The sequence below is a fragment of the Dasypus novemcinctus genome, chromosome 6 (genome assembly GCF_030445035.2).
Source record: "Dasypus novemcinctus isolate mDasNov1 chromosome 6, mDasNov1.1.hap2, whole genome shotgun sequence".
Classification (NCBI taxonomy): Eukaryota; Metazoa; Chordata; class Mammalia; order Cingulata; family Dasypodidae; genus Dasypus; species Dasypus novemcinctus.
The window spans coordinates 108,534,717-108,823,074 of record NC_080678.1 but is presented as its reverse complement, the minus strand read 5'-3'; the positions used below and the strand labels follow the sequence as shown (position 1 = coordinate 108,823,074).

The window sequence follows — 288,358 nt, the reverse complement described above, 5'->3', positions numbered from 1 at the left end:
TGCCAAAGCTCGGGGGTCTTTTCAGAGGACACCTTTACCCCCAGTACTTCCCACCTTCTGAAGGGCTCCTGAGGTGTTGGCTGAGCGCTGACCCCCACTTCCTGCACGTGAGGGACAGACCTCGCCCTCCCCTCCCAGGCAGCACAGCCCTGTGGAGGCTGGGGCAACAGGGGGGGACTGTAGGGGTGCAGGTGCTGGGCAGGGGGCAGAGAGGAGCTCAGCGTGACCCCAGGTCTCAGCTTGCCATGAGGAAGAGCAGCTGTGGGAAGAGGAGCATGAGGGGGCAGGGCGTTCCGAGAGGACAGAGGCAGAGGCTCCCCAACATGTGGAGACAACTCTGGGGATGCTGGGGACTGTTAGGCGCCCCCTCCTAACTGCCCTCCCCCTGCCTGGGTCCTGACAGCAGCACTGTTGGAGTCAAATGACCAGTGGGTGGCCAGGAGGGACCCTGATGCATAGGGGTACCAGGCAGCTGTCTGGGAGCCCCTCAGTCCTCTGTGCAGGGACTGTGGGGGGGGGGGGGGAGGGTGGTGCGGGCAGCACCCAGAGGGCAGGAGCCTGCAGGAGCCTGCAGGAGGAAACGCTGCTGGTTCCCAAGGCTTTCCAGCTTCTGGAGCCCTGGGCCTGGCTGCTGCCACGGCCTGGCCCTCAGGCCCCAGGCCCCGCCTCTACATCTCAGCCCCCACCCAGCCCCGCCCCCAGGCCCCAGCCCCTCAGCCCTGTCCTCTGCTCTGGGGTCACTGCCTCTGCACAGCCTGAGGCAGGTCAGGCTTGTGCTGCTGGGAGCAGCCTTTGGCAGGGCTGCTTTGATGTTTCCATGGAAACACCCCTGGGACAGAGGCACTGAGGGACACCGCAGGCTGGGGGCATCTGGAAGTGGCCTGTGGAGAGCTGTGCAGGTTTCATGAGTCCCTGGAAGCTTCCATGTTAGGCAATAGAAGCCCCCAGATTCAAGATGCACCTTCCAAGCTCCTGAAGCCCCCCTCCCACGATGGGGGCTCCCCCTCCCCAGGCTGGTGTCAAAGTCCAGAGGGGCTGGCCCTTCTGCCATCCTCGGGGCTGCCTGGCTCACCTGGTCATGGCCTGCTCGGGCCTCAGACCCTGGGGCCTCTGGGAGGGCAGGTCCAGTCCTGGTCACCACACAGCCCTGGGATCAGTGACCTCGGGCTTCAGCCCTGGATCCTCAGGCTGGTTCCCTCTGACCTCTGACCTTGACCTCTGACCTCTGTCCCTGTTGACCCTGCCCGTGTTTAGAGACACAGCGTCCTTTGGGGTGAGCATCAGCCTTGGCCCACGCTGGGAGGGGATGCTGACCCCAGGCCTCTCATTCCCCTGGCAGCGTCTCGGCTGGGTCACCAGCTTGTCCCATGGATCAGAAGACAGAGGACAGCAGTGGCCGAGCTGCCACTGCCTCCCCTGGCCCAGACTGCCCAGCACGGCACAGGCAGAAACACCTCTGCACATTTGAGAAAAGCAGTTTCCTCCGGGCCCCCTCCATCTCCATTCTGGGCTAGGCCTGGGGGTGCTGGTGGAGGCAAGGGGCCTGGGGGCAGTGTGGGGACCACATCAGGGCCACACATGCTCCCTGGAGGCTGCGTGTGTGCATGCAGGAGGGTCCTGTGGGGGAGGCAGGGTGTCTGAGAGAGGGTCCTGCCTCCGAGAGGCTCGAGCATCACCCAGGATTAGGGACTCATGTCGGGGGGCCAGCGGGGGCTGATGTCACAGCCCGAGATTAACCCAAGGCCAGGGAGAGGGTCCCCCAGACTTGGAGGTGACAGAAGAACCCCCGCCCTGAGCCACCCAGTGGCCCCCAGGTCGGGGCTCCCTCCAGGCTCCAGTGCCCCTGGTGGCCAGTGCTGACCTGGCAGGGGCTGGTCAAGGACAGGCCCAAGCTAGGGGAATCTGGAGGCAGATGCCACCCCCACACCATCATCCCCCGTGTCCTCCTTGGGGAGCCCAGGATCCCACTGCACACAGCATGTCTGCACTGGCTGCCTGGATCCTCCAGGGAAAAGCTGTGGGATCTTAGGAAAGTGACCTTCAGTTTTCAGGCCCATGTTTGCTGATCTGTCAAATAGGGAAAGGAATCCTAGCTCCCATTAGGGGTGGGGATCCCCTGAGCACTGGGCACTCGTTGAAGTGGGGCAGGAGCTCCTATGGGGGCACGTGCACTTTGAGGCCCTCCAGGATTGCACCATGTCCCCTGTGGGGTTTAAGATGCTCGTGCGAGGACATGTTCAGAAAACCACGTTCTTAAGCCTAAGCCATTCCCATGGCTGTGAACCCACTGGAGACAGGATCTTCTGATGAGGCTACTTCAGCTAAGGTGTGACCCACCTCAGTCAGAGGGGTCTTAATCCTCTTACTGGACTCCTTGATGAGAGAAGGAAATTCAGACAGAGAGAAAGCCGCAGAAGCAAGAAGCTGAAAGCAGCAGACCTCTGAGAGCAGGGAGAGCCCAGCGTGTGGCGGAGGAGCCCAGCACCGCCGGCAGCCAGCCTTCAGAAAGAGCATCGCCTTGCTGATGCCCCGATTTGGACATTTTCTCAGCCTCAAGCTGTAAGCTAACAAACTTCCATTGTCTAGACCAACCAATTTCATGGTATCTGCTTTGAGCAGCCTAGGAAACCAGATCAGATGTGGGTACCAGGAAAAAGGGGTGCCTCTATTGCAAATACAAAAGAGTGGAAAGGGCTTTGGAATTGGTTGGGTAGAGGTTGTATGAATTGTGAGGTGCTTGAAAGATAAGGCTTAAATTTATTTGAAGAACCTGTTGGTAGAAGTATTGTTGCAAAGGTATTTCTGATGAGTCCTTAGATAGAAAGAATGCATGTGTATTGAAAATTGGAAGAAAGGCAGTCCTTGTTTTAAAATGGTAGAGAACTTGGCAATATTGAGTCCTGATGACAGATGGGAGAACATAAGAGCTATGAACTTGAGGATATTTCCAAGCTAAGTGTGGGTGGAAAGTGCAGCCTGCTTCTCCCTGAACCTTATAATAAAATGCGAGAGGAAAGGGATAACTGGAAACTGAACTTCTGGGTACAGGGAAAATAAAACAGAAATTGATGACTGGGAAAATTCTGAGCTTTGAGAAAGCAAGCCCCAGAAAATAGCACTCCCTGTGAGGGTTTAGCTGAGCATGGAACCGGGCAGTGGTTTCCTCCCAAGTCAGGACTGCAAATGCGGCTCTTCAGGTCAGAGCTGGGAACGCCCTGCTGCCTGATGGCTGGGACCCCTGTGCAGCACGTGAAAACCAACAAGCTTCTGTGAGATCCCTATGAAAGGAACCCCTGCCAGCCTGGACTGGAAGGGACAGAAAAGGACAGATGGAAGGAAAACCCCTTCAAGGGCAGGACATGGGAGGCTGAGGTCTGGACCACAGGCATCTCCTGGGGCCCAGAGAAGGGGCCACCTGTGCGTGTGGGAAAGGTGAGCGTGCCCACAGCTGGAGGCTGCGCCTTCCCCCCCATCGCTCAACCAGCGCTGCTCCCCCCGGTTGCTCAACCAGTGCTGCTCCTCGCTCCTGAGTGGGCGGAGCCCCCACCCAGGATTGCGGAGGGTCTGGCCCCCAGCCCAGGGCTCGAGGGTGGGGGACAGTGAATGGGCACTGCAGGAGCCTGGCCAGGCCAGCACCTGAAGAGGAGGAGGGGTCTGCGAGCCTAAGTCCCCTCCCTGGCTCCAGAAGGCGGGGTTTCTCGGGGTGCAGGGCACCCTGGGCTGCGAGGCCAGTGGGGCCCGTAGCTCTGACCCCATCACTGCCCCTCCCTGGGCTGGTCTCGCCCCTGCCTGTGGAGGGATCAGCAGGGAAGGCCCTGTGGGTGGGGTGGGTGTGGGGTGGGGGACCCTCAGGACTCACCTTGCCACCAGGTGCATGAGTTCCAGCCCCCTGTACCCCTCCCTGCAGGGATGTTGGGCTGACAGGTGCAGTGCAGGGCCCAGGAAAAGCCCCTTCATCCACGTTTCCACACAGGGCAGCCCCCGTCCCCCACCGCCCCTTCCCTTGCAGGTGATTTGGGATGACGGCCACATCACATCCTGCCACCACCTCTCCACGGGGTTGGGTTCCAACTTCGCCTCCCCTCAGCGTTGTTCCCAGAGCATGTCCTGACACACTATCGCCCCCAGGCCAGCCTGCATCCCCAGGTCTCCTCTAGCTCAGGTGAGCCACCTGGAAGAGGTCAGCTAGCACAGTTGTGCTGACCTGGTCCAGCAGGCCCCGTGGGTGTCACTGCTGTGGCCCCTCTGCGTGGACACCAGGGTGACACCAGGAGGCCGGCCCCGAGGTCCTCCTGCTTGTGAGGGGTCTGTGCCAGAGCCTGGGGACTCTACACGCATCCCTCCTGCCTACCTGGGCTCGCGGCTGGACTGAACCTCAGGGCCTGTGGTCAGGTGGGGCCATGTCTGAGTTCACATCAGGGCACGTGGCCAGGCAGGCCCCTGCCAGCCTCTCCAGCTCTTCTGCCTCCTGGGTGACGTTCCATTTGGCAGAAATGCCACTGTCATTGGCCTCGATTAACCACATGGCGGCTCAGCACCTGCCGTGGCCAGGAACCCCTCTGCCCTGTCGGGGTGAGGGAGTCCTCCCATGTGGCATTTCATGAGTGGGGCTATTTGTTCCCATGCCCATTCCAGCTCATTCTGACTCTGCAGGGTCTGCTTCATTTCTGCCTCTTGGAAAATGTGTTTATTGCTCTGATTTAAAATAAAGAGGAAGAATTCCCCAGGAGAGTCCTCCTTTCACTCCTCTCAGATGTGGGCAGCTCAGAGGGGTGCTTGTTTTCTCCAGCCCCGAGGACTCAGGCAGGGGGTGTCACAGAGGGCTGCACCCCTTCCCCACTCACTAGGGTTGAGGGGCCCCCAATCAAGCCCCCAGCCAAGGGTCAGCTGGGAGGAGGGAGGGTGGGAGAGGGCCAGGGAGGGACTGTCCATGAAATCCCATTTTTCTGAAGCCTCGTATTCAGTTCTCAGCAGAAGCCGAGGTCTGAAGTCCCGGGTGTGGCCGTCAGGGGGTCCAGTGACCTCACAGATGACCTCTGACCTAAGCCCTACACTGCCGCTGCGTCCTTGTGTGGAGGGATGGGGAAGGCATGAGGGACCACGCCAAGCTCGCGTTGGTTAAACTAAGAGTGCCCTCAGCCTCCACTGTAGGAAGATGTGGTGGCTTCAGCGGTACTGCCTGGAGCATTTAGGAGGGACAGACCCATTCCTCCAGAGTCCAGAGCTCCAGGCATGGGCAGGAGCCTGCTCGGTTCACACAGGGTCAGGGGAGTGCAGCAGCCAGCTGAGGCACACCAAGCCTTCGGGCACAGCCAGCTGAGGCACACCGACCCTCAGGGATAGCCAGCTCTGAGGCACACCAAGCCTCGGGGACAGCCAGCTGAGGCACACCCAGCCTTGGGGCACAGCCACCTGAGGCACAGCAAGCCTCAGGGACAGCCAGCTGAGGCACACCGAGCCTGGGGAAAGCCGGCTATGAGTTACACCGGGCCTTGGGGACAGTCAGCTGAGGCACACCGAGCCTCGGGGCACCAATTATGGACGATCCAATGTGTCTGCCAGTGAAGGAAAAGAGAGCATCTCTATGCTTCCAGGTGATTGCAACCCCCTTGCTATACTTTTTTCAGTGCATGTAGTTTGGGGGCTGATCTCAGGAAGCACCTCAAGAAGGGGGGTGGAGACTGTGAGGAGGAGACAGAGAGTATAAGGCAGTGGGTCTTAGCAGATGACTGCTGTGGGTCCCTGAGCTCAGTCCTGGGGCTCTTAGGAGAGTGTAGACCACTTGACCGAGTTATCCCTGCAGAGGTGGATAGGGCTGGGGCAGTGGCCCACCAGCTACTGTGTCCCATGTGCCTCCCTGCAAGGGGCACTGGCTCCCTGACATTTCCAGCATGCCCAGTGTGTGGACAGGACAGGCTCAAGTGACTTGAAAAACCCCCAGGGGAGACCTGCAGGTGCTGGCAGCTGGAAGTCTTGTTTTAGGGTTTGGGTACACAGTGGGGTCCTGAGGGGACATGGGGAGGTAAACCTATAGCATCTGCCACATCTTTACTGAGTGCCTACTGTGCAACGAGGCATCAACATGGTATAGCTCCCAATCCAGAAGACTAGAACCTAGTAAATTAGAGGCAGCGGGACACCAGTGAAGCAGGAAGGGGACAGTTTAGTTACAGCAGGTTCAAGCAGGCTTCCGGAGGAAATAGCATCTGAATCTGAATGTTGAGAAGATCCAAAATCCAGACATCTTGGGGAGCAGCATTTTAGGTGCAGGACGACCAGCGAGGAAGGCCTGAGAGAACGGAGGCAATTGTGAAGATGAAAGGAGCTGATACCTTAGAGGACTCACGGCTTTCCATACTTTTGATTCTAGTTCTGCCCTAGTCCCCCAGAGCCATAAATCCAAAGTCAGTCCTTGAGAGGCACCTGGGAGGGTCTGGACTCCCCCATCCCCCACTCCTCAGAAGCTCCTTCACCTTAGACAAGGCCTTCAGCTCTGAGCCTTACTTTTCTCCTCTGCAAAATGGCAGGAAAAACAGTGTCTACCTTGTAGGATTGGGAAGCAGGTTGGGAGGCTCCCTTTCTCCCAGGCAGAGGAGAAGGCGTCCCAGTGCATGTTAATCTTGTACCCTGCAAGGTTGGTGAATTTGTTTTTGGCTCTATTACTTTTTTTGTGAATTCTTTGGGATTGTCTATACAAAGGATCCTGTCATCTTGAACAGAGTTTTACTTCTTCCTTTTCAATTTGAATGACTTTTATTTCTTATTCTTGTCTAATTGCTCTGGCTAGAACTTCCAGTACAATGTTGAAGAACAGTAATGAATGCAGAAACCATTATCTTATTCCTGATCTCAGAGGGAAAGCTTTCTGTCTTTCATCATTGAGTAAGATATTAGCTATGGCATTTTCATAAATGCTCTTTAGTATGTCAAGGAAATTCTCCTCTCTTCCTATTTTTCTAAGTGCTTTCATCATGAATGAGGGTTGAATTTTTTCACATATCTTTTCTGTGTTAATTGAGATGACAGTGTATTTTTTTCTTCATTCTAGTAATGTGGTGAATTTCTTTGATTTCCTTCTGCTGAACCAGTCTTGTATTCCTGGGATAAATGTCATTTTGTAATGGTGAGTAATCATTTTAATATGCCATTGGAGTCAATTTGCTAGCATTTTGTTGAGGGTTTTTGCACCTACATCTATAAGGGAAATTGGTCTGTAATTTTCTTCTATTGTGATAGCTTTCTCTAGTTTTGGTATCAGAATAATGGTAGTCATGGAATGAGTTAGGAAGAGATCTCTTCAAATTTGGAAGAGATTGAGAACAGTTGGTGTTAATTCTTCTTGGAACATATGGTAGAATTCACCAATAAAGGCATCTGGTCCTAGACTTTTCTTTTGCGGGAGATTTTTGTATTGATTCAATCTCTTTACTTGTTATAAATCGGTTAAGATCTATTTTAGTCCATTTTTGCATACTGTGTTTTTCTAGGAATTTGACCATTTCATCTAGGCTTCCCAATTTATTGGTGTATCATTGTTCATAGTAGTCTGTTGAAATCTTTAATTTCTGCAAGATCAGTAGGAATGTACCCCCTTTCATTTCTGATTTTTCTATTGTGTGTGTGTGTGTGTCCTTTCTCTTTTTGACAGTATAGTTAAATGTTTGTAAATTTTATCCTTTAGAACCAAATTTTGGTTGTGTTGATTCTCTCAAATATTTTTGTTCTATATTTCATTCATGTCTGCTTTAATACTTATTTTATTATTTCTGCTAACTTCAGGTTTAGTTTGCTTTTCTTTTTCTTGATCCTCAAGATGTGAAGTTCGGTCACATATTTGAAAGCTTTCTTTTTTTCTAATGTACACATTTACAGCTGTAGTTTTCACCCCACACACTGCTTTCAGTGCACCCCATAAATTTTGTTATGTTGCATTTTCATTTTTATGCATTTCCAAGAATTTTATTATTTCTCTTGTAATTTCTTTTGTGACCAAATGGCTTAAGGGTGTGTTGTTTAATTTCCACATATTTGTGGATTTTCCAGCATCCCTTCTATTACCAATTTCTAGCTTCATTCCATTCTAATCAGAAAAGAACCTTTTCATGAATTCAATCTTGTCAAAGTTAAGACTTGTTTTGTGATCTCACATACATTCTACCCTGACGACTGATCCAAACCAAATGGAGAAAACTGTGTATTCTGCTGTTCTTTTTTTTTTATTTAATATTTATTTATTTTTTAATTACATTAAAAAAATATATGAGGTCCCATTCAACCCCACCGCCCCCGCCCCCCACTCCCCCCACAGCAACACTCTCTCCCATCATCGTGATACATCCATTGCACCTGGTAAGTTCATCTCTGAGCATCACTGCACCCCACAGTCAATGGTCCACATCATAGCCCAGACTCTCTCACGTTCCATCCAGTGGGCCCTGGGGGGATCTACAGTGTCCCGTAATTGTCCGTGAAGCACTATCCAGGACAACTCCACGTCCCGAAAACGCCTCCACATCTCATCTCTTCCTCCCGTTCCCCACACCCAGCAGCCCCCATGGCTACCGTTCCCACACCCATTCCACATTTTCTCTGTGGACATTGGATTGGTTGTGTCCATTGCACACCTATGTCAAGTGAGGGCTTAGATTCCACATGGGTACTGGATGCACTCTTCCCGCTTCTAGTTGTAGACACTCTAGGCTCCATGTTGTGGTGGTTGACCTTCTTCAACTCCATGTTAGCTGAGTGGAGTAAGTCCAATAAGTCAAAGTGTAGGAGCTGAAGTCTGTTGAGGCTCTGGGCCTGGGTGTCATATTATCAGTCCAGAGATTCAAATCCCCTACATATATCTTAAACCCAGCACCAAATACAATTCCAATAAAGTAGCATACAAGTCTTGTGAAAAGAGATCCCCTCTGAGTCCATTTCCATCACGCAGAAACACCAGCTCCAAAGAAGGGCCATCTGTCATGGCAGTGAACCCCTTCTGCCATGACCATAGAACCCATGGGTCTCTTTATCCCTCAAAAGAACCAATACATGGGGTTGTATCTACCTTATCTGTCTCTTAGACCCTGTTCAGTTGTACATAGGGGTATTCCTTCTGACAACCTCCAGACTCTTTTTTAGAGACTCACAGCCTTATAATCTCATTTCTCCTTTCCATTTCCCCCTTACATTAGGTCAGACAGCATTTTGAAGTCATGCTATTATATGTAGGCAGGGATATTCTGCTGTTCCGCATTGAATCTTTAATTCAAGGTCATTTTCTAGTTGCTTCTTCAGCTGGTATGTGGTAGTGATCCCTCGGTGCCAGGGAGGCTCATCCCCGGGTGTCGTGTCCCATGCTGGGGGGAATGCATCACATCTACACGCTGAGTTTGGCTGTGAGAGTGGCCACATTTGAGTAACATGAAGGCTGTCAGGAGGAAACCCCCAGGCACAATGCTACTCTAGGCCTTGTTCTTATTGCAGGTGCATAGGCTCAAAAGTGTAGCCATTAGTATCAAGAGCCCACTGTTGGGCCCTCCTTCCTTCCTGGTTCTTGCCGTTGCACCTGGAGGATTGCCGCTGCTCTCCCAGGGCCCACAACAGTGACCCCCCTGCCAGGAGCCCAGTACCCCCCCAGCCGTTGTTTTTAATTGTTTCCACTATGAGTATATATAGACATTACCATATACCCTGGGCATATGCCCTGTATAACTCCCTGTCAACCATATATATCCTGTCAATAACATCCCATATCAGTATTCCTCCGCTGCCATTGTTGAACCACTCTGTGATCCAAAACTTCCCGTAAAGTGAATCCCAACATAATGTCAGCTTCAGAAGAGTCTTAGATCACCAAAATTCATATATACAATATACAGTATTTCCCCAGATCCACCATAAAACCTTTTCCCTTGCACAGCAATAATCTTTTAACTTATTCATATCATATTTCCTGAAACTGATGTACAGATTCTGAAACTATAGTTTTCAAACAAGGTAACATTTGTGCTTACTATGTGGTCCATACTTTAGATTGTACAGTTTTCTAAATTTTTTAGTTATCCTATGTTTTGTCTTATGGTTTTCATTATTAGTCTGTAGTCCCCTATATGTTTTTGGTGTAATATTAGCTGTTTTATATTCATCCTCGTGTACTCTCACATAACTCCTCTTTTGCCCCCTTATTTACCTTTGTTCCATCCATTGCACGTCCATTTTCCCCTCCCCTTAGGGCCCACAACGCCTGCCAATCTAATGCCCTGGGAGCCGTTCTTTCTCATGAGAGATACAGTTCTCTCTATTCGACGGCATTAGTCTTCCCCAGGATATGGATCCACCCCACCCAATGGTAGAACCCACCTTGGCAAAATTAGCCTTCAGCTATTCCCTCCGGAGTCCGTCCCGCATCAGACCATACCCCCTGAGCGTCCTAACCAGGTAACCCTCCTACTTATACTTTGATACGTTTTACTCAACATTTAGTTCTCAACGAACTTCTGGCACTCTCCCAGGTTTGTATGTTGCCCCTCCCTCCCACCTATTTCTTGGACCATATTACCCCTCTTCCCATCCCCAGCCCCCCTCAAACCCAGAAAACCCCACTCGAACGTAACCCCTTGCCCCCATTTTGTCCCTTCTTTGTGCTCATACTTACCCCCAGCTCATCACAGATTTCACCCCTACAGACATAAACTCACATCCTTCCTCCACTCCCCGATTTCCAGTAAGCCACTTTTCTAGACTCTAGCTCTCTGAGGCAGTTAACTTATTTCATATCATTGAGGTCATATAGTATTTGTCCTTCAATGCCTGGGTTGCTTCACTCAACATAAGATTCTCAAGGTTCATCCATGTTTTCCCGTGCGATTGTAGTGTATTGGTTCTTACAGCTGAGTAGTATTCCATTGTGTGTATATACCACATTTTATTGATCCACTCATCTGTTGATGGACTTTTGGATTGATTCCAACTTTTGGCGATGGTGAACAATGCTGCTATGAACATTGGTGTACATATATCGGTTTGTGTCCTTGTTTTCAGATCTGATGGGTATATACCCAGCAGTGGTATTGCTGGGTCATATGGCAAATCTATGGATAATTTTTTGAGAAACTGCCAAACTGTACTCCAGAATGGTTGGATCCTTCTGCATTCCCACCAGCAATGGATGAGTGTTCCCCTTTCTTCACATCCTCTCCAGCATTTGTATTCTACTGTTTTTTTCATGGCTGCCAATCTTATGGGAGTAAGATGGTATCTCATTGTAGTTTTGATTTGCATTTCCCTGATAGCTAGGGATTTGGAGCATTTTTTCATGTGCTTTTTAGCCATTTGTATTTCTTCTTTGGAGAAGTGTCTGTTTAAATCTTTTTCCCATTTTTTAAATGGGTTGTTTATCTTTTTGTTTTCGAGATCTATGAGTTCTTTATATATGCAAGTTATAAGTCTCTTATCAGATATATGGTTGCCAAATATTTTCTCCCATTGTGTGGGTTCCCTTTTTACTTTCTTGACAAACTCCTTTGAGGTGCAGAAGGCTTTAATTTTGAGGTAGTCCCATTTATCTATTTGTTCTTTTGCTGCTCGTGCTTTTGGTGTGATATTCATGAAGCCATTTCCTATTACAAGGTCCTGTAGATGTTTCCCTACACTGCTTTCTAAGGTCTTTATGGTCTTGGCTCTTATATTTAGGTCTTTGATCCATCTTGAGTTGATCTTTGTATAAGGTGTGAGATGGTAATCCTCTTTCATTCTTCTACATATAGCTATCCAGTTCTCCAGGCACCATTTGTTGAATAGGCCATTCTCTCCCAGTTGAGAGGGTTTGGTGGCTTTATCGAATATTATATGGCTATATACATGAGGTTCTATATCTGAACTTTCAATTCGATTCCATTGGTCTGTGTGTCTCTCCTTATGCCAGTACCATGCTGTTTTCACTACTGTAGCTTTGTAGTATGTTTTGAAGTCAGGAAGTGTGATTCCTCCTATTTCGTTTTTCTTTTTCAATATGTCTTTGGCTATTCGGGGCCTCTTTCTATTCCAAATAAATTTCATAGTTAGTTTTTCTAGTTCCTTAAAGAAGGCTGTGTTGATTTTTATTGGGATTGCATTGAATGTGTAGATCAGTTTTGGTAGGATAGACATCTTAATAATATTCAGTCTTCCTATCCATGGACATGGAATATTCTTCCATTTATTTAGGTCTTCTTTGATTTCCTTGAACAATCTTGTATAGTTCTCGATGTATAAGTTTTTTACCTCTTTAGTTAAATTTATTCCTAAGTATTTGATTTTTTTATTTACTATTGTGAATGGTATTTGTTTCTTGATTTCCTCCTGATCTTGTTCATTATTGGTGTATAGAAATGCTACTGATTTTTGCGCATTGATCTTATAACCTGCGACTTTGCTAAACTCATTTATGAGTTCTAGGAGTTTTGTTGTAGATCTCTCATGGTTTTCTATATATAGGATCATGTCATCTGCAAATAATGAAATTTTGACTTCTTCCCTTCCAATTTGAATGCCTTTTATATCTGGTTCTTGTCTCAGTGCTTGAGCAAGTACTTTCAAGACAATGTTAAATAGGAGCGGAGACAATGGGCATCCTTGTCTTGTTCCTGAGTTTAGAGGGAAGGATTTCAGGATTTCGCCATTATAAACAATGTTGGCTTTCGGTTTTTCATATATACTCTTTATCATGTTCAAAAAGTTTCCTTGTATTCCGATCTTTTGGAGTGTTTTTATCAGGAAGGGGTGCTGTATTTTGTCAAATGCCTTTTCTGCATCTATAGATATAATCATGTGGTTTTTTTCTCTCAATCTGTTTATATGGTGTATTACATTGATTGATTTTCTTATGTTGAAACATCCTTGCATACCTGGAATAAATCCCACTTGGTCATGGTGTATAATTTGTTTAATGTGTTGTTGAATATGATTAGCAAGTATTTTGTTAAGTATTTTTGCGTCTAGGTTCATTAGAGAAATTGGTCTGTAATTTTCCTTTCTTATGGTGTCTTTGTTTGGCTTTGGTACTAGGGTAATGTTGGCATCATAGAAGGAATTAGGCAGTGTTCCTTCTGTTTCGATTTTTTGGAATAGTTTCAACAGGATTGGTGTTAGTTCTTTCCGGAATGTTTTGTAGAATTCACCTGTGAAGCCGTCTGGCCCTGGGCTCTTCTTAGTTGGGAGATTTTTAATGACTGATTCTATCTCTTTGCTTGTGATTGGTTTGTTAAGATCATCAATTTCTTCTTTCGTCAGTATGGGCTGCTTATGTGTTTCTAGGAATTTGTCCATTTCCTCTAAATTGTCATTTTTGTTGGAATATAGTTTTTCAAAGTATCCTCTTATGATAGTCTTTATTTCTGTGGGGTCAGTGGTGATATCACCTTTCTCATTTCTTATTTTGTGTATTTGCATCTTTTCTCTTTTTTTCTTTGTTAGTCTCGCTAAAGGTTTGTCAATTTTTTTGATCTTCTCAAAAAACCAGCTCTTGGTCTTGTTTATTTTTTCAAGTGCTTTCTTATTTTCTATTTCATTTAGTTCTGCTCTTATCTTTGTTATTTCCTTCCTTCTTCTTCCTGTTGGGTTACTTTGTTGTTGTTTTTCTAATTCCGTCAAAAGTGCAGTTAGTTCTCCAATTTTTGCTCTTTCTTCTTTTTTTGATATATGAATTTATGGCTATAAATTTCCCTCTCAGTACCGCTTTTGCTGCATCCCATAAATTTTGGTATGTTGTGTTATCATTATCATTTGTTTCAAGGTAGTCATTGATTTCTTTTGAGATTTCCTCTTTTACCCACTGTTTTTCTAAGAGTGTGCTGTTTAATTTCCAAATTGTCGTGTGGAGTCTGGGTCTCTGTCCCTTGCAAATTTCCAGCTTTACTCCACTGTGGTCAGAGATATTGTTTTGTATGATTTCGATCTTTCTGAATTCATTAAGCCTTTCTTTGTGGCCTAGCATATGGTCAATCTTGGAGAATGTTCCATGTGCACTTGAGAAAAATGTATATCCTGCTGTGTTTGGGTGTAATGATCTATATATGTCTATTAGATCCAGCTCTTCTAATATACTGTTCAAATGTTTTGTTTCTTTAGTGATTCTCTTTAGAGATGTTCTGTCCAGAGTTGATAGTGGTGTATTAAAATCCCCCACTATAATTGTAGATGCATCTATTCTTTCACTTAATTTTTCCAGCATTTGCCTCACCTATTTAGAGGCGCCCTTGTTAGGAGCATAAATATTTATGATTGTTCGATCTTCTTGACAGATTGTCCCTTTCACTAAAATATAGTATCCTTCTTTGTCTCTCACAATTGTTTCGCATTTAAAGTCTATTTTGTCTGATATTAATATAGCTACTCCTGCCTTTTTTTGGTTGTTGTTTGCTTGTATGATTGTTTTCCAGCCATTCACTTTCAACCTCCATGAGTCTCTGGGTCTAAGATGTGTCTCTTGTAGGCAGCATATAGATGGGTCATATTTCCTTATCCAGTGTCCCAGTCTGAATCTTTTGATAGGTGAGTTTAGTCCGTTGACATTCAGTGTTATTACGTTTAGAGAGTTATTTATGGTAGCCATATTTTGGTTGGATTTGTGTTTGTTACATTTTGTTTGTTTTATTTTATTTTCCCCTTCTATTTTTGTCTTTCTTGTTGCTTTTACACTCTCCTCCATCTCTGACTGTCCTGTTTTTTCCTTTCTTCCTGCAGAACTCCCTTAAGAATTTCTTGAAGGGGAGGTTTCTTGTTGATATACTCTTTCAGTTTCTGTTTATCTGTGAATATTTTGAACTCTCCATCATTTTTGAATGGTAGTTTAGCTGGATAGAGTATTCTTGGTTGGAAATTTTTTTCCTTTAGTACCTTGACTATATCATACCACTGCCTTCTTGCCTCCATCATTTCAGATGAGAAATCAGCACTTAATCTTATGGAGTTTCCCTTGTATGTGATGGTTTTCTTTTCTCTTGCTGCTTTTAGAATTTTTTCTTTGTCTTGAGCATTGGCTAATTTGACAAGTATATGTCTTGGGGTGGGCCTGTTGGGGTTTATGACCAGTGGAGTGTGCTGTGCTTCTTGGATATGTACATCTGTCTCTTTCAGTAGATTTGGGAAGTTTTCATTCATTATTTCCTGCAACAGTCCTTCTGACCCCTTTCCCTTCTCTTCTCCTTCTGGAATGCCCATAATACGTATGTTTGAGCGTTTTGCGTTATCATTCAGGTCCCTAAGTCCTATCTGGATTTTTTCTACCTTTTTATTGACCACTTCTACTATCTGTTTGATTTCCAATGCACTGTCTTCCACATCACTAATTCTCTGCTCTGCCTCTTCTAGTCTGCTGATATTTGCTGCAAGTGTATTTTTGATTTCTTGAATTGTTGTGTTCATTTCCATCATATCTGTTATTTTTTTGCACATGTCTGCAATTTCCCCTTCAAGTGTTGTCTTCATGCTGTTAACCTCTTTCATTACTTCATCAAATTTGTCGGTGATAAATGATCTGAGATCTTTCATTGCTTGTGCGAAGTCCTGCCCCCTTCCTGATTGGATTCAGCCATGTTTTCCGGATTACTGGTTTGGTTTGTAGATTTTTGTTTGTTGTCTTGTCAACATTTTTTCTTGACGGGTTTAATCAGTTCCTTAGCTTCTTTGTCTAGTCTTGGAGATTAATTAGCTGTTGTTTTTGCGTAAGTGTTATATCTTCTCTTTGTCACTTTGTTCTTCTTATTCCAATTTCTTATTGCTAGTTAAGCTCACTTTAAAGGAAAGTATTAGTGCTGGGGAAAGGCAATTGTGTAAGGGAGGAAAAAGTGTGAAGTAGTATTGGTGATATATGTTAAGAAAGCAACAATATGAGTTCTGGGAGGATGGAGGTTAGATCATGTAAATTGTGTAGAGTTATAGTAGTAGGAAAGTACCTATAATGAGGTAGACGACTGAATATGGGAGGAACGTGGTACGTACTAAGAGGCTATTGTTTCCATGAGAGAGGGAAAGAGAAAAGAAAGGTAATAGTTTCAGGGACGAATACCAGATGGAAAACTAAACAAAGGTATTAGAAATTAAGAGTTAGATACTTTGCGGATCAAAGAAAGGGAGATGGAATATAGGAGAAATAGCAGATGGTGGAGGATATCAAGTTGTAGGGGAAAGGGGATAGTGTAGATAGGCTAAATCTATTCACAGAAAAATGAGGCAGTGGAGGGTGAGGAAACACAGCAAATGTGAGGTATTTCCTGTAGGACCTATTGTATTGTTAAGATAAAATAATATAAGAAGAATCTTGGGGACAGGAAAGAGAGGATTAAAAAAAAACAACAACAACAACAAAAAGAAAATAAAATAAAAAATAAAAAAAATAAAAAAAAAACAAAAAAAAAACAAAAGCAAAGAACAGAAACCCCGCCGCCAGGCTCGGCTGGGCTCCGCTGGGCTCGGCTGGGCTCCGGTCCCCTGCCCTCCGCGGCTCGGCTGGGCTTGCCTGGGCTTGGCTAGGCTCAGCTGGGCTCGGGTCCCCTGCCCGTCGCGGCTCGGCGGGGCCCGGCTGGGCTCGGCCGGGCCCGGCTGGGCTTGGCTTCCCTGCCCGCCACCCTCCGCGGTGCAGCGCAACTCGGCTCTCCCACTCGCCGCCCTTCGCGGCGCGGCTGGGCTCGACTGAGCTCGGCTGGGCTTGGCCCCCTCCCCCTCCGTGGCTCAGCTGGGCTCGGCCCGGCTCGGCTTCCCTGCCCGCCGCCCGCCGCGGCGCGGCTAGGCTCGGCTGGGCTCGGAGAAGTCAGCCATTGTTGGCCTTGTTTGTTCTTAGGTGGAAACATGTGATTCTCTTTGAATTTTGCTAGATTTTTTCTTCACCTTTGTTGTCAGGAAGTTGTCTCTGAGATGCCATGATTGTAGGTTGAGGGTTGTGGTTTTTCTCTTTTGATTCTTCCTTTGGAGTTTTCTGAGAATGATACAGTGGAACACTGTTTATCCATGCCAAGGAATATTTCTGAGCGATAAATAAAGGTAACACCATGGTGGACTCAGAAACCAGTAGATGGAGCAGAAGAAGCTGGATGTGCATTTGCATGCACGTACACACGTGCATGTACAGTACAGGGTCCATGGCTCCACTGATGTGACGTCTTAAGAAAAGGCAACAGATGAGGACAGTGTCTGCCCCTGGGTGTGCTGGCTGGGGTGTCCGGGGTGATGGAAATGCTGAGAATGCATTTGTGGGCCCTTCCATGGGGCATGTGATTGGCAAAGTTCATGAAGTAACCACATGAAAGTACAGAGGAAGATACGCTGTCCTATTTGCAGCCAGATAAATACAAATCAGTGCAGCAATGAGAGGTTAAAATTCACCAGCCATAATGTCTCAGATTTAGAAAGGTGGTCTTGGTGCTGCTTGCTGTTGCTTGGTGTTGTAGCTCACCCTGGAAGTCACTGTTTTGGAGAAATGGAAGCATATTTAATACAAGATGCACATGTCTTTGACCTCATTCTTACTCTTTTGGGGCTCCAGCTAAGCTTAATGTGGCATTATTTTTAGTGAGAGGCAAAGAGGAACCAGACTTTATGTTTAGAGCCATCATAGGTTTACAGAAAAATGAAGCACAGAGGGTTCCCATATGTCCCTGATCCCCTTCCCATCCTGCACAGGCCCCACTGTTAATATTTTGCATTATTGCATTGCATGTGTGACAGGCATGAAGCAACACTGATACATTGTATCAGCTGAAGTCCATAGTTTACCTTGGAGTTCACTCTTTGTGTTGTGCCATTCTAGGGATTTTGACACACCCATAATGTCATGAAGCTATTGTTACAGTCTCATACAGAATAGTTTTCCTGCCCTAAAAATGTCCTGGGTGCCACCTGTGCAGCCCTCCCCCTTCTCCTCAAGTCCCTGGCCCCCATTGACCTTACTTTTGCTGTAGTTTTGCCTTTTCCAGAGTGTCATAGTGCTGACTCACACAGCATGTGGCCTCTGCAGCCTGGCTGCTTCCACTTGCCACATGCACTGAAGGTTCCTCCATGTCTCTTCATGGCCCCATAGCTCATTCCATTTTATCTCAGAACAACTTGCCATCATGTGGCTGGACCACAGTTCATTTATTCATTCACTTCTTTAAGAACTTCTTGGTTGCTTCCAGTTTTTGGTGACTTACAGGAAAGCTGCTATAAACATCCATGTGCAGGTTTTTGTGTCGAATAAGTTTTCAGCTCCTTTGGGTAAAATACCTAGGAGCATGATTGCTGGATTGAATGGGGAACCTGTGAATAGCTTTGAAAGAAATGGCCAAACTTTCTTACAAAGTGGCTGCACTGTTTTGTATTCCCACCAGCAATGAGTGAGAGTTCCAGTTTTTCCCATGTCCTTGTCAGCATTTGGTGACAGTGTGCTGGATTTGGGCCATTTTAATAGGTGTCCATTTAATAGGCATGTTTCCATATGCCTATTGGTCATCTATACACCTCTTTTTTTCTTTTTTTCTCTTTATTTTTTTAAAATGTTACATTAAAAAAATATGAGGTGCCCATATACCCTGCACCCCCCTCACCCCACTCCTCCCATATCAACAACCTCTTTCATCATCATGGGACATTCATTACAGTTGTTGAATACATTTTGGAGCATTGCTGCACTACAAGGATAATGGTTTACACTTTTCCCCAGTCCACCCAGTGGGCCATGGCAGGATATACAATGTCCAGCAACTGTCCCTGCATTTTAAAATTGGGTTATTTTCTTATTGTTGAGTTTTAAGGGTTCTTTGTATATTTAGGGTAGAAGTCCTTTATCAATACAGTATATGGTTTGAAGATACTTTCTTCTAGCCTGTTGACTTGTCTTTCATCCTCTTAGCAATATCTTTCATGGAGCAGAAGTTTTGATTTTAATAAAATCCAGCTTTCATGGATTGTGCTTTTGATGTTGCATCTAAAAAATCATCACCAAATCCACTGAAATTTTTTCTTATTTATCTCTTAGAAGTTTTATAGTTTTGGACTTTACATTTAAGTCTATGCTCCATTTTGAGTTACTTTTTGTGAGAGGTGTTATTGTGGGTGTAGATTGTATGTTTTGCATGTGTATGTCAAGTTCTTCTGGCACCATTTCTTAGAAAGGCTATACTTCCTCCACTGAAATGCCTTTGCTCCTTGTCAAATATCAGTCAACTGTATTTTTGTGGTTTGTTTCTGTATTTTTTCCCATTGATCTGTTTGTCTATTCTCTCATCAATACCACACTGTCTTTATCACTGAACTTAGAGTTAAACTTGAGCTTTGGTGGTGGCAGTCCTCTGACATTGCCCCTCAGTGCTGTGTTGGCTCCTCTGCATCCTTTGACTTTTCCATATAAACCTTAGAACCAGTTTGTCAGTATCCACAGACCTCTAGCTGGGGTTTTGAATGGAACTGCGTTGCATCTACAGATCAATATGAGAAGGACTGGCATCTTAATAGTGTTGTATTCCTATCCACAAACTTGAAATGTCTCTTGTTTATTTAGACTTTTTCTTTCTTCCACCAGTTTTACAGTTTTCCTTATAAGATCTTGTACCTATTTTGATATATTTCTACCTAAAAAATTCATATTTTAGGGTGGCTAATGTAAATGGTGTTGTGTTTTTAATTTCAAATTCCAACGCTTCATTGCTGGTATATAAGAAAACAACTAATATTTATACCTCAGGCTTGTATCTTGTGACAGGGTTCCAGAAGGATTTTATTTTTGGTTTGGGATTTTCTACATGGACATCATGTTATCTGTGAACAGGCCCAGCACTCGAGTTGCCTTTCTCTGTTCCAGTTGCACTGGCTAGGACTTGTAGCACAATGTGGGGCAGGAAGGGGGATCCACGCATCACAGAGTCTGTCTCTGTTGCTGCCAAGACGGAGCATCCCTGGGCTCCGGGCACCCTCATCTCCTCGGATGTGGGGCTGTTCCACTGTTGAGCCCTCCTTTCTCAGAGGTGTGTGTTTCCTTATTGTTAAGTTCTACGGGCTCCTTATATAGTCTGGATACAAGTCCTTCATCACGTATGTGACTAGCAAGTATTTTCTCCTGCTCTACAATTTCTCTTCCCATTTCATACAAATGTATTTTTACAGAGCAACGTGTGTTCTTCAAAAAAAAGGTTGATGAAATTCAATATATCAACATTTTTTATAGGTCAAGTTATGTCTAAGAATGCTTTGCTGAATCCAAGGCTGAGAAGATTTTCTCCTAAAATTTAACACCTTCTATAGCAGTTTGATATAATTGATGAGTTCCAAAAATAGATACTGGATTATATTTGTAATCTGATCTGTACCTGGGTATGATTGAGTTATGATTAGGGCATTGAGTCCCCACTCCTTGGTGTATGGGGACTCACAGATAACAGGCATGGCAAAGGACAGAGTTGAGGGTTTTTGATGTTGGAGTTTTGATGCTGGAGTTTGATGTGGAAGCCTTAAGCTGGAGCCCCAGGAAGTAAGCACACAGAGGAAAGAGAAGCAAGCCCCAGGAAGAGAGGAACCCTAAACCCAGAGAGAGGCAAGACCCTGGAAGATCGGAACCCAGGAAGCCTGAGCCCTCACAGATGTCAGCAGCCATCTTACTCCAATTACTTTGGTGATGGAAGCAACTTATGCTTTATGGCCTGGTATCTGTAAACTCCTACCCCAAATAAATACCCTTTATAAAAACCAACCCATTTCTGGTATTTTGCATCAGCACCACTTTGGCTGACTAATACATCTTCCAAAGTGTTTTCTTCTAAAAGTTTGAGTTTTGTATTTGACCTTGAGGTCCCTGATCCATTTCAAGTAAATTTTTGTTTGAGTGGAGCAGTGTCCTCACTTATCTTGCTGGCAATACCGTGGACATGGGAGGTTTTCTCCCATGGCTTGATCGGCCTTGTTTCCTCTGACTTTGACTACCTGTGCATTTTGGGGGACACGTTAATGTGGGAGCTTCCCCTCACGTGGGGGTCCTGGGCTGCTGTCTGCATTGGAACTGGGGCTGCAGTGGAGCCTCGTGTGGCATCGGGGCTGCAGGGCTCCCTGCAGGGTCAGGGCTGCTGGGTGGCTGGTCATGGACACCCCATGCTGTGCTCCTGGGTGGGCTGCAGTGCAGAAGGAGTGTCCTCCAGACCCACCTCAGGCTGTCTGTCCTTCCATCCATCTCAGCAGATGCAGCTCCCTAGAACAACAGCTTCTTAATCTTCTTATGAAAGTAAAGGAATACATTCACAGCTAATTTTGTTGAGAAGAGAAACAATTTATCTAACCTTTAACAATATTTTATTAGATGTAAGCAAATATAAGAGGTTATATTTAAACTAGCATGTATATTTTTATAATCTTTTTTTTTTGCAAAAATTATCTCATTGTATCTACTTGTACATCTTTCAAAGGTTTTGCTTCACATGACTCTCACAGCAACTTGAGGCATCAGGCTCAGAAACCAAGGCACAGAAAAGACCAGTGAAGAATTCAAAATCCATAGCAGGTAAAGCTATGGGGCCATGGCCAGTGACTGCACAGCTCTGTAGGGAGAGGCTCCAGCAGGCCCAGATGGCATCCAAACTTCATAACTAGGATCTAGTTTCAAGATGATACACTACATTTTACAACATTAATTTTTAAATTGTCTTATTTATGCCATGACTATTCCTGTCAGGTGGAGTGAACTTAGGCTTCAAAGAAAGGATTAAGTTTCAAAAACCACCCAGAGAAATATAACGGCTCATCACTGCATGCTGCTGAAAATTTCACAAGAAACTTGTTTTTAAAAAGAAAACACTTTCTATTAATCATAAATAAATCCATGGAATTTGTTGACTATATGCTATAAAAATTATAGTTCTCTCTGGTGGCTTATTATATAAATTTCATCCATAAGAATTTCCAAAATGTTCTGTTAGCAATTTTGTCAAATTTATTTTTAGGCATTAGAGGGAAGAAATCCCACATGTGACTTAATCACTTAGTGAAGGCTCAGAACAACGACGACGGCTGTTGCCAGGCTGATGCTGAGTCCTCTGTCCCAGCATGACACCGGGTTTGTTTCTTTTTTTTTTTAAGATTTCTTTTATTTATTTATTTCTCTCTCCCCCTCCCCCCACCCCCGTTGTCTGTTCTCTGTCCATTTGTTGTGTCATCTTTGTCTGCTTCTGTTGTTGTCAGTGGCACAGGAATCTGTGTTTCTTTTTGCTGTGTCATCTTGTTGTGTCAGCTCTCCGTGTGTGTGGCACCACTCCTGGCCAGGCTGCACTTTCTTTCGTGCTGGGCAGCTCTCCTTATGGGGTGCACTCCTTGTGCATGGGGCTACCGTATGCAGGGACACCCTAATCAGGCAGCACCTGATCTCTGGCCTGTGGGGTGGTTGCGATTTAACAGTGATTCGGGAGGCTGTTCCCCAGGCCGTTCTCGACTTAGCAGTGGAAAGCCTGGGAAAGAGGCCTCTGCTGAAATGGCTTCCCATGTGCCTTCGTCCAAAAGCTCTGCTGAAGAAACTGGAGGGTGGGTTTAAATGCATGTCTGCTGTTTGCCCTTTCACCCTCAGGAGGGGTGATGAAGCTTGAGCTGGGTGGTGTGAAAACCCTGCCCAGCTTCAGCCCTAGCATGTCCAGCTGTCACTGAGCATGCAGGAGCCCCTTTCCCACCCAAGCACAACCCACCGAGCCCATGGACAGAATGCCGGGGTGGCGCCTCACCCAGCTGGGCACGTGCCATGGTGGATAAGAGCCCCGTGTTCCAGGCTCATCCACACACCAGACACACACCCACACCACATGTGCATCCTGTGCATATGCACCACACACACGTGCACACTCCACACATCCATGCCACTCATGTGCACATGCACAGTACAGCCACACAGCAGTGACACTCACCTGGTGCTCACCACACACTCACACACTTACATGCACATACACGTCCCAGAACCTCCAACATGCTCTAAGGCTGGGGGCTCACTCACTGAAAAGGGAAAATGCGGGGCTTCTGGTAACATCTAATTAGAGATTTGTTCTTTTAAGAGCAGCAGTAAGGGAAACTGCATACTGTGCAACTTGGCTTTAAAATTCTCTAAATCATGAAATATATTTTTGCATGCTTTGTGTATAAGGAATACTGCCAAGCTATAGGTTATGTAAAAAGGAGCACACACAGTTTGCACCATTTAAGTATATTAGTAGAGTGCAGGTGAGGTGACTTAAATGTGAATTACTGTGCTCTCTGCTCTCCTGAAGTAGAGCCCTGCTTTGTTTACTATAGAAAAGTCTGAGCAGTTTTCCTAAGTGAAAATTTAATCATTCAAATGTAGTTTCCAACAACAAGCCCTGCCCCGCCTCAAGGCAGTGACTCCCTCCTCTTCTGTGCACCTCTTCAGAGCCTCGACTGCTGTGAGCAGTAAAACAGCTCCTCAATATGTACTTGCTAAATGAATAAAGGTTTGCTTCAAACAGAAGCAAGAAAAGTAAGCCATATCTCCACTGTGAAATTTAAGTCTGGTATTTCAAAATAGTACAACATTTATTATTGCTCTGGAAAGTCAGAGTAAGGAATGCTTATAACTTGTGCAGATGCAGCCCAAAGGAGCACAAACCCAGAGAGTCGGCATGTGCAGCCCAAAGGAGCATATGCCCAGAGAGCCAGCAGGTGCAGCCCACAGACCCAGCAGGTGCAGCCCAAAGGAGCATATGCCCAGAGAGCCGGCAGGTGCAGCCCAAAGGAGCATATGCCCAGAGAGCCAGCAGGTGCACCCCAAAGACCCAGCAGGTGCAGCCCAAAGGAGCATAGGCCCAAAGAGCCGGCAGGTGCAGCCCAAAGAGCCTGCAGGCCTTCACATGGCATTTGAATGCCAGGGCACTGGCAGGCTTTACCTGTCTCTGGGTGGGTTTAGCATCTCGACTGGAACCATCAAAGCGTTCTGAAGAATGAGCTTGATGCGGATGAAAGTTATCCTATCTGTTGGGAGACACTAATGCACCAAGTTAATTCTTTATTTGCAGTGAACCTCTCCACCTCAACCTACCCTCCACTGAGCCGTCTCCTAAATCAGCCATAGTGCCAACTGTGTGTTAATAAGTTGCTCAGCTGTGAATGCAGCATTTAAGGTTTGGTGTTAAAAGTGTGTGCCCCACCGACAGGACCTTGGAATCTAATGCTCCGTGGCATTTCTTTTCTTTTCTTTTTCTCTTTCATTTTTTAATATTACATTAAAAAAATATGAGTCCCCATATATCCCCCGCCCCTTGCCCCACTCCTCCCCCCATAACAATCTCCTCCATCATCATGAGACATTCATTGCATTTGGTGAATACATCTCTGACCATGGCATTTCTTGACAAGCCCTTGTCTTCTCGGCTGGCTGAGGGACTCAGCGCACTGTGCGCCCCTCGGGGCTTCAAGAGAGCAAATGCACAAGGACCTCATTATGCAAATTCTGCATTGACCAGATTGAGCAACAAATTAACACAAAGTCGATTTTTTTTTAGTTTTTTTGTTTATTATTTTTTGTCTTTATTTTTTAATATTACATTCAAAAAACATGAGGTCCCCACATACCCCCCACCCCCCTCACCCCACTCCTCCCCCGATAACAACAAGCTCCTCCATCATCATGAGACCTTCATTGCACTTGGTGAATACATCTCTGAGCACCGCTGCACCTTATGGTCAATGGTCCACATCATAGCCCACACTCTCCCACAGTCCACCCAGTGGGCCATGGGAGGACATACGATTTTACTACCAGGCAGTCGCATTCCTTGTGCCTCCTCCATTGCTCACTGCCTGAAGTCATGGGAGGAATGCAAGGTGCGTTTCCACATTCTAACAGTCACGCTAAGAACCTGTGATGACTCCAGGTTCCAGGGTAGGGGGGGTGTGGAGAGCGGGGTCCTGGGCAGGCATCATTCAAAAAGGAGTCACGAACAGATGTGCCATAGCCAAGGACAAGGCAAAGAGCACAGCTTGGCAGGAAAAGAAGACTGAGCACTCAGGGAGAAGAGTGGAGGGATGGTGGGGGCGGGGCAGAGGAGGGGGCAGTGGGGTGGGGGCAGAAGAGGGGGCAGTGGGCAGGCAGCAGGGATGGGGCAGCAAGGCAGGGTCAGAGGAGGGGACAGTGGAGGGGGCAGCAGAGGGGGCAGTGGGGGTGGGGTCTGTGGAGGAGGGGGCAGTGGAGGGGGCAATGGGGCAGGGTCAGCAGGGTGGTCAGTGGGTGGGCAGCAGGTGGGCATTGGGGCAGGGGCAGCAAGGTGAGGGCAGTGGAGGGGCAGTAAGGGTGGGGGAAGTGGGGCAGGGGCAGCAGGTGGGCAGAAGGCAGGCAGCGGGTAGGCAGCAAGCGGGCAGCGGGTGGCAGTGCTCCCTGGGGCTGCTCTGAACTCTGAGCCCTGCGTCCTCGCAGCGACCAGGAACAGACTCAAGGAAACCTGGGGGAGCCTCACACCTACACCCCGTGGGGCGCTGGGCCCGGCAGCCAGGGGCTCCTAGAGGCTCAGGGCGTGCGTCCTTGTGGGGCCCAAATGGGGCGCTAGCCAGGAGCCTCCTGCGTGGAAGCTGCGCTCCGTGTAGCTTCATCTGCCGCAGCTGCTCGGCTGGGGCCGACGGGCTCAGCGCCCTCCCTGCGTGGCGCCTTCTGGACGCTCGGCTCCAGCACAGGTCGGCCGTGCCTGCTGTTGCATTACTGAGTGGACCCGGGTGCATCTCGGCTCTCTGTGGCACCTACTGCCTTCTGGGGGTCGTCCCCAGCCCAGCCCCCAGCATGGTGCTCGTGGGCATTCTGGAAGCTTCTGCCTTCCTGCTACAGTTTCAGATGCCGTCGTGGGAGCCTTGCTGGTGGCCGGGGAGATGCTCAGGACCACAGCCTTTCACACTCAAGCACACAGGCTTCAGTCGCCGCACACACCTACACCCCCACGTGACCCATCCATTCACCAGCGTGCCCCCTCTCAGGACACACCCTCACACGGCCACCTACGTGTGCACGCCGGCACGTTGCTCGCACACCACCCAGACACTCCGCTGGTGCACATGCACTCGCGCCCGCAATCACATACTGGGGGCTGGTCTCAGGGCCCTGAGGCCCTGAGTCCTGACTGTCCAGCCCGGCTGGATGGACGCCGTGTCCTGCCCTCGTGCCCAGAGCTCCCCGTTTCCAATAAAAGCAGGTCCGGGGCAGGGCACATCCCGACGAGCCTTCAGCCTGAGCTGTAAGATGGAAAACTTGGAACTCCTTGTCAGTGTCTATGTGGATTTATCGTATCTTGTGACCACGGACAAGTTAATGCCTTCAGGAGTGACTTACCCCATGAAAGAGCCCTGGCAGGGCGGGATGGAGCAATCTGTGTTCTTAGGAGGCAGAAGTCCCAGAAGAAGGCTCCTCTCAGGGCACCCAGAACCCAAGGCAGAGGGGCTCCAGGGCAGTCTGGAAATGCTGCACTTAAACTGTTGCTTGGTTTGCATAAATACAGATTTTCCTGTGACTTTCTGGACAAATTTTAGTATGTTCTAAATTAAGCACAAAATATAACATTTAAGGAATGATATCTTGATCCTAAGTCACTAGTATTAAGAATTAAAGTAACAAAAATTCGGAGCCTGTGGGCTGGGTGCCAAAGGGACCTGCCGTCGGTCCCACCACGTGTTTTTCCCAGATGGGGATTCGATCTTCATGAGGATGGGAGTCGGTGGATCATTTCCCTGCAGCCTCGTAAGGACAGCCAGGGGCACCTGTGCCCCCACCCCAGAGTGGGGCCCATGCAGACAGGGACTCCTAACACCGGGACCCTGGACCCACTGCCTCCTTAGGGAACAGATTTGATCCTAAACCTGAAATCACAGCCCACAAAAATCATGCAAGCCCAAAGTGGTATGCCAAGGTGAAATGAGAGATGAAATGAAACACAAATAATTATTAGAAATGTTATGCATGCCAGTGCGCAATGGTTCAGGCACAGCTCACCTGGAAGATGGCACTCACCTGGAAGATGGCGTTAACCTGGAAGACAGCATTCACCTGGAAGACGGGGCTCACCTGGAAGACAAAGATGGCCCTCACATGGAAGATGGCCCTCACCTGAAAGACGGCCCTCACCTGGAAGATGGCCCTCACCTGGAAGACGATGCTCACCTGGAAGACGATGCTCACCTGGAAGATGGGGCTCACCTGGAAGACAGCGCTCACCTGGAAGACAGTGCTCACCTGAAAGACGAAAATGGCCCTCACCTGGAAGATGGCCCTCACCTGGAAGACCACGCTTACCTGGAAGATGGTGCTCACCTGGAAGACGGCCCTAACCTGGAAAACGTAGATGGTGCTCACCTGGAAGATGGCCCTCACCTGGAAGACCACACTCACCTGGAAGACGATGCTCACCTGCAAGATGACGCTCTCCTGGAAGACGGCCCTAACCTGGAAAATGAAGACAATGCTCACCTGGAAAAAGACGGTGCTCACCTGGAAGATGGTGCTCATACTGGAAATGTCTGAAGTGCACTTGGGGTCCAGCACCCCGGTAAGGAGCACGACTTTGCGCAGCGCTGGTTTGGGTGGTGGTGCTCCTGCTGACCCTGTGAGTGGACGCTCCCTCTGCACCCCCCTGTAACAAGCTCAGGGTCCTGGTCCCTTCTGGTCAGGGTCCGAGGACCTGGTGAAAACAGACCTAAGCCTCGCACCTGAGGGCAAGTGCTCAGTGAGGATTCCTACTTCACGAAACACATGAGCAACCCCACCCTTGCACCACATGGACCCATGCACGTGTGCACACCCGCACTTGCATCCACACACATGTAGTCATGTACACACACGCATATGCAAACACACATGTGTGGACATGCCCCCACTCAGATCCACAGGCACACATCACTCATGCACACGTGTATGTGCACACACCACATTTGTGCACACATCACTGTGTGTTCATGAACTGAGCAGAGCTGGCCTCATTCTTACAGGGATCTTGCTCTGACAGTCAGTTGATAAGTATTTGAAACTTGTTTTGACATTTGAAGTGCTCGTTTCCAGTGACAGATGCTCTGACAGACGTCAGCCATCACCACTGCTGGTTTGAGCAGGTGGGCTTTCCCTTGAGGAGACGTGACATGCTCAAGTCACAGAGGCCCTGGGCTCCACACTGCCCAGACCTCCTGCCTGTCCAGTAAGCACCCGCCCACCTGCCCGTGGATGTGAGCACTTCCCGAGTCCACTGCCCAGTCTTGCTGGGCACCAGCTGGGCCTTCATGGCTTCTGCAGCAACCTGGTCCTGCCCAGCTCCTCCCTGGCTGTCGCCTCCAAAGGCAGGTTCAGGGGTGCTGCCCCTTCTGCCCACCAGCTGGAGCCTGGCTGGTGGGGATGGGGCCTCCCTGGCCTGTGTCCCCACATCCTCCCTTCCAGGCCATCCTAGACCGGATGAGGGAGGGGAGCTGGCACCCAGGCCCTCAGCTCCTCCTCCTTCAGGACCTACCACAGCCCCCTGGCCTACCCCAGGGAGCCCCAGGGACTCAGCCCACATCTCACTGACCAAGGCCCTCTCCACCAGAGAGGACGTGCAGGGGCAGGAGCTCCAGCCCCGGGGCTCCCTGCCCCCTGTTGGACAGGAGCGCCAGGCACCTGGGGGCGTGGCCCTGGAAAACCCCTCTGATCCAGTGTGAAGTGCAGGTGCAGCCGCTCCAGGGCTGGGCTGCTGGCATTCCCTGCAGTGAGCCAAGGGCCGCCCTTCTCCCCTGACCGTCCCTCCAGCCGTCAGGTCAGGTCACAGGTCAGGTTGGGGAAGACGAGCTGTTGCTCCTTGGACTGGGGCTGCCAGATGCATTCTCAAGTTCCATTGATGTTTAAGGATCAAAGTCGTTGTTGGAAAGAGCAAAATGAAAGGAACCAAAACAAAAGGAAGAAGCCATCATCTTTTGAGTAAAAAGACTGGAGGAGCACGTTTTACAGCCTCAAATCTGCTGAAGGTTTCTCCCCAGTCATGCCCTTTGAATCCATGTGTTGGGACCCTGCCCCATGGCTCTAGCCCCTCCCTCTGCCCGAGGGTGGGCATTGCTGGTATTTGGCAGAATCAGCTGCGAGCCTCCCTCAGAAAGTAACCTAATCTCATTCAGGACTTGGAAATAACTTAGCCCTAGAGTGCCTTGGTATTGGTCATTCCACATCAATTACACAATGTTGCTGTGTTTGCAAGTCTGTAAATGTGATGATGTGCTTCAAGGCATTGCACATTGCAGAAGGAAATCAACATTTTGAGGAATGTGATGAAATTTTAACAGGATTTTGGGATGGGAAGTGACGTGGGATATTGTCTGAACTTGATTTTCAAAGTGCTGTTTACATGAAGAAAAAATTTTAACTTACCTGGGCACAACAGGTGACGCTGGGACCTGCCCACTTCAGGGTCTTGCTCCTTCTGGTGAGACAAATGGGAGGTCAAGTGTGGGGCTCCAGACAGGCTGTTCCCACAAAGAGTTACTTTTCCTCTTCTAAGAGGAAAAGAAGGCACTGAAACCCAGCTTCCTTGCTTTATGGTGAAGGAAGAGGGGTGATTATCACCACCTTCATTCTTATTGCCATTTGTAGACAAGACAGCAACAGACTTCTTACATTCACATGTTTGAAAACCTGGGCACTTAACCTGATTAAAATGATGTCAACTGTGGAAATTGCTACCACCTACAAAATAAAAGAAAGTGTTTTCCAGAAATATGTTTAATGTCCTCTGGGAACATGAGCATATAATGTCTCCTGAGGACAAGAGGAAATTCACACGTGAATACAATAAAAGAATTTATCCTTTCAAGTCTGTGTGTTTTTTTCACACAGCTCACACCTGCACCCACATGCCCACAGGTCTGGTGGGAGTGGCTCGAGGGTCTGAATTCTGACAAGCAATGTAGAAAACCAAGGTGTGGACTTCATTAGTCAGTTTACACTGAGGTTAGAAAAATGTCAACATTCCTAAAACACAATCACTATCTACAAATTCCTGATATAACAGTAAATTGTTGCTGAAAGGATAATGAACTCTGAAGAGGAATCTCTGACTTATTAGAAGCCCCTTTATTACTGAGAAATATGGAGGGAGCACCCAAGAAGAAGAAGGTAATATGAATCGGGAGAAAGGGATGTAGTATCTATTGGAAGATGAAAAATAAAATGTGCTAAGCCCTTTCCAGAACAGGAGATGTCATTGTCAGCTTATTTATGGGCAATGGGATTCATATGACCCCTAGGAAGTTTGGTCTTTCAAGAATGTGCAGAATTTAGAGCCATCTGCAATAGCCTTGTCTTGATACTTGTTAATTCACTCATTAAACATCCATGACATAGCCAATGAACCTCTGGACAGACAAGACCTGCTGTATTAGTTTGTCAAAGGACTGCTGATGCAAAGTACCAGAAATCTGTTGGCTTTTATAAAGGAGATTTATTTGGGGTAAAAGCTTACTGTTCCAAGGCCATAAAAAGTCCAAACCAAGGCACCATCAGAGATACTTTCTCCCCAAAGTCAATTACTGGTGGTCCTGGTGTATTGCCATGTGTTAAGCAAGATGGCCACCATCTCTGCAAGGTTTCATCCTTCCCCTCCAGGTTTTCTCTCTCCAGCTCAGCTGCTCAGCTTTCTTCCCAATTTCAGCTGCAAGCTGGCACTGGGCTTTTTTAGGGCCTCCTGTATCAGCCTCAGCCATTCTGCTCTCTCCCCAAGTTCAGCTGTGAGCTAGTAGGGAAAAAGCTCATCTCTCCACAGGGCCTCAGCTGTTTGAGTGTCTCCTTTCTGTCACATGACAGGATCAACAATGACAGAGGGATCAATGACTACATTGAAACAAATGATAATGATAACACAACATACCAAAATTTATGGGATGCAGCAAAAGCAATACAGAGAGGGAAATTTATAGCCATAAATTCATACATCAAAAAAGAGGAAAGAGCAAAAATTGAAGAACTAACTGCACATTTGGAGGAATTAGAAAAAAACAACAAAGTAATCCCATAGGAAGAAGAAGGAAGGAAATTACAAATAAAAGAGCAGAGCTAAATGAAATAGAAAATAAGAAAGCACTTGAAAAGATAAACAAGACCAAGAGCTGGTTTTTTGAGAAGATCAATAAAATTGACAAACCTTTAGTGAGAGTAACACAGAAAAAAGAGAGAAGATGCAAATACACAAAATGAGAAATGAAAAAGGAAATATCGCCACTGACCCCACAGAAATAAAGACTATCATAAGAGGATACTTTGAAAAACTATATTCCAACAAAAATGACAATTCAGAGGAAATGGACATATTCCTAGAAACACATACGCAGCCTATATTGATGAAAGAAGAAATTGAAGATCTCAACAAACCAATCACAATTAAAGAGATAGAATCAGTCATTATACACCTCCCAACTAAGAAGAGCCCAGGGCCAGATGGCTTCACAGGTGAATTCTACAAAACATTCTGGAAAGAACTAACACCAATCCTGTTGAAACTCTTCCAAAAAATCAAAATAGAAGGAACATTGCCTAACTCATTCTATGATGCCAACATTACCCTATTACCAAAGCCGAACAAGACACCACAAGAAAGGAAAATTACAGACCAATTTCTCTAATGAACCTAGACGCAAAAATACTTAACAAAATACTTGCTAATCGTATTCAAAAACACATTAAATGAATTATACATCACGACCAAGTGGGATTCATTCCAGGTATGCAAGGATGTTTCAACATAAGAAAATCAATCAATGTAATACACCATATAAACAGATTGAAGGGAAAAAGTCACATGATTATACCTCTAGATGCAGAAAAAGCATTTGACAAAATACAGCACACTTTTTTGATAAAAACACTCCAAAAGATTTGAATACAAAGACATTTTTTGAACATGATAAACAGTATATATGAAAAACCAACAGCCAATTTCATTTACAATGGTGAAATCCTAAAATCCTTCCCTCTAAGATCAGGAAGAAGACAGGATGCCCACTCTCTCCCCTTCTATTTAACATTGTCTTAGAAGTACTTGCTCGAGCACTGAGGCAAGAACCAGATATAAAAGGCATTCAAATTCGAAAGGAAGAAGTCAAAATTTCATTATTTGCAGATGACATGATCCTATACCTAGAAAACCCTGAGAGATCTACAACAAAGCTTCTAGAACTCATAAATGAGTTTAGTGAAGTTGCAGGTTATAAGCTCAATGTGTAAAAATCAGTAGCATTTCTGTGCACCAATAATGAGCAAGATCAGGAGGAAATCAAGAAACAAATACCATTCACAATAGTAAATAAAAAAATCAAATACTTAGGAATAAATTTAACTAAAGAGGTAAAAAACTTATACATCGAGAACTATACAAGATTGTTCAAGGAAATCAAAGAAGACCTAAATAAATGGAAGAATATTCCCTGTTCATGGATAGGAAGACTGAATATTATTAAGATGTCTATCCTACCAAAACTGATCTACACATTCAATGCAATCCCAATAAAAATCAACACAGCCTTCTTTAAGGAACTAGAAAAACTAACTATGAAATTTATTTGGAAAGAAAAGAGACCCCGAAAAGCCAAAGACATATTGAAAAAGAAAAATGAAATTGGAGGAATCACACTACCTGACTTCAAAACGTACTACAAAGCTACAGTAGAGAAAACAGCATGGTATTGGCATAAGGAGAGACACACAGACCAATGGAATCGAATTGAAAGTTCTGATATAAAACCTCATATATATAGTCATATAATATTTGATAAAGCCACCAAACCCTCTCAACTGGGAGAGAACGGCCTATTCAATAAATGGTGCCAGGAGAACTGAATATCCATATGTAGAAGAATGAAAGAGGATTACCATCTCACACATTATACAAAGATCAACTCAAGATAGATCAAAGACCTAAATATAAGAACCAAGACCATAAAGACCTTGTAAAGCAGTGTAGGAAAACATCTACAAGACCTTGTAATAGGAAATGGCTTCATGAACATCACACCAAAAGCATGAGCAGCAAAAGAACAAATAGATAAATGGGACTTCCTCAAAATTAAAGCCTTCTGCACATCAAAGGAGTTTGTCAAGAAAGTAAAAAGGGAACCCACACAATGGGAGAAAATATTTGGCAACCATATATCGGACAAGAGACTCATAACTTGCATATATAAAGAACTCCTATATCTTGAAAATAAAAAGATAAACAACCCATTTAAAAGAGTGGGAAAAATATTTAAACAGACACTTCTCCAAAGAAGAAATACAAATGGCTAAAAAGCACATGAAAAAAATGCTCCAAATCTTTAGCTATCAGGGAAATGCAAATCAAAACTACAATGAGATACCATCTTACTCCTGTAAGATTGGCAGCTATGAAAAAACAGAAGAATACAAATGCTGGAGAGGATGTGAAGAAATGGGAACACTCATCCACTGCTGGTGAAATGCAGAAGGATCCAACCACTCTGGAGGACAGTTTTGCGGTTTCTCAAAAAACTAACCATAGATTTGCCATATGACCCAGCAATTCCATTGCTGGGTATATACCCAGCAGAACTGAAGGCAGAGATGCAAACCGATATATGCACACCAATGTTCATAGCAGCATTGTTCACTATCACCAAAAGTTTGAATTGACCCAAATGCCCATCAACAGATGAGTGGATCAATAAAATGTGGTATATACATACAATGGAATACTACTCGGCTTTAAGAACAAATACACTACAAACACACTTGATAACATGGATGAATCTTGAGAACCTTATGTTGAGTGAAGCAACCCAGGCATTGAAGGACAAATACTACATGACCTCAATGATATGAAATAAGCAAGCTGTCTCAGAGAGCTAGAGACTGGAAGATAGGCTTACAGGAAATTGGGGGGTAGAGGAAGGATGCAAGCTGACATCTACATTGGTGAAATCTGTGATAAGCTGGAGTTAAGTATGTGTACAAGGAAGGGATAAAATGGGGGCATAGGGTTACCTTTGGGTGGGGCTTTGGAGGTTTGAGGGGGGCTAGTGATGGGCGGATGGGTAATATTGCCCAAGTAAATGGGGGGAGGTTGAGGCAACACATGAACATAGGAAATTGTCGGGTGTTGGTTGAGAGTATAATGCTGAGAAACCTTTTCAGAATATAATTAGGAAAGTTACCTGTTTAAGATACTCAAAGGGGATAATCAGATGCAGGACAGACTCCTAGGGAATATCTGAACGCTCATTTTGCCAGAGTGGATTATACATTGGGAAGAGACCATATAATGAGAGTGAAGGTAGACCCACAACCTGGGGAGGACTAATGCCATCAAATAGAGGGAACTGTATCTCTCAAGAGAAATGGTGGCTCCCAGGGCATTCGGGCAGTTGAGCAAGTCAAGCCCTCAACACTGTTGCAAGTATCTCTGAACATGGCTCCTCAAGAAATGAAGATTGACTGTCCCTGTGGGTCCCAATGGGAAGGGGGAAATAGATATTGAATAGATGGAACCAAAGTAAATGTGAGGGCAAAAAAAGGTGTTTCACAAGAATACACAAGGATGGATATAAAACATGTAATATTACACCAAAAACATATAGAGGATGACAGACTAATAATGTAAAACATAGGATAACCAAAAAATTTAGAAAACTATATAGCCTAAACTATAAACCACAATGTAAACACAAATGTTAACTTGTTTGAAAGCTATTGTCTCAATATCTGTACATCAGTTTCAGTAAATATGATATGAATAAGTTAAAAGATTATCGCTGTGGAAGGGAAAAGGTTGTATAATGGATATGTGGGAGTACTGTGTGGGCAGTTTCGGGCCTCCGGGAGGGCCGGCGAGGCTGGTCGGGCGGGCTCTCCGGATGGGGCCGCCACGCGGGCGAAGGAGGAGGAGCGGGCACGAAGCCTCAAGGCCCCTTCTCGCTGCTCAGGTTAGGTGGGGACGCGGGACACAATGAAGAACGCCACGGAGATGAGGACTATGCGCAGGTCTGTTTATTGAGGAAGTGCTTGCAAATATTAAGTCTGGGGGAGCAGAGGCGGGGCTGGCCAGGGGTGAGTGTGGATTGGTGGGAATGGACCTTATGTCCTAATATGGCTGGGAGATGTCGCTATCCAGGCCAGTGGGTGGAGATGGGGCAGAGGGGGGGCCGGCAAGGGGCGGGCCGGGGGCTGGCAGGCTGTGACTGCCAGGCGTGCCTGCGCCCTGCCAGGAGGGGTGTGGCAAGCGGTGATTATGTCTGCACTTGCATGTTGTGGGAGGGGGGGAAGAGGCGCGGGGGTTCCTCTATGGCGGAGGCTTCTCGTGGAGGCCCCTGGAGGGGGGGGTTGAGAGAGAGGCGCAGGCAGTGGCCGGATCATGGTGGGGGAGCGAGGGGAGGGCGGGAAAGCGCCCGGTTTCCCCTCTCGGCAGAGGGCCTTAGGCCCGTGCCTGCTGCCCGGGCTGGCTCACGCCAGCGACTGGCGTGTGCCGAGCCCTGCCACTGCCGTGAGCCACACCTCGGCCTGACGTCTCTCCTCATCTCCCCCTTCTTTTTTAATAAGGGCCAGCGCGGCCGTGGCAAGGAGGGCCTAGCGGTCACGATGTGTCCTGAGAGCGCGTCGCACACAGAGGAAGCCGCCAAGGGCTATTATGAGGAGAAGTAGAAGGATGATGATGAGGATGTGAACGAGGGGAGGGGTGCTGGGGGGCGGCAGCGGCCTTTGCGCCGCAGCCTCTTTCGCGCAGTGGAGAAGGTGCAGGATCTGTGAGTGGAGGGGATCCTCAGGGTTGGAGATGTTGAGCTGCTGCATGCGATGGTTGAGTAGCCGAAGACGGCGGCGCTGGCGACGGGTTAACAGGGCTGGATCGCCGGTGCTCGGGACAGGCGGTGGGGGATGAGGGGCCATCTCGGTGATGATGTCGCAGGGGGTGTGGTGTGGATGGTTGCTGGTCTCCTTAGTGATAAGAAACTTGAGAAAATGATGAGTGCGCTCTACCATGCCTTGGCCCTGGGGGTTGTATGGGATGCCAAAGTGGTGAGTGATGTTGTACAGCTTGAGGAACTCTGCGAAGGAAGCACTTCGGTAGGCAGGCCCATTATTTGTTTTGATGTCCCAGGGGATGCCCATGAAGAGGATGGACTCTCGAAGGGCTTGGACGGCATGCTTGGCGGTTTCTCCCGTGAGCGCGGTAGCATAACAGAGATGAGAGAATGTATCGATTGCTACATGAAGGTATCTCCAACGACCAAATTGAGGAACATGAGTCACGTCCAATTGCCACCTAGAGTTGGGCCGAAGCCCACAAGGATTAACTCCTTGGGGCTGAAGTGGTCCAAGAGGCAGCAGCGGGGCACAGGTCCGGCATAACCGGACAAGGTGCTTGCAAGTATGAATTGGCAGGTCCGGAAAGAGCTTGTGGATGCTTCTGGCTGAAAAATGAAACCTGGCATGCAGCAACTTGGCCTGATTGATAAGATCGCCGACTGCAGCAGCGGCACCCGCAGGGTCTGTTGGTAGTAGGTGGATGGCTTGATCAGCCAGATGGTTGCCATGAGCCAAAGGCCCTGGGAGGCCGGAGTGACTGTGGATGTGGGTGATGAACCAAGGCTGCCGGCGCTCTTCAAGCTGCTCCTGGAGCTGCAGAAGAGCGGCATTGATGTCCTTATTGGGAGGGAAGTTGGGTGGAAAAAACGCCAAAAAGGCGATGACTTGACAGACTTGAAGACAATAGAGGCTGTCGGTGAAGATGTTCAAGGGGCAATCAGGATTCAGCTGGAGGGCCATAAGGACAGCTCACAGTTCTGCTACTTGGACAGAGGACTGATGGAGGCGCACATGAGTGTGCGGCTGGTGCTCATTAGGCACGTAGACAGCTGCGGCGAACTTAGTTTTTGAAGCGTCTGTGAAGACGATGGCCGCACCCGGGAGGGGTTTGCGGAATGGAAAGGGGAAATGGTTAGGCGCTGCGATATCTAGCAGGGGGAGGCCTTGCAGCAGCCGGTGCTGTGGAAAGTGGTTGTCGAAGCTCCCGCAAAAGAGTTCCATGAGCGCCTGCATGTCGGTGGAACTATGCAGCAAAGTAGTGGTCTGTTCAGCAGTTAGTGGCCACACGATGGTGTCAGGTGGGTACCCATAATGATGTGAGGCATGGGTGACCAGGGCTGTGGTGAGCTGAATGAATAGGGTAGCTTGAGGGCCAATTTTTCTGAGCTTGCTCTTGGCCATGTGGACCGAGAGGAGTGGCCCGTCCTGCCAAAGAAGGCCAGTAGGCATGTCCCGGGTGGGCAAGATTAGTCCCAATAGCGGTTTTTCGGGGTCATACCGTTGGAGCTGACAGTGCTCGAGGGTGGAGTTGATCTGATGAAGGGCTTCCTTGGCCTCAGGAGTGAGGGTGATTCTTCTGCAAAGTCCTGGCGAGGGCGGCGCATTAGTGCGCAAGAGCTGAAACAATGGCTGAAGCTGCTGTGTGGTAAGGGAAAGCGCCAAGCACACCCAGTTGATTTGCCCGCAAAGCTGTTGCAGTTCATGGAGTGTGAGCGAATCGGGCACTTTAAGTTTTGGCGTTTGAGGTGTAACAGTGGAAGTGATGGAGAACCCCAGGAACTGGTATGGTGGATGGACTGTTAGCTTCTGTGCATTGACTTTGAGACCCAAATCCTGAAGATGGCCTAAGAGTCGCTCCAGTACTGTGCGCAAACCTGGCTCGGAGGAATGGGCGATAAGCAAATTGTCCATGTAGTGAATGATGTTGGCATACCTCACGAGCGGCTGGATGGCTTCCCGCACGTACATTTGACAAATGGCGGGACTATTCTGCATGCCTTGGGGCAAAACGCGCCATTGGTATCGCTGTGCTGGTTCCCGATGATTGGTTTGGGGAACCGTGAAGGCGAATTTCAGCCGATCTGCTGGGTGGAGTGGAATGGAAAAAAAAAAGTCTTTGATGTCTATTACTGCAACAATAATAGATTGTTTGTTGATTTCCCTCAAGTCTTGGAGTAGACGAGGCTTGCCGTTCTTCTTCTGAATGAAGAATATTGGAGAGTTGTAAGGGCTGGTGGAGGGCTCGACGTGGCCCGCACGAAGCTGCTCGCTCACGAGTCCCTTGAGAATGTCCAGTTTAGGGATTGGAAAAGGCCATTGTTCCACCCAAATGGGTTCCTCTGTACCCCAATGCAGAGGAACGGGCGCTGGAGGTTGAATGCGAACAATGGCCGAAGCTATTGGGGGGGCAGCTGTGGTGGCGACGCAGTGAGAACGGCCCCAGACTGGTGCAGGATATCACGGCCCCAGAGAACTTGCGAGATTTCTTTTAGAACGAGGGGGTGGAAGGTTCCTTGACGGCCCTCAGCATCTCTCCAGACGACAATCTTGGGCAACTTGCTGGGAGGGCGCTTGGCCAGTGGCCCCAACAACCAAGGGCCCATCGGTGAGGGGGAGGTGGCCAGCCTGATCGAATGGGATGCAGGAAATTTCTACTCCTGTATCAAGCAACCCTGTGAGCCAGCGGCCAGACACTTGGATGGAGAGAAGAGGTTTGGTGGAGGGCGCGATGGGAACAGACCAGAGTACTCTCATGGGTGGGGAGGCTGAGTCGCCATGGCCTCTTTGTTGTGGGGCTGAGGCCTGCCCCCATGGCCGTTTAAAGGCTTGTGGCTGGTGTTAGGGATGCGGCAGTCACGGGCCCAATGGTACCCTTTTCCACATCGCGGGCATGGGGTGGAGGGAGCCCGTGGCAGACGGCTTGTCTCGGGCAAGTTTGGCGGTGGCCGCAGTTTGTTGGGACATTCTCGAGCGTAATGACCGAGTTCGCCACAGCAGAAGCATTCATTGGAGGCTGAGACAGCAGCGAGGATGGCCTGGGCCATGGCAGAGGCCTGGACATTGACACCAGAGCAGGCCAGGACCCAATCATGGAGGGGCTTGTCTCTCAACGGTCTGATGATTGCTTTGCAAGTTGGGTTTGCACCCTCTTGGATGATGTCCTTGATGAAGGAAGTTTGAGCTTGTGCGCCGACAACTTTGCGCTCAGCGGCGGCCTGAACGTGTGCCATGAAGTCGGCGAATGGTTCCTCAGGTTTTTGAAAGAGGCTAGTGAGTGGCTCAGGAGCGGAGGCACCGCAGTTGCGGAAGGCTCGGAGGGCACATTCCCTCAACTGGAGAAAGAAGCCTTGAGGAAGGCCCAAAAAGCGTTGAGGTGCGCTGAAGCACCCCAGCCCGAGGAATGCATTGGGAGGGTATGGGGTCCCATCGCGGGCATTCTGGGCGATTTGTCTTTCGTTCTCAGTGGCAAAGTGCGCGCGCCAGTCGATGAATTGCCCTGACAGGAGAGCACCCCTCGCGAGGGAGATCCAATCGTATGGAAGGCAGCGGGCAACGGACATGCGCTCTAGCAGGTCCTGGGCGTGGGGACTAGCGAGCCCATCCTCTTGGATGGCGTTACGGAGGGCTTGAACATCCTTAGGGGAGAAGGGAACCCACACTTGGGGGTTTGCCGGAGAACAGTTGGGGTTTAGCAGGTACATATCAGCGAGCGGAGCGGTGGGAGGCTTTAAGAGAAATTCGTCAGTGCACGGGGAAGGGTACCCTTGGTGAAGGAAGGGTTGCGGTGGTGCATAAGATGGCGGCCGCTCATGTTCAAAATCCAGGTCATCATCAGAAGATGGCGGATGCAACATTTCCGTTTCCGGGTTGGGCAGGTAGTGGCAAGATGGCGCCGAGGCAGGAAGGGGAGGGTATAGAGGCGGAGGTTCCTTCCGTGAAGAAGCAGGAAGGGGTGGGGAGTGGGACATCTTCCTCTTTTGAGAGGAAGAAGGAGGAAGTGCGCCATCTTGGGTGGACTTCCCCTTCTTCCACGAAGAAGAAGGAGGAAATTCGCCATCTTGGTCAGAGTCAGAATTCAGCGGTGCAGAGGGGGTTAAGTTCAAGGGCGGCATTTAGCTGGACTGAGAGGAATTTGGTGTCAGAATCACTGTTGGGAGCATCCTCCTGACAAGCGTTCCCCTTATCGGAGCCACCCAGAGTATCGCACGGGAAAGTCTCAGCCTCAGGGGTGGGCACGCCTTGCAAGCAGGCACGAATGGCCACGAGGGCAGGGAGGAGGCCGGGCGGAAACGATCGGCCTTCACGCTCCATAGCAGAGGTGACTCGGTCAATCAGCCTGGCATAAGTTTGAAGACTCCAGAGCAGGCAGGTGGTGAGCCAGGGATTGAATGGGAGAAGCAAGTCCCAATAGCGCTGAAGCTGGTGGACAGAAACCTTGATGTGGTTGGTTTCCAAGAGGGCAGCCAGGGCCCAAACCTGCGGGACCTGACGGGAGGAAAGTGAAGCACCCATTCTGGTTTGAATGGAGGATGCCAAAGAGTCCCTACCTTGAGCGGAACGAGGGGCCTGGCGTCGAGGACGGCCCCACGTTGGGCGCCAAACTGCGGGCGGTTTCGGGCCTCCAGGAGGGCCGGCGAGGCTGGTCGGGCGGGCTCTCCGGATGGGGCCGCCGCGTGGGCGAAGGAGGAGGAGCGGGCACGAAGCCTCAAGGCCCCTTCTCACCGCTCAGGTTTGGTGGGGACACGCGATGCGATGAAGAACGCCACGGAGATGAGGACTATGCGCAGGTCTGTTTATTGAGAAAGTGCTTGCAAATATAAGTCTGGGGGAGCAGAGGCGGGGCTGGCCTGGGGCAAGTGTGGATTGGTGGGAATGGACTTTATGCCCTAATATGGCTGGGAGATGTCGCTATCCAGGCCAGTGGGCGGAGATGGGGCAGGGGGGGGGCCGGCAAGGGGCAGGCCGGGGGCTGGCAGGCTGTGACTGCCAGGCACACCTGTGCCCTGCCGGGAGGGGTGTGGCAAACGGTGATTATGTCTGCACTTGCGTGTTGTGGGAGGGGGGGAAGAGGCGCGGGGGTTCCTCTATTGTGGCGGCCTCTCGTGGAGGCCCCTGGAGGGGGGGGTTGAGAGAGAGGTGCAGGCAGCAGCCGGATCGTGGTGGGGGAGTGAGGGGAGGGCGGGAAAGCACCCGGTTTCCCCTCTCGGCAGAGGGCCTTAGGCCCGTGCCTGCTGCCCGGGCTGGCTCACGCCAGCGACTGGCGTGTGCCGAGCCCTGCCACTGCCGTGAGCCACACCTCGGCCTGACGTCTCTCCTCAGTACTGTATATTGTATATATGAATTACTGTGATCTAAGGCTCTTGGGAAGAGAAGCTCAATAATTAGAAAAAAAAGAAAAGAAAATGATAGGATGTAGAATTTTTCCAAATCAATATGTATTCTATATGTAACCTTTAAACTAATCACTATGTTCCATTTTACTCTCAAGGGAACCTGACATTTTATTGGGCTTCACTTTTCAGGAAGTTTTGGATCACAGAGTGGTTCAACAATGGCAGCGGAGGAATACTGGTGTGGGATATTATTGACAGGGGACATATGTTTGACAGGGAGTTATACAGGGCATGTGTCCAGGGTGCATGGAAATGTTTGGATATACTCATAGTGGAAACAATGAAAAACAACAGCTGCATGTTACTGGGTTCCCAGCCTGGGAGGGGGGCTCTACCGTGGTCCCTAGGGGAGCAGCAGCAGCAGTCCCCCAGGTGCAACGGCAAGGATCAGGAAGGAATGAGGGTCCAACAGTGAGCCCCTGATACTAATGACTATGCTTGTGATCCTGTTCACCTGAAATAAGAACAAGGCCTAGAGCAGCACTGTGCCTAAGAGTTCCCTCCTGACTGCCTCTGTGTTACTCAAATGTGGCCAGTCTCAAAGCCAAACTCAGCATGTAAATGCAATGCCTTCCCCCCAGTGTGGGACATGACACCCAGGGATTAGCCTCCCTGTAACCGAGGGATCACTACCAAGTACCAGCTTATGATGTAACTAGAAAATGACCTCGAATTAAAGGTTCAACGTGGACCAACAGAACATCCCTCTCTACATATAATAACAGGAGTTAAAAATGCTGTTTGACCTAAAGTAAGGGGGAAATGGAAAGGACAAATGAGTTTATATGGCTATGAGTCTCTAAAAAAGAGTCTGGAGGTTGTCAGAAGGATTGCCCTTATGCACACCAGAGCAGAGTCTCAGAGACAGATAAAGTAGATACAACCCCAGCTATTGGTTCTTTTGAAGGCTAAAGAGACCCACAGGTTCTATGGTCATGGCAGATGGAGTTCACTGCCATGTCAGTTGACCCTTCTTTGGAGCTGGTATTTCTGCGTGATGGAGCTGGACTCAGATGTGATCTCTTTTCACAAGCCTTTCATGCTACTTTACTGGAATTGTAGTTGGTGCTGGGGTTTAAGGTATATCTAGGGGATTTGAATCTCCGGACTGACAATGTGATAGCCAGGCCCTGAGCCTCAACAGACTTCAGCTCCTACACTCTGATTTATTGGACTTACCCCACTCAGCTAACAAGGAGTTGAAGAATGTTAACCACCACACCATGGAGCCTAGAGTGCCTACAACTGAAAGCAGGAGGATTGCATCCAGTATCCATGTGGAATCTAAGTCCCCTCTTGACATAGATGTGGAATGGACACAACCAAGCCAAGGTCCACAGGAAGGAGGAATACAGTAAGGATTAGAGTGGACTTAATGATATTCTATTCATGAACTATTGTGGTTAATAATCAAGAAAATGTGGCATTGGTGTGGAAAAAGTGGCCATGGTGGCTGCTGGGTGCAGGGAATGGGAGGAAGAGATGAGATGTGGAGGCATTTTCGGGACTTGGAGTTGTCCTGAGTGGTGCTGCACGGACAATTGCCAGACATTGTATGTCCTCCCATGGCCCACTGGATGGAACGTGGGAGAGTGTGGGCTATGAGGTGGACCACAGGCCATGGGGTGCAGCGATGCTCAGAGATGTACTCACCAGATGCAATGGATGTGTCATGATGATGGAGGAGAGTGTTACTGTGGGGGGAGTGGTAGGGTGGGGGTGGTGGGGGTGAATGGGGACATCATATTTTTTGAATGTAATACTTTTTAAAAAATGAGTAAATAAAATAAAATTAAAAAAAAAAACAATGACAGAGGGGGAGAGAGGATGTGGCTCAAGCAGTTGGGTGCCTGCCTCCCATGTGGGAGGTCCCATGTTTGGTTCCCAGTGCCTCCTAAAGAAGACAAAAACAAACAACAAGCAGACAATGAGCAAAAACAAGTAGACAATGAGAGGAAAAAAAAAAAAAAAAACAAGCCGGACAATGAGCAAAATAAAAAGCAAAAATAAATGAGCAGGGAGCAGGTATGGTTCAATCCCATCTCCCACATGGGAGGACCTGGGTTTGGTTCCTGGTACCTCCTAAAGAAAATATAATGATGGGGGAGCAGCTTGGCTCAAGCAGTTAGGTTCCTGCCTCCCTCATGGGAGGTATGAGGTTTGGTTCCTGGTGACTCCTAAAGAAAACAAACAATGAGCAGACAGTGAGCAGACAACGAGCAAAAACAATTAGCAGACTATCAGCAAAAACCAACAAGTAGGGACTGGTGGTGGCTCAAGCATTTGAGTACCTGCTTTCCACATGTGTGGGCCTAGATTTAGACCCTGATGCCTTTTAAAAACAGAAAAGAAAATAAGCAAAACAAAGGAAAAAAAAAAAAAAACCAACTCAGGGGAGCTGATGTGGCTCAGTGGTTGAGCACCAGCTTCCCACCTACGAGGTCCCTGGTTCAATTCCCAACCATGGTACATCAAAAAATAAAAATAAAAATAGACAGAGCTCTCTCTTCCTGTGTGTTTGTCTTCATGTCTGTGCGTTGACATGGTGGAATGGGCAGGAAGCCCACAGGACAAAATCATGTCCATCAATCTATCACCTATCTATTCATTCATCTTCTGATCATCTCTATCCATATCTACCATCTATCCATCTTCCTGTCATCTATCCATCTGTCTGCCCATCATCAATCTGTCCATCTAACCATCCATCTTTCTATCACCTATCTAAGTATCTATATATCTATCTATGATCATCATCTATCCATCCATCTGTCCATCTGTCTATCCATCGATCCACCATTATCTATTCATCTATCCATTATCCATCCATCATCTATATTTCCATCATCGTTCCATCATCTATCCATCATCTATCTGTCCATCTATTTATCTATCCATCCATCCATTATCTATTCATCTATCCACCTATCTTTCCATCATCTATCCATCATCTATCTGTCCATCATCTATTTATCCATCCATCCATCCATTATCTATTCATCTCTTTACTATCTATCTTTCTGTCATTTATCCACCATCTATCTGTCCATCATTTATTTATCCATCCATCCATCCATCCATCCATCCATCCATCCATCATCTATCTATCCAACTATCCACCATTTTTGTATCTCACCATCTTTCTCTCATCTATCCATCATCTCTCTATCATCTATCTGTCTAAATGAATGACTGCATTACATTTGCATGTATATGCACTTATACATGCATACATGCATGGACTACAGGTCGATGTGCTGGCATCATTTGGGTGCATCTTGCAAAGGAGGAATATGAAGGTGGTGCAGGTAAATACTTATGGAAACACTTATCTTCTCCTCCGATACCCAAGCCTTGTCTTCCCATTGCCTGGGATGGCCGTACACAGGATGGGACATTCTCTACCCAAAGTGACCTACACTGTCCCCCTCTGAAGAGCCTCAGGGGCAGGGGCCTAGGCATTGGGGGCTGGCAGTCTACAGAGTTCGAAAGCCTCAGTAACCTGGGAGGTGCTGAGCTTGTCCCCTTCTCAAGGCACAAGACGTGGCATGGCTGAGACGCTTGTCCACTCTGCACTTGAGCCCCTCTTGATTGGGGAGTGTCCTGGTCACTGTCAAGGCTGCGCAGAGGCTGGGGGAGGGCTTGGAGGAGTGGCTCGGAGCAGCTCCAGGTGGAAGGCTGCAGCAAGGTGGGATGGCAGTTGGACTTTGCAGAGGGTCGATAAGGGCTGGGAGGGCTGCAGGTGCCATTTGCAGTGGAAGTTTAGCTGAGGGGGACTTGCTTTCCACGCTCTGCTCCGGCGACTGCTCTCACCGTAGGTCCTTCAGCTGACCAGCCTCCCCTCCTCGTCCTCCAGCCTGTCCTGGGACAGAGCATATTCCACCTGCATGGTGAGCATCGTCGCTCTCTCGTCTTCCCCTTCCTTAGCGGCCCCAGCTGACCCTGTGTCCGTCAGAGGCCCCGGCGGACATCAGGCTGCCAGGAGCTGATGCGCCCGTGGCTGTGTAAACCACCTCTGCACCACCGACTCAAGGCCGTTTCCTAAGGCTTTGGGCCCCCAGGTCTCTGTGTGTGGGGGGGGCTTTTATCCCCACTTCGTGGAGGGCCCAGGGCCTCCTGCCCACGGCATGGTGTGGCTGGAGCTCCCTCAAGGACAGCATGTAACGGCGACCCCAAGACTTCCCTGCTGCCCCATGCCTGAGACCTGGGGGCAGCTGCAGTGCAGGCTGAGGCTGCCATCTGGGAACCATCCCTGCCTGCTGGGGATGCCACAGCGGCCCCCTTGGGGGTCCCAGTGTGTCCCTCGATGCCCTTGATGGATGTAGGATGACTGAATACCTGAAAGTAACTTGTTTCTCTTCCTGTTGCTAGGATACAAAGAAAATAATTGTATGTAAATCAGAAGGTAATGAAATGCAACTCTCTCTTTGGGCCAAATTCCACTTTTTGTAGTCAAGAATATCCTGTTGAAGCAATGAAGTATGAAAACCAGCTTCAACCAGTTGGCTGGACATGCGCAGAAGCAGCCCCTTGCTGCCCTCACTTCAACTCGCTTAATTAACATAGTAAAATTCCCACCCAGGGATTGAGTTATCCGCCCCTTTCTTGATCATGCAATGTATGTGCAAGCATCATTTCCTGAACATACTAATCATAGAATTATATAACCAGCTATGTGTGTTCACCCATATGTATAAAAACTAATGCATAATCAAAGCAAATGCTAAGTGGTAACTTGGGTATTTAAACAAGAGTGAAACTGCAGCAGAGGGAGTCGGGTCTGAGTCGCTTTGGACTGGCCTTGGCTCCTTACCTCTGCAGACACAATGTGAGTTGGCCTAACCCTCATGTTGAAGTTGTCTTCATGCCCTCTCTGCTTATCCATAAAGGCCTTGCTTTGAGGCCTAACACCTTCAGGAAAGTGTCTCAGAAACAGCCTCCAGGCCTCACGCTGTTTCCTCTGCAGGCACCCCCCCACCAGTCCCAGAGCCCCCCTGTTCACTGGATCCCCAATGCTGCTTCCTCTTCCCCGGCCCCCAGGGGTGGCCCCCAGGCCTGGCTGCCCCACATCCACCTGCCGGGCCCTGACGAGGGTTCAAGGTGGTTGAGGGTCAGGTCCTCTGCTGCTCGGTCCCCTCAGGCAGGCCCCCGGCCCTGGCTTCTGTGCTGTGGCCACCCCTCTGTCGCCAAGTAAATGCCACCTGTTCACTGCCTTCAAAGACATTTCCCTTCAGCCTCTCCAGCGTTCTCAGGAGCTGAGTCTGTGCTTCAGGACACTTGCTGCATTCTCCTGCAGAAAAGGAAAACGTGCTGCTCTGAAGACCCGGCCACCCCCTGTCACGGCGGGGCCACAGCAGGAACCTCGAGCTGCCAGGTCCCACCGAGTCCCCACACTGCTGGGCTCTGGCCCCCAGCACCTCTCCAGGGCCTCCTGCTCAGACTTGGCCCCAACACCAGGGTCTCCCAAGCACCCCGTGGGGTTGCGGCACCCAGTGATGGCGAGAGGCACTCCCAAAGCCACCTGCACCTCTGGACCAGCACAGGCCACTGGAGATGGGGCATCAGGAGGACACCAGGTGGTGGTGAATGTCCCGTTTGTGCCGAAGCTCCCACTGTGAGGTGACCCGTCTCCCAGATGTGTATTAAATACTCATGTCCCATTTCAGAGACGAGGTAAACTCAGCCTCAATTTTTATTTATGATGAACCTCATCTTACTTCTTTATAAATGTGTTTTAAATCTGAAGTTTTAGAATATTTAATGTCTGCCTACCTTATCATCTGACCTATAGCATAATCATTTATCAGAGCAATACTATAGCAAGCATGTAGATCAGATGCTGGATTAAAAGCCAGAAGCAATACATATATATATATATGTTTTTAAATTCACTTTTATGGTTTTTAAAAAATTACTTTGGAAATGATTCTTGGAACATGAGCTCAGACTCCTTGATTACAGGATAACTAAATTCTATGCATCTGTCGTTATAGTTTGAGGATTGTTTTCAGATCCCTGGTAAATTAAAAAAGCTTTATTTGCATGTACATGAGGTCTTAAATCCCAGGCTTCTAGAAAAATGCAATCCATGTTTCCACTCAGGAAACACTCAAATTGAAAGCTCTCTAACCAGCCAGGAAGACATACAGCCCTCATACCACCAAGAAGGGATGTTAAAATCTGAGGTGAAAATGATCGCTGCATTATTTTGAATACAAAGTTTCATGGGGAAAAATAGTTAAATGGTGAAAAAAATGGGAGCAGAAGTCCCTAAAAGATTTTCCAAGCCTTCCCCTTATATTCCGAGGCCACAACCTCTGTCCGCACCACAAGGAAAGGATGACTGAAGGTGACCGGTCCTTCTAAGGTAGAACCGTCCTGGTGGATTGAATCAGGTTCCTCACAAAAGTCAGGCTCTTAGTCTTAATCCTCAGTGCTGTGGATTTGAACCCACTTGTAAATTTGACTTTTTAAAGACATTATTATTAGTTGAAGTGAGGTTGTATCAGTAAGCATTCAGCCAGAGAATAAGCCCAGTAGCAGGAATACATATTAATTGAGTGTTTATTACAAAGAATTAGCTTATGCAACTTTGGAGGCTGGGTGGTCAGGAAGGAAGATAACTAGCAGGCTGGATCCCACAGGCACAGGTGAACGCTAGATGTCTGTGTAGTCAGAAAAACACAAGGAGAGAAACCATAGACCCAGCAGCTGTTTGGAGTCCCTCAATTTAAAAGGCCTGGGTTCCCAACTGATTAAGTCAGGTCCAACCAGTTCCACCCAGGTCCTGTAAATGTCTGTTAAATTTTTTCAGTAGGTAGTGTTGTGAACATCTTTTATTTCCTTATTAATTTTCTTTCTTTTTAGTCATCCATTATGTAAAGTGGGTCACTGATGTCTCCAACTATTATTTTTTAATCGTCTATTTCTCCTTCAGTTCTACCAGTTTCTGTTTCATGTCTTTCAGGGCATTGTTGCTAGGGGCATCTATGTTTGTATTTGTTTTAGGTTATTAATGGAAGGGCATTTTTGTCATTAAAAGTTTCCTTCTTTGTGTCTAGTAAGAATTGTCTTAAGGTCTATATTTGATTCTAGTATCGTCACTTTAGCTCCTCTTTGGGTGCTATTTGCATGGCATTTTTCTTCATTCTTCAGGCCTACTTGTGTATTTAATTCTAAACTGTGTATCTTGTGGGCAGCACATAGTTGAGTACTGTTTTATGTTTCTCCTTTCTGCCAATCTCTAGTTTTGATTGAAGAGTTTAATCTACTTAAATGTAAAGTACTAATTAGTACTAAAGTACTAATAAGGTTGGGCTTATGTCTACCATTCTACCTGCTCTCTTTATTTCTTACATCTTTTTGTTTTATGTCCACACCTCCAATGCGGCTTCATTTTGTGTTAAATATTTTCTAGTGTACCATTTTAACTTACTTGCCATTTCTTTTGCTATGATTTAGTTGTTTTCTTAGTGGTTGTCGTGTGGATTACAATGATGATATTAATTAATAATGGTCTAACGTTGATTAATAACAACTTGATTCCAATATTATATACCATTTCTTTTCCTACACAGTTCCATTCCTGCTTTCCTCCTTTCAGCTATCATTATGCCATTGCATCTTCATACAGTGTATGCCCATCAACACAGATTTATCACTACTACTTTATGTAAATATCTTTTAAATCTGATAGAAGCAGAAGAGTAAAGAAAATGTTTATACTGTCTTTTCTATGTATTGTTGTTGTTACCTTTACTGCACTGTTTACTTCTTTATGTGGTTTTGTGTTTCTGTCTAGCATCCCTTCAATTCTCCCCAAAGTACACCTGCTAGTGTTTCTTGTAGAGCAGTAACAGATTCTTAGTTTCTATTTTTTCCTTCATTTTGAAGAATAATTTTACTTAATACAGTGTTCTTTGTTAATGTTCCTTTTCTTGCAGCACTGATATCCTACTGCCTTTTGGCATCCATGGTTTCTGGTGAGAAGTCAGCCATTAAGTTTACTGAGGATCCCTTAAACATTATGTTACTTCTCTCTTTCTGCTTTCAAGATTCCTTCATTATTTCATGGTGATGTGCACATGTGGATTCTGTCCTGCTTTGAGTGTTTTGAGCTTCTTGCATATATACATTAATATTTCTATCAGATTTGGGAAGACGTTCACCATATTTTCTTCAAATACTCTTCCTTTCTCTTTTCTCCTTCTGGGATTCCGGGGAGGTGTGTACTGGTTGGCTCTGGGCTCACCGGTACCGAGGCCCTGGTGATTTTTATCCATTCATTTTTATTTCTGTTCCTCAGACTGCAGAGGCTGAATTGACCTGTCTTCAAGTTATCTGGTTCTTTCTTCTGCCTCTCAAATCAGTTGCTCAACCTCTCTAGTACATTTTTTCATTTCAGTTATTGAACTTTTTAATTTCATATTTTTTCAGGTTTTTTACAATTTCTCTTTATTGATCTTTTTTATCTGGTGAGACTTCATTCTCAAAGATAGCTTTAGTTCATAAGATGGGGTTTCCTCTAGTTCTTCAACACACTTGAACGCTGGTTTGAGTCTGTTCTAGTAAGTCCAACATCTGGCTTCCCGTCAGATGATTCTGTCAACTGCTTTATCCCCCTGGGTACTGACCATACTTTCTTCTATATATGTTTTCTTGTTTTTGTTGTTTAAAATTCATCATTTAAAATAATATAATGTGGCTTCTATTGAAATTAGATCCACCCCTGCCACAGGGTTTGTTGTGTTTTTTTTTTTTTGTTATCATGACAGTTATTGTTTCCTTTATAATGACTTGCCTGAACTGATTATGTAAAGTGTATATTCTTTGTTGTTTGTTCAGTCAAATCTGTGTTTAGCTGCCTTAGTGGCTGGCCAATTTTGGTCAGCGAGTTCCTCAGATGTGAAGCTGTCCTGCCCAGGAGCCTTCCACGTTTCGCTGACAGTAGCTGACTAGTCTGCACTCCCTGCTGTGTGGGGCCACATGTAGAGGAGCATGCGGGGCCTTGCCAGGTCTTTCCTGAGGCACAGCCCAGGGCAGGCGCTTGGCACCAGGAGGCCTCTAGACTCCCAGGAATGTGCTGGAGCTGTGGACTGTGGACATGACATTTCACAGCTTTTCCCTTTAATTTTGTTGGTTAACTTGTTTGTTCCAACCACAATTGCCACCTCAGGAATCTGCAATGTTGAACAATTGTTATTAATTGTTTTTGACAAACATGCCCGAGGGAAAAGTCTGTTTGCTTTGTGAGCTCTGAGTCACATCCAATAAGGACAAACCTTGAGAATGGGCTTTTTCAGGCTATGCAAATAACGCACTTCTCTGGCAATGGGACTCTGAGTAAGCGCTGGCCCCTCCAGTAGCTGCTAGAATGCTACCTTCCCCCATGATTGCAGATTGCTGTTTTGTTTTTTTATGGACATGGATTATACCATTTAATGCAGACCCAAGGCCGTACTTTTTTTGGGGGAGAGTGGGGGGTAGGTTTTCCATCCATTACAGATTCTCTTCATGTTAAGATCATAAAACACAATACAAAGTGATGAGCTCAGTTTAAAATGACAAGCAGGGAACCAGGAGAACAGCAGATCTGGCTCCAGGGCTCACTGTGAGAAGCCTAATTGGGTACAAGCAACTCCGACAGATGGAAAACAGGAAATGCCTCCACAGCCACTCAAGGTCATGCCTCAACAGTCTCTCAAGGTCTGCTTGATAGTTTAGGCTACTAAAATAACCCAGTGAAAACTTAAAATGACTATGGAAGAGTTCAGTATCCCATACTCACACACAGTGCTGGAAGCTTGGTAATATCAGACGTCTCTGTAAGCTAAAGGAAACACTGTTTAAGAAGAACTAGAGGTGGAAATCTGCTTTCAAAGAACAGATACTGTTAAAGGAAATGTTAATATTTAACTTACAAGAGCTAAATTAAAAACTAAACGGTATACGTGGTATAATGAATAGCCTTGATTAAAGGTGCCCTAATTTAAAGCTCAGTATGAGCAGATTCAGAAGAGCAATCCTACAACTACTGTGGCCAGAAGGCAAACACCCCAACCTGCATGTGGAAGAACTCACTGCGCCATGGCCCTGCCTTCCCCTTGGGCCCAACTCTCCAAAGATTCTAGAACATTTCTAGGAGGAAAGACAAGGGCTTTTATTTATCAGGCAATCCTGAGAGACAAAGGGAGGATTCGTTTAGGTCTTTGGGACTATTCCTTTATTGACCATGTTTTAGATATTTAAAATGACAACTTCCCCACACAGTTATGAGATTAATTCAAAGCTCTGAGGGGAACTCTTAAAAAGATAGGCTATTCTGTGTAACGTGACTGTAAATCAGTTAGAATACCTTCATAACATCTTGCTCCCAGACTGCTGTTTTAAAGGCTGCTGCAGAGGTGAGGATAGGAGATGCAAAAGAGCAAATTTAAACACCAGAAAGCTCACTTTTAAACCCAGATTCAGTCATTTTTCTTGAATTAGCACTCCCTGGATTGTTGCCAGCCTTTGGTTAATTTCCAGAGTTCTGAAAAAATCAATTTTGATGATTTTTTTTCACTGTGTTTGCATTACTTTTGCAGAGAACGTTTTCTGAGGTCCTTACTCTGCCATTCCCAAACCCATCCTCTGATTTTCTTAACAAATTAGTTCAGAAAAATCACATTATCTAGGGCAAAAAATGTGCATCCCCAGTGTCAGGGGCTGTGCTAATTTTCTTCCAGTGCCATCACTGGAATTGCAGGGGAGTTAAATAGTTACATTTGCAGTAATTCCCCTCCTTTTCCGGGAGCCACCCACCTTGGCCCCACATGCTCCCACTCAGCATGCAGGAGAGATGGGCACAAAGTGGCATCCTCCTGTCCTGCTCAGCTTTCCAAGGCTCGGCCAGGGATGAGGTGGGTCTGCTTTAGATTTACCAACTGAGGGCATCCACAAGGGCCTGCCCCCATCATCAGGTTCCTCTCTGCTATTTGGGGGGCAAGCAAGACAGAGCTTCTGGAAGTTTCTGAGTATATCTGTTCCAATTATACCTCAGGTACCAGGCAAATAACCATAAAGCATAATTAGGCACAAGCAGACATCGACTTCCCAAGGGCAACTCACCTATCACACAAACAACCTGCTTTCGAAGGCAATAACTGGACAGAGTGTACATTACATTTAAATTCAAATTTTTATAAGCTGCCTTCATGGGCTCATTTATGATTTTTAATTAACCTGTGTAGCCAGTACCTAATTAAGGAAAGCTCAGAGAACTCTTGATTACACAAAGCCCTAAAATAACCAAATTTTACTTTATTGGTGCTAAATTATTTTTAAAGAGCCAGATTATATTTACTTATGCCAAAGTGAATGCATTGTATCTATTTACCTTCTTTGATAGTTTTGACACTTAAAATAATTTTATATATGTTACATGTGCCAACACACACTGCATTTTTTTTTTGTTTGTTTTTTAAGTTACCAGGGCCAGGTATTGAACCTGGGACCTTGTAAGTGGGAAGCTGGTGCTCAACCACTGAGCCACATCAGCTTCCCTGAGTTGGTTTTCTCAGTTGATTGCATGTTATCTTTGTTTTTAGGATGCATCAGGAACCAAACCCAGGACCTCCAATGTGGGGGGCAGGCACTCAACCACTTGAGCCACATCAGCTTCCCAAAACCACATTTTTGGCAGACATGTTTGAGTCACGAGACTAGCCCGTGTGGCTTCTATAAATAGCCCAGGAGGGTGGAGCACAATGTGTGGTGGCAGAAGGGCAGCATGGGCTGAGCAAAGTGGCTTAATAACCAGCGTGGGTGGTGATGGGGATGTGCATTGCTGAAGGTATGTCTGGAGGTGTGGGTGTCACTCAGTGGTTGAGTGCCCACTTTGCATGTACAAGGTCCTGGGTTCAATTCCTGGTACCGCCTTTAAAAAAAGGTATGTCTGACTTTGGACATGAGGAGGCTGGTCTAGAGGAGAGAAAGATGTGTTCCAAGGGGTGGCTGGGGTCCGGCTGTGCCTTCAGAGAAGGGGTGCACCTGACGACGCCAGGTGCAGGCCCCTGTGCTGTAACGGTGGTTTCAGACTGGTCCCTGGCTTCCCTCTGCAGGAGGAGGACCCGTGAGCCTGGGGAGGCCGACATGGAAGGACCTGAGCAGAGAGAGAGAGTGCAGTGACAGTGTTAAAACGCGCACGCGGGACCTCCGTGGCATTAGTGTGGTAAATGTAAGAAGGGAAAGAGAAGCGGCGCCAGGCGCACCACAGGCTGTCTCTTCCTGCAGGGCTGCTTCTTTCCATTATTGCCTTATTTGTGTCGCCAGCGCTCTTAGGTGCACCCACTGGGTGGGCACGCCTTCACACATGCGTGTGGGTGGCATGCCTTCACACGCCTTCACGGGTGAGTGCAGGTGGGCACATCTTCAAACGTGTGTACAGTGGACATGCCTTCACGGGGGTGTGCAGGGCTCTCCACGTGCCTCTGGGGCTGGGAGAAGCTCAGGTGCCAAGAACTGAGGGCGAGGGCAGGGGCTGCGCGGGAGCCTCTCTCTGGCAACTGGGGAACCAACGGCCACAGCAGCCCCATCGACCCCTGAAGATGGGGGGGGGGGGGGGACAAGGACTCCCCTCGGCTCCACAAGGCAGTTTTGAAGCAGACCAGGAATTGAACAGTCTTTGCATGGAGGAAAAATGACATTAATTGTTTTTATTTTTTTTTAAGATTTATTTAGCCCCCTCCCGCCCCCCGCCCCCCGCCCCAGCTGTCTGCTCTCTGTGTCCATTCGCTGTGTGCTCTTCTGTGACGGCTTCTCTCCTTATCGGTGGCACCGGAAATCCGTGTTTCTTTTTGTTGGGTCATCTTGTGTCAGCTCTCCATGTGTGCAGCGCTACTCCTGGGCAGGCTGCACTTTCTTTCACGCTGGGTGGCTCTCCTTATGGGGCACACTCCTTGTGCGTGGGGCTCCCCTACAAGTGGGACACTCCTTGCATGCATCAGCACTGCACATGGGCCAGCTCCACACGGGTCAAGGAGGCCCAGGGTTTGAACCATGGACCTCCCAAGTTGTAGGCGGATGCCCTAACCTTTGAGCCAAGTCCGTTTTCCCATTAATTGTTTTTAAATAAACACTTCGCATGAACTAAACATATAGGTTGTCATGAATGTTTTTAAAGATATAATTTTCTGAAATAATACTTTTTATAAAATTGAGTTATTGAAGTATATCATTCATACATAAACATACATAAACAATAAGTGTATAATAATAGTTGTGAACTTACAAAACAAACATATATAACATCTGGGACTCTCATAACTCACCCTGCCACCAGTAACTTGCATTGTTGTTAAACCTTTTTAACTAATGATTAAAGAGCATTGTCAAAATATTACTACTAATCAATGTGTTTTTCCCCCAGCCAACCCTATTTTTATCTTTATGTCATTTATATATGAACATACATAATCAATTAAGTGTATAGTAAAAGTTGTGAACTTACAAAGCAAACATGCATAACATCATACAGGGGTCCCATACATCAACCCTCCACCAACACCTTGTATTGTCCTGAGACATTTGTTACAAATTATGAAAGAATATTGTCAAATCTTACTACTAATCATAGTCCTTATCTTACATTTGGTTTGTTTTCCCCCCAACTCACCCTATTATTATTTTTTAAATATATATTTTTTATGACAAAACAATCATGCACATGTGCAGAATTCCCAAACAACACTCCTCCATCCACACACCACACTGTGGTGGAACATTTGCTACAGGAAAGATAATATCTTCCGATTGTTACCATGTCCATGTCCACAGTGTACATGTGGTACACATTTTCCATACTGCCTCATTATCAAGACAGTACATCTTTTGAATAGATGCATTATCAATACAGTACATCTTTTGAATAGATAATGTAAGAACATTATATTATTACTACTAACCACAGTCCATAGATCACTCCAGCTGTATTTTTCCCATGCTTCTCCACATTCCCAACACCCTGCAGTAGTGATATACATTTGCTCTAGCTCAAAAAGGACACCCTTGCGTCTGTACCATCAACCACATTTCTCATCCACCTGTTGGTTTACTGTGCTATCCAGTTCTTAGCTAATTCTCTAGCATTCTGTCAACTGGCGTTTACATACCTAGATTACCATTTTCAGTCACATCCTCATTTATAAACTACCTGTTACTTACTGTGTTACCATATAGTCTATACATTTCCACACTTTTACAGTAAAGCTAATTAAAACTTCTATATACATTAAATAATCAGTAGCCCACTCAGTCCTCCTCTTATGGCCTTTAAGAATCCACCACCTACCACCAAGTCTTGAAGAAATTTTCAGGTTTTTGATCCGTTTTGAGTTAATTTTTGGATAAGATACGAGATAGGGGTCCTCTTTCCTTCTTTTGGCTATGGGTATCCAATTCTTTCAGCACCATTTGTTAAATGGATTGCTCTGCCTAAGTTGTGTGGGTTTGATAGGTTGGTCAAAAATCACTCGACCATACATGTGAGGGTCTGTTTCTGAACCATTAATTTGGTTCCATTGGTCTATGTGTCTGTCTTTATGCCAGTACCATGCTGTTTTTAGCACTATATCTAGGTAATATGATTTAAAGTCTGGAGATGAGGGTTCACTTTTCCTTTTTGTGATGTTTCTGGCTATTCAGAACTACTTACCCTTCCAAATAAAATTGATGATCTCATTTTCAACTTTTTTCTTTAATGATGGTGGAATTTCTATCAGGATTGCATTAAATCTAATTATCAATTTGAGTAGAATTGACATCTTAATGATATTTAGTCTTCCAATCCATAATAACTTCCAGTTATTTAGGCCTTTTTAAAATTTCTTTTAACATTGAGTTGCAGTTCTCTGAATATAAGTGCTTCACATTGTTGGCTAAGTTTATTCATATTTAAGCTTTATCTGTCATATTTTATTTTCACCACTCTTTTGACACTTTTAGCTACTTTCATTGATTTAATCTTCATTTCTAGACTCTCTTCCAGGCCTCTCTCTCCTGTCTTTTCTTTTCAGGTTCTAGCATACTCTTTAGCATTTCCTGAAAATCTCATCACTTGCTTAGAATTTCTCTTAGTTTCTGTTTATCTGTGAATTTTCTAGTCTTGCTTTCATTTTTGAAAGACAGCCTTGCTGGATATAAGATTCTTGGCCAGAAGTTTTTCTCTTATAGTATCTTAAATATATCAGACCACTGTCTTCTTGCCTCCATGGTTTCTGGTGAGAAATCAGCACTTAATCTTATTGGGTATCCCTTATATGTTATGCATTGCTTTTCTCTTGCTGTTCTCAGAATTCTCTCTCTTTGTCATTTGATATTCTGATGAGTATGTGTCTTGGAGTTGGTCTCCATATTTTTTTTAGGTGGGAGTATGTTGTGCTTCTTGGACATGGATATTCAAGTCCTTCAATAGGGTTGGGAAATTTTCTAACATTATTTCTTCAAAAATTCCTTCTGCCCCTTTTCCCTTCTCTTCTTCTTCTGGGACACCCATGACATGCATATTTACATACATTTTGCTGTCATTTAGTCCCCTGAGACCTTGCTCAGTTTTTTCCATTCTTTTCTTCTTCTATTCTTTTTTATGTCCATTTCTTCAAGTTCAGAGGCCATTTCTTCAAGTTCACCGATCCTTTCTTTTGCCTCCTCAAATCTTCTATTATATGTTTCCAATGTTTTTAAAATTTCATTTATGGCACCTTTCATTCCCATAAGATCTGCTGTTTTTCTATGTCTACTTTCAAATTCTTCTTTGTGCCCATCCAGTGTCTTCTTAATATCCTTAATCTCTTTAGCCATCTCATTGAATGTATTAAGATTTGTTTGAACAGCTATGATTAGTTGTCTCAATTCCTTTATGTCATCTGGAAGCTTATCTTTTTCCTTTAAATGGGCCACAGCTTGCTGTTTCTTGGTGTGGATTGTAATTTTTTTGTTGGTGTCTTGGCATCTGGCTTACTAGAGTATTTATTCTGGGTGTAGTTTTTCTCTTTAGTTTAGGGCTTCCTATTGTTCCTCCCTTGCTGGTTGTGCAGTAGGAGCCAAGCATGTAGTTGGTGCTGTAAGCTGTGGAGGCTCAAGCTGCTCTCATTGACCAAGGAAAATGAAGCTTCTTCCAACTTTCTCCTTTGCCAGGGCTAGAGACAGAGTCACAGCTGTGTGAATTATCCAAGTCATGTAGGCCTAGACTGTAGCTTCCCAGAGAGACTGATGAAGCTTCACATCCTTTTCTCCCCTGCCTGGGGCAGAGATGTTGCTGCAGGTGTGGGCAGCAATCTATGCAGTGCAGGTACAAGATGACTGCAGTTGCCCAGATAGACTTCTTAATTTGTCTGTGCCAGCCAAAGGCTCTGCAGTTACCTGGATAGGCTAGTGCAGGGCCCACCAGACTCCTCCCTTCCAAAGGTGGGGTGGAAGACTAGTCAAAAGCTATAGGCTGATCTGGGTGAAAGAAATCGGTTCCTACCATCACTGTGATTTTTGGTCAGCCTGGCTTCCCCTCAGGCTGGGGATGGGGTCAAAATGTCAACCACTGGCCTCTTTCTGACTTGGTCTGATTCATACTCCAGCTGTTTCCAGGGTTATTTCTCAGGCAGCTGAGTCTACCAATCAGTAGTAGAAATCAGCAGTCAACCTTCTCCTTCTCCCCTGTTTCTGGGAAATGGAGCTTCCAATTTCAGCAACAGAATATAATTCCTGGGGTGGCTCATGCTACCAAAGAACAATAATCACCGGCTTCCATGGCTTGGCCAGTAATTTCCCAGAGATGCTGGCGCAGGTCCCCGCAGTTCATTCTGCTGGGAGTGGCACTGCGGCCTAGGCTGGTGCTGCAGTCTGATCTAGATAAAGAAGCCAGTCCCCATCTGCACTGGGATTCTCAGTCTAACCTGCTTCCCCTCGTGCCGAGCACTGAGTTAAAATGGTGGCTTCTGGCCTTCTTCTGGCTTGGACCAGTTCAAACTTCAGCTGTTCTCAGGATTGTGCTTTATTTTTATTTATTTGTTTATTTTATTTATTTCTCTCCCCTTCCCCCACAATCCTGTTTGCTCTCTGTGTCCATTTGCTGCGTGTTCTTCTTTGTCTGCTTCTGTTGTTATCAGCGGCATGGGAATCTGTGTTTCTTTTGGTTATGTCATCTTATGTGTCAGCTCTGTTTGTGCAGCACCCCTCCTGGACAGGCTGAACTTTCTTTCGCACTGGGTGGCTCTCCTTATGGGGTGCACTCCTTGGCATGGGGCTCCCCTATGCAGGGACACCCCTGCATGGCATGGCATTCCTTGTGCGCATCAGCATGCATGTGGGCCAGCTCCACACGGGTCAAGGAGTCCTGGGGTTTGAACCACAGACCTCCCATGTGGTAGGCGGATACCCTATCCACTGGGGTAAGTCTGCATCCCTCAGGAGTATAGTTTAGCCTGCTAAGTTTACTCATCAGTAGCAGAAGTTGGTGCCCAACCATCTCTTCTGCCCCTGTTTTGGGGAAGTGGAGCTTCCAATTCCAGCCATGGAACAGCTCTTGAGGCAGCTTGTGCCTCCAGGGGAGGATGGGCACCAGCCTCTGGGGCATGGAGCACTCTACTCTTGAGTCTTCTCTGTAGATGGGCAGTCTCCTCCTTCTACTCCTTCAAGGACACTGCAAGATACTCCTCTGGTCTCCTGGAGCCCCCAAATAGGTGCTTCAGCAGCTCCAGAGAGCTCTGGGTGTTTCCTACTTGCCCTGTAGTAGGAGCTGACTCTAGGAGCTCCTTACTCTGTCATAATCTTGCTGGTTCTTCTGAAATACTTTTAAAAGCCTTTCTTCTACACATCATTCCATGGCAGATTACATGATAGTTCAGTCTTTGCCACCCATTTTCAGGTGATTCAGTGGCACCTTAAGCCTGGAAAAGCCCGTGTGGTCTGGCCTCGTCCATGGAGCCCTGGGCCGATATCAAGGCCTGCACAGGTCTTCACATGTTGTCTGCACACCAAGGGGCCCCCAGGAAGGAGGGTCGTCGCCCACTCCTGGTGATGGTGGAAAGGGAGGGGTGGGCGAGGGGAGGGAGGGCTGAGTGCGCAGCTCTGGGTTGGTGCCAGGGGCACTGCAGCAAGGTAGATGCGTGTTTTACCTAAAGTGCTGACTTTCCACACATGCCTTTGCAGCCTGAGGGCCAGTCACTGAGAACACGGAGACTCTCTGGGTCCTTGTGCTCTCCTGTTCCTCTTGCACATGCGCGAGCTCACACCCACCCATGCCCCAACATGCCGCGAACAGCCTCAGTGCTGTCTCCACACTCCCCACATCCCTAAGGAAAGCAGAAAGCCAGGGTGCTGGGCAGGACTGGGCACGCGCTTTTGTCCATGGGCTGGAGAACACGGCTTTAAGCAGCAAAACAATGAAACATACTTTATTTAGGGAGAGTCCATTTCGTTCTTCCTTTCTCTCGAATATATTTGGTGACTAAGCTGTGTAATCAAAGCTGACATGTTTACATCTTAGAATAACATAAAAATATTGAAGTTAGTTAGATGATAGAGAGATGGTAGATGATGGAGCGATTGGAGAGCTGGGTGGTAACACATACTTGTTTATGAAAGCCAGCGGTCCTTGGCTGAGGCTTGGCGGGAAGGACGTGGGAAGATGCGTCATCATGGGTCAGCTCAGACCACAGGCCCGGCCCAGGTTCCTCTCCTCCACAGTTATGTACTGAGGGCCAGCTGTGCACAGCTGGTGCATTGGGTGCCTGGCAGGGCCAGGAGGGGTGGCTGGAGCCCGTGCTGCTTTCCCACCCACTAGTGCTGGCTGCTTGGGGAAGTATGTGTACTGGTCTCTCATTCCTAAGATTGTATTGGATTATAAAATGTCTAGATAAAAAATACAGGAGGGACTTCCGGCAAGATGGTGGCTGAGTGAGCTTGCCTTGCCGTCTCTCCTGGGAAGAGGCAGCTGGGCACCGCTGGAGGTTCTCCGGGACCAGGCTTTTTCAGGATTTTTTCAGGGAAGGAAGTGTCTGGACATCGATTTGGTGGGAAGGTAACAGAAAGGACTGGTCTATAAGATATAATTTGGGACTTTTCAGGAGGGGGAGGCAAGATGGCGGCTGAGTGAACTTCCTGGTTACTAGCTCCTGGGGGGAATCGGCTGGGAGGCGTCGGAGACTCTTTGGGACCGGCTGTTTCTGGATTTTTCCTGGTCTGGAGGTGTCTGGACATCGATTTGGAAGGAAGGTAACAGAGAGGATCCATCTGTGAAATATACACGGAGATCCCAGCTACGTGTGGAGGACACCCTCCTTGGGTAGGCAGAGCTGAGGCAGCTAGCACCGCGGCGGCTGGCGGGTGGGAGAGCCAAGCCGCGCTGTGCCGCGGAGGGCGGCGGGCGAAGGAGCCGAGCCCAGCCTAGCCTAGCCGCGCCGCGGCGGGCGGCGGGCGGGAGAGCCGAGCCGCGCTGTGCCGCGCCGGGTGGCGGGCGAAGGAGCCGAGCCCAGCCAAGCCCAGCCGCGCCGCGCCGGGCGGCGAGTGGGAAAGCCGAGCCGCGCTGCGCCCCGCTGGGTGGCGGGCGGGAAAGCCGAGCCCAGCCGAGCCCAGCCGAGCCGCGGTGGGCGGCGGGCGGGGGACCTGAGCCCAGCTGAGCCCAGCCGAGCCTGGCGGCGGGGTTTCTGTTCTTTGTTTTTTTTGTGTGTGTGTGTGTGTGTTGTTGTTGTTGTTCTTGTTGTTCTTTTTTTTTTTCAATCCTCTCTTTCTTGTTCCCAATATTCTTCCTATACTATTTTACCTTAACAATACAATAGGTCCTACAGGAAATACCTCACATTTGCTGGGTTTCCTCACCCTCCACTGCCTCATTTCTCTGTGAATAGATTGAGCCTATCTACACTATCCCCTTTCCCCTACAACTTGATATCCTCCACCATCTGCTATCTCTCCTATATTCCATCTCCCTTTCTTTGATCCACAAAGTGTCTAACTCTTAATTTCTAATACCTTTGTTTAGTTTTCCATCTGGTATTCGTCCCTGAAACTATTACCTTTCTTTTCTCTTTCCCTCTCTCACGAAAACAATAGCCTCTTAGTACGTACCACATTACTCCCATATTCAGTCATGTACCTCATTATAGGTACTTTCCTACTACTATAACTCTACACAATTTACATGATCCAACCTCCATCTTCCCAGAACTCATATTGTTGCTTTGTAAACATATATCACCAATACTACTTCAAACTTTTTCCTTCCTTACACAATTGACTTTCCCCAGCACTAATACTTTCCTTTAAAGTGAGCTTAACTAGCAATAAGAAATTGGAATAAGAAGAACAAAGTGACAAAGAGAAGATATAACACTTATGCAAAAACAACAGCTAATTAATCTCCAAGACTAGACAAAGAAGCTAAGGAACTGATTAAACCCGTCAAGAAAAAAGGTTGACAAGACAGCAACAAAAATCTACAAACCAAACCAGTAATCAGGAAAACATGGCTGAATCCAATCAGCAAACTGAAAATCAGGAAGGGGGGCAGGACTTCGCACAAGCAATGAAAGATCTCAGAACATTTATCACCGACAAATTTGATGAAGTAATGAAAGAGGTTAACAGCGTGAAGACAACACTTGGAGGGGAAATTGCAGACATGCGCAAAAAAATAACAGATATGATGGAAATGAACACCACAATTCAAGAAATCAAAAATACACTTGCAGCAAATATCAGCAGACTAGAAGAGGCAGAGCAGAGAATTAGTGATGTGGAAGACAGTGCATTGGAAATCAAACAGATAGTAGAAGTGGTCAATTATAAGGTAGAAAAAATCCAGATAGGACTTAGGGACCTGAATGATAACGCAAAACGCTCAAACATTATAGGCATTCCAGAAGGAGAAGAGAAGGGAAAGGGGTCAGAAGGAGTGTTGCAGGAAATAATGAATGAAAACTTCCCAAATCTACTGAAAGAGACAGATGTACATATCCAAGAAGCACAGCACACTCCACTGGTCATAAACCCCAACAGGCCCACCCCAAGACATATATTTGTCAAATTATCCAATGCTCAAGACAAAGAAAAAATTCTAAAAGCAGCAAGAGAAAAGAAAACCATCACATACAAGGGAAACTCCATAAGATTAAGTGCTGATTTCTCATCTGAAACGATGGAGGCAAGAAGGCAGTGGTATGATATAGTCAAGGTACTAAAGGAAAAAAATCTCCAACCAAGAATACTCTATCCAGCTAAACTAGCATTCAAAAATGATGGAGAGTTCAAAATATTCACAGATAAACAGAAACTGAAAGAGTATATCAACAAGAAACCTCCTCTTCAAGAAATTCTTAAGGGAATTCTGCAGGAAGAAAGGAAAAAACAGGACAGTCAGAGATGGAGGAGAGTGTAAAAGCAACAAGAAAGACAAAAATAGAAGGGGAAAATAAAATAATACAAACAAAATATAACAAACACAAATCCAACCAAAATATGGCTACCATAAATAACTCTCTAAACGTAATAACACTGAATGTCAATGGATTAAACTCACCTATCAAAAGATTCAGACTGGGACACTGGATAAGGAAATACGACCCATCTATATGCTGCCTACAAGAGACACATCTTAGACCCAGAGACTCATGGAGGTTGAAAGTGAATGGCTGGAAAACAATCATACAAGCAAACAACAACCAAAAAAAGGCAGGAGTAGCTATATTAATATCAGACAAAATAGACTTTAAATGCGAAACAATTGTGAGAGACAAAGAAGGATACTATATTTTAGTGAAAGGGACAATTTGTCAAGAAGATTGAACAATCATAAATATTTATGCTCCTAACAAGGGCGCCTCTAAATATGTGAGGCAAACGCTGGAAAAACTAAGTGAAAGAATAGATGGATCTACAATTATAGTGGGGGATTTTAATACACCACTATCAACTCTGGACAGAACATCTCTAAAGAGAATCACTAAAAAAACAAAACATTTGAACAGTATATTAGAAGAGCTGGATCTAATAGACATATATAGATCATTACACCCAAACACAGCAGGATATACATTTTTCTCAAGTGCACATGGAACATTCTCCAAGATTGACCATATGCTAGGCCACAAAGAAAGGCTTAATGAATTCAGAAAGATCGAAATCATACAAAACAATATCTCTGACCACAGTGGAGTCAAGCTGGAAATTTGCAAGGGACAGAGACCCAGACTTCACACGACAATTTGGAAATGAAACAGCACACTCTTAGAAAAACAGTGGGTCAAAGAGGAAATCTCAAAAGAAATCAATGACTACCTTGAAACAAATGATAATGATAACACAACATACCAAAATTTATGGGACGCAGCAAAAGCGGTACTGAGAGGGAAATTTATAGCCATAAATTCATATATCAAAAAAGAAGAAAGAGCAGAAATTGAAGAATTAACTGCACATTTGAAGGAATTAGAAAAACAACAACAAAGTAACCCAACAGGAAGAAGAAGGAAGGAAATAACAAAGATAAGAGCAGAACTAAATGAAATAGAAAATAAGAAAGCACATGAAAAAATAAACAAGACCAAGAGCTGGTTTTTTGAGAAGATCAACAAAATTGACAAACCTTTAGCGAGACTAACAAAGAAAAAAAGAGAAAAGATGCAAATACACAAAATAAGAAATGAGAAAGGTGATATCACCACTGACCCCACAGAAATAAAGACTATCATAAGAGGATACTTTGAAAAACTATATTCCAACAAAAATGACAATTTAGAGGAAATGGACAAATTCCTAGAAATACATAAGCAGCCCATACTCACGAAAGAAGAAATTGATGACAATCACAAGCAAAGAGATAGAATCAGTCATTAAAAATCTCCCAACTAAGAAGAGCCCAGGGCCAGACGGCTTCACAGGTGAATTCTACAAAACATTCCGGAAAGAACTAACACCAATCCTGTTGAAACTATTCCAAAAAATCGAAACAGAAGGAACACTGCCTAATTCCTTCTATGATGCCAACATTACCCTAGTACCAAAGCCAAACAAAGACACCACAAGAAAGGAAAATTACAGACCAATTTCTCTAATGAACCTAGACGCAAAAATACTTAACAAAATACTTGCTAATTGTATTCAACAACACATTAAACGAATAATACACCATGACCAAGTGGGATTTATCCCAGGTATGCAAGGATGGTTCAACATAAGAAAATCAATCAATGTAATACACCATATAAACAGATTGAGAGAAAAAAACTACATGATTATATCTATAGATGCAGAAAAGGCATTTGACAAAATACAGCACCCCTTCCTGATAAAAACACTCCAAAAGATCGGAATACAAGGAAACTTTTTGAACATGATAAAGAGTATATATGAAAAACCTAAAACCAACATTGTTTACAATGGCGAAATCCTGAAATCCTTCCCTCTAAAATCAGGAACAAGACAAGGATGCCCATTGTCTCCGCTCCTATTTAACATTGTCTTGGAAGTACTGGCTCGAGCACTGAGACAAGAACCAGATATAAAAGGCATTCAAATTGGAAGGGAAGAAGTCAAAATTTCATTATTTGCAGATGACATGATCCTATATATAGAAAACCCTGAGAGATCTTCAACAAAGCTCCTAGAACTCATAAATGAGTTTAGCAAAGTCGCAGGTTATAAGATCAATGCGCAAAAATCAGTAGCATTTCTATACACCAATAATGAGCAAGATCAGGAGGAAATCAAGAAACAAATACCATTCACAATAGTAAATAAAAAAATCAAATACTTAGGAATAAATTTAACTAAAGAGGTAAAAATCTTATACATCGAGAACTATACAAGATTGTTCAAGGAAATCAAAGAAGACCTAAATAAATGGAAGAATATTCCCTGTTCATGGATAGGAAGACTGAATATTATTAAGATGTCTATCCTACCAAAACTGATCTACACATTCAATGCAATCCCAATAAAAATCAACACAGCCTTCTTTAAGGAACTAGAAAAACTAACTATGAAATTTATTTGGAATAAAAAGAGGCCCCGAATAGCCAAAGACATATTGAAAAAGAAAAACGAAATAGGAGGAATCACACTTCCTGACTTCAAAACATACTACAAAGCTACAGTAGTGAAAACAGCATGGTACTGGCATAAGGAGAGACACACAGACCAATGGAATCGAATTGAAAGTTCAGATATAGAACCTCATGTATATAGCCATATAATATTCGATAAAGCCACCAAACCCTCTCAACTGGGAGAGAATGGCCTATTCAACAAATGGTGCCTGGAGAACTGGATAGCCATATGTAGAAGAATGAAAGAGGATTATCATCTCACACCTTATACAAAGATCAACTCAAGATGGATCAAAGACCTAAATATAAGAGCCAAGACCATAAAGACCTTAGAAAGCAGTGTAGGGAAACATCTACAGGACCTTGTAATAGGAAATGGCTTCATGAATATCACACCAAAAGCACGAGCAGCAAAAGAACAAATAGATAAATGGGACTACCTCAAAATTAAAGCCTTCTGCACCTCAAAGGAGTTTGTCAAGAAAGTAAAAAGGGAACCCACACAATGGGAGAAAATATTTGGCAACCATATATCTGATAAGAGACTTATAACTTGCATATATAAAGAACTCATATATCTCGAAAACAAAAAGATAAACAACCCATTTAAAAAATGGGAAAAAGATTTAAACAGACACTTCTCCAAAGAAGAAATACAAATGGCTAAAAAGCACATGAAAAAATGCTGCAAATCCCTAGCTATCAGGGAAATGCAAATCAAAACTACAATGAGATACCATCTTACTCCCATAAGATTGGCAGCCATGAAAAAAACAGTAGAATACAAATGCTGGAGAGGATGTGAAGAAAGGGGAACACTCATCCATTGCTGGTGGGAATGCAGAAGGATCCAACCATTCTGGAGGACAGTTTGGCAGTTTCTCAAAAAACTATCTATAGATTTGCCATATGACCCAGCAATACCACTGCTGGGTATATACCCATCGGATCTGAAAACAAGGACACAAACCGATATATGTACACCAATGTTCATAGCAGCATTGTTCACCATAGCCAAAAGTTGGAATCAATCCAAAAGTCCATCAACAGATGAGTGGATCAATAAAATGTGGTATATACAAACAATGGAATACTACTCAGCTGTAAGAACCAATACACTACAATCGCACGTGATAACATGGATGAACCTTGAGAATCTTATGTTAAGTGAAGCAACCCAGGCATTGAAGGACAAATACTATATGACCTCAATGATATGAAATAAGTTTACTGCCTCAGAGAGCTAGAGTCTGGAAAAGTGGCTTACTGGAAATCGGGGGGTGGAGGAAGGATGTGAGTTAATGTCTGTAGGGGTGGAATCTGTGATGAGCTGGGGGTAAGTATGAGCACAAAGAAGGGATAAAATGGGGACAAGGGGTTACCTTTGGGTGGGGTTTTCTGGGTTTGAGGGGGCTGGGGATGGGAAGAGGGGTAATATGGTCCAAGAAATAGGTGGGAGGGAGGGGCAACATACAAACATGGGAGAGTGCCAGAAGTTCATTGAGAACTAAATGTTGAGTAAAACGTATCAAAGTATAAGTAGGAGGGTCACCTGGTTAGGACGCTCAGGGGGTATGGTCTGATGTGGGATGGACTCCGGAGGGAATAGCTGAAGGCTCATTTTGCCAAGGTGGGTTCTACCATTGGGTGGGGTGGACCCATATCCTGGGGAAGACTAATGCCATCGAATAGAGAGAACTGTATCTCTCGTGAGAAAGGATGGCTCCCAGGGCATTAGATTGGCAGGCGTTGTGGGCCCTAAGGGGAGGGGAAAATGGACGTGCAATGGATAGAAAAAAGGTAAATAAGGGGGCAAAAGAGGAGTTATGTGAGAGTACACGAGGATGAATATAAAACAGCTAATATTACACCAAAAACATATAGGGGACAACAGACTAATAATGAAAACCATAAGACAAAACATAGGATAACTAAAAAATTTAGAAAACTGTACAACCTAAAGTATGGACCACATAGTAAGCACAAATGTTACCTTGTTTGAAAACTATAGTTTCGGAATCTGTACATCAGTTTCAGGAAATATGATATGAATAAGTTAAAAGATTATTGCTGTGGAAGGGAAAAGGTTTTATGGTGGATCTGGGGAAATACTGTATATTGTATATATGAATTTTGGTGATCTAAGACTCTTCTGAAGCTGACATTATGTTGGGATTCACTTTACGGGAAGTTTTGGATCACAGAGTGGTTCAACAATGGCAGCGGAGGAATACTGATATGGGATGTTATTGACAGGATATATATGGTTGACAGGGAGTTATACAGGGCATATGCCCAGGGTATATGGTAATGTCTATATATACTCATAGTGGAAACAATTAAAAACAACAGCTGGAGGGGTACTGGGCCCCTGGCTGGGGGGTCACTGTTGTCGGCCCTGGGAGAGCAGCGGCAATCCTCCAGGTGCAACGGCAAGAACCAGGAAGGAAGGAGGGCCCAACAGTGGGCTCTTGATACTAATGGCTACACTTTTGAGCCTATGCACCTGCAATAAGAACAAGGCCTAAAGTAGCATTGTGCCTGGGGGTTTCCTCCTGACAGCCTTCATGTTACTCAAATGTGGCCACTCTCACAGCCAAACTCAGCATCTAGATGTGATGCATTCCCCCCAGCGTGGGACACGACACCCGGGGATGAGCCTCCCTGGCACCGAGGGATCCACATACCAGCTGAAGAAGCAACTAGAAAATGACCTTGAATTAAAGATTCAATGCGGAACAGCAGAATATACCTGTCTACATATAATAACATGACTTCGGGAAGTGGTTTGACCTAATGTAAGGGGGAAATGGAAAGGAGAAATGAGATTATAAGGCTGTGAGTCTCTAAAAAAGAGTCTGGAGGTTGTCAGAAGGAATACCCCTATGTACAACTGAACAGAGTCTAAGAGACAGATAAGGTAGATACAACCTCAGGTATTGGTTCTTTTGAGGGATAAAGAGACCCACGGGTTCTATGGTCATGGCAGAAGGGGTTCACTGCCATGACAGATGGCCCTTCTTTGGAGCTGGTGTTTCTGCGTGATGGAAATCGACTCAGAGGGGATCTCTTTTCACAAGACTTGCATGCTACTTTATTGGAATTGTAGTTGGTGCTGAGTTTAAGATATATGTAGGGGATTTGAATCTCTAGACTGATAATATGACACCCAGGCCCAGAGCCTCAACAGACTTCAGCTCCTACACTTTGACTTATTGGACTTACTCCACTCAGCTAACATGGAGTTGAAGAAGGTCAACCACCACAACATGGAGCCTAGAGTGTCTACAACTAGAAGCGGGAAGAGTGCATCCAGTACCCATGTGGAATCTAAGCCCTCACTTGACATAGGTGTGCAATGGACACAACCAATCCAATGTCCACAGAGAAAATGTGGAATGGGTGTGGGAACGGTAGCCATGGGGGCTGCTGGGTGTGGGGAACGGGAGGAAGAGATGAGATGTGGAGGCATTTTCGGGACATGGAGTTGTCCTGGATAGTGCTTCATGGACAATTATGGGACACTGTAGAGCCCCCCAGGGCCCACTGGATGGAACGTGAGAGAGTCTGGGCTATGATGTGGACCATTGACTATGGGGTGCAGTGATGCTCAGAGATGAACTTACCAGGTGCAATGGATGTATCACGATGATGGGATAGAGTGTTGCTGTGGGGGGAGTGGGGGGCGGGGGCGGTGGGGTTGAATGGGACCTCATATATTTTTTTAATGTAATTAAAAAAAATAATAATTAAAAAAAAGGAGCATAAAAAAAATAAAATAAAATGCATAGAATTAAAAATAAAATAAAATAAAATAAAATGTCTAAGCGCCCTCCGGGCCACGACGTCTTCCCTTCATGGCTGTGAGAAGGGCCAGCCCCTGGGGTCCTCCCCTCAAGAGATGCAGAGGCAAGTCCCAGCCAGGGGATGGGCAAGATGGCCTCTGAGATGGCCTGGAGGACCACGCCTCTGACCACAACCGCTCAAGGGGCAGCTGCGCCTGAGAACCCAGAGCACACCGCCCGCGTTAGGAAAAGGAAAGCTCAGGCTTCACACCTACGCCGCATCTGTCAGCCATTGGCATTTGGTCAGGGCAGCCCTTGTGTGTCCCTGGCTTTTCCCTCCCTGATGGGTGCACCTGCGCCTCCCCAGGCAGCACTGGGCACTCACAAGAGGAAGACACCCACGGATGGCTCTGTCCACTGCTGATGGCGTAGGGACATTTCTCAGGCTCAAAGGGCTCCACTCTATAAAATATTTACAATCACAGGCTGCTTTACTTGTGCAATCCATAGGTATTAATAACTTCCCTTTCACTGTTAATTTGGGCCATTATTTACCTTGGTAACTGCAGCACCAGTTACTAGTCTGCAAATAGTAGAAATCCTAGGCTAGTCCATGAGGTATAAAGTAACACACACAACAGGACAGAACGCATAGGTCTACATGTCTTTTTTACTAATATGAAATGCTCATTTCCTAAATTTTAAATGTTACATAAATTCTTTTACTTCATCCCCCAAATTCTGTTTTATTATGAACAAGAAGCTAAAATTGTCAAATCAAGGAAGGACGGTGGGTGTGCGATGACGCCACCACTGCGGCGTCTTGTGGAGGGCGGACAGCAGGCACTGGGCCCTCTTGGCCTACCCCCCTAACAGCTCCAGGAGCCCTTCCAGGGCCAAAGCGAGCCCTGGAACAGCTGCTGTGAAGCCAGCATGACTGCACAACGTGCCGTGAATGAAACCTACCATTGCTCTCTTGGATCCGTCTCTAGCTATTACAAGTCTTTGGTAGAAAATATACAAATGATTCAAAAGACTTGTCCTCCTTAAGTTACTGGATTAGATTTACAGGAAAAAGAAAATCAAGATTGCCCAGGCACTACAAGACTGACAGCATTTTTTTCTTTCTTTTTTTGTGGTACCAGGCAACAGGAATTGAACCTGGGACCTTGTATGTAGGAAGCCACTGAGCCATGTTGGCTTCCCTGAGTTGGTTTTTAAATTTATTTTTCTTGTTTGATTTTGCTTTTTCAGGAGGCACCGGGAACCAAACCTGGGACCTCCCATGTGGGAGGTGGGTGCTCAATGGCTTGAGCCACATCCACTCTGACAGCAATTTTAACAGTGAATAAAGACAGAGGCAATGTGGTTTCCAATCCATAAGAAACACAGAAAAGTGGATGTGAAATTGACCGGAAGTAGCAACGTGGAATTCCTGTATTTCTCTATGGAACTCCCTGCAGCAGCCCATGGTGAGGGGTGCACAGGGGGGCTCGGTCAGGTACCTTGGGACCCAGGGAGGCTCTGGCAGGAGCTGCGGGCTACCTCCAGTGTTTCCCGTCAGCCTCTGCTCTCCCGGTCTGTACCCAAAAACATTGGTTTGGGAGCTCCTTGAGAACCTGACACCGACATCCTGGAATTGGGGCTAGAATAAGGGATTTGGAGACTGCTCTGGTTTTCAGGTGGGAATACAGTTGCAGGTCAAAGTTCAACATTGTGAGCAGTTGACAGACAAGGGAAGCAGCTCAACATTTGGAAAGGAAATGCGATTCAATGCACAGTGAGTTTTCTAACACGTGAGAAAGCAGCTGCACGGAATACAGACTCGGGATAGTGAGGAACCTTGGCAGTTCCACTAGGGAAAATACACAACCAACAACAAACAAAAGAATTGATCGCTAAAAAGAAAACATAATCACCCAAGGTTTTTAGGGAAATAAATGTACTGATATGTATCATTCAGGCACTGCAGATGCAAATAAAACTACACTGGTCGTAAGAAATTTCATGGTTCTAACTGCACTGCAAGTCTAGCTTTAAACATCTCTGTGAGAGTGATGTTGTGAGGGAGCACTGAGCATCAGCAATAGACCCTGATGACGAGATGAAGGAAAAAGGCAAAACACCACATCCTTGTGAGCTGTGCACCAGCAGAACGCTGCTACCTAAGAATTTCTAGTTTCCTAGTTGAAAGCTGGCATTTAGTACTCAATCTATCCAAAATGATTATGTGCATTCAAGCAGGAAGAGTAAATAAATAAAATACCAACCAACTGACAAATGAAAGTCTTCCCAGTTAGGGCTGGCCTCCGCAGCGCAGGAAAGCAGAGGGCTGCTCGTTTTCAGCCACTCGGCTGCGGCTCGTGGCAGAGGTTCTGTCCAAAAAACATGACCAGGAAGTATGGTCAGTTCTAGGGAAACAGGCCCCACAGCACAGCCCGCGTGTGCGAGTGCAGCGAAGGCTCATGCCTGACTCTGACTCAGAGCTTCGTAGCATGTTTCCTTTCAAAACCCAGTCGTGAAGTCGTTCAACTCCATTTACAGCTGCATTGTCATACCAGAAACTAGCAAGGGCCCTGATGATACGCATCGTGGTTCCAGATACACACGGCATGAATGGTGCGGTGGGGCCCCCCAATGGCGCCGTCATCTGCCGTGTACCAAGGGTGCTTTGTGGTGGTGGAGGGCCAGGCATGGCAAGAAGCAGAAAGAAGACCCAAAGCAACCACACCCGTCAGAAGAAGTACTCCTGATTCTCGCCAACTGGGCGCTGCAAGTGGGGCTCGCACTCTGGCACGGCCTCGGCACAGCCTTTGTTCTCTGGCCTATTTGCCTCCTTGCTTTTGTACAAGTTCTTCTGCTGATAGAGGCCAATGGTTATGGCAGCAAAGCAAAGCAAGATGACCACCACCGTGGTGATGGCACCTGGTGGGAAGAGAAGGGAGACATCAGAACACAGGTGGTGGCACGTGCAGGCAGATGCGTGGCCCGCGCCACTGCCCAGAGAGTCTAGATGAAATTGTCTCTACCTACCCCACACTGGGAACAACAAAACATCGGGAATGCCTAGGTCCAGCGATGCTGTGACATTGGTTTACCCCTGAGTCCATTGGCATAGCACGTTCACCTCTCCTGCACGCCTTTCTCCAAAGGCGAATCATGACAGGATTCCATTTAATGCCCCTAGACACACACAACCCCAGACCACATGTGTGCAAGGAGAAGCAGATGTGGCCAAATCGTCATGAGAGGATAAATTGAACCATGCTTCCACTAAGCTTTTGATATATTTTAAGGAATCTAAATGTATGTATTTTCATGAATTTTTAAAAATAATTTGGGTACAGCACAGTAAATTACACTAATATGTGATTAATAACTAGACATGTATGTCTAGCTCCTATTGCTAAACATACTGTAGGAACATATGGAACATGGAATTCTACAGAATCCAGATTATTTGAAATCTCCAATTGTAAATATTTTGATAATTGAAAGCAATACCTGTGGTTCTCAACTTTGTCTGCACATTAGATAAATTTAACCAAAATCTCTGGATGGGAGGACTAGTAACTTTAAAAAGCTATTCAGTGATATCTGTGTATATCCAGGTTTGAAAAATGCTGAGTTATATTATAGCAAAATGTTTACTCAAGCTATTGCACCAGAGAAAATAAAATATCAAAAATAAGTTCCAGAATATTAAGAAATGCACTTGAAAATGTGGTTTCCAAGTTTTATACATTTAAGGATGATTAATGCAGGTGTAGATTTATATTCCAATTCATGAACGTCAGACAGCACAGGGATTTCTCAAGTCACGGAGGAGACGGCGTGTCCTGCAGTGTCAGGTCTTTTCCAACAACGTGGAGGAGGATTGCAAAGCTGTGGTGTCCTGCAGACTCAGAGCTCAGACTGGGCTTGTTAGGACCAGCCTGCTGGGATGGGCGCGCTGCAGCAAACTGAGCGGATAGAGAAGCATTTGGGCCACCGGTGTTCGTACCAGGCAGGGGTTCACCGGCTCCTGTACATCCAGCACAAACATGCTACAGCCTCCTGTGCTTTAGTCGGAGTGAGCACTGAACTTGGCCTTTCCCCTCGGAACAAACAATGGGGTGGTCGTAATCATTTCAGCCTCTCACTGGAGGTGTGTGCTTGAGAGCGCGTGCTCTCCCAGCCCTGACGTTAAGGTCTGTTCTCATTTGCAATAATGCACTATCTGGCTTTGGATGTAAAACACGGTCACCTTGACATTGGCTGGGGCAGGAGAACGGCAGCCACGGGGAGCAGTTTTTCTTCTAGTTTGTGGCTGCTCGTGGCAGGATGGTGGTGGTTGAGAACAACTAATTCACCCATTGACTAATCACGTTGAGATGGTGTGGCTAGGGTGTGGGGCACCCATGCAGTCCAGCGCATGCCACAGTCACGGGGAATGTGCCCTTTGGCAGAGGCTGCAGTGGACTGTGCTGGTCGGCACATCTCGTTCCATCCCCACCACCCGTCCTCCACCTGCCCGTCCACGGGAAGCCCTCTCCTGCCTCCAGCTCACCAGGATTCTAAACCCCATTGCATCTATTCTCTGCCTTACACTACCATGTGCTTGACACAGAGAAAGAACCCTAAGATGTGGACGGCGGCCTGGCCGTGCCCCTCCAGGGCCAGCTGGCTATGGGTGCCGTGTACACCCCCATAGCCACCCAGCGACAGGGAAGCCAAGCGTCCCTGCGGCATTCTGGCGTTCTCTGAGCTGGGTCTTGGCAGAGCAGCCCGTCCTGTTTCAAAACGCATTGTGTGAAGAAGAGAAGGCTGGGGCAGTGGAAGGGGAGTGCAGAGCTGGACGGTACCTCTTCTCTCATTGTTGGACACCTGGCAGGACCTGCTGGGAGAGGACGGCACCAGAACGAGCCGTGACCAAGCTCGGGACCACTGCCCCACCCGGCACGTCCTGCAACAATTGCCACTGAGAGTGTAAAATTCTGCAGAACAAATGCTGGTTCTTCCCACCAGTCAGCTCCATATCCACATGTTTGGATGTGCTGAAGGAGAAAGTATTAGACATTTTTTAAAGAATCTGTCATAAGGAGACTCCTATTTTTGACACAGCAGAGCAGTGAAAACTCCCCTCACACTAAATGGCCTTTGATGGACATTGCACATCTGTTTTCACAGACATTGCACATCAAATTTTGTGGGCATCGCCCATCTGGACTTTGGATGTCTGATTTCACGGGCAGCACACATATGTAGCTGGTCTTTCCAGACTTGAGCTCCTCAGTCAGTTGACTGAGAGCAGTCTCTCTCCTTTGTTGGACTTGTTTGTGGGAAAGCACGCCTATGGGACTGAGGAGGCAGAGGAGGCTGGCGTCTGTCGTCATGCTGTGGGCCCATCTGTGACACTGAACAGTCCCCAGGGTTCACAGCAAGGTGGTGATGGCTGAGTGGGGAGAACGGCCGAGGCTGTCCAGGGCTACAGCCGAGGACAGGGCTTCAGCGGTGCTGGCAGCCACAGGAGGGTTGTGTCGTGTCTCGTGAGCAGAGCAGCTGAATAACGTTTAGGTGACCAGCCAGCGTCCAAGCATGTAATTGTGCTTTCTCAAAAACCCTACTAAGGGAGAAGGAAGGTTGGATTTTTATGTCAGCTTTTTGAAAAATTATGTTTTAAAAATTCTTTCATTTTAAAATTATTGTTTTACCTCTTCAGTTGAAAAATAACCTCGGTGCCATCATTGGTCTATAAGCCTAACATTTTATTTTAAAAAACAAAAGGGCCCTGCGCAATATCTAAACCACTCACATGGTGGATCTGTAAGCAGACAGGGCCGCTGAGCTAATCCCAGGGAGGCAGGAAGCCATTTCCTTAAGTAGATGCTCCAGGCCCCCGGGCTGTGCAATTTAAGGCTTTTCCATTATTAGGCGTTTTTTACAATAATTCCTTAACGAGTGTGTTGATGAAACCATCACTTATACTGACAATCTCCAAATAAGCTGGATTCAGGGAGATTACATCATAAAATAAGCCCCAAATGCTCCGTGTCCAGGGGCTACACTGCCCGCCGTGGGCGCTCTCCGTTGACATCCTCCGTGTCCACGAAGGTGGCACAGCCGCGCTGTCACCTCCGATCACAGCCGAGTCGCCCTTGGTCGCATCAGCCACAGGCTGCCCCTCCTCTCCGGGTCCCGAATCCTCTACAAAGCTAGAAAGAAAAACAGGAGGAACGCGAGGGGTTCCCCAGTGCCTGCCAGGGCAGAGCTACCTCCTAAGATACAGGACGTGCGGCGCTGAGGACCGTTTAGAGGCAAGGGCCGGCGGCTCGACGACGGGTTCCAGGAGCTACGGCCCCTGCGCGGCCCAGGCCACAGCGCCCACCTGCCCGCGCGTGGGTGCGCTCCCGCGACGGCCGTCTCCCGCCTGCGCCGCGCAGCTGGATGCTGCCACCGGGCCCCGCACCCTGGTGCGCCCGGGGCTCCCGGGAGGCAGCGCTGCCTTCAGCCGGGCCGCGCCCTCGCACAGCAGCGCCCACAGGCAGCCCGCGAAGCCGCTCGCGCCGGCCCGCACCGTCTCGGGGTGCACGTGGCCGCCGGGCTCTGAGGGCGACAGAGAGCTCTGGTTAGCAGGGTGGGGCGCGAGCGGGGCAGGGGCGCGGGGCCCGGGCGCACGGACGGGGTGCGGGGCAGGGGCGCGGGGCCCGGGCGCACGGACGGGGCCGCGGAACGGGGCGGCGGGACAGGGCCGTGGGGCAGGAGCGCGGGGTCGGGGCGCCAGTCCGGGGCCGCGGGGCAGGGGCGCGGGGTGCGCGGGGACAGGGTGCGCGGGGTGCTCTGGACGCAGGGACAGTGGGAGCTGGACGCCTGGCTTTCATCACTGGAGCTTCTCTACCCTGAAATCATGTGAGGAATAATCCTGGAATGACAGGATTGTAGCAGTGGCAGGAAGGAAATAGGTCAGAGAAAAACACTGCTTTTCAGTTTTATAATTACGCTGCAAATAATATTTAAATTTAAATAATAAGCACTCAAAAGAAAAAGAAACAGGGATTAGTGCTTTTCATTTCCATTAATGAAGTTTCTGAAAAAGTAAAATGGCCTCACACGCACCCATTGGCCCTTGAAGTCCTGCATCGACCTCAGGGCTTTCCGGGTTTGAACCTTGATTGTTTCCACGTGAAACAAGCTGTCAGATCCGACCTCCTGTTCAATGAGCTTTCTCTCAATCTGCCTCCACTCAGCTCAAAAAGCACTTGAAGGCCCCTGGCTGAGTGTCTATACTTCATGTTCTGGGTTTTCCAGTATCCGCTTAGGCTGAACTCTAGACGACAGGGTGCGTCTTTACCCAACACCGGCCCAGTGGGCCCCTGGCACCTCTGTGCTTTCCCCCGCCCATCTTCCCGTGTCTCTCCTACTCTGTTTCTAATTGCAGAGGAATTGCCCCAGCATGTCCCTCCTAAGGGGGCTGTGGTGACACCATGGCCTGCAGGTAATCCTGGGGGGACGACCCGTGGGTGGTGGGTGCCTCTGTGTCCTCCTCAGTAGGTGACCACATGCCCTCCGCCGCTGCAGGGGACACCTTGGGTGCCAGGGGAAGCTTTGTCTTTGCAACGCTTTGTTTCTGCATGAAGCTCTGTGACCAGCGAGTCTCTTCTCTCTTTCAGTTCATCTACTGGGCTTCAGTTTGGAAAATCATTCTGAATTCTGAGAGGTGGTTTCATTGCTCCACTAAAGCTCATGTTCTTTCATCAAGTTTTACCCGAGGTGTGCCTGGCTCCTCCAACAGCCGGGCTCTCTGGGGTCGCTGCTGGACCTCCTCTCTCCCTCTCTCCCTCCCTCTTTCTCTTTCTCCCTCTCCTTCCCTCCTTCCCCCCTCCTCTTCTCTCTTCTCTGTCTCTTCCTCTCTGTCTCTGTCTCCCTATCCCTCCCTGTCTCTCTCTCTCTCTCCTGTGTCTTCTCTCCTCCTTTCCTCCCTCTTTCTCTCCCGTCTCTTCTTTCTTCTTTCTCTCTGTCTCTCCCCGTCTGTCTCTCCCTTTCTCTTGTTTCTCTCCCTTTCCTGTCTCTCCCTCTCCCTCCCTCCCTCTCTCTCTCTCCCTCTCTCTTCTCTCTCCCTTTCCTCTCTCCCTGTCTCTCCCTCTCCTTCCCTCCCTCCCTCTCTTTCTCTCTGTCTCTCCCTCTCTCTTTTCTCTCTCCCCTCCCCGTCTCTTCTGTCTCTGTCTCTCTCTGTACTGAGTTGTTTTCTTGCAATGTTAGTGTGGCACCAAGATGACCCCTGCTGGTCAGCAGTGTCCAAGACCACAGGGACTTCAGCCCCTCCACACCTGGGGTAGCAAAAGTGGCCCAGACCCCCTGGTCCTGCTCGAGTCCTTGGAGACATGAGGCTGGGCACCTCATGCTTCCAGCATCCAGGGGCATCCACACACCTGGCTTCACCCCAGCTCCCCCTGCAGGTCCAGGCTCCCTCCAGGTCCAGGCAGGTAAGAAAGTTCACAGGAGCTTCTCACCGCCCCTACCCCACCCCAGTGTTTGGCTTGCTTTCGGGGCTGAACTGACAATTGTGCCAGGAAACAGGGAAAACTGTTATCTTCCCTGTGTCTGACTCCTGAAAATAAAATGTGCCACTCTTTCTTTCTTTAGCTTAAAACCCTTTTTCCCCAAAGATGTATAAATGCAGGGGCAGGTAAGTGGGCCAGCTTGCCTCTGCGGTCCACTTTCCTTCTGTGCTTAGGAACTGCTCTCCTGTGAGATCAGGCTCAGTGCTAAGGGCAGGGGGCAAGAGAGTGGCTGTGGTCCCTGGAGAAGTGGTTTTCAGGTAGAGTGTGTGGCTGAGGACACATGTCATCTGCCTTGTGATTTTCATAGAGCTGCCCAGGTCATTTTACATAAAAACAGACTTTAAAACCATTACGAAGGAAAACTTAAGAACACGATCAGATTCCAGGAGCCTCAGGAAGTCGACATTCTCAACGGGCTCAGTTCTGAGGTGGTCTCTCCTATTTGACAACTAGTGAGAATTGCATGTTGCATGCAAGGGGCAGCTTCTACCCTTCTGAAGAGCTTTCAAGTGTGCACTTTGGTTCTGAAGATAGTTCCGGGTCATTCCGGCCCCCTCTAGAGCAGGCACTGACGACTGGGATCATCTGATCTCAAGCGTGCCTCGGCTGTGAGAGCCGGCGGGCAGGCTTTCCCTGACAGGTGGACGCTGGGTCCAGAATCTGCAGCAGATGCCCACCCCATCTGCTGGGGGGGAGGGGGCACCGTGGAGCTGGGGTCACTCGAGAAGCACAGCCGCTCAGCACAGGCCAACGTCTCTGCAAAACCACAGCCCTTTCCCACCGGCCTTGGCCACGAGGTCCCTCAGGCACCACTCTACTCTGCACATAGAGTTTCAGTTTTCTTAGGATTACAAAATGCTTTGGAAATTTTATGAGGTTTATGGCAGGGCAGGTCTTAAACTGTCAACATACAGATAGTGCCATTAGAAAAATCCACACACCCCAGGCATACGGCAAATGAATTTTTATTCAAAATTTCATGAAACACATTGCTTCAAGCTTTAAAATATATTGCTGAAATTGAACTTCAACCTTATTTTTGAGAGTCTGAATAATATACCAATGTATATCTAATTTTTGAATTAAAATATCAGTGTATTCAATTCCATTCTCCTGTACTTTACTCATTTAATTTAGGAGAAATACATGATTAATTTTATACATACATTTTTAGTCATTGTTCTTTATGTAATATAGTCCATTTTCTTAGTTCAAGACACAATATATCAGACCTTGTTCTAGTCTTTTTATCAATAATTTTTACATTGCATTTGAACATAAATTGTATTTTAAAATAATCTCTTGTCAAAGTTTTAAATAATTCTTCTTGCTTGTTACCTGTGCGAAAAAGTTTATCTTCCAGCCTCAGGGTGTCAGATGCGGCATCTTTAGATTGGGGTTTGGCACTGGCAGACCACACCTGCTGGACCATGCCTGCCGGACCACACTCACTGCACCACACCCGCTGGACCACACCCGCTGGACCACACCTGCCAGACCACGCCTGCTGAACCACACCCGCTGGACCACACCTGCTGGACCACACCCACTGGACCACGCCTGCTGAACCATGCCTGCCGGACCACACCCACTGCACCACACCCGCTGGACCACACCTGCGGGACCATGCTGCTGGACCACACCCGCTGTAACGCCTGGTGTGAGTGACCGGACAGAGGGCACTTGATCAGCCCTTTCCCTCCATGAATGATTTTAAATCAGTGATGGAAGACGGCCTCCTTCGCTCCATTCACAGAATTCTTCTCTTCAACCTTCAGCAGCCTTGCCCAGGGCCGAGCACATGGACTGGTCTAAAACTGTCCATTACTTCCTTGTTTGGGCAGCAGAGAATAACCACCAGCTGGGGCCGAGTCTGCCCCACAACGGAGCTGCCCCCGTGGAATCTTGGTCCCTGATGGCCCCTCATTGGAGGGATTTTGTGGTTTTGTCGGTTTAGGATTTTTGAACAATCTCATGGCTCCTATGTGATGCCATAGCTTTAAAAATGGAATAAAATACGTGCTAACAGTAGGGCCATGCTGGCTCTCCATCAGCGCTGGAGGAGCACATCCAGAGCCGGAGCTGTGCATTCTCCAGCTTCCAAACCTTCCCCACCCAGAGCGCCCCCAGACACCACCTCACCCCTGCCCCCGGCCCATCGGCTCTGAAACCAGCTGCATCTGCAGTCCCCCGGCAAGGCAGCTGCTTCCCCCCTCTACTTCAGGGAGGGCCAGGTGGTCTCCATCCCGCCCCCACTGCAGGAAAACCCCGTCGTCTCAGTGTATAAAATTCACCCGGATCTTGCTGCCTCCCTGGCCCTCACCTGGGTACTGTGTCAGCCTCCGACTGCACCCCCTTCTCCCCGTCCCCCACTTCCCAACACTGAGCCAGGCTCAGCTTCCTTGACGGGGACGGTCAGACTGTGACGTTCTGGGGCCCCACGGTCCCCATGAGCAGAAGCTGACCCTTGACAGTCTCCAGTGCCTGCGGGTCCAGGGGGCCTGTGCCCCCTCCATGCCCCCTCCCCCTGTGCCCCTTCCTGCTCTGTGCCCATCTCCTCTGTCCCCCCTCCTCTGTGCCCCCTCCCTCCTCTGTGCCCCCTCCTTCCTCTATGCCCCCTCCCTTCTCTGTGCCCCCTCCCTCCTCCATGTCCCTCTCTTCTGTGCCCACTCTCCCTCCTCTGTGTCCCCTCCCTCCTCTGTATCCCCCCTCCTTCCTCTGTGCCCCTCTTCCTCCTCTGTGCCCTCCCTCCTCTGTGCCTGCTCTCCCCACCTGTGCCCACTCTCCCTCCTCTGTGCCCCCTCCCTCCTCTATGCCCCTCTCCCTCCTCTGTGTCCCCTTTCCCTCCTTCATACCCCCTCCTCTGTCTCCCCCTCCTCTATGCCCCCTCCCTCCTCTGTATCCACTCTCCCTCCTCCATGTCCCTCTCTCTCTTCTGTGTCCCCTCTCCGTCCTCTGTGCCCGCTTTCCCCACCTGTGCCCAGCTGCCCTCCAGCCACACTGGGGTCCAGGCCAAGCGCTGGCCTGAGGAGGGCCCTGCCTGCCTCCCAGGTGTCTTCTCTCCTTTCCCTTCTCAGGGAGGCCACCCCGTCCTGCATCCTGCGTGGTGGCCTGCACACCCTCGTGTTCACCTGCACGTCCACCAGGGGACCCCACTGGGGTGTAAGCTGCGTGGTCACAGGCGCTTCATCTGGGCTGTTTCCCGAGGGGCCCTGCCTGGGTCATTGGCACGTACTGGGCAATTGATCAATACTTGTTCAATTATGAACACGAAACACAACAAATATGCTGCTCTTGTGGCTGCCGTTGCTATTGCCGTTTCTTTGATGGCACCTCCAGCTGTTGTTTCCATAAATAAAACTTGAAAATCTCAGGACAAGCATAAATGCAAACTGATTCTCTGTTGCTAAGTTGTAGGGCCTGGACTTTTAATCATCCTAGAAGCATCTTTCCAAAGAGAATCATTTTAAATGAATGTTGTTGTGGCTTACGTATTTATCCTGAAGGCAAGCAATGACGGTGCTCCCTTCACAAAGCAGATGTGCAGGCCTCTGTGTAACGCTACTTGGCCCACTTTAGATTTTCAGTGAAGCTTGCCCTGTACAAGCAGTGCTTCTCATGTATTTTTTTCTATCCAATAAGCAACATGGTAAATAATTACAATTCATAACTTTTTTTCCTATCAAAGACTAGGAATGCATAATTTTAATGCCCAACACAGTGTTTGAAAATCCATTAACATTAATAGACTTAAAATATAACTACCTTCCTATTCAATGGTTCATATTTGACCAAACACCCATCCATCTACTTGCACAGAATTCTGAGTTTGAGGAACACTATGAAGGACCAAAAAGTAAATGAAAATCTTTTATAATCCAATTGATTATTGTCAGATTAGTGTCAAATACTGGATTATTATTATGAAACAAACTTCAAGAGCATTCTCCCTAAAGTGATCTATAGATACGCATGACGTATATAGTTCACTCATAACTAAAAAGCAAACCCTGTAAGAAGTGGCCCCCTTTCCACATTAGTACCTGGAGACCCAGCAGCGTGAGGCACGTTTGCTCCTTGGGTGGCACGAGTGCCCTTACGCTCAGGCGTCCTGGGCCCTGGGGCTGAGACCTCCAGGCCATGCCTCTGAAGAGGGCATCCCACGTGGACACGGCCCAGACCCAACCACGGCTCAGCAGGACCTGCCACGGCCCAGGGCGCAGTCGACGGCAGCAAGACAGCCAGTGCTCTTTTAAAACTGCCCTTTCCTCCAGGAAGGCTGTGGACCAGCTGCCTTTAATCCACACTCTGTGGCTCAGGTGTGCGTTGAGGGGTGACACAAGCACTGCGGTTCACTGTTCTCGGCTGCTGAAGGAGGGGTGTGGAATTGCTGGAAGGGGGTGTGCGCGTGCAGCCTGTGGGAGGCCTTTTCTCATGAGTTTATGGGATTGGCACTAACGGTGTGATGGACGTAAAATGAGGAAGGGGTTCTGGTGCGTGTGGGGCACCGTGGCGGTCCTGAGGGGGTGAGGGGAGGGGCAGTTGTTCGATTTCTTACTGTTGTTCAAGGCTCTGCACCTACTTGCCTGAAAGCTCGCCCAGCACCAGGGACTTGAGGGCCTTGAACTCTGTGCCCGACAGCAGACTCGCTTGTCTCCTTGGCTCCTGGTCCACCTGCCATGCAAGAAGCAGATGCCAATGCGGGCACCGTTCACCAGCAACGTGGCAGGAAGCAAAGGCAGACAAGGCAGAGAGATTCTGAAGACCTGGCAGTGCCACCACAGGACTGAGGAACCTCGTTTTAAGGAGCTCATATTTCCAGAGCAGGAACATAGTTCATGGGTGCTCCTAGGTTGTCTTAGATAGTTCACCCCACGTCTGCTTCCTTACTCTGACATGTTTTTTTTCATAGCCCCTATTACTTCCTGGATGATATAAATTATCTATAACTGTTACAACCCACCCAAAGATGTAAATAGGTTTTTCAAGTCCAAAGTGTTTAGGTTTATCTAAAAATAATACATGAAATATGAAGCCAAGGACTGTTTTTCCCATATAGAGAGCAAGTATGACAATATTTTCCCTCAAAATCACTGACAGTGATTTCACTTACCCTTCAATACCTCAGCTGTATTTGGTTAGTTATGCAAATTTTAATTTAGATTCCTGTTGCAGAATCCTTTTAAAGATTCTAGCAGTAACACCCCATGGTAAACTAGACAACATTTCCCTAACAAATAGAAACAGATGAAGAAAAGTTTAGTAGTCAAATATTTATAGTATATGGGGCAGATTCCCTTTATGAAACAAGCAAAGAATCTGGATTATATTTGATTTCCTGTCCATGACACAAGAGAAAATAGCACTGAAAGGAGCCTGTTCTATTATGCTTCATGGTAAAAATGTTACTTTAGATCATACATCCTGGGGAACTATATTTTCATATTATTTGGTCAAACATGAAATTACCTCGACAAAGACCAGCGCTTCTTCTCTACTGATCTTCACGTGATGAAGATGCCCATCGCCATGTTTTTGAAATTAAAGTTAAAAATATCAGGATCTTGATGTGTATTTAGCTTATACCTAATCTGCAAACTCCATAAAATAGAGAAATAACAATTTTCAATAAAATGCATTTAAAACTGCTTTTGCATACTACAATTTTATTGTTATTTATTTGTTTCTAGGGATGGCATTTTGCAGTTTACATCTATTCAACACTGTTCACTTGGGTGCACTATCATATCCTGAATCATTATCTTCCCTGAAGCAATTAATTGTTCTTTAGTTTTGCTCCTGCCAATCTCCAAGCCTAATCATGCTATTTTTGGGTCAAGACCAATGTTATTGAAAATAAGCACCTCTTTCCTACAACTCTTAATTTTCTAAAAGAAAATACATAAATTAAGCACATAGTCAATTGTAAATTCCACCCACTCCTGCTGAAAGAACATTGTACTAAGAAATTCTGGAGCTTTGAGCAATACTGAAGCTACTTCCCATTCCTGTAGTCTTGTTTTCCTTGAGTGTACTTCTGAAATTTTGAAAGGTGAGTAATTGAGGAATTCCACACAGCATGCCTATGAAGAGTGGAGCTGCTATGTGGCTGTCAAAGGCCTGTGGCAGGTACTCCCTGTTGGTGAAGCCTTGGACCTGAACTCTGACCAGTGGGAAACGAATGCACCTCTAAAATGGATTCTCCTTGCTCATCCACAAGCTAGGAGGCCAAGTACTGTGCTTGCCAGAGTAACTTCCAATATATCAATGAAATTCTCCTACTGCTTAAGCAGTTTACATCCCGAAATCTACACCTAAGCTTAAATATCCCTATAGAGGTTAGAATTCCTAGGTAGATTTTGATGTGAATGGGCAAGGCCATATCTGGAATTCTGGCCACACGTCGACAGTCCATTCACACTCCAGAGGTCATATTGCTGGAATTTGCATCCCTCACCAGGCAGTGGGAGGCGGGATACAGTAAGAAGCCTTTGGGCTAGGATTTAGGAGTTCTGCACGTTAGCGTGTCCTGACTTGACTTTGGCAAACATTCGCCTCAAGCCCCCAATCATCTGATGGCCTGTACTCAAATCCTATTACCAGATACTAAATAGGTGTCTTGACTTTCTATTTAAAGGTTTAAGGCCTCATTCCACTGCCATGGAGAGAGGAGCTGGCTGTGCAGTTAGCTGCAATTCACTTTTCCTCTTGAGATGGATACAGCATGATTTAGTTCAGCAGGGAAAACAGTTCATTTGGTGTGCAAGGACAGCTATTTTTACCTCACTTTACTGTGTTAGCATCCACCTCAATTCTTCCCCCCTTGCCTGGAAGGGGGAGGAAATGTTTTCCACATGTAACTGATACCTTATACTTCTAATGAAGAACTTCCAGGGATAACAAAAATTCTGTTTACAAGAAATATGCAAATTTATCAAAATATTACAGCAGAAAGGATCTTCATATAATTACTTAAATGAAACATTTTGTCATAATATTTTTATAATCCTGGAAAAATAAAACAGATACAACCAAAATTACACTAAGTGAGCATGCATTTTCTCCTTGTTTGTAGTTTGAGAGGCTTAAACACTAAAAACCTCATATTACTACAATTCTAATGATAAAATTTACTTTTCTGACATAAAATGATACTCACCATTTTTGGCAAGGATGGCTGAGGTATTCCTTGTAGAAGGAGGCCACATAAAGCAGCATGCTCGGGGTCTGCACGGTACGGAAGCTGAACGCGAGCCTCTCCCTGGCTAGGGTCGTGTCCCCATAGGGTGTGGTGGCATGGGAACTGGAGTTGGTATTTAGGGAATAATATTCTTGAAAATTGTAAGTCACAGAGGAGCCAGTTCCAAAATATGCAGAAATCTCTGAAATAATATTTTTATATTAAAAGGATTAAGGGTCTCTATTAAGTATGTCTGTAGACATTTAGATTAAATTTCAGGAAATTTTAATCACTAAGAGCAGAGAATATTATAACCAATATCTATACCTCTCAAAATGAAAAACACAGTTAGTAAATGGAAACACCAGGATAATTCTCAAAATATCTTAAAGCTATAAATGTCTGTTCTTCAGTATAATGTCATAATTTCAAGCTCAATATGTGCTTTATTGGTTGGAGGCAATAACCTAACGACCTGGCTGTCACAGGCTTCGTCTTCTACTTCGGTCCTTCAAATCCCTCCATCGTAGCCTGTGGTGGGAGCATCTGCCGTCCTCCCCAGGAGCAGGAAAGTTCAGAGGTCAGGGGTCTCCCTCCCCACGGCAGAGCAGCACCCAGTACTCTCATTTCTTGTTTATTTTACTGCCCACTAGAAATGGAATGCTGAGTTGACCGCGCCGCATAATCTGGTGGTCGTCTCCCAGCAGGGGCCCAGGAGGCTGACCCTGCTTCCCTAAACTGTTTGGGTGTCCTTGTAGCCCAAACAAGAGGAATTCTCGTGTGTATGCAGACGTGTGTGCACGGGGGGCGGTGAGAGCCGCTGGGCTGCGTAATCCCTGGACCCACATATCCCCGTTGCACAGAAGGTTCACACGCCGCTGCACCCTACAAACCACTCTCAGGACAGAGGGCTGTTTCCTCTTCACCCACAGCACGATTTTGGCTTCTAACATAAGAAAAATAAAACTCCTTAATTTTGATGGATTTCAATTCATTATTTTATGATTTATATTTTTGTGTTCTAATACCTTTGTCTTTCTAAGGTAACAGAGGTTTTTCTCCTATATTTTCTACTAGAATTTCTATCATTTTAGTTTTAGTATGTATGCCTATTATCCATTTCAATGTAATATTTGTACGTGGTATGAGTAAATTGTCAAGTTATAAACATTTTTTCCACTTGGATGTCCAGGTAATCCAGAACCAGTTGCTGAAAAGACTTTCTTTTCCCCCTTGAATGGTCTTAGCACCTTTGCAGAAAGCCATAGATGTAGGAGTCCATCTATGTCTCATTACTCTTTTCCATTGCTAACTTGCTTTTTATATAAAATTTGCTTTGGGAATACAAGGTCCTCATACGTTTCTCTATAAAATTTAGAATTAGCTTGCCAATTTCTACTAAAAATTAAAAAATCACTAAGATTTTAATGGCGTTCATTGAATCTATAGATCAATATTGGAAGAATTGATAGAGTAACAGTAAGAATCTTCCAGTTCATGAATATGATATATTCCTACATTTACTTAGATGTTAATTTTTTCAGATTTAATTTAGATATCTTACATATATTTTTCTCAATTTATCTGTGAATAGTTTGCATTTTCAGATTAGGTTGTAAATAGAATTGTATTTTAATTGTTTTCTATTCATATGTAACTAGCATATAGAAAGTCAATTGATTTTTGTATATTGACCCTACTAAGTTCTTTCATTACTTCTAGTAAGTTTTTATAAATTAAAAGGATTTTCCCTATAGGTGATCACATCTTCTGTGATTAAGAGAGTTTTTTTTTTCTTCATTTGCATGAGGGAAGTAAACTCTCTCTTGTCTTATTCCACTGGATAAGATTGCTAGCAGGGTGAAAAGAAACGGTGGGACAGGGCATTGGTCTTGTTCCCAGTTAAGAGGGAAAGCATCCAAGCCCCCAGTCTCTCACCATCAATACAGTGGTCGATGTGCTTTACTGGGTTGAAGAAGACACCTTACATTCCCAGTTTTCATGCTGAATATTGTCAAATGCATTTTCCCGATAAACTGAGAGGATTATTTTTTTCTCTTTTATTCTGTTAATATAGTGAATTTCATGGAAATATTTTACAAAATTAGATTGATATTATAGTTCCATTTTCATGATCTATTACTTTTTTTCTAATTGTTGAATTTAATTTGCTAACAGTTTGTTAACTATTTGGGGGTCAGTAGTCACGAGATATAGTCCTGGGATTTTTTGTTTGCTTGTTTCTTGTAAGGTCTTTGTTATATTTCAGCATCAGAGCAAAAGCGGATTCATATAATGCATTAGAAAGCAGGCTCCCCTCATCTCTATTCTTAAGTAGCTAGTGTAGGGCTAATTTTTTTTTCTTAGATGTGTTATAGAAATCATCAGTGAAGCCATTCGAACCTGGAGTTTTCATGGTGGAAATGTTTTAATTAGAAATTTAACTTTTTAATTAACAGTTATCGAAATTTGCATTTATTTTTTGTCAGTTTTTGTAAATTGCATTTTTCAAGCGATATGTCCATGTCATATAAATTGTAAACTTTATTGTCATATGCTGTTCATAAAGGCACTTTGTTGTTATTTTGATGTTTGTAGCACCTGCTTTGGAGTCACATCTTTTATTCCTGATATTTGTAATTTGTGTCCTCCATCTTTTTAACTTGAGAGTTTTTAAATTTTTGAATTTTATTGATATCTTCCCTGACCAACTTTAATTACATTGATTTTCTCCTTTGTTTTCTATTTCAATTACTTCTGCTCTTATCTTTTATAATTTATTTTATTTTACTTTCTTTGAGTTTTATTTTGTTATTCTTTTCTTGGTTTCAAAATTAGAAGCTTGTATCATTGATTTTACACCTTTATCCTTTTCTAATAATGGAATTTAAAGTCCTAATTTCCCTGTAAATACTGCAATAGCATTACCACTCCAGTTTTGATATGGTGTGTTTTTCATTATCATTCAATTAAAATTCTTTCTAGTTTTACTTATGAGTTCTTCTTTAACACATGGATTGCTTAGAAGTGAATTATCTAACTACTGATATTGTCCATAAGACTCTGAGCCTCTCAACTCACACATTTTCTCCAGTCTTTTCAAGGCTTCACCCTGGGTCAGTTTTATTTGCTCTGTCTTCATGCACACTGACTCTCAGTTTTTGTTGTTATAGGTATAATTTAAAATTTCCCTAGTTGTATTTTTCAGCCCCAGAATTCTATTTCTCTGAACATTATTTCCTTTGATTGAGCATCTGAACGTGACTCCATATCTTTGCTGAAACCTCAAATGGATCTGCTCAGAGTCAGTTCCTCTTGTACGGTATTTTTATTCCTGAATGAGGACCACATACCCTGATTTTTCGCACGTGTGGTGCTTTCTATTGAGGAATGGACATTGTCGATACCTCATTGCAAATGCAGTTAATTCTGTTGGTTCTCCTCCTTGTCCTCGTGTTTGCTCCAGCGGGCAGTGGAAACACTGGCTTCTGTGCTGGGGCCTGGCTCTCGGGGTCCTCCTGGGCTTGGAGAACTCAGGGTTCAGCAAAGGATTAGGGCAGAAACCACGCTCCACCGGCACGTCCACCCTGAGGTTCCTGGTGCTAAAGGGCCCACACCTGAACACAGAGCTGTCTGGGCTCTCGGCACCGCCCTCTGCACCCCCAGCCCAAGGGCTCAGTGGCCGAGCCTCCGACCACACTGTCACGTCTGCCAATGCCTGGCTCTGCAGATCTCTCAGGCAGCTCAGTTCCAAGAGGACATGGTGATCTGGCTCTTTTCACTGCTTTTCCTCAGTTTCTACTTTGGGTTCCAGTTCTGTTTATTGTCATTTGTGGGGAAGGGGTGGGTTTATATGGCCACATCATTCTGCCATTATCAGAACCTTCCTTGGCACAGTTGGATTTCACCTGTACAGGTGAAAAATGTCTTGGAATGGTGACAGAAAACCATCATTCGCCATCACAGCCTTACCATCAAGTATAGTTTTTATGATCACATTCTTACCACTTCTCAGCAGTTAATTCCCATTAAGTGTTTTGAAAGTCAAGCGCTGATCAATCCATACCTAATTTTGTACTCCAAAGAGCAGCGGACTTTAGTGGCAAAATAGTACAGCCCAAAGACTCCCAAATGCAGGTGCTGAAGTTTGCTTTGTTGATGCTGTTTCTGTGAGCATCTATGAAGCTCATAAGTACAACCTTAGAAGTCTGATCCTACAGTCGCCCCCTCTGCCTTTTCAAAGCATCGCTGTGACTTCTCAGAATGAGAGAGAACGAAAGATATTCTACCATTTAACTCTCACCAAAGATCACTGACAATTCTGCATATAAAGGTTTTTGAAGGTCTCTGTTTTAGTCTGACTCAATGTTTAATGGAAAATTTATTAATTTTATACCATTGAGAACACATTTTGGAAAATTCGTCTTTATTACTAGAGGCTATTACTTTAGATAATAAAGACAACTAATGTAATATCGAAAGAGACAAAGGCCTTAGGGCAGCTTCACAGAGCAAGGGGCCAGGTCCCTCCAGATACCAGAGGGGCGGCTTTGGCTTGCACAGACTCCAGCACTTCCTAATAAGATTAAATCCATCCTAAAGGGGATTTAGGAGCCGAAGTGCTGCATCAAAGAGCCACTGAGTCCCACTCCATGTTTCCAGACAGTCTGGGCCAGCTGTGGCTACAGCATCCCTGCACCAGGCCCCATGCCCTCACCTCCCCTGCCCTCACTTTCCCCTGCACTCAGGCCCCCACACTCCCCTCCCCTGCCCACCCCTCCCTCCCCTCACCTCTCCTGCCCTCACATCCCCCTGCTCCCCTCCCCCCTCCGCTCTACTCCCCTCTCCTCCACTTATCTCCCCTGCCCTCACCCCACCCTCACCTCTCCTCCACTCCCCCACCCACCCCCCTCTCCTCCTTCCTCCCCTCCACTCACTTTCCCCACCCTCACCTCCCCCCACCCTCAACTCCCCCCACCCTCATCTCCTCCTGCTCCCCTCCCCCCTCCCCTCTACTCCCCTCTCCTCCACTTATCTCCCCTGCCCTCACACCCCCACCCTCACCTCCCCTCCACTCCCCTCCCCCTCTTCTCCCTCTCCCCTCCCCCACCCTCCCCCTCCACTCACCTTCCCTACCCTCACCTCCACCCACCCTCTCCTCTCCTACTCCCTTCCCCCACAATCCCCTCACATGCCCCCCCTCTCCTCTCCCCTGCACTCACCATCTGCGCAGAAGGGGCCTACATAGGCCAAGAGGTCACACTCAACAGAGAAACCCGCAGCACCTCTCGCGGCATCGCCCCCCATGGCGGCACAAGTGTCCGTAGGTGCTGCAGTGGCCTGGACAGCCGGGCTCCACCCCCGGGGTGAGCTGGGCGCCCTCCTCGAGGTACAGCGCCCACCCGTTCAGCTGCAGGCAGCGGAGGCAGCCCAGGAAGCCCCGCCGGCCGCTGGCCGAGCCGCCTGCGCAGGGCAAAGGAGGTCAGCGAGCAGAGGGGCTTGTGGAAACGGGCACGAGCCTCGGGGACAGGCACTTTTGGACACATAAACCTGGACATTTTCGGGAAATGTTCAAGAACTCTAACCATTAATTCAGTTGAGTATTTTTACGTTGAGTTTGGTTAATGCTTATTCTAAACAGATTTCTTCTCAACTGAGGAAATTAATTTTTAAGTTAGTCACATTAGAATGATGTAAACAATTTAATAAAATGCCAATAATGTGATAACTGTACTCTGATGTGCTGTGATGGTGCCTTGGTTTGCCCTCCAGTTACCTCCTGGAGATGATTCCAGGTAAGATGCAGGAGCCCAGGCACGGAACTCTGGGGCTGAGGACAGAGGGGATGAGAATGGGGAGGGGGCTGAGCCCACGAGCCCAGGAGACCTGCCCAGGGCCCCACTCAAGTCCTGCACTCAGGACTGACCAGCACATACACGGGAGGAAAATCCAGAGGCCAGGACAGAACCACTGACAAGGATCGGAGGGAACAGTTCTGGACGCACACAGGACGGGGGAAACTGCCTCTCCCTGGAAGCCAGCAAGACTAACCACATAATACATGGGGCATCAGGTATAGAACAAAAAGAGGTTCTGCTACAATCCTAAATTAATTGCTTCTTAGTTCTCACCTGAAAAAGCTTAAAAACAAGCCCCCCCCTTAAACTGTTTGAAAGTAACTTAGTTTCATTCTATAGAATGTTCAAGAATATTTAAAGGAATACAAAAATATTCAGCATTAGACAAGTGAAAATTGATAAGTTCTAGTACCCAATGAAATTAAAAACAAACAAACAAAAAAATTACCAAGCCTACAAAGAAGCAGGAGAATAGACTATCTTGAGGAGTGAATACAATCAACTGAAACTTATCACAGATGGGGATATTAAGGCAGTTATGACTATTTCATTTTTTCAAGAAGCTAGAGAAAAGACTGAACATTTTATGTAGACACATAGACAAAATTGCAAAGTACAAATCAAACTTGGAGAAGAAAAATTAAAATTTTGATAAAGAAAATGCACTAAATAGGATGTGGAGAAGATTAGGTATTACAGAAGAAAAGCTTTGTGAACTTGAATACTTGTTAACTAATCAAAAGGTATCACAGATGAAAAGTATTGAAAAATAACATGAATGGAGTATCCATGAGCTATGGGACAATTTTAACAGCCCAAAATACATTAATGTGAGCTCCTGAAAGGGGAGGACTGGGAACAGAAAAGTTATCTTAGCAGAAAAATTCCCAAATATGATTAAAATTATAGACCTACCATCTATGAAACTCAATATTAAGCCCCGTATTAGTCAGGGTTCTCAGGAAACAGAATCAACAAGGGATATCTGTTGATAGTAAGAGATTTATCAGAGTATATCACGTGACCATGGGGATGCACAAGTCCAGGTTCCGCAGGCAGGCTGCAACCAGGAGCTCTGATGAAAGTCCAAAGAAGATTTGTGATGAGTCCTGGGAGATGCTGGCTGTCCAAAGACGAACTGGGAAATTCTCTCTCAATGCTGGAATCACTTCCCCTTTTAAGGGATTCAGCTGATTGGACTAAGCGTCACTCACTGCTGATGTAATCTCCCTGACTGATGTAATTATAACCAGCTATTTAGGATATACCACTGCAGTAAAGTCAATTGTGACTAAAGTCCATAAATGCCCTTGTATTACAGTTAGCTGAATGTTTGCCTGAACAAACAACTGGCCACAATTACCTGACTGAGTTGACACAATAGCCTAACCATCACAAGCCCTATCTCAAGAAACAAAAAATAGACTGAAGCAAGTCATTTAAAAATTTCTTAAAAGTATCAATAAATAACAAATATTTAAAACATCCAGAGAAAAAAGATACATTACACACACAGGAACAGAGAGAAGGCTGAGAGGAGATTTCTTGTCAGAAACAATGCCAGCCACAAAAGGTGGAGCAGGGGCTGTACCAGGTTGAAAGATAAAAACACTGCCAACAAAGATGGGGTAAGATGGCAGCTAGGTAAGGGGCTCCAGGAGTCACCTCATGCTACACAGCAGTTAGTAATCACACAGAGCTATCTGAAGCACCTGTTGGGGCCTCCAGGAGTCCAGAAGAACATCCTGCAACATTCTTGAAAGAATGGAAGATCCTTAAAAGAATCTGCAGTAAAGAGTCATGAGTAGAACACTCCACACCATCCTCCACTGGTGGCACAAGACGCCTCAGAAATATTCTGTGGTAGAATTGGAAGCTCTATTTCTATAAAATGAGGCAGGAAGAGAGGGCTGGACACTGACTTCAACTACTGATTAGTAAATTCAGTGGCCTAAAGTATAATCCTAGGAACAGCTAAAGTTTGAGCCTATCCAAGTCAGAAAGAGGCTGGTAGCCGCCATTTTGATTCTGCACTTAACCATGAGGGGAAGAAGGGCTGATTGAAAATCACAGTGACAGTAGGGACCAGCTTCTTTCCACTGAGATCAGACTATGGCTCTGGCCTAGGTCCCAGGCCCATGTCCTGCATGGAGGACAAAGGATGGGGTACATCCTGCAGCCTCTCCAGGTAACTGAAGGATCTTTTGGCCAGCACAGACTGAACAGTTGGACAACTGTAGATCCTTTCCCATACCCCAGTAGGATGGGAGAGGAGCTGTGTTTCTTCTTCCTCTCTGGGCAACTGCAGGTACTTTGAGCCTGCACAAACTGGTTTATTGAGCACCTTCAATTCCATCTCCACCCCTTTATCCCCTAGGATAGGAGGGGGCTGATGCTTCCTCAGCCCCTCAGGGCAACTTCAGGTTCTCTTGGCCAGCATGAACTTGACAGTTGGATACCTGTGGCTCTACCCCACCCCAGATAGGACAAGAGAGGGACTGTGTTTCCCCAGCTTCTCTGGATAACCACAAGTGCTTTCAGTCAACACAGACTAAATAGTTAGATACCTGTAGCTCCATCTTCACCCACAAATAGGACATCAGGGAGCTGGGTTTCTTCAGCCTTTCCAGGGAATAGCAGGCACCTTCAGCCTGCATAGACTGAACTGCTGGGCACCTGTGGATCTGCCCCCATCCCCTAATAGGATAGGAGGGGGCTGGTGTTACCTGAGCCTCTCCACAAGAGCAGGTACTTTTGGCCTACAGGGACTGATCTGCTGAGTGCCTGTGGTTCCATCCCCACCCCCTAAAGGGCAGAAGGAACAGTACTCTCTCATCCACTCAGGACAACTACAGGCATATTTGGTTCACATGGAATCAATTGTTGGCCATTCCAGAGGGTCCATCCCCACCCCCAGGAGGGGGAGGAGAAGGTGCTAGATCAGTTTACCAGGGCAACTATTTTAGCCCCACACAGCTTAGTTTGCTGTCCACACCTGCAGCTCCATCTCTATCCCAGGTAGGGGAGGAAGGGAGTATGAAGCTTCATGAGTCTATCTGGGCAACCACAGGCAGTCTTGTCCTACAAAGCTTTGATTAATACACATGGCTGCAGCTCTTTCCCTAACCCAGGAAGAGGAGAAAAGTGAGAGAAACTTCATCTCACTTTTTCTGGGGCAATGTGAGCAGCTCCAGTCTCCATAGCTTACAGCATCAACTACATCCTCAGCTCCTAACACAACCAGCAAGGGAAAAGGCAAGAAAGTCCTAAACTAAAGAAAGAAACTGTACCCAGAATAAATATATCTAGTAAGCCAGATGCCAAGGCACCAACAAAAAATTACAATCCATACCAAGAAACAGGAAGCTACTGCCCAATTAAAGGAACAAGATAAGGCCCCAGGTGACACAAAGGAGTTGAGACAACCCCAATCACAGATGTTCAAACAAATCTCCTTACTAAATTCAGTGAGATGGCTAAAGTGATTAAGGATATTAAGAAGACACTGGGTGAGCATTAAGAAGAATTTAAAAGCAGACATAGAAAAATAGCAGATCTTATGGGAATAAAAGTTGCAAAAAATCAAATTAAAAATACACTGGAGGCATATAACAGCAGATTTGAGGAGGTCGAAGGAAGCATCAGTGAGCTTGAAGACATGGCCTCCAAAACATACAAAAGAACAGATGAAGAAAAGAATGGAAAATCTAAACAGGGTCTCAGGGAACTAAATGACAGCAAGAGACATGGAAACATACATGTCATGGGAGTCCCAGAAGGAGAAGAGAAGGAATAGGGGACAGAAGAAATATTTGAAGAAATAATGGTAGAAAGTTTCCCAACCCTATTGAAGAACATAGATATCCATGTCCAAAAGCACAACATACTCCCATCCAAATAAATCTGAATAGACCAACTCTGAGACACATACTCATCAGAATGTCAAATGACAAAAACAAAGAGAATTCCAAGAGTAGCGAAAGAAAAGCAATGCATAACATATAAGAGATACCAAATAAGATTAAATATTGATTTCTCATCAGAAACCTGGAGGCAGGGAGTCAGTGGTATGATATATTTAAGATAATGCAAGAGCAAAATTACTAACCAAGAATTTTACATTCAGCAAGATTGTCTTTCAAAAATGAGGACAAGATTAGAAAATTCACAAATAAAAGAAACTGAGTCACTATTCAACAAATAGTCAAAAAAAGGAAATATGACCCCTATCTCACACCTTATAAAAAAATTAACTAAAAATGAATCAAAGACCTAAATATAAAAGCTAGAATGAGAAAGCACCTAGAAGAAAATGTAGGAAAACATCTTCAGAACCTGGTGGTAAATGGTGGATTCTTAAACCTTACACTGACAGCACAAGCAATGAAAGGAAACATGGATAAATGGGACCTCCTCAAACTTAAACACTTTTGTGATTCAAAGGACTTCATCAAGAAGATGAAATGGCAACACACTCAATGGGAGAAAATATTTGGAAACCATATATTCAATAAGGGTTTAGTTTCCATTCTATATAAAGAGATCATACAACTCAAAAATAAAAGATCAAGTAATCCAATTAAAAATAGGCAAAAGACTTATATAGACATTTCTTGAAAGGGGAAATACAAATGACTAAAAAGCACATGAAAAAAATTTAAATATCTCTAGCTATTAGGGATATGCAAATCAAAAGGACAATGAGCTAACATCTCACAACACATAGAATGGCCATTATTAAAAAAACAGAAAAGAATAAGTGATAGAGAGGATGTGGAGAAACAGGAATACTCCATTGTTGGGGCTGTAGTGTGGTGCAGCCTCTGGGGAAGACAGTTTGGCTGTCCCTCAGGAAGTTATCTACAGGGCTGCCATATGATCCAGTAATTCCTCTACTAGGAAAATATCCAGAAGAACTGAAAACTGTGATATGAACAGACATCTGTACACTGATGTTCATTGCGGCATTATTCCCAATTGCCAAAAGATGGAAACAAACCAAGTGTCTGTCATCAACCAATGGATGGATAAACAAAATGTGGTATATATATATGATCAAATACCATGCTGCAGTAAGAAGAAATGGAATTGGGACGCATATGATAACATGGATGAATCTTAAGGACATTATGCTAAGTGAAGTAAGCCAGACACAAAAGGGCAAATATTGCATGGTCTTACTAATAATGAAGTAAATATGAAATAAATGCATGGAGTTAAAACCTAGAGAATAGGTTATCAGGTGATAAGAGGAGGGCTGTGAAGGAGTACTGATGCTTAATGTACATACAAGTTTTAATTAACTTTACTGGAAATATGTGGAAAGGATAGAGTTGATGGTAACACATTATAGTGAGAAGCAGTTGGTTTATAAATGGGATTGTGGCTGAAAAGAATAGTCTAGGAATATAAATGTCAACTGAAAGAAAGTTCGAGACTGATCTAGTGGTTGAATAATACAGTAAACCCAGAAGTGGATGAGAATTTTGGCTAATAGTACAAATTCAAGAATGTACTTCTATGAACTAGAACAGATGTATTTCCCAATTGCAGGGTGGTGAGAATTTGGAGAAGTATGGGACAAATACAATTAGTATAACCTACAGACTATAGTTAACAGCAATACTGTAATATTCTTGCATCAATGCCAAAGATATACTATGTTAATAATAGGGGGGTGTGGAAAAATATGCCGAATATATGCTATGGACCATAATTAGTGCTGATAGTCTGATGATATTATATCATAGTGTGTAACAAATGTGCCACAAGGGTGTGGTGTGTTAGTGAAGGGTTGTTGTGTGGGAATTCTATACATGTGCATGATAGTTTTGTAAGTTCATAGCTTCTATAATAAAAACACATTAAAAAGAAAAAATATGCTCATAACAATGATAATTTTTAGTAAGAAAATAGACAATTAGGAAAAATGTAAAGCGGAATCAGTGATCATATGAGGATATTAGGATTAGATGCAATGTGCTTTTACATTTCCTTAATATAAGGATTATGTCATGAAAAAATCCAAAAGTAATTGAAACTAGAAAAGTATAACTGTGCAATAGAAAAGTGTGGCATAATTTAAAATATGCATTAAAAATTATAGATTTTTAAAAAAACCTTAATTGATGTATTTATCATGTTAACCCAATAAAGAAGAAAAAACCAAATATGATGATCTCAACTGAAGCAAAATAAACCAATACATTTTTTTCTCTCAGTAATCCCATGATATAATGAACCTCCCCTAATCTGATAAAAAGTATCTTTGAAGAAAAAGAAAATTCATATGACACAAAATGATATATTGAACAGCTACATTCTAAGTTAGGGGAAAAATTATTATGTCAATGCTCATATTTTTATTCAAAATGGTACTGGAAATCCTAGCCTGTGTAATAAGTTAAATACATAAAATGTATTAAGTTTGAAAAGAGAGAAATAAACAATTTTTGAGTCAATGATGATGTGCTTGTGTATGGAACATCCAAAAAAATCTACAAGTAATTTATTAAGACCAGAGAATTAAGAACAATATAATAAAATCCATTTTCTTTGTGTTACTATCAGTAAACAACTAGGAAATGTACAGCTACCTTTAACAATAACATCAAGCACTAAATACCTACTAATAAATTGAATCAAAGGTACCAAATCTTTACTCTGAAAATTACCCACCATTCCTGAAAACTCTTAAAGAAAAACTAAATGAATAAAGAAGAGATATATAATCTTCATGGAATGTAAGTTCAATATTTTCAGAATGAAAATTCAATATGATTCCAATCAAAATTTCAGAAGGCTTTTGGTAGAAAATGATAAACTGATTCTAAAGTTGTACGGAAACTCAGAGGTATTAGGATGGCCATGAAAATCTTGAAAAAGCATAGAATGGAGAAATACTCTACCAGATTTCAAGACATACCATAAACCTCAGAAACAGCATGGCACTGGCATAAGGGTAGACAAATGGGTCAATGTAGCAAAACAGGATAGACCTACAAACACATTACACCCAACTTTCAAAAAATTGCCAAAGCAGTTTATTGGCAGAAACAACTCTCATTTCAGTTAATGGTGCTGAAAAATTAGAAATTTTTATTGAAAAATAAACCTTAACTCCTACCTCACACCTCATCTAAAAACTATTTTGAGATGGATCATAGAACTTGAAACAAATCCTAAAATATTTAACTTCTAAAAAGCTTTGTTTTCTAAAAGAAAGCATCAGAGAATATCTTCACAGACTGGGATGACAATAGTTTTTTATACCAGACACAAGAAGTACTATTCATTAAAAAAATTAATTTTCTAACCCAAAAGTTCAATCAGTACTAATACATCTTTTCATCAAAACACATTGGTACAAAAGAGAAAGACCAGTCTCAGAGGCTGGTAAACTGCAGTGAGTGTCAGTGAATTTCCCCTCTGCACAGCCCCAGCCCCAGCCCCAGCCCCCACAGCACGGCGGGCAGCAGTGGGGCGGGCCCTGGCTCATGGTGTGGCTTGAAAGCCGGGGCAGGGTGGCTACAGGGACCTCGTCCTCCAAACCCCAGGAGTGTGTGGTCTGCTCGCTGATCTCTGTGCTGGGTCAGCTGCTTTAGATCGCTGGGGGTCAGCTCTGAGGGTGGCCACTTTTCCAGTGCCCTCAGGCAAAGTGGCCAAGGAGTCTGGCCACATTTTCTCCTCCGGAAACTTTCCATTCCTCATTTGGGAGCAAATTAGTTTGGAAATGTCACAAATTGATGGCTCCAGCTCTCTGCAACAAAAACAAAAACAAAAACAAAAACAAAAACAAAAACAAAAACTGGCAGTACCAGAGGAGTGGGAGAACTAGATTTCCAGAGTTACAACATAATACTCAAATAGCCAGTTCACAACAAAATATTACAAAGCACCCAAAGAAATGGGAAAGTGAAACTGCCACTTACCTTTCGGTTCCTGTCTTACTGATTTGTAGAAGTTTCTAGAAACTTTAATTCAAACACATGCCTCTTCATGTTTATTCATAAGAAACTTGATGCCTCCCGAGAAAAGTTACTATTTCTGAGGCCAGCTTTAACCAGTTCTAGTCACAAAGTATGCTAAATATTCATTTTAGGACAAAGCATAATTGCAACTGAGCATGCTCCATTTAACCCTGCCTTTCTCAACCTGGATTGGCCCATGACATCCTTAAGCCTGCCACTCAGCCACCTTTCCCAACCTGGATGGTCCCACAGCACCTCACCCCCTTCTTAGCCACTCCCTTAAGCCCACCTTCCACAGATGGTATAAAACCCCAGACCCCATGTTGCTCACAGAGACTGATCTGAGGCTCGCCTCCAGTCTCCTTGCAGCCAAAGCAATGCTGATGCAAAATACCAGAAATCAGTTGGCTTTTATAAAGGGTATTTATTTGGGATAGAAGCTTATATTTACCAGGCCATAAAGCATAAGTTACTTTCCTCACCAATGTCTTTTGCCATGTATTGTAGCAAGATGGCTGCCATCTGCCATGGTTCAGGCTTCCTGGGATCCTCTCTTCCCAGGGCTTGCTTCTCTTTCCTCACAACCAAGCTCCACTGTATGCTTATTTCCCAGGGTTCCAGCTCAAGACTCCAGCATCAAACCCCAAAATCAAAACTCTAACATCAAATCTCCAACTCTGTCCTTTACCATGCCTTTTATCTGTGAGTCCCCACCCACCAAGGGGCAGGGACTCAACACATTATTGATGTGGCCTAATCAAAGCCCTAATCATAATTTAATCACTCCCAGGTACAGACCAATTTACAAACATAACCCAATATCTATTTTTGGAATTCATGAACCATATCAAACTGCTACATCTATGAAAATAAACTCTGGAATATATGAGCCCTCCTCACAGAAGCAGCTTTGCTAAAAAGCCAGGCCCTTGACCCTGAATATTGCATTTATGAAACATTTCTATAATGATGAAACTAAATTTTATTATAATTAATGCCTAAGGGTCATCCCCTGAAGAAAAACCTCCTTGTTGCTCAATTGTATTCTTTCTCTCTCTAAGCCGATCTCTACAAATAAATTCATACCTTGCCCCCTACATGCGACTTGACTCCCAGGGATGAGCCTCCCTGGCACTATCAAATTTTGGTCAGCAATGCTTTCAGAGAAGGATCTTGATCAAAAGGGAAAATGTTAAAACAAAGTAGAGTTCCTTTGGCTAAAAGATTTGAAGTGGAGTTGGATGGTGATTCTCAAGTTTGATCTTATGTGGGTCTCAACCAGATGTCACAGGCTGCCACAGTGTGCAAATCCTCAAGCACCAAAGCTCTTGAGAAGCCTAAGGACACCCAGACACAAAAACCAGCCACATGGCTATATGGAATCAACAATGGGCCCAAGTTTGTACCCAACCAGGGTACATTTTTCTATGTGTGGATAATGAGAAAATATAGTATAGGCAGGACACGGCAGTTATCTGGATTTTACTAGTTATCTACTATCTTACTACTCCTCTTCTAATCTCCTGGACCCTGATAAAAAAATGCATTGGCTTAATTTTTGCCAGTATATTTCTTACCTTGGGATTCACAACCCCATGGGGGAAAATTGCCTTTCATAAAGTAATTATGTATAACCTCACTCTGGTCATAGAAAATATAACAGTCTCCATGACCACAAGCATTGAATATCTTTGGGAACCCTATGAACCATTTACTTTTTCTTTTTAAGGTATCAGGGCCATGACTGAACCTAGGACCTTGTATGTGGGAAACTGGCACTCAGCTCAACCACAGAGCTACATCAGCTTCCCTGACTTGGCTTCTTCATTTATTTGCTGGGTTTTTTGTGTTTGTTTGTTTTGTTTTGTTTTGTTTTGTTTTTTAGGCAGCACTGGCAACTGAACTCAGGATCTCCCAAGTAGGAAGCAGATGCTCAACTGTTTGAGCCCCACACACCCACAGCCCCATTTACCTTTTAAAGGTTTTGAAGAAGGCATCTTTGACACCCAGGTTAGAATGCTCCAGTGTGTAAATAATGTATGGATAAAAGTGTACTCTACAGTATTTGAAGTTGGATATTTCAATAACCATTTTCAGCATGAACAGGCACTAGGCATAATTGCAGGTGGATTAGGATTAGAAATAGGACTATTAGTTCCTTGGGGCAGTTTGCTCTATGCAATTTAATTGCAATGGTTGAGGAACTTGCCACCTCCACTGCTCCTGCACTTGAGGCCATTCACGTCTCTATCGACTCTTTGTCCAATGTTGTTGTGGACAATCAGATGGCCTTAGACTATCTTTTAGCTGAACAAGGAAGAGTATGCACTGCAGCTAACACCTTATGTTGTACTTGGGCACCTACCTCCAGCCAGATTGAGTTAAATATGCAAGAGCTAAATATACAATCAGGCTATCTGGTCACAGGTGGTTAATAACCCATCCACACAAACCTTCTGGGAATCAAGTTGTCTTGGCTCTCACCCATTTTAACTTCAATAACAGAAACAGCTGTGCCTCTTATGCTCAGACCTTTGGTTCTAAACCCTATGGTCAAATCTGTATCCCAGAGACTGTGGTCTGCTGGACTCTTCTACTCTTGAAGAACAGGGGTACCAGTCTGTGCCTCAAATGCCAAAGTGGGGAAGATGAACAGCCCAAGCCACCTCCTCAGCCCAGGACCTGTGGATGCCTCTCCATTCCTTGAATCCCAACCTAGACCCTGAATCAGCAGGGAGTACCTAGAGCCATCATTGTCCCATACATCAAGATTGAAGACTGTGAAAACAGAGAAGGGGAGATTAAAACTGCTATGGACCAACCCCCTTGAAACTGCCACTCACTAACTCACTTTTCAGATTAGTCTCTCACTGGTTTGTAGAAGTTCTAGAAATTTTCATCCAAATGCCTAGCTCTTCATGTTTATTCATAGGAGGGTTCTCGCCTTGCAAGAAAAGTTACTGTTTCTGAAGCCAGCTCTAACCAGTTCTAGTCACCAAGCTTGCTAGACCTCCATGTTAGGACCAAGCACAATTGCAACTGAGCATGCTTCATCTAACCCTGCCTTTCTCAAGCTGGATTGGCCCATGTCATCCTTAAGCCTGCCACTCACCCACCTTTGCCAAACCAGAGTGGCCTGAGGCACTTCACCCCAACCTTAGCCACTCCCTTAAGCCTGCCTTCCCTATCAGTATAAAACCCCAGCCCCAACGTTGCTCAGGGAGACTGACAAGGCTCTCCTCCAGCCTTCTTGCTGGCCGACCATGCAATGAACTCTTTTCTTGAAATCCTGGTGGCTTCGTATTGGCTTCTGTGCACATCGGGTAAATGGACGCTATCAAAAGTATGGCCCATTTAGAGGAAAAAAAAAGAGCTTTCCAGAAACCATCCCTAAGGAAACTCGTATATTGGAACTATTAATCAGACTTCAAATAAACCATTTTAAATATGTAAAATGGGCTAAAGGCATCCATTTACAAAGAATTAAAGGAAATTAGGAAAACATCTGAACAAAGTAAAGTGATAGAAATTATAAAAAGGAAGCAAACAGGAATTTTTTAAGCTGCAAAGTACAGTAATTGAAATGAAAAACTCATTAGACAGATTCGATGGCAGATTTGAAAAGGCAGAAAAAAGAATCATCGGCAAACTTGAAGACAAGACAATTGAAATTATCCAGTGTGGGGAATGGAAAGAAAAAACAATGAAGAAAAATGATTGGAGCTGGAGGGACCTGTGGGCCAACAAGCAAACTGACACACACATAACTGGAGCCCAGAAGGATGAGAGAGAGAAGGCGGCAGGATAAGCATTTGGAGAATGATGGCCCTGTACTCTCCATGCTGATAAAAGACACGGCCACAGGTCCAGGAAGCTCAGTGAGCTCCATGCAGGACAGACTCTTGAACTGAGGGAAACAAAGGCATCCTGTTTCCATGGTAGCAAGTTACTTTCTGACCACTGGGTCATGTTGTTCCTGGAGATGTACATGCTGGTGGCTAATCTCTCTGGGAAACATAACATTCCAGCAGAACCCAGACTTGAGATCTCAAGTAACCTGGGCAACAAGATTTATGAGTATACTTGTTTCAATAACATAATAGAACATCTTGGGCTTTAGTTACTATCTTATCCACTGTGCACTGTGTTTTCATTAATGAAGTTATGGGAATAGTTAGCTAGGATAGTTGCTGGTTCTCATGGTGGCTTGGGGTATATAAAGAAGCCCCTGATATTAATAAACTTGTCTGATGAGCTTGAGAAATCAATGCTCTCAGAACCCCTGATCCCAATCTCTTCTTTGTCTTTCATTCCCAAAACCCTTCGGGTCCGTCGACTCCGACAACGGACCGTTAGATGCGAAGGCAGAGAAGGCTCTAGAGTCAGTGAGAGAAGCCCCAGGCACCACCCTGTGGTGCACGTCCTCTGCCTCCCCTCACCCCTTTCCTCCCACAACCCTGGACTGAGGGCCTGTGAGCAGGGGGCAGCTTACCCACAAAGAGCTGGCTGTTGAGCTGCAGCAGCCGGTGCCCATCAGTGGGCGCAGGCCGCGCGTGGCCAGGGCACCTGTCCACCTGCAGCGAGGCCTCCTTGGTGTTCTTCTGGGCCTGGAGCTGGTGCCAGCGGCTGTTGCTGAGGGTGGCGGGCGCCTGCACTGTGACCTCACAAGGCCCGTTCCCCACATCAAAGGAAAAGGTCACCTCCATGGGAGCTGAAGCAGGAGAGGTGATGGAGAGAGAGAGAGAGAGAGAAAGAGACCGCTTTCCAACTGTGTGGTTTTTTCATACTCTAACGCGGACATTGCAAGCAAAGACGCGGGAATAAAGCAGATGCCCGTACCTGTCAAGGAGGCCACAGGAGTCAATCTGGAGGTGGCTGAAGTTCCCCAGCGCCCCCTGCTGTACCGAAATCAGATCCACCTCCTGGGCATTGATGGAGATGCTTCAGAGGCAGCCCTGGAATCCAGTGGGTGGCGGCTCCTGGTTCCCCCGGGGACCCCAGGGAGGAGGCCTGCGCATCCAGAGCAGAGGGAGGAATGATCATTACCAGCACACAGGTGTCCACAGGTTAGACCTCCTTTACCTTCATGAGAAGGTCGTGCTGCTTTTCATGGGGGAGGGGCTTAAGCTGAGTTGAAAGAGTATAAATGATACTGGGGTCAGGGATATAAAAAAGGTGAAGGTGCGCTAAGGTTTTCAATTCCTAAAACTGAAGTCAGTCATGATCCTTTTTGTAGCACACTAGAAAAATTTAAGTCTTTTTAGCTTATTAGTGAAAAAAGTAAAATGCGCATGGATTTAAAATCGTAAGTGAAATAACCGATCATATTATGACATACGAATTGCATAAATTATGAAGTTTGGAAATGCTTTGAAGCCAGAAGGTGGCTGGACACCTGGCCTTTGTCCAGATGCACCATTCAGCCTGTGCCTGAGTGTGCAAGGACACACGCGTGTGCAAGCTTGTTCAGATCAGGTCGTCTTCAAGACTGGCCTTGGGAAATCAGAGGCATTCGTATTTGCTTTTGTTACATGCCCCAGAAGCACATGCCCAATCCGATCCCCACCCCAGGAAAGCAGTAGGTGGGCCTCACCCATGAGCTGTCCTCGAGGAGGGGCCTGGGCACAGGCCCCGGGGAGAGAGCCACGTGGCAATGAGGCAGGGGCACCAGAAGGCAGGCAGCACCCGCCAGCAGCCACGAGGGGTGCAGAGGCTCTACCTCGGCTCCACAGCAGTGGAGTGAACCTCTGTCATCCTAAGACATGCAGCCTGTGCAGCCCAAGAACCAAGTCACTTCCTAACAATCACTTGTATTATGAGATCTAGTCAAATGCATAATCAGCAGTTACCTTTCTGCATTTATACCTGAGAACCACTAAGAGTAATGATGAATGGCATAACAAGTCCATGGTCCAAAAAATTCACATTGGAGAATATGCTGTAAAAAGGGAATGGATGTTTGATGATTTCCAAGGCCCACCGCTGCTCACTGACCCAAACCTCCCCCCACCAGGGCTTGTCCCTGAGACACGCCTCCTGGCCCTCCCTGGCCACCTCCTGGGCCCATCGTACCATCATGCCTGGGACCACTGCTTCCATCACACCCCCATCAGTTCTGGCATCACATGAAACAAACTGACTGCACCGCCCCGCACTGTACTAAGTCCTGCAAATGGAGATTCAAGCACACGTGGCAGTGCAGCAAACAGACCAGCACCACTGGCTGGCCGTAGCTAACAGCACACTGGGGCGGATGCAGGTGCCCACTCATTAACACTGGGTTCCTGCAGACCAGCACTGCTGGCTGGCCGTAGCTAACAGCACACTGGGGCGGATGCAGGTGCCCACTCATTAACACTGGTTTTCTGCAGGTTCTGGCAGAGCAGCATGCAGGCATACAAACACATCACCATGCAGGCACACACACACACAGCACACAGGCACTCACACAACAGCATGCAAGCACACACCAGCATGCAAGCACACACACACAGCACAAAGGCACATGCACACAGCATGCAGGCACATGCAAACATCAGCTTGATGGCACACACACATCAGCATGCAGGCATTCACATATAAGCATGCAGGCATGCACACATGGCACACAGACACAAAGGCTTGCAGGCACATGCACATGGGCACACATCAGCATGCAGGCACATGCACACAGCACACAGGTATGTGCACACATCAGCATGCACTGTAAGCACTCATACCCTGCAATGCCAAAACAACCTTCTGTTAATTTTATGTTATGAAACCTTGGCTTTTGTACTTCAATTTCTTCACCGAATAAAATGATGCTTCCTATATCTCAACTCTGAGAACATCATTTTCCCCCCTAATTGTGGATAAAAGTTATTGGATAACTTTTTTAAATTGAGAAAATTGTCCAATTATTTAAGTACTTTTCAGCTTAGACTTGAGGTTTTGTGATCATATTTTAAGTTAGACTCTAAAAAACTCAACTAAGAAATTTTGTTAAATATAGAGTTTAACCATTGAACTTATGCTTTTTTAAAATATACCCCCTGTGGGCCTGTGCTAATAATAGTTCATAAATGTCAAGGAATTGGGAATAAGAATCGTGCATCTTAACTCTTTCTCAATCCATACTGGTTTTCCATCTGGAAGCCTCTTTGATAATAGCAAGTTTAGTTTCCCTTTTTTGTTTTAAGAATTACATAACTGTTTGATGCTTTCTCTTCCCAATAATCTATATAAATATGGCAAATAAAAATAAATATCCATCTTCCAAGCCATTATGTGGCACATGGGAACTGTGAAGTTTCAAATTAAAATTTATGTCAACAAATCTCATCAGATTCTGAAGACCTTCAATTATCATTTTCTTATTTTAAAGGTAATACAAATACTTCAGATGGTCAAATATCTACAGAAGGGTGGGTTTGCCCCTATAGATAACATGAAATTCATTAAGATTGAGAGGCTATTATATTAATAAAAGCTTCTGAGTAATGATTACATACTAAAAATAGTAACAGCTCTACTAATCACCCTTTCTCATAAAATATATTATTTAACACTTCCAGAACAAAATAAATTCAAAGCTTTGACAGAATTGGTGATAGCAGTCACAAAGAATGTGCCTTCACAGAAAAGCATGCCCTGTGGTTAGCAAACTCCAAGTATGATAATCATAAAAAAGCTACACCGAGACACTTCATAGTCAAACAGTTGAAAGAGAAAGAAAGAATGTCTTCAAAGAAACAAGAGAACATGACTACTTAATTCAGGGAAGCTTTGGTAGAATTAATGACTTACTTTATCTGAAACAATGGAGACCAGAAATCAGTGGAAAGTGTCAAAAAAAAAAGTTTCTTTATCTAGGAAAACTGTCCTTTAAAAATGGGATTGTGTGAAGAACCTCCAGGAATCAGTCTCTCCACCCAAACAAACTATTGAGCTGGCAGGAACTGTGTGAAATCAACTATTTTGGAACTCTGGAGTCTAGTGCAGCACTGTAGATTCTAGGGAAAAGCCAGAGGAAGATGCTGGTAAACTGTGACAAATATCAGTATATTTCACCCTCCATGCAGTAGCCACCATCCCATAACCCCCAGCTACATGGCAGTCAGCAGTGGGGACTTCAGCCAGGGCTCCTGGTACAGCTTACAGGTGCATGACTGGGCTATAGGGACCAGGACGCCATAGTCTGGGGATGTGCCATCTAATTGCTGATCATAGCATTTGATTAGCTCCTTCGGATCATTGGTGGGGTCAGCTCTTGGGGTAGCAATTGTTTCAACCCCCCTGGCAAAGCAGTAGAAGATTCTTAAAGAAGCAGTACCTTTTGTTTTTCTCATTTCTCTTTCCATTTCTTGATTAAAGGGAAAAATAGTCTGGAAAAGTCACAAATTGATGGCTCCAGACTTCAATTAAAAATAAAAACAAAACAGAAAAATCAAAACCTAGCCATCTCAGAGGTGTGACAGAACTAGATTTCCAGAGGTAGAGTATAACATAACACTCGTATTTTCCAGCAGTTGCAGAATTAGAAAACCCACAAAGAAACAGGAAAGTATGACTCATTCATAGGGACAAATAAAAGACCTTGCCAGAAACCATCCCTGAGGAAGCTCATCCATTGGAACAATTAATCAATGACTTGAAATTAACTGTCTTAAACATGTTAATGAGCTAAAGAAATAATTAAAGGAGATTAGGAAAATGTTGCCTGAACAATATGGAAAGATAGATTATAAACAAGGGAACAAACAAATTTTGGAGCTGCAAAGTGTATAAATGAAATGAATTAGATGGATTCAACAGCAGATTTGCAGGCAGAGAAAGGATCAGTGACCTTGAAGAAAAGACAATTGAAATTATCCAGTGTGAGGAAGAAAAGGAAAATATAATGAATAAAAATGAATAGAGCCTGAGGTAGCTGTAGGATAGCATAAAGTATACCAATATATGCATCATTGGAGACCCAGAAGGACAAGAGAGATAGGGGCAGAAAAAAGTATTTGAAGAAATAATAGCCAAAAACTTCTCAATTCTGATGAAAGACATACACATTCAGGAACTTAACAAACTCTAAGCAGGATAGACTCTTAGAGATCTTCTCCAAGAATGATTATAGTGAAATTGTCAAAATCAAAAAGACAAAGAGAGGACTTGAAAGCAGCAAGAGAGAAGTGATTTGTCACATACCAGATTCCGTAATAAGATTAAAAGTGGATCTCTCATCAGAAACCATGGAGACCAGAAGACAGTGGGATGGCATATTTAAAGTCCTTAAAGCAAAAATTGTCAACAGGAATAAAACTAGCAAAATTACCCTTCAAAAATTAAAATGAAATTAAGATATTTACAGATAAACAAAAGCTGAATGAGATCATTACCAGAACCACTACAGGAAATACTAAAGCAAGTCCTTCAACTGAAATGGAAGGACACTATGGGTAACTTGAATCCATGAAAGAAATAAAGAATTTTTAGTAAAGGTAACTACATAGGTATGTATAAAATCCTGTATTATTTTACTTTTGGTTTGTAACTGCACCCTTCCCCCTATAATGGAACAGGAAAATATTTAAAAAAACATTTAAAACATATGGGTGTGACAGTTTGATATTATTTATGAATTTCAAAAAGAGATATTATGTTTGTAAACTGGTCTATTCCTCTGGGATACCCTTTGATTGATTTAAATATGAGGCTTACATTTACTTGATTAAATCAAGATTAGGGCATTAATTTAACCATGTCATTAGGGTGTGCAGGGTTGAGTACCCCCTTGGTGAGCTATATAAATGGATGTTTAATCAAGAACACAGAAGGAGAAACACAGAAGAACACAGAGGAAGAGAGACAGCTCCACGGACATGGCAGAATTCCCAGGAAGAGAGGTGAACCATTTGCCTGATAGTTTACAGCTGACATTGCGGAGAGAACAGAACAGTTGAGTCCTGAAAGAAATGAGCCCCAGGAAGAGATATGAGCCTTATGCCAGCTGACAGCTGAGATCAGAAGAAGCTGGAGGCACAAAGTCTTAAGAGGGAAGAGGAAGGCTGAATCTCACAGACATCGTCAGCCATCTTGCTTCAACACATGCCAACAGTTTGGTAAGGAAGTAACCTTGAGTTGGACTCTTTAAGGCCTTGTAACTGTAAGCTTTTACCCCAAACAATAAAAGCCAAAAAATTTCTGGTACTTTGCATCAGCACCCCTTTGGATAAGTAATACAATGGGCATATAATGACGTAATCTGAGACAATAACAAAGTAAAGGGAGAGGGATGGAGATTTATGGGAGTAGAGAGTTTGTGTATTACTGAAACTACTTTGGTGCTAGTCATGCTAGGTTGTGTTTAGTTTAAGACATTAATGGTAATTACCAAGGTAACCACTAAGAAAATATCTGAAAAATAGAGAGAAAATGAAAGAAGGGAATCAAAAGGATACAATACAAAAAGAAAGCAAATACAAAAAGGACAGTAATGCAGAAATTGAAGAATAGAAAACATACATAAAATACAGAAAACCAATAGCTAAATGGTGGACATAAATTCTGTCTTCTTGGTCATCAGTGGATTAAACTCCCCCATTAAAAGGCAGATATTTGCAGTTTGGATAAAAAACATGATCCATCTATGTGCTAGTAGACATTCAGTGTAGGTACAAGGTCATAAAGAGGTAAAAGTGAAAGGGTGAAAAAAGATATTCCATGCAAGCAGCAATCCAAAGAGAGATGGAGTGGCTATATTATTGTCACTCAAAAAGATTACAAGAGACAAAGAAGATATTACATAATGATAAAAGGTTCAATCTAGCAAGAATATGTACCAATTATAGACATATATGCATGTCACAACAAAACCCCAAAATATATGACACAAAAAATGACAGACTTGAAGGAAGAAATAGTTTTGCAAAAATAGTTGTAGAGTTTAATACACGTTTTTCAATAATTGACAGATCAGAAAAATAGAAAAACAATAAGAAAGTGGAGTATATGAATGCACTATTAACCAGTTGGACCTAATGGACATCTATAGAACACTCTACCCAACAGCAGCAAAAGATAATTCTTCTCAAGTGCAAGTGGAGCATATTCCAGGATATACTTCATGTTAGGCCACAAAACAAATCTTAATAAATTTAAAAATATTGAAATAATACAAATATCTTCTAAGACAACAATAGAATAAAGTTAGACTCAATAATAGGAGAAAAAAATGAAAAATGTACAAATTTTTGGAAATTAAAATTTATTGAATAACCAATGGGTCAAAGAAGAAATCACAGGGGAAATTAAGGAATATCTTCAGATAAATGAAAACTAAAACACAACATACCAAAACTTATAGGTTACAGTGAATGCAGTGCTCAAAGAATACCTGTAAATGTCTAACTTAATAAGGAATAAAGATCATAAATTGATAACATGACTTCACCCCTAAAGAAACTACAACAAGAAGAGTAATCTAAGGCCAGAGGTAATAAAAGGAAGGAAATAGTAAAATTTAGAGGAGAGACGAATGAAATAGAGAGTAGAAAACAATAGAGAGAATCAACAAAATCAAAATTTGGTTTCTCTAAAAGATGAATAAGGCAACTAAACTTTAGCCAGACTGATAAAGAAAGAGAGAAGGCAAAATTAACTAAAATCAAGAATGAAAGTGGGGATATTATAGCCAAACTTACCCAAATAAAAAAAGATTATAAGAGGTGTTTATAACAATTATATGCCAATAGATAAGAAAACCTGAATGAAACAGACAAATTCTTTGAAACATGAACATTACAAGAAGAAATAGAAAAGTTCAACAGACCTATACAAAGTAAAGAGATTGAAGGAAAAGTCCAGGACCAGAATTCACTGCAGATTCACTACCAAATATCTTAAAAGACTTAAAAACAATCCTTCCCAAAATCTTTCTAAAAATAGAAGAGGAGGAATTTATTTCTAATTCATTCTGTGATGTTAGCTTTACCTTGATATCAAAGCCAAATAAAGACAGCACAAGAAAAGAAAATTACAGACCAATATCTCTCATACATACAGAGGCAAAAATCCTCAACAAAACACTGGCATACCAAATCCAAGAGTATATCAAAAGAGTTATATACTATGACCAAGTGAGATTTATCCCAGAATGCAAGGGTGGTTCAACATAAGAAAATCCATGTACTATACCACATTAATAGAATGAAGGAACAAAAATCACATGATTATGTCAATTGACACAGAAAAAGCATTTGACAAAATTCAGCATCCTTTCAGGATAAAAGCACACAGAAAACTAGGAATAAAAGGAAACTTTCTCAGCATGAAAAACCTACATCAAATATTATACCCAATGAGGAAGACTGAAAGTTTTTGCCCCCAAATCAGAACCAACACAAGGTGCCTTCTGTTACCACTATTATTCAATATTGTACTGTAAATTCTAGCCAGAGCAATCAGGTAAAAAAATAATAATAAAAGGCATTCAGATCGGAAAGAAATAATTGAAATTATCCCTATTCTCAGATGATATGACCCTCTATTTAGAAAACTCCAAAGAATCCACAAGAAAGCTACTACTAAGTTTTACTAAACAAATTCAGCAAATTGGCAGGATACAGGGTAAACACACAAAAGTCAGTTGGATTTCTATACACCAGTTATGAACAATCTGAAAAGGAAATCAAGAAAACAATACCATTATAATAGCTTCTAAAAGAATAAAACACCATACAATAAATTTAATCAAGAGGTAAGGAACTTGTACCCTAAAAACTATAAAGCAGTGCTGAAAGAACTTAAAGAAAATGGACTCTGGTTAACCAAAAAAAAAAAAAAAAAAAAGAGAGAGAATATTCTTTCATGAACTCTAATAAATATATAATACTAGTAAAGGATGTCACTAATCACATGGTTTTGGGGAAAATACACCAAATATAAGATATTGGCTATAGTTAGTAAGGTTTTGACTTGTTTCATAGTTTGTAACAAGTGTTTCACAACAATGCAAGGTATTGGTGGTGGCGTAATGTATGGGAACTTTGTATGATGTTATGCATGTTTGTTTTGGAAGTTCACAACTTTTAATATACACTTAATGTTGGTCATGTATGAATGATAAACTTCTGCGGCGGCTTGCTCGGTCGGTAGAGGTGGGGTCTGGCTGTGGACGAGGGGTCGGTCCAGCTCTGGACGAGGGGTCGGTCCCGCTTTGGACGAGGGGTCGGTCCCACTTGGGACGAGGGGTCGGTCCGGCAGCAGACGAGGGATCGGTCTACCAAGGGGTTGCACGGTTCGGCTGACGGGGTTGCCCGGCGAAGCCGGCGATGAAGGGGTCGCCCGGTGAAGCTGGCAATGAAGGGGTCACCTGGAGAAGCAGGCGGACAAGGGAGGCCAGGCCCTTGTCGGGGGCTCTCAGGACTGGAGGGCGCACGGCAGAAGAACTACCGCGGAGACAAGGTAAACACGCAAGTCCACTTTATTGAGGGAGAGGCAACAGTTTTATAGGGGCTGGGGAAGGCTGATTGGTCGAAGCCACACCCTGTTCTGATTGGTTGCCGGCAAAAGGTCAGTGGGCGGTACTGGATGGGGGAGGGGTGGTGGTTAGGGATTGGCTGTCGCTGTTGCTGGGGGAAGGGGCAGGGTTTAGTGATTGGTGGCTGCTGTTGCTGGGGTGGAGGGCAGACTTGAGTTTCCCGCCCACGCCTGGCTGTTGCTGCTGTCGGGGGAGGGAAAAGGGCAGACTGGATTTTTCCGCCCACGCCTGGCTGTTGCTGCTGTCGGGGGAGGGGAAAAGGGCAGAAAAGATTTTTCCGCCCTGCGCCTGCACAGGGAGAAAGAAGAAGAAGGGTGCCGCCCCACAGGCATCGTGTGGCGCCATCCAGGAGGAGGGGCGGCCGTGGAAGCATGGCAGCCGAGAAGGGGAGACCCGAGGGCACTCTGCGCCCATGCCGAGCTTCCTTCAGGGGTGGCGGTGAGTCCGACCAGCCACCCTATTATGGGGGCAGCGGAATTAGGCCTACCGTGGCTGCTCCCCTGCCAGGCCAGCAAACCACACTTCAGCCCGAGGGGTGACCGCATTTCCCCCTTCTTTTCAAATAAGGGCCAGGATGGCAGCAGTAGCAAGTAGCCAAGGCCCAAGACGCAGCAAGCAATGAGGGAAGCGGGGCTGAAGAGGGAGGTGAGTATGCCGGGGATATAAATGTTCAATTTGGGGGGCGGTATCTTGCCGTTGCAAGCAAGGGTGGCCAATGTCCAATTCTTGTTGATCTCGGCGGCTATAAGATCCATCTGTTGCTAAAAGTCCAGGATGACAGCACGTTGCAGGTAGTTGATCTCTCCTTGGCAGCGAAGACATTGTAGGAGAGGATTACTTTTTCCTGACAGAGGCTTACTGTCCAATTAAAAGGCTGATGGCTGGGGTTGGTGAGTGCAATGGGGAGTGTGAGGAAAAGAAGGGTGATGGTTTTGGACAAGAGGAGGCTTGGTGAAGTCATTATGGGAGGAAGATAAGGAGTAAAGCATAAAAGAGGATAATAAACAGAAAGGCGGTGGAGAGTAGAATTCGTTGGCCGAGGTTCCAATCTTCTGGGGCAGTAGCGGCTAGACAGATGGTGGAAAATATTATCAAGAAAGCAAAGGTTATGAGGAAGAAATAAAGTATTAAAGGCTATGGGGGAAGTGAGAAGATCTTTTAGAGGATAGGGTTGAGAATGGTATGTTTAAGACAGAAGCTTTGTGGTTTGTAGGAGACTGCTTTATAAACGAAGGAGAATGAGGGCAGTAAATATAGTAACAATAGATAGGAAGATGACAGTGAGGAGGAGTCTTTGTTTAAGGTTCCAATCGTCCGGTGCAACAGTGGCTAGGCCGATAGCGAGGGGTGTTGCTAAATAGACAATGGCTGCAAAGACAAAATCATCTTCTGTTTCCTTAAGAATAACTTTTCTTTAAATACTTAGTAGCATGCAATATTAGAAACCGTTTCCTAAAAGCAAGTTGGCAGGGGAGCTTGGTTGCTATTAATCTTTCCTGTTATAAAATTACCTTTTATTATTATTATCATCAATTCAGTTTTATATATATATATTTAAGGATGACCTTTTGGAATTAGCCATTTAATACCTTAATGTAAACTATTGAAGATAAATTTTATCTTTACAGAACACATTCCCTTACGTAAAGTTATCACAATACCTTTTACACTTGCCACATGCAAATTAAGTTTCAAGAGTTTATGAAAAATTAGCCATCCTACTTTAGGACAAAATACATCTTTTTGCAAAACTTATTACATTTCCGTTACCATTTTTACAAACTTTTAACCTTTTTAATATACATATAAGTTTTACATTCTTTATATTATCCTGTGAAGAAAAATAAGTTATTCATTTTAATCTAGGCAAGAACAACTTTTTATGAAGACGTACAGATAATTTTGTTAATTAAGACTTACAATTTTTTTAAATTGTAGATATCTTATTAACATTTAAACTTATGTATTAATATAATAAACTTAAGTATTAATATAAGCGCTTATTTAATTTTTGGCCATTTGAATAGAGCTCTTTTAAAGATTTTTAGTAATTTATATTTACCATCCGGAGGTATCACAATATACGTTGACATTGAACGAACAGACAGACAAACACGGAACAATTACAACTCATTAACAGAAATATATAATTTATTTACAGTTGACTCATAATTCTTACTTTCTTGGTATAGCTGCTTTTAAATCCTTTTTTATATAGCATATCATAGATTATACCCTTCAAGATTTCTTCTGGACTTCATGTTGCCTGTAATAAGCCAGGAGGGAATCTTTTACCTTCCTGCTCCACAGCAAAAGTGACCCTATCTATAAGGCGAGTATAGGTGTCCGGGTCCCAAAGCTGACACGTGGTAAGCCACGGATTAAAGGGGAGAAGAAGGTCCCAATATACTTGAAGCTGTTTGAAAGAGATCTTACACCGGTGAGTGTCTAGGAGACCGGCGAGGGCCCGAACTTGTGGGGCTTGCTTAGCAGATAGGATGTTACCCATTGCTAATGGCCTTTTGGAGCCGATAAGAAAAGGGGCCCTTACCTTGAGAGCGCGGCGATGGGAGCCGAGGTGCGTGGTGAGATGAGGGGTCAGAGACGGTGGGGCTCCGACGGTGGTCGCGGGCCAAGAGAAGGCCCCAACGAGGGGATGGCGGGATGACGAGCAGTGGAGCAAGGCAAAGGGGAGCAAGCGCAGAGGGGAGGAGGCAGAGGTGAAGGCATGGGTGGAGGTGCTCAGGCACGTGCTCCTGAGAGTTTTATTGGCGCCTCTTAATCATAGCGGGTCGGTATAAACCCCCGACATGGAAGGAGAAAGCCATCCAGCGATTCTCCCAGGCCGCCGTGGATCATATGAGGTCACGAAGGTTCAGGAGCAGCAATGCAGAGTGAAAAGATAGGGGTGAGAAGAGAGGAGAGCGTAGGGCTATGGTAGGGTTACTTCAGACGTGCAAGCGCGCTCTCCCGAGAAATCCAAGGTTCCTCTTAATCATAGCGGGTCGGTATAAGCCCCCGACATGGAAGGAGAAAGCCATCCAGCGATTCTCCCAGACCGCCGTGGATCGTATGAGGTAGCCAAGGCTCAGGTAGCAGCAATGTTGCACGAGAGAAGTCCCAAGGTGAGAAGAGAGGAGGGGGGGGTCCGCCAGGTTATGGAGTGAGGCTGTGGTGGAGTTGCCTTGCCCCACGTTGGGCGCCAGCTGCGGCAGCTTGCTCGGTCAGTAGAGGTGGGGTCTGGCTGCGGACGAGGGGTCGGTCCAGCTCTGGACGAGGGGTTGGTCCCGCTTGGGACGAGGGGTCGGTCCCACTTGGGACGAGGGGTCAGTCCGGCAGCAGATGAGGGATCGGTCTACCAAGGAGTTGCGCGGTTCGGCTGACGGGGTCGCCCGGCGAAGCCGGCGACGAAGGGGTCGCCTGGAGAAGCAGGCGACGAACTGGGGACAAGGGAGGCCAGGCCCTTGTCGGGGGCTCTCAGGACTGGAGGGCGCACGGCAGAAGAACTACCGCGGAGACAAGGTAAACACGCAAGTCCACTTTATTGAGGGAGAGGCAACAGTTTTATAGGGGCTGGGGAAGGCTGATTGGTCGAAGCCACGCCCTGTTCTGATTGGTTGCCGGCGAAAGGTCAGTGGGCGGTACTGGATGGGGGAGGGGTGGTGGTTAGGGATTGGCTGTCACTGTTGCTGGGGGAAGGGGCAGGGTTTAGTGATTGGTGGCTGCTGTTGCTGGGGTGGAGGGCAGACTTGAGTTTCCCGCCCACACCTGGCTGTTGCTGCTGTCGGGGGAGGGAAAAGGGCAGACTGGATTTTTCCGCCCACGCCTGGCTGTTGCTGCTGTCGGGGGAGGGGAAAAGGGCAGACAAGATTTTTCCGCCCTGCGCCTGCACAGGGAGAAAGAAGAAGAAGGGTGCCACCCCACAGGCATCGTGTGGCACCATCCAGGAGGAGGGGCGGCCGTGGAAGCATGGCTGCCGAGAAGGGGAGACCCGAGGGCACTCTGCGCCCATGCCGAGCTTCCTTCAGGGGTGGCGGTGAGTCCGACCAGCCACCCTATTATGGGGGCAGCGGAATTAGGCCTACCGCGGCTGCTCCCCTGCCAGGCCAGCAAACCACACTTTAGCCCGAGGGGTGACCGCAAACTTCAATTAAAAAGTTAAACAATAACAACAACAAAAAAGTAATTACTAGCCAAAGAATACTGAACTCTATTATTTACAGTCCGACAGACTAACTGGCATTATGTAAACCCATTTAAAGTTTCATTTTAATATGCTAGTTATAAGTTACCAGGGAAAAGTAAGTGTCAATATTTAAAGGCTGAAGTTTGAAAGTGACATCTGTAAGATACCAGGGGTGACTGTTGAGTAAGTCAACCTTTGACAACTCCTTTTATGTCTCATTCATCATTATCTTATGCTGTCAGAGGCATTATAGGTCATTAATTAAACATTAGCCACATCCATGATAATTCATAAATGGATCAAACTGTTAAAATATTGAATGTATGTATTGTAAGACTTTAACCAGTAAGTCTGTAGTTATGCACTCAAATTAATGCAGTTATTGAAGAAATAATCTTGTCATAAAAACAAAGACCTAAATCAATGGAAAGACATCCCATGTTCATGAATTGGAAGACAATATTGTTAAGATGTCTATACTGTGTAAAGCAATATGTAAATTCAATGCAATTCCTATAAAAATTCCAGTAGTCTTTTTTTGTAGAAAATGGAAAAGATGATCCTCAAATGCATAAGGGATTACCAGGCAAACTTGAAGAACAAAATTGGAAGACGCATATATCCTGACTCAAAACTTACTATGAAAGTATAGTAATTGAAATAGTGTGTTACTTAAGGATGGACATAGGGACCAATGAAATAGAATGAAGAATCCAGTGGTAAATCCACATATCTATGGCCAACTGGTTTTCAATAAGGTTGTCAAGTCTATTCAATGGGGGAAATAACAGTTTCTTCAATGACTGATGCTGGACACCCACAAATCCCCTTCAAAGAATAATCTTGGTCCCCTTCTTCTCACCATATCCCAAAAAAATTGATTCAAAATTGACAAATAACCTAAATATAAAACATATTATATAAAACTCTTATAAGAAAACATAGGGAAATATACTCAGGACCTTATAGTAGGAAATGGAATTTTAGACTCTACACAAAAAGCACAAGTAGCAAAAGACAAACATAGACAAAATGGACTTAGCCAAAATTAAATACTTGTGTGCATTAAAGTGTATTACCAACAAAGTGAAAAGACAACTTATAGAATGAGAGATAATGTTTAGAAACCATTTATCTGTTAAGTTTTTGGTATGTAGATCATATAAATAACTCCTACAATTCAACGGTGAATAGACACCAACCCAATTTAAAAATGGGAAAGGATTTGAATATCTCTAAAGATGTCCAAATGTCCAAAAAGTATATGAAAAGATGCTCAACATTGTTGGACATTAAAGAAATTCATATTAAAGGTACAATGAGATTCTACTTCACAACCCCTAAGATGGCTATTATCTTAAAAATATGAAAATAATAGGTGTTGTTGGTATTGTAGAGAAATAGGAAGCCTCATATTTTGTTGGTGGCAATGTAAAATAGAACCAGTGTGGAAAACAGTTTAGTGGTTCCTTAGAAAATTAAAAACAGAATTATCATATGAACCGGAAATTGCATTCCTAGACATATAAATCAAAGGATTGAGGCAGGGACTCAACTTATATTAGTACATGTTTGTGCAGAATTGTTCACAACAGCCAAAAGGTAGAAGCAACCCTAGCATCTATCAGCAGGTGAATGGATAAAAAAAATGTGGCATATGATTGGAGTATTTTTCAGTTGTTAAAAGATGTGAAGTGCTGGTACATGCTACATCATGGGTGAAAGTGTAAGTCATCCTGGTGAGTGGAATAAGCCAGATACAGAAGGACAAATATTTCACGTAAAATATTTAGAATAAAGAAATTCATAGAGACATGAAGCTAGTGGTTCCAGGGGTGAAGGGAGGGAGGAATGGGGAGTTACAGCCTAAGCGTGATGGAAAAAGTCTGGAACTAGTGGTGACAGCTACACAGCATTGTCAATGTATTTACTGCCAGAGAACTGTCCACTTAAAATGGTTAAAATGATTTTATGTTGTGTGTATTCTACCATAATTAAACATATTAAGTACAAAAAAAGTGAATGATAAGTAAGACTTCCCCAGAAAAGTGAAAATAGCAATAAAGTATTGCTAGCTAGTTTTTCTTAGAAGAAATAATAAAGGAAGTCCTTCAGGCTGAAAGAAATGATGCCAAATGATAAATGTAATCCCAGGATAAAATAAAGAGAACTGGAAAATACAAGTTTATTGGTAAATATTCAAGACTGTGCCAATTGCTGTTTTTTACCCTTCTCTTAACTGATTTAGATGGCATAAGATTGCATAACATGTATTTCTTAAATGGTATTGTTGGGTTTATCACATATAAACATGCAATATATATAGCAAGAATAGCCAGAGAAGAGAGAACATGGAGCTCTAATGGTGAAAAAAATGTCTGTACTTTACTGGAGTTATTAATAGGAAGTGGAGTGTGATAAATGTAGATTGATATTACAATATTTAGAGCAACCACCAAGAAAATAATTTTATAAAAGCAGCAAGGGAAGTCAATGGAACAAAAGAAGAGAAGAATAAAGAAGGGCTTAGAATACAGAAAAGCAGATTTTAAAAATGGCAGATGCATGATACCGCGGGGATGTAAAACCATTATGCTAAGTGGAAAAAACCAGGCACAAAAGAAGCCCTATGGAATTAGCTCATGTACATGAAACCTTAAAAAGGCCTATTTATAGAGTTAGAAAGCAGGTAGTGGTTGCCTGAGCCGGGAATGGTATAAGGCTTGACTGAAAATGGGTATGATGGTCTTTTGGTGGTTGATGGAATGTTTTAAACTTGCATTGTTGCGATTGGAGCTAAAAATATTTTTTTAAAAAACTAAAAAAAAATTGAATCGTGCACTTAAAATGGGCAAATTTTGTGTAGGTTATGCATCAATAAAGCTGCAGTTAAGAAGTAAACCTCTCCACATTTGCAGGCCTCTTGGGCAGCAGCTACGAGTGACATTTTAAAAGACCTTCACCACCTCCGGGAGAGGCGCAGTGAAGTTGAGCCCTCCGGCGCCAGCTTACTCCAAGCCCCTCACTCATCTCCCAAATAACAGGAATCGCCCCAGAGGGAAGCCCCTGGAGCGCTGCGGGAGCGGCCGCGTCGCTGTCCACCACCACGCGCAGGTGGCCGCCCGCGGCCGCGAGGGACACCGAGTGCCATCGCCCGTCGTTGACCACAGCGCCTGGAGGTCGAACCACAAGCCTGGTCAGCGGAGTAGACAGCGACGCGAATGCGCGGCGAGTCCCGGCGGGCCGCAGCCCCCCTGCCCTGGGAGCGCGGGACCCTTCCCCGCAGGGCCAGCCTGGGCGGTCCCGAGGTCCCAGGGCCCAGGACGCCGCCGGCGTCCGCCCACGTGACCTCATTTTTGAGGGAAGACAAGGGAGGCAGTTCTCCAAAATTCTGGGATTTAATGAAGGATGCTTCATGTGGTTGTCTTGCTCTTTCATGAACCGGTATTAATAATATATGCTCTTTATGTGGACAGCTTCCCTAATATTTAGAACAATATTAATAAAATATTACGTAGACGAATATTAAGTATAAACTTCTTAAAATAAAAAAGAAACTTAATAAAATATAAAATGTAAAAACAATGTTAATAAAACACAAAGCCTATGTACAAAATGTACCTGTCAGGAAACGAGCCCTAATACAAAGGATAATTTTCTGACGAGGGGACTGCGGTCATTTCCATTTCATTTTACATTTGCATTTTGCTGTATTTTCCAAATTTGCTACAAAGGCCAGGGGCTGTCACAGTAAGCAGAGCGCAAACCCTGTTATGATTTTGGAATGTGGTGATGCTCCCTCGCGAAGCACCCGCCACCCCACGAGTGCGCGTGTCCGCGGCTCCCGTGGAGTCACCGAGGCAGGGGCCCCACGCCTGCGCATGCGCCGGGGTCTGCGCGCTGAGCCGGAAGCCACAGCGTCCCCGGTGCGGCGGGCCCGCAGGACACCTGGACCTCCCTCCTCACCATGTGCTTGTGTGCAGCGCAAGGGGCGCCGCCTTGGATGGCCGCAGCTCTCTCCTAAGGGGCCACTACAGGCAACACGAGGAGGAAGGCGCCCGCCTCCCCATCTGCTTCCTGGGAGCTGGGAGAGAGACGGGAGCAGATGTCCTGGTGTCCCCCGACGCTCAGGTCCCATCTGCTGTGGAAGGAGCTGGGGCCCCTCGTGGTACCGGGAACTGAAGCTTCTCCAGACTCCCCTCCCAGCTTGGGGGCGTCGCGGGAGCCCTTGCTCCTGTCCCCAGGGAGCAGCCCCTGGACTCCTCCATCCCGGGCGCCTCTCTGGAAGCTTCGCAGCCCTTGGTCCTTCCCGGGCTTCCTTCTGACCCCAGCCCGCACTCCCCAGGCCTCCCTCCCTGCTGGCTAAAATGCACTTCCTGCCTCCGCAGGGCTGCAGTCCCCCAAATCCTGGCTTTCCCACAAGCCCCCGTGATGCCCCTGTCTGGTCAGACCTGAGTCTAGTTAAGTCCCTGCAGGGGGCAGCGCTTTTAAAGAAAATCCCAAGGTGGAGGTGAAGGTGCCTGTTTAATTGGACATGGTTAAATCACTCATCTCTTCTATTCCATGATATAGTCAGAAATGCAGAAACTGGAATTGCCTTCCCAAGGCTTATTTTTAATAGCTGCCATTTGTCTTGAAAACAAATGTGGAATTTATAATGAGACCAATGGCAAAATGCCTTATTTTATGTTGCCTTGATTTTTAAAGTTTTTTTTCCTTTTTTTATTATTTTTTTAAGATACATAGATTACACAAAATATTACATTAAAAAAATAAGAGGCTCCCATATACCCCACTCCCCAACTCCAGGCCCCACTCCTCCCACATCAACAACCTCTTTCATCTATGTGGCACATTCACTGCATTTGATGAATACGCTTTGGAGCACTGCTGCACAGCATGGATTATAGTTTACATCGAGGTTAGCTCTTCATAATACAGGAGACAACTGTCAGCCAGCTGCTTGTCTTCTAGGTCTCTTTGCCTGTTGTGTTGCAGGAAGCACAAGGGGGAGGAGATGGAGCATGGTCTGGGGGCTCCTCCCCTCCTTTGTGACACTGCAGCCTCCCTCCCCTCCACTTCCTGTGGTGAAGGAAGAGAGAGTGTGTGGACAAGTTCACCTCACATCAACCCTGGGCTCAGGGATGCATCACCTGTTCTATCCATCCATCCATCTTTCTATCATCTATCTATCTACATATCATTTATCATTCATGTCTCATTTACCTATCTTTCAATCTATCTCATCTATCATCTAATCACTCCATCAATATATCTATATCTACCTATCTACCATCCATCTCTAGTTTATCACACACATGTCTATCATCTCATCTATCTATTGCTATCATCTATCATCTATGTGTTATCAATCTATATCTCTGTTATCTATCATCTGTCTTCTAGTTCACAATCTAGTTCAGATTAAGACCCTAAAAATTTCTATAGTAGAGTATCGTGGCAGCTAACCCACCATGTAGCTGACCTCTCTGAGGGGAAAATACCTGTTACAATGTGTTTTAGCAAATGCATATGGTTGGCAAAGGGCCAATGAACCCATCTGTCCTATGTATCTTCTGATAATGGTGACAGATTCCATGTCTGGACTTAAAGGCACTTACATCTCCACGTTATATTTTCAGGTATTCATGTAATTAATACCTTTAAAATAATAACATTGAATGTTAATGGATTAAACTCTCCAGTCAAGAGACATGGATTGGCAGAATGGATAAGGAAATAAGGTCATCCCTATGCTGTCTACAAGAAACTCACCTTAGACTCAGGGATGCAAAGAGGTTGCAAGTGAATGGTTGGAAAACAATTTTACTTGCAAACAATGACCAAAACAGGGCAGGAGTAGCTATACTAATAATGGACAAAATAGAACTTAAATGCAAAACCATTGTAAGAGACAAAAAAGACCACTATATATAATAAAAGGAATATTCTATTAATTAGAAAGAACAATCATAAACATTTATGCACCTAACCAGGCACCTCAAAATACATGAGGCAAACACTGGAAAAACTAAGTGGAGACATAGATGCCTCTACAATTATTGTGGGGACTTTAATATACCATTATCACCATTAGACAGAACATCTCAATGGAGAATCAATAAAGAAACAAAGACTTTTAATAATACATTAAAGGATCTAGACCTATTAGTCACATACAGAACACTATACACCAAAATACTGTGAGATATACTTTCTTCTTGAGTGCACATGGGTCATTCTCCAAGATAGACCACATGCTAGGCCACAGAGCAACTCTAACGAATTCAGAAAGATTGAAATTATACAAAGTAATTTCTCTGACTAGAGTGGAATGAAGCTGGACTCATTAAGGGCAGAGAACCAGATTAGGCAAAAATATTTGGAAGTTAAACACACTCTTAGACAAACAGTGGGTCAAGGAGGAAATCACAAAAGAAACCAGTGACTACCTTGAAACAAACAGAAAGGACAACACAACGTATGAGAACCTATGGGATGCAGCAAAAGCCATGAGAGGGAAATTCATATCCCTTAACTGCCTATATTAAAAAAGAAGAAAGAGCTAAAATCAAAGGCCTAATTGCACACCTGGAGGAATTAGAAAAAGAACAACAAACTAGCCCCAAAACGAGTAGAAAGAAGGAAGTAACAAAGATTAGAACAGAGCTAAATGAAATTGGAAATAAGAAAGCACTAGAAAAAATAAAATCAAAAGCTGGTTCTTTGAGATGATTAATAAAATTGACAAATTCTTAGCTAAACTAATAAAGAAAAAAAGAATGAAGATGTAAGTATATAAAATAAGAAAGAGGAAGGGGATATCACCACTGACCCCACAGAAATAAAGAGTATCATAAGAGGATACTTTGAAAAATTATATGCCAACAAGAAGGATAATTTAGAGGAAATGGGCAAATTCCTAGAACCACACAAGCAGCTACATAGGTGGAAGAAGAAAATGATAACTCAACAGAAGAATCACAAGGAACAGGATAGAATTAGTCATCAAACACCTCCCAGCAAAGAAGAGCCTAGGACCAGACAGTGCGGCGGCTTGCTCAGTCGGTAGAGGTGGGGTCTGGCTGCGGACGAGGGGTCGGTCCAGCTCAGGACGAGGGGTCGGTCCCGCTTGGGATGAGGGATCGGTCCCGCTTGGGACGAGGGGTCGGTCTGGCAGCAGATGAAGGGTCGGTCTCACAGGGGTTGCGCGGTTCGGCTGATGGGGTCGCCCGGCGAAGCCGGCGACGAAGGGGTCGCCTGGAAATCTATAGTAACTAACATAAAACACCCTTCTCTAGTGGAAGAATATAATTCATTATGTAATAATTCATAAATAAATGAGTTATTCTCAATAGAACCACTATATTGAATTCTCATAACCGTGTGTAAAGTAATACCTTAATTAGCATGTGCTGATTATGTGAACCATAGGTCAAAAGTTCTTCTGTAGTTTAATCAATTAATCTTTAAATGTTAAATTTACTTGCCTCACTAAATCTAGAAATAAAAATATTTTCAAAAGAAAATACAAGAACTGGTTGGAAAATGTCTGCTTAAGAAAAGAGTCAGGAATATTTTATCTTATGTAAACACTTTTGGTCTATATTTATATTTACAGTTTAATTAATATTAATATAGTAATATAAAATATAAGATAATCATATTAAATAAGTAGGTGTTATTGCTGCATAGCAAACTCCTCCTGAGTTTAGTGGCTTTAAATGACATGTCCCCTGTTTTCTTGGGGCTGGAATCTGGGCAGTTCAGCCGGGAGGCTCTGGCCCAAGGCCCTTCAAGTAATCGGGGGCTGCAGCCCTGTCTGGAGCTGGAGGGGCAGGGCCCACCTCACCGGCAGCTGCTGGCAGCCTCTGCTCCTCGTGGGCTTGTTGGAAGTGGGCTGGAGGCCGCCTTCGACCCTGGCTTGGGACATGGCGGCCGGGAGTCGACAGAGTGAGAGAAAGATGAGGTGCCCAAGGAGGGCCTTCCCGCTGTTGCAGTCATAGCTCAGCACGGATGTCCTGTTGCTGCTGCCAAGTTCTTTTCGCCAGCAGCGAGACCAAGTCCAGCCCACACCCAGGGCAGAGGGTTCTGGAAGCCTGCACGGCAGGAGGGGCACTCAGGCATTCTGGCTGCTGACCACAGATGTCCCCAAAAGCTCCTTTGGCCGGACATAAATGCACCATAAAGATTTAAACACCTGTCAGTACGTATAATCTCATTCCAAGCACTTTGTCAAACCTCCATGCTGGCACACTGGCTTTACGGTGTGTGTGAAAGTAACATTCTGCCGAAGCAATTTCCTCAAGTTGCTTAAAATTAGGGCTTGTGGATCCTGGGACTCCACCTCTAAATCAAGACGGGGCCTAGATACCCGTTAACAGGGTAGATGGATGCGATTCTCCACTGAATGGCCTGGGGGAGAGTGTAAAATACAATGTAAACTGTAATCCATGTGGTGCAGCACTGCTCCAAAATGTATTCACCAAATGCAATGAATGTGCCACGATGATGAAAGAGGTTGCTGATGTGGGAGGAGCAGGGGGTATGGGGAGTGGGGTATATTGGAACCTCATATATATATATATATATTTTTTAATTTCTTTGTCTTTATTTTTTAATGTTACATTAAAAAAATATGAGGTCCCCATATATCTCCTCACCCCCCTCACCCCACTCCTCCCATAACAACAACCTTCTCCATCATCATGGGACATGCATTGTACTTGGTGTATACATGTCTGAGCACTGCTGCACCTCATGTTCAGTGGTTCACATTATAGTTTACATTCTCCCCCAGTCCACCCAGTGGGCCATGGGAGGACATACAATGTCCAGTAACTGTCCCTGCAGTGCCACCCAGGACAACTCTAATTCCTGAAAATGCCCCCACATCACAGCTCTTCTTCCCACTCCCTACCCCCAGCAGCTACCATGGCCACTTTCTCCACATCAATGCTACATTTACTTCCATTACTAATCCCAATAGTTCCAGAAGAGAATATCAGTAAGTCCACTCTAATCCATACTCTATTCCTCCATCCTATGGACCTTGGGATGGTGATGTCCTCTTCACCTCTGTATTGAGAGGGTGCTTAGATTCCACTTGTTTGATGGATGCAATTCTCCTGCTTGCAGTTGTAGGTGTTTTGGCTCCCTTGTCTGATATTTTTTAATGCAACATTTTTTTGTGATCTATGTATCTTCAAAAAAAAAAGGCAATTAAACAAAAATAATAAAATAAAATAAAATTAGGGTCTCAATTGAAACCTCTTCGGAGGGCGTCAGCGTCATCAAAATAAACTGCATGATGATGGTGTGTTCACGATAAATTAACGTTTTCTGAAGCTAACCTTGGAAGCCTGTTCATTGTGGAGATACTGAGTGTGATTTCTTTCTCTCTCACAAATCTATTCCTGTAAGTCCATCTCACTAATGTTCAGAGGAGTCCCTCTTACATCGCAGGAGGGAACACTAACTTGGGGTGCCCTCTTTCACCTCTCAGGGATGAAGCAGGAACAGAAATAAGCTATAGGGGCATGCGTAGAAATTTCTATTCTTGTCTTTCTTCATCTTTAGCTTTCAAATATGTTTTTTCTGATTCTCTGCTTATGCCATATTTTATCATTTTTGGTGCAGATTATTACATAGAGAAAGTAGATTCAGTGTTGGTTAAATGTTGAAGCTCGAAGGCTAAATGTACACCTCCACCAGTTTCACCAGGAGGTTCCTCTAATAACTGGCAAAGCAGCTCTCTGGTTGGGAACTCTGGATTCCACATGCAGATGTGAACGTCCCCGCACATGGTGCCCGGGTGGACTCTGGTCCAGCTATGAGGGCGTGATGCTGATCACGCCAATGACAGGGCGACTCGAAGCTGGTGGTCCAGCGGTCAGCACTGCTACGTCCTGAGGGAAGGCATTTACGTCAGACCCAGCACTGAGCAGCTCGTTGGCATGACAACAGCATTCAGGTGAGAAGGAGAGATACTGGGCACTGTCACCACCCTCAGAGCACCTGGCCTGGAGACTGCTGGGTCCCAGGTCTGAGGGCAGACCTGGGCTGGCTGGGTACAAAGACCCCCTCAGTGACCTCTTCATGGGTCACAGTCAGGCTTCATGCCTCCTCCTCAGCCAGCCAGGGCTCTGCGTGACAAATTCGCCACTTTCTGAGGATGTACAAAAGCCCAAGGAACCATAATTCCACAGCTCAGTCCAGGCAGCCCCTTTCCCTCCTCCCCTCTTCCACCCACAGCATACAAAGCCCCCTTTTGCCCTGTGGCACTCAGCTCTGATGCCAACTTTCAAATCCAATGAGCAAACAAAAACCACAACAGTTAGCCACTAAGCCAGTCCTTCTCTCTCCTCTCACCTCTTTTCTATACAAAAAGGATCAGTTATTATTTACTATTAATCAGGAATGCAGCTTTGGAATGTCAGTGCTCACCTCTAAAGGCTCATCAAAGGTTTTGTCCAACATAAGTCATTCTGTGCCTGGGGTGAGAGTGGATAATAGGAGGGGAGGGAATTCCTTCCAGATTGTCATGTCCACACTGGAGATCAACCACTATGGCCATTTTGCAAGTGGACAATTGGCATTCTGGAGTCAGCACAGAGTGGGTGCTGCAATTCAAACCCCGCTCCCCTGCTGACAGATCCACGGTCCTCCTTGCAGTGTGTCATGCCACCATGGCACACAAAACTGATGTCAGCCATCATCAGAAGATGGAGAACTGCCACTGCCATTCATGAGAAATCAAACATACAGGAAGACACGGCAAGCAGCAAGGAAGGATGTACCTCCTGGGTGCACAGAATCTCCGAGACTCACGGGTGTCCGGTAAGTGAAGAGTCCACTGGGAAAGGGGAAAGGCAGGTGTGTGTTGGGACATGGTTGTGTGTGTGCACCCATGGGCACACGTGTGTGGGGGCCTGCTAACAAGTGCTTGGGTTTCCTGGAGGCCAGAGCAGATAGCAGGCAATGGGCTTTCTTAAACAACGGGAAGGTACTGGCTCAAGGTTTTGAGGTCAGAAGTCCAAAACCAAGGCATCCCCCGGGGGACCGCTTCTCCCTGAAGACCACGGGGCACTGCCCGTGGCCGTGCACGGGGCAGGCTCCCCTGGCTGCTCCCCCACTGACTCGGCTTCTGGCTGCTCCCTCTGCCTTTCTCTCTCTCTGAGTGACCATCCCTACAAGGTGTCCAGTAATAGGATCGAGACCATCCTGATTCAGCTGGGCCACACCATACATGAAGGACCTCATCCTAAGGTCCTGCTTGCATTGGGCTGCACCCACAGGGATGGATTAAGTTTAAGAACACAGGTTTCTGGGGTAGCCCCATGTCACCAAAATCACTCTCTGCACCCCAAAAAAGACCTGTTCTTTCCACATGAAAAATACATTCATTGCATCAGAATATCCCAAGAGCCTTAAGTCATTTCGGTGACAATGCTACATACAAAGCCTCATCAATATCAGTTACAGGCTTGGTCTGCCCTGGAGCTCCATTCCACTCAGTCTGTGGACGTGTGACACCTTGAGAACAAGTTGTCTGCTTCTCATTTACAATGGAAGGACAGGCAGAGAGTCAACATTTTCAGAGCAAATTCCATAACCCTAAAGTTCTAAGAGTCATCTAGGGGTTAGTGTCTTGTTCTCTTGGCCTGATGGAGCAACTCCTCCCCTTCCAAGTGCTTGCTTCAGCCACGCTCCCCCAAACCCTGGGTTGAAGGGCCCATGCTGCCCCAACATTAGCATGGCCGCCAGGTCCTTCCAAAATGCCGGGAAATGGCACCATGCTCCCTGAACAACAGGGCACAGGCCTACCCCCCCCCCAAGAGCAGGGGTGAGCCAGTCCCCCAAATGCAGGGGTGAGCCTGCCCCACCAAGCGCCTGCTCCTCCAAGCACAGAGGTGAGTCAGCCCCTCCAAGTGCAGGGGTGAGCCTGCCCCCTCCAAGCACTGGGTTGAGCCTGCCCCTCCAAGTGCAGGGGTGAGCCTGCCCCCTCCAAGCACAGGGGTGAACCTGCCCCTCCAAGTGCAGAGGTGAACCTGCCCCTCCAAGTGCAGGTGTGAGCCTGCCCCCTTCAAGCACTGGGGTGAGCCTGCCCCCTTCAAGCACTGGGGTGAACCTGCCCCTCCAAGTGCAGGGGTGAACCTGCCCCCTCCAAGCACAGGGGTGAGCCTGCCCCTCCAAGTGCAGGGGGGAGCCTGCCCTTCCCACACACGTGGGCAGGCCCACTCTCTTGACCCCAGGAGATCTCTTTGGTCCAGCCTTTGGTTTCCTCGTTTTGCCCTAGCTGTATTCTTCCTTCAATTGGCCCCATTTCTGTCCCTTCAGTCCTGGCTGGCAATGGTTCCAGTCGTGCACATTTCACAAAAGCCTTGTCAGGTTTGAGCACAGTGCACAGGTCCAAACCTTTAGACAGAAGGACCCTGCACAGTCCTTCCTGGGTGGTTGCATCTCCCATCCTGACCTGCACCCAAATGGCTGAACCCACACTCAGCTAAACCTCTCCAGGAGCTAGCTTCCTGGGAGCTCAGGGGCCCTGATAGAGCCTCCTCTCACCCTAGCCTCAGAGCACAGTCTAGATAGGCTCAGAATTTTCCAAATCATCAATTTCTGGTTTCTTTGTGCTTAAGAGTTCTTAACCTTTCTTTCCTCATTTTACTAAAAGCTACACAAAGAAACCAGGCTGCCCCTTCCACACTTAGCTTGGAAATCGCCTCACCTAAATATCTAAGGTCATCACATTCAAGTTCTGCCTCCCATCTGACTTCAGAACTCAATTTCACCAAGTTCGCTGCCACTTTAAAACAAGCATTGCCTTCCCTCCAGTTTCCAGTGACACACGCATCATTTCCTTCTAAGGCCTTGTTGGATGTTCCTTTAGTATCCACATTTTTACCAACAGTCTCTTTAAAGCAATCTAGGCTATTTCTATCAAGAACATCACAATTCATCCAGCCTCTATGCACTACCCAATTCCAGTTGTTTCCACATTTTTTTTCGGTATTTGCCATAGCAGCACCTCACTGCTAGTATGAAAAACTGTTTTAGTTTCCTGGCTACCAAGACAAACGCCATGCAATGGGTTGGCTTAAACAATGGGTATTTATTGACTCAGAGTTTTGAAGCCAGGAAAAGTCCAAAATCAAGGCGTCATCAAGGCAATGCTCCTTCAGAAGACTGTGGCACTCTGGGCAGGCTGCCAGCCATCCTTGGCCCTTGGCTTTTCTGTCCCATGGCAATGAGCATGGCGGCCTCTCCTGACCTTTCCCTCCTGTCTCGGTTCCTGACTCCAGCTTCTGGCCATCCCTCTGGCTCTCTGCCTGTCTGTGGCCTTCCCTATCTGGCCTCCAGGAAGAAGACCCACCAGGAACAGCTGGGCCTGAACTGCAGCAGCCACATCAGAGGCTCTGTTTACAAAGTTCCCACTCACAAAGGTGGGTTAAGGTTAAGGAGATGGCTTTCTCCTCCAGGACCATACCTCCAGGACACTGTGCCAAGCAATCCCTGTTCCACAGGTATCCTGGTCCATGGAGTAGCATCACAGCTGCTTTGGAACACAGAGCATTGGTGTAACCATGAGTCTAAAGAGCAGGGGTCTTGTGTCCAGGACAACAGGACTCAGGCACCTGGAATCAGGGACCCTGAGAATCATGACTCAAGGGGTTGGTTTTAACATCCTACTCCCTGGGCCTGAGGCTCTTTCGGGCTGGGTTAACCCCACTCTGGGGTGTGGGGTCCTGTGGGGTCAGGCTAACCCCACTATTTGGGTATGGGGTCCTGTGGGGTCAGGTTAAACCCACTCCCTGGGCCTGAGGCTCTGCGGGGTTGGGTTAACCCCACTCTGGGGTGTGAGGTCCTGTGGAGTCGGGTTACCCCACTCTTGGGTGTGGGGTCCTGTGGTTCTGGCATCTTACCTGCTGTGATGTATGTCTGGGCTTGTCCCTGGGATTTGTGCAGAGCCAGGCTGGGGTTTCCATCATTAAGAGTGAGGAAGAGACCCCCTGAACCATGGCGAGGTTGGCTGGACAGCAAAAGCCCCACCCTGTCCTATGTTTGAAACTGGAAATTGACAGAAACCCCATCCTCCTCTGGGAGTGACTGGCAGCTCTAGGAAGCTCGTGGCACTCAGAAATGTCACAGGCACAGTGCGCAGTTCTGAGCAGGAGAAGGACACTTCTCCCTGAGAACAGAGAAAAGGAGAGGGAGATGGCTATGGAGGACACGTCCATCCCAGTGGCGGTACTTCTGCTGGAGCTTTCACTGAGCTGGTAAAGAGTGTTCTCTGTAAGACCCCATTTGACACCCACCTCAAGACCACCCACCCAGACTCAGAGGCCAGCTGGAAGAGACTTTCCCACTGTTCAGCACTGAATTGTGCCTCCCAGGAGACATGTCACACCCTAGCTCCCAGACCCAGAATGTGGACTCATTTGGAAATAGGGTCTTTGAAGAGGCAATTAGATAAGATGAAGCCAACCTGGGCTAGGGAGGGCCTTAATCAAATCTGACTGGTGTCTTCAGAGAAGAGGAGAATTGGACCCAGACAGACAGACATGGGGAGGACACCTTGTAAAGTGGGGGCAGATGTTGGGATGATTCAGGCATACGCTAAGGAACTCCAAGGGTTGCCAGCAAAAGCCAGATGTAGCAGAGGCAAGGGGCTCTCCTAGACTCTTCAGAGCAGCTCGGCCCTGCAGGCATCTTGCCTTCAGGCTTTTAGCTTGCTGCTCTAGTTGTGGCCCTTGGTTAAGGAACCCAGGAACTAAGACAGCCATAACCAGAACACAGAATTGGTATAACCAAGCCCTGTGAGACACTGCTGCCTGTTCCCAGGCTCACCAAGCCCTAGAGCACACAAATGTGCTCAAAACCAGAGCACTGGGACCTTGCTTTGTGCAGGTGTGAATGGAGCAGCTGGCCAAGGCCCAAGTGTCACGAGGAGGCAGGCAGCCCCTCCAGGAGCACCCACCAGATGCACTGGCCTCGAGCAGCCAGCTGCTGCTGTGGGGACTCAAAATGGGTTACAAAAGCCTCATCTTTCAGGAGATGATCACATTGCCAAAGCTCATGAGATTGGGGGTTTTACCAGAATCCTGTCTTAATTGGTGTATATTAATGACACAAGGGTAGAGAGGTTAAAAACTGGCCATCAGAACACCTTGAACACACCTGCTCAGCAGAGTGAAGCATCAACCACAGGTGCATGTTAGGAACTTCCTCAGCAAGATGCCTTTTCCCAAATGTCTCAAGAAGTACCTTGATAGTTACATGAGGGAGCCAGCAATTGCTGGAAAATGTGCTTACTGAAGTTTCTTCACTTAACAAGATCTGAAAATTCTAAAACTAATTGAGCTGGTTTTCTATTAATCTAATTTTAGAAGTTTACTCTTTGCACTTAGTTCTCTGAAGGATATTAACCAAACCTTCTCAGTTTTGCTCACAGGAACAAGATAACATCTCAAAGCAAAACCAGACAGAGTGGTATCAGGAGCTCCTTATGACCCAGTAAATCTGAAACTTTTCTCAGAGACAAAAATCTTATATCCTTGAGTTGTCAGCTGAGAAAGGAGTCACGGAGACCTTGCCCCTGCACAACATCTAAATGTGAATTAGCCTCTGAAAACTAACACAAAGTTGAGTGTGCTCGAGACAACACAGGACTGAGAAATTGCACATACCCTTCTCACAATACCTCTGGTTTTTTACTTGTTTTTCTTCCTCCTTACCCCTCTCCTTTGCCTAATAAACCCTAACTGCAATTATCAGGTTGAACAGGTTTTGGGAAGATTCCCCCAGTTCCTTGGTTGTGCACTCGCAATAAATCACCTTCCCATTGAAACGTGTTTCTCCTTCGTGGTGGTGCTGGATTGGGTGGGCCCTTCTGTTGGAAATAGCCATTCTTACAGTAACACCAGGGGTACTCGTCCAGAGAGTAAAGTCTTCACTCCAGAAAGAGGAAACTAAGACTTCAACCTAAAACAGCTTTCTTCACTTCATGTTAAATAACATGCATTACATTTGCTAATACCTATCCTTACTTCCTATGGCTCACGGACCCTCGGAGGAGGCTGTTAAATAAGAACGTGAGTTACCCAACAAGAAGTGTTGGTGACATAGCATCAGATAGGAGCACGTCAGCCCTGTGCAGCCAGCACCCCTCCTCTCCCTTGGTCCCCTGGATTCTCTTACCATAACAAGGATCTCCAGTCTGTGCTGCTTGACCAAATCAATGATATATCATCTCCATTAAAATGAATATTTTCTAAACATCCATGAAAGTTTTTTCTTTGATATGTCTCTGATTTTCCAGGTGGTAAAATCCCTCCAAAGCTGATCTTAGAAAGAAAAAATATCAATAACATTCTTTAGTGATTACCTGATGATTTGCTTAAAATATTCATGATTCATAGGTATAGCAGTAATAGTTATAGATATACCAATTTTGCATCATTTTATATCTGCTATGTCTGTTCATTTAAAAGGAAATTATGATATTGCTGGGACAGATGCTGGATATTATATATCTTCCCATAACCCACTGAATGTACTGGTGGAGAGTGTAAACTACAATGAAAACTATAATTCATACGGTGCAGCAGTCCTCCAAAATGTGTTCACGAAATGCAATGAATGTGCCACAATGATGAAAGAGGTTGATGTGGGAGGAGTGGGGTGGGATGTGAGGTATATGGGAACCTCTTATATTTTTTAATGTTACATTTTTTTTGTGATTAATGTATCTTTTTTTAAAAAAAGTAATTAAAATATTTTTTTTAAAAAAGAAAGGAAATTACAAGACATAGTTTAAATGTTTTTGCATGCACCTGCTTCCAGTTCAGGCTAGAGCGTCTCCATCTATAATAGGGAGGCCTGCCATTCACCTGCAAACCGGGACACTTTGGGGAGGAAATGCGGTTTCTGATAGTGATGATTTGATGGCAGGCATGAGTCACAGGTTCACAGACTGGGAAGCAGGAACCCAGAGCAGAAGACGCTGGGCTGTGCCCATTCTCCCTTGGTGCTGGTGCTACTCCATTTGTGTGGCCTCTTTCTTTGTTTCCCCTTAATGCCCTTCCCTTAGGGCCAGGGAATCTGCATCCCGGGGGTGGCCCTTCTCCAGTCAGGCACACATGCAGAGCACCCAGCCCAGGGCCCCTCAGGTGGGAAACTTGGGGTGCAGCTTGTGCTCCAGGTTGATTGGGCTGGGGTGGATTGGGCTGGGGTGCCCTTGCAGGGAGTCCCTGAGTCTCTTGTTAGCGTCTTCCTTGTCCCTGCTTCAAGTCCCCTTTGCCTTGTGGGTCTCCCTGGGGCACAACTCTAGGTTAGAGGCTGACATCTGGGGCACCAGGCCCAGGAGAGCCACTGTTGGATTAAGTCAGCTCTTCCAGGGTGTCCTGTCAGATGTGACAGTGGCCAGTATCTGTTGACAGAGACTATTAATCTTTATGCTGGTGGTGCATTTATTTCAACCTGTGGAAAAATGAATCCGTGGAAATATTATACTGGTATTCTAGTTACTGTACTTTCATCTGTGTGATGGGAGGGGGCGCGTCCCCCCTCGGCGTGGAGATCCAGTTGGCCCAGGTCTACTCGGGGGCTGAAGTGTCGTGCGTGTCTGTCCACCACGAGTCTCACATGCAGGCATGAGCGCTCAAATACCACTGAGTGCCAGTGCTTGCCATCCAGCAGGCTGCCCAGTGTGACGCGGGCTGGAGCAGGCGGGGCATCACCTGGGCAGAGAGGCGAGAGCGCAGTCAGGTGCATTCAAAACCAGTGCTTCCAGGTGCCGCGGAGCCGATCTCCGCACTGCTGATGGCTTCACTGCCACCGGAACACAATTCCACCTGCCCTGCCCCACTCCACCCACGACGACTCTTTGCACTATGGCCACTGGCGGCGCACCCATTTTCCGTGGAGTCGTCTCTGCTGGGAATGCTAATTAGTGCCCCTGCATCCTTGTTCCTGGTGAGTGGGGGCTCTCCACGAAGGCAGCTCTGTCCCCGGGGGCGCGGGCATATGGAGACGTGCTGGATGGTCATAATTGGAGGTGCCACATCATCCAGGGGGCACCACAGTACCCTGTGGGGGCCAGGCACGCCCCGCAGTAAGGAATTAAATGGCCCCATGTGCCAAAAGCACCGAGGTGGAGAGATCCGGCACAGAGTTAAGCAGTCGTATTTGGATGATGCAAGATGCTCCAATGAGAGCCTTCCTGTACGATCCTTACATTGCAAATGATTTTCACATGAAAACAGTTGGGGTGTGTAAGTGCATCTGTAAAGACTGTTAAAAAGACTAGGTAAAAGGTGCTTTTATGTAAATTACATCTAAGAAATCAGAGTACTGCGCTCCTTTCCTGATAATTTTACCTGAATTGATGAGTAAAAAGAGTTGTCCTTTTAGTAACTTGAGGGTGATACAATCTCCATTTCTCCCTTCTCTGTGGAATAGAATCCCATCACTGTGCATTGTTTTAAATTTAAAAGAAACGATGTCTTTTACTGGATTCCTAGTATTTTGAACAAATCTGTAAAGCAGGGAGCTTTTTCCATCAAAATCAACCGCCTCTGATCCTACAAAAAATATAACAAAAGTTATTCTAAATATTAGCATGAGCCTCATGAAAGCTTTTAAATGTGTGGCGTCTTGCATACTGCACACTTACACAGGCTCATAGACACACACAGGTTCGTAAACACATACACAGGCTTATAAACACACAAACACACATACAGAGGCTCACAAATGAACACACAGGCTCATAAACACACACCAGCTCACAAACACACATGCCCACATGCGCAATTCTGGCCCTGTCATCTGCTGATATTGTTTCTTTCAGGAGGTGTCAATTTTCCTCAGTTCCTCATTAGCCTTTCCTCTCCATTTTTTTTGGGCAAAATTCCTGTATAGAAATACTCTAAAGACTCCATTTGAGTCTCTAGGGTCTCCTGAAGACTAGGAGGCTGGGGTCTCCTGAGCAGGTGGTTTCTGTCTGTCATGGTCCGTGTCACCTGCGCAGCTCGCTGCCACACCACTCGCTCTCAGCTGCATCCTTGGATGTTTCTGGGGTTTGCATCCCCTGCTGAAAACTAGACTCTCTCGTGGAAACAGGTCCGTCGCTCCTGGACCGGACCTCCCAAGGCCCACAGGTCCGCCCCCTCGGAAGAACTGTTTAGCCTGCCTGTCATCATCCAGGGACACTCTCAGCCCTCGGGGGCGGTCCAGGCAGACCTCAAGGCCCTCCAGGGAATGGCTCCGTTTTCTCCACTGGCTGAGCAGTAGCAGGGAGGGCAGGTGGCCCGGGTTTACTCAGCAGCTCGGGGCTGCCCTGCCAAAGGCTGGGAGAGACGCCCGAGCACTGAGGTGCCACCTGCACCACAGACCTGAGGCACCACCTGAGGAGCCAGACCTGAGGCGCCACCTGAGGCATCACCTGAGGAGCCACCTGAGGCGCCAGACCCCATCCTTCATCTTCAGCACTTGCCTGACCCTGCCCAGGTCTCCGGCATTTGTTTCTATCTGAGGGCCATCCCCCTTATAAAAGGAACAACTGCCCTATTGTCAGAAGGCCCCTCAGTCTTCATTGTGCACATTTAAATGAGGGGCAAAAAGGAAATTATTCTTGGAAAATTCACCTGTGGACTCACTTAGGGTGACAGGGAACCTCCAGTGTTCTCAGGGCAGGAGACCCAGGAGGTGCAGAGCTGTTTATAGGGACCCCAGGTGATGGTGAGGAAGTGGGAGGGGTGGGTCAGGACCTGGGAGGGAGAGCTGGGGGGGGCATCCAGATGGGCAGTGGCCCCTCAGCAGGGACATGGCTGGGAGGGGGCCTGTGACGCACTCGAGAGCCTGTGCTAGCATGTGGCTCTTGGGGTCTTGGCCACACACTGTCTGCTCAGCCACGGGAGGGTCTACAAAGCGAGATAAGCCATGGATGGGCCCCAGTGAGCACTCAGCCCCAGGCTTGGGGGGGCCCCCTGCTGACAGGGCTTGATGGCCTGTTGTCAGATAGGCTCCAGGGAGGAACTATCGCCTGCCTTCGAGGGACCCTCAGGAGGGCAGAGCACAAGCCCACGCTGGCCTGCCTGCACCTGCCCTCGGGGCCTTGCTCTGTTGCTGGCTTTAGCCCTCAACCTAAATAACTGATGGCACTGCTGAGCTCTGAGTCCTTTGGTGAATTCTTTACCTGAGGTTGGACCCCAACCTTGCAGCCAGGTGTGAGTGGATTCTGCCTGCACCACATTGAAAGGTCGATTCATCGTGAAAGGTCGATTCATTGTGGGCTGTCTGCGGTAAACTTAAAAACCAGTCACAGACCAGCGAATTGAAAAGAATCATGACTATAAATTATCCTTCCTGTTGATAAAGGTGCTGATTACTTCAAGTGGCTATTAGATTATCAAAACAAATAATGTAAAACTTTTGTAAAAATTTGCATTCAGTGAGAAAGCTCATGCATGTTATAGATATAATCATTTCCATGCAGGGTTTCCTGAAAGCTGACAATTATTTCAAGGTTTCCTCCAGGGTGAACTGCTTGAGAACTAGCCTGAAGTCTTCTGCTTGAGCCATTTCCACTGGGCATCAGGGTAGTAGAGGCACATCAATAAGCCCTTCAGACAAGGTCTACACTTGCTCCGCCCTCGACATGCTAACCACCGGTCAGTTGGTGCAAAGTTGGTATCGTCCCAACTTCTGGGGGCTGTTAGCAATAGCACTCCTCCACGTGAGGCTGGTCGTAAAACATCGTTAGACGCTCCAGAAGGTCATGTGCTGCTTCCGTTGTTTTCTGGCTCCAGGGAGCCCCTGGGAGTTCCTACAGATCAGTGTCATTTCAGACTTGGAGGAACTCTTCTCGACGCTCTCCTTATCAAGGTGCTGTTTCTCCCTCACATACTGATTCTGCTAAACTCGGGGGCCCAGCTGGACAGGGCACACAGGGTGACGTGGGTGCTGCCATGAGAGTAATGTGGTTAAAAAGCAGCATGTTCCTGAAGGCACATCCTCACTCCACCTGCTTCTACCTTACCTCAGGTCACTCACTCCATCTGTATCCACACTCACCTCAGAGAACTCACTGTACCTGTGTCCACGCTCACCTCAAGGCACTCACTCCACCTGCTTCTACAGTCACCTGAGGGCACTCACTCCACCTGCATCTCCCTCACCTCAGGGCACTCACTCTACCTTTGACCATGAGCCCCGAGGGTACTCACTCTACCTGCATCCAAGTGCACCCCCGGGGCACTCACTGTAGGCACATCCATACACCTCCATGCACATACCAATCTGACCATCAGGGTTCCAGGACAAGGGCAGGAAGCACAGGTGCTGTGTCTCCAAGGGTGGCTGCAGCTGGTAGTGCAGGATGCTGTCTGCATTAGAGTTTCCAGGAAATCACTGGAAAAGAGGGAGAAAGGTATCAGTGCGCCTGTGGGGTGCCTCTTCAGTCATGAGAGAATTTCACTTCCTATACCTTGACTCTTGACCCTTTCCCTCTTATTTTCTTCTCTTCTGCCCTGTGATGGTTAGACTAATGTGTTAATTGGTCAGGTAATGGCACCCAGTTATTTGTTCAAGCAAGCACTGATACAATGGCATTTCATAGACTTTAATCATCAATGAGTTGATTGCATCATAATGGCTGATCATATCTACAATCAACTGAGGATATCACTGTCAGCAATGAGTGACTAAGGGATATCTCATCCAATCAGCTGAAGTCCTTAAAAGGGAAGTGATTTCTGTAATCAGGGAGAGAATACCCATCTCTACTTCAGACTGACAATATCAGAGCCCTGCTTTGCAGCCTGTCCTGTGGAATTTGAACTTGTGCATCCCTATGTCATGTGAAAGAGTTTGATAAAATCCCATTCTATTTACAATTATCTCCTGTCAGTTTTGTTTCCCTAGACAATCCTGACTAATACAGCTTGGTAACAGGAGTGGTCCTTGAGTATGAGAATCTTAAAAATGGAATTTCTGAATTGGTTCTGGGATTTTTGTAATTGGTTCTCTACTCTGATTAGATTCAAGGACACTAATGACTTTGTTTCCAATAATCCAGAGTCCACTGAGAGTCTATGGTGTGATTTGGCAAGAGATATACAAAATATCACCACTGGATATGACTATTTCTATGCTTACAAGAGACAAGGATCTGGGCGACAGTGTTTTTAACACCTTAACAGTTTTGTGGAGTTTAAAGATACAATAATGTTGGCTGGTTCTTCCTAAATGCAGTGGATACAGTTAAAAAGAAAGGGATGAGATTGAAGGCCTCAAATTTGCAACTTAAGCATTGCATGAATGATGTGAAAGTTTATATGTGTCCTCTGAAGTAAAATCTTGATTTGTGCCGCTGCGGACTTGAGATCTCTGAAAACCAGACCCAGAGCCTCACTGCATGAGTACCAGAGTTACAATGGAACTAAAATCTCAACTTTGCAGAATGCCTGCTATTAAAGTGAGAGCAATGGTTGGAAAGGAGCAGAACCCTGAGGATTGGGAAGGAGACATATGATGATGGTATCGGTGGGGACTTTGAAACCCTAAATTTGGCTTAGACATGCCAAATGTAATGGTCTGCCCATGGAGACCACCCAATATCAAGCTTGTATCGCCCAACCTCCAGCCTGCCCCCGGGAGTCCATACCTTTTCCCTGCTCTGAAGAAACCATCACCCAACCTCTACCCTGCCCTGAGGAGTCTACCATTCAACCTCCACCTGTAGAGATTAATCCTGTCTCACCTGAAGAAAATGCAAAAGAATGCCCTGAGGTCAGTAGCTTGCAAGGTATTTCTAATCCTTCTCCTTACCCACCCCCACCACCCCTCTTCTCTTCCAGACCAATAACTAGACTAAAATCACAATGGGTCATCAAAGGCAAAGTATAAAGTGTGACCCATGAGGAAGTACATTATACTCTAAAAGAACTGCGTGAGTTTTCCAACTTATATAGTCAGAAATCAGAGGAATATGTGTGGGAATGGACACTAGGGAATGGGATAATGGTGGAAGGAATATGAAGTTAGATCAGGCTGAATTTACTGATATGGGCCCACTAAAGAGAGTCCGGATTCAATGCTATAGATCAATGGGTTAGAAAAGGCTTTAGCAGTCTATCTGGGTGCCTGGCTGAACCAAAAGATGGCCTAGCATGCCTGAGGCTGAGATGCCCATTTTATCCTGGTATTCTGCAGATGAGGGGATCCAAAGGCTTAGAGAGATTGGAATGCTAGAATGGATTCACCATTTAAGACTTGCCCATCCACCCCAGAAATGTTCAGAGGACATACCTTTAACCAGGACTGTGAGAAACAAATTTTTGAGACTAACTTCATCTTCCCTGAAGCTCTGTGGTTGTTCCTCTCTGTAGGCCAGGTATTACTGTGTAAGAACTGCTGTCATGAAACTATAATATTTAAACACTATGGGGATGATCAGCTCTCAGGCTGGCAGACAACAAGTAGCAGCACCTAATTGCCAAAGACAAGGTGAGTGTGGGTATCACAATGAAAGGTAGACTCAAAGCAGCAATCTAGAGTCTGAGTCCCATAGAGCTATGGTCATCACTAACAGATCATGGGGTACTTAGAAATGAAATAGATGGGCAGTCTACTAAATTCTTACTTGATCTGTATACTCAGAAGACTTCTAGGTCAAGTGAACAAAAGTCTAACTTAAATTACAGAAACAGAGAGCCATGGTCCCTTAATCAATTCTAAGGCTTGAGACAATTTATAGACCCAAAGGCCCTTGAATGACAAGAAGGCCAGGTCCTCCTGGGGAAGGATCCTTTTATACTGCCAAAAACTTATATTGCTAAATTTCCTCCCAGTTTTCTCCAAAGAGACCTATGACCTTTTATGAGGGAAACTGTACACTGGGGAAAGGAGATGATCAGGCATTTGGGGGATTAACAGACTCTGGCTCAGAAGAGACATTGGTTCCAGGAGACCGAAAACATCACTGTGGTCTACCAGTCAGAGCAGGGGCTTATGGAGATCAGGCGATTGATGGAGTTTTATCTCAGGTCCACTTCACAGTGGGTTCAGTGGGTCCCCGGACCCATTCTGTGGTTATTTCCCCAGTTCCAGAATGCATAAATGGAATAGACATACTCAGGAACTGGAGAATCCCCATATTGGAACTCTGACTTACAGAGAAAGGGCTATTATGGTAGGAAAGGTGAAGGGTAAGTTACTAGCATGACCCTACCTAGCCAAATAGTAAATCAAAAGCAATACTGGATTCCTGGAGGAATTGCAGAGATCACTGCCACCATCAAAGATTTTAAGAATGCAGGGGTGGTAATTCTCACCACGTCCCCACTCAACTCTCCTGTTTGGCCGGTGCAGAAAACAGATGGCTCTTGGGGGATGATAGTAGATTATCATAAACTTAAATAGGTGGTGCCTCCAATTGCATCTGTTTTCCCAGGTGTGGTATCATTGCTTGAACAAATCAACATATCCCCTCATACTTGGTTTGCACCTTGATCTGGCAAATGCTTTTTTTTCTCAATTGCTATCAGTAGGGCCACCAGAAACAGTTTGCTTTCAGCTGGCAAGTACAGCAATGTACATTCACTGTCCCCCCTCAGGGGTATATCAACTATCCAGCCCTATTTTATGTTATAATATTGCCTGTAGGAAGCTTGATCATCTCTCCTACACATAAGACATCACACTGGTCCATTATATTGATGATAATCATGCTAATTGGGTCTAGTGAGCAATAAATAGCAATCACACTAGACTTATTGGTAAGACCTTTGAGTGAGAGAGGATGGGAGAAAACTTAAAAATACAGATGCCTTCTACCTTGGTGAAATTTCTAGGTGTTCAGGGGTACAGGCATGTCGAGATATCCCTTCTAAAGTGGAGGATAAACTGTTGCATGTGGCCCCTCATGTGACCACAAAAGAGGCACAGCACTTAGTGGGTATCTTCAGATTTTGGAGGCAACATATTCCTCTTTTGGGTGTGCTATTCCAGTCCATTTACCAAGTGACCAGAAAAGCTGCACGTTTTGACTGGGGAACAGAGCAAGAAGAGGTTCTGTGACAGGTTCAGGGTGCTGGGCAAACTGCACTGCCACTTGGGCCATATGATCCAGCAGTTCCTACTGTGTTGAAAATGTCAGTGGCAAATAGAGATGCTGTCTAGAGCATTTAGTAGGCCCTTCTAGGAGAATCAGAACACAAACCCTTAGGATTTTGAAGTAAAGCCCAGTCATCCTGTGCAGATTTCTACTCTTCTTTTGAAAAACAGCTTTTGGCCTGTTACTGGACCTTAGTAGAGACTGAATGTTTAACCATGTACTACCAAGTTACCATGAGACTTGAGTTGCCTATCACGAGCTAAGCATTGTCTGACCCAATGAACCACAACATTGGGTATGCACAAGGGCACTTCACAATAAAGTGGAAGTGGTATATAAGGATTAGAGGAGACTTACTGGTATTCAACTATATAATTATTGTGACTCTAGCAATGGAAGAACCTGTATCATTTATGTGGAGACAGTGGCCATGGGAGTTGCCAAGGGCAGGGAGAGGGAAGAAGAGATGTGATATGAGGGCATTTTTCGGCCTTGGAGTTGTCCTGAATGATATTGCAGGGACAGATGCAGGACATTATATACCCTGCCATAACCCACTGAATGGACTGGAAGAAAGTGTAAACTACAATGTAAACTATAAGCCATGTGGTACAGCAGTGCTCCAAAATGTATTCATCAAATGCAATGAATGTTCCACGCTGATGAAAGAATCTCAACAAATCAATCTCAAGTAAAGAGATAGAATCAGTCATTAAAAACCTCTCAAATAAGAAGAGCCCAGGGCCAGATGGCTTCATAGGTGAATTCTACCAAACCTTCCAGAAAGAAATAACACTAATCTTGCTTAAACCTTTTCAAAAAGTTCAAATAGAAGGAACATTGTCTAACTCATTCTATGATGCCAACATTACCTTAATACCAAAGCCAAACAAAGACAACACAAGAAAGGAAAATTACAGACCCATCTCTCTAATGAACCTAGATGCTAAAATCCTCAATAAAATACTTGTTAATCATATTCAACAATGCATCAAACTAATTATACACCATGACCAAGTGGGTTTCATCCGTGGTATGCAAGGATGGTTCAACATAAGAAAATCAATGTAATACACACCATAAACAGATCAAAGGAAAAAAATCAATTGATCATATTTATAGACACAGAAAAAGCTTTTGACAAAATACAACACCCTTTCCTGATAAGAACACTGCAAAAGATAGGAATAGAAGGAAACTTTCTGAACTTGATAAAGGGTAAATATGAAAAACCCACAACTAATATCATTTACAATGGTGAAATCCTAAAATCTTTCCCTCTAAGATCAGGAACAAGGATGCCCACTATCACCCCTCCTATTTAACGTTGTGTTAGAAGTACTTGCTCAAGCACTGAAGAAAGAACCAGATATAAAGAACATCCAAATTGGAAATGAGGAAGTCAAAATTTCACTATTTGCAGATGACATGATCCTGTACATAGAAAGCCCTGAAAAATCTATAATAAAGCTTCTGGAACTTATAAATGAGTTCATTAAGTTGCAGGTTGTAGATCAATGTGCAAAAATCACTAGCATTTTTGTACAGCAATAATGAGCAATCTGAGGAGGAAATCAAGAAAAAAATACTATTTACAATAGTAAATCAAATACCTAGGAATAAATTTAACTAAAGAGGTAAAAGACCTATACACAGAAACCTACACAACACTCTTAAAGGAAATCAAAGAAAACTTAAATAAATGGAAGAATATTCCCTGTTCATGGATAGGAAGACTAAATGTCATTAAGAGGTCTATCCTAACCAAACTGATCTACAGATATAATGCAATCCCAATAAAAATGAACACAACATTTTTTGAGAACTGGAAAAACTATGAAATTTATTTGGAAGGGAAAGAGGCCCTGAATAGCCAAAGACATAGAGAAAAAGAAAAATGAAATTAGAGGAATCACACTACATGACTTTAAAACATACTACAAAGCTATAGTGGTTAAAAAGGCATGGTATTTAAGAGCTTGAACCCATGATTTTGCTGTCTTGGAACTTACACAATGTCCCCTATATGTACACACTCACTTTTAATCATTTACTAGGCTGTGTGCACCCTTGAGCTGTTCTTTACATTAACCCAACCCCCTTTTTGTGCTATCTAGCCCTAATAATCTTTGTATCCCTGCTGAGTGGTGCTGTACTTACCTTACCAGGCATTATCAGGATTTGTGAGTAATAAATGGCATCACTGCTAAAAAAAAAAAAAAAAAAGAGGCATGGTATTGACACAAGGATAGACATACTGACCAATGGAACTGAATTGAGAGTTCTGATATAGACCCCCGCACATACAGTCATCTGATATTCAACAAGGCCACCAAGCACCCTCAACTGGGAGAGAATGGCCTCTTCAACAAATGGTGCTTGGAGAATTGGATATCCATGTGCAAAAGAATGAGAGAGGATTACCATCTCACACCTTATACCAAAATCATCTCAAGATGGATCAAGGGTCTAAATATAAGAGCTAAGACCATAAAAACCTTGGAAGACAATATCGGGAAGCATCTACAGGACACTGTAATAGGAAATGGCTTAATGAACTTCACACCCAAAGCATGAGCAGCGAAAGAAAAAATAGATAAATGGGACCTCCTCAAAATTAAAGCCTTTTGCATCTCATAGGAGTTTATCAAGAAAGTGAAAAGACAGCCTACCCAATGGGAGAAAATATTTGGTAACTATATATCTGATAGAAGTCTTAAATCCAAAATATATAAAGAAATCCTATATCTCAAAAATAAAAAGGCAAACAACCCATTCAAAAAATGGGCAAGAGATTTGAACAGATGCTTCTCCAAAAAAGAAATAAAATGGCTAAAAAGCACATGAGAAGATGCTCAACATCACTAGCTACCTTAGGGAAATGCAAATCAAAACTACAATGAGATACCATCTTACACCCATTAGACTGGTGGCTATTAAAAAAACAGAGGACTACAAGTGTTGGAGAGGATGTGTAGGAATGGTAAACCTCATCTACTGCTGCTGGGAATGTAGAAGGATCCAATAATTCTGGAGGACAGTTTGGTGGTTCCTCAAAACACCAATCACCAATCACCAATCACCCAGCAATTCCACTGCTGGGTATATACCCAGAAGAACTGGAAACCGGGACATGAATTGATATATGCACACCAACGTTCATAGCAGCATTATTCAGTGTTGTCAAAAGTCGTAATCAACCCAAATGCCCATCAAGAGATGAATGAAAAAAATGTGGCATATACATATAATGGAATACTACTCAGCTGTAAGAAGGAATACAGTTCTAACACATGAGATGACAAGGATGAATCTTGAGGACTTTATGTTGAGGGAAGCAAGCCAGGCATTGAAGAACAAATACTACAAGAATTCTCTAATATGAATTAAGCAAACCAAGCTGTCTCAGAGAACTAGAGATTGGAAGATAGGCTTACAGGAATTGGGGGGGGAGAGGAAGGTTGTGAGCTGACACCTACAAGGGTGAAATCTGTGACAAAGTGGAGGTAAGTAGTTGTGCAGTGAAGGGATAAGATGGGGGCATAGGGATACTATTGGGAGGGGTTTTGCAGGCTTGAGGGGGGCTAGGGTTTGGAGAATGGGTCAGATGGCCCATGGAATTGGGGGGATGGTTTGGAGGGAACAGGTGAATGTGGGAAAGTGTCAGGTATGTGGTTGAAACCATAACGTTGAGAAAACTCTTTAGAAAGTAAAATAAGGAAGGGTTACTGGATTAAGGTGTTTGACAGGGGGTATCTGGCACAGGGTGCACCTGGGGCAGGCTTCTAGGGAGTGTGTGAGGGCTCCTCTTGTCATAGTGTGTTATACCAGTGGATGGAGACCCATACAATGAGTGGGAAGGTATTGTATTCCCATCCTGGGGAGGCCTGAAATTCTCATAGGGGAGGGTGTCTCTCGAGAGCATGGGTGGCTCCTATTGGGGGAGGACAGACTAGTGTGTCAAACCCTCAGCAATGTTGCAAGTATCTATAAATATTGTCCTTCAAGCAGTGAAGCTTGGTTGTCAATGTGGTTCTGGGGGGAGGGGGAGAGAGGAGTAGAATATATGTAGGGTGGGGTAATTAGGGGGCAATGAAAGTGTTCCACAGGATCGTGCAACAATGGATTTAGGACATGTTAAATTTCACCAAAAATTTACAAAAGTATATGGTCTAAAGTGTAAACTATAATGTAAACCATAATGGAATCATGGTTGGTAGCTACGTTTCAATGCCCGCACATCAGCTGTAGCAAACATAACATCCACTTGTAAAAAGATCATTGCTGGGGAAGGGAGAAAAGGGCTTGATGTTGGATATATGGGAGTCCCCCATATTGTATATGTGACTTTACTGTGATCTAAAGCTTTTTTTAAAACATAATAAAATTAAAAAAAAAAAGTATTTAGACACTGAGGATGGAATGGAAAAGATTGCCTTGTCACTGTACACACAGGGCAATACTTATTACAGTGATGAAAAGCACAATGTTAAAAAAAGTTTTATGATATTTTTCATTTTTTAATATCCCAATTTATTTTTTACTTCATTTTAGATTTTTCTAAATTATGTATTCTATTTCTAATCTTTAAATCTATCATTACTATTTCATTTTCCTAGTAATTGAATTTGGCAATATTTAGGCTTCATTTTTGAAGAAGTTTTTGATCACAGAGGGGTTCAACTATGGCAGGGGAGGAGCACTGATGTGGGGTGTCATTGATGGGGGATGTATGGGTGGGGAGTTCTCCAGGGCATGCATATAGGTATATAGATATGTTTGGGTGTTTGTTGGATATTGTCATAGTGGGTAGAGTTATGCATGACAACTGATGAAGTACTGAGTTCGCCTTCTGGGGAGTTCTGTCACATTCCCTAGTGGAGCAGCAACAACCCCCAAGTGCAAGGGAAGAAGGATGGTCCAATGATGGCCCCTTTTTACTGATGAATATGCTTAGGAGCCTGTGTGCTGGAAATTTCAAGTAGGTCTAGAGCTTCAGGGTGCCTAATAGTTACCTCCTGAGAGTCTCCATGTGGCTCAAACTCAGCATGTAAATGCATTACCTTTCCCCTAGCATGGGACATGACCCCAAGGGATGAACCTCCCTGGTGCCAAGGGATTTCTCCCAAGCTCCAGCTGGTCACGCAAATAGAAAAAGACATTGAATAAAAGGGGAAAATGGTAAATACAAATGAGTTTATATGACTAAGAGACTTCAAAGTGAGTCAGGAGGTCATCAGAGGGGTTGCACTCATGTACATCTCAGCAGGATCTCAGAGACAGCCAAAATAGTTACAGCCCCAGGTAGGGGTATTCCTGAGGGTAATAGAGACACCCAGGTTCTCTGGTCATGACAGATGGCTGTGGAGTTCAGTGCCTTGCCAGTGGGCCCTACTTTGGAATTCATGCCCCTGAGTGTGATGAAGTTGGACTCAGATATGTCCTTTATACACATGCCTCTTCTGTAACTTTTACTGAATCTGTGGTTGGTGCTGGGGTTGGTGTATGCTCAGGAAAATTGAATCTCTGGACTGACTATGTGCCAGCTGGGCCCCAAACCTCAGTGGAGTTGCACCACCTATTCTCCAGTTCATTGAACTTGCCCATGTTGGTTAACAGGGATGTGGGGATAGTCAACCAACATACCAGGGAACTGAGAGTCTACAGCTACAAGCAGGAGAATTCCATCCATCAGCCATATGGGCTCTAAGCCCCCTCTAAACTTAGAGGCAAAGTAGGCATCACCATCCCAGGGTCCTCAGGACGGAGGAATAAAATATGGATTAGTGCGTACTTACTGGTTTTCTACTATAGAATTATTGTGATTGTAGCAATGGAAGAAACTGTATCATTGATGTGGAGACAGTGGCCATGGGAGTTGCTGAGGGCAGGGAGAGGGAAAAGGTGTGATATGGGGACATTTTCAGGACTTGGAGTCATCCTGAATGATATTGCAGGGACAAATACAGGACATTATATATCCTACCATAACCCTCTGAATGGCCTGAATAGAGTGTAAACTTCCATGTAATCTATAATCCATGATGTGTAGCAGTGCTTCAAAATGTACTCATCAAATTCAATGAATGTGCCACACTAATGAAAGAATTTGGTGATGTTGAAGGAGGGGGGGGGATAGGGAAGGGGGCATATGGGATCCTCTTGTATTTTTTAATGTAACATTTAGTATGATCTATGTACCTTTCAAAAACACTTAAAAGAGTGAATATTACCCAAGGACTTGATCCCTATTCTGTAGGGAATTAATGGATTTCTGATTGTATGCAAGACAGTTGAATATTGTTAGGTAGAAATAAATATATGTATGTCTGTTATTGTTTTTATTTAGAGATTAACTATGTTTAAGATGGTGTGTATGGTTGCCAAATTGACAAGGGGTAGACTAATAGTTAGGCTAATGTGTCAACTTGGTCAGGTAATTGTGCCCAGTTGTTTGGTCAAGCAAGCACCGAACTTATGGTAATACAAGGACTTTTATGGACTTTAGTCACAGTGAGTTTATTGCATACATGACTAATTACATCTAAAACCCATGAGATTGCCACCAGCAATGAGTGATGCTTTATCCAATCAGTTTAATGCCTTAAAAGGGGAAGTGACTTCAGCATTCAGAGAGAATTTTCTAGCTTGATTGCAGACAGCCAGCATTTCCTGGGAACTCATCAAGGACCTTCATCGGAGCCCCTGGTTTGCAATCTGCTCTTGGAATTTGGACTTGTGCATCTCCATGGGTACATGAGAGAATTTTTATAAAATCTTACACTATTTACTACTGTTGATTCTGTTCCCCTAGAGAACCTGGAATAAGACACCTATATTTTCAACCTTCTTAAATTAATCTTTGTGAACAGATGTCCTTAATTATGATGCAGAGCAAATGCAGCCAATCTGTTTGTCACATTTGTTGAGTGTACACGTCCTGCTTAAGACATCTTTGCCTCACCAAGGAACTAAATACAATCCCATGCTTACTTCCAAAACCTTGATTATCTTACCATTCCTATATAGATCCAAAATGCAAGTGAAATAGGGAATTTATGATAGGGACTATGGAAAGAGTCAAAATTCATTTTTTTTTTACATGGATATCCAATTTTATTTTTTATACGTCCTCTCCCCAGCACAAGGTCCCACTTTGTCACGAATCAGGTGACAATTTCTGTGGGAGTCTTTCAACTGTTTCATTTGTCTATTTTTGCATCAACAACACACTGTTTAAATTTCTGTGCTTTTAAATAAATTCTGCAGCTTTGTTCTCAAAGTTACCTTAACTGCCCTTGATCATTTACATTACTCATTGTATTAGCTGTTTATTGCTCTGTAACAAATTACCCCAGAGTTGAGGCTGCTTAGCCATGTGCCAGGGCTTGACTGGAGGAGAATCCCTCCCAAGCTCACTCCAGGCTGCTGGGGTCTCCAACCCCACAATGTGGGACCCTCCAAAGCTGCTTGAGTGCCCTCATGACAGAGAAGCTGACAAGCAAGTGAGCAAGCAGGAGAGCCTGCAAGATGGAAACCCACAGGCTCTGTGTCCCCTCACCTCAGCAGTGACATCTTGCTACTTTGCCATATTCTATACATTAGAAAGAAGTCCCTGGGCCCAACCCACACTCAAGAGCAGAGATGAGAAAAGGGAATGGCTATAGGAGGCAGGGCTGTCAGGGTCATCTCAGAGGCTACTACACACGTACACCTTTTTAAATAAGCTTATTGATGTCCCAGTAAAGAACCTCCTGGGATTAGAATTGCATTGACTTTGTAGTCAGGGGGAAATTTATATTTTAAAAATATTTGGCCCTTTGTTTCAGTTTTCTTTTATTTCTTTCAGTTAAGATGTGTAATTATCAGAGTAGAAGACTTGTACACATTGCTGGAAGTTGGGGGATGCTATTGTAAAAATTGTCATTTTGTGGTAACAGTGCCTATTTTTTGTTTCTAGTGCCTAGAAGTACTATTGAGTTTTGAATATTGATCTGTATCCTTATCAATTTTAAGAATTTTTTTCCTTTGTACACAATCATGCCATCAATGAAAAAGGACAGTTTGATTTCTTCTTTTCAAATTCTTATGCATTTTTTCTTGCCTTTGGGATGATGAGATAGACATGGTGGTAACAATTCACCATAAAGTATGACATTTGCTGCAGGACTTATGTCTACACCCCTGAAGAGATTATGGAACTTTTATTTTATTCCTAGAGTGTGTGAAAAGCTTTTTAAATAATGAATGCAAGTCTGAATTTTATGAATGCTTTTTCTGTACTGTGGGAATTCTCCCCACTAGAAAGTCCCTAAGGGAAGATGGGCCTAGAGCTATCAAAATGGCGCCTGAGGCAAAGGGTGGGAAAGTAAATGGTGGGAAAATAACAAAAGAGCCCCTGATGCAATAACTCAGCCCGTTTCCAGGAAAAGGCAACTGAAACCAACTGAAACCGAGTTAGCACAGACCCAATAAGGGCACGGCAACCAGCACTAGAGCTCTGACTTGCGTCTCACTTCACTCAATATCATCCAATCAACCTTTTACACGATCCTTCAAAAAAGAGTATAAAATAGCCTCCCCCCTTACAATAAACGGACTTGCTTCCTCCCATTAAACAGTCTCCGGAGTCTCATTCCTGTGTGCTGTGTGGTGCTGTGTGGCTGAATGTGTTCAGTGCTAAATACCTCCGCGGCCTGTCCCCTCTGTCAAGAACCTCCACCCCTTGAGGCTGGAACTCGCCTGGTTGAGCATCTAAGACAGAGAGACTACAACCAGCGCTCATCGCTGCAGGCGGCGTAGCGCAACCGAGCAAGCAAAACTATACTGTACTTATTGAGATGATGGTTTTTCTCCTTCATTCTGATAATGTGGTGATTGCATTGCTTTTGTATGTAAGCCACCCTTGTATTTATGGAATAAACCTCACTTTGTCATGACATATTCATCCTCGTATTAATTTTGCTTATATTTTGTCTAGGATATTTCCGATTATGATGATGAGAGAGATTGGTCTTTATTTTTCCTTTCTGTAAAAGTCCTTGTCAGGTTTTGTTATCAGTGTTATTCTAGCTTCTAAATTGTGTTGGTAGAGATAATTATGATGAGATCAGAAATAATTGAACCAGAAAGTTAATGTGCAAAAGGAGAGAAACATAGATTATATTCTTCTATTTATTTTTCTTCCTTCTACTTTTTTTTTGGTTCCATTTACTGTCCTGGTATTCTTCTAGATTATTGAAGCAGGAACTTGTATAATTGCTTTTCAGCCCTTCTTATCATCAAATGCATGTATTTGAAGTATAAAATTTCCGTCCAAGCACTCATGTAGCTGCATCCAACAAGTTTTGACATGTCATATATCACTTTTATCCATTCAAAATATGATCTCCTTTCCAACATAATTTCTTAATTGATGCATGGACTACTTGGAAAGCTATTACTAATCCCCAAGCAATTGTAAACTATCAATTTCTAGGTGAATTTCAGTGTTTAGAGTAGGTGCACTGAATTATTTAAATCCTGTTCTTTGTTCAGGTTCTATGGTTACTTTTCATAATAGTTCTAATTTACACTCAAAAAGAAAGTAAACTCTGCCATTTGTTGTTTACTATTGCTGTGGCAGCTGCAAAAGTGCTTGGTGTAGTTTAATCAGGTCAAGTATGTTAACTCTGTTACTTGGATATTCTTTATTTTTTTTGTTTTGTTTTGTTTTGATTTTTTTGCCTGCTTTATGATCAGATATTGAGATGGAGTGTTAAAATTTCCCACTGTGATTGTGGATTTGTCTACTTATGTGCTCATTTCATGCTTTGTTCATTTTGAAGTTATGTTATCTAGTGCATACAAACTTAGAATATAATACCTTCCTAGTGTTTTGACACCTTTTTCATTATGAAAAATCTCTTTTAAACAAGCAAAACAAATGAAGGGACCAGCTCAGTGGGGGGCTGATGTGGCTCAGTGCTTGAGCACCAGTTTCTCATATACAAGGTCCCAGCTTCAATCCCCAACCCCCAGTACCTCAAAATACAAACAAACAAACAAAAAAACCACAATGAGGTACCATTTCACACCAACTAGAATGGCTACTGTAGAAAAAAAATAAAATTATGGGTGTTAGAGAGTGTATAGAAAAATAGGAACATTCATTGCTTGTTGGGACTATAAAATGGTATAGCTATTGTGGAGGACAGTTTGGCAGTTCCTCAGAAAATTAAGTACAGAATTACTATATGACCTGGCAATCCACACTACTCATTATATATCCAAAAGAATTGAAAGCAGGCACACAAATAGATATTTGCACACTGATGTTCATAATGACATTATTCACAATTGATAAAGATAGAAGCAATCAAAAGGGTTCATCAACCAATGAATGAATAAACAAAATGTGGTATATATACACAGTGGAATATTATTCAGCTCTAAAAAAGGAATGAAATTCTGATTCATGTGACAACATGGATAAACCCTGAAGACATTGTGTCATGTGAAATAAGCCAGACACAAGAGGATAAATATGGTATGATCTCAGTGACATGAAATAATTAGAATAAGGAAAATCACAGAGTCAGTATTGAGAATATAAGTTACCAGGGGCTGGGTTGGGAATAGGGAATGGGGAGTTAATGCTTAAACTGTACAGAATTTCCATTTAAATTGATTATAAAGTTTTGGTAGTGGATGTTGGCAATGGTACCACAACATTGTGAATGTTAACTAACAGCACTGAATTACATCTGTGAATGTTATTAAAAGAGAAAATTTTAGGTCAGATATACGTTACAAAAAAAAATTTAAACAAACAAATGAATAAATAAGATAATGAAAAAAAAATCTCTTTTATCTCCAGAAAGAATCCGTACTTGAAAGTCAGCTCTGCATGGTATTAGTACAACTACACAAATTTTCTTTTGATTAGTATTGCATGCTAAAGTCCTTTTCATGCCATTACTGTCAAGCTTTTCAGTTCATTATATGCAGTAATTTGTCTCTTATAAGCAGAGTTAAGTTGGTATTTGCTTTTCTGTTCACATTCACAAGCTAAGTCTTTTGAGTGTTTAGTCCATTTACATTTAATATAATTAAAAATGATGTTTAGTTTGTATTTATTATCTCAATTCTCACTGTAATTTCTACTTGAACTCCCCTATTTTTATATTCCTCCCCCCCCCCCTTCTTTCCTTCTTTTCTGGTTAATCTAATTTTATTCCATTTCCCTGTAACAATTACTTAACTATAATTTCTTTACTTAAATTTAAGTGGTTATCCCAGATTACAATGTGCACCCTTGATAAATATGATACAATTCAAAATATTACTTTTATCACTTACTTGGTAAGAGTGTGATTTCACTGACTCCCAGCTATTTCATTATTTTTGTAATGTATTTTACATATAGTGCATGAAATTCCAAAAATCATTACTATTATTGTCCTGTACCCTCAGTATTCAGTTAATATTAATGCATATGTGTACATGTATTTAGCATTTCTATTCATCCTCATTGCTTCATGCAGTTCTGGCATTCCCTCTGTAATCAATTGATTGCTGTAATTTTATAGCAAATTTTGAAATTGGGGAGTGTGAGCCTCCAACTCTGCCCTTTGTCAAAATTGTGTGTCTATTCAAGGCCCCTTGCAATTCCATATGAATTTAAGGTCCAGTTTTTCCATTTCTGCTAAAAAGGCTGCTGGAATGTGATAATGATTGCATTGAATCTGTAGATCACTTTGGGTAGTATCAACATCTTAACAATATTAAGTTTTCGAATCCATGAACATGGGGTGTCTTGCCATGAATTGAGATTTTCTTTAATTTCTTTCAGGAATCTTTTGTAGTTTTCAGAGTACAAGTCTTTCACCCCTTTGGTTAAATTTATTCTAAGACTTTTTTTTTTTTTTGATGCTAATGTAAATGGAATTGTTTTCTTAACTTCCCCTTAGATTGTTCATTGTTAGTGAATGCCATACCATTGTCTTTTGGTTTCCATAGTTGTTAAAAATTCAGTTCAAAAGTGCATCCTATTTAAAGTGATGTGTCTCTCCCAGTACAACTATTTTCTTGTCCCTTTTAAGTTTTATCTTTCTTCTTGGCTTTTTAAAAGCAAATATGTATAGGTGTCATATTCTCTATTCTTCTCCTTGGGGTTTACAGAGCTTCAGACTTCTAGCATCAGTTTTGAAAATTCTCAGCCAATAACTATAACTATGATTAATTGTAACTAAATCAAGTTTAGATATTATAGTTTTTCTGTTCTAGAAGGTTTAGTTGTTAATTTTATAATTTCTTTACCTTTTAAACTATTTCCTTCAACTTTCCCTCTAATGACTTGGACATACTGAATCACAATTTTAAGATTTCTGTCCACTAACTCAAATATCTTGATCTCCTGTAGGTCTTTTCTGGTTGTCTGTTTCATTTTTCTTTAGATTATGTCTTTGGTGTGCCCACTAATCCTTGTGCATGAAAGCTGTAGAGGGCTGAGATGATGTTTCTCTATCCACAGAGAATCCACCCTTCCTTCTGCTAGGCAGATGGAGCAGTGGCCGTTCACTTTGTTCCAGAGATTCTGCTACCTTGGCCTTTGTGCTCCCGGGTCTACCTTCAGTCCACTCCTGGTCCTATAACTTACCCAACATACTTTCAACTAAGGTTGTGATAGTCTTCATGGTCAACTGAAAAATAGAAAAGCAAATACACTTTACTCATCTTTATAGAGTCTGTGGCCATGAAATGTATCCACTCTACCTCTTCTCAGGGCTTTGTACATCCCAGCCAGCAGATTTCAACTAAAATCCTCTTTTGTTTTGCAATGTCCTTGCCCAAGCACATCCAAAAGCAATCTCTGTTTTTCTAGATGACAAAACTCCATACTGCTTTTCCTTTGAGTTTTTAACATCTTGTTCTGACTCAAATAGACTGAGGGAAAGTCAGCAGCATGCTCAGGACTATCCGTGTCTCCATCAAAAGCTCTAAGTGTTCCGCAGCCCATAAGTCCTGATTTACTGTGAGTTTCCTTCTCTGGACTAATAGACCACCTGGTTCGTATTGCCTCAGCAGCTCTTTGAGAGCTTCAAATAATGATTACATTTTTTTTGCATTTTCTGATGGTTACCAGCAGGAGTACTGATATGCTTCATACTTTACCTTCTCAAAGGGACTTTTGGAAAGTTCTAGAAACACTTTAAGATGCTCATTTCTGGTTGTCAATGTTTCCTAAAATCTCCCATATGTTCTAAGAGAACACTCTTCCTTTAAGAAGAATTTTCAGATAATTCACAAGCAAATTCAAATGATGTGCTTGAAACTAAGTTATTCAACAGGCTAAAAAGGTATACCAACAAATTTTTAGGCTGTCAGAAGCCAAATGGCTTACATTTCATATTCTCATTATACTGTTTTTATAAATGCCAATTTTAAGATCACAACAATATGTCCCTAGCAAAACTCACTCATTTAAAAATAATCCTACTGGTGGGATCACCCAGCTGCCCTGAGTTAAAAGATGGGCTTTTCACACCTCATGGCTCATCAGTGCATACCTGCTCTACCATCTGGTCAACCAAAGACATTGTGGTGCTTTCCAGTGGCAGATTTTTTGAGTGTTATGGTTAAAGGTAGGTTCATCGATAGCCAGTTTTTAACAAAAAAGGGTGATTGCTGATTTTAGAACCTGACCCTACTGAAAACACAGCCCTTCTATATGGAATAGCATCAAATTTGCTATGATTTCTACTATTTTTAATAACACACAAATGAGTACTTCGGCTTCTAGAAATACCTCAAGGCACTGGATCCATGATAGGATGTGTTAAGGGTGCCAGAATCTTACCGAAATCAAAGAGAAACAATCACTTGGGACATATGACAGGTTTAGGACACAGGATAGCCTGCCACCCAGCAGCAGCCAGAGCCACTGACCCATGCCCCGGGCAGCTCAGTTGACCCTTTCTCCCTCACCAACACCAGGTCCAATTCAAGCTCTTCCTTTCTGCCTTACTTGGGGTCACTGCTGGAATCAGTGTTGTAACAGATAAATTTGTTCTGAATTAAAATAGCCAACAGGAGCATGTCAGAATGCACTCTCAGGCCTCTCTGCTGGGGCGTGGCATCTGCTGCTGTCCTCAGCTGTGGTCCTTTGTCCTGCTCCTATGGCACAAGAAAGACAGCCCTGCCCAGCCCGGGTCACGGACGGACACACACACACACACACACACACACACAAGCTGTGCACGAGGCCTGCTCTTCAATGGAGCAGACTCCAGGGCTGTTTTGCTCTACAGATTGTTTCTGAAATTAGTTTTCTCTCTGACTTTTTTCTTACTGGTTATAAGGCACCAGCTGGGTGTGCTTCAGATGAAAACCAGATCTGAGGATTTCATGAGTAAACCGCGTGACTGTGGGCCGGCAGCCAGGCCCCATGGACTCTGCTCTTTGCCGTTGATGAGCAGCTCGGTTTAGGGCACTCAGCATCCAGATGCAGGAATGGTTGGGTTTCATGGTATCCAGTCCTGTGTTTAACTACCTGATTGTACCCATTAAGGGACCTGTGTTATGTGTGATTCAGAGCATCTAGTGTAAGGTGGCATTTCCTTTCTGCCGTGGCTTGTGAAGAGGCATAATTAAAATCAGGGCAGGATGAGGCCAGTAGCTAACAGAATGCCTGTTCCCCAATGTCCCGTAGTAACAACCAATTCCTCAAAAGCCTCCCAGCCCAGGAGGTGCTGTCTGACATGCCTTGGTGATCCACCACGTGAGATGTGGCCTGGTGGTGGGAGAAGCAAGAGAAAACTCTGCTGCCACCAGCACTTTGCATCATCCCGTTCTGCCCACAGCTGGCCAAGTCATAACCAACCCCCGGTGTAAATGCAGCAGGTCTCTGTCTTCTGGGACTCTCTTTGGTAGACTAAGTGGCCAAGGGATTTTAGGATCGATACTTCAGGTTAGCATTAAAATGGCCGAGTGAATTTTCAGTAGCACCAATGTCCACAGGCAGTTGGGGTGTTTACATGCAGGGAGGGCTGTTGGAATCTGCTGGCTGGGACCCACAACGCCTGAGAAGAGGTAGTGGACACAATTCATGGGCAGACCTTAAAAGGGGTGGATAAGATGTATTTGCATTTTTCACCAGTTCTTTTAAAAGTAAACATTTTTTGCCTCTGAAAATATTCTTTACCAAACACTCTACCCTCCCCACCCCCCAAAATACAGCCACACCATTATCAAATTGAAAATAGGGGCATCTTTATTTTTACAACATCAAAATGTTTTTTCACATGATCGATAATGGAAGCAGTTCTTGAAGCACCTGTATCACAAGAGGCTGGTACTTAATAAACAGCCTGTGAAAGTTTAAGTGATTTCAAAAGAGTTTTTCATCATTAATTCTAAAACACGTAATCAGGATTGAAGTTGAAATATGTATGGGATATCAGTCACTTAGTAATCTAGTGGTGGCGTTGATAATAATTCACTCTGAAGCAATGGCAGAAGCATCTGGTCTTTCCCATGGTGGAAGCAGGACAAGGCACCTGGCAGGGGAGGGGACACGAGCATGTGTCCAGAAGGAGCTTATGGCCAACAGCACAGAAGAAGACTTTATTTAAAAAAAAAAAAAAAGAACAGGATTCATGGCTGAGGAGAGATTAAGTGGCCAAGAGAACCTATAGTGGCCGGATAAACACTACCTGATTCCCAAAAACTGTGGAGACAGAAGTGCGGATGTTTGCAGGTTTACAGAGCCCCTCGTGAAGATGGGGTCTTATAGAATCCCAGTGAAATTACGAGAGTGTGTTGTCTAAATGCAGCCTTCAAAGGGACCCAGCTTGGCAAGACAATTCTCAAATTGCTCCTCAAGTCCCAGCAAGACTTTAATGGCCAAAATTGCTGACTCCTCGGTTAGTTTCATTTATGATCACCTGGCTCTGCTTTGGAGGCTGGAAGGAGAATCTGCAGAGGGGGGTCCTGCCTGTCGACACAACAAGCTCCTTCCCTCTACCCATCCTGCTCAGAACACCAGGCAGGGTGCAGAAACTGCGCTTATATACCTGCTGTGGGAAATGGGGAGTTAGGGCTTAATGGGTTCAGAGTTTCTAGGGTGTGGAAACGTGTTGGTCATGGATGGTAGGGATGGTAGCACGACATTGTGAGTGTATTTAATACCACTGAACCCTATACCTGAAAGCAGTTATCTTGGGAAATTTGTTTCATGTATGTCACCCTAATAATTTTTTAGAAAAGAAAAGTCAAAAAGCAAACCCAGGGTAAAAACTACTGACTTGTAATGATTATGGACCTATTATTTTTGCTTGGATTTTGAGGGTAAAATATCAATCAAATTGACTGTTAAAAAAAATCTGTTGGATGATGTTGAGGAGCTAACGAGTCAGTAAATGATTATGACATGGCCAAGATGCAAGAAAAAAACAGATGCAGATGGATAAGCCTAATATTTGTGCCCTACAGGCACTGCCAGTTCTGGAATAGTATCAAAATTTAAAGGTGGACATAGTAGTAAAGGACGCACAAAGGAACATGTGCAGAACAAAAGAGAACCGAAGCATCAAAGGGCAAATAATTCTTTACCCTGCTATACCTGAAAGATTTCTCCATTAAAGAAACCACACTTTGCTACATTACAGAGGAGAGCATTCTATAACTGGGAATTGTGTAAACAACCCTAATAGCCAGGCCTACCAAAGGAATCCATGAGTAAAAGGAGTCTCAATTTATACTACATTGTCATAGGAAGAAAAAAAAAAAAGGAAAGTGAAAACGGCCATAAACAACCATGAGGCAGAGGAAAACTGAATCACATTCCAAACTAAATTAAATTTCCTCAAAAAAGCATTTGGGGGTATGAGAAAATTACCTTCAACAGGATTATGAAAATGAAGAACATAAATGGACAGAAGACAGGAGAGAAATGAAGCAAAAGTTCATTGAACTCAGGAAACAAATACGAAAAGTTGACAAAATCACATGAGCAATTGAGACTAAATTAAAGATGCCCAAAGAATAATAGAATGAATAAAAATGTAATTAAAAGCACTGAAGAAGGAATGGAAAACATTCCATAAAAATAAAATAAGGGGAGGGGTTAAAATGAAAGGTAGGCAAATAAATTCCAGTATGCATATTGATGGATTCCTTTAAGAAGAAAAACAAAACAACACAGTAGAATATTTAAAACTCTAATCCAAGAAAAGTTTTTTTTTTCTCCCCAAACTTAAGATCTGAATCCCAGGGCTCACAGTTGTCTGGGAAATCTGACCCAAAATAATCTATTTGAGACATACATATGGAGATCTAAATTAGCATTTTTCAGCACTGTTAAGGTACCATTCCACAGTCTTTGTGCTTCTATGGTTTCTGATAAGAAATCAGCCATAATTCTTATTGCTTTTATTATAACTTTATTTCCTCTGTCTGTTGTTAAGATTTTCTCTTTCTCTTTGGCTTTCAGTAGTTTGACTATGATAGCCTTGATGTGGTTATCTTTTATTTTATCCTGATTAAGGCTGCTGTGCTATAAAAGAAAGCAATTTAATTCTATATAAGGCAACTTTACCACAAAAATTAGGAATTGATAGTTACATTTATCAAGCATTAAGAACACAACCTAATACAAGGAAAGTTTCTTCAATTTGCTTTAATTTCTGTAAATACCAATCACCACCTGTAGTTGCTGTCCTAAACAACTTGCAGGGCCTTATAACTTGACAGGAAGAAGACAAGATTTTACTAGTGACACAAATGGCTGGGTAATCTCTAAGGAGGAAAAGTGGCAGGGTGACCATGGATTTCTTAGTAGGTAGCACACCATCAAACACTAGATGTAGAGTCAAGACTTAGACATTGTCTCCCCCAAACCCTTTACTTTACCAAATGCCCATGGTCACCACCCCTGCCATGTTACCTTCTTTTTCCCAGCCCACAGCTATGGCCTCTTGGGGAGTCTTTTACAATCAGTTGACTGAGGAAGGGAAAATTCAGGCCTGGTTTACAGATGGTTCTGCATGATACACAGGAATCACCTGAAAGTGGTCAGCTGCAGGACTACAACCTTTTTCTGGGACATCCCTGATGGACAGTGGTGAGGGCAAATTCTCACAGTGGGCAGACTTCAAGCAGTGCACATTTGGCTTGGAAGGAGAAATGGCACAATGTGTGTTTGCCAACTGATTCATGGGTTGTTGCCAATGCTTTGGCTGGGTGGTCAAGGACTTAGAAGGAACATGATTGGAAAATTGGTGACAAAAGAGGTCTGGGGAAGGTATGTGGACAGAACTTTCTGAATAGGCAAAAACATGAAAATATTTGGGTCCTATGTGAATGCTCACTGGAGAGTGACTTCAGCAGAGGAAGATTTTAATAATCAAGTAGATAAATTGATCTGCCCTGTGGAAAACAGTCTCTTTCCCCAGCCACTCCTGTCATTGCCCAATGGGCTTGTGAACAAAGTGGCCATGTGGTAGAGATGGAGGTTATGCACTGGCTCAGCAACATGGACTTCCTCTCAACAAAGACCTGGCTACCACCACTGCTGAGTGCCCAATCTGCCAGCAGCAGAGACCCACACTCAGCCCCTGATATGGGACCCTTCCTTGAGGTGATGAGCCTGCTATTTGATGACAGGTTGATTACATTGGGCCACTTCAATTGTGGAAGAGGCAGCAATTTGTTCTAAGTGGAAGAGACACATACTCCAGATGTCCTCCTTGGATGTAATGTTTCTTCTAAAACTACCATCCACAAACTCATAGAATATCTTATCCACCACCATGGTATTCCACACAGTCTTGCTTCTGATCAAGGAACCCATTTCAGAGCAAATGCTATGCAGAAATGGGCACATTCCCATGGAATTCACTGGTCTTACCATGTTCTCCATCACCCTGAAGCAGCTGTCTTGATAGAACAGTGGATGCCTTTTTGAAGACTCAATTAAGGCACCATCTAGGTGGCAATACCTTGCAGGGCTGGGGCGATGTTCTCCAGGAGGCTGTGTATGCTCTAAATCAGCATCCACTCTATGGTGCTGTTTCTCCCATAGCCAGGATTCATGGATTCAGGAATCAAGGGGTGGAATGGGAGGGGCACCACTCACCATTGCCTCTAGTGACACACTAGGAAAACTCTTGCTTCCTGTCTCTGCAACCTTAAACTCTGCTGGTCTACAGGTTTCAGTTCCAAAAGGTGGAGTGCTTCCACCAGGGAACAGAGCAATGATTCCACTTAATTGGAAGCTAAGACTGTCACCTGTCCTTTTTGGGCTCTTGTGCCTCTAAATCAACAGGCAAAGAATGGAATTACTGTTCAGGCTGGGGTAATTGATCCTGACTATCAAGGGGAAATAGGGCTACATCTACACAATGGAGGTAAAGAAGAGTTTGCCTGCAATAGAGGAGATCTCCTATGATGTCTCTCAGCACTACCATTACCTGTGATTAAAGTCAAAGGAAAATTGCAACAGCCCAGTCCAGGCACAACTTCCAATGGCCCAGAAACATGAGAAATGAAGGTTTGGGTCACCCCACCAGGTAGAGAACCAAAACCAACAGAGGTGCTTGATAAGAGTAAAGGGAACATGGAATGGGGAGTGGAAGAAGGAAGTGATAAATATGAATTTCAACCATGGGGCCAGTTACAGAAGCAAGGACTGTAATGGTCATGAATATTTCTTCCTTGGTTTCTTATGAACGTGTTTGTATATGTACATAACATGAAAATATTTGTTTTTTTTCCCTAACATTTTCCCTTATCTTATGATATGAGTTGTATTAGTTTCATGCCATAGTATTTCAGGATGACAAGTTTAAGAGTGAATGTTATCCAAGGCCTTGCACCCTATTCTGGAGGAAATTAGTGCATTTCTGGTTGTACACAGGAAAGGTGAACATTGTTAGGCAGAAATATAAGATATATAGATATATATCTGTTATTATTTTTATTTCGAGGCTAAATATTGTTTAAGGTGATGTGTATGGCTGCCAAGTTGACAAGCTTAACTGTATTGGTTAAGCTAATGTGTCAACTTGTCCTGGTAATTGTGCCCAGTTGTTTGTTCAAGCAAACACTGGGCTAATTGTAATTCAAGGACAATTATGGACTTTAGTCATCAGTGAGTTGATTGTATAAATGGCTTATTATATCTATAACAACTAAGAAGACTGTTGTCAGCAATGAGTGGTGTCTCATCCAATCAGCTGAAAGCCTTAAAAGGGGAAGTGATTTCAGCATTCAGGGAAAGAGAATCCCCATCTTTATTTCAGAGAGTGAGCGTCTCCTAGGAACTCATCATGGACCTTCCTCAGGCCCCTGGTTTGCAGCCTGCCCTGCAGAATTTGGACTTGTGCATCCCCCTGATCAAAGAAGACAATTTTATAAAATCTCATACTATTTGCAGACATTCTCTGTTTGCCTAGAGAACCCTGGTTAATGCATCCCCTTCATTTTTTCCTACCTCCTGCACTCCTGGCCCACCCTTCTCCTCTCCTTACATCCTCTCCTCTGCTCCCCTGCAAGGTCTAACCCAGGATGCACCTCTCCCCCTACCCCATCTCAAGAAGTCAAGCTTCCTTGGCATTTCCCAAGCCAATGAGCAAGGTCAGCCTTACTTTCTGTAGCAGTTTGATATCACTCATGAGTTCCAAAAAGAGATACTGGATTTCTGGACCTATTAGATTGTATTAACTTCAGAGGTTTCACTTTTGCTTGAATAAATTTTTTTTTATTGACTTTGTAATAATGTTACATTAAAAATATATATGTGAGGTCCCATTCAACCCCACCCCCCCCACCCCCCCTCTCCCCCCCCCAACAACACTCGTTCCCATCATCATGACACATCCATTGGATTTGGTAAGTACATCTTTGGGCACCTCTGCACCTCATAGACAATGGTTCACATCATGGCCCATACTCTCCTCCATTCCATCCAGTGGGCCCTGTGAGGATTTACAATGTCCGGTGATTACCTCTGAAGCACCATCCAGGGCACCTCCATGTCCCAAAGACGCCTCCACCTCTCATCTCTTCCTGCCTTTCCCCATACCCATCGTCCACCATGTCCACTTTTCCCAATCCAATGCCACCTCTTCTATGTGGACATTGGATTGGTTGTGTCCATTGCACCTCTATGTCAAGAGGAGGCTCAGATTCCATATGGATGCTGGATGCAATCCTCCCATTTTCAGTTGTAATCACTCTAGGCTCCATGGTGTGGTGGTTGTCCTTCTTCAACTCCATCTTAGCTGAGTGTGGTAAGTCCAATAGATCAGATTGTAGGTGCTGGAGTCTGTTGAGGCTCAGGACCTGGCTATCACATTGTCAGTCCAGAGATTAAAATCCCCTAAATATATCTTAAACCCCAACATTAACTGCACCTCCAGCACATTAGCATGAAAGTCTTATGAAGGGAGATCCCATCTGAGTCCAGATTCATCACACATAAACACCATTTCCAAAGAGGAGCCATCTGCCCTGGTAGTTAACCTCATCGGCCATGACCATAACTCCCATGGGTCTCTTTAGCCCTCAAAGGAACCAATATCTGGGGGTTGCATCTGCTTTATCTGTCTCTCTGACTCTGCTCAGTTGTGCATGAGGGCAATCCTTCTGCCAGCCTCCAGACTCTTTTTTAGAAACTCGTAGCCATATAAACTCATTTCTCCTTTCCATTTCCCCCTTACTTTAGGTCAAACAGCATTTTAAAGTCATGGTATTTTATGTAGACATGGATATTCTGTTGGTCCGCATTGAACCTTCCGTATAAGGTCATTTTCCAGTTGCATCATCAGTTGGTAGTTGATAGTGGTCCCTCGTTGCCAGGGTGGCTCATCCCCGGGTGTCATGTCCCACGCTGGGGAGAAGGCATTGCATTTACATGCTGAGTTTGGCTTCGAGACTGGCCACATTTGAGTAACATGAAGGCTGACAGGAGGAAATTCCCAGGCACAATGTTGCTCTAGGCCTTGTTCTTATTTTAGGTTTATCAGCTCACAAGCATAGTCATTAGCATCAGGGGCTCACTGTTGAACCCTCACTCCCTCCCGGTCCCCGCCACTGTACCTGGGAGACTGTCGCTGCTCCCCTAGGGACCACGACAGAGCACCACTGGCCAGGAACCCAGGACCCCCCCTACTGTGGTTTTTAATTGTTGCCACTATGAGTATATCCAAACATTACCATGCACCCTGGACATATGTTCTATACAGCTCCCTGTCAGCCATATATCACCTGTCATTGGTATCCCATACCAGTATCCCTCCATTGCCATTGTTGAAACACTCTGTGATCCAGAACTCCCCGAAATTTGAAGCCCAATATAATGTCATGGCCCCTTACTAGGGAATGGCATATAGCGATGGGTTTAAAGGATAGATAAAGAACTTGGATAAAGTTAGATAAAGAAATTAGATAAAGAATGTTGACTTGAAAAAATTCCACATCCTATCTTTTCCTTTTTTTTTTTTTTTTCCCCCCTTAATTATTCAGCTTTTCTTCACAGGAGTCCTAGACCACAGCAATGTATATATATAATATACAGCACTCCCACACATCCACCAGAAAACCTTTTTCCTTCCACAGTGATACTCTTACGCCCTATTCATATCATATTTACTTAAAGTGATGTACAGAGTCTGAGACATTAGCTTTCTAACAAGGTGACATCTGTGCTTACATTATGGTGCATACTTTAGGATACACAGTTCTTTACATTTTTAGTTATCCTATGTTTTACATTATGGTTTACATTATCAGTCTGTCATCTCCTATATGTTATGGTGTAATATTACATGTTTTATATCCATCCTTGTGTACTCTCAAGAAACTCCTCTCTTACCCCCCATTTACTTTGGTTCCACACATTTAACGTCCATTTTCCCTTCCACCTTGGTGCCCACAGTGACAGCCAACCTCCGTTTCCTGAGGAGCCACTTCCAGAGATAGATGGAATAGTGTTCAGGGCCTAACTTGCTCAGCTGCCCCAATGCCCTGGGAGCCACCCTTTCTCTCGAGGGATACAGTTCCCTCTATTTGATGGCATTAGTCCTCCCCAGGATGTGGGTCCACCCCCACTCTCACTACTTGGGTTTCTAGCCCATGGTGTCACCCACTCTGGCAGAATGAGCATTTAGACATTCCCCAGGAGCCCGTCCTGCATCAGACCCTCCCCTCCGAGCATTCTAAACAGGTAACCCTCTTTATTATATTTTGATATGATTTTCTCGGCATTTTACTCTCCACCAACACCTGACCCTCTCCTGTGTTCGTATGCTACCCCTCCCTCCCCCCACTTTTGGGCAACGTTACCCATCCGTCCCTCCCCAGCCACCCTCAAACCCGCAAAGCCCCAACCAAAGGCAACCCCTTGCCCCCCTTTTATCTCTTCTTTGTGTTCATACTTACCCCCATCTCGTCTTAAATTCCACCCCTGCAGACATCGGCTCATATCCTTCCTCCACCCTCTGATTTCCTGTAAGCCTATCATTCAGTCTCTTGCTATCTCGGGCAGCTTGTTTATTTCATATCATTGAGGTCATGTAGTATTTGTCCTTCAATGTCTGGGTTGCTTCACTCAACATAAGGTTCTCAAGATTCATCCATGTTATCACATGTGTTTGTAGTGTGTTTGTTCTTACAGCCGAGTAGTATTCCATTGTGTGTATATACCACATTTTATTGATCCACTCATCTGTTGATGGGCATTTGGGTTGATTCCAACTTTTGGCAATAGTGAACAATGCTGCTATGAACATTGGTGTACATATATCGGTTTGTGTCCTTGTTTTCAGTTCTGCTGGGTATATACCCAGCAGTGGTATTGCTGGGTCATATGGCAAATCTATGGCTAGTTTTTTGAGAAACCGCCATACTGTCCTCCAGAATGGTTGGATCCTTCTGCATTCCCACCAGCAGTGGATGAGTGTTCCCCTTCCTTCACATCCTCTCCAGCACTTGTATTCTTCTGTTTTTTTCATAGCTGCCAATCTTATGGGTGTAAGATGGTATCTCATTGTAGTTTTGATTTGCATTTCCCTGATAGCTAGAGATTTGGAACATTTTTTCATGTGCTTTCTTGCCATTTGTATTTCTTCTTCGGAGAAGTGTCTGTTTAAGTCTTTTTCCCATTTTTTAAATGGGTTGTTTATCTTTTTATTTTCAAGATATAGGAGTTCTTTATATATGCAAGTTATAAGTTTCTTATCAGATATATGATTGCCAAATATTTTCTCCCACTGTGTGGGCTCCCTTTTTACTTTCTTGACAAACTCCTTTGAGGTGCAGAAGGCTTTAATTTTGAGGAAGTCCCATTTATCTATTAGTTCTTTTGCTGCTCGTGCTTTTGGTGAGATATTCATAAATCCATTTCCTATTACAAGGTCCTGTAGATGTTTCCCTACACTGCTTTCTAAGGTTTTTATGGTCTTGGCTCTTATATTTAGGTCTTTGATCCATCTTGAGTTGATCTTTGTGTAAGGTGTGAGATGGTAATCCTCTTTCATTCTTCTACATATGGCTATCCAGTTCTCCAGACACCATTTGTTGAATAGGCCACTCTCTCCCAGTTGAGAGGGTTTGGTGGCTTTATCAAATATTATGTGGTTGTATATGTGAGGTTCTATATCAGAGCTTTCAATTCGATTCCATTGGTCTATGTGTCTCTCCTTATGCCAATACCATGCTGTTTTCACCACTGTAGCTTTATAGTATGTTTTGAAGTCAGGTAGTGTGATTCCTCCAATTTCGTTTTTCTTTTTCAGTATGTCTTTGGCTATTCGGGGTCTCTTTCCTTTCCAAATAAATTTCATAGTTAGTTTTTCTAGTTCCTTAAAGAAGGCTGCATTGATTTTTATTGGGATTGCATTGAATGTGTAGATCAGTTTTGGTAGGATAGACATCTTAATAATCTTCAGTCTTCCTATCCATGAACAAGGAATAGTCTTCCATTTATTTAGGTCTTCTTTTATTTCCTTGAACAATCTTGTATAGTTCTCGGTGTATAAGTTCTTTACCTCTTTAGTTAAATTTATTCCTAAGTATTTGATTTTTTTATTTACTATTGTGAATGGTATTTGTTTCTTGATTTCCTCCTGATCTTGCTGATTATTGGTGTACAGAAATGCTACTGATTTTTGCGCATTGATCTTATAACCTGCGACTTTACTAAACTCATTTATGAGATCGTTGTAGATCTCTCAGGGATTTCTATGTATAGGATCATGTCATCTGCAAATAATGAAATTTTGACTTCTTCCTTTCCAATTTGAATGCCTTTTATTTCTGGTTCTTGCCTCAGTGCTCGAGCAAGTACTTCTAAGACAATGTTAAATAGTAGCGGAGATAGTGGGCATCCTTGTCTTGTTCCTGAGTTTAGAGGGAAGGAGTCTAGGATTTCTCCATTGTAAACAATATTGGCTTTAGGTTTTTCATATATACTCTTTATCATGTTCAAAAAATTCCCTTGTATTCCAATCTTTTGGAGTGTTTTTATCAAGAAAGGGTGCTGTATTTTGTCAAATGCTTTTTCTGCATCAATAGATATAATCATGTGATTTTTTTCCTTCAATCTGTTTATATGGTGTATTACGTTGATTGATTTTCTTATGTTGAACCATCCTTGCATACCTGGGATGAATCCCACTTGGTCGTGGTGTATAATACGTTTAATGTGTTGTTGAATACGATTAGCAAGTATTTTGTTAAGTATTTTTGCATCTAGGTTCATTAGAGAAATTGGTCTGTAATTTTCCTTTCTTGTGATGTCTTTGTTTGGCTTTGGTACTAGGGTAATGTTGGCATCATAGAAGGAGTTGGGTAATATTCTCTCTGTTTCGATGTTTTGGAATAGTTTCAGCAGGATTGGTGTCAGTTCTTTCCGGAATGTTTTGTAGAATTCACCTGTGAAGCCATCTGGCCCTGGGCTCTTCTTAGTTGGGAGATTTTTAATAACTGATTCTATCTCTCTGCTTGTGATTGGTTTGTTAAGATCATCAATTTCTTCTTTTGTCAATATGGGCTGCTTATGTGTTTCTAGGAATTTGTCCATTTCCTCTAGATTTTCATTTTTGTTGGAATATAGTTTTTCAAAATATCCTCTTATGATAGTCTTTATTTCTGTGGGGTCAGTGGTGATATCGCCTTTCTCATTTCTTATTTTGTGTATTTGCATCTTCTCTCTTTTTTTCTTTGTTAGTGTTGCTAAAGGTTTGTCAATTTTGTTAATCTTCTCAAAAAACCAGCTCTTGGTCTTGTTTATCTGTTCAAGTGCTTTCTTATTTTCTATTTCATTTAGTTCTGCTCTTATCTTTGTTATTTCCTTCCTTCTTCTTCCTGTTGGGTTACTTTGTTGTTGTTTTCCTAATTCCTTCAAATGTGCAGTTAGTTCTTCAATTTTTGCTCTTTCTTCTTTTTTGATATATGAATTTATGGCTATAAACTTCCCTCTCAGTACTGCTTTTGCTGCATCCCATAAACTTTGGTATGTTGTGTTATCATTATCATTTGTTTCAAGGTAGTCATTGATTTCTTTTGAGATTTCCTCTTTGACCCACTGTTTTTCTAAGAGTGTGCTGTTTAATTTCCAAATCGTGGTGTGAAATCTGGGCTTCTGTCCCTTGCAAATCTCCAGCTTGACTCCACTGTGGTCAGAGATAATGTTTTGTATGATTTCAATCTTTCTGAATTCGTTCAGCCTTTCTTTGTGGCCTAGCATATGATCTATCTTGGAGAATGATCCATGTGTGCTTGAGAAAAATGTATATCCTGCTGTGTTTGGGTGTAGCGATCTATATATGTCTATTAGATCCAGCTCCTCTAATATACTATTCAGATGTTTTGTTTCTTTGGTGATTCTCTTTTGAGATGTTCTGTCCAGAGTTGATAGTGGTGTATTAAAATCCCCCACTATAATTGTAGATATATCTATTCTTTCACTTAGTTTTTCCAGCGTTTGCCTGATGTATTTAGAGGCACCCTTGTTAGGGGCATAGATATTTATGATTGTTCGATCTTCTTGACAGATTTTCCCTTTGACTAAAATGTAGTATCCTTCTTTGTCCCTCACAATTGTTTCACATTTAAAGTCTATTTTGTCTGATATTAATATAGCTACTCCTGCCTTTTTTTGGTTATTGTTAGCTTGTATGATTGTTTTCCAGCCATTCACTTTCAATCTCCATGCATCTCTGGGTCTAAGATGTGTCTCTTGTAGACAGCATATGGATGAATCATATTTCCTTTTCCAATGTCCCAGTCAGAATCTTTTGATAGGTGAGTTTAATCCGTTGACATTCAGTGTTATTACTATCAAGGAATTATTTGTGTTAGCCATATTTTGATTGGATTTGTGTTTGTAATATTTTGTTTGTATATATTTTTTTGTCTTTTTTTTTGTTGTTGTTGGTCTTATACTCTCCTCCAACTTTGCCTTTCCTGTTTTTTCCTTTCTTCCTGCAGAACTCCCTTTAGAATTTCTTGAAGGGGAGGTTTCTTGTTGGTATACTCTTTCAGTTTCTGTTTGTCTGCGAATATTTTGAACTCTCCATCATGTTTGAATGCTAGTTTAATTGGATAGAGTATTCTTGGTTGGAAATTTTTTTCCTTTAGTACCTTGACTATATCATACCACTGTCTTCTTGCCTCCATGGTTTCAGAAGAGAAATCAGCACTTATCTAATTGAGCTTCCCTTGTATGTGATGGTTTTCTTTTCTCTTGCTGCTTTTAGGATTTTCTGTTTGTCTTGAGCATTGGATAATTTGAGAAGTATATGTCTTGGGGTGGGCCTGTTGGGGTTTATGACTTGTGGAGTGCGCTGTGCTTCTTGGATATGTACATCTGTCTCTTTCAGTAGATTTGGGAAGTTTTCAGCCATTATTTCCTGCAACACTCCTTCTGACCCCTTTCCCTTCTCTTCACCTTCTGGAATGCCTATAATACGTATGTTTGAGCGTTTTGCATTGTCATTCAGGTCCCTAAATCCTAATTGGATTTTTTCTATCTTCTTATTGACCCCTTCTACTATCTGTTTGATTTCTGATGTACTGTCTTCCACATCACTAATTCTCTGCTCTGTCTCTTCTAGTCTGCTGATATTTGCTGCAAGTGTATTTTTGATTTCTTGAACTGTGGTGTTCATTCCCATCATATCTGTTATGTTTTTGCATATGTCTGCAATTTCCCCTCCAAGTGATGTCTTCATGTTGTTGTTTTTTTCCATTTTTTTAATTGAGTTTGTAATAATATTACATTAAAAATATATATGTGAGGTCCCAATCAACCCCACCCCCCCCACCCCACCTCTCCCCCCCCAGCAAAACTCATTCCCATCATCATGACACATCCATTGGATTTGGTAAGTACATCTTTGGGCACCTCTGCATCTCATAGTCAATGGTCCACATCATGGCCCATACTCTCCTCCATTCCATCCAGTGGGCCCTGTGAGGATTTACAATGTCCAGTGATTGGCTCTGAAGCGCCATCCAGGGCAGCTCAATGTCCCAAAGACGCCTCCACCTCTCATCTCTTCCTGCCTTTCCCCATACCCATCAGCCACCATGTCCACTTTTCCCAATCCAATGCCACCTCTTCTATGTGGACATTGGATTGGTTGTGTCCATTGCATCTCTATGTCACGAGGAGGCTCAGATTCCACATGGATGCTGGATGCAATCCTCCCACTTTCCGTTGTAATCACTCTAGGCTCCATGGTGTGGTGGTTGTCCTTCTTCAACTCCATCTTAGCTGAGTGTGGTAAGTCCAATAAATCAGATTGTAGGTGCTGGAGTCTGTTGAGGCTCAGGACCTGGCTATCACATTGTCAGTCCAGAGATTCAAATCCCCTAAGTATATCTTAAACCCCAACATTAACTGCACCTCCAGCACATTAGCATGAAAGTCTTATGAAGGAAGATCCCATCTGAGTCCAGATTCATCACACATAAACACCATTTCCAAAGAGGGGCCATCTGACCTGGTAGTTAACCCCATCGGCCATGACCATAACTCCCATGGGTCTCTTTAGCCCTCAAAGGAACCAATATCTGGGGGTTGCATCTGCTTTATCTGTCTCTCTGACTCTGCTCAGTTGTGCATGAGGGCAATCCTTCTGCCAGCCTCCAGACTCTTTTTTAGAAACTCGTAGCCATATAAACTCATTTCTCCTTTCCATTTCCCCCTTACTTTAGGTCAAACAGCATTTTAAAGTCATGGTATTTTATGTAGACAGGGATATTCTGCTGATCCGCATTGAACCTTCCGTTTAAGGTCATTTTCCAGTTGCATCATCAGTTGGTAGTTGATAGTGGTCCCTCGGTGCCAGGGAGGCTCATCCCCGGGTGTCATGTCCCACGCTGGGGGGAAGGCATTGCATTTACATGCTGAGTTTGGCTTCGAGACTGGCCACATTTGAGTAACATGAAGGGTAACAGGAGGAAATTCCCAGGCACAATGTTGCTCTAGGCCTTGTTCTTATTTTAGGCTTATCAGCTCACAAGCATAGTCATTAACATCAGGGGCTCACTGTTGAACCCTCTCTCCCTCCCAGTCCCCGCCGCTGTACCTGGGAGACTGTCGCTGCTCCCCTAGGGACCACGACAGAGCACCACTGGCCAGGAACCCAGTATCCCCCCGCTGTGGTTTTAATTGTTGCCACTATGAGTATATCCAAACATTACCATGCACCCTGGTCATATGTTCTGTACAGCTCCCTGTCAGCCATATATCACCTGTCATTGGTATCCCATACCAGCATCCCTCCATTGCCATTGTTGAAACACTCTGTGATCCAGAACTCCCCGAAATTTGAAGCCCAATATGATATCATGGTCCCTTACTAGGGAATGGCTTATAGCGATGGGTTTAGAGATTAGATAAAGAACTTGGATAAAGTTAGATAAAGAACTTAGATAAAGAATGTTGACTTGAAAAAATTCTACATCCTATCTTTTTTTTTTTTCCCCCTAATTATTCAGCTTCTCTTCATAGGAGTCCTAGGCCACAGCAATGCATATATATAATATACAGCACTCTCATACATCCACCACAAAACCTTTTTCCTTCCACAGCGATACTCTTACACCCTATTCACATCATATTTACTTAACGTGTTGTACAGAGTCTGAGACATTAGCTTTCTAACAAGGTGAGATCTGTGCTTACATTATGGTGCATACTTTAGGATACACAGTTCTTTACATTCTTAGTTATCCTATGTTTTACATTATGGTTTACATTATCAGTCTGTCATCTCCTATATGTTATGGTGTAATATTACATGTTTTATATCCATCCTTGTGTACTCTCAAGGAACTCCTCTCTTACCCCCCATTTACCTTGGTTCCACACATTTAACGTTCATTTTCCCTTCCACCTTGGTGCCCACAGTGACATCCAACCTCCGTTTCCTGAGGAACCACTTCCAGAGATAGATGGAATAGTGTTCAGGGCCTAACTTGCTCAACTGCCCCAATGCCCTGGGAGCCACCCTTTGTCTCGAGGGATACAGTTCCCTCTATTTGATGGCATTAGTCCTCCCCAGGATATGGGTCTACCCCCACTCTCACTACTTGGGTTTCTACCCCATGTTGACACCCACTCTGGCAGAATGAGCATTTAGACATTCCCCAGGAGCCCGTTCTTCATCAGACCCTCCCCTCCGAGCATTCTAAACAGGTAACCCTCTTTATTATATTTTGATATGATTTTCTCGGCATTTTACTCTCCACCAACACCTGACCCTCTGCTGTGTTCGTATGCTACCCCTCCCTCCCCCCACTTTTGGGCAACGTTACCCATCCGTCCCTCCCCAGCCACCCTCAAACCCGCAAAGCCCCAACCAAAGGCAACCCCTTGCCCCCCTTTTATCTCTTCTTTGTGTTCATACTTACCCCCATCTCGTCTTAAATTCCACCCCTGCAGACATCGGCTCACATCCTTCCTCCAACCTCCGATTTCCTGTAAGCCTATCGTTCAGTCTCTTGCTATCTCGGGCAGCTTGTTTATTTCATATCATTGAGGTCATGTAGTATTTGTCCTTCAATGTCTGGGTTGCTTCACTCAACATAAGGTTCTCAAGATTCATCCATGTTATCACATGTGTTTGTAGTGTGTTTGTTCTTACAGCCGAGTAGTATTCCATTGTGTGTATATACCACATTTTATTGATCCACTCATCTGTTGATGGGCATTTGGGTTGATTCCAACTTTTGGCAATAGTGAACAATGCTGCTATGAACATTGGTGTACATATATCGGTTTGTGTCCTTGTTTTCAGTTCTGCTGGGTATATACCCAGCAGTGGTATTGCTGGGTCATATGGCAAATCTATGGCTAGTTTTTTGAGAAACCACCATACTGTCCTCCAGAATGGTTGGATCCTTCTGCATTCCCACCAGCAGTGGATGAGTGTTCCCCTTCCTTCACATCCTCTCCAGCACTTGTATTCTTCTGTTTTTTTCATAGCTGCCAATCTTATGGGTGTAAGATGGTATCTCATTGTAGTTTTGATTTGCATTTCCCTGATAGCTAGAGATTTGGAACATTTTTTCATGTGCTTTCTTGCCATTTGTATTTCTTCTTCGGAGAAGTGTCTGTTTAAGTCTTTTTCCCATTTTTTAAATGGGTTGTTTATCTTTTTATTTTCAAGATATAGGAGTTCTTTATATATGCAAGTTATAAGTTTCTTATCAGATATATGATTGCCAAATATTTTCTCCCACTGTGTGGGCTCCCTTTTTACTTTCTTGACAAACTCCTTTGAGGTGCAGAAGGCTTTAATTTTGAGGAAGTCCCATTTATCTATTAGTTCTTTTGCTGCTCGTGCTTTTGGTGAGATATTCATAAATCCATTTCCTATTACAAGGTCCTGTAGATGTTTCCCTACACTGCTTTCTAAGGTTTTTATGGTCTTGGCTCTTATATTTAGGTCTTTGATCCATCTTGAGTTGATCTTTGTGTAAGGTGTGGGATGGTAATCCTCTTTCATTCTTCTACATATGGCTATCGAGTTCTCCAGATACCATTTGTTGAATAGGCCACTCTCTCCCAGTTGAGAGGGTTTGGTGGCTTTATCGAATATTATGTGGCTGTATATGTGAGGTTCTATATCGGAGCTTTCAATTCGATTCCATTGGTCTATGTGTCTCTCCTTATGCCAATACCATGCTGTTTTCACCACCGTAGCTTTGTAGTATGTTTTGAAGTTAGGTAGTGTGATTCCTCCAATTTCGTTTTTCTTTTTCAGTATGTCTTTGGCTATTCGGGGTCTCTTTCCTTTCCAAATAAATTTCATAGTTAGTTTTTCTAGTTCCTTAAAGAAGGCTGCATTGATTTTTATTGGGATTGCATTGAATGTGTAGATCAGTTTTGGTAGGATAGACATCTTAATAATGTTCAGTCTTCCTATCCATGAACAAGGTATAGTCTTCCATTTATTCAGGTCTTCTTTGATTTCCTTGAACAATCTTGTATAGTTCTCGGTGTATAAGTTCTTTACCTCTTTAGTTAAATTTATTCCTAAGTATTTGATTTTTTTATTTACTATTGTGAATGGTATTTGTTTCTTGATTTCCTCCTGATCTTGCTGATTATTGGTGTACAGAAATGCTACTGATTTTTGCACATTGATCTTATAACCTGCGACTTTACTAAACTCATTTATGAGTTCTAGAATCTTCGTTGTAGATCTCTCAGGGTTTTCTATGTATAGGATCATGTCATCTGCAAATAATGAAATTTTGACTTCTTCCTTTCCAATTTGAATGCCTTTTATTTCTGGTTCTTGCCTCAGTGCTCGAGCAAGTACTTCTAAGACAATGTTAAATAGTAGCGGAGATAGTGGGCATCCTTGTCTTGTTCCTGAGTTTAGAGGGAAGGAGTCTAGGATTTCTCCATTGTAAACAATATTGGCTTTAGGTTTTTCATATATACTCTTTATCATGTTCAAAAAATTCCCTTGTATTCCAATCTTTTGGAGTGTTTTTATCAAGAAAGGGTGCTGTATTTTGTCAAATGCTTTTTCTGCATCAATAGATATAATCATGTGATTTTTTTCCTTCAATCTGTTTATATGGTGTATTACGTTGATTGATTTTCTTATGTTGAACTATCCTTGCATACCTGGGATGAATCCCACTTGGTCGTGGTGTATAATACGTTTAATGTGTTGTTGAATACGATTAGCAAGTATTTTGTTAAGTATTTTTGCGTCTAGGTTCATTAGAGAAATTGGTCTGTAATTTTCCTTTCTTGTGATGTCTTTGTTTGGCTTTGGTACTAGGGTAATGTTGGCATCATAGAAGGAGTTGGGCAATGTTCTTTCTGTTTCGATGTTTTGGAATAGTTTCAGCAGGATTGGTGTCAGTTCTTTCCGGAATGTTTTGTAGAATTCACCTGTGAAGCCATCTGGCCCTGGGCTCTTCTTAGTTGGGAGATTTTTAATAACTGATTCTATCTCTCTGCTTGTGATTGGTTTGTTAAGATCATCAATTTCTTCTTTTGTCAATATGGGCTGCTTATGTGTTTCTAGGAATTTGTCCATTTCCTCTAGATTTTCATTTTTGTTGGAATATAGTTTTTCAAAATATCCTCTTATGATAGTCTTTATTTCTGTGGGGTCAGTGGTGATATCGCCTTTCTCATTTCTTATTTTGTGTATTTGCATCTTCTCTCTTTTTTTCTTTGTTAGTGTTGCTAAAGGTTTGTCAATTTTGTTAATCTTCTCAAAAAACCAGCTCTTGGTCTTGTTTATCTGTTCAAGTGCTTTCTTATTTTCTATTTCATTTAGTTCTGCTCTTATCTTTGTTATTTCCTTCCTTCTTCTTCCTGTTGGGTTACTTTGTTGTTGTTTTTCTAATTCCTTCAAATGTGCAGTTAGTTCTTCAATTTTTGCTCTTTCTTCTTTTTTGATATATGAATTTATGGCTATAAACTTCCCTCTCAGTACTGCTTTTGCTGCATCCCATAAATTTTGGTATGTTGTGTTATCATTATCATTTGTTTCAAGGTAGTCATTGATTTCTTTTGAGATTTCCTCTTTGACCCACTGTTTTTCTAAGAGTGTGCTGTTTAATTTCCAAATCGTGGTGTGAAATCTGGGCTTCTGTCCCTTGCAAATCTCCAGCTTGACTCCACTGTGGTCAGAGATAATGTTTTGTATGATTTCAATCTTTCTGAATTCGTTCAGCCTTTCTTTGTGGCCTAGCATATGATCTATCTTGGAGAATGATCCATGTGTGCTTGAGAAAAATGTATATCCTGATGTGTTTGGGTGTAGCGATCTATATATGTCTATTAGATCCAGCTCCTCTAATATACTATTCAGATGTTTTGTTTCTTTGGTGATTCTCTTTTGAGATGTTCTGTCCAGAGTTGATAGTGGTGTATTAAAATCCCCCACTATAATTGTAGATGTATCTATTCTATCACTTAGTTTTTCCAGTGTTTGCCTGACGTATTTAGAGGCACCCTTGTTAGGGGCATAGATATTTATGATTGTTCGATCTTCTTGACAGATTTTCCCTTTCACTAAAATGTAGTATCCTTCTTTGTCTCTCACAATTGTTTCACATTTAAAGTCTATTTTGTTTGATATTAATATAGCTACTCCTGCCTTTTTTTGGTTATTGTTAGCTTTTATGATTGTTTTCCAGCCATTCACTTTCAATCTCCATGCATCTCTGGGTCTAAGATGTGTCTCTTGTAGACAGCATATGGATGGGTCATATTTCCTTATCCATTGTCCCAGTCAGAATCTTTTGATAGGTGAGTTTAACCCGTTGACATTCAGTGTTATTACTATCAAGGAATTATTTGTGTTAGCCATATTTTGATTGGATTTGTGTTTGTCATATTTTGTTTGTATATTTTTTTTGTCTTTTTTGTGGTTGTTGTTGGTCTTATACTCTCCTCCAACTCTGCCTTTCCTGTTTTTTCCTTTCTTCCTGCAGAACTCCTTTTAGAATTTCTTGAAGGGGAGGTTTCTTGTTGGTATACTCTTTCAGTTTCTGTTTGTCTGCGAATATTTTGAACTCTCCATCATGTTTGAATGCTAGTTTAGCTGGATAGAGTATTCTTGGTTGGAAATTCTTTTCCTTTAGTACCTTGACTATATCATACCACTGCCTTCTTTCCTCCATGGTTTCAGAAGAGAAATCAGCACTTAATCTAATTGAGCTTCCCTTGTATGTGATGGTTTTCTTTTCTCTTGCTGCTTTTAGGATTTTCTGTTTGTCTTGAGCATTGGATAATTTGACAAGTATATGTCTTGGGGTGGGCCTGTTGGGGTTTATGACTTGTGGAGTGCGCTGTGCTTCTTGGATATGCACATCTGTCTCTTTCAGTAGATTTGGGAAGTTTTCAGCCATTATTTCCTGCAACACTCCTTCTGACCCCTTTCCCTTCTCTTCACCTTCTGGAATGCCTATAATACGTATGTTTGAGCGTTTTGCATTGTCATTCAGGTCCCTAAATCCTAATTGGATTTTTTCTATCTTCTTGTTGACCCCTTCTACTATCTGTTTGATTTCTGATGTACTGTCTTCCACATCACTAATTCTCTGCTCTGTCTCTTCTAGTCTGCTGATATTTGCTGCAAGTGTATTTTTGATTTCTTGAACTGTGGTGTTCATTCCCATCATATCTGTTATGTTTTTGCGTATGTCTGCAATTTCCCCTCCAAGTGATGTCTTCATGTTGTTAACCTCTTTCATTACTTCATCAAATTTGTCGGTGATAAATGTTCTGAGATCTTTCATTGCTTGTGCCAAGTTTTGCTCCCCTTCGTGATTATTGGTTTGTTGATTGGATTCAGCCATGTTTTCCTGATTGCTGGTTTGCTTTGTAGATTTTTGTTGCTTTCTGGTCATCTCTTTATTTTGACGGATTTAATCAGTTCCTTAACTTCTTTGTCTGCTCTTGGAGGTTAATTAGCTGTTATTTTTGCATAGGTGTTATATCTTCTCTTTGTCACTTTTTTCTTCTTATTCTAGTTACTTGTTGTTGGTTAAGTTCACTTTAAAGGAAAGTATTAGTGTTGGAGAAAGACAATTGTGTAAGCAAGGGAAAAGTGTAAGGTAGTATTGGTGATATATGTTAACAAAGCAAGAATATGAGATCTGGGAGGATGGAGGTTAGATTCATGTAAATTGTGTAGAGTTATAGCAGTAGGTAGAGTACGTATTATAAGGTAGATGATTGAATATGGTAGGAATATGGTATGAGCTAAAAAGCTATTGATTTCGTGAGAGAGGGAAAGAGAAAAGAAAGGTAATAGTTTCAAGAGTGGATGACAGACAGAAAACAAAACATAGGTATTAGTAATTAAGAATTAGACCCTTTGTGGATCGAAGAAAAGGAGGTGGGAGGTGGAATATAGGAGAGCCAGTAGATGGTGGTGGATATCAAGATGTAGGGGAAAGAGGATAGTGTAGGTAGCCTAAATCAGTTCACACAGAAATGAGGCAGTGAAGGATGAGAAAACCCAGCGAATGTGAGGTGTTTCCTGCTGCACCTATTGTATAATTGAGTTAAAATAAACTAAGTAGAATATGAGGGATAAGAGGGAGAGAGACAACAGAATAAAAAGGGGAAAAAAGAGAAAAAAAAAAGAAAGAAAAAAAAAGAAAAAAGGGGGGGAGGAAGGGACGAGAGGAAGAAAGGAAAAGAGTGTGGCCAGGGGTGGGGAACAGGTAGGGGAAAGAAAAAAATAAAAAAAAACTGATATACACGAACCAGAATTAAAACACCCACTACTCAGCACCTACCACACACACACACAAAAAAAAACCTTAAATAACTGAGTAAAAAAAGACTTTGGGGGATACACTGTGAGAGAAGACTAGGGGATAATGCGGTGTTAGCAATCAGGAAATTGAAAAAAGTAAAGAATAAGTCAAAATGAAAATAAAAACAAAACAGAATGAAACGATAAAGAAAAAACGCCAACGTTGAAGGCTAGGGCATTTAAGGACCTCAGATGGACCTCAGTGCGTGATGGATTCAGGGATGGAAAGTCTGAGATATTGAGGACTCAAGAGGTGTGAGTCTCTGTAGTGTGGGCCACCAGAATTTAGGGAATTCAGACCTGGCAGCCTCCAATCTCATCAACAGGAAGCCTGGGAGCCCCACAGTGTAACACAGCCCTCCGGGATCCCCACAGCTGGGTGCCAACCCTATGGGGGAAGTCTAATCCGCAAACTCTATACTGTGACTGAACCCTGCAATTCACTTTGCTGGGATCATAAGTACATTATCTTTCATTTGAGCTTTTGGACAGCTCCCGTCCTGTGATTCCAAACCACTGCCACTAGAGGGCGCCTCTACACCGCAGCTACTTTACTAGTACAGATCCGAAGCCCGGCCAGTGACGCGGAAAACGGATTCCAATACCAGAATTCTCAAGCTTTGCAGAATATTCCTTATTCTGCTTCCAGACGTGTCCCCGCCCCTTGCCGCAGCCTAGATCAATTTTCCAATTACTTCTCTTTATTGCCTACAGCCTATTTGGGTTGGAGAACGGTTGCCGGGCTTTTGGGGGCGGGGCTTCAGGTGGAAGCCCTATTGTTTATATTCGCACTCAGAAGTTTCTCCCGCTTCACAACAAAACACAGTCTATCTTCCGAAATCAATCCACAGAGGCGATCTGTCACATCAACCTGACAACAGCTCACCCAGAACTCCCGAACCCCTTAGCCCTTCAGATTCGTCTAAAAGCGGTGCCGCCCGGCTGGACCGCGGTTCCCCCCACCCCCAACAGGGAGGAGCCCGTGCGCGGGTCTCACCTGCGGGCAATAGAACCCAAATTATATCTACTAGACCAATCCTCTCCGTTACCTTTCCACCCAATCGATGTCCCGACACTTCTGCCCTGCAAAAATCCCGAAAAAGCCTCGCCTTGGAGAACCTGCCGCCGCGCCCAGCCGTCTCTTCCCGGGACAGACCACAAAGGCAAGTTTACTCAGCAACCATCTTGTCTCCTCCCCCCTTCATGTTGTTAACCTCTTTCATTACTGCATCAAATTTGTCGGTGATAAATGTTCTGAGATCTTTCATTGCTTGTGCCAAGTTTTGCTCCCCTTCGTGATTATTGGTTTGTTGATTGGATTCAGCCATGTTTTCCTGATTATTGGTTTGGTTTGTAGATTTTTGTTGCTTTCTGGTCATCTCTTTATTTTGATGAATTTAATCAGTTCCTTAGCTTCTTTGTCTGCTCTTGGGGGTTAATTAGTTGTTATTTTTGCATAGGTGTTATATCTTCTCTTTGTCACTTTTTTCTTCTTATTCTAGTTACTTGTTGTTGGTTAAGTTCACTTTAGAGGAAAGTATTAGTGTTGGGGAAAGGCAATTGTGTAAGCAAGGGAAAAGTGTAAAGTAGTATTGGTGATGTATGTTAACAAAGCAAGAATATGAGATCTGGGAGGATGGAGGTTAGATTCATGTAGATTGTATAGAGTTATAGCTGTAGGTAGAGTACCTTTTATGAAGTAGATGACTGAATATGGGAGGAATATGGTATGAACTACAAAGCTATTGTTTTCATGAGAGAGGGAAAAAGAAAAGAAAGGTAATAGTTTCAAGAGTGGATAACAGACAGAAAACAGAACAAAGGTATTAGAAATTAAGAGTTAGACACTTTGTGGATCAAAGAACGGGAGGTGGGGGGTGGAATATAGGAGAGACAGTAGATGATAGTGGATATCAAGATGCAGGGGAAGGGGGATAGTGTAGGTAGCCTAAATCAGTTCACACAGAAATGAGGCAGTGGAGGATGGGAAAACCCAGCAAATGTGAGGTGTTCCCTGTAGCACCTATTGTATACTTGAATTAAAATAAAATAAGTGGAAGATGAGGGACAAGAGGGAAAGAGAAAACCGAAAAAAAAAACTAATTATAATAAAGAAATAAAGAAAGACAAGAAGAAAGGAAGAAAGGAAAAGAGGATGGGCAAACAGTGGGGAACGGATAGGGGGAAGAGAGATACAGGTATACACGTGTCACAATTGCAACACTATCTAAAACAACAACTTTCCCCCGCTTTGCCCTAAAACCCCCCGTCTGTCTGCCCAAATGGGTCTGCAAGCACCTCCCTTCCCACAAACCCCCAATAGGCCGCCCAGGGCCCACGAACTCCCCAGTACTGCAGATGCTCCAAAAAAAAAAAAAAAAAGTAAAATAAATTAAAAGGAAAAAACAAAACAAAACAAAGAACAGAAACCCCTCCGCAGGCCCGGCTCCGCCCGCCGCTGCCCGCCGCGGAGGCGTGGACCGGCTCTGCCCGGCTACTTACGCCGCCGCGGCCTGGCCTGGCTCCACCCGGCTCCGCTCGCCACAGCGGCCCAGCCGGCTCCCGCGTCCACCTCCCGCCGCCGCGGCCTGGACCGGCCCCGCCCGGCTCCGTACGCTGCCGCGGCCTGACCCGGCTCCGCCCGGCTCCGCTCGCTACAGCGGCCTGGCCCAGCTCCGGCGTCCACGCCGACGCGGCCCGGCTCGGCCTGACTTGGCCCCGCCCAGCCCCGCTCGCTGCCGGCGCAGCCCGGCCCAGCTCCGGCGTCCGCCGCTGCGGCCCGGCCTGGCTCAGCCCCACCGAGCGGGGCTAGATGCCTCGTCTCCGCCTACCCAAGGAGGGAATCCTCTACAGGTAGCTGGGATCTCCGTGTATATTTCACAGATGGATCCTCTCTGTTACCTTCCCTCCAAATCGATGTCCAGACACCTCCGGACCAGCAAAAATCCCAAAACAATCCGGTCCCAAAGAGTCTCCAACGCCGCCCAGCCGATTCCCCGCAGAAGACCCTAACAGGGATGTTCACTCAGCCGCCATCTTGCCCCTCTCTTGAATAAATTATGATTAAGACTTTGAGAGAAGGCTCTATTACATATGGCAGAGGAGCCGGGTAGAGAAACAAGCCATTTGCCTGATAATTTATAGTTGACCTTGTAGAGAGAGCAGAACAGCTAAGCCAGGAGAGAAATAAGCCCCAGGAGAGAGACAAGCCTTATGTCAGCCTAGAGCTAAGAAAAGAAGCAGCTGGGACCATAGTGCCTTAAGAGGAAAGAGGAAGGCTGAACCCTCTCAGACATCACCCGCCATCTTGCTCCTACACGTGGCCACTGATGAGGTGAGAAACTACCTCTTATGGTACCTTGAGTTGGACTCTTTAGGGTCTGGTAACTGTAAGCTTCTACCCCAAATAAATGAAACCCAATGGAGTTCTGGTACTTTGCATCAGATCCCATTTGGCTGCCTAATACACTTTCTAACTATGAAAAGCCTGGCCCCATCAGAAAACCGTGGAAATGTAAGAGGGCTGTTTTGATAACCTCTCTCCTCCATGAATCTGTCTGTATTTGCCATAATTCTCCTTATCTCAAGGCAGGATTGAATTTTATAGCATCATTGACTGCTGTGAACAGCAGTGCCTTCTGCAAAGCTTGCTCTTATAAAGTGCCCTCCACATAAACTTTACACCTAATCTCCAGGTAATAACATCACCCTAAAGGTCCACAAAGAGGGCAAGTGCAATGATAATGTCAAAGGGATCAATAAAAAGAATGAAAGATTCTAGAACATGACCGCTATAAGGGCCCTTGGGAAATGTGAATTGAACACCCTCGATTTGCCGATGTGAGCACTAAACCCAGGTTGATGATAATGTTTTCTGAGGTCCACTGAGATTCAGGTCTGGCTGGACCCCAGGTGATGTGAACAATGCCTGGCAGCCTGCTGCTGAGACCATGCTATATGTGTCTTTGTGTGAACCTGCTGCTGAGGCCATACTGTGTGTGTGTGTGTGTGCCTGCTACTGAGGCCATGCTGTGTGTGTGTGAGCCTGCTGCTGAGGCCACGCTGTGTGTGTTTTTGTGTGAACCTGCTGCTGAGGCCATACTGTGTGTGTGTGTGAGCCTGCTACTGAGGCCACGCTGTGTGTGTGTGAGCCTGCTGCTGAGGCCACGCTGTGTGTGTGTTTGTGTGAACCTGCTGCTGAGGCCATACTGTGTGTGTGTGTGTGAGCCTGCTACTGAGGCCACGCTGTGTGTGTGTGAGCCTGCTGCTGAGGCCACGCTGTGTGTGTGTGAGCCTGCTACTGAGGCCACGCTGTGTGTGTGTGAGCCTGCTACCGAGGCCATGCTGTGTGTGTGCACATGTGAATGGGGTAATGTACTGACTGCTGCAGATGGGTCAGGGGCCTCCACAGTCTAGGTGGGTAGGTTCCCCAAAAGAGCAAGGAAAGGCTTTGTGACTTGACCTCGGTTTCCATTTTAAACGTGAGCTTTAGGGTGTGTGTGCAAGTGTGTATGGGTGTGCATGCTTAAACATGTGCTTATATGAATTCTGCATAAGTGTGTGAATGTATGCATGTGTGTGAGTGTGTGATTTTGAAGTATGTGCATGAATGTGAGAATGCACGAGTATATGTGGAAGTGTGAGTGAGTTAGTGTAGCCTGTGAACATGTATATGAGTGTTAGTGTATAAGAACACAAATGTGCACATGTGAGTTTGTGCACACACGTGTACACACATACGAGTGTGGCATGAGTACACGTGTATGAGTATGGGTATGGAGTGTGTACACACATGTATGAGTGTGCACACATGTGTGAGTCTGAGTGTGTACACACGTGCATGAGTGTGTGAAGTGAGTGCACACATCAATGAGTGCATGTACACGTGTATGAAGTGGGTTCACACATGTATGAGTGTGTGAGTGTGTGCATACGTGTATGTACATGTGTGCGAGTGCATCAGGGCATTAGTGCTCAAGGTCACATCCCTCTCACTCTGCAGCCCATCCCCACCCCGCCCCTCTCTCTGCAGGGCACTCACCCCTAGCAGGCGGTTTGCCTGGGTCCCCCCAGCGAGTGGCCTGAAGGCTGGAGGCAGCCTGGCCCCTGGGCTGCCCATCCCCACCCCCATCCCCACCGGGCCCCGCTGTGGTGCCTCCTCCTCCCTCAGTGAGGAGGCTGATCCTGAACCCCAAGGAGGCTGACCCCAACCCCAACAAGGAGGCCGACCCCAACCCCAGTTCACAGGCCACTGGGAGGGTGACCCCGAAACCCAACAAGGAGGCTGACCCTAACCCCTGTTTGCAGGCCTCTGGGAGGGCGACCCCAGCTCCAACTCACAGGCCTGTGGGAGGGTGACCCTGAAACCCAAAAGGAGGCCGACCTCAACCCCAGCTTGCAGGTCTCTAGGAGGACCACCCTGAACCCCAACTCACAGGGCTGTAGGAGGCTGACACTGAACCCAACTCCCAGGCCTCTGGGAGGCCCGCCCCGGCCCCAGGTCGCAGGCCTCTGGGAGGCCAACACTGAACCCCAGCCTGCAGGCCTCTGGGAGGCCCGCCCCAGCCCAGCTCGCAGCTGCTCCACTCCTACCCGGCTGGCACCTGCAGGGCTCTGGGCCCAGGCCACCCCCCTCGCCAGGCCACTCTTGCTCCCTGAGGGCTCCTCTCCAGCTCTTCCCACAAGGGGTCTCGCCTGAGCCAAGTCCACAATGCACGCCCCATTTCTTCACACCCTAGTCCTCACTGGGGCTGGTTAGCTCAGCCCCACAAGATCTGTACCGCCAGAATCTTCACACCAGACTGTGCTCAGGGAGTCTTCCATGAAGTGTCAGGGACCACCACACTGGGCACGGAGAGCTCTCTGTGGAGCCCCTGCCATGTCACTGCACCCACTTCCTGGCCGAGGGAAGTGCCCCCTGCCACGTCACTGCTCAATGGCACTGCCAGGCCTCCACACACCCCAGCCAGGAGCCTGTGCATGAGGCAGGGACCCCACAAGCCCTGAATTCAGATTCTTAGAGGGATTCCACATGGTGCAGAAGACTATGTGAGGTGACAACTTTCAACTAGGTCATTTCTGGTGTAAATAATTCATTTTAAACTTAATTTTGAAAATAGTTCAGTGAAGATAATGAAGATTTAAATTCTGTTCAGGTTCAGCCAAAAGCAGGAAAATGAATTTTACAGGAATACTGCTCTGGTGTCTGCTACTCTGCGGTTTTCTCTTTATGTTAGCTATCATTTATTTTCCCAAGGATGCAATACAAGAAGCTCCATTAAAATAGCATTGATTTAACATTAAAATTCCAAACAAAATGCCATTCTGATTGTCACTACAATTGTCCTGTCTTGGGTCAAATCCTCTCCCTGTGCACTGGGGACTGCACTTTCCACTAATTACTGCCACATCTATTGATACTGCATCCATTCCTGCATTCACGGAACAAAGACTCTTTCAGAGCACTCAAAGGCCTTTTCAAAAACTCAAATAATGGTCCAATAATTTCCCCAAAAAATTTAAGTTTGCATTTTAATAAAAGAACCTAAATCAACAAATCTTTCCAATATTCACAGCATCTTTCTTATTTTGGAAATAAGGAGTTTTTTAAGTACCTTGGATGAGAAATCCACTCGTCCCCTTCTGGCCCTTTCCAGCTGGTCAGAAGCCCATATGCTGGCCCAGGAAGCACCAAGCCTTGCCATCCTCACCGTGTCCCCCTGGCGGGGGGAGTGGCTGGGAAGGCTGGGCTGGCTGCCACCCACCCACATGCCTCAGTGGAAAGCCTTCCAGTCAAGCAAGGGTAGTTTATGCACAGAAAGCAAAGACCCCGTAACTCTCCTACTTAACTCGACCTTCAACATCTAAAGATGTTGGAGACAAAAAGTGACTCTTGGGGCCACTTCCCTTTCAAGTGCGTTTAGCTTTGGTCCCATGTGTACAGTCTGGCCGCACTGGCTGTTGAAGAAAGAGACCTGTGTGGTAACGAGGAGATCAGCGAGTGCACGGAGAGGCGCTCCTCCTTGCCTTCACCCAGGAGCAGCCCAGCTGGACTTCACAGCCACCCAGGGGCACGGGGCGCCCACGGGCCAGCAAGCAGGAGGACGGGCAAAGAGCCTTCCCCACAGCCCCAGGGGGACAAGGCTGCACATGCACATGTGTGAAGAGACGAAGGGTTCATCTTCTAGAATGATCCGCCGAGGAGCCGTTAGGCCCTGAGGGCATGACGAATTGTGCAGCCGCAAGCCTCTGCTTCCGCATCTGTAAGTGGGGAGGGGCGCACCTCCCTCCTGAGGTGGCAAAGAAACTGGGGGTCGATGTGGGCCACCGGTACCCAGCCACCTGCTCTGGGGCCACTCTGGGGGCTGCTGCCACCGGTCTCACAGCAGATGGTCATAGACAGGCTGCACTGGGTGTAGCATCCGAGGCATCCAGGAAGAGCTCCAGTACAGTTAGCAGCTGCCAAGACTGAGGCATAGACTCAGAGTTGTTGTCACACTCAGTTTTACTCGGAAGCCAGGAAGCTTTTAAACCTCACAAGAAGGATGGATTAACTCTGTCCTGGGAGGCTGTACTAGTCAGCCAAAGGGGTGCTGAAGCAAAACACTGGAAGTCTGTTAGCTTTTATAAAGGGTATTTATTTGGGGTAGGAACTTACAGTTCCAGGCCATAAAGCATAAGTTACTTCCTCCACCAAAGTCTTTTGCCACGAGTTGGAGCAAGATGGCTGCCAATGTCTGCCAGGGTTCAGGCTTCCTGGGTTCCTCTCTTCTCAGGTCTTGCTTCTCTCTGTGCTCAGGTCCTGTTTCTTCCACAAGGTCATCTGAAGACTATGAGGGTCTCTAGCCTTTGCCTCTCTCCACAAGGTCAGCTGTAGACTATCAGGTGAACAGCTCCATCTCTCTCCCTGGGTTTCTGCCATGTCTAAGGAGCCATGTCTACTCCTCTGTGTTCTCCTGGCTCAGGTTCTTTTCCCAGGGCTGGCTTCTCTTTCCTCTGTGAGCTTACTTCCTGGGGCTCCAGCTTAAGGCTTCAGCATCAAACTCCAACATCAAAACCCCTCAATTCTGTCCTTTGCTGTGTCTTATATGTGAGTCCCCACCCACTAAGGGGCAGGAACTCAACACCCTACTGATGTGACCCAATCAAAGCCCTAATCATAATTGAATCATGCCCAGGTACAGACCAGTTTACAAACATACTCCAATATCTATTTTTGGAGTTCATAACTATATCAAACTGCTACAGAGGCTGATGACACATTCTGGAAATTGTGCTTCTGTTTGGAGGGATGGGGGCACTGAGCAGTACAATGAGCTTCTTGTCTGCCCCCCTTACTGTGGCTTTAATGGAAGCAGCATAGATGGGGAGTACTTCCTGTTGGTTTGTTTATCTGAGAGTAAGTTGTTCATCTCCTTCCCCCATAATTTTTGAGAAAAAAATTTAATCGATATATGAGTGTGTAAAAAGAAAATTTACTACGGCTAAGAGACTTAAAATGGAATTGGAAGATTACTCTTAAGCAGGTCTCAGCCAGATATCACAAACTGCGAAAGTGTGCAAAGCCTCAACACCTGCATTCCCCAACACCCTAAGAACATCCAGGCACCAAAAGCAAACCCTAGATAAAGGACTCAGCCAACCTGGAGCACACCAGGTCTCCACCAACTTCAAACAAGTTTTCCTTTTCTTTAAAAACCCTTGCCTGAAAGACCAAAGCAGGATAAAATTTGGGTTCCCCCCTGAATCGATGCTCCCCAAGTTGCAATTTACACTTTTTCTGCTTTGCACCCTGGTTTATTTCTAGACTGACAGCTGACTAAATAGACCACAAACACCTGTACAGCATTTACCAAAAATCACACACGTGCACACTCAGACCTCCACACTCACATACAGATACAGGCACACTCACGTGCACACATGCGCACATGTCATTGGTAGTCCTTGTTGAATAATTTGAAAAGAAGTTGTACTGCCATGAAACTTGACCTTAAATTCATTGTGCTTCTTCCAAAAATACAGAACTCCAGAATACTGAGAATAGCACTGTTGGGGCAAAATCAGTAATAACAGCTCATATGTAGCCCACGTTTAAGCTTCTGCCTGTCAGGTAGGAGGTTTGACCCCTTGGTTAATTTATTTTTGCAACTATTTAGTAAATTGTGGTCTGATTACCTGAGCTCACAGTAATACCCTTGCTTCAGAAGAATAACTCATGCAGTAACTTTAGCACCCATGTATGATCCTTGCCTGAATGATCACATTGCATTTAGAAAAATGTGGATTTTCTAGTATTTGTCTTCTTTTAGATGGTGTCCCTTATTATGTTCTGCTGTTTAGAAAGCTCCCTCTCCTCCTTTTCTCTCTCTTTCTCTTTTCTTATAAGATGTTGGTGGATGAATGATTCATATAAAATCCACTGCAGTCAGTGTTCTTTTGCTCAAACAGTTCCAAATCTGAATGAGGGAGACCCCACAAGGATCCTAAGGCTGCCAGTGAGGAGCCTGTAGCATAATGGAAAACTTGGCTGGCCTTTGTCCCCAGTTCCTGGGGAAGCAGGAATCAGAGTCTTTGGAACTTCCCATTACAGGAGCAGCTTTCCTTTGTGGTGGGTCTGCACCAGGCAAGAGCTAATGAGATGGTGGGGAGGGGCCTCACCAGAAAGACCATCTGTGATTAGGGGATGGGGGCAACAAGTCACACTGTATCAGCCCTCTTCCCTGACCTCTGGGAAGGGAGGGGTTTGCAGACTGAGTTTAACATGTGATTGGACGTCTGTGATTCCACAGATTCCATCAATCCTGCCTACATAACCTCAAATAAACTCCAGATAGTTGATGCTCCAATGAGCTTCCACGGCTGACTTTTTCAAGGAGACCTCGTGCCTTTTAGAACCCAAATTCTGGATGTTATTTCATCTATTTTGATATTTCATGAGGAATAGAAGACAAAGATGTTATTTTATAAACCTTCTGAAATCTGTTAACAAAATCAATATCCAATGTATTTACATGTTTTAAGTATATTCAAATGCTGGCTTATAATACAAATGCTACTTATTTGAATTTTTAAAAACTGTGTCTTATAAGTTAACTATAATTAATTCCTTAAGCTATCAGATAGAACTATTTTTTTTCCTATGACTTCTATATATTTTTTAATGTTACATTAAAAAAATATGAGGTTCCCATATAATCCCCACCCCTCTCACCCCACTCCTCCCTCATCATTATTTATAGATAATAAATCAAATTGAATGAGTTCTGAGGACGCTGCTGACATGGTACCTTGGACTTATAATGTCTTGTCTCTTACACTAAAATAATGCTTAACTTTATAAATGAAATGCATAAATTCTAGATTACCACATTTTCAAATTTGGCTCTGAATCTTTGGAAATGGATGTGAGTTCTCAAGAACATCACAATTCTGAACCACGGGACAGACAGAATGACCTCTTCTTGCTTTCCCCCCTCAGATCTGAAAAGCAGGTTTTCATAATAAATGTCTTAGAGGGACAACAGGCAACATATTGACCTGAGCCCACTTGACCTTCACATCTTTACAACATCCTCTGCCAAGTACTAGATACGTAGAAGCCTGATGAAGTCATCAGATGTAGAGTCAATTTGCTGCAAAATGGATACCTAACCCAACGGCTTTACAAGCATCACAATCACTTTTTAAACTCAACAATAAACATTGATTTTTCTTTGATAAAATATCAGTTCTGGTGAGTTATATTCTTCAGCTATGCATAAAAGTGATGTAAAGAGGGCTTTATTGTCTACTTATTTCCTGTAAATGGTTTTCGAAACAATATATGTAGGAGTTAATGATCAATTAGTCAAATCTCTATTTCACTTTGTTTACTAATCCTGCTGGTAAAATGTAAAGAATCAAGCTTAATATTAAAATGCAGGCTATCTACATAAGCTTGCTTTGGTAAACAAATATGGGCCAAGTTTATACCTGTGTCACTGAAGTACTGATCCACTTAAATTGTGGTCTCATTTAAGGGAAGCTGGAGAAAGATTGAATTAGATTCATAAACATTCTGCAGTGTCTGAATTGTCACTCACAATTCCTGAGAGGGATTCCCTCACAGCCACCCAGTGGCCCTACCTAGAGCTAAAAAGCAGAAGGTCACTCAGATCAAGGGTGCCCTGGCATGAAGCACTTCACAGTCAGTCCTCCCCCAGCTCACTCAGGAGTGCAGGTTCCTTACCTGAGAGCTAAAAGAGCAGGAATGGCTGTGACAGTTTGAAGTTCTTTTACAAATCCCAAAAAGAGAACTAATTCCTGTGGGTGTGAGGCCCTTTGACAGGACTACGTCAGTGAGGCATGACTCAGGTTGAGTCTCTACCCTCTTGCGGGCTCTGATAAAAATGGAGGCACAGAGAGAAACACACAGAAAAGGGAACTCTGCCACATCCGACCCAGCTGTGTGAAAGAAGATGAGGGATCACTTAAGCAGGAAGCCCTCAAGAGGCTTGGCCCACAGAGCAGCTCAAGGCTGAGAAGATGAGCCATCTGCCTGAGAGCCCACAGCTGAACCCAGGAAGAAGGTGGTGCAGCTGAGGCTGAGAGAGGAGGCCGGCAAGAGACAAGCCCTGTGCCTGGTTGCCCAGAGCTGAGCTCCAGGAGATGGGAGGCAGAGGCCTCTGCAGGGTCAGCAGCAGCTCCACCACATGGCTGGACCTGAGAAGGCATCTCTGCTGATGCCTTGATTTGAACATTTCATGGCCTTGGAAGTGAAGGTTTTGCCTTAAATAAAATTCTCATTATAAAAGCCAACCCATTTCTCGTGCTTTGTATTGGCAGCCTTTGGCAAACCAAGACAACTGCTTTGTCTAGTTCATGGCTCAGCATCTCAGCAAAAGCCACAGGCACTTGAAATCAGGTCACCTGACAAGAGGAACAAGGGGCCGTCAGGTGGGAGGAAACTCAAAGGGTGGGAGGAGTTCGGGGTCCATGGGAGAAACACAGACACAACTTGTGACCAGGAAAGAATGAGGTAGGGTTAAAAGCTGGGACCTTACATGGGAGTTCCACAGTTCAAATCCCGGGCCTCCTTGACCCATGTGGAGCTGGCCCATGCACAGTGCTGATGCACACAAGGAGTGCCGTGCCACACAGGGGTGTCCCCCATGTAGGGAAGCCCCATGTGCAAGGAGTGCACCCCATAAGGAGACCTGCCCAATGCAAAAGAAAGTTCAGCCTACCCAGGAATGGCACCGCACACACAGAGAGCTGAGGCCAGCAAGATGGCACAAGAAAAAGAGACACAGATTCCTGTGCTCTGACAACAACAGAAGCAGACAAAGAAGAACACGCAGCAAATAGACACAGAGAGCAGACAACTGGGGCAGGGGGGAAGGTGAGAGAAATAAATAAATAAATCTTTAAAAAACCAAAACAAACAAACAAACAAAAAGCTGGGACTTTGACTCTTCTGTCCCTTTCCTTTCAGATTTTTTCCCACCTGCCTCCCCAGAACACAGAGTACCTGCAACAGGGAGGCAGGCAAGGCCAGCCTTCAACCCCGCTGTTCAGTGCCTGCATTCCCCCTAAGGGGCCATGTAATTGAGCACAAGCCATTATTAAATCACGTGACCTACACCTGCTAGGAAGACCAGTCTTATTTGATTAAGGTAACTTGGTATTCATAATAACATTTATTTGAAGGTATTAAGTTAACTGAATGCAGAACATTCAAAATAAAATTACTCTAGCACAAGCACTCAAAGGAATATTATGAAGTGATTAAAATGCTGCTATTGTAGAGTACTGAAAAATGAGCATGTGATCTTTATCACTTAAGAGTGAGACATCAGGTGGTGGACTTGGCCCAGTGGTTAGGGCATCTGTCTACCACATGGGAGGTCTGCAGTTCAAACCCCGGGCCTCCTTGACCTGTGTGGAGCTGGCCCATGTGCAGTGCTGATGCGCACAAGGAGTGCCCTGCCACACAGGGGTGTCCTCACATAGGGGAGTCCCACGTGCAAGGAGTGTGCCCCATAAGGAGAGCCACCCAGCATGAAAGAAAGTGCAGCCTGCCTAGCAATGGTGCTGCACACACAGAGAGCTGACACAACAAGATGACGCAACAAGAAGAAACACAGATTCCTGTGCCTCTGACAACAACAGAAGCAGACAAAGAAGATGCCGCAAATAGATACAGAGAACAGACAACCGGGATGGGGGTGGGGGGGAGGGGAGAGAAATAAATAAATAAATCAGTAAGCAAGTAAATAAATAAATAATTTTTTTTAAAAAAAGGAGTGAGGCATCATACGTGAACAGTATAATTAAAAGTGTGTGAAAAGTTAAACATTGGGGAGAGGATTCTGGGAAGATGGTGGAATAAGGAGCTTCAGAACTCAGTCTTTCCAGAAGAACAGCTATTAAAAAGGCACAATCTGTCTGAAACAACTATTTGAAGCTCCAGAGGCCAGTAGAACATTGTATAGCATCCAGGAGACAGGGTGAGGAAAAGTCTGATAAATTATAGTAAACTGTTCTCTTTGCTTGGCAAGTACCTGGTGCCCACCCCCCACTCTCTTTTCAGGCCTCTGTGGGGTCCAGCTGCTGGCTAGTTCACTGGAGACAGAAAAGATCATAAAATCCCAAGACCAGAAGTGGGAACTGATCATTGCTTTGGGGACAGTTAACTGAAGGATTACATTTTCTGGGCAGGCCAGGAAGGCTCAGCTTTTGGTATCTGTGGAAGAATCTCTTGGTGCCCCTCCCTTTCCCATTCCCAGGGCACTTTGGACCTGGCCTACCACTCTTTGTGGGTCCCTGACTCTTCTTTGATTGGGAAATACTGACTTGGGAAATTCCTCTCCTATGTGTCTCTTCTCCCAGAATTTGCCCTCCAGGCAAGAGCAGCATGAGACAACAAAAGTAGTGTAAAAAACTATAACTATAAAGGTACATGGTTTTGGGGAAAAAACTAGTGGCTTCAAACACCCGGAGAGGCAGCTGTGTCTCCTAGGAAACAGAGAGGACAACCAAACTCCTGTAAATAAGGGAACTGTAAAACAACTAACAAGCAAAAGACAAAGACAAGACACAGGCCCAGAAAGACAGGGAAAACTTTACACACTGCATTCACCTTGGGCAAGCCTTCCTGAAAGGAGGGCTGAAGTTCAAGAAAATCTCTGTCTTACAACAAGCTGATTACAAAACCAAGAATCAGACATCTAAGGGAATAAATCCCTGGGTTAACAGTTAAAACTACTTAAATGTACAGTATACAACAAAAGAGTACAACACAAGCACAAAACAGGAAATCATAGCACATACAAAGGAAAAGGATAAAAATGCAGAAAACACCAATGAAGAAAAGACAAACTAAATGAAGTTCTTAAAAATGCTCAAGGAGATTGTATTAGTCAGCCAAAGGGGTACTGATGCAAAATACCAGAAATTGGTTGGTTTTCATAAATGGTATTTATATGGGGTAGGAGCTTACTGATACCAAGCCATGAAGCATAAGTTGCTTCCCTCACCAAAGTCTATTTCCATGTTTTGGAGAAAGATGGCTGCCAAAATCTGCGAGGGTTCAGGTTTCCTGGGTTCCACCTTTCCTCAGGCTTCTCTTCCCTGGGTTCAGGGTTTCTCTCTTCCTGGGGTTTGCTTCTGTTTCTTCTGTGAACTTATTTCCTGGGGCTCCAGCTTTAAGGCTTCAGCATCAAATCCAACATCAAAACTCCAACACCAAAAGCCCTCCAACTCTGTCCTTTGCTATGTCTTTCATATTTGAGTACCCATCCACCAAGGGGTGGGGACTCAATGCCCTCCTGGCATAAGAGGTTTATCTGATTACTTAGTCAAGTAAATCTCTGAATCCAGTATAATCTAATATGTGCAGAGGAAAAGATCATTTTACAAACATAATCCAATATTTCTTTTTGGAATTCATCAATAATATCAAACAGCTACAGAGATGAACAAAGATACAGAGAAAGAAGTAAAGGATATCAGAAAAACAATGAAAGAACAATATAAGAATCTAATTAAAGAAAGAGAAATTTTAAAAGGGAGCAAACAGAACTACTGGAGATGAATACCATAATAACTGAAATGAAAAATTCCCAGGAGGGTTAAAAGAACATAGTGGAGCTAGCAGAAGAAAGAATCAGTGAACCTGAAGGCAAGATACTTGAAATGAGTCAGGCTGAGGAGAAGAAAGAAAAAAGAATTATGGAAAGCTAACATAGCCTAAGACATCTCTGGGACACCATCAAGCATACCCATATACACATTATGGGAGTCCCAGATAAAGAAGAAAAAAAAGGGGCAGAAGGAGTTTTCAAAGAAATAATAAAGAGAATTTCTCAAACTTAGCAAAAGATGTGAATATGCACATTCAGGAAGCTGAGAGAACATCAAACAGGATAAATACAAAGAAAAATACACCTCATCATATATTGACCACACTATTAAATGTGAGAGAGTTCTGAAAGCTGCAAGAGCAAAGCAAGGCACTATGTACGTGGGAGACCCAATTAGATTGAGTACTGATTTCTCATCAAAAGCTGCAGAGGCAGGGAGGAGTGGGATGAGGGGGGTGGGGGGTATATGGGGACCTCAGATTTTTTTAATGTAACATTAAAAAAATAAAGACAAAAAAATAAATCAGTGACACTAAAAAAAAAAAGTCAAATTAAAAAATAAAAAGCTGCAGAGGCAAAGGCAATGGATTGAAATACTTAAAGTGCCAAAAGAAAACATTCTCAGATAAACAAAAGCTGAGGGATTTCATCTCCATTACAAGGAATATTAAAGCGAGTTCTTCAGACCTGAAGCAAAAGGATACTAGACAGTGTTTCAAAGCAGCATAAGTAAATAAAGACCTGCAGTAAAGATAATCATTTGGGTAATTATAAATGCCAGTATTATTATAGTGTATTGTTTGTTATGTAACTCCAATTTTACTTCCTACAGGTGCTAAAATGCAAATGTATAAAATGTAAATATAAATCTATGATTTGTACATACAATGTACAAAGATAGAAGTGGTAACAAGTACAAGAAAAGGGAGGTAGGAAGTAAGATGGTGGCTGACTGAGCTTGCCTTTCAGTCTCTCCTGGGAAGAGGCAGCTGGGTGCCACTGGAGGTTCTCTGAGAACAGGCTTTTTCGGGATTTTTGCAGGGCAGGAAGTGTCTGGACATCGATTTGGAGGGAAGGTAATGGAGAGGATTGGTCTATAAGATATAATTTGGGTTCTATTGCCCGGAGGTGAGACCTGCACATGGGCTGCCCCCTCCTTGGGGGTGGGGGGAGCTGCAGTATCGCCACTGCTGCTGCATTTTTTGGTGGCTCTGCAGTGCTGGGGAATTCGTGAGTCCTGGGTGGGCAGATGGGATGGGACGTTTTTGCAGATAGATTTGGGGAGACAGACCGTGTTTTGTGGTGAAGCAGGGGAATTTTTGATTGCAGACACAAGTAATAGCGCTTCTGCCTGGAGCCCCACCCCCACAAGCCTGGCTGCTGATCTGCAACGGAATTAGATAGTAGACAATAAAGGGATGTAATTGGGAGCTTGTTATAGGGTGCGGCGAGGGAGGGGGACACATCTGGTATCCGATTGGGGAATATTTTGTGAAGCTTGGGAACACCAGTTTTGTCTGAGTTTCCAACTGGAGCCCCACCCACCGGCCGGACATCTGATCTGCGCCATTAAATTGGCTGTGGTGCAGAGGCGCCTTCAGGCAGCCGTTGTGTAGAATCACAGGGTGGGAGCTGTCCAAAAGCTGAACTGACAATATATCCTAATATAATAAACTGAGTAAGTAAAATGTAGGGTTCAGACATAATATAGAATTTGCGAATCTGACTTCCCCCATAGGGCTGGCACCCAGCTGCGGGGATCCCTGAGGGCTGTGTTATACTGTGGGGCTCCTAGGCTTCCTGTTGACCAGATTTGAGGTGGCCAGGTCTGAATCCCCTAAACTCTGGTGGCCCACACCCCAGAGACTCACACCTCTTGAGTCTTCAATATCTCAGACTTTCCACCCCTGAATCCATCACACCCTGAAGTCCATCTGAGGTCCTTGAATGCCCTAGCCTTCAATGTTTGCATTTTTTCCTTATTGTTTCATTTTGTTTTGTTTTATTTTCATTTAATCTTATTTTTTACTTTTTTTAATGTCCTGATTGCTAATATTGCATTATCCCCTAGTCTTTTCTCCCAGCGTATACCCCAAACTCCTTTTTTTTTAAAATTCAGTTATTTAGGGTTTTTTTTGTTGGTGTAGTTCCTTTTGTAATTGTGGTTTGTGTATATCTATTTGTGTCTTTCTCCTACTTGTTCCCGGCCCTTTGCCCACCCCCTTTTTTCTTTCTTCCTTTCTTCTCTTCTTTCTTTTTTTTTTCTCTTTTTCTGTTTTCTCTCTCCCTCTTGTCCCTCATTTTCTACTTATTTTATTTTAACTCAATTATACAATAGGTGCTACAGGGAACACCTCACAGTTGCTGGGTTTTCTCATCCTCCACTCCCTCATTTCTGTGTGAACCAATTTAGACTACCTACACTCTCCCCTTTCCCCTACATCTTGATATCTGCCATCATCTACTGTCTCTCCTATATTCCACCTTCCACATCCCTTTCTTTGAACCACAAAGTGTCTAACTCTTAATTTCTAATACCATTGTTTTGTCTTCTGTCTGTTATCCACTCCTGAAACTATTACCTTTCTTTTCTCTTTCCCTCTCTCATGAAAACAATAGCTTTCTAGCTCATAACATATTCCTCCCATATTCACTCATCTACCTCATAATAGGTACTCTACCTACTGCTATAACTCTACACAATTTACATGAATTTAACCTCCATCCTCCCAGATTTCATATCCTTGCTTTGCTAACATATATCACCAATACTACTTTACACTTTTCCCTTACTTACACAATTGCCATTCCCCGGCACTAATACTTTCTGTTAAAGTGAACTTAACCAGCAGCAAGAAATTAGAATAAGAAGAACAAAGGGACAAAGAGAAGATATAACACTTATGCAAAAACAACAGCTAATTAATCTCCAAGACTTGACAAAGAAGCTAAGGAGCTGATTAAACCTGTCAAGATCAAATGATGATGAGACAGCAACAAAAATCTACAAACCAAACCAGTATTCAGGAAAACATGGCTGAATCCAATCAACAAACTAAAAATCAGGAAGGGGAGCAGAACTTCGCACAAGCAATGAAAGATCTCAGAACATTTATCACTGACAAATTTGATGAAGTAATGAAAGAGGTTAACAACATGAAGACAACACTTGGAGGGGAAATTGCAGACATACGCAAAAACATAACAGATATGATTGGAATGAACTCCACAGTTCAAGAAACCAAAAATACACTTGCAGCAAATATCAGCAGACTCGAAGAGGCAGAGCAGAGAATTAGTGATGTGGAAGACAGTACATCAGAAATCAAACAGATAGTAGAAGGGGTCAATAAAAAGATTAAAAAAATCCAGCTAGGACTTAGGGACCTGAATGACAATGCAAAACGCGCAAACATACGTATTATAGGCATTCCAGAAGGAGAAGAGAAGGGAAAGGGGTCAGAAGGAGTGTTGCAGGAAATAATGGCTGAAAACCTCCAAAATCTACTGAAAGAGACAGATGTACATATCCAAGAAGCACAGTGCACTCCACTAGTCATAAACCCCAATAGGCCCACCCCAAGACAAATACTTGTCAAATTATCCAATGCTCAAGACAAAGAGAAAATCCTAAAATCAGCAAGAGAAAAGAAAACCATCACATACAAGGGAAGCTCCATAAGATTAAGTGCTGATTTCTTATCTGAAACCATGGAGGCAAGAAGGCAGTGGTATGATATAGTCAAGGTACTAAAGGAAAAAAAATTTCCAACCAAGAATACTCTATCCAGCTAAACTAACATTCAAACATGATGGAGAGTTCAAAATATTTGCAGATAAACAAAAACTGAAAGAGTATACCAACAAGAAACCTCCCCTTCAAGAAATTCTAAAGGGAGTTCTGCAGGAAGAAAGGAAAAAACTGGACAGGCAAATTTGGAGAAGAGTATAACAGCAAAAAAAAAAAAAAAGACAAAAACAGAAGGGGAAAAAAATACAAACAAAATATCACAAACACAAATCCAATCAAAATATGGTTAACACAAATAATTCCTTGAAAGTAATAACACTGAATGTCAACGGATTAAACTCACCTATCAAAAGATTCAGACTGGGACATTGGATAAGGAAATATGACCCATCCGTATGCTGTCTGCAAGAGACACATCTTAGACCCAGAGACGCGTGGAGATTGAAAGTGAATGGCTGGAAAACAAACAAAGAAGCAAACAATAACAAAAAAAAGGCAGGAGTAGCTATATTAATATCAGACAAAATAGACTTTAAATGTGAAACAATTGTGAGAGACAAAGAAGGATACTACATTTTAGTCAAAGGGAAAATCTGTCAAGAAGATCAAACAATCATAAATATTTATGCTCCTAACAAGGGTGCCCCTAAATACGTGAGGCAAATGCTGGAAAAACTAAGTGAAACAATAGATACATCTACAATTATAGTGGGGGATTTTAATACACCACTATCAACTCTGGACAGAACATCTCAAAAGAGAATCACTAAAGAAACAAAACATTTGAACAGTATATTAGAGGAGCTGGATCTAATAGACATATATAGATAATTACACCCAAACACAGCAGGACATACATTTTTCTCAAGCGCACATGGATCATTCTCCAAGATAGACAATATGCTAGGCCACAAAGAAAGGCTCAATGAATTCAGAAAATCGAAATCATACAAAACAATATCTCTGACCACAGAGGAGTCAAGCTGGAAATTTGCAAGGGACAGAGGCCCAGATGTCACACTATGATTTGGAAATTAAACAGCACACTCTTAGAAAAACAGTGGGTTAAAGAGGAAATCTCAAAAGAAATCAATGACTACCTTGAAACAAATGATAATGATAACACAACATACCAAAATTTATGGGATGCAGCAAAAGCAGTACTGAGAGGGAAATTTATAGCCATAAATTCATATATCAAAAAAGAAGAAAGACCAAAAATTGAAGAGCTAAATGCACATTTGAAGGAATTAGAAAAACAACAACAAAGTAACCCAACAGGAAGAAGAAGGAAGGAAATAACAAAGATAAGAGCAGAACTAAATGAAATAGAAAATAAGAAAGCATTTGAAAAGATAAACAAGACCAAGAGCTGGTTCTTCAAGAAGATCGACAAAATTGACAAACCTTTAGTGAGACTAACAAAGAAAAAAAGAGAGAAGATGCAGATGCACAAAATAAGAAATGAGAAAGGTGATATCACCACCAGCCCCACAGAAATAAAGATTATCATAAGAGGATACTTTGAAAAACTATATTACAACAAAAATGACAATTTAGAGGAAATGGACAAATTCCTAGAAACACATAAGCAACCCATATTGACGAAAGAAGAAATTGATGATCTTAACAAACCAATCACAAGCAGAGAGATAGAATCAGTCATTAAAAATCTTCCAAATAAGAAGAGCCCAGGGCCAGATGGCTTCACAGGTGAATTCTACAAAACATTCTGGAAAGAACTAACACCAATCCTGCTGAAACTATTCCAAAAAATCGAAACAGAAGGAACATTGCCAAACTCCTTCTATCATGCCAACACTACCCTAGTACCAAATCCAAACAAAGACACCACAAGAAAGGAAAATTACAGACCAATTCCTCTAATGAACCTAGACGCAAAAATACTTAACAAAATACTTGCTAATCGTATTCAACAACACATTAAACAAATTATACCCCACGACCAAGTGGGATTTATTCCAGGTATGCAAGGATGGTTCAACATAAGAAAATCAATCAACGTAATACACCATATAAACAGATTGAAGGAAAAAAAATCACATGATTATATCTATAGATGCTGAAAAAGCATTTGTCAAAATACAGCACCCTTTCTTGATAAAAACACTCCAAAAGAATGGTATACAAGGAAATTTTTAGAACATGATAAAGAGTATATATGAAAAACCTACAGCCAACATTGTTTACAATGGAGAAATCCTAAAATGGTTCCCTCTAAACTCAGGAACAAGACAAGGATGCCCATTGTCTCCGCTCCTATTTAACATTGTCTTAGAAGTACTTGCTCGAGCACTGAGGCAAGAACCAGATATAAAAGGCATTCAAATTGGAAGGGAAGAAGTAAAAATTTCATTATTTGCAGATGACATGATCCTATACATAGAAAACCCTGAGAGATCTACAACAAAGCTTCTAGAACTCATAAATGAGTTTAGTAAAGTCACAGGTTATAAGAGCAATGCGCAAAAATCAGTAGCATTTCTGTACACCAATAATCAGCAAGATCAGGAGGAAATCAAGAAACAAATACCATTCACAATAGTAAATAAAAAAATCAAATACTTAGGAATAAATTTAACTAAAGAGGTAAAAAACTTATACACCGAGAACTATACAAGACTGTTCAAGGAAATCAAAGAAGACCTAAATAAATGGAAGAATATTCCTTGTTCATGGATAGGAAGACTGAATATTATTAAGATGTCTATCCTACCAAAACTGATCTACACATTCAATGCAATCCCAATAAAAATCAACACAGCCTTCTTTAAGGAACTAGAAAAACTAACTATGAAATTTATTTGGAAAGGAAAGAGGCCCCGAATAGCCAAAGACATATTGAAAAAGAAAAACGAAATTGGAGGCATCACACTACCGGACTTCGAAACATACTACAAAGCTACAGTAGTGAAAACAGCATAAGGAGAGACACACAGACCAATGGAATCGAATTGAAAGCTCTGATATAGAACCTCACATAGATACCCATATAATATTCAATAAAGCCACCAAACCCTCTCAACTGGGAGAGAGTGGCCTATTCAACAAATGGTGCCTGGAGAACTGGATAGCCATATGTAGAAGAATGAAAGAGGATTACCATGTCACACCTTATACAAAAATCAACTCAAGATGGATCAAAGACCTAAATATAAGAGCCAAGAACCATAAAAACCTTGGAAAGCAGTGTAGGGAAACATCTACAGGACCTTGTAATAGGAAATGGATTCATGAATATAAGACCAAAAGCACGAGCAGCAAAAGAACTAGTAGATAAATGGGACTTCCTCAAAATTAAAGCCTTCTGCACCTCAAAGGAGTTTGTCAATAAAGTAAAAAGGGAGCCCACACAGTGGGAGAAAATATTTGGCAACCATATATCTGATAAGAGACTTATAACTTGCATATATAAAGAACTCCTATTTCTTGAAAATAAAAAGATAAACAACCCATTTAAAAAATGGGAAAAAGATTTAGATAGACACTTCTCTAAAGAAGAAATACAAATGGTTAAAAAGCACATGTAAAATGCTCCAAATCTCTAGCTATCAGGGAAATGCAAATCAAAACTACAATGAGATACCATCTTACTCCCATAAGATTGGCAGCTATGAGAAAAACGGAAGAATACAAATGCTGGAGAGGATGTGAAGAAAGGGGAACACTCATCCACTGCTGGTGGGACTGCAGAAGGATTCAACCATTCTGGAGGACAGTTTGGCGGTTTCTCAAAAAACTAACCATAGATTTGCCATACGACCCAGCAATACCACTGCTGGGTATATACCCAGCAGAACTGAAAACAAGAACACAAACCGATATATGTACACCAATGTTCATAGCAGCATTGTTCACTATTGCCAAAAGTTGGAATCAATCCAAATGCCCATCAACAGATGAGTGGATCAATAAAATGTGGCATATACACACAATGGAATACTACTCGGTTGTAAGAACAAATACACTACAAACACACATGATAACATGGATGAATCTTGAGAATCTTATGTTGAGCGAAGCATCCCAGGCATTGAAGGACAAATACTACATGACCTCAATGATATGAAATAAGAAAGCTGCCTCAGAGAGCTAGAGACTGAACGATAGGCTTACAGGAAATCGGGGGGTGGAGGAAGGATGTGAGCCGACGTCTGCAGGGGTGGAATTTATGATGAGCTGGCAGTAAGTATGAACACAAAGAAGAGATAAATGGGGGGCAAGGGGTTGCCTTTGGGTGGGGCTATGCGGGTTTGAGGGGGGCTGGGGATGGGTAGATGGGTAATATTGCCCAAAAAGTGGGGGGAGGGAGGGGTAGCATATGAACATAGGAGAGTGTCAGGTGTTGGTTGAGAGTAAAATGCTGAGAAAATCATATCAAAATATAATTAAGAGGGTTACTTGTTTAGGATGCTCGGAGGGGATGGTCTGATGTGGGACGGGCTCCTGGAAATGTCTGAATGCTCATTTTGCCAGAGTGGGTGGTACCATTGGGTAGAGACCCAAGTAGTGAGAGTGGGGGTGGACCCACATCCTGGGGAGGACTAATGCCATCAAATAGAGGGAACCGTATCTCTCGAGAGAAAGGGTGGCTCCCAGGGCATTGGGGCAGTTGAGCAAGTTGGGTCCTGAACACTGTTGCAAGTGTCTCTGGATGTGGCTCCTCGGGAAATGGAGGTTGGCTGTCACTGTGGGCACCAAGGGGATGGGAAAATGGATGTTAAATGTGTGAAAGCAAAGTAAATGTGGGGTAAGAGAGGAGTTTCGCAAGAGTGCACAGGGATGGATATAAAACATGTAATATTACACCATAAACATATAGGGGATGACAGACTAATAATGTAAACCATAATGTAAAACATAGGATAACTAAAAATTTAGAAAACTGTATATCCTAAAGTATGGACCACAATGTAAGCGCAGATGTCGCCTTGTTTGAAAGCTATTGTCTCAGAGTCTGTACATCACTTTAAGTAAATATGATATGAATAAGTTATAAGAATATCACTGTGGAAGGGAAAAGGTTTTATGGTGGATGTGTGGGAGTACTGGATATTGTATATATGAATTACTGTGATCTAAGGCTCTTGTGAAGAGAAGCTCAATAATTAGGAAAAAAGAAAAGAAAAAGATAGGATGTAGAATTTTTCCAAATCAATACGTATCCTAGATCTAACCTTTAAACTCATTGCTATATTCCATTTTACTACTAAGGGAACCTGACATTATATTGGGCTTCACTTTTTAAGAAGTTTTGGATCACAGAGTGGTTCAACAATGGCAGCAGAGGAATACTGGTATGGGATGTTATTGACAGGTGATATATGGTTGACAGGGAGTTATACAGGGCATATGTCCAGGGTGCATGGTAATGTTTGGATATACTCATAGTGGCAACAATTAAAAACTAAAGCTGGAGGGGTACTGGGTTCCTGGCCGGGGGTGCTCTGTCGTGGCCCCTAGGGGAGCAGCAGCAGTCCCCCAGGTGCAACAGTAAGGACCAGGAAGGAATGAGGGTCCAACAGTGAGAGCATGATACTAATGACTATGCTTGTGAGCCTATATGCCTGAAATAAGAACAAGGCCTAGAGCAGCACTGTGCCTGGGAATTTCCTCCTGACAGCCTTCATGTTACTCAAATGTGGCCAGTCTCGAAGCCAAACTCAGTATGTAAATGCAATGCCTTCCCCCCAGCATGGGACATGACACCCGGGGATGAGCCTCCCTGGCACCGAGGGATCACTACCAAGTACCAACTGATGATGCAACTGGAAAATGACCTTGAATTGAAGGTTCAATGTGGATCAGCAGAATATCACTGTCTACATATAATAACATGACTTTAAATTGCTGTTTGACCTAATGTAAGAGGGAAATGGAAAGGAGAAATGAGTTTATATGGCTACGAGTCTCTAAAAAAGAGTCTGGAGGCTTTCAGAAGGATTGCCCTTAAGCACAACTGAGCAGAGTCTAAGAGACAGATAAAGTAGATACAACCCCAGGTATTCATTCCTTTGAGGGCTAAAGAGACCCACGGGTTCTATGGTCATGGCAGATGGGGTTTACTGCCATGGCAGATGGCCCTTCTTTGGAGCCGGTGTTTCTGCATGATGGAGCTGGACTCAGATGGGATCTCTTTGCACAAGACTTTCATGCTTCTTTACTGGAATTATAGTTGGTGTTGGGGTTTGAGATATATTTAGGGGATTTGAATCTCTGGACTGACAATATGATAGCCAGGCCCTGAGCCCCAACAGACTTCAGCTCCTACAATCTGATTTATTGGACTCACCTCACTCAGCTAAGATGGAGCTGAAGAAGGACAACCACCACACCATGGAGTCTAGAGGGCCTACAACTGAAAGCAAGAGGATTGCATCCAGTATCCATGTGGAATCTGAGCCTCCTCTTGACATAGATGTGCAAAGGACACAACCAATCCAAGGTCCACAGAGAAAAGGTAACATTGGAGTTGGAAAAATGGACATGGTGGCTGATGGGTATGGGGAATGGCAGGAAGAGATGAGAGGTGGAGGCACCTTTGGGACTTAGAGTTGCCCTGGATGGTGCTTCAGGGGCAGTCACCGGACATTGTAAATCCTCACAGGGCCCACTGGATGGAATGTGGGAGAGTATGGGCCATGATGTAGACCATTGACCATGGTGCTGGCGGGGGGAGAGGAGCCGCTGGAGGCCTCTGCGACTTCTCTCGGTGGCTCCGAGGCGTGGAGGGCACGTGAGATTCCGGAAAGAAACTCGCAGAGACAGGCTGATGGCACAAGTCTGGTTTATTCCAGAAGGGTACACACTTTTATAGGGCTTAGGGTGGCGTAGAGGGTTCTGATTGGCTTAAGCTAAAGGCGACTTGTGGTTGGTTGCCATAAGCAGTTACTAGGGATGGGGGCAGATATCAGGTTAGCTCTGCTATCTATAGGGACGGGGATTGGTTGGGGACTGCATGGAGAGATTTGATAGGTGCAAGCGGGTACTGCTTTCTGATAGGCAGTTGCTAGGCAGAGGGCAGGCGGAGAGGTTTGGAATGGGGGAAGGGAAAGGGGAAATGAGAGCCGACCAGATGTTAGGCTAGGCGGGAGATAGAGGGAGGCGACCGTTATTGATGTATCTTGCCCGGGTAGGCTGAGGGCACTTCGCCCGTACCAGGCTGAGGGCATGGTTACCCATTCCAGCCACCCTGCTTGCCCGGGTAGGCTGAGGGTGCTTCGCCCGTACCAGGCTGAGGGCATGATCGCCCGTTCCAGCCACCCTGAACTGCGGCTTCAGGCTGTGCACACGCCTGTTGCCCGATCGGCTTAGCAACGGTGGCTCACACTCCCACACCATAGGGTGCAGAGATGCCCAGAGATGTACTTACCAGGTGCAATGGATGAGTCATGATGATGGGAGTGAGGGTTGCTGGGGGGGGGAGTGGTGGGGTGGGGGTGGTAGGGTTGAATGGGACCTCATATTTTTTTAATGTAATATTTTTACAAAATCAATTAAAACAAACAAACAAAAAAGTACAAGAAAATGTGGGGAGTCAGAGTGGTATAGAAAAAGTATGTGTGCATGCTGTTGAAGTTAAGGTGGTATCAAACCAAATGTGATTCTCATATATTTAGGATGTTAAATTTTAACCTCATGATAACCATAAAGGAAATAGATGAAAAACATACTCATGTAGAAAATAGAAGTCAGTCAAAAAGGTACCACATATAAAAATTCATGAATCTCTGGACTGACAATGTGATAGCCAGGTCCTGAGCCTCAACAGACTCCAGCACCTACAATCTGATTTATTGGACTTACCACACTCAGCTAAGATGGAGTTGAAGAAGGACAACCACCACACCATGGAGCCTAGAGTGATTACAACTGAAAGTGGGAGGATTGCATCCAGCATCCATGTGGAATCTGAGCCTCCTCTTGACATAGAGGTGCAATGGACACAACCAATCCAATGTCCACATAGAAGAGGTGGCATTGGATTGGGAAAAGTGGACATGGTGGCTGATGGGTATGGGGAAAGGCAGGAAGAGATGAGAGGTGGAGGCGTCTTTGGGACATGGAGCTGCCCTGGATGGTGCTTCAGAGGCAATCACCGGACATTGTAAATCCTCACAGGGCCCACTGGATGGAATGGAGGAGAGTATGGGCCATGAGGTGGACCATTGACTATGAGGTGCAGAGGTGCCCAAAGATGTACTTACCAAATCCAATGGATGTGTCATGATGATGGGAACGAGTGTTGCTGGGGGGGGGGAGAGGTGGGGTGGGGGGGTGGGGTTGAATGGGACCTCACATATATATTTTTAATGTAATATTATTACAAAGTCAATAAAAAAAATAAAAATAATAAAAATAAAAATAAAAATAAAAAATAAGCATTAACTAGAATTGAGGAACAAAAATGGTATAAGATCATCCTTGTGCCAAATCTGGATAAAGATACCACTAGAAAAGAAAATTACAGACCAATATCTCTTAGGAATATAGATGCAAAATTCCTAAAAAAAATACTAGCATACCAAATCCAACTGAATATTAAAAGAGTTATACACCATGATCAATTTGGATTTATCCTTGGCATGCATGGTTGGTTTAGAATAAGAAAATCAATTAACGTAATACATCACATTTACAATCCAACAGGGAACAACCACATGATCATCCCTATTAATGCAATAAAGACATTTTCCAAAATCCAGGACCACTTTTTCATAAAAACACTTAGAATACTAGGAATAGAAAGAAACTTCCTCAACATGATAAAGGACATAACGTCCCACTTGAGGGTGAAACACTAAAGGCTTCCCCTTTAAAATCAGGAAAAAGACATGGAGACTCAGTGTCACCATTGTTATTCAGAATTGTACTGGAAGTTCTTGCTACAGCAATTAGTCAAGAAAAAGAAAAAAAGTCATACAAACTGGTAATGAAGAGATAAAACTTTTACTAGTTGCAGATGACATGACCCTTTATACACAGAATCCTGAAAAATCTACAACAAAGATCCTAGCTAATAAATGAATTCAGCAAAGTGGCGGGATACAAGATCAATACCCCCAAGTCAGTAGTATTTTTCTTTTTTACATTTTTAAAATTAAAGTTAATAGATCACAAAAAACGTTACATTAAAAAACATTAAAAAAAAACATAAAAAACATAAGAGGTCCCAATATACCTCACTCCCCACCCCCCATCCCATCATTTTGTAAATTGTATTTTTTTGAAGATATATACATCACAAAAAAAGTTACATTAAAAAATATGAGGTTCCCATATACCTCTCACCTCCCCACCCCACTCCTCCCACACCAACAACCTCCTCCATCATTATGGCATACTCATTGTACTCAGTGAACACATTTTAGAGCACTGCTGCACTACATAGATAATAGTTTACCTGTAGTTCACACTCTCCCCCAGGACATTCAGTGGATTATGGCAGGATATGTAAAGTCCAGCATCTGACCCTGTAATATCATTTAGGACAACTCCAAGTCCCAAAAGTGCCCCCACATCACATCTCTTCTTCCCTCTCCCTGCCCTCATCAACTTCTGTGGCCACTTTCTCTACCTCAATGCTACAATTTCTTCTATTACTAGTCACAATAGTTCTATAGTAGAATACCAGGAAGTCCACTCTAATCCATATTTTATTCCTCCATTCTGTAGACCCTGGGATGGTGATGTCCAATCCCCCTCTGGATCAAGAGGGGGCTTAGATTCCACATGGATGATGGGTACAATTCCTCTGCTTGCTGTTGTTGGCACCCTTGATTCCCTTGTGTGGTGTTTGACCATCATCACCTCCTTGTTAGCTGACCTGGGTAAGTCCAATGAACCAGAGAATAGGATTTGCAACTCTGATGAGGCTCAGGGCCCAGCTGGCACATGGGCAATCCAGAGATTCAAGTCCCCTGAGTATGCACCATCCCTAATGCCAACCACAAGTTCAGTAAAAGTTACAGAAGAGGCATGTGTAGGAAGGTCACATCTGAATCCAGCTCTATCACACTCAGGAGCACAAATTTCAAAATAGGTCCCTCTGACATGGCACAGAACTCCAAATCCATCTGCCATGACCATATACCCGGTGGGTCTCTGTAGCCTTCAGGAGAACCAGCACCTAGGTTTGTATCTACTTTGGCTCTCTCTGGGGTCCTGCTGAGGTGTGTGTAAGTGTGACCCTCTGATGACCTCCTGACTCTTTTTGGAAGACTCTTAGCCATATAAACTCATTTGTCTTTGAAATTTCCCCCTTTTATTCAAGGTCAAAAAGCAATTTTTAACATTTGATCCAATATGTAGGCTGAGATATACTGCTGGTCTGAGTTGACTCTTTTATTCAAAGTCTCTTTCTAGTTGCATCACCAGTTAGTGACTGGTAGTAATCCCTTGGTGCCAGGGAGGCTCATCCCCAGGAGTCATGTCCCATGCTAGGGGGAAGGTAATGTGTTTATATATTGAGTTTGGCTTAGAGAGTGGCCACATGTGAGCAACATGGGGGCTCTCAGGAGGTAACTCGTAGGCACCCTGCAGCTCTAGGCCTAGTTCATATTTCAGGCACACAGGCTCATAAGCATAGTTATCAGTATCAAGGGCTCATTATCAGACCATCCTTCCTTGTTGGTCTTTGCCATTGCACTTGTGGGATTATTGTTGTTCCACTGGGGAATGTGACAGAGCTCCACTGGATAGGAACTCAGGACTCCCTCAGCTGACATTTGTAACTGTAACTACTATAAAAATACCCAACATATATCAGAACATTTTTATGTCCCCTATATACATGCAATGTAGAACTCCCCCCTCCACTCATGTGCCCCCATCAATAACACCCACAGCAGTGTTTCTCCTCTGCCATAGTTGTACCTGTCTGTAGTCCAAAACTTCTTCAACAGTGAAGCCTAATATATTGCTAAATTCAATTAATAGGAAATTAAAATATAGTGATGGGTTTAAAGGTTAGAAATAGACTACATGATAATTTTGAAATAAAGTAAAAATAAATTGGTGTATTAATGAAATGAAAAATATTATAAAGCTTTGTTTCACACATTTTGCCTTCCCTCACTGTAATAGGTATTGCCCTATATGTACAGTGGCAAGGCACTTCCTATCATTTCTTCCCCAGTGTCTATATCCTTTTATTTTTTTCTCTAATTTTTAAATTTTGTTTTCAAAAATTTTTAGATCACAGTAATTCACATACACAATATAGGGGACTCACATATATCCAACATCAAACCCTTTTCCCTTTCCCCAGCAATGATCTCTTTACATGTTCAAGTTATATTTGTTGCAGCTGATGTACAGATTTTGAAACATAGCTATCAAATATCTTTCCATTTTGATTTACATTATGGTTTATATTTTAGACTGTACAAATTTCTATATTTTTAGCTTCCTTATGTTTTACATTATAGTTTACATTTTAGCTTATAGACTTTTATACATTTTTTGGTGTAAGTTAACATGTCTTATATCCATCATTGCATGATACTGTGGAGCACTTCTATTGCCTCCAGTTGCCCTCTTCCATCTATTCCATACCTCTCTCTCCCTCCCCTCAGGGCCCACAGTGACAACCAAGCTTCATTACTTGAGGGTCCTGATTTACTGAAACTGTAATGATGCTGAGGGCTTGATATACTAGACTGCCCTAACTAATTGGGAGCCACTGATTCTCTCGATAGACACAATTCCCTCTATTTGGGAACATCAGGTCTCCCCAGGATGTGGGTACACCTTGACGCTCATTGTATGGCTCTCTACCCAATGATATAACAAACAACGACAAAATGAGCACTCACACACTCCCTAGAAGATTGCCCCTGTACAGATGCCCCCCACTTAAGCACCTTAAACATGTAATCCTTCTTTATTACATTTTCTAAGGAGTTTTCTCAACATTAGAGCTTCAAACACATACCTGACATTCTCCCATATTTACCTGTTCCCCCAGCCATCCCCCCAATTCCTTGGGCTATCTGACCCATCCTCCCAACTCTAGTCCCCCTCAAGCCCATGTAGCTTGGGCATATAAACAATACTGCCCACATTTTGGTGTGGTTTTGTTGGCAGTAGTGTTTATATACCCAAGTTATGAACAACAGGAAGAAGAAATTACAAAAAGCCACTCACAATATCAACTAAAAGAATCAAATATCTAGGGAAAAAACTAACCAAGGTTGTAAAGACTATACACAGAAAACTACAAAGCATTGCTAAAAGAAATTAAATAAGAGCTAAATGAATGGAATGATAGTCAGTGTTCATGGATTGGTGGACTAAATATTGTTAAGATGTCAATCCTAAACAAAACAATTTATAACATCCATGACCAATTGTTTTTGATAAGTGTGCCAATGCCATTCAATTGGGGAAGAATTGTTTCTTCGACAAATGTGCTGAGAGAACGGGATATCTATATGCAAAAGAATGAAGGGGTACTCCTATCTCACACCATATTCAAAAATTAACTACGAAATGTATCAATGACCTTACTGTAATTACCAGGACTATAAAACTCCTAGAAGAAAATGTAGGGAAGCATCGTCAGGTCTTCATGTTAGGGTTTGATTCCTTAGACCCCTTACACTAATAGCACAAGCAACAACAACAACAACAATGGATAAATGGCAACTCATCAAAATGTAAAACTTTTTTGCATCATAGGACTTCATCAAGAAATAAAAAGACAACCTAGAGAATAGGAGAAAATATTGGAAACCATAATATCTGATAAATGTTTAATCCCTAGAATCTGTAAAGAAATCCTACAACTAAACAATAAAGAATCCAATCAAATAATGGTCAAAGATTTGAATACACATCTTTCAAAAAAGATATACAAATGGCCAAAAAGCATATGAAATGATGCTCAACATCATTTGCCATCAGGCACTGGCCCTCAAGACAGCTTTTCTGAACACAAAGTTCAATGAACTAAAGATATTTTCCTGCCCTGTGCTCATAAAACCATTAAATCAAGTTGCCTTTAAGTGATTGTGTTAGCAAATCTCCTTGTCCATAGTGTGAGTTGATACAGATGATGCCAAAGTTTAGCCTCACATAGGGGACAGTGGGCATAGCAGTTTCTACAGGGCCAAGATCTTCCAGTGAACATCCAGACCTTCACAAGGATGCCAACCTGTGAAGATTCAGGAGAACACTGCACACTCTCAACACAAGTATCCAACAGTGCCAAGTTCATGCTCAAAAGTACAGATTAAAGCTATTGTTGCTTGGAAATGTTAATATTTTGTGCCTTATGAGGGTGTCTCATAGGTTCTCCTAAATTTAGTAAAAAGAGAAAACAGCACAAAATTGATTTAAAACCAGTGTGTGAGTAATAATCTGTGATGAAGAGCTGCAGAACTCCCACCTGCCAACTCTAGCCCAAAACCAATAGGTTAAAAAATAAAGGAACAATCGAAAAAAGCAGGTGGCCTTGATGCCCTCTAACCCTCTTGCCTCCTTTCACCAGAGGCAGTCCTGATGATGTCATCACAACCTCCAGTCCAAGGAGTCAGTGGGAGAGATGCACTGGAGACCAGTGAGCCAGAGCTAAGATCAAGTTAATAAATGTCAAAGACGTGTGCACATGGCAGGTGTCATTAAACTGATGCATGAAATTCTCAGGCTTAGCAACATCTGGCTCTTTTTACTTTAAAACATTCATTCTTCTGTGAAACTAAGTAGCTTACAATTAAATACATTGAACACATTACAATAACAATATCCAAACTTTTCACACTGTCAACTCTCATCGTGTTACTGGTTTTGATCTGAAAATGAAATTAAAGTTCCAGAAGGAAAAAACAAATCTGGTAAACTATGATGTGAGTACAATGCATTGTCACTGCTGTTTTCAGAGGCCACAGATTAAAGGTTAGCTCCTGAAAATTCTTCCTATTTAATGATAAAGGCCTATGAAGAGTTGCTCTTAATTACATTAAAACAAATGCAGATGTTCTTTAACTTTTACTATAGCATTTATTCAATAAAACAAGGAAAGGGTATCAGGCATTTTCTAGTGCTATTGATTTGGCTGGCAATCAAGAAACTAGAGGTTTTGTGACAAATAAATTGACCCTGGGCAATATTAAATAAATTTGGCCCCAGCCCTCCACCCACCCCCTGCCTTTTTGAAAAAGGTGAGTACTTTGCTGAATTAATTATCATAATTAATTATGAATGATTTGGGGAACACTATGAAAATAATTATGTGCCTACAAGTTTAAATAATGATGTAGAGAAAGTTTCTTCCATTCGACTAAATCAAAACACGTTTCTAAACTACAGTCACTTGCATCTTAGTTTCCAGCTATTTCTAGAATATAAACTATCCAATCACACGACTTAGTAGTAGCTGAATTAATAAGTGCACATTTACTTAAAGTGGATTAGCAATGTGATTGGCAGCAAAAGTGAGCAGGGCAACTCGTAACCTGAGCTGAAAAGAGGAGCTTCCTCCTCTTGGGCCTTCCCTTCCGCAGTAGAGCCTTTTCCCAGGGCAGGAAGCTGAGAGGCTGAGACTCAGCACCTGTGCCCTGGACCACCCAGACAAAGAGGTCCAAGGCCTGCTCTTACTTTGATTTTCTTCTGTTGTGGCCCTTGTCATTTAGAGAAGAGAAACATAAACACAATTAAAATACCATTGGGGGGACTTGCAGCAAGGAGCTTGGCAAGACCACTCCTCAGAAGCAGTGATGAAAGTAAACAAAATTGGCAAAGAGAACCACTCTGAGGGCTCTGCAACTCAGCCAAAGGCATGCATTGTTGAGAAGCATCCTTCCCTGAAAAACGACTGAGCCTCTTGTAAGCATAATTGAGGCCCACGATATTTGCACATGGGGCCGTCCACCCTTGCTTGGTCATTCACAGTTTACAGGTGTGGGAGGTTGTCCCTGAAACCAGCAGCTTTGCAGCCAAGCGGGCTCTCTTGAACTGCAGAGGAGTGAAACTTTTCCACAACCAGCAGTACTCTCAGTAATCATGACAACATAAGAGGCAAAGAGGAAGGCGCCCGCGAGCAGAGGCTGGCACTGTTGGGGCCATGAGCCCGCAGCTGACAGGGAGGTTGACAGGAAGGCCTGGGAATGGGACGGCCTCAGGGCCCTCGAAGAGCGGCCACCTTCTCAGCTCTCAGAAAGTCTGTGCACACGGGAGAAGGAAGAGGACAACGTACGCATGTCTAGAGCTAAAAAAAACCCAGGGCAGCATAGATATTAAGGCTGTGTCAGAAAAACGCAACGGCCTCTCTTTCATGTGTCTGGAGTCACATAGAGCTACAGATGTAACGTTGAACAGATTCAGCGCCACCAGAGGTGAAACTGTGCGCTCCCTCAGCCATTACCTTTACTCAGGTGGGCCCTCATCTGTGCCTTCACATCCGCACCACCCCCATCCTTATCACCCCAAGATGATGGACCCCAGGTAAATGCATATTTTAAAATCAACTGGTAAAGGAAATCTAATTCTACTGGACCCTTCTTAAAATGTCACTCTGATGATTAACTTTCTTTGTTTCAACCGGTATGAAAGCTGTGAGAAAAACCCTTATCAGGGAGGCTGGTTAAGGGTTCCTGCTGGCAAATAAAGCCATTTTTCCTTCCTAACCTATGTCTGTGCGTCTGTCTGTTCTGCGGCACCCAGCTGAGGGCCCCGGCCCCTTCACATCCACGGCTGCCCCAGGGATACGAAGGGTTTGGTGGAAAGAAAAAGGGAAGATGGGAAAGTTACCTGGACATTTCTCACTCACAGGCCCATCACACCTTTCTGGCTCAGGTACACAAGCACAACCTGTGAGCAATCATTGGCTCACAACTACAGCTTAGAATGGAAACAAAAATTAAAAAGCTAAGCAAAAGCAAACAGAAGTATCTGTGGCTACATATCATGGGGAAAACAGATTCCACACTCAAATAAGTAAATGAACCAAGTAAAAATAGCATAACAACAATACTCAGAAGAAAAAAAAATATTAGACTGCAGAGTTGTTATAATATGAAAGAGCTAAAGGCAAGCAAAGAAACAAAAAGTGATTAACACAGAGGAAAAGGAAATTGTCAGTAGAAATTGTCTCCCTGTGGACCCAGATGCTGGACTTAGCAGATGAAGACTTCACACAACTATTACAGATAACTCCAAAGATCTAAAGGAAACCAAGCTTGAAGCATGAAAAGAAAGTGCAGTGGCAAAGGCTTGAAAAAGAAAGAAGCAAATAGCAAGGAGGAAACATCAAAAACAGAATCACACTCTATTTCACTTCACCCCAGAACTCTGGCTGACAATGGCAGCTTGCCCCGATGAGGGCAGAAGAGGAAGAGAGAGGGCTGGGACCTTGTGTTGGCTGCTGACAGCTGCTGAGCCCCACTCCTCTCTTTTACTCACCATGCCACATCCAGATAAGCTGAGAAGAAAACCCATGGGCTCTTCCTTGGGTGCCAGTGGGAGATTCAAACCATGCAAGCCCTGGCCCTCAGCCTGACACTCTAACCACCATAAAAACCCAAGCCATTTTCCTGTTTCTATTCTCTCAGCCTCTTTTGGACCAGCTCGAGGATCCTATACTGGTCTTCCCAGCAATCCTCGCTAAGTGAGTAACAGACCTTTCCAGCCCTCGAGGCATATGTGGGCTGGTCTTGGCAGCCAAACCAAATATATATTGTTTCATTGTGACTCAGCAGTGCCTACAACAACTTCCTTTAACAATATAAAATGGCATAAAGCAATAATCATAACACTGGATTGTTGGGTATAAAGCATATTTTAGTTTCATGACTGCTAAAGCAAATGTCATGGAATGTGTTGGTCTCAACAATGGAATTTATAGGCCAGTTCCTCTCTGTCAGTGGACCTGTTAAACTTAGACCCGTTAAACTTAGAAAACAATTTATCTGCTTCTGATGTACAGTGGAGGGATGGACATAGGATAATCATTCCCTTTCCAGAAGGGAGAAATTGGAAAGCAGGAGTCACAGGTCCCAATCAATTCCAAAACCCAGCAGATAAAACTCCATTAGATTTCAAGGTCTGAGAGTCACTGGTAAGTCAATGTTTTGTCATCTGGGACTGATGGAGCAGCAGCCTCACTCCTTCCAAGCATTTGCACAGTGGCCACGCTCTCCCCAAACACTGGGGTGAAGGTTCCCCTCTCCAATTGATGGATGGTGGCCAGGCTCTCCATAAACATTGGGACACAGACTCCACCCTCTCTAAGAGTGGGGTTTGTGGCCAAGCTCTCCACAAACCCTGGGGCACTGGCCCACCTTCTCCAAGAATCCAGGTGGCAGCCAGGCTCTCCCTGAGTAAGAGGCCCAAGGCCTGCCCCCTCCAAGCACTGGGGCAGATGGCCTGACTTCAAGGGCAGGGGTGGACCTGCCCCTTCCACACACAGACCTGAGGAGATCTTTTGAGTCCACATTTTGGCTTCCCTGCTTCTGCCCTTGACATCATTCTTCCTTCACTTCATCCTTTCCTGTCCCTTTCCATCTAGGTTGGCAGTGGCTCCACTCATACAAATTTCTTAAAAATCTCCTTTGTTTGTGTGCAATTCTCAGGGGTCCAAACCATCAGAAAATGAACTTTCCACAGATCCTTCCTGCAAAACTGCATTTCCACTGCTGGCTTGCACAGAAATGGCTGGATGCATGTTCAGTAAAACCTTCACACGGTACACTGTCCATGGACTCACTGTCTGGAAGCTCAGGGAGCTCCTTGATCAGCCATGTCTGGGCCTATTCTCAGAATACTATCTGGATAGGCTCAGAATTCTCCAATCAATTTCTGGTTTCTTATGCTTAAGAGTTCATTTCTTATCTTATCCCTTCCTCTCACATTTTACTATAAGCTGTAAGGAGAGGCCAAACTGCACCCTCCACACACCTTGGAAATCTCCTGAGCTAAATATCCAAGTTTATTGCTTATAAGTTCTGCCTTCCATCTGACATCAGAATGCAATCTTGTCAAGTTCTCCACCACTTTAGCCTTTCTTCCAGATCCCAGTAAGACATGCATCATTTCCTTCTAAGGCCCCATCATAGGTACCTTTAACATCCATCTTCCTACCAACAGTCTCTTTAAAGGCATCCAGGCTTTTTCTATCAAGTAACTCACAGCTCTTCCACTACCACCTATTATCCAATTCCAAATCTGTTGCCACATTTTTTGGCATTTGCAATTGTAGTATTCTTCTACTGGTACCAAAAACTATCCAGTTTTCTGACTGTGAAAGTAAATACCATGCAATGAGGTGATGTGCACAATGGGAATTTACTGGCACCTGATTTGTGGCTAGAAGTCCCAGGTCAAGGCATCCTCAAGGTGATGTTCTCTCCCAGAGGACTGCAGTGTCCTGGAAGCTGCCAGCAATCCCTGGCACTTGGCTTTCCTGTCACATGACATTGCACAAGTGGCTGCTCTGACTTCTCAGTTCCTCTGACTTGCAGCTTCTGGCTTTTCCCTGTGGCTTTTTCCTCATCTGACTAATACTCTACTTATAAGGGACTCCAGTAATTCAGAATAAAGCCTAAACTGATTTATGTGGGCTAAACCTTTAGTGAGGAACATCCTGAAGAAATCTTATTTATAATGGGTCCACATCCACAGGAATGGATGATGCTTAAAAACACGTTTTTTTTTGTAGTACGTAGCTCTAAGCCAGCACATGCATATATGGGTGAGTTATTTATGGTAATAGCATAAAGAAAGGAGAGTAAATGGATCTATATTGAAGCTACATTTTTTATTTTACCAGAATTAATGTTACACTGAAGAATAATGATGAGTTAAGTTGCATAGTGTTATCTCTAGAGGAACCACTAAGACCATGTCAAAAATAATAAAGAAAAGTAACAAAACAACAATAAAGGAATTAAAATGTCACACTAAATATAACTATTTAATGCAGTTTTAGTAATCTATAACCTGCAGTTCAGTCACCTGTTTTTATAGATGAAATTATATTAAAACAACAAATTCTGGTTGTTGTTGATGTGGAAAAGTGGGGGATGTTGTTGATATGGGAAAGGTAGGGGATGTGGGGAGTAGAGAATATGGAAACCTCATAATTTTTAAAGTAACATTTTGTGTGATCTATGTATCTTTTAAAAATAAATAAAAAATATTTTAAAAAATTATATTAAAACACAGCATTTGTTTACACACTGCCAATGACTGCATTCACATTACCATGGCAGAGTTGAAAAGTTGTGACAAAGACCCAATGGCCCAAAGTCTAAAATATTTACCATTTTACCCTTAAAGAAAAAAAAATAATAATAATGCTTACCATACAAATAGAGTCATCTTAAAAAAAAAAAGAAAAAAAAATTGGTAATTAGGGAAATTCAAATTAAAACCACAATGAGATACTGCTTCATGCCCACTAGGAAGTCTATCATAAGATAGAAAACAGAAAATAGTAAGTGTTGGTGAGGATGCAGAGAACTAGAAACCTTTACACATTACTGGTGACACTCTAGGATGGTGTAGCCAAGGTGGAAATCAGTTTGGCAATTCCATAGAAAATTGAAAATACAATTAGCATAAGACCTGGAAATCCCATTTCTTGGTACATACCCAAAAGAACTGAAAGCAGTGACTTGAACAGGAATTTGTACACCAATGTTCATTGCAGCATTATTGCCAATCGCCAAAAGGTAGAAGCAACCCAGGTGTCTATCAACAGAATAATGGTTAAACAAAATGTGTTCTATACATTCAAAGGAATGTTATTCAGCCATAAAAGGGAATGAAGTTCAGATGCATGTGACAAGGATCAACCCTAGAGACATAATGTTGATGAAATAAGCCAGACAAATAAAGACAAGTATTGCATGGTCTTGTTTATGTGAAACACCTGGGAGGAGCAAACTTCACAGAGACAAATGGTAGCATGTGGGTTCTTGGCAGGACAGGGAAGGGAAGAGTTACTGATTAACAACTGAAGTGTCTCTGTGTGAAGTGATGAAAATGTAGGGGTAATGGATATTGGTGATAGTGGCACAATATTGGGAATATAATTAATACTACAGAATTGTGCATATAAATGTAGTGGAAAAGGGAAATTTTGAGTTGCATATTTGTTACCACAATGAAAAGTTTAAAATTTTTAAACAGATGAGGTCACAGAGGAGTGGGGTGGCCCCTTGACCCAATATGCCTGCTGCCCTTAGAAGACATGGGGAAAATGTCGCTTCCAGCCTGGGAATGCCAGCAAATGCTGGAAGCTGGAAGGGGCAGGAAGGATCTTCCTTTCCCAGAAATGGAAATACCTTGATTATGGATTTCTAGCCTTCACAAATATGAGATAACAAATTTTAAACATATGCATTTCAGAAAATATATATGTATATCGAACTCTATCAATAATTATGTTAAATTTGAATAAATAAATACCTCAATATAAAGGCAGAGATTGTCAGACTGGATTTTTAAAAATCCAAATATATGCTGTCTACAAGAAAATCACTTTACTTGGAAAGTACAAATAAATTGAAAGTAAAACCACACAAAAAAGGTACATTATGGAATACAAAATTATGAAAGATCTCAAATAAATATATTAATGTCAGGCAAAATAAACTTGTGAGCAAAGATTATTACTAGAGACAAATAGGGACATCTCTTAATGATAAAAGAGTTGATTCCTGAGGAAAATTTAAACATTATAAATGAATAAAACCTGAGAGCCCAAAAATAGATGAAGTAAAATGTGACAGAACTGAAAACAGAAATAATTCAACAGTGATAGCCAGACTTCACTATATCACTACCAATAATTAATAGAATAAACAGAAAATCAGCAATGACATTGACGTTTGAACAATACTATCAACCAACTTGGCTAAACTGATACTTTTAGAACAACTAAAACAAGAATCTACAACAAGTATCAAGACATTGAAATGAGAAAAGGATAGGCTTATGGTGCCGGTACAATGAAAAATCCACATGCAAAAACTGAACTTAAACTTTTATCTCACTATACACAGAACTTAATCAAAATGGATCACAGGCCTCAATATAATTGCTAAAACATTGTAACTTCTTGAGGGAAACATGGCAGGTAATCTATACGCACCTCAGTAATGTAAGGAGTTAGAAATGACAGTAAGATTAACAGTATGAATACAGGAATGTTTTTCTTTTAAAAGTGTTAAGAATATGATGGTGATACATGGGAAAATTACAACTAACGTAACTAAAAATAAAAAGAAACGACACTAATAGCACAATTGATCAAAGAAAAAAACAAGACTTCATAAAAATAAAATATGTTTTCCTTCAGAGACACCTTTAAGAAAATGAAAAATAAAGCCATAGATTGGGAGGAAATATTTGCAAATTATATATTGGATAAAGGATTTGTATCTAGAAGATATGACACTTATAACTCAATAATCAGAAGAACAACAATCCAATGAACAAATGAGCAAAATATATGAATGGACATTTCACCAAAGAAGACAGACAAAGCACTTGGCAGGACCTTCAACATTTTTTATCATTAGGGAAATACCGCCTAAAACCATAGTAAGATCCCATTACATGCGGACTAAAAGCTATAATAAAAGTCAGAATAACATGCTGGTGAGGATGTGGAGAACCTGGAAGCCCCCCGTCTTTCTAGTGAATCTGTAAAATGTTACAGTCACTTAGCAGTTTGACAGTTTCTTAAAAAGCCAAACCTAAACATTTCCTATGACTCAGCAACCGCATTCGAGGTTTTTACTGAGGACGTATGGAAACAGCCAGACAAAGACCTGCACCCCAGTGTCCACAGTGGCAAGATTTATAAGACTGGAAACGATTCCACAGCCTGCTGGCTGGTGAATAAATAAAATAGGCAACTCCACCAATGGAAGCCACAAAGCAATGAAAAGAAATGGGCTCCTGACACATCCACAGCCTGGGGGGGACCCTGACATTGCCATTACAGAAACCAGCACGGAAGACAGCATGCTGTGTGTTCCCATTTATGTGACAAGCCAGAAAAGAGAGACCCCTGGGACAGAGAGCAGTCCAGTGCTTCCACTCACTTCCTTCTTGGTCCACCCTGCCCAGCCAAGACCTCGACTCTGAAGAGAGAGCTCTGGAGAAAGAGAAGGCAGATGGGTGGATTCGTTTGCCTTTAGGTCCATCGGTGTATTGATGTAAACAAAAATCTCAAATTAGGCTATTCCCCTAAAGCACCCAGAGGCACGCTGGAGAGGGTGGGAGCAGAGGCTAGTCTTCAGACACTACACAGAGAACCTGGATGGGAGACTGGCTGCACTCGAAACCCCAATACTTCAAAGAACAGTAGCCAAGAGGTGGGAGGTGTCCCTAAGTTGAAACAGCTCCATCTGTAGATGGTATTTGCGTGTGGAGAATCAGCTTCGCATTTCGATATGCTCTGAGCTTTCTGAAACAAGCAGACAGCAGAGCTTCCATCTATAAGAGCTTCGCAATTTCCACGGTGTTCACCATCCAGGACACTTTAACGGCACAGGAAGCTCTCGGATTTCCCGAGTTTACAGAAGAAGAAAAAGTAACCAAAGCCCACCCAGGCTGTGAGTGGCCCACCGAGGGTTAGAGCCCAGGTCCCACGGCCCCAAGTCTGCAAGCTCCACAGCCCGCTACACCCACTCCTCCTGTCTATCCCACACACCCACCTGCAGTCCACCCCCACATGCCCACCCCCAGCCAGCCCATCACCCCACAGGCCCAGGCCTGCCCACCATTGTACCCTCACCCATGCACACTCACCCCCATCCCATCCACCACCCGCATGCCCACCCCCACCCCATCTACTCCCTGCATGCCCCCCACATGCCCACCCCTGGTCCATCTCTCTAGAACTGGGGTACAGCAGGGCTTCGTGGCCCAATCAGGACCTACTTCGGCCATGGCCCAAGCCAGCAAACCTGCATTTGTAACATTTTACTAAGTTCTTGGATGTTTTTTTACTCACCTTAAAGTTTAGGATAAGTTGTTTCTCTACATTTATAAAAGCCTCTGTTGGACATCGCTTACCCCTCTCCCAGGGGAGGGGGCGGAGATCCTAACTGTGTAATTATAATCCCAATTACAGCTGATTCCATAGGGGAGCCCTGAAGGGGCCACAGGTGAGTGATGCAGCTGATGCCGGGCTTGAAATGCATGTAAATGGATACTGAGTAATTTCCTAAAGAAGAACTTGACAGCTCTCAGACAGGGGTCACCCACTGCATTACAGTCAGTGTTTTTTTCAGTGAGAACACAGGTTTAATTACAGTGGAATCCAGTAGGTATTTTGAAAATATTCCCTTGAGAAGTATATTTTAGGAATATGTTGCCTGCATTGAGAGATTCAGTGATGACTTAGCAAACTATAGTTATTGAAGAGAAAAAATCTAAAGACATTCTGAAAGGTTTCATGCGCTGAAATGAATTTTTTAATTTCTTAACTAATTTCCTACTGTAAATTGACCATTTTTTAGCAGTGATTTTTTTCAGGTAAACACTGATGAAATGCTTTACATGACCTAAATTCATTTGTTTATGAAGCAGAGAGTAAAAGTGTCAGTGCCTGGCCTCACCAAATCTTACGTCCAAATGGAAGCCTGAGGAAACAGGAAAGAGCATTATTTCACACAGAAGATACCGAGATTTTATTCCATGGTTTGACATTGAGTTTAGTCATTGGTTACTGCCAGCAGGTCATGTCCAGAAGACCAGATGTAATTTAAATAAAAACTGAGGTCCGTAACGAGTAGGTTCTGCTGTGGAAAAATCAGTAGGACACTGACACGGGGGTCTAACTGGGGACGGAGCAGAGGCCCCTGCAGACACTTTCTGTGCCGCTCCTGTAATGCCCAACTTCTTCAGTTCATTCACAAAGGACGGTGAGCGGGGCACAGAAGGGTGCACACCCCAGAAACCCCCAGCAGAGGGGAGGGCGACACCGCAGGTGCCTCGAGAGCTGTCCTCTTCCTGCCTCCTCAGAAGCCTTGGTCTGCTGCCTCCACCTTCATTATTCTCTAAACAGCCATGTTAGTTAGACATCGTCATCAGTTTCTGAAAGTCATCATTCAAATAGGTGCTGATAAAACCCCTTAAACAAGGAGCACTTTGTCTTACTGCTCAGACAAAGAGACACTAAAAACAATGAATATCACCTCATGCATGTCGGAGGCCTTAGCGCCTGCTACACGTCTCTCAGAATAACGGCCGAGGTGACTGTTTCTCCAATTGCGCCAGCTGAGGTTGTGTTTACCTAGGCTCACTTGGTGAATGAGAGCAAGACGTGGAAACAGAACAAATCCACGTCCCAGAATTCTCAAGAGATTCTTAATGGGGAGAACGTTTCATGTTACAGGTTTGTTGGCAAGGTAGTTGAAAATGGAGAGACCAGTAAGAAATATGCAGCATGGAGACCATATTTTAAAAATACACTTATTAAAATGGTAAATGGAAACATTGTTAATATATTTGTGTATATTTAGCCCTGCAGGGATGCTTCAAATTTATTTAGTTGATAATTAGCTTATGATACTCACTAAGAGATATTGCTCACTATTACTCAGACTTACAAGATTGCCATAAGCTTCTCTTGACACCAATTTATTTAAAAGCTGCAGGCAGGTAATGCAGCAGGTGACATAACAGGTGACCCAGTCAGGTGATGCAGCCATGTATCACAGCTGTGTGACACAGAAGCCGTTAAGGTGAGCCAAACTTCATTCCTTCCTTTTATAAATATTCTCCAGATGATGCCAGTGACACAGTAAGTGATGAGCCAGGTGACACATCCAGGGATGCTACATGCTTCCACGGTGGCATGAGGCATTCCTCTTTAGTAGGAAGAGCCTTTGCAACATCAATGACTTTCTCCCCCAGGTGACTTCCCAGGTGAGAGGAGAGAAGCCTGCATGGTTTTGCCTGGCACTGTCCAATGGACATGTTGGAAATAATAAATTGCTCTGTATCTATACTGTGCAATTAAGTAACCACCAGCCACACGTGGCTACTGAGCACTGGAAATGTGGGAGTCCAATCAGGGAACTGAACTCTTAACTCTATTTAACTTTAATTGATTTGAATTTAGAGTGGTATATGGATTGTGGCTATGGCATTGGAAGGTGCTGGTTTTGAAGCCCCGGGGAAGGAGGGACGGCATCACATGGTCGGCACTCAGCGTGGCCGAGAGCTCCACCTCCCCGCCAGGTGTCAGGGCTCGTGGTGCATGCGTAGTCTGCCCGTCGAGAATCAGGGCCTCTATCTGGGGCCTTTTACCAGAGCAATGTTGCCTGCTCAGAGCTGAGAGTCCACCCTATCGGGTTTCTAAGGGAAAATTAGGGAAAACAGCTAGAGAGTTAACCCATGTTCAAATGTATCCTTAGAGAAGGCAAACATGTTCTGTTAACCATTTACACAAATAGCCTGTTCAGCAGAATTGGAGAATATTTATAAAAGGAAGGAATGAAGTATAGCTCACCTTAATGGATTCAAATAAGTCTTCTGATTTGATGACTTTGGGAATTTGATTTCCATTTAGCAGCAAGTTAGTTTCACAGAACACCTCTCATATTTAAATGAATAATTATAACTGTGTACTACCTTTCATGAATAATTGCTACCTCTACATGGTCAGTTTTAGCATATCATCCTATTTAAATGAGTTACACAAATTAACATTTCAATATACATATTCAATGTATACACTTTACAAGTACAATAGGAACTTCAGGAACTGACCCCCGCAATTCCACAAATCACGCCGGCTCTTCTTAACAGTGCTGACAGGGAGGAGGGCAGTTCCGGGCACTTAGCCTTTTATCTATATTGAAGGTAATCATAAAACAGAACTATTTAGAATAGCTTAGGAAGATTTCCATTAAGATATTTACATTGATTTGAAGTGACGCCAGCATTTATCTATGTAAACAGTAAAAATCTCAAGAACAAGTGCGCTCCTGCCTTGGCCGTCTGCACAGGCTCTGAGCTGACTGGCGCGGCTCCTTGGGCGCTTGGGCCGGCAGTGGGGCTGTCACGCCCCATGCTCCTGACGCGTGTAATTCCTCGTGCTCCTGACGCGTGGAGGCATGGTGCTCTCTCCATCTCTAAGGCCCCTCAGCGGCTGGCCTAATTCTCGCACGCAGTGGGCTTCACCTTGGTGAAGGTTCCACGTGTTGGATTTTGCAGCCAGGACTCGGGGAGGACGCCTGTCCCTCCCCATGGACGGCCCCTTCCGAGTTTGGCAGGTCGTGCTGGCTCACCTGGGGAGCGGCTGGCACACCTGGGAAGCGCTCACCCGGCAGCCACACTCCCAGTGCTGCGCCAACCCTGAGCCCACCTTCCTCCCGGGCTGACTCAGAGAACTTCTCACGTGCCCTTTCCTAACGCGGGTCCCCAGTCTCCCCACAACCAGCTTGATGACAAGGTCCACCATTGGCCACCTCTCTGAGCGGCCTGATTGCAATGCCAGCCACGGGCTACCCTCCAGAAGGGCCTGGACATTGGAAGTGAAGGCTCCAGCTACTGGTCTTCTGAGACCTGCAAATGTGTTTGCCTGGCCTAGCTGTCGCCGGTAGGAGAGAACGTTGCAGTTAATCCACCTTTTGCCCATCAAAGCAGAAGCACCGTCTGTGCTTCCTCACCCGAGATGAACATGAGGCTGCATCTCTTGTCAAAGCCCGCTACATTCTGGCTGGATATTGGTTTTCAGGATGAAATTAACTGCTAAGCGTTAGGGCAGATGCAAGAATAGGTGTGGCTGATAGATCCAAAGGAATCTTAGAACAGCCCTTTCCACTAAAAGGTGTATTTTTCAGGAGGTACGGCGGATTGAACCTGGCACCTTGTACATGGGAAACAGGTGCTCAAACCACTGAGCTGCACCCACTCCTTAAAGATTTAATTTTTAAATAGAAAAAAAACAACAACAACAAAAACCAAAAACGACTTGAAAGGAAGCAGTGGCCTGCTCAGCTGTCATGTTCTGTGGGCACTCATTTCTCATGAAGCCAGGAGAGCATCTTCTCGCTGGCTGCAAAACCCTTAGGCCTGTTTTCCAAGACGTCCTTCTCCGTGTGGTTTTCGCGCAGCCAACACATCCAGGAGAACAACCTGTCTCTCAAAACCAGCCGCACTGGCGCGGTCCAGGGCGGGCTCCGACTGGAGGGGGCTCGCCTCGCCCTCCCCACAGCGGTCGGGCCCTGGGGGCAGCGCAGGCCGGAAGCCTTCCCGGAGCCAGCAGCTCAGCGACTTACTAGATAATGGAGAGCTGGTTTCCTGGGGTGGGGGTCACGATGAAGACGCAGGTGAAGTTCTGGGGGTCTGGCCGAGCCAGGGAGCGCCCGCTGCCTGCTCGCCCGCCCCACCCCCCAGCACAGCAGGCTTCGCGGGGGGCGCGCCCTCGGGGCTTCATCCCCGGCTAAGGCGCCCGCTTTCCCCTGCAGCGCCCACTGCAGCCCCAGCTTCTGCCCTCAGGACGCCTGAGCGGAGGGGACGTGGTCTGCTGAGTTCCCCGCCCCCACACACACAGGGGCCCTCGGAACGGCCTTGCACCCTCAGGTCGGGTCTGCTCACCTGAGCCCTTTAAATCCATCCAGACCTCGGGTGGGGGAGGAAGCAGAGATTGCTTGCCGCGCCTCGGCTAGATCTGGTGGGGGGGCCCAGCTGGCGCCAGCAGGGAGAGGGGAGCCCCGCCCTGCACCCGCGGGCAAGGCCCCAGGACAGGAAGGCGCTTGGGAGGAGGTGCCCTGGGCCCCTGCGCAGCCAGGGCTGGGGGCGCACTGGCTGGTGCCTGAGCCCCGCGGGTGGGTGATTTGAGAGGCAGCGTCGGAAACTGATGCAAAGGCCCACGCGGCGGGGACTGACTGCCCACGGCCCGACCCCTGCCCGGCTGGGCTTGTCTCCCCAGCGGCCCACGGCTGTGAGCTTTTCCATGACTCCTGTGCACTTTTCAAGGGTTAAACCTGACCTTGAAACAACCTTTATCCCTTTGACTTGAAGTTTTACCCAAGCCCTGTGATCTTGGAGAACAGTGAGGGTTAAGAAACCCCTGGGCCGCTTGTGTTTAAAGAAGGTTTATGAAAAGCACCAGCCCTCCCCGCATCTCGGGCGAGGCTTGGCCGCCCTGCTTGGCCACCCGCTGGGCGCCGCCTTTGCCCCAGAGATCAGCTGATCCCATCAATGTGAACAAAATGTTTGTCCGCCAAAATTGTGCAAAGCTTTCCTCTGTTCTCCAGATGCCTGACTCTAAGGACACCTTCCAGAAAGCACACTGCTGTCTGATCATGCCCCCCTCATCCCACCTCCCCACCTTCCCCCTGAAGAAACCCCTTTGCCCAATGAGCCGTTTGCTGAGCCTGCAGTCAGAGCGGCTCCGGGTTGCCACAGCCCCTTCCCCTGCTGAAGCAGCCCCTCCCCTTACAACGGTCCTCTAGGAGGAAGTCTGCCTCTGTTTTTGACACCTGCCACTGTCCCCAGCATCAAGCTGAAACTCCATGTGTGCATGTGCGTGCATGTGTGTACATACATGTGTGTGCATAGGTATGCGGGCACGTGTGTGCATGCACGTGTGCCATGAGCATCAAAGGCTGCTGGGGAGCAAGTCCTGGCCACTTGCACTAAGTAAAGAGGGTCCAGTGGCCCCGACGGTGTGTCGTGTCCATTCTGCTGACCTGCCTGAACACGGCTGTCCACACCATGCCTCCAGAGGGCCCTTTAAAGTGCATCTCACCTCAGACCCAGCCCCACGGACTCACCTGCCACCTGGCGAGAGCAGGGAGCCCTTTGCAGGGTTTAGGAAGAGCCCACGATCCACCAGGGGTGTAAACACGGGCCTTCCCTGACCTCCGCTTTCATGACTTTTCTCTCCCCACTCCTCAGAATGAGTCAGCCGTCCGTCCGAGCAATCCCTGGTCGTGTGCCCTGAGCGTGAAGTTCATGCAAAGTACAGATTTTTGTTCCTTTTTTATTAAGCCAGGGATCAGAACTAATAGTGAACACAAAGCATGGATCCTGGGGGCTGGAAGCCCATGAAAAATTCATTTTCACAAGTGGGACATTTTAGAAAGAAGGAGACAAGTGAGTCCTTCTCGGCCCTGAAGATAAAATCACAGACACTGGGGAAACTGCTCATACCAGAAAACCTCTGTACCCACATGACTATGAGGAAACACTGGATTTAACTAGGAATCTCCACTTGATAGGAAGAAATACCAAACAAAAAATTTTTTAAAAATTTAAAAATCAGATCTATATACATGATGAGGACAATAAAACGCATATTATTTTCATTAACCAAGAGTGATAATATTTTAGGTAATGGAAATAAATATTCAAATTCATGAACATGGACCTTCACAATTCATGTCTACAACAAATGCCCAGGGAAAGGACAGATGGTCTAATAAATTTATTGTGAAACCAACTATGAATGACAGGGCTGGAGATACAGGCATCAGCCTGTGTTTATTTTAAATGAGTATAATAGAATGAACTATTACATATTGGTAAGTAAAATTTTACTTCTGTGAAAATAAAATTAGCTCTGGTTAAAAATATTAAAAAGAGGAAACAGATTACAATATAAATGGTAATGATAACTCAACTGATATTATCTAAGGGTAAATTATTCCAATTTAACCAGTTATCAGTAAGTAATAAACAAAAGTCTATTTTTAAAGGGAGCTTACACATTGATGGGGAATGGGTGGGTAAGTCAAAATTAAGTTGCAACCCAAACTCTATTGCTACTGATCAGCTTGTCTGGTACATCTGACCTCTTTCCTATTGTTTGGATCATCCTAGCTCTATTTCTCTCTGAGAGTAAACAACAAGGGACCCATGGCTCACCTTTAGCAGGAAATTAAGAATTCTCCAAGTGTCTCCATGTCTCCTTTGAATGTGGCCAGCAGCGTAAATCTTAATCAACATAGTGATATCAACAAGCATCACACAGCAGCCATCGGTTTTTACAGCTAAACCTGATTTAGAACCACAGCCATAGATGAGATCATTTTTGGTGTCAGCTCCCAGCCCATGTCTGCTGACCCTAGTTTGCCATAGTGTCTCCAGCACTTATTCTTGCAAAAGAAGTGGGTCAACCCAGTCAATGGCCCCAGTGAGGCATCACACAGATCTAGGTTCCCAGGGGGTGCCCCAAAGAGGTCATTGAATGTCCAGCGTGAAGTGCATTAAGTCACAGCTGAGATTCCTGCTTAGTTTGTGAAAATAACCTTCCCCTAGTCAAGATAACTCAGAGAGAAAACAGGTATCTGATTACACTGTGGTGCCCCTGGTCTTTCAATCCAAACTAACCTTTCTAAATTTTTATTTTATAGTAAAAAAATAATATTTTCTTTCCCACCTGACCATATTTCCTCAAGCTTGCCCCTTACAACATTTATTTCCAAACAGCCAACAGTGAACTCCCTTTAGTTTTGTTGGTGGAGCTTTCTTTTTAAATAGCCTCTCTCTTACACTCTTTCTTTTTAAAAAGCCTCTCTCTTATAGGCTATCTTTTACTGGGCTCACACCTCAGCCACAAATCGGATCATTCTAAACACTTGTCAAAGCTAAGCAAGTTTAAACAAAGGTATAAGGGTTTCTTCAAAAATTATATAATGAAAACAATGTGGTAAATTACATTGCTTTTAAAAATTCAGCAAATTTAAGCAAGTGAACATAATTTGCCTCAAAAATTGTTGGCATGCAGCAGTTTGATGAAAGATCATTGGTGTAAAATAACTCAGTCCCAAAGTATTCCTGACACAAAGACTTGCTAAATGTGGCCACAGGTAAATGAGATGCACCCCAGCTCCCCTTTAATGTATCTCCATTTCTGGACATGACAGGGAGATGTTCCAATACAGAAACCTCAGGTTAAAGAAGAAGTAAAAAAAAAAAAAAAAAAAGCAACTTCATTAAACAATTAAACAATTAAACATTAAATGATTAAACAATTAAACAATTAAACATTAAAACAATGTGGAGGTGATGCCAAACACCAATGCTGTTGAGCAAAACCGAACAAGATTGCACACGATGCTGTCCATACTTTTAATAGAAGTACTAGGATTTAAACATTTTTCCAGTATTCTATGCATTATGTCACTTTTAGGTGTTTACTAAATATGCATATTTGTGGCTTGAATAGTGAACCTCCAAAATTCATGTCCATCTATGACACTTGGAATAAGGGACTTTGCAGATATATTTAATTTAAGAATTTTGAGATGATATTACCCTGGATTTAGCCTGGGTCCTAAAGCTGATGACTGGTGTCCTCATAAGAGAAAGGACTTGGAGATTTGAGACTCAAACTTGAGGACAAATGTAGAGAAGAGGGTCCTGTGGGGAGAGAAGAGGCTGGGGTGATGCACCCACAAGCAAGGAACCACCGGAAGCCAGGGGAGCTGCGGAGCTGATTCCTGCTTAGAGCTGCAGAAGACACCCCCTGCCGCCACCTCGACTTCAGAATTCTGGGCTTCAAAATTCTCTCACAGTGAGTGTAAGAATAAATGTCTGCTGTTTTAAGCCACCTGGTTTGTGGCAAGTTTTCACAGCAGACCTAGAGAGCTAATGCAGTGTGTATCATTTGAACATACATGAAAACCTTTGTAAGGTAACTGAGGTTCTGTTTCTCTACTCGACGTGAGGCTGGGGCCGCTGGATGGAGAAATGAGAACAACCTGGGCCCAGGACCAAGGAACATACCGAGATGGTCTCCTCCCGCCGGTACTGCTTCCAGTTCCTGCCACTGTCGCTGGACATCAGCAGATAGCTGGTCACCCAGTTGAAGCTCCCATACCCGCCCTGCGTGGCCATGGTAGTGACCTCCATCCTCTCTCCAAGGTCAATCTGCAACCACTGGTACTTGTTGGACACAAGCGGAGTCCAGCCCCCAGCTCCTTTCATGTGAAAAAAAAAACAAAAACAAACAGGAGAAAGGAGGAAATATTAAAGTCCATTTTAAAGGACTCTGCTTTTGTAAAACCTGGAATAAATATGCTCATAATCATAATAAATGAAGAAGAACATGCAGGGCTTATACAAGGATGAGCTCGGAACTGCTCACTGGCTCTTCAGAGTGTGTGGAGTCCAGGTGTCCTGGGGGGGGGTACGCTCTGGGAGTGGGTGGGCTCCCCCAGGAAGACCACCTGCCCTCAGAACCAGTGTGCTGCTGGCCCACAAACTCAGGGCATCAGCATCCAGCCTTCTCACACCTTCACTGGATGTCAGGGGTGCATTTAACCGATGGTGGAGCCAAGCATCTACCCATGTTTAGTGCTGGGAATGCACGGGCACTCCTGACTTGGAGGAGAACTTGACATACAAAGCACAATTACTACCTCAGGCTGCTGCTGGCAGTGCCCAGGTGGGGAATGATGACAAAGGAACTGTGGGATAATCTTTCTAAGGGGGGGAGCCCCAAGGAACAAACTGCATCCTCAACATTTTTGCAAGACAGAGAATGCCAACTACAAAACAACTGGGAGCAAAAAGAGAAAATAAACTGACCCAGCACAGCAGACACTGTCTGCACCCTCTGCTTCCTGTCAAGTGAAGAAATTCATGGGAGATGGACAACAAGAGCTGGGGGATGGGGCAAGGGTGTGACCCCCCAAAGTGGGATCTGGTCATGTAAGGGCAGGCACATTTTTGCAATCTAAAGGCCAGGCTTCCAAATGCAGAACTTTTGAGCAAGAAAAATGGCAATGGGTGGTGAAAGGGTAAGAGAAAAAGGGAAAATCCAGGCCCTGCAAGGTGAAAAGAGAACCATAGTATTTAAGGATTTGGAGCACCCCACCAAAACAAAGAAAAAACAATTGTGCCTAGAAGTTGTCAGACAGACAAAATGCTGCTGGACAGGATGTTGGGAGACTGAAAGTGGCATCAATACCACCAAAACAGCAAGGAGGTGAGTGAAATCACAGAGAACTGAGAGCACAAGGCAACAAATGCTCACGAACCACTGAGGAAAATCCCTGCCCTCTTAAACCAACATAAAGAAGGAGACACTAATGCTACACTCCACACAAAATTAAATATACTCAAATGAGCTTTGAGTATACACTAACCCCAGCACCAACCACAAGTTCAGTAAAAGTGACAGAAGAGGCCTATATAGAGAGGTCACATCTGAGTCCAACTCTATCACACTCAGGAGCACAAATTCCAAAGTAGGGCTCACTGGCAAGGCACTGAACTCCAGAGTCATCTGCCATGACCATAGAACCTGTGTGTCTCTGTAGCCCTCAGGAGTACCAGTACCTAGGGTTGTATCTGCTTTGGCTGTCTCTGGGGTCCTGCTGAGATGTGTGTAAGCATGACCCCTCTGATGACCTCCCAATTCATTCTCTTACCCATATATACTAATTTGTCTTTACCATTTCCCCCTTTTATTCAAGATATTTTTCTAGTTGCATCACCAGCTGGTGATTGGTGGTAATCCCTCTGTGCCAGGGAGGTTCATCCCCAGGAGTCATGTCCCATTCTGGGGGGAAAGTAATGCATTTATATGCTGAATTTGGCTTAGAGAGTGGCCACATTTGAGCTTACTCAGGAGACTTGAATCTCTGGACTGGCCATGTGCCAACTGGGCCCTGAGTCTCAGCAGAGTTGCAATTCCTACTGGTTTGTTGGACTTCCCAGGTCAGCTAACAGGGAGTTGGAGATGGTCAACCACCACACCAGGGAACTGACAGTGCCTACAACTGCAAGCAGGAGAAACACATCCATCAGCCATGTGGGATCTAAACCCCTTCTTGATTTAGAGGTGGAGTGGACATCACTATCGCAGGGTCCACAGGATAGAGGAAAAAAATGTGGATTAGAGTGGACATACTGGTATTCTACTATAGAACTTTTGTGCCTCTAGCTGTGGAAGAAATTGTATCATTGATGTAAAGACAGTGGCCACAGTAGTTGCTGAGGGCAAGGAGAGGAAAGAAGAGATGTGATGTGGGGCCATTTTGGGGCATGGCCCACTGGATGCACTGGGGGAGAGTGAAAATGACAATGTAAACCACAAACCATGTAGTGTAGCAGTGCTCCAAAATGTATTCAACAAATACAATGAATGTGCCACAGTGATGAAAGAGGTTGATGACGTGGGAGGAGTGTGGGCATTGGGATTTGGGGTATATGGAAACCGCTTATATTTTTTAATGTAAAATTTGTTGTGATCTATGTATCTTTAAAAAATAGTTTAAAAAATAAAAAAATAAAATAGAATTTTATACATATGAGCTTTAAGGATCTGAAAATCCACCTGAGTCAGAAATCTAAATCTCAGAACAAACATGGACCATAAAAGAGGGAGAAATGAAAAGTGAATTGATTTACCTCAGGAAGGAAATGGAAGGAAAACACAAATTACCTCAATAATAAGGCATAAATGGCAAGGTGCCTGAGGGAGAAGAGAATCAAGTGGAAAAACAATAAGAGACACCAAAGAAAGGCAGGAAAACAAGAGAATAAAATTAAGAGAAAAAGTAAAAAGTCACAGAGAAAGTAATGAAAATGGAAGATAGGCAAGAAGGAATGATACACATATTACTGGAATCCTTGAGAAGAAAAACACAGTGGTGGGGTGAAAATTACTAAAGACAATAATCCAAGTGAAACTTTCCAGAAAAAGAAAAAGAACTCACAGACTTTAAGATGCTCACAAGGAGTGCCATGCCACGCAGGGGTGTCACCCACGTAGGGGAGCACCACGCGTAAGGAGTGCACCCTGTAAGGAGAGCTGCCCAGTGTGAAAGAAAGTGCAGCCTGTCCAGGAATGCTGCCACACACACAGAGACATGGAGAGCTGACACAACAAGATGACACAACAAAAAGAACACAGATTCCTGTGCCACTGACAACAGCAGAAAGCAGACAAAGAAGATGCAGCAAATGGACACAAAGAACAGACAACCAGGGTGGGGGAGGGGGGAAAGGGAGAGAAATAAATAAATACATAAATTAAAAAAAAAAGATGCATCCAACAGCCTTGGTAAGTACAAGCATCAGTAAAACACATAGCTCAGTGGAATAGGCCAAAGATTCCAGAATCACATCCAAATATATGTAGAAATTCTGCATGTGAAAAAAGTGCATCTCAAAAACCAGGAAAAGGTGGTTTTTTAAATAAATGGTGCTGGGACAACCAGGTTGTCCTTTGGGAAAAAAAAATAAAAGTAGATCAATATTTCACAACATATACAAGAATCAGTTCCCAATGGGTCAAGGATCTACACTTAAAAATGAAACCACACAAGTACTTGAAGAGAACTTGCATGAATTCCTTTCTAATCTTGTTTTATTTTTATTTTTCTCTCTCTTTACTTTTGAAAAAATGTTACATTAAAAAAATATAAGAGGTTCCCATATACCACCCCCCCCTCACCCCACTCCTCCCATATCATCAACTTCTTTCATCATGGCACATTCATTGCATTTGGTGAATATACTTTGGAGCACTGCTGCACTATATGGATCATGGTTTACATTGTAGTTTACACTCTCCCTCAGTCCACCCAGTGGACCATGGCAGGACATACAATGTCCAGCATCTGTCCCTGCAGTACCACCCAGGACAACTCCAAGTCTTGAAAATACCCCTACATCATATCATTTTTTCCCTTTCCCTGCCTTCAGCAGCTACCATGGCCACTTTCTTCATATCAATGCTACAATTTCTTCCATTACTCATCACAATAGTTCCATAGTAGAATATCAGTAAGTCCACTCTAATTCATACTCTATTCCTCCATCCTGTGGACCCTAGGATGGTTATGTCCACTCCACCTCTACATTGAGAGGGGACTTAGATCCCACATGTAATTCTCCCGCTTGCAGTTGTAGGCACTCTTGGCTCCCTGGTGTCGTAGTTGACCTTCTTCACCTAACCCTAACCCTAATCTTAACCTTTTTAATCTTGATATAGGATAAAGCTTTTTTATTGGAGAAAATATCTGTAACATATCTCATACACAACACTAAATATGTAGAAGAGTAGTTGAATAAACTGCAGGACATCCACATAATGGAGAACTATGAAGCTATTAAAAAAAAAAAAAGTGTAAGATCTCCAAGAACCAATATGGGCTGACTCCCAGTATGTATTACTAAATGAAAGTAGTGAAGCTCCAAAGACTATCTAGAGTCTGCTACCCTGTTAGAGAAAGAAGGGGGAATAAGGAAATAGCTAACAACTGCTCATTTATGGAAAAGTGATGGAGTATAAACCAGAAGCTGCAGAGGTGGCCCACCCACAGGGGTGGGAGGAGAAGGCACAGAGCAATGGGAAGGGATGGCAGGGCTACTCAGGGGTCAGATATCCCTGAGCATCTTGTGCAGAGCTCTGACTGAGCACCACTGTGAAGTGCCATACTGTCTCCACCTGCTCCAGAAGCAAGCAGTCGAAGCCAATGGGAAAACCGAGATGGACTAGAGACACCAATAAATGAACCTGTGTTTTAGACAAACACCCAGGCACACTGGCTACAGGATGGTGTTCAATTTATATAAGAGATGTGTATGAGTGTGTGCATGTGTGCACAGTGGTTTGTGTGCACACGTATTTCCTAGGTCTGCCTGCAAGGCCAGGGAGCCACAAAATCCAGGAGCTCCGAGTAACCCCACCTCCAGAGAGTGATTTCTAAACACCCTTCTCCAATAACTTGAGCAGGGATCCTTGCAGAAATGGTTGGTCCAGGGCTGAGGCAGGGAAAGTACAAATGAGCCTAGAACATCTTACAGTGCAGGAAAGTAAGTGCTCAGAGGAGGGGCTTCTCAAAGAATGCAAGGAGTCCACACCAAAACAAACAAACAAAATCACATAAAATCATGCTTGGGGGTGGGAAGCTCTTCCTCTGAGGGGAATCCCAATTAATAAATGTGGGAGGAATATCAGAGGGCAGCACCATTGGGCAAACACCATGAGTGTCCTGGATGGGACCTGATGAATGCTAAAGTTGCCATGTGAAAAATGAGGAAAACAGCTTTGCCTATCTCAACACATCTCCCCCAAGACACAGTCACCCTCACAGGAAGAGAGTCACTTCCAGTGGAGAAGGACAAGGAGTCCAGGTGGACCTCAAGGCAGATCCATGTCAAAGGCCTATGTTATGAAGCACTGTAACTGATCATAAATTAACAAATACATTTTAGCCCACTGAATTGTATTTTAGGCACTTACTAACCCTTGATATATTACAATATAGCTTTGATATATGTTACTCTTTAAAAATATCCAGAAGCAATATCTGTAACTATTGTGACTCACTGAACTGTAATTCAGATGTTTTGTTTCTTTGATGTCACTGCTGTTTTGTAAACTGAATAATCTTTACCTTATAACTGAACATAAGGAAATGATTAGTAACTGGCCCTTGCTCATATCCCTTTGTTTTGTTTTGCAACCCTGAAGTCTGATTCTCCTGTAGGTAGCCTTCAATGTTTATACAAAATAACATGACAGTCCAGAACGGACCAAGCCAGTTCTAATGAATTAGTCTGCGTGACACGTGCAAGAGTGTAAACCTTAAACTTTCAGTGATGTGAGTGTGTCATCAAGCTGCACAGACTCAGATTTAGACAACCTCTAACCTGACCTCTCTTTCTAGCCTCACAGCATTATTGGGAGTGATGCCCAACTTCCACTCCCATATCCCACTATCATTTTCTACATAACCTACCTCCTCATTCAGTGTCACAAAAAAACCACAGTACTTCCAATTCAGGGAGACAGGTTTGAGGACTGGTCCACAGCCAAATTAGTAACAAATAGTACAAATCGATAAGATCAACTTAGTAACAAATAGTACAAATAGATAAGCTCAACTTAGTAGCAAATACTACAAATACATTAGCTCAACTTAGTAACAAATAGTACAGATCAATAAGATCAACTTAGTAACAAATACTAACTTAGATAAGATCAACTTAGGTACAAACAGTACAAATAAATGACCTTATTAATGAATGTTAATAGCACAAATAGATAAGCTCAACTTAGTAACAAATAGTACAAATAGATAAGGTCTACTTAGTAACAAACTGTTCAAGGAGAGTTAGGTAAGAGAGTGGCTTAAGTCAATAGCAAATGCTCTTCAACCAAGACACTTGGGGCACAGGCCTTTACCTGGATGAAGGAATTATTAGTGCAGTGACTTATAAAAGAGGTGAGTTCACCGGGGGTTTTTCAGTTAAAAGTTTCCTAAATGGTCACAAATGCAGATGTTCTTTTATCTGTTGCCTCCATTTTTAATCTGCAAGGATCTGAAAAAGCTGCTACAATGGTGGCCTGAGTATTTCAGTTAGGTAAGGAGTGGAGGCGCCTGGGGATTCTGCTAGACTATCTGGTCTAGAAGAGTGTGCTTATCTCCCTGTATGGACGAGGAAAAGGAGATCCCAAGACTGAGTAAATTTGTCCAGTATCCTCCAGGTTATGGTGGTGCTATTTTTAAAGAAAAACTTTAAAATTTATTTGAGCATGTTATTTTTGAAATCAGCCTTTTCACTTTTTTACCTGATCCCCAAATTATGATTCAACAGAGGCACATTTCACTCCAAGAATGTACTGAAGTAAAGTATCAAATTCACACTGCCATCTGGCTGTAAACGACGTGGCTGCGAGGTCCCAATGCAGGGTAGTTTCTGCCTGGAAGCCTGTGCATTCCACAAGGCAGGCCACCTCAGGGTCACCATCACCACCACCACCGCAGGGAGAGAGAGGGAAAGGTGCGCACTTCCCTCTGGGTGGACCACCTGGCAGGAGAAGCCATCCCCATCCCTGGTCTACTTAGTCAAGGGAGCATCACACGAGGGGCCGTCTCTGGCATTTAAGGGGTGCAGGGCAGTGAGAGCTCAGGATGAAGAGGCCAAGAAAGCAGCAGAGCACTTAGGTGGGGCGCCTATGTTTCACTCAAGCAAATGGCTTCACTGAAATTGCCACCAAGCTTCCCTCTGAGATAATTGCACTGTTTCAGATGTAAATCATCCGTTTGTGCTTTTTTCCTCCTTACATAATTGCTCCTAATTTACAGGCTCCAGAAAAGTCCCTGTGAGGGTGAGAGAGAAAGGGGTGGGGTGTTCGGTTGTTTCTGGGGTGAGAGTCTATCTGGATTTACCCCTTTCTGACACTCAGGTGACTTTCTCACTGAGGAATTTTGTTTAAATTCCACCCCTGCCCTGGTGCTGAAGGGTTGGTAAGCATTTCTATTAGCACATCATCACCACCAACAAAAGCCAACTACAAGTGAATGTAGCATATATTTTGAGAATTTACAGTATTTCTTTTTTATTGGGGGGGGATGACTCATGTTTTTTATTATTCATTTTTTAAAAATATTACATTCAAAAAATATGAGGTCCCACTCAACCCCACCACCCCCACCCCACCACTCTCCCCACAGCAACACTCTCTCCCATCATCATGACACATCCATTGCATTTGGTAAGTACATCTCTGGACATCGCTGCACCTCATGGTCAATGGTCCATATCATAGCCCATACTCTCCCACGTTCCATCCAGTGGGCCCTGGGAGGATCTAAAATGTCTGATAATTGTCCCTGAAGCACCACCCAGGACACTCCAAGACCCAAAAATGCCTCCACATCTCATCTCTTCCTCCCATTCCCTGCGCCCAGCAGCCACCATGGCCACTTTTCCCACACCAATGCCACATTTTCTCTGTGGACCTTGGACTGGTTGTGTCCATTGCACATCTATGTCAAGAGGGGGTTTAGATTCCACATGGATACTGGATGCAATCCTCCTGCTTTCAGTTGTAGGCACTCTAGGCTCCATGGTGTGGTGGTTGACATTCTTCAACTCCATGTTAGCTGAGTGGGGTAAGAGAGTCCAGACTTCAAGCCTTGGGTTTCCCACTCTTGAGATGGGAGGGAGAAGAGAAACCAGTAGGACCATTTTCCTTCAGCCGGGATTCCACGCTTTGGGCCTGTAGGTGCAGCTTTCCTCCTCCGAAGAGGATGCCCTTAAGGAAGAGACACCCCCAGGTCAGGGCTTTCCATGCCCAGGACAGTAAGCCACAGAACTGGTTTCTGATTAGTGCACCACACTCCCTTGTTGACACAGATTCCCTCTGCAGAGGGACCCCTTGCCTGGCAGTTACCAGGGGACCCAGCGGATGTGGGTCATTGGAGACTGACAAGGTCATGGAGATGACCCTGGGAATAAAGAGAGAGCCCTGCTTGGCTGCCCCCAAAGGAGTGTTCAGAACCCAGGCCCCACCAGCCTGCTCCCTCTGTGATCTGATGCCGGCAGGACCAGCAGGCAGGGGCACTCACTTGTCTTTTCATGGTAAGTGAACTTCCAAACCAACATACAATCATCTACACATGTGAAAGTCACTCTGCCAGGTCTCCTTTCTGTCCTTTTCCACAATTTCAATGTGTGCTCTTTATTTGAAACAATGCATTCACAAAAAAATATGATTTCACCAATTGTTTGCATTAGAAATAAAACACAAACTCTCCTGCAGACCTATGGGCAATTCAGAAATGTGGTAAAATCTCCTTTATAAACAGCCTAAGTAATATGTGTGATTCTGCATACATTACCTAAAGTTACTGCTCCATTCTGAGTAAATCCTTTCTCCTACCACAGGATAGAAACACCAACATTTCTCCACTCCCCACTCCCCCTAAGTAACTGACAAAGGAACGGCGTGCTCCTATACCATCCCACTGGAATAGAAAGTGCGCTTTTGCCTACTCAGAACCCACTCTCATTTTCTTTCATTTTGGGGGCCACCACCATCATTTCCCCACCCAACACACCGAGGTTAGTGGTCGAAGGGCCCATCCATGTTGCCAAGGTTTCTGACATTGGTCGGAAATACTAAGGAGAGTTGCTTTTTATGTATGTTGCAAACAAGCCCTTTAGTGGACATATGTATATTATATATATATATATTTAGTGGATATTTTTTTCTAAGACTATGGCTTGAGAAAATGTTTTGTAAATGGCAATTCTCAAAGAGAAGTTTTTTAAAAAAATTTTGATCAAATCCAGGCTGTTATTTCTCCGTTATGCATTGTAATTTTGTATCCTATTTAAAATTTCGTTGTCTACTCCAAGATCATAAGGATAATTTCATATGCTTTCTTCTAGACATAGGAAAACTTTATTTTTATGTTTTGGACTTTATTCAGAAAAAAAATTCATAAAAAACTCATAAAAAAGATACCCCAATAAATTAATGGTCAAAACACCTGTCTAGATACTTCACAAAAGAAAATATATGAATGGTGTATTAGTCAGCCAAAATGGTGCTGATGCAAAGTACCAGGAATCTGTTGGCTTTTATAAAGGGTATTTATTTGGGGTAGGAGCTTACAGATACCAGGCCATAAAGCATAAGTTTCTTCCCTCACCAAAGTCTATTTCCACATGTTGGAGCAAGTTGGCTGCTGAAATTCAGTCTTCCTCTTCCTCTTCCCCTTAAGACTTCGTGGTCCCAAGTTTTTCCAGGATCAGCTGTAGGCTGGGATACGTCTCATCTCTCTCCCAGGGCTCATTTCTCTCCAGGCTCAGCTGCTTTGTTCTCTTTGCAAGTTCAGCTATAGCTATCAGGCTCTCTTTCTCCAAGCGCATCTGCCATGTCTTTGGGGCCATCTCTATTCTTGTGTTCTTCTGCATGTTTACTTCTCAGGGCTCCAGCTCAAAACTCCTACCAACTCCTGCCTGCTGTTTTCTCTGTGAGTCTCCACCCACCAAGGGGGCAGGGACTCAATATCCTGCTGACATGGCCCAGTCAAAGCCCTAATCATAATTTAATCAAATAAAATAGAAACCTCTGAATTCAATACAGTCTAATGTTCCCAGAGAAACAGACCAATTTACAAACTTAATCCATTATCTAGTTTTGGAATTCATAAACAATACTAAACTGCTAAAAATGGTGAACATGTACTTGAAAAATGTTCAACATCTTTATTCACGAGGAAAATTAAAATTAAAACTAAAATGGAAAACCATCACACGCTTTCTCGAGTCTATAAACTTAAAAGATTCCCCACAGCAAGTGCTGGGGGATGAAGGAAGGCTAGGCTCTTGTCACTGCAGGTAGGAATCCTAAATGGAAGAACCATTTTGCAAAGCTTGTTCACAGCTTTCAAAATTTGAACACTCATCTACCAGGTGACCCAGTCTTCTCACTCACCCAAGAGAAATAAATATATGCTCACACAAAAACTTATAAGCCAGTGCTCATCAGCAGCTTTATTAATGGTAGGAAAACATTGGAAATCATCTAAATGTCTATCAAACAGATGCAGATAAAGACTTGTGGTTTAATCTATACAAGGGAATATGATGCAGCAAGGAAAAGGACTCAGGCGTTAATACCCATAGCAACATGGACGAAGCTCAAAGACAATACATCAAGTTAAAAGCAGACATGTACCTGGAGCACTAGGAAGAACTGGTGGGGACTGACTGGATGAGGTGCCAGGGAACTTTCCAGAAGGATGGGAAAGTTCTATATGTCACCAGTGAGTGTGGCTACACAGGTCCATGTATTTATGAAAACTTATTGAAAAGTGTGGGGCGGGTGTAGCTCAGTGGTTGAGTGCCTGCTTCACATGTACGAGGTCCTGGGTTTAATCCCTGGTACCTCCTAACACAGGTGTAGCTCATGGCAATGTCAATTTACCACAAAAATGTTCATTGGAGAAAGAACCACTGTCTTCCGCTGTGGCCCCGGAGCTGGCCAGTCAGCCTGGTGTGGGAGCCTGGATGGACAGAGCAGACACAGAGATAGAGCGAGGCAGACAGCCCCAGATTGAGCATCTGGCTTGTGATGTTTCCAGCTCTGGAACAACTGAACCTTCTTTTCCTTCTGAACCTGAGCAGACCCATTGCTGCAGTAAACGCTTGCACCAACACAGTGGCAGGAGGCCACGTGTGCCGAAAGGAGCTCATCACACCCAAATAAACTGGACCCCGACACACCAGGAGGACGCGCTGAGAAACCTTTCTGAGTGGCAGGACAGGGGGCGGGGTTCATAAGAGTAACAGAGAGACACCTGTTTTTTAGCAAAAAAACACAAAAGCCTAACTTTCTATTTAGCAACAAGGCCAGACTATAAAATAGAATCTCATCTATAAACAACTCAGGACAGAAAACATGCAATTTCCAGGAGGTATGTGGAATCTGAAGGACACTGAAGAAATCTGAAAACAAAACCTGGCGCTGACCCTTATTCATGTCTCCTAGCTCCTGTGACCATGCCCACCTTCTGTCTCCCTAATTCCCTGCATGGCCCTCTGCAGCCCACCTTTCTCCCAGGTCCTGGACCTCATGCCCTTGCCTCATTCAGACATGGCCCCAGCCTGTGAGGCTAGATGAAAGCATAGGAAATCACGAGCAGTTTATTTTGCTGTGCTTCATCTGTTAACATAGCTATACACTGGAAAATCTTAGACTCAAAGGTTGGAAATCTGAGTGAATCAGCCTAACTCCATGGTTTAGTTATGAATGCCTAATCAAAGCACCTTGAATCTTTTGATTGTTTGAGTGTGTATACTCCTGAGGGATGTTTATTCATATTTAAGGTGGATTATGTGTGAAAAGCTACATGAGTGAGCCCAAGGTAAGGGAATCTCCTGGATAGATGTTAGAGAGATGATAGATAGATACATAGATAGATAGATAGATAGATAGATGATCGATAGATGATCGATATAGATAGATGATACAGTAGAAGATAGGTATATGTTAAGTAAAGTTAGAGGACATGTAGAAGACAGAGTAGATGATAGAAGATATGACAGATATATAATAGATGGTGGAATAGATCACAAATTGATAAGCAGGTAGATTGATAGGTAGATATGGATAATAGATAGATATATAGATGATAGATATAGATAGATGATAGACAGATAGATAAATAGATGGATAATAGATAGTAGCTGGCTGGACCAAGTCATTCAGAATTGACCATGTTTCTAATCCTAAAGGCTTTGACCTCATCCACACTGTTGCTTGCAGCAGGGGTTCTGGCTGTGCCAGCAGGTGTCCCAACGGGATGGGACTGGCAACCTCGCCTCTGGTGGGACGTCCCTAGGGGCCCTCGGTGGGCCCCTGAGGCCTGGCACCAGTGACTGACTTCTGTCTCTCTCTGCCTCACTCCACTCCTCACCCCTTCCCTGCCCCCCACAGGACTTTCTGGAATGCCCCTCAGTAAAGAACTCCTCCAGAGCTGGTCTGGGGTCTACTCCTCCAGAGCTGAGTACACGGTCAGGCACATCCATCACGATGGAGCCGACTCTCAAGAAACACCAGTGTCACTGGATAAGGTCTGGGGAAGGGGCCTCATCAAGTGCTTCTAGGACCTTGCAGGTACTAGACCTGCTGGGGGTGGGTGCAGATTTAGGGGAGTTTTGTCCTCGGGCATGTCTGAGTTCCACATGTCTCTGGCCTGGTGAGCAAAATCCCACATGCACAAGGTAATAATTTACAGAAAAAGGGAGAAAAAGTTTACTACAGTGAGTCATTTAATGAAGTGTTGGCAATGTTAATTACATCAGAGATTGATATATTTTAGGTAATTTTAAATGATTCTCCATTCTTAACATATTTTCAATGTCATTTCCTGATTTATTTAGACAAAATCATTGATTTTATATCTTATTTTCATTCTTGGGAATTGCATTGTGGTAAAAAGTAAGTATTTCCAGTAAGCACAAAAGATTCTAATAAGCCATTTCTCGGTAACTGTCCCTTCCAGACATTTTCTCTATTTAGTAGAGTGGTGTTAGCCTCTCTTGTCACATCCCATCAGTAGACTGTCTGCTAAAGTTAAAACACGTATCATACTAGGAAGTTCCTTTCTAGAAGGCTCCACCAGGGCTTCTGGGCTGGGGAGCGTCTGATGCCATTTCCTGCTGTGCTGTTTGAGGGGCAGGAATCCCTGGGTCAGGACATCCAGGGGGAGATGAGCAAGCAGGTCCCCCCTGAGCTCCCTGCTCCTGCTCCTGCTCCATGTTTGGTCCTCGACAGAGGTTCAAACTGTCCTTAACAGAGCTCAGGTCCAATCAGAGGATCTTGTCCCCTAGATGCTTTCCATCAGGGACCATCTCAGCTGCATAGAACTCATAGACACCACATTCAGTTAAAATCCTGTGCTTGCTTTTCCTCCCAGATCCTGACTCATACCCAAAAATCATTTTACCCTCAACAGAAGTATCTTTAAAGAAAGAAAAATCTTAAAATTAAATACATGAAAATCTATTGAAATTCAGGTCTGGACTATCAAACACTAAAGAGAAAAACTAAAGTCCTGACTAAAAAGAGGAACCATGGATTGTAAAGATACCAATGTTAATTGATTTGTCAAAGCAGCAGGACTAAATAGCCCTAGGTGAAATGCTGTACTCCACCTAACACAGCTTAAAGCAAGACCAGAAGGGACCAAGTTGTTTCTAGGAAGCTTAATGGTATTCCATAACAAAGAGCAGGAATACTTATGGGAATGCAAAAGAATCCAAATGAAAATGAAGTAAACTCTAACATCTGTATTAGTCAGCCAAAGGGGTGCTGATGCAAAATGCCATAAATCTGTTGGATTTCATAAAGGGTGTTTATTTGGGGTAGAAGCTTTACGTTACCAGGCCAAAAGCAAAATTTACTTCCCTCACCAAAGTCTGTAGCCACGTGTTGGGGCAAGATGGCTGCCAATGTCTGCCTAGAGTTCAGGCTTCTTGGGTTCCTCTCTTCCTGGGGCTCCTTTTCTCTCTGGGCTCAGCTGCTTTGCTCTCTCCACAAGACCAGCTGTAGACTATCAGGCAAACAGCTCTGTTTCTCTCCCTGGTGGACAGGGACTCAACATCCTACTGACATGGCCCAATCGAAGCTTCAATCATTAATCAAGTAAAAGTAAAACCCCTGAATCAATATACTCTAATATGCCCAGAAGAAAAGATCAGTTTACAAACATAACCCAGTATTTCTTTTTGGGATTCATCGATAATATCAAACTGCTACAGCATCCAATAAAAGCCACGATGCATACAAAGGCAAAGAATCAGGGAAATAAAATACACACTGAGGAGAAAAATAATCAGTCAATTAAATCAACACAGGAATGACACAAATGACAAGGGCACTAAAACTATTACCATAACTGTATGATCATATGTTCAAAAGGTTTAAAAAAATGATTTTACGTATGAACTAGAGACATGGAAGATACATGTATTACTCAGCCAAAGGGGTACTGATGCAAAATACCAGAAACTGGTTGTTTTTCATAAAGGGTATTTATTTGGGGAAGGAGCTTACAGATACCACGCCATAAAGCATAAGTTACTTCCCTCACCAAAGTCTAATTTCGTGTGTTGAAGCAAGATGGCTGCCGACGTCTGTGAGGGTTCAGGCTTCTTGGGTTCCTTTGTTCCTGGGGCTTGCTTTTCTCTGGGTTCAAGGTTCCTTCTTTCCTGGTCCTGGCTTCTCTTTCCTCTGGGTGCTGACTTCCTGGGTCTTCAGCATTGAACTTTTTAAAAAATTTTATTTTAATTAATTTTATTTTTTAAACTTTTAAAATTAACTTTAATAGATCATAAAGAATGTTACATTAAAAAACATATAAAAAACATGAGGTTCCCATATACCCCTCCCCCACACCGTCATTTTTGTAAATTGTATTTTCTGAAGATATATACATCACACAAAAAATGTTACATTAAAAAATATGAAGTTCCTGTATACCCCTATTCCCCCACCCTACTCTTCCCACATCAACAACCTCCTCCATCTTTGCAGCATATTCATCGCACTTGGTGAACACGTTTTGGAGCACCGCTGAACCACGTGGATAATAGTTTACCTGTAGTTCACACTCTCCCCCAGTACATTCAGTAGGTTAATGCAGAATATATAAAGTCCATAATCTGACCCTGCAGTATCATTTAGGACAACTCCAAGTCCTAAAAATGCCCCCACATCACATCTCTTCTTCCCTCTCCCTGCCCTCAGCAAATTCTGTGATCACTTTCTCCACCTCAATGCTACAATTTCTTCTATTACTAGTCACAATAGTTTTATAGTAGAATATCAGTAAGTCCACCCTAATCCATATTTTATTCCTCCATTCTGTGGACCCTGGGATGGTGCTGTCCTCTCCACCTCTAGATCAAGAGGGGGCTTAAATTCCACACGGATGTTGGATGCAATTCCTCTGCTTGTAGTTGTTGGCACTCTTGATTCCCTGGTGTGGCATTTGACCATCATCACCTCCCTGTTAGCTGACCTGGGTAAGTCCAATGAACCAGAAACAGGAGTCACAACTCTGCTGAGGCTCAGGGCCCAGCTGGCACATGGACAGTCTAGAGATTCAAGTCCCCTGAGTATGCACCATCCCTAGCACCAACCACAGGTTCAGTAAAAGTGACAATAAGTGTGGGTAGGGAGGTCACACCTGAGTCCAGCTCCATCACACTCAGGAGCACAAATTCCAAATTAGGGCCCTCTGACATGGCACAGAACTCCAAATCTATCTGCTGTGACTATATACCCTATGGGTCTCCATAGCCTTCAGGAGAACCAGCACCTACGGTTGTATCTACTTTGACTCTCTCAGGGGTCCTGCATAAGTGTGACCCTACTGATGACCTCCCAACTCCTTTTTGAAGACTCTTAGCCATACAAACTCATTTGTCTTTGCCATTCTCCATTTCACTCAAATTTAAAAAGCAGTTTTTAACACATGATTCTACATGTAGGCTGAGATATTCTGCTGCTCTGAGTTGACCCATTTATTCAAGGTATCTTTCTAGTTACACCATCAGCTCGTGCTTGGTAGTCATACCTTGGTACCAGGGAGGCTCATCCCTGGGAGTCATGTCCCATAGTGGTGGGAAGGTAATGCATTTACATACTGAGTTTGGCTTAAAGAGTGGCCACATGTGAGCAACATGGAGGCTTTCAGGAGGTAACTCTTATGCACCTGTAGTTCTAGGCCTAGTTCATATTTCAGGCACACAGGTTCATAAGCATAGTCATCAGGATCAAGGGCTCATTATTGGACCATCCTTCCTTGTTGGTCTTTGCCATTGCACTTGGGCGATTATTGTTGTTCCATTGGGGAATGTAGCAGAACTCCCCTGGGTAGGAACTCAGCACTCCCTCAGTTGATGTTTGTAACTGTAACTACTATAAAAATACCCAACATATGTCAGAACATTTTTATTTCCCCTACTATACATGCCTTGGAGAACTCTCCCCCACTCATGTGACCTCCAATCAATAACACCCCACACCAGTGTTGCTCCCCTGCCATGGTTGAACCTCTCTGTGGTCCAAAACTTCTTCAACATGAAGCTTAATATATTGCCAAATTCAGTTAATAGGAAATTGAAAAACAGTGATGGGCTTAAAGTTTAGAAATAGAATACAAAATAATTTAGCAATACTTAAATAAAATAAAAATAAATTGGTGTATTAATGAAATGAAAAATATTATAAAGCTTTGTTTCAAGCATTTTGCCTTTCATCACTGCAATAGGTGTTGCCCTGTATGTACAGTGGCAAGGAACTTTCCTTCAGTTTTCCTCAGTGTCTACATCCTTTCTTTCTTTTAATCATTTTCTAATTTTTAATTTTGTCTTCAAAAAAGTTTTAGATCACAGTAATTCACCTAAACAATATAGGAGGCTCCTATATATCCAACATCAAACCCTTTTCCCCTTTTCCCAACAATGATCTTTTTCATGTTATATTTGCTGCAGCTGACATACAAATTTTGAAACACAGCTATCAAACATGGTTCCATTTTGGTTTACATTATGATTTATATTTTAGACTGTATAAATTTTGAAATTTTTAGCTTCCTTATGTTTTACATTATGGTTTACATTTTAGTTTATAGACTTTTATACACTTTTGGTGTAAGTTAACATGTCCTATATCCATCATTGCATGATCTAGTGGAGCACTTCCATTGCCCCCCAGTTGCCCTGCTTCCATCCATTCTATGCCTCTCTCCCATTCCCCTCAGGGCCCACAGTGACAATCAATCTTCATATCAAAAGCTCCAACTCTGTCCTTTCCCATGCCTTTTATCTGTGAGTCTCCACTCACCAAGGGGTGGGGACTGGGTGGGGACGCCATACCCTAATGATAAGTCAATCATGCCTAGGTACAGATCAGATTACAAATATAATCCAATATTTCTTTTTGGAATTCCTCTATTATATCAAACTGCTACAATAGAAAAATTTCAAATCTAAATACTCCATATGAAAATTGAAATGTTTAAGATTAAAATATCACTGAATGGGGTGAAGAGATTATATGTGGTACTGAAGAAGAGAAAATTAGTACATTTTAATACATAGCAATAAAATTTATCCAAAATGAAACTTAGAGATTAAAAGACTGAAAAAAAGTGAACAGAGCATTAGTGAGTTGGGAAGCAACTTCAAAGTGAGTGGTATTTGTGGCATTGGAGTTATCAAAGGAAAGAAGAGAATGGGCATGAGGGACAAAAAGTATTTGAAGAAACAATGGCCAACAATTTTCCAAATTTAAGCAATACTACAAAACCAGAAAATAAGAAGCTCCACCTATCCCAAGCAAAAGAAACATGAAGAAAGCTTCAAAGAGGCACATCATAATTCAATTTATCAAAAACCAAGGAAAGATAGAAAACCTATAAGGTAGCTAGAGGAAAAAGACACAATATGTCCAGAGTAAAAATACAAGGCTGATGATAGATTTCTCACTGGAAACAATGAAAGCCATAAGATGGTAGAGAAGCATTTTTAAAATACTGAATGAAAAAAACCCTGAGCATAGAATTCTATACCCAATGAAAATGTCATCTTTTAAAAAATGCAAAATAAATGCATTTTCAGAAATAAAATATATGAATGTGTCAATCACCAGTTGATGCTCACTACAAGATATATTAAAAGAGGTCTTCAAGAAAAGCATAGGAATCTATTCTCTCCCAGAAAAATAGCTAGAGGACAGGCAGAAACAGCCTGGAGAAAAACGATCTGGGGTTTAGGACACCAGGGGAAGGCTGGACAGCACCCAGAAGAGAGGGACAAAAGAAAGCAATTTTGTTGACTGTGAGTTAAAACTGAAGCTGCTGACACCCTCCCCACCCTATAGACAATTTTGAATTCTCAGACCTCAGGGCCAATAGCTGTAGACAAGGGGGTCCATAGGGGTCTATCTCCCCAGGAAATTAGAGAGAGCAGGATGCAGCCTAAGGTTGACGCATCTTTTGACCCACAACTTTGATCTGCTGTGTCCACTAGCCCTTCCAGGCTGGGTGGGGCTGCACCACTGTTTGTCCTGGGAGCCAGCAAGGGGCTAAAGAGATCTGAGGCTTTCAATCAGCCCATACTGAAGGGGATGGGCTGTTGAGGACAGAGGGGAGTGGAATTATTTCCTACATGGGAAAAGGGAGGAGGCTGCCAGCAAAGGTTGGAAAACAGCCTCTGAGGAAGTTTGAATTACAAGGTTCTTAGCCACCAGGCAGGATCCTGGGTCACACTGATCCAGTCCATGTAGCAATGAACATACTCTGATAATGCACTGAATGGAGAGGCTGCCAAAGATCACCATCTGTTGGTGGATCAAGGAAGCACATGTGAGAAAATTAAAAGTATTTAAGAAAGAGCAGCTTTTATTTGCCTTTACAGCCTCTGTCCCCAAGGCCCTTGGAAGTGAGTCTGCAACCCATTACTGGGTCCAGGACCCATATTTGAGCAATGAACTGGAGCAATCCTAAAAGCCCAGAACAAATTGAACCAAGAATCAAAGAGCAGTAGTAACAAACACCCTCCTGCCACTAAATTGAGCATCTGAGCAAACTCACCATCATAATCAGATGGTAGAAATCAGCAAAAAAATTGCAAGTGATACTAAGAAATGGAAGAAATGGCCCAAACAAAGGAATATATCAAAGCACCAGATGAGACAGAGGATTTGAGACAACTAATCAACATTCATATAAATTTCCAAAATCAAATTAATGAATTGAAAGACAATATGGCTAAAGAGATAAAGAACAGCAAAAAGACACTGAGCAAACACAAAGAGGAATTTGAAAATCTGAATAGAAAAGGAACAGAGCTCATGGGAATGAAAGTCATGAGAGGTGAGATCATAAAACACATTCTATGCATATAAAAGCAGACTCAAAATGATAGAAGAAAGAATAAGTGACACAAAAGACAGAACAGCTGAAATTTAAGAGAGGAAAAAAAAATGGAAAAAAAATTGAGAAGGGCCTCAGGGAATTGAATCATAACATGAAACACAACGACATATGTGTCATGGGAATTCCAGAAGGAGAAGAGAAGGGAAAAGGGACAGAAAGAGTACTTGAGGAAATAATGGCTGAAAATTTCCCAATGCCCATGAAATGAATTTACATGTCTAAGAATCACAGCATACCCCAATCAGAGTAAACAATACAAGATAATGCTCTAAATGTCAAGTGTCAAAGATAAAGTTCTGAAAGCAGCAAGGGAGATGCAACCCATCAAATAAAGGGGCCACCCAGTAAGATTTAGTGTGGATTTCTCTTCAGAAACCACTGCAGGCAAGGAGACAGTGGTATGATACAATTAGGATACTGAAAGACTGCCAGTCGAGTATTCTTTATCCAATAAAATTGTCCTTCAAATATAAAGGTGAGTTTAAAATATTCACAAACAAACAGAAACTAAGAGAGTTCATGAAAAATAGTTCACATTTTCAGGAAAATTAAAGGGAGCCTTATATCCTAAAAAAAAAAAAAAAAAAAAAAAGACAGGAGAGAGAGGCTTGGAGGAAAGTATAGAAGACAAGAATAGCAGAAAGGAAAACCAAAAGAGTAAAAAGACAAAAATAAGATATGACATATGAAATCCAAAGAATAAAAAGGTGGAAATAAATAATGCATTTACAGTAATATCATTGAATGTGAGGAAATTAAACTCTCCAATCAAAAGATAAAGGCTGACAGAATGGATAAAAAAATGAGACATCCACATGTTGCTCACAAGAGGCTAATCTTAGGATACAAACTGGCTGAAAGTGAAAGGTTAGAAAAAGATACTCCACACAAACAGTAACCAAAAAAAAAAGTAAGTGTAGCTATGACAATATCAGACAAAACAGACTTTAAATGTAAAAAAATTATGAGATAAAGAGGGCCATTATATGTTAATAAAAGGGAAAATCCATCAGGAAGAGATAAGTCATAAATATCTATGCACTTAACCAGGGTGCCTCAAAATACATGAGGAAAACTCTGGGAAAACTGAGAGAAATAGAAATCTCCACAATAATCATTGCAGACTTCAACACCCCACTTCCATCACTAGATAGAACAACTAGACAGAAGACCAACAAGGAAACAGAGAACGTAAACTATATGACAAACAAGCTAGAACTAACAAATATATACAGAACGTTGCACCTAAATTCAGTAGGTTATATATCCTTTTCAAGTGTTTGTGGATCTCTCTCCAGGATAGACCACATGTTACGTCAAAAGGCATGTCTTAATAAATAAAAAAAGATTGAAATTATACAAAGCACCTTCTCAGATAATAATGAACTGAAACTGGAAATCAGTAATAAACAGGAAAGAGAAAATTCACAAATGTGTGGAGACTGAACAACACATTCGTAATCAATCAGTGGGTCAAAGAATAAATTGTATACAAAATAACTAAATATATTGAGATGAATGAAAAGAAGAACACAACTTATCAAAACTTATAGGATACAGTGAAGACAGTGCTGAGAGATTTATAGCCCTAAACACCTGTATTCAAAAAGAGAAAAGAGCTAAAATCAAAGATCTAACTGAACTCCTAGAGAAATGAGAGGAACAGCAAGTTACTCCCAAAGCAAGCCAAGGAAAGAAAAATAATAAAGTTTAGAGGAGAAATAAATGAAATTGAGAAAAAAAACACAGAGTAGAAAGGCTCACCTAAACCAAAAGCTGGTTCTTTGAGAAGATCAATAAAATTGACAAGCCCTTAGCTAGACTAAAAAAGAAAAAAAGAGAGAAGAGGTGAATAAATAAAATCAGAAATGAAAGGCGGGAAGTTACAACATACCCCACAGAAACAAAAAGGATCATAAGAGGGTATTATGAGAAACTGTATGCCAACAAAGTAGACAGCACAGATGAAATGGGCAAATTCCTGGAAATGCACAAACAACCTATAATGACACTACAAGAAATACAAGAATTTAAACCAATCACATTTAAGGAGATTGAGTCAGTCATCAAAAATCTCCCAAAAAAGAAAGGTCCAGGATCAGATGGCTTCACAGGTGAATTCTACCAAGTACTTTGAGAAGAATTGACAACAACCCTGTTTAAACACTACCAAAATTTGAAGAGGTGGGGAAATTACCCAACATATTTTATGAAGCCAAAATCACCCTAAAGTCAAGCCAGATAAACATACTACAAGAAAAAAATTACAAACCAATCTCTCTAATGAACATAGATGCAAAAATTCTCAAAAAAAAAACAACAAAACTTGCAAACAGAATCCAGCAGAATATCAAAAGACTTATACACCACAACCAAGTAGGATTTACCCCTGGTATGCAAGGATGGTTCAACGTAAGAAAATCAATGAACATAATATACCACATTAAAAAATTGAAGGAAAAAAACCATATGATCACCTTGATAGATGCCGAAAAGGCATTTGACAAAATCTGGTATTCTTTCTTGATAAAAACACTTTGAAATATAGGAATAGAAGGAAAATTCCTCAATATGATAAAGGGTATATTTGGAAAACCCACAGCCAACATCATATTCAGTGGGGAAAAGTTGGAAACTTTCCCTCTAAGTTTGGGAACAAGAAAAGGATGCCCACTTTCACCATTGTTATTCAACATTGTGCTACAAGTTATAGCTAGAGCAATTAGGCAAGAAAAAAAAAAGGCATCCAAATAGGAAAAAAGGAAGTAAAACTCTCACTATTTGCATGTGACATGATCCTATATTAAGAAAATTATGAATTGTCTATGACAAAGCTACTTGAACTAATAAATGAGTTCTGCGAAGTGGCAGGATACAACATCAACATGCAAAAGGCAATAGTGTTTTTGCACACTAGGATTGAACAATCTGAGGAGGAAATCAGGGAAAAATTCCACTGACAATAGCGGCAAAAAGACTCAAATACCTAGGAATCAATTTAACCAAAGAAGTACAGAAACTTAATGCAGAAAACTATAAAAATAATGCTAAAAGAAATCAATGAAGACCAAAACAAATGGAAAGACATCTGTGTTCATGGACTGGAAGACTAAATATTATGAATATGTAATCCTTCCCAAACTGACTCATGGATTCAATACAATACCAATCAAAATTCTAACAACTTGCTTTACAGAAATAGAAAAAGCAATTACCAAGTGTATTTGGAAAGGAAAGTGCACTTGAATAGCCAAAAGCATTCTAAAAAAGAAGAGTGATGTGGGAGGAATTTCACTGCCTCACCCTGAAACATATTACCAAGCTACAGTGATCAAAGCAGCATGGTACTGGCATAAAGATCTAATTCAGAGTCCAGAAATAAACCCTTACTTCTACAGCCAACTGGTTTTTGACAAACCTAACAAATCCATGTTAACAAGACAAAACAGTCTCTTCAACAAATGGTTATGGGGGAACTGGATATTCATAACCAAAAGAATGAAAGCAGACCCCTATCTCACTCCTTAAACAATAATCAACACAAAATGGATCAAAGACTTAAATATAATAGTCAGGGCCGTAAAACTACTAGAAGAAAATACAGGGAAACATCTTTTAACTCTTGTGGCAGGTGGTAGTTTCTTGGACCTTGCACCCAAAGCATGAGCTTTTAGATGAATGGTACCTCCTCACAATTAAACACTTTTGCACCTCAAAGGACTTTGTTGAAAGGGTAAAACAGCAGCTGACTCAATGGGAGAAAATATTTGGAAATCACATATCTGATAAGGATTTAATATCCGTGATATGTAAAGAGATGCTTCAACTCAACAATAGAAAGACAAACAACCTGATTAAAAAATGGGCAACAGACTTGAACAAACATTTGTCAAAAGAAGAAATACATATGTCACAAAGAACACATAAAAATGTTGAACATCACTAGCTGTTAGGGAAATGCAAATCAAAGCTACAATGAGAATGTGTAGAGAGATGAACACTTATTCACTGTTGGTGGGAATGTAGAATGGTACAGTCACTGTGGAGGACTGTTGGGCAGTTTCTAAAGAAGTTGAACATATGTTTGCTACATGACCTGGCAATATCTCTACTAGGCATATAACCAGAAGAGCTGATAGAAGTGACATAGACATCTGCTAACCAATGTTCATAGCAGTGTTATTCAAGATAGCCAAAAGATGGAAACAACCCAGGTGTCCATCAACTGAAGAATGGAAAAACAAACTGTGGTGTATATACATAATAGAGTATTATGTAGCTGTAAGAAGAAATTAAGTCATAAAGCATATGACAACATGAATGAATCTGGAAGATGTTATATTAAGTGTAGCAAGCCAGACACAAAAATGAAGTCTATCAAGCAGAAGAAAAATGCAACAATAAGAAATCTGAATCTATACAATGGAATGGATGTGCTGGAAGGGTTAACCTTGCATGAAAATTTTTTTAAAAATTCAAATGTCTCTGAAAGATATCCATTTAAAGCAAAATCTAGGGTTTATCAAAATGTACAAGTACAAAATATGATGACAATAGCTCAAAAACTAGGAAGGGACAAGTCATAATACAATTGTAAGGCTTTTCTCTCTTTTTTTGGCCTTTTTTAAGTTGTAGAAGTTGTGGGTTACAGAACAATCATGCATAAAATACAGTATTCCCATATACACCCTATTATTATCAGTTTACATTGTTGTGGTACATTTGTTACAATTGAAGAAGAATATTTTATAATTGTGTAATTATAGTCCATGGTTTAATGTAGGATTCAGTGTTTGTGTTTTGCAGTTCCATGGATTAAAAAAAACCCACAACTTTTAATCCTATTACCATACATACAACTTAATGTTCCCACTTTTAATCATATTCAGATGTATAAATTTCAGTGCTGTTACTTAAGTTTTCTCTTATAATATGTGAGTTGATATAATGCCACTTTAACATGGACTGTGATAATTCAAAACTTGACACAGCCACTAAGGTAACATGCATATTAAATCCAACAATATATAAAAAGAGTAATACATCATATCAAGTGTGGTTTATCCCATGAATGCAAAGTTGATGTAACATGAGAAAAATCAATGTAATTGAATATATAAATATACCATAAGATAAACCATGTGATCATTTCAATATATACAAAAAAAAAGTCTCAAGAAGATGAATCAAACCAGATATTTGAGAAGATGTAGAACTAGACCCTTCATACAATGCTGGTGGGAAATGGCACACCACTTTGGAGAGCATGTTGGCAGTTCCTTAGAGTATTAAACATTCATCTATGACATTACCCAGAAGTTCATTTTCTAAGTATGTACCCAAAAGAAATGAACTTATATCCACACAGCACATTTGCTAATGTTCATAGCAGTTTTATTTCTAATATCCTCAAACTGAAAACCACCTGTTTAGTTTCCCAGCTGCTAAAACAAATAGATACAATGGATTGGCTTAAACAGCAGGAATTTACTGACTCATGGTTCTGAAGCTAGAAAAAGTCCAAAATGGAAGCACCAGCAAGGCAGTGCTTTCTCCCCAAAGATTCTTGTATTCTGGCACTAGCTGCTGGTGATCCTTGCCCGGGCTTTTCTGTTACACATCAGTGCATGTGGCAGTGTCTTCTTTCTCCTCCAGGTTCTGGCTGCTCTCTGTGGGTTTCTCTCTGTGGCCTTCTCTACAGGGCCTCAGCAGGGCTAAAGAGACCCACGGGTTCTAGGGTCATGACAAATGGGGTTCACTGCCATGTCAGTTGGCCCTTCTTTGGAGCTGGTGTTTCTGCATGATGGAACTGGATTCAGATGGGATCTCTTTTCACAAGCCTTTCATGCTATTTTACTGGAATTGTAGTTGGTGCTGGGGTTTAAGATATACCTAGGGGATTTGAATCTCTGGACTGACAATATGATAGCCACGCCCTGAACCTCAACAGACTTCAACGCCTACACTCTGATTTATTGGACTTACCCCACTCAGCTAACATGGAGTTGAAGAATGTCAACCACCACACCATGGAGCCTAGAGTGCCTACAACTGAAAGCAGGAGGATTGCATCCAGTATCCATGTGAAATCTAAGCCCCCTCTTGACATAGATATGCAATGGACACAACCAATCCAATATCCACAGAGAAAATGTGGCATTGGTGTAGGAAGGGTGGCCATGGTGGCTGCTGGGAGTGGAGAATGGGAGGAAGAGATGAGATGTGGAGGTGTTTTTGGGACTTGGAGTTGTCCTGGGTGGGGCTTCATGGACAATTACGGGACATTGTAGATCCCTCCAGGGTCCACTGGATGGAACATGCGAGAGTGTGGGCTATGATGTGGACCATTGACCATGAGGTGCAGCGATGCCCAGAGATGTACTTACCAAATGCAATGGATGTGTCATGATGATGGGAGAGAGTGTTGCTGTGGGGGGAGTGGGGGGTGGAGGCGGTGGGGTTGAATGGGACTTCATATTTTTTGAATGTAATATTTTTTAAAAAATGAATAAAAAAAGAAAACAATAAAACAAAACAAAACAAAACCAAAACAAAACAAAACAAAAAAAGACCCATCCTGATTCAGTGGGCTGCATCATCTGAAAATAGCCTCATCCAAATGTCCTATTTACAATGGGTTTACACCCGTAGGGGTGGATTAAGATTAAGAACATATTTTCTGGGGTGCATAATTCAATCACCAACACCACCCAAATTTCCTTCACCTGAAGAATGGGCATACAAAGTTTGGTGTATGCATGCAATAGAATAATACTCAGAAATTAAAAGGCATAAGCAATGGAAATACCAAACAATGTGGCTAAATTTCAAAAGCATCATGTTAAGCCAAAGAAGCCTGATTCAAAGAGTGCAAAATATAAAATGTCATTATATTCTAGAACTTAAAACCATCCCTAGGTGAAGGAAATCAGAACCATAGTTGCCTTGGGAGTGGGGGTTTTGGGGGAGAAAAGGAGAAGGGCAAATACAGGGTGCTGAACCTATTTAATTGCTTTATTGGCTAGGTGGATTCATAAATGCACATATTTGTCAAATTAAAAATGTTAATTAAAACCATAATATTGGGAAAAAATAAATGTAAAAATGTCAGTCTTAGGTGCATGGAAATTCTACAGCTGTAGTCTTGTGTTCTCCTACTTTAAAGAAAAGAGTGTTTTTCACTTGTTTTTTTGAGGTACTAGAGCCAGGGATTGAACCCAGGCCCTCGTATGTGGGAAGCTGGCACTCAACCACTGAGCCACATTGTGCCCCTGAGGTGCTTTTCTTGTTTGTTTTGTTCTTAGTTGGCACTGGGGACTGAAGCAGGCGCTCAATCACTTGAGCCACATCCACTCCCCAGAAAAGAGTGTTTAAATCATTCATAATATTTAGTCTACAGGAGCTGAGAAAATCCACATTACTTTTATTAATAACCACTAGAAATATATTGTCAGAATACTTAGATGATAGTGACAGGGATAGACTAAAATATTATAAACATTTTAAACCTGATAATGTCATATTTGGAGATCTTTTTCTTCAAACCTTGACAATGAGATTATTTCTTCAATACTAAATGCATTTCAGATTTACAGGAAGACCAGTTTTGTTAAAAGCTGAAATGTTAAATGTCAGGATGGTGGCAATCTTAGCTGTTAGTGTGGCAGTTCCTTTCACTCTGATAAATGTGAAAGTGATCTCAGATTTCAGGATAAATATGGTTCCACACAGCTGGAAGAAAAGGAAAGAAGAAAAGGAAAATCTCCAGGTAACTTGTATTTTTCTTGGTGCTGAAAATTATATCACATTTACAATAGCTTGGAGTTTCTCTTGAAATAAAGTCAACATAGGATTCAAAGGAAAAAATTCACCATAGAGACTGCTTTTTAAAATGTTAACAAAAAGAACAGTGGTATACGAAGCAAACCAGTGAAACATATCCATAGATAAATGGGTTACTCATTGCACAAATAATTCTGTTTCTCTAGCATAAGGGAAAAGGTCCACAGAGGACCCCTCCATGAATAAACATTCAAGTGGCTGAGGGAAGAGATATGTTTAATAGCTGAGGCTATTGAATGAAAAAATTGCTTAATACATATGATATGGCTGATCAGCTATGACCATATACACTCAAAAAACTCATTATCTAGTTGTTCCAATCTTTCTAAAATCAGTGCTCTCTGGAAGCACTTATTGCCCATGGAGACAACAGAGAAGCTACAAATGATCTTACTCGTGAAATACAGATCAGACTTCCTATAATAGTTCTTACATATTCTTACAGAGATTTATGACAACTCTTATGTTCTGGGCCCTACTCATAATTAGCTATTATACTTTGAGAAATAAATATTATTTGGTGTGCCAAATGGACTGTAAAAGTATTTTTTTTAGGAAAAATAATGTTTAATCACTTTAAATGCTATTTAATAACTTCTTTAAATTTCTTTATTTATATAAAAGACTTGTAAAAGTCTGCACAAACTATTGTTTCTCTCCTTAAATCTTTAATATTGTGTTCTACTTTGAATATATGTGTATATATGCATGTGTGTGTGTATGTGTATGCATATTATACCCCTGAACTTACCCTAAGTTCAAGTCACTGACTCTGAAGGAAATAGAAATGCTAATTGTGCCTCACCACCTTAATAGAAACAACCAAAAGAGTGCCGCGTGGCATTAGAAAATGCCATATTTGAGACCACTTTCTAGGAAATGGCCACATGGAAAGCCTTGGAAACCATGGCTCACGGCTTATACTCCCCAGGCCTTGGCTCCTGCTGTTCCTTGCAATTTCTTTGCTTTTGGTATCAGGGCAATTCTGGCCTCACTGAATGAGTTTGGAAGTGTTCCTTCCCCTACTAATTTTGGAGCAGTTTATGAAGGATTGAAATTAAGTTTTCTTTAAATGTTTGCTAGAATTCTCCAGTGAAGCAATCAGATCCTGATCTTTATGTTGTAGATGTTTTATAATTACTGATTCAGTATCTTTAATTGTTTCAGGTGTATTCAGATTTTCTATTTTTTCCCAAGAGAATTTTGATAGTTTTCCCCCCTAGAAATGTGTACATATCATCTATGTTATCTAATTTGTTGTCATGCAATTGTTCAAAGCATCCCTTTAAAATCCTTTATATTTCTGTAAGTGGAAAGTGATGACTTCTTTCATTTTTTATTTTTTTAATCTGAATTTTCTCATTTTAGTCTAGCTAAAGTTTGCAATTTGGTTGGCCTTTTCAAAAAGCAAATTTGGCTTTTATTGATTTTTTTTCTATGGCTTTTCTATTCTCTATTTCATTCATTCCCACTCTAATCTTTATTATTTATTATTTTTTTCTGCTAGTTTTTGTTAGAGTTTGCACTTCTTTTTTTAGTTTTTAAAGGTGGAATGTTGTACTATTGATTTTAGATCTTTTTTCTTTTTACATATATGCATTTGCAGATATAAATCCCCCTCTAAGCAAGATAATATTTAGAATTTTGGGGATTTTCTACATACACAATCTTGGAAAATGTAAATAATGATAGTTTAAATGCATTTTACTTCCCCCCCCCCATGCTTTATTGCAATGGCTAGAACCTACTTCACTATGTTAAATAAGAATGGTCGTTTTTTAAAAGAATTTCCCTTAAGACTTCCTCTTTTACACATGGAGTTTTAAAAAGCATGTTGTTTAGTTTCCAAGAGCTTAGAAAGTTTTCTGCTCTCTTTCTCTTTTTACCAATTTGATTCCATTTTGGTTGGAGAACACACTTTGCATGATTTAATCTATTTTCTGTTTGTTGAAGATTGTTTTCTGGCCTAGGAGATGGTACATCTTGGTATATAGTCTATAGGCACTTGAATGTATGTTCTGTGGTTAGATGAAGCGTTCTATAAATGTCTATTAGATCCTGTTAAATGATGGTGTAGTTGCGCTCCTTCATATTCATGCTAATTTTCTTTTTTTTAAAGCAATTTTATTAGATATATTCACATAACATACAATCCATGTAAAGCATGCATTCAGTGGATTTTGGAATAATCAGAGTTGTGCCTTCATCACTACATTAATTTTAGATCATTTTCACTGTTCCAAAAAGAAAATCCTACTACTATATAGCCATCACCTCTCAATTCCTCAATTCTTCTCCTGACATACATAACAACTAATCTAATTCTGTCTGTAAATGTATTTACATTTGCATTTTATATAAATGGAGTAAAATAATAGTAGTACTTTGTGTCTGTTTTCTTTCACTTAGCACAATTTTTTCTTTTGCTTTTTTATAATTGATGGAAAATATTAATATATTACTATTCACTACAGTCCAGAGTTTGTTTTAGGTGTACATTTGCCCATATACCATCCTATTATTAATGTCTTGTAATATTAATGTACATTTGTTCTCATTCACGGAACGACATTCTTGTATTTTCACTATCAATGACACTCATTGTCCACAACAGGGTTCACTGTGCAGACAGTCCCATGTTTCCTTTTTTAGCTTTCCTTCTAGTGACATGCATGACCCTTAACTTTCTCCACCAACCACAATCACACTGTATATCTGTACTGCTAATTACACTCACAATAATGTGCTATCAACACCTCTATTCATTTCCTAACATTTACAATCAACCTTCTTACAAATTCTGCACAAATTAAGTATCAGCTCCCCATTCTCCACCCTCACTCTATCTTCTGGTGACCAGTATCCCAGCTATCAACTCCATAACTTTGTTTATTGCATTTATTTCATATTGGTGAGATCATACAATATTTATCCTTTCATGTCTGTCTTATTTCTCTCAACATTTTGTCCTCAAGGATTATTCATGTTGTTATATGCATTACAAATTCATTTCTTATTACAGCTGAATAGGATTCCATTGTATGTATATACCACATTTTGTTTATCCATTCATTAACTGATGGACACTTGGGTTGTTATCATCTTTCAGCAAGTGTGAATAATGCTGCTATGAACACTGGTGTGCAAATGTCTGTTCACATCCTTGTTTTCAGTTCTTCTGAGTATAGATCTAGGAGTGGGATTGCCAGATCATGTGGCAGATCTATACTGAACTTCCTTAGGAACTACCAAATAGTCTTTCACAGTGACTGTACCATTTCACACTCCTACCAACAGTGTATAAGTGTTGCTATTTCTCCATGTCCTCTCCAACACTGATAGTTTTCTGATCTTTAATGCTGGGCTTTCTAGTAGGTTGAAATGATATCTCATTGTCGTTTTGATGTGCATTTCCCTAATAGCTAGTGATGATGAACATCTTTTCATGTGCTTTTTAGCCATTTGTATTTTCCCTTCGGAAAAATGTCTATTCAAGTCTTTTGCCAAATTTTTAATTGGGTTGTTTGTGTTTTTATTGTTGAGATGTAGGATTGTTTTATAAATGCATATTAAACCCTCACTGGATATGTGGTGTCCAAATATTTTCTGTCATTAAGTTGCCTTTTCATCTTCTTGACAAAGTATTGATGCATAAGGTATTCAGTTATTAGGAGTTCCCATTTATCTATTTTTTCTTCTGTTGTTCATGCTTTGAGCTTCTTCTAAGAGTTTTATGGTCCTGGTTTTATGCTTAGGTCTTTGATTCATTTGAGTCAATTTTTGTTTTGGATGCAAGATTGGGGTTCTTCTTCATTCTTTTAGATATGGATATCCATTTCTCCCATCACCATTTGTTGAAAACAGTTCTGTCCCAGCTGAGTGGACTTGACAGCTTTGTTAAAGATCAATTGAACTTAGAAGGAGGGTCTATTTCTGAACTCTCAATTTGATTCCATTGATCAGTGTGTCTATCCTTGTGCCAATGCTGTTCTGGCCACTATAACTTTGTAATATACTTTAAAGTCAGGTAATATGAGTCCTTCAACGTCATTCTTCTTTTTCAAGATGTTTTTGACTGTTCATGACTTTTCCATTTCTGCCAAGTAGGCTGTTGAGATTTTGATTGGGATTGCACTGAATCTGTAATTCAATTTGGGTAGAATTGCTATCTTAGCAATATTTAGTCTTCCAATCCATGAACATGGAATGCCATTCCATTTCTTTAGGTCTTCTTTTATTTATTTTACCAACGTGTTGTAGTTTTCTGAGTACAGGTCCTTTAACCTTTGGTTAAATTTATTCCTAGATATTTGATTCCTTTAGTTGCTATGGTACAGGGAATTTTTCTTGATTTCCTCCCCAGATTGCGCATCACTAGTATATAGAAATGCTACTCATTTGGGGTATTGATCTTGTAGCCCATCACTTTGCTGAACTTGTTTATTAGCTCTAGCAGCTTTGTTGAAGATTTTTCAGGACTCCCTATATATAGGATCATGTCATTTGCAAACAGTAAAGTTTTACTTTTTCCTTTCCAATTTGCATTCCTTTATTTCTTTTTCTTGCCTAGCTGCTACAGCTAGAACTTGTAGCACAGTAGTGACAGCGGTCATCCTTGTCTTCTTCCCAATCTTAGAGGCACTACTTTCTCTCTTTCACCACTGGGTATGACATTGACTCTGGGTTTTTCATATATGCTCTTCATCATGGTGAGGAAGTTTCCTTCTATTCCTATCATTCGAAGTGCTTTTATCAAAAAAGGATGCTGGATTTTGCCAAATGCCTTTTCTGGATCAACTGAGATTATCATGTGTTTTGTGTATTAAATTAGTTTATTTTCTTGTGTTGATCCACCCTTGCGTACCTGGGATAGGACCTGATTGATCATGTTCTATAATTCTTTTAATGTGCTATTGGATTAAATTTGCAAATATTTTATTTAGGATTTTGGGATCTCTGTTCATTAGAGAGATTGGTTTGTAATTTTGTTTTCTTATGATATCTTTATCTAGTTTTGGTATGGGAATGATGCTGGCCTCATAGAAATGAGATAAGTAGTGTCTGCCTCTTCAGTATTTTCGATGAATTTTTCTTAAAATAATTTCTTTTTCTTAAAATAATTGAGAGAAGTCACCTGTGAAGCCATCTGGTCCTGGACTTTTCTTTGTTGGGAACTTTTTGAAGACTGATGCAATTCTCTTTGCTTGTGATTGGTTTGCTGAGGTCTTGTATTTCTTCTAGAGTCAGTGTAGTTTGTTCATGTGCTTCTAGGAATTTGTCCATTTCATCTAGGTTCTCTAACTGGTTGACATACATGTTTTCATTATATACTCTTATGATCCTTTGCATTTCTGTGGAGTCAGTGGTAGTGCCCCCTCTCATATCTTATTTTATTTATTTGCACCTTCTCTTTTTTTCTTTGTCAGCCTAACTAAGTTTTTGTCAGTTTTGTTGATCTTCTCAAAGAATCAGCTTTTGCTTAAGATGAGTATTTCTACTATATATTGTTTGTTCTCAATTTCCTTTATTTTTACTTTAATCTTGGTGATGTCTTTTCTTCTGCTTGCTTTGGGATTAGTTTGCTGCTCTTTTTATAGTTCATACAGATGTGTAATTAGGTTTTTGACTTAATCTCTTCCTTCCTTTTTAATATTTTTATTTTAAAAATTAATTTATTGAAGTATATCACTCATACATAAACATACATAAATAATAAGTGTATAGTAATAGTTGTGAACTTACAAAACATATATAACATCATACAGGACTCTCATAACTTACTCTACCATCAATAACCTGCATTTTTGTTAAAACTTTTTTAACTAACGATTAAAGAGCATTATCAAAATATTACTACTAACCAAAGTATTTTCCCCCCAACCAAACCTATTATTATTATCATTATATCATTTATATATGAACTTACATAAACAATTAAGTGTATAGTAAAAGCTGTGAATGTACAAAGCAAACATGCATAACGTCATACAGGGGTTCCATACATCAACCCGCCACCAACACCTTGCAATGTCATGAGATGTTTTTACAAATTATGAAAGAATATTGCCAAAATCTTACTATTAATCATAGTCCTTACCTTACACTTGCTGTGTTTTTCCCCCAACCCACCCTATTATTATTTTTTAAATATGTTTTTTATGACAGAAGTTGTAAATTCATAAAATATTCCAGGCACATGTACAGAATTCCTGAACAACACACCTCCACCAACACACCACACTGTGCTGTGGAACATTTGTTACAGATAAGATAATATCATCTGATTGCTACCATGTCCATAGTGTACATTTGGCTCACATTTTCCATACTGCCTCATTATCAACACAATACATCTTTTGCATAGATGAAATAATATTATATTATTATTGCTAACCACAGTCCATAGGTCACTCTAGTTGCATTTTCCCCATGCTTCTCCACATTCCCAACACCCTGCAGTAGTGATATACATTTACTCTAGCTCACAAAGGTCACTCTTGCATCTGTACCATCAACCACAATTCTCATCCACCTCTTGGTTTACTGTGCTATTCAGTTCCTAGATTATTCTCTAGCATTCTGTCAACTGGCATTTATATACCTAGGCTACCATTATCAGTCACATCCCCTTTATAAACTAGCTGTTATTCATTGTGTGTTACCATCCACTCTATACATTTCCACACATTTATGGTAAAGCTAACTAAAACTTCTGCATACAGTAACATCAGTAATCCATCTCAGTCCCCTTCTTATCTCCTTTAAGAGTCTACCACCTACCAGCAGGATTGAAGATATTTTTCTATAATTTCTTCTAGAAGGTTTATGGTTCTTGCTTTTATTTTTAGTGTTTTGATTCATTTTGAGTTAATTTTTGAATAAGCTGTGAGATAGGGGTTTTCTTTCCTTCTTTTGGCTATGGATATTCAATTCTTTCAGCACCATTTGTTGAATGGACTGTTCTGCCTGGCCTGTGTGGGTTTGACAGGCTACTCAAAAATCACTTGACCATACATGTAAGGGTCTGTTTCTGAACCATTGATTTGGTTCCATTGGTCTATGTGTCTGTCTTTAGGCCAGTACCATGCTGTTTTTACCACTATAGCAAGGTAATATGATTTAAAGTCTGGATATGAGGGTTTGCTTTTCCTTTTTATGTTTCTGGCTATTCAGGATCCCTTATCCTTCCAAACAAATTTGATTATTGTGTTTTCAATTTTTTTTAATGCTGGTGGAATTTTTATCAGGATCGAATTGAATCTGTATATCAATTTGAGTAGAATTGATATCTTAATGATATTTAGTCTCCCAATCCATGAGCATGGAATTTTCTTCCAGTTATTTAGGACTTTTTAAATTTCTTTTAACAGTGAGTTACAGTTTTCTCAATACAAGTGCTTTACATCATTGGTTAAATTTATTCCTGACTATCTGAGTTTTACCTGTCATTTTATTTTCACTACTCTTTTGACACTTTCGTTACTTTTATTGATAATAATCTTCATTTCTAGACTCTCATCCAGGCTTCTCTCTCCTGTCTTTTCTTTTCAGACTCTATCACACCTTTTAGTATTTCCTGAAAATCTGGTCTCTTGATTAGAAATTCTCTCAGTTTCTGTTTATCTGTGAATATTCTAACCTTGCCCTCATGTTTGAAAGACAGCCTTGCTGGATATAAGATTCTTGGCAGGAAGTTTTTCTCTTGTAGTATCTTAAATATATGAGACCACTGTCTTCTTCGCTCCATGGTTTCTGGTGAGATATCAACTCTGAATCTTATTGGGTATCCCTTATATGTTATGCATTGCTTTTCTTTTGCTGTTCTTAGAATTCTTTGTTTTTGACATTTGACATTCTGATGAGTATGTGTCTCAGTGTTGGTCTATTTGGATTTTTCCAGATGGGAGTACATTGTGCTATATCTATGTCCTTCAATAGTGTTGGGAAATTTTCTACCATTATTTCTTCAAATATTCCTTCTGCCCCTTTCCCTCCTCTTCTTCTTCTGGGACACCCATGACATGTATGTTTATATATGTCTTCTGTTGTTTAGTTCCCTGAGATCTTGTTCAATTTTTTCCATTCTTTTCTTTATCCATTCTTTTGTATGTTCACTTTCAGAGGCCATTTCTTCAAGTTCACCAATCCTTTCATCTGCCTCCTCATATCTGCTATTATATGATACCAATTTTTAAAAGCTCATTTATTGCACCTTTCATTCCCATAAGATATGCTATTTTTCTATATATACTTTCAAATTCTTTTTTGTGGTCATCCAGTGTCTTCTTAATATACTTAATCTCTTTAGCCATCTCATTGAATTTATTAAGGAAATTTGCTTGAACATCTGTGATTAGTTGTCTCAGCTCTTTTATATTATCTGGAGGCTTATCTTGTTCCTTTAACTGGGCCATAGCTTCCTGTTTTATGGTGTGGGTTGTAATTATTTGCTGGTGTCTTGGCATCTGGCTTACTAGAGTATTTATTCTGGGTGCAGTTTTTCTCTAATTTAGGGCTTATTGCCCTTTCTCCCTTGCTGGTTGTGCAGTAGGAACCAAGGTTGTAAGAGGTGCTATAAACTGTGGAGGCTCAAACTGCCCTCATTGTGCCAGGGACCAATGAAGCTTTTCCCAACTTTCTCCTTAGCCAGGGGTAGGGACAGAGTCACAGCTGTGTGGCATAATCCAAGTAGTGCAGGCCTAGACTGTAGTTGCACAGAGAGACTGATGAAGCTTCACGTCCTTTTCTCCCCTGCCTGGGGTGGGATGGAGCTGCAGGTATGGGCAGCAATCTCTGCAGTGCGGGTCCAAGATGACCACAGATGCCCCGGTAGACTTCTGATTTTCAGTCTGTGCCAGCCAAAGGCACCTGCAGTCACCTGGATAGGCTGATGCAGGGCCTGCCAGCCTCTTCCCTGCCGGAGGTGGGGCTGAAGCCTAGTCTAGGGCTGCAGGCCAATCTGGGTTAAAGAAACTGGTTCCTACCATCACTGTGATTTTTTGGTCAGCCCAGCTTCCCTTCAGGCTGGGGATGGAGTCAAAATGTTGGCTACTAACCTCTTTCTAACTTGGGCAGATTCATACCCCAGCTGTTCCCAGGATTATATCTTAGCCAACCGAGTCTAAATCAGTAGCCAAAGTCAGCAGCCAACTGTTTCCTCCTCCCTTGTTTTTGGGAAATGGAGCTTCCAATTCCAGCCACAGAATAGCTCCTGGGGTGGCTTGTTCTGCCAGAGTAGGATAGTCATTGGCCTCTGTGACTTGGCTGGTAATTTCCTGGAGAGGTTGGTGCAGGTCCTCCAGCTTCCTCCCTGCTTGAGGTGGAACTGGGACTTAGGCTAGAGCTGCAATCTGATCTGGATGGAAAGAAGCTGGTCCCTACCAACACTGTCATTTTTAGTCTGCCTTGCTTTCCCTTATGCCAGGCATGTAGTTGGTGGCTACCAATCTCTTTCTGACTTGGACAGGCTCAAATTTTGGCTGTTCTCAGGATTATACTTTAGCTCACTGAATTTACTCATCAGTAGCTGAAGTTGGTGCTCAACTGTCTCTTTCTCCTCTGCGACGGTTTGCTCGGTCGGTAGAGGTGGGGTCTGGCTGCGGACGAGGGGTCGGTCCAGCTCTGGACGAGGGGTCGGTCCCGCTTGGGACGAGGGGTCGGTCCCACTTGGGACGAGGGGTAAGTCCGGCAGCAGACGAGGGATCGGTCTCACAAGGGGTTGCGCGGTTCGGCTGACGGGGTCGCCCGGCGAAGCCGGCGACGAAGGGGTCGCCCGGAGAAGCAGGTGATGAAGGGGTCGCCCGGAGAAGCAGGCGACGAACTGGGGACAAGGGAGGCCAGGCCCTTGTCGGGGGCTCTCAGGACTGGAGGGCGCACGGCAGAAGAACTACCGCGGAGACAAGGTAAACACGCAAGTCCACTTTACTGAGGGAGAGGCAACAGTTTTATAGGGGCTGGGGAAGGCTGATTGGTCGAAGCCACGCCCTGTTCTGATTGGTTGCCGGTGAAAGGTCAGTGGGTGGTACCGGACGGGGGAGGGGTGGTGGTTAGGGATTGGCTGTCGCTGTTGCTGGGGGAAGGGGCAGGGTTTAGGGATTGGTGGCTGCTGTTGCTGGGGTGGAGGGCAGACTTGAGTTTCCCGCCCACGCCTGGCTGTTGCTGCTGTCGGGGGAAGGGAAAAGGGCAGACTGGATTTTTCTGCCCTGCGCCTGCGCAGGGAGAAAGAAGAAGGGTGCCGCCCCACAAGGCATCATGTGGCGCCATCAGGGAGGAGGGGCGGCCATGGAAGCATGGCCGCTGAGAAGGGGAGACCCGAGGGCACTCTGCGCCCATGCCGAGCTCCCTTCAGGGGTGGCGGTGAGTCCGACCAGCCACCCTATTATGGGGGCAGCGGCTTGGCCTGCCGTGGCTGCTCCCCCTCCAGGCCAGCAAACCACGCTTCAGCCCGAGGGGTGACCGCACTCCTCCACTTTAGGGAAGTGGAGCTTTCAATTCCAGCTGCAGAACAGCTCCCAAGGCAGCCTACACCTTCAGTGGATGATGAGCAGCAGCCTCCATAGCGTGGAGCACTCTTCTTAGGAGTCGTCTCTGCAGATGGGCAGTTTTCTCCTTCCATTCCTTCAAGTATGTTGCAGAACGCTCTTCTGGCCTCCTGGTGCCCCCAAACAGGTACTTCAGCAGGCTCCAGAGAGCTCTGGGTGTTTATAACTACCATGTAGCAGGAGCTGGCTCTAGGAGCTCCTTATTCTGCCATCTTCTTGCTGATTGTCTCTTACTTCCTTTTTAATGTGGCATTTAGGTCTATAAATTTCCTTCTCACCACTGCCTTCACTGCCTCCCATATGTTTTGATATGTCATTTTCTTATTTTCATTCATCTTGAGATATACACTGATTTCTTTTGAAATTTTTTCTTTGACCCACTGATTGTTTAAGAGTGGGTTATTTAACTTCCATGTATTTGTAGGTTTTCCAGTTCTGTGCCAATTATTGATTTCCAGCTTTATTCCATTATGATCAGAGAAAGTGCTTTGTATAATTTCAATCTTTTTAAATTTATTGAGACTTGTTTTGCAACCCAACATGTCATCTAACCTGGAAAAAGAACCATGAGCACATGAGAAGAATGTATATCCTGCTCTTGTGGGGTACAATGTTCTGTACATGTCTGTTAGGTCTAGTTTGTTTATCATATTATACAAGTTCTCTGTTCCCTCATTGATCCTCTTCTAGACATTCTTTCTATTGATGTGAGTATTGTAGTGAGGTCTCCAACTAGTTTTCAGAGATGTCTATTAATTCCTTTAGTTTTGCCAAAGTTTGCCTCATGTATTCTGGGAACTCTGGTTTGATGCATCAGTATGTGTGATTGTTATTTCTCCAGTGTATTGCCCCTTTTATTAATATATGATGTGCTTCTTTGTCTCTTTTAACAGTTTGGCATTTAAAATCTATTTAATCCAATATTAGCATAGCTCTTCCAGCTCATTTTTGGTTACTGGTTTTGTGGAATATCTTTTTCAACCTTTCTTTTTCAGTCTTTTTGTATCCTTGGGTCTAAGGTGAGTATTGTGGAAACAGCATGTAGATGGCTTATATTATTTTAATCCATTCTGCCAATTGGTCTCTTTTGATTGGTGATTTTAATCCATTAACATTCAGTCATATTACTTTAAAGGCAATACCTGCTTCAGCAATTTTATCCTTTGCTTTTTATGTGCCATATATTTTTTGTCTCCTTTTCCTTTATTGCAACTTCCTTTTCTGTATAGTTGATATTTTTGGGATGCACCTAAGTGATCACTGTCTCATTTTTGTTTCCTTACATATTTTAAATACATTCTTTGCGATTTCCTTTTGGTTGTATTATGAAATCTACACCTATAACTTACTAATTTGACAAGATACCAGCTAACTTCAATAGGATACATATTCTCTGCTACTATATCCCTGTTTCTTCTTTATGTTGTTTTTGCGCCCCATTACCTCTTTATATTTTGTATGTCTCTTCTCCAGAGATATGCCTTTTTCTTGTTCAAATGTATTGACTCTTACAGGAATTGAAGAGTAGAGTTGTATTTCAAGGATACGGCACTATAGGATTTTGCATTTATCCTTTTATTTACTCTTACTGAAGCTCTCCATTTCTTCACACTACTCCAAGCTGCTCTCCCTTGTCTTTTCTTTTCAACCTGAAGATCCCCCTATAGTAATTCTTGTAGGACAGGTCTTTTGTTGATGAATTTTCTCAGTTTGTGCTTTTCTGTTAATATTTTATATTCACCCTCATTTATGAAGGACAGTTTTGCTGGATAAAGAATTCTTGGCTGACAGGTTTTCTCTTTCAGTATCTTAAATATATCATATGACTGCTTTCTCACTTCCATGATTTCTGATGAGAAATCTGCACTAAGTCTTTTTGACCATTCTGTTTATGTGACAGATCACTTTTTTATTGCTGCTTTCAGAATTCACTCTTTGTCTTTGGCATTCTAATTAGTATGTTCTTGGTGTAGGTCTATTTGGATTTATTTTGATGAGAGTATATCATGCTACATGGACATTTATATCTTTCATAAAAGTTGGGAAATTTTGGGACATTATTACCTGAAATATTCCTTCTGCTCCCTTTTCCCTTCTCTTCTCCATCTGGTATACCCATTATGCATATGTTTGGGTGCTTAATGCTATCACTGAAATCACTGAAACACTGCTCAATTTTTTCTGTTCTTTTCTCTACCTATTCTTCTGACCATGTGATTTCAATTGTCCTGTCTTCTAGTTTATTGATTTGTTCTGCCTGTTCAAATCTGCTGTTATATGCCTATTGTGTATTTTTAATCTTTATTATTGGGCCTTTCATCCCAATAATTTGTTTCTTTTTAAACTTTCAAATTCTTCTTTATTCTCACATATTGTCTTCTTTATATCCTTTATCTCTATACCCATATTTTCCTTCATCATCTTGAAATGAATTAGGAGATTTGTTTGAACTTCTTTGATGAATTATTCCAAATTCTCTGTCTTCTCTGAAGTTCCTGCGACAGTCCTCACCTGTCATCATATACTCTGTAATATGGTAAATTTCCCCCTGTGGCCATTAGTCTTATAATCAGGTGGATTTTCCTCTTATTCTCATGAGCCTTGTAATGAGGTGGATTTTGACCATGTGGTCATGAGTTCTGCAATCTGGTAGATTCTCCCTGAGGTCACAATTCCTGTTTCAGATTGATATACCCCTGTGGTCATAAGCCCTGTAATCAAGTGGATTTTTCCAAGTGGTAATAAGCCCTGTAATTGTGTGGATTTCTTCCTGTACTCATGAGCCCTGTAAAGTGGTGGAATTTTCTCTGTGCTCATGAACCCTACAATCAGGTGGCTATTCCCCCTGAGGCCATGAACTGTGTAATCAGGTACGTTTTCTTCCTGTGGTCTTGAGCCTTATAATCAGGTGAATATTCCCCAGCAGTCATGATCCTTATAATCAGGTGGGTTATCCCTCTGTGCACGTGATTCTTATAATCAGGTGAATTCTCCCCCATTGTCATGAGCCCAGTAAAAAGTCGAATTTTCTCCTGGGCTTCTGAGCCCTTTCAAAAGGTGGATCTCCCCTCTGAAGTCATGAAGTTTGAAATCAGATGGTTGTTTGACCATGGTCATGAGCCCTGTCAAGTAGATTTTCCTCTTGTGCTCCTGAGCCTTGTAATCAAGTGGATTTCCCAGTGTACATGATCCCTGTAATCAGGTGGATTTTCTTCCTGTGCATATGAGTTTTATAAACAGATTTTCCTCTGTGACCATGATCCTGTAATCAGGTAGATTCTTCCCTACAGTCAGGATCCCTATATCAGGTGGATTTTTTCCTGCACTCATGAGCCCTGTAATGAGATGAATTTTCCTCCTGTGGTCATGAGTTCTGTAATCAGGTAGATTTGCCAATTGTGCTCATGAGATGTGTATTCTGGTGGATTTTCAGCTATGGTCATGAGTCCTGTGATCAGGTGGAATTTTCCCTATGCTACTGAGCACTGTAATAAAGTGAATTTCCCCCTGTGGTGATGAACCCTGAAATCAGATGGGTTTTTGACTGGGGTCATGAGACCTGCAATCACGTGGATTTCCCCCTGTGGTCATGAGCCCTTATTCCCGTGGGATTTCCCTGTGGCCATGAACTGTGTAATCTATTAAGTTTTCTATGGTGTTCATGAGTTCAGGAATGAGGAGATTTTCCCCTGGAGTCATGAATCCTACAATCAGTTGGGTTTTCCACCGTGTTCATGAGCACTTAATCAGGTGAATTTTCCTTCTGTTGTCATAAACCCAGTAATCAAGTGGATTTTCCTCCTATGGTCATGAGCCCTGTAATCAGCTGAAGTTTCTCCTAAAGTCCTGAGCCCTATTATCAGTTGGATTTTAGTCTGTGTTCATGGCCCTGTAACCAGGTGGATTTTCCCTGGTGGTCACGAGCCCTGCAATCAGGTAGACTTTCCCTGTGGTCTTGAGCCCTGAAATCAGGTAGATTTCCCTCTGTAATGAGGAGGAAATTGCTTTGTGGTCCTGTGCCCTGGAGTCAGATGGATTTTCCCAAATGGTCTTGAGACCTGTAATCTGGTGGATTTTCCCTAGTGGTCATTAGTGATATAATCAGGTTGATTTTTTTCATGTGTCAAGAGACCTGTAATGAAGTGCATTTTAACCTGTGGTCATATAGACGGTAATCAGGTGGATTTTCCTCCATACTCATGTGACTTGTAGTTCAGTGGATTTTTCCCTGTGATCATAAGCCCTCTGTAATCAGGTGTGATCACATGGATTTTTCAATGAGGTCTTGAGCTCTGTTGTCAGGGACTTTCCCCTAGGTCATGAGCCTTGTAATGATGTTGATTTTCTTCCTGTGGACATGAACCCTGTAGTCTGGTGGATTTTCCCCAGTGGTCAGGAGCCCTGTAATCAGGTGGGTTTCCTACCATGGTCATGAGTCTTGCAATCTGGTGGATTTTCTTTCTGTTCTCATGAGCCCTGTACTCTGGTGAATTTTACCCTGTGTTCTTGAACCCTGTAACTTGGTAGACATTTCTTGAGATCATGAGACGTGAAATCACATGGATTTTCCAATGAAGTCTTGAGCCCTGTTATGAGTTAGATTTCCCCTGTGTTCATAAGCCCTGTAATCAGGTGGATTTTCCCCTGTGGTCAAGAGCACTCTAATCACATGGCTTTTCCTCTTTTGGTCATGAGTCCTTTAATCATGAGGATTTTCCTCCTTGGTCATGAGCTTTATAATCAGACAGATTTTCTTCCTGTGGTCATGAACCTGTAATCAGATAGATTTTCCGTGGTGCTCATGAGTCCTATAAACAAGTGTATATTCCACTGTGGTTATCAGCCCTGTAATCAAGGGGATTTTCCACTGTGATCATGATCCTTGTATCATGTGGATTTTCTCTAGTGGTCATAAGCCCTGTAGTAATGTGGATATTCTTCCTTTAGTCATGAGCCTGTAATCAAATGGATTTTCCTCCGTGGTCATGAGCTCTGTTTTCAGGTGGATTTTCCCTGTGGTCCAAGCCCTTTAATTTGGTTGCTTTCCCCTTATTTTCACAAGCTCTGTAATCAGGTCAGTATTCCTTCTGTTGTCATAAGACCTTTAATCAGATGGATTTTCCTTTTGTACTCTTGAGCACTGTAATATGGTAGGTTTTCTGCCATGGTCATGAATCTTGTAATCAGTGGATTTTCCATGTTGTCATGTGCCCTGTTACATGGTGAATTTTCCCTGTGGTCATGAGCTTTGTATTCAGGTGGATTTTCCTTATGTGCTCATGAGCCCTGTAGTCACGTGGATCTTTCTCCTTTGGTCATGAGTCCTGTATCCCCGTGCACTCAGCCATCACTCAGGCATCAGGAGGCCTGGTGCAGAGGCTGCTGGGTGGCTGCTGATGAGGAAGCAGTGGTAGAATCAAGTGGTCCTTGGCAGTTGTGCACAGGGACACCTGCCCTCCCTATGATACCCTTGGGTTACAGTGTCTCAGGAAGGCAGGCCTGGTGGGCCCTGGAAGGAGACTACAGAAGCCAGGCTTGTGGCTCCTGCCCTGTACATAACCAAAGTTTCCTGCTTGCTGCTGAGAACCATGTGCAAAGGGAAGAAGTGGTTATATACATGACAAAGCCAGTCAAACAGGATGTAAACCTCATTATGCTATTGTTAACAAGCACCTAAATATTCCCTGCATGGGGCATAGGGGTTCTTCTTGGTACATGCTCTCCAGCACAGATGCTAGAGGGTTGTGTACCCACATAGCTCATGTCACTTCATCAGCTAATCTTATCTACTGAAATACTGAAATTAAATTTAAATTAAAATTTAAATAAATCCAAAATGAGTGTGATAACATTTAAATGTCTATATTGTTATAAGCACTTGTGTGAGGTAGCCATCTATTAATTTATCTAACAAAAATTTAAAATAACTGAAAAATTGGAAATAAAGTGTGTCTTCGTCTTGTTGTCCAATGCACACTACAGTGAATGTTGTTAAATGCTGAGAAACAGCACTAAAGAAGTCAAGAAGTTTATAAAGAAGGAGAGGACATAAAATGGGGCAAAGCACATAATATATGTTACTAGGGTCTTCTTTATGTGGCTGTATTTGCTACAAATATTCTCTGTATAAGTATTTCTAGTTCTCTTTCCCTGGAATTTGTGCACAGACTTTTTGCCTTAGTATTGCATGACAAGGATTACTGTGTTACCCTTCCCAAAGTTTATAAAGTCCAATGGCTTTTTTATTTCTCTAGAGCAAGAATCCATTTTCTGCACTTACTTTTCAATGTGGGCTTGCAGGCAGACATCCCTAGGATAGAAGAGTTCAAAGGTATAAACAGGAAAATCTTCATGGGTGGTGAACTCAGCACTGAGTTTCCATTACCTAATGGGATAAGAAGAGGAATTTAAGTGCTTTTCTAACCTTCTGTGGTGGGCAGAGTAATGACCAATGATGTCCACATCAGAATCCTGGAGCTCGTGAATGTGCTGTGCTGCATGTCAAGATGCAATTAAGGTTGCTAATCAGCTGACCTTGAGATGGAAGATTCTCCTGAGTTATTCAGGGGGTCAAGTAGCAGAGAGATGGTACTTTAAGAGCCCACCAGCCACAGCTGGTTTGAGGGAGGAGAAAGGAACCTTGAGCCAAGAATATGGGGCCCTAAAATGTGGGGCCTCTGACATGGAGCCTCCACCAGGCAGGCAACCCTGTGATGCCCTGTTCTCAGCCCAGTGAGACTCACTGCTGATCTCTGACCTCTGGAGCAGTAACAGAATGAATTTGTGTTGTTTCAAGCCACTAAGTTCATGGTAACAGAAGCAACAGCAATCTGATATACCATTCAACTTCTTTGTTCTGCTTGAAATAAAAGAATGATTAATCAAAGCCAACATACCCATAAAAATTGAATACTGCGATATCAAAAGTATTTTCCAAGATACAGTAAAGAACTAGTTATATCCAATGGCATTTAAAATATTTGCATGCTGAAATGATCTTATGAAACGTTTAAATGTGCAGTTTTCTCCATGTCCACAGTGTTCAGCATCAGAAACTAGTATTGCCAGATATGGTGACCAACAGTGAGGTAATATTTATGTACTATAAATTTCAAACAAGCATTTCAGGAAATCTGTGTCAAGACTTATTTGCAATTTTACTTTCTGTGCAGTGAAAATAATATAATATTTTATCAACATAAATGCAAAATTGCTGTAAAGTAATCAGTTTCACCATGATGAGCGTTAACAAGTAGACTCACCGTCTCTTCGATTAAGTCTTGCAAACCCAGGGCTGTGGCTGCTGGACAGCTCCAAGGAGCTGCTGAAGGATGATGGTGGCAGGGCAGAGGTCAGTGGCTCCTCACAATGGTCTGTCAGTGGAAATGCTGCATTTAGGTTAGTGTGCTTGTTAGAGCCCTTTCAGAACCAGAAACTTAGGGCCTTACAAACCCCAGATCAAATGTCAGCCTTAATGGGGAAGGCTAGAAGCACGGTGTAAGTCGAGGAGGCCAAACCTAATTCTTCTGTTGAATGCACGTTGGATGGAAGTCCTAGACAGCACAGGAGGGAAAGAAAGGGAGCAAGTTCCATTCCTAAGAATGGAAAGGTGATGGAAAACCGTTATAATTCATAGATTAAATATAGCACAAAATCAACCTACAAACAAAATCATTAGGAAATATAAAGGTTTATGTCAGAGGCCTCCTCAATCTGCACATTACAGTGGTGGTGGTGGGGATCATCTTGATTCCATTGGGAATTTTAGGTTTTCATAAAACAAAGGAGAAAGTAGTTTTTTCTATACTGTTAAAATGAAATATCTATTAATTAATGTAATCATGGTAAAAAATTAAAAGTGAAAAGTAAAGTACTAAATAATGAAGTCCATTTAATATGTGATAAACTGCACTGGAAGTATTTAGAAAGTGCATAAAAATTAAAAGAGATACACTTCAGTGTTGTCAAACTCTTGTGCATTCAAGCCAGGCCCAAATACTTTGCATTGTGCCTCTCTGTTTGAGTTATTGGCTAAATCAGTCACTGTGATCCCTAAAACAAAAGTATCTATCACTTCTCTGGACATGCTCTTGAAGTAGGTGAAAAGTACATTGCTGTTTCAGACTCTTGCAGCACCTGGCAATGGCTTGATATGGCCAGATGTACAATGGACATTGTCTCTAGACTGGCTGTTTCATAGTGCCAAAGGTTACTATGTCCCAGTCCAGTGAGACACTAGAGCCTTCCCTTCTTAACTTTTCTCTAGGATCAACTGTGCTGTGACATGCTCGTTGTGCAAAGGATATACCAATATCCTTTGGTAGTGGAGCAATAATTGCCAGAGTGATGTAAGCAGAACTTAAACCAACACAATTGGTTTATGGCGTGCTCCATGGAAAGACAGCAAGTATGGTGTTGCAAACCTGGAGCTTAGATCTATTAACTGCAGCTCAAAGAGGAACTTGTGTATGAACTAGTATTAAGTGCTGAAGCTATTTACCTGATGAATATGGTAATATCTCTCCTATTCTAGATCATAGGCAGAGGGATATTGGACATGTTAAATGTCCTGGTAAACTTAATTCATTTTCTAAGTAGTTAATGAACATGCCTATAAGATAAAGGAATGACTCTCGTAAGTACGGCCTTTATTTTGCTTGCCATATGTTTGTCTTGTTGTCTGTCCTGTCTTTGTGTGTTTATGTCCAGGGCAGTGCCTCTCTTCTTAACTCTCTAGCTGTCCTAGGCATAACCACTGCCGTGGGACTAGAGTTTGCAGTTTATACCAAACTTACAAGGTCTACCACCATCTCTCCCTGGAGTTAACCAGCAGCATAAAAGAAGTAAAAGAAAAATGCTGTTTCCCATCAACTTTGGGAGGAAGCAGGCCGACGGCACCTGGCCTTGCTCACTCTCACGGTCCAGTGCATCACAGCTGGTCCCCTTTTGGGGCCTGCTCACCACCATCTTCCTTATCCTTTTAGTAGGACCAGGTATGTTAGATTCTGAGTTCACTTCTTCCAGAATTAATGCCTTCAAGAACAAGGTATTTGTCAAGCAGGGATTTCATCTAGTTTCAACCACAGTGCTGGACCCATCTTCCCTGAACCTCAATAGAATAGCTGGAGAGTTTTACATTCTGTCAGGCAGGCTTTACTGCCCCTAAGCAGCAGGAAGCAGCTACGGGAGAATGACCATCACCCTTCAGCTCCCTGGTAAGAATAAGGTGTGGGATGTAGCTCAGTGCTTGAGCACCTGCTTCCTGTGTACAAGGTCCTGGGTTTAACCCCTGGTAACTCTTAAAAATTTTTTTAAAAAGAAGGGTGTAAACTCTGACAGGGGAGTTGAGGCAGGTTAGTATAGGGAAAGAGGGAAGATAGCTGAGACCCATCAGAGAACATGGTCATGAGGCCACACCCAGAAGGCCCCCTGAGGGAAGCTCCTACTAAGAACAAAGCTGGAAAGACCCCACTGAGACCTGGCCATGAGGTGCCATTTGGAACTCTTTCCAGGATCAAGGAGAAGCCCTGGAAAATTCCAAAATTCCTTATTGGTTCCAGATACCTCCTAACAAAAGGCCTTGCCACTGTCCCCAGAGAGCTAACAGATGGGGCAACCAATCAGACCAGCAAACAGCTGGGCCCCTCCACAATAGTTGGAAAGGGAAGGAGGAAAGGTCTTAAAAAGGCCTAACCTGAGGCCCCACGTGCACGTCTCACCCTGAAGCATGCCTGCACGTGAATGGAGTTATGTGCTTTTTTTTTTCTCATTTCTTAATAAACTCTTTATTACTTTGCCTACCCTAAAATATATATATATATAAGGCTTTAAAAAGATGCTGGCACTATAATCAATATATCAATATTAATCACTTTCCTAATTAATAGCCTAATTAAACATAAAAATGCCAACAAAAATATAAGGTACCTGATAATATTTCTTAAAAGATAATTAAGATATGACAGAAAATTATAAAACTTAATGATTGGAAGTGGGCTTGGCCCAGTGGTTAGGGCATCTGCCTACCACATGGGATGTCCACGGTTCAAACCCCAGGCCTCCTTGACCCATGTGGAGCTGGCCCATGCGCAGTGCTGATGCGTGCAAGGAGTGCCCTGCCATGCAGGGGTGTCCCCGCAGAAGGGACCCCCATGTGTGAGGATTGTGCTCCATAAGGAAAGCTGCCCAGCATGAAAGAAAGTGCAGCCTGCCCAGGAATGGCGCCATACATATGGAGAGCTGACACAACAAGATGATGAAACAAAAAAAGAAACACAGATTCCCGTGCTGCTGACAACAACAGAAGCGGACAAAGAAAAACACGCAGCAAGTAGACACAGAGAACAGATAACTGGGTGTGGGGGGGGGGGAAGGGGAGAGAAATAAAATAAATCTTAAAAAAAAAAGTTTAAAAAAACAAACAAACAAAAACCCTTAATGATGGACATTACATAAGACCCAAGTAAGTGGAGAAATATGGTATATTCATGAATAGCATAATGGTCTTTGTAATGTGACTTTAATGTTGTGGACCTGGACACAGCAGCACCCCATCACCAAATGGAATTGGGACACATGAGATCAGGCTCAAGCAGGTCCCGAAGGCACCAGTAATTTACATAAGGAATGGTCCAAATGGCCATGGTCTTACCGCTGCCACATTACCTTTTCTTTTTTTTTTTTTAAATTAATTAAATTATTTCTTTAATTTCCCCCCCTCCCCTGGTTGTCTGTTCTTGGTGTCTATTTGCTGCGTCTTGTTTCTTTGTCCGCTTCTGTTGTCGTCAGCGGCACGGGAAGTGTGGGCAGTGCCATTCCTGGGCAGGCTGCTCTTTCTTTTCACGCTGGGCGGCTTTCCTCACGGGTGCACTCCTTGCGCGTGGGGCTGCCCCACGCGGGGGACACCCTTGCGTGGCACGGCACTCCTTGCGCACATCAGCACTGTGCATGGGCCAGCTCCACACGGGTCAAGGAGGCCCGGGGTTTGAACCGCGGACCTCCCATATGGTAGACGGACGCCCTAACCACTGGGCCAAAGTCCGTTTCCCACATTACCTTTTCTTCCAACCCACAGGTATGGCCTCCTGGGGAGTTTTAAATTCAGTTGTCTAAAGATGAAAAAAACTCAGGCCCCATTCACAGATGGTTCTTTGTGATATGCAGGCACTAACTGAAAGTGGACAGCTGCAGCACTGCAGCCCCTTTCTGGGATGTCCCTGAAGGACAGTGGTGAGGGCAAATCCTCCCAGGAGGCAGGACTTTGAGTAGTGTCCCTGGCTGCTCATTTTGCTTAGAAGGAGAAATGACCAGAGGTGCATTTGTACACTGATTTGTGGGCTGTCACCAATGATTTGGTTGGATGGTCAGGGACTTGGAAAGAACACAATTGTAAAATTGGTGACAAAGAGGTCTGAGGAAGAGGTATGTGGAAAGATCTTTTTGAATGGGCAAAAAACTTGAAAATATTTTTGTCCTATGTGAATGTTCACCAGAGGGTGACCTCAGCAGAGGAAGATTTTAATGATCACGTGGATAAGATGACCTGCTCTGTGGCTAATGCTCAGCCTCTTTTCCCAGTCACTCCTATCATTGCCCAATGGGCTCATGAACAAAGTGGACATGGGGGTAGGGATGGAGGTTATGCATGGGCTCAGCAACACAGAATTCCCCTTGCCAAGGCTGACTTGGCTACAGCCACTGCTGAGCGCCCAACCTGCCAGCAGCAGAGACCCACGCTCAGCCCCTGATATGGCACTATTCCTTGAGGTGACCAGCCTGCTACCTGGTGGAAGGTTGACTACATTGAACTACTTCCATCATGGAAGGGGCAGTGATTTGTTTTAACTGGAATAGACACATACTCCAGATATGGGTTTGTGTTCCCTCCACTCAATGCTTCTTCTAAAACTACCATCCGTGGACTTACCAAATGTCTTATCCACTGCCGTGGTATTCCACACAGCATTGCTTCTGACCAAGGAGCCCACACCACAGTAAATCATGTGCTGGAATGGTCACATGCTCATGGAATTCACTGGTTTTATCATGTTCCCCATCATCCTGAAGCAGCTGGACTGATAACTCAGGGGAATGGCCTTTTGAAGACTCAATTTTAGTGCCAATTAGATGGCAATACTTTGCAGGGCTGGGGCAATTTTCTCTAGGAGACTGGGTATACTCTAAATCTGCATCAACTCTACGGTGCTGTTTCTCCCATAGCCAGGATTCACAGGTCCAGGAGTCATGGGGTAGAAATGGGAGTGGCATCACTCACTATTACCCCTAGGATCCACTAGGAAAATTCTTTGTACCTTCTGTCGATGCAACAGATCCTTAATAAATGCTTATCTCCAAGTAAAGGGACAAACAAAAGTTGGTACAGGGCACGGGCACATCCAGGCTAGAAATAGACCTGGAACTGGCAGAAAGTTGGTACAGGACACAGGCTGCTAAGACCTCAGAGCCCGAGATCAGCGAGAGCCCAGTGGGGGGCCTTTGATGAAGGAGACCTCAGTGAAATGTGGGAGGAAAGCTCAGAATCATGAAATCAGTATCAAATATAACAATAAAAGAACAGACATCTGGGTAAAAAGCACGTCCCTGAGCACGACCTTAAAGGGAAGCTCTCCTACGATGTCAGAACACACAGCCGGGGTTACACGGCCACAACTACATAACAAGCCACCCCAAAGCCCAGGGCATAGTAGTTTTTGTTGCTGTTGTTGTTTGTTTGTTTTTGAGTTAGGCCAGTAATTTTTTAAGTTAGGGAGGGAAGAGAAATGGGAGAAAATAACAGATCAGCAGTCCCAGGTAGGGAGGAAGGAGCTGAAAAGTAAAAAAAAGGGCTGATTTAGAGGCTACAATTCCCCATTACAGATTATAAACCCATCAACCCATGCAAGTTTCAAGTCCAGCCAGACTCAAGGGGGTCTCTACCGACTTGGCCTCGTGATGGAAGGAGGCGAGTATGGGCACCTCTGCGGTGAATTAGGGTCCAGCCTCAGACTGCTGTGACTGAAATGGGCGTTATGGTGACAGTGCAGTTGGGGAATCTGTGTGGAGAGTCAGCAGAGGGATTGCAGAGTGGTTGTTAATCATCAGACACAACGTGCCCTGCTCCAGCTCAGCCCTGTGGGGAGGGCACCTGGCTCTGCTGGGGGGTGCACATTCTACAGGGGAGATTCTGGTATTATCACATCAGCTGCTCATGTGGTCAGGACCTCAGGGCATTTAGTGGGAGCTCCGGTCAGCTCAGGTGCTGAGGTCCAGGGCTGTGCAGCCAGCTAGCTCCCACCTGGGGCCCCTCCATGCCCTGGTCTCAAAACCCTGGACTCCGTGTCCACCTTGCATGCATCTGCAGATGATTGCAGTGATGGATCAGAAGTGGTGGTCTCACCACTAGGGTGAGACCCTAGGGGCTGTGTGGGGACAGGCGGAGGGTGGCCCCAAGGCCTGGGTAAGGTCCTGGGGTGCAACGCAACTGCTGGGGTGATCTACTTTATCACTTGCATTTTTCTCACATGAATGTGAAATGTTAAGGAATTTCCAAGTTCCTTTTTGCCTCTCACACTGTGCTTCCCATTGGTATTATGATTATTACAAGCAAATGATGCCACCAAAAATGCTGTTAATGTATCCAAAGCACTGAGAGAGAAGGAAAGTTTACAAAGGTCTCTTTATGTTGGATCCTGAGGCACAGTGGTCTCCCAAGGAGAGATTTGCTGTTTCCATGGCTACACTTGAGATGCGGTAATTAAGAGTTCCTGGCAAACAGGATGAAGCTGTGAAAGGATGAAAGAAAAGGAGAGTAGATAACATTTACATAGTAAATAGAACACTTAAACTTTGTACCCTGACATAAGACTTTTTGAATTCCTTAGACTATAAGTAATGCTGATGGTTAACTGCATGTTGCTGCTTCTACCCGTGTGGACTGGGGTATATATAGAGCCCCTTGTGAACAGTGAAGTCGTCTGATGAGTCTCTACTCGCAGACCCCCTGATCCCAGCTCTCTCATTCTCTCTCTCTCTCTTTCTCTCACTCTCCCTTTTCTCTTTCTTTCATTCCCGATACCCTTTGGGTCCAAATCTCCAACATCTTTAAAAAGCTGAAACTATTAATTCCAAAGTCAAAAAAGATAGCTCATTAGAAAGAAACCTGCATAGTTTTCCATTCATAAATAATTATGCAAACCCTAAATAAAATATCAAAAATATTCCAATTGTAAATAAAAAATATCATTGCACAAGAACTTCATAGATGGAAGAGTGGTTTTGTTTAGGCAATCTATTGACTTCAGTAACATGTTAAAGGGGAAATTTTCAGGCAGATAAGAAGGCATTTGATTACATTTAATACCTTTTCCTGGTTTTTAAAATAATATCAACAATTTAGGAATATATGGATACATTATCAATATGATTAAAGTAATTTTATGTTTTGGCATCAGTGTCATTTCAAATGTTTATCTGAAGCACAAACTAGCATGATTTCACTAGTGAGAAAGCACTAGAACTAATATGATTAAGGACAAAGGCAAGATTAAAATATGGAGTGTTAACACCATTGCTATTTACTGTTATTCTAATGGCATCCAGGGCACTAAAAAGGGGAAGGCAGAATTAACCATACTGACAGATAAGAAAATCCAAGCATCTAAACTCGAAAGTTATGATAAACAATAAAATTGTTCAATTTAGAAGACAGCAAAATTAATGTAAAAATAAGTAGCTTTCTATTAGGCATGCAATACCTGGAAATATAACATGTCCCTAATCCTAACCCTAACCCTAAAGCTAGGGATATAGGAATAAATAAGAAATGTAGAAGATTTTTGTGAAGAAAACCAAGAACATCAGAGACACAAAAGAGATTTTGGATAAATGGACGCAAAACTACTGCTGCTTGATGGCCTCAGCAGTTTAGATGTGTTAAATTCTAAAAAAACAATTAGTGGAATCAACATAAAATAATGTCTGATTATTTATAAAGAATCACACACATTGAAGGAATCAGAAATTAGTGACAGTAATATGCTTTTTTAAAATGAAATGGGCAAATTCAATGCTTAGAGATTTCAGGGGTGGTGCCTGCTTATACTCAATGGGAGAGGATGTTGGGGCTGCTGACTGTATAGGGCCTGTCAGGGTTGAGAGTGCAGTGCACTTTGACACTAACATCTGAGCAGTGCAGACCTAACACACGGTCTATCAATGACTAGAAAGCAGATTCCTATACTCGTGCCATGTCTGTCTGTGTGACTGCACACATGCATGCGTGATCTATGTATGTGCAGATGCGGGTCCCTGCATATGTGCATGCATTCATGTATTCACACATGATCTATACATGCATGTGTATGGTCCATCAGTGTGTGCAGGTCTGTACTATCTGTGTGTACATGTGTATGTATGATCTATGTAAGCTTTTGTGTATGATCTATCTATGCGTGTATTTGTGTGATCTCTATATCCATGTGTGTATGGTATATCAATGTGTGCATGTGTGTACAATCTATCCATGTGCGCGTATGTGTATGATCAATCTCTGTGTGCATATGTGTGTATGAACTAACAATGTGTGCATGTGTGTATGATCTATATATGCTCGTGTGTATGGCCTATCAATGTGTGCATGTGTGTACAATCTATCAATGTGCACATGTGTGTATGATCAATCTATGTGTGCATGTGTGTGTATGATCTAACAATGTGTGCATGTGTGTATAATCTATATATGGATGTGTGCATGGTCTATCAATGTGTGGATGTCTGTACTATCTGTGTGCATGTGTGTGTATGATCTATCTGTGTGCTTTTGTGCATGATCTATCAATGTATGCATGTGTGGATGATCTATCAATATTTGCATGTGTGTACTCAAAGTAGATACACAATTGAATGCAGGTTTCCATTGATTTGAACTGGAATCAGTTCCTTTTACCAAACCCATCTTTCTTGAGTGAGAAAAAGACTTTGAGTGAAAAATAAGCAATTGAATCAAATTAGCATTATCAAAAAATTCCAATAATGAATTTTGTGGTATAAGATGTATAAGATTCTAATTTTTTTGAAAGATCCCAACTTCAGAATTTCTAGTTGATAGTGTTAGAACATTACTTAAGCTTTGGTTTTGAGAAAATAGAACATTATATTTTTTCAAAATGAGATTTTTCCCTCTGAATCCATGAACATGAAATTCAACCTGAGCAAATATATCACAGAAAATAAAAAATCTGGTATTTTCTGAATTTCTCAATTAAATTAAAGAAAAAGTGTACTAAAATAAATGGTTATGAATTGTGGGAAGATGGCACCAGACCAGACTGGCAGGGCTCAGCTCTCTTACATGAACAAGGGAGAAAGAGCCAAAAGCTGCCTGAAGGACCTGCTTCAGGGGTCAGCAGACCAGGACAGTGCTTCACAACTCCCAGGAGAGTGAGGGACACAGAGACAAAGAAGCCAAAACAACAAATGTGAGCTACTAAGCCCCTGTCAGCTGGTAAGAGCTCCCCTGCCCCACCCCATCCCCAAGATATTAGTGGGTATAAAACCCCTGGCTCACTGCAGCTGACTGAGAGGGGAACAAACATCTTTCTCCCTGTCAGCTGTTTCAAGGGAAAAGGGAGGAGGAGTCGAGGGAGATTTTCTTCAGTGAATTCAGCCAGCAAAGTCCACTCTGAATCTCATCTCTGTCCATGCCAAAACTAGGAAAATGGAGATGGAAAAACCACTGGAAAAGAGCACTGAAGAGCACCATCTGCTGGCCAATCTGGAAATTGCATGGACAAACACTGCTTTTGGTTCCCTCTGAACCCTATCTTCTGGGAGAAAATCTGCATCCTACTAGTGAGTCCCTGACCCAGTTTTGATAACTTAAGCTGGGCAATTTCAAATACTTAGAATAAGTTGAACCAAAAATCAAAGAAGAGCTGTGGGGAAAAAAAAGTAGACCAAGACATCAACAAAAATTGAAAAGCTATAAAAGAAAACAGGAAGAGATGGCCTAGTCAAAGGAATAAACCAACTATCCTAAAGAGATACAGGATTTAAGAAAATTATTCAAAGGTAATTATACAGTGCTCCTAAATCAATTAAAAGAATTGAAAGAAAATATGACTAAAGATATAAAGGATATTAAGAAGACATTGGGTGAACATAAAGAACAAATTAATTTGAAAGCCTGCAAGGAAAAGTAACAGACGTTATGGTGTGAAAGACACAATGGGTGAGATAAAAAAAATATACATTACAGACACATAGTAGCAGATTTGAATTGCTTGAAGGTAGAATTTGTGATTTCAAAGACAGAACATCTAAACTGGAAAAGACAGGCAAACAGAAAGAGAAGAGAATGGAAAAAATGTAACAGGGTCTCAGGGAATTGAATGACAACAGAAATGTATGCATTATCAGTGTCCCAGAAGGAGAAGAGAATGAGAAAAGGGCAGAAAGAATATATGAGGAAATAATGACTGAAAACTTCCCAACTCTTATGAAAGACTTAAATATCAATACCCAGGAAGGACAACAAACCCCAAACAGAACAAATCCAAAAAGGTATACCCCAAGACATCTACTATTTAGAATGATGAATATCAGAGATAAAGGGAGGATTCTGAAAGCAGCAAGAGAAAAGCAAAGCATCATATACAAGGGAACCTCAATAAGATTAAGTGCAGACCTCTCATCAGAAACCATGGAGGAGAGAAGAAAATGGTATGATATATTTAAAGTACTGAAAGAGAAAAACTGCCAGCCAAGAATTCTGTATCCAGAAAAAACTGTCCTTCAAAAATGAGGGTGAGTTCAAAGTCTTCACACACAAAAACTGATAGAATATGTTACCAAAAGACCAGGATTACCAGAGATACTAGAGGAAGTGCTGCAGCATGAAAGAGAAAAACAAGGGTGAGAAACTTGGAGGAAAGGGTAGAAATGAAGGTTATTAGAAAGGGTAAATTAAAGGGTAAAAAGACAGTATGATATAAAAAATGAAAGTGAAAGGACGAAATGAATGAAATAATGCCTTTATAATAATAGAATTGAATGCTAATGTCTTGAATTGCCCAATCAAAAGACATAGACTGATAGACTGGATTAAAAAATAGGAGCTATCTATATTGAGTTGTCTGTAAGAGACTCATCTCAGATGTAAGGACACAACCAGGGTAACAGTAAAATATTAGAAAAAGGTATTCCATGTAAATAATAACCAAAAAGGAGCTGGAGTAGCAATACAAATATAGGACAAAATAGATTTTAAATTCAAAGCTGTTACATGGGAGGAAAAAGGTCATTATATATTAATAAAGAGGGCAGTCCACCAAGAAGAAATAACTATACTAAATATTTATGCACCTAACCTGAAACCTGAGTGCCCTAAGATATATAAAGCACACACTGGCAAAGCTGAAGAGAGAAACAGACATCTTTACAATAATAGTTGGAGAATTTATACACTAATCTCAGTATCGGTTGAAACATCTGACCAGAGAATAAATCAAGAAACAGAGAGTTTTAATAATATGTGTAAAATAATAATATTTACACAATAGTGTAAATGAACTAGACCTAACAGACATCTATATAGCACTGCACCTGAAAGCAGGAGAATATACATTCTTTTCAAGTGCTCATGGATCCTTCTCCAAGATAGACCATACGTTGGCACACAAAAATTCTCAATAAATTTTAAAAAATTGAAATTATACAAAACACTTTTTCTGATCATAATGGAATGAAGCTGAAAGTCAATAATGGATGGGAGGAGGGAAAATCATAAATAAATGGAAATTGAACAACACACTCTTAAATAATCATTGGGTCAAAGAAGAAATTGCAAGAGAATTCAGCAAATATCTTGAAATGAATGAAAATGAGAATATTTCAAAACCTATGGGAGACCAAAAAGGCAGCGCTGAGAGAGAAATTTATAGCCCTTCATGCTTACATTAAAAAAGAAGAAAGAACTAAAATTGAAGCTCTACCTACACACCTAGAGGAACTAGAAAAAGAACAGGAAACTAATTCCAAACCGACATGATCATAGCAAAATAAATGAAATTAAGAATAAAAGAATAATAGAGAGAATTAAGACAACCAAAATTTGGTTCTTTGAGAAAATCAAAACCTCTTACCTAAACTGACAAAGAAAAAAAGAAAGAAGACATAAATAAATAAAATCAGAAATGGTGGAGGGGAGGTCATTACTGCCAGCACCACAGAAATAAGAGAGATCATAAGAGGATACTATGAACAACTGTATGCCAAAAAACTAGACAATGTAGAGGAGAGAGATGAATTCCTAAAAACACACAAATCACCTATACTGACCCTAGAAAAAATAGAACTCAACAAACCAATCACAAGTGAAGAGATTGAAATGGTCTCCAAAAACTTCCCAAAGGAGTGGATGTGGCTCAAGCAGTTGAGTGCCTGCCTCCCACTGGGAGATCCCAGGCTCATTTCCTGGTGCCTCATTAAGAAAAAAACAGACAACAAGCAAAAAGTAATGAGCAGACAATATGCAAAAAAACAATGAGCAGAAAATTAGCACAAACAATGAGCAAACAAACAAACAGATGAGGGAACCATCTCAAGGTGTGTGGGGGGTTGCCTCCCAAATATAAAAAGCCCAGGACAAGATGGCTTCACAGATGAATTCTACCAATCATTCAAAGATGATCTAATATAAATCTTAAGCTGTTTCAAAATTGAACAGAAAGGAATGCTACCAAACTCATTCTATGAAGCCAACATCACCATACTAGGAAAAAAGAAAATTACAAACCAATATCTCTCATGAATATAGATGTAAAAATCTTCAACAAAATATATGAAAACTGCATCCAAAAGCACATTAAAAGCATTATACACCATGATCAGTGGGTTTTATTAGGGTATGAAAGGGTGGTTTGATACAAGAAAATCAATTAGTGTAATAAAAGACATTGATAAATTGAGGAAGAAAAATTACATGATCCTCTCAATTGATGCAGAAAAGACATTTGACAAAATACAGCAGCCTTTCTTGATAAAAACAATCCAAAAGAGGAATAGAAGGAAGCTTTCTCAACATGGTAAAACCTGCAGTTAACATTGTACTTAATGGTGAAAGACGGAAAGCTTTCCTGCTGAGATCAGGAACAAGACGAGGATGCCCACTGTCACCACTGTCATTCAATATTGTGATAGAAGTTCTAGCTAGACACCTAAACAAGAAAGGAAGAAATAAAATTTTCACTATTCATCGATGATATGATTCTTTATCTAGAAACTCCTGAAAAATCTACCACAAAGCTACTAGAATTAATAGATGAGTTCAACATAGTGGCAGGTTACAAGATTAATATGCAAAAATCAATAGCTTTTCTATGTACTATTGATGTACAACCTGAAGAAGAAATCAGAAAAAAATTCCATTTTTAACAGTGATGTAAGAAATCAAATATTTAGGAATAAATTTTACCGAGGACATAAAGGACCTGTATTCAGAAAACTATAAAACATTGCTAAAAGAAACCAAAGAAAAAAATAAATTGAAGGATATTCCATATTCATGGACTGGAAGACTAAATATTGTTAAGATGTCAGTTCTACCCAAACTGATTTACAGATTCAATGCAATCCCAAAATATCCAACAGCCTTTTTGCAGAGATGGAAAAGCCAATAACCAAATTTATTTGGAAGTGTGAAGGTCTCTGTATAGCCAAAATGTCTTAAAGAAGAACAAAGTCGGAGGACTTTCATTTCCTGATTTTAAAGCATATTACTTTGCTACAGTGGTAAAAGCAGCATGGTACTAGCATAAAGACAGACAGATAAACCAATGAAACTGAAACGAGAACACAGAACTGGACCCTCACATCTACAAGTCAAGTGACTTTTAACAAGGCAGTCAAGCCCACCCAGCTGGGCCAGAACAGTCTATTCAACAGATGGTGCTGGGAGAACTGGATAATCATATCGAAAAGAAAGAAAGAAGACCCCTATCTCACATGTTATACAAAAATTAACTGAAAATGGATCAAGGACCTAAGTATAAAAAAGACAACCATAAAACTCCTTAAGAAAATGTAGGAAACAAATTTCAAGATCTTGTGCTAAGTGATAGTTTCTTAAAACTTATACCCAAAGCACAAGCAAAAGAAGAAAAAACAAAGAAATGGAATCTCCTTAAAATTAGTCACTTTTGCACTCAAAGGACTTTGTCAAAAGGGTGAAAAGGTCACCAATTCATTGGGAGAAATTATTTGGCAATCATATATCTGATAAGGGTTTAATATCCATGATATATAAAGAGATCATACAACTCAGCAATAAAAAAGAGAAACTACCTGATTCTGAAGTGGGCAAAATAATTCCAAAGACAATTGTCTGAGGAAGAAACACATGAAAAAATACTCAACATCACTAGTGATTAGGGAAATAAAGCAACAAAACTAAAATGAGATATCATTTCACACCTAATATACTGGCCACTATTAAAAAGTTGAAAACTGTAAATGTTCGAGAGGATGTGGAGAGACAGGAACACTTGTTCACTCTTGGTCAGAATGTAGACCAAGTGGTATACAGCCACTGTGGAAGACTGTTTGGCAGTTCCTGAAGAAGTTGAATATAGGTTTGCCACATGACCTGGCAATACCATTACTAGGTATATACCCAGAAGAACTGAGAGCAGTGACATGAATAGACATCTGCACAC

General features: G+C 43.4%; 1 pseudogene; it reads right to left on the bottom strand.

The window, feature by feature from the left end:
• Positions 1–82,140: 82,140 nt before the first annotated feature.
• On the bottom strand, positions 82,141–274,010 carry LOC101410690 (contactin-associated protein-like 3; annotated as a pseudogene).
• Positions 274,011–288,358: the final 14,348 nt, after the last annotated feature.